We start from the raw sequence: 288,358 nt of genomic DNA, 5'->3' as shown, positions 1-288,358 counted from the left end.
CACCTCTGAAGGCCCCCTGTTAGACAGGACCCAAATTGGTTTAGAGATGAAGTAGAGTGTGGTACAGAGTGCGCTACCAAGATTTAATCCACAATTGTTAAAAATATGATATAAATACATATAGACTTTTTTACAGCATGTATTTGTCAATATCTCTGATTCAGGTTATATCTGTGATGAAAACAAAGGGCCAACGCATTTCGTCAGATAGTTGAATTCATCAGGGGCTTACAAGCAGGGTTTGACAATCCAAATGACACTGTAAATTTAATATACACAGTCATAAGTCCATAACATAACTGAAATTTGACATTTAAGCTGATGAAAAAATGAAAAGAGGAGAGGAGGATAGAATGAGAGGACTATAGTGGGGATTGATGAGCCATGATTAATATTATATAAGCTTCTGAAAGAAGAAAAAAACGTGAATTTGTGAAATTTCGATTTAAACGTGTATTCATAAAGAGGTGGTGAACATACCATAGTTGGACATTCAATTTATAAAACAATTTAAAATGATTTAGTGACGGTTGGGTTAATTTAAAGTTAACCGCTTTTACACTTTAAAAACTGAAAATAGTGTCTATTGTGAAAAGACTTGTGATCACCGTGAATAACATATAGTGAACTGGTGCTCCACGGACATAGGACCAACGGATATATAAAAAATACATATATATATATATATATATATATATATATATACCTTCGTACAAAACATTAGTTTTATAAACACTTTCAAATCGGCATCAATAATTCATGTACGGTATAGCATAAAAACCAAATGTCTGGAGGGAAAACAATATACAGATAGGGTAATCATTTTCGATTGCCATATACACTTTTACAGTAAAAAACTCATAAAGAGATAGGATAAACTTTTTTCTACTTACAAAAACAGCCAAAAAGCTTTTTTTGGGCTGGTAACAATGAACGGACAGTTTTTTAGACTCAGTACATGGGGGTTGGTGTCCACCCCAATTTTCCTCCAATAGTATAGGCTTATCTATAAAATAAGCCAGAATGGGTGGCTTTCAATACAATCAGAATAATTTTGATGTGACAGTGATTTTGAGACACAAAAAATAGAGAATAGTACTTACATAAGTCTGGACTACCGGATGTGCACTCTTTGGAATCCAAAAGCTGAATGGAAACCTGTGTGCTTAGGTGGCTTTATATAGGGAACCAAATGTTACATCACTTCCTGCCTGAGAATACTATTCAGTTTTTTTTTTAAAGCGATAGTGTCCTCCTTACAGAGTTTTTCGCCTTAAAGCGATAGTGGGCGGAAAATGTTCCCTGTGGAAAGTTGCGCAGGATGTATTGATTGGCCATATTATGAGCTATGCTACAGTGTCTTTGGCAAAAGTGCCCTAACTAATCCCATCACACTATCATCATCCAGCTGTGCCAATAGCCAGATGTCAGTAGAGGAGGACCATGGGGAAACACAGCACAGCCTCCCCAGCTTACAATGTGGACCATCATCCCCGCTGCTCATATCTGACTGCAGTTTGGAAGAGTCAAGCATGAACGATGATTCCATCAGCGCTGTAAATGAGAAGGTAGTGGCCTCTTAGCCGAAGACTTCACAGGCACCCAAGCCCACAACTTTGCGCTCCAATAGTAAGTTTGAAATTTGCTATACCACTGAACTTAATGGCAGTACCACTGGACTGTCACTGGACTTATACGGCTGTCAGCTGCACGACTGGACTAAACGGCAGTACCACTGGACTTAACGGCAGTATTGGACTTAATGGCAGTACCACTGGACTTAACAGCAGTACTGGACTTACATATACACTACTTTGAACACACTGATTGACACAGCCCCTTAGATGTACACAGTACACACTGACTGATAAAGCCCTTTAGATCGATTTACACACTGTCTGACAGCAAAGTGACAGCCCCTGATGGACACTCTAACAGCCTGGGCCCACAGTACACACTGACTGACACGGCCCTTAGATTGATGTACACACTTACTGACAGCCCCTGATAGACACTCTGACAACACAGCCCCTAAAAGGACTCTGACTGACAGTGGAACACAGCAGAGCACCACACACATCAGACGCGTGCTGTAAAATAGCCCCTGCCACAGCCCCTTATATAGACTTGCTAAGTTCCTCTAGAATCCAACACGAGGCAATGACATTTGGCCTCACTCGGGATTCCGAGTCTGATGGCAAGTTCTCAAGCTGCACTCGGATAGGGCTCGATATGGTATGTTCGGAGCGGTTTAGATTCTGGGAAATCTGGATCTCTATTATATACAGCAATGTTAAAAACAATACTTGCAAACAAAACTTCTCAAATTATATTGGGCCTAGTTTGCTCGCTATGCAGCGTACATTCGCTGCCTAGTGAGCACCTTAACGCCTCCCTGCCGAACGGCCACCCCCCCGGCGTCTGAATCCCTGCGCTAGCATGCGGGTGCTAGCAGGAGAAATCATTCTGCCTGCGCTCCCAGGGAAATGCCCAGCATTTTTGAGAGGGTGCACATAAAACACTGAGCGTTTACAAACATTTACAAAAAAGGGGATACTGCTGGATTATATTGTCCTCTGTGTGTCCCAAATGCCCTAGCCAACTGTCATGTGGTCCCCAGATACATGTTCCCCAAATAAAGATAGAGCTGCTTTCATTGGAATGGCCCCCATCGCGCCGTCCCACCAAAATGCCCCCAGTGTCTCCCTGACATGCTCTCTCAGCAACTACACATCACTGCACTAGATCTCCTTTATATACTACACTACCTCACTAACCCTATATGCCACACTAAGGGGCCCATTTATCAAGGAATATTTGCGGCTAAATCCCTGTAAACACACGTTTTTGGGGTTTAGCCGCAAATATTAAGTATCACCTAAATGTATTAAAGGGGGACCGCAGCAGGAATCTCCGATCCCTGCTGCGATCCCCCCCTGCAGCACTGCCGGCCGCATCCCCCATAGGTTTCTATGGGGGATGCGAAGCTGCCCGATGTATCAACATCGGGCAGCCCGTTGTAGCCTATGGCTACATATCGCACTGCCGCTCGGGCAGTGCAGTCAGCGGGGTCGCGGGGGGGTCAGCGCATAACCGCGCATGCTCCTTTCGGAGCCCTGTCCCTGCGCCCTGCCAGATGATACATGGGGGCGAAATGATCGCATTTTACAATGCGATCCTGGGCGGTAATATTCGATAAATGGGGGCCTAAATCACTACACTGAAGTACATTCCCTTTTATATGCCACAGTTCATCACTACACTACATCCCTCTATACATTACACTACTACTGTTATGCATAATTGGATCTGTGGGTTGTTATTTTCCAAATTTGTAATTTCTCTGAAATTGTCTTTAACTTTTAACAATATATCTTGTAATCTATTTTTTCTGTAACATAAGCCTTGTAGTGTTTACACTTAGATTAAAAATCATCATAATTTAGTTTTGGTGTCTGTTGTTACCCAGCTCAAGCCTGTGAAGAATTCGCTACCGTGTAATTAATAACTTTGTTTGTCGGCAGAACCATAGCTGTCGTGGACTAAGGCCCTTATTCTGGTTCACTCGCAAAAGGCAAATTCCTTCTCAAATGTACAAAACCATCTGCACTGCAGGGGGGCAGATGTAACTTGTGAAGAGAAAATTAGATTTGGGTGGGGTTTTACTTCAAAGTGAGATCTATATTGCAGTGTAAAAATCAGTCAGTATTTTCCCTTCACATAAACAAAATAACACCAAAATCTAACTCTCCTTGCACATGTTACATCTGCCCCCCTGCAGTGCACATGGTTTTGTCCATTTGAGAAGGAATTTGCCTTTGCAAGTGAACCAGAATAAGGGCCTGTGGTTGGTGGCAGTCAAAGATCGTGTTGAAATAGACACACGCTTGGGTACTTAGCTACCCTGACTTTGCTGGTATGGAGAGGGCAGGGTACAGGGAAAGCTAGGATTGAGCTGCCTGATGGGAGAAGGGAGCAGGGTTTGCTCCTCCAACCTAGTAGGGTACAGATTAAGTTGGGAGTTGGTTGCCTGAGGGGAAGAAGGGGGTGGGCTTGGTACCAGAAGTGGCTGGGAAATGGCAGGGTACAGGGAAAGTTGGGACTGGGCTGCCTGAGGGGAAGAAGGGGTGGGCTTGGTACCAGATGTGGCTGGGACAGGGCAGGGTACAGGGAAAGTTGGGAATGGGCTACCTAAGGGGAGGAAGGGGGCTGGGATTGCTCCCCTGATCTGAGAGTTGGACACACTGAGCAGCAGTTGCAGTGTAGAAGGGAAGCAGAGCAGCTCTGTCACTGTGCCCTGTCTCTGCAGCCACTGTATGACAGGCCCTCCATGCTATGGCTGCTGCTGATCAATAGCTTAATTCCGCTGGTCAAGCTGCATATAAATGAATCAGCACATTGTGGGGGGAGCACAGAATCTGAAGGTTGCAGGAGGGCAGGGCCACTGGTACACTGTCCCGCTACAACTGCCCCTGCCTGGGACACCATTTGGGCTGCTTCGCGCACAACGCTGTTGCCTGTGTGACAGGAAGTAGAGTACAGATGGCAGCTGGCAGCAGCAAGCTAGCAGAGCACGGAGAGTGCCTCTTTAGCCTGGCACCTCCCTGCACTCCATACACTGCACAGCTCTGCTCAGTGGCACAGGCGGGAGAGGAGCTGCATTTGCATCGTACGCCTGTAGAAACGGCCCTGCTGCAATACTGCCTCCTGGGCCCCGTTTCTGTCTGGGCCCGGGACTCAAGTACCCCCAGAACCCCCTGATGGCAGCCCTGCCACTGTTACTAATGTTTTATAGAAATATCTTGCAATGACAAGCAATGACACACACATATGTGGCGCTAGACATGCCCCTACCATGATACGACATGCTTCGCATCCTACTGTAATTTCCCTGATTCTAGCTCTCAAGAGTAGGTAAGTATGACTAATATACCATATGCATGATATAAGAATGTCTCAATCTGTGTGCCCTTTCCACTGTGTCTGCTCATCTCATCCTGTGATGACACTTACTGTAGCTTTATTTGTGCCACTTTACATCAAGTACTTTGGATGTGACAGCCGTTCCTGGTCACAGGCTCCTACACCTTCCACATGACTGCAGCAGTGCTAAAAAGGACTGACGGGTCGAGGCGTCTGCCATTTGCCAAAATAAACCTATCATATTCATTATACATTAACTTCTAAAATTTATTAGCTGGTGTAATATCTCTGTGATGAGCACACAAGAGGCAAAAGTTCAACAAATTTTAAAGCAATGTATTGCATGCCAAAGGTCATTGTTTGTGACATCTACTTAAAATGCATTCATTTAGATGAAATATCCTATAATACTCTCTTCCTGCTCTGGATCATTTTATTATTAGTTTTATCTATAAAGTGCCCACATATTACACAGCTCTGTGCATCTCATGAGATAAACACACGTAAAACGGAAATCAAAACAGGTTCTGCTCAAATGAGTTTTTAATGTAAGTATTGTGATATACAATTAATACATAAGTAGAGACAGGATTATATGCACCATAAAAAGCTTGAAATATGCATGCAAATATGCATGAAAAATACTTAAAATATGCATGAAAAGTGTTAAAATATGCTACATTAAATATTAAAAAAAAGTAATTTTTAACTTATTTATTTAAAAATCAGCATAAAATTAGTTGCAAATAAACCTCAAAAATAGGCCCACAGCATCTGCAGATGTCTAGTGCTGTACACAGGACTTTTTTTCTCCCTGGCTGCTACAGCAGACTGCAGCGTCCTAGGCTCTTCTTGCATCAGCTACAAGATCTAGGGATGTGCACCGGCCACTTTTCGGGTTTTGGGTTCTGATTACCTTGAGGTTTTGGGTTCTAATGGGTTTTGGCAAAACACCTCCTAAGTGTTTTGTGTTTGGATTTTTGGGGTTTTGGGTTCTGATTTTTTGTTAAAAAAGCATAAAAACTGCTAAAATCGCAGAATTTTGGTTTTTATTTTTTTGCTCCTGCGCTATATTAACCTCAATAACATTCATTTCCACTCATTTCCAGTCTATTCTGAACAGCTCACACCTTACAATATTGTTTTTAGGGCAAAAGTTTGCACCGAGGTAGCTGGATAACTATGATAAGCCACACAAGTGTGCGGCACAAACACTAGACAGATATGGCACACTTAGCATCCCCTCTAGTCTGATACTGCACACCTAGAATTACCCCTGGACTGATATGGCACACGTAGCATCACCCCTGGACTGATATGGCACACGTAGCATCACCCCTGGACTGATATGGCACACTTAGCATCCCCCCTAGTCTGATACGGCACACCTAGCATCACCCCTGGACTGATATGGCATGCTTAGCATAACCCCTGGACTAATACAGCACACTTGGCAGCACCCCATGAATTATACGGCAGACTTGGCTCACCCCAGGAATTATTTGGCAGACTTAGCTCACCCCTGGACTGATATGGCACACTTAGCATCACCCCTGGACTGATACGGCACACTAAAGGCTCATACACACTAGAAGATTTTCATTTCAAAAGACTTTGCCAAAATCTGTGAAAGATATATCTGTCACCAAAGTAGTGCGTACACACTGAGCTACTTTCCCCAAAGAGCAAGAGATTTTCATGAGGCGAAAGACTTTGCTGAAAATCTTTCATATAAAAGGCTATTTACATAATGGGCGGGGTTTGAATTCCAAGGGTGGAAGCAGGGGCCATTTTATTCAGTGCATTTCTGTTCTAGGGGCCTGATTCAGAACTGATCGCTGGGCTTATATTCGGAGGCCAGCAAACAGGTAAACGCTACCTGACTCTGCTCCGACTGGGCAAAATCCCGCCCATGTGCACAACTACGATTTAATTTGCCACCGTGCACGTAGGGAGAAATCCGTTCACCTGCCCCAGCAATGTATACATTACCGCCACAACAAAATATACATTGGGGGGCAGTGGCGGTGGTAACATATACATTGTTGACCTGCGTCGGCAGTGTAAACATTAACGCCATAAAAATATACATTGATGGCCAGTGGCAGCGGTATCATATACATTGCTGGTCTGCTCCAGCAGTGTTTACATTAATAACTATTATCACTATACATTGGTGCGCAGCAGTGCTTAAAGTGGTGAAATTCGCATCCCTGACTACTGACTACCCCCCCCCCCCCCTTTATGTCACAGCCACACAGTCAGGAAAAGAATAATGTGGCCACATAATACCACCCCTGATTCAAATGATGCCCCACAGTGCAAAACAACCCAACACCTAATAAAAACGGAACATTTTGTGCCCAAAAATGTAGGGCATGGCTTTATGGGACAGGGACACAGAAATGCACACAGTAATGCCAATTACACATTAGGCCACACACTGTAATGCCCATTATACTATATGCCAAACACGGTAATGCCCATTTCACAATATGCCAAACATGGTAATGCCCATTTTTTATTATGCCACATAAGTGCCGCTTACATACATGCTCATTGCCAGGTATTACATTCTCAGTGCCAGGGGTAACATGCCCAGTGCCAGAGGTGTGCACTGTGTGGGAAAGGAGACAGCAGGGCAGAGCGGTGGGAAACCCGGATGTCACAGACCAGGTCCATCTGTCCGTGGTGCGGCTATTTCAAATGACTCGCGAGCCAATCGGTGCTCGCGGCCCGGCAGCTGCTCATTTGTTGCCGTCCCACAAGCTCTGATTGGCTCACGAGCCGTGAGTTGGCACATCGTTTTAAAATAGCTGCGCCACGGACGGATGGACCTGCTCTGAGACATCCGGATTTCCCACCGCTCTGCCCGGCTGTCAGCTGTTTAGCGATGCGGACGGAGGCGGAACCATTCCACCTCCAAAATGGAACTGATGGAACGCAGTTCCGCCCAGTTCCTGCTCACTTTAACCTTGGTGGGCAGTGGTGCCCATAATATGTACATTGCTGGCCTGTGTCAACAATGTATATATTACTGGCTAGTAAGTAACATTGGTGGGCAGTGATGCCAGTAAAATATACATTGCTGGCATGTGCCAGCAATGTATATATTACTGGCTAATTCATAATTATTTGTGGGCAGCAAGCAAATTAATAATCATTGGTGCCCAGTGGTGCCAATATTATATACATTGCTGGCCTGTGCCAGCAATGTATATATTACTGGCTTATAAGTAACATTACATTGGTGGCAAGTGGTGCCAGCAATATATACATTGCTGGCATATACCAGCAATGTATATATTACTGCCTTAAAAATGTAACATTGGTGCCCAGTGGTTCCAGCAATATATACATTGCTGGCATATGCCAGCAATGTATATATTACTGCCTTAAACATTAAACATTGGTGGCCAGCAGTGCCCCCTGCTCTCAGTGCTCTGTGTTAAGCATAGCAGGGGGGGCGGGGCCAGCAGAGTGTGTTGCCGGGTGAGGGAGAAGTGCTCCGTGGTGAGCACTGAGCAGGAGGGTGGAACAAGCAGACAGGGACTCGGAGCAGGATGCGTGGAGCCGGCGCAGCAGCACTTGGACAGGTTGAGTATTATGACGGGCGGCGCGGGGCGGCGGGGCGGCGCGGGGCGGTCCGCCGGGCTGAAAGTGGTTAATCTTTCAGCCCGGCAGCGTACACACACAGCGATGATGGATGGTAAACCATCCATCATCGCGACATCTGCTGGTAAAACCAGCAGATGAACCACCTTGCTAGCGATGATGCGGGAGCGCGCATCATCGCTAGTCGGCAATCTGGGGGGCATACACACTAGGCGATTTTCAGCTGAAAATCCCTCAAAACTGCTGTTTTGAGCGATTTTCAGCTCAAAGTCTGCAAGTGTGTATGGGCCTTTAGCATCACCCCTGGACTAATACAGCACACTTGGCAGCACCCCATGAATTAATGAATTATACGGCAGACTTGGCTTAGCCCAGGAATTATACGGCACAGATGGTGGCACCCTTGACCTGATACAGCACACATGGAATTATACGGCACAGATGGCGGCACCCCTGGACTGATACAGCACACATGGCGGCAGGTATGGAATTATACGGCAGACAAATTCCTGCAGTAAAAATAAAAATTTGTATTCTTTTAATTATAAAAAAGAGCAGCACACCTTACTTAGCAACACCCCATGAATTATACAGCACTCATGGCTCACCCCTGGACTACAGCGCATTTAACAGCCCTAGCAGTAAAAAAAAAAAAAAACACCTTATTTTTATTTTCATTAAAAAAAGGGCAGCTCCCCTGGTCTGATATGGGACACATGGGGCACCCCTGGAATTATACGGCACACATGCGGGCACCCCAGGACTGATACAGGACACATGGGGGCACCCATGGAATTATATGGCACACATTCGGGCACCCCTGGACTGATACAGGACACAAGGGGACACCCATAGAATTATACGGCACAGATGCGGGCACCCCTTGACTGATACAGCACACATGTGGGCACCCCTGGACAAATACAGCACACATGTGGGCACCCCTGGATGGATACAGTACACATGCGGGCACCCCTGGACTGATACAGCACACATGTGGGCACCCCTGCACAAATACAGCACACATGTGGGCACCCCTGGATGGATACAGTACAAATGTGGGCACCCTGGACTGATGCAGCACACATGCGGGCACCCTGGACTGATGCAGCAGACTTATACTATGCACTAGCAGCAGTCATTTAATTTTTTATTTTTTTTGCTTAACCCCTTCACGACATTTGACGTATATATACGTCATGGCCGGGAAGTACTTCCCGACCGTTGACGTATATATACGTCATGGCTTAAAACTGTCACTGCGTCTAGAGACGCAGTGACAGAGGGACGATGTCTGCTGTCCCTGACAGCAGACATGTCCGTGCATGCCGCCCCCCCGTCGGCGATCGCTGTGATTGGCTGTTCAGTGTGAACAGCCATTCACAGCGTTTTCTGTGTCACCGGCGAATAACGTTCGCCGGTGACACGGGATCGGAGGTGATTGGTGCTGTAAAGTACAGCACCAATCACCGCGGGGTGTAAGGGTGACACTGGTGTCACCCCACCTCACCCCGCCCGCCCCCAAAGGCCGTGATTGGTCCGTCGGACCGACGGACCAATCACAGCCAAGGAGGGGGGTTTAAACTAACGGTGACTGCACTGCAGACGCCATTCTGGTCTGGAATAGCGTGCAGTGCGGTCACCGTGCCCAGCTGCCGCCAATACTGACCAGAACCCATCCAAATACTTACCTGATCACTGCCTAGATATTGCTTATTCTTGTGACATCTTGTGACATCCTGTGACATCTTGTGCTGCTGCGAGTTATTAGATAGTTATTAGATAGAGAGAGAGATAGAGAGAGATAGAGAGGCCTAGTGCTATATTTTGTGCTGCTGCAGTGTGATAGAGCTATAGATAGAGAGATAGAGAGAGATAGAGAGAGAGAGATAGTGACAGATTGTGCTATATATTTTTTATATAACTGAAAGAGATAGAGAGAGATAGAGATAGAGAGGCCTAGTGCTATATTTTGTGCTGCTGCAGTGTGATAGAGCTATAGATAGATAGAGAGAGATAGAGAGAGAGATAGAGAGAGATAGAGAGATAGTGACAGATTGTGCTATATATTTTTTATATAACTGACTGCTGCCCCCCCTTTTGTGCTGATCAGTATAAATTAACTGATCAGCAACTTTTTGGGGGCGCAGGTTTTTTTTTATATATAGATATACCTGTCAGTGCTGCTGCTGCAGTGTCATAGAGTGATAGATAGTGAGAGATAGAGAGATAGAGAGAGATAGTGACAGAGAGTGATAGAGAGTGCTAAATTTTGTGTCTGCTGCCCCCGCCTTTTGTGCTGATCACTATATCTGAGGTGATCAGCAACTTTTTGGGGGTACAGAGGTTTTTTTTTTTATATATACCTGTCAGTTGCTGCCAGTTGCACTGTCAGTTGCACCAAAGGTTGTGCACCTGCTGCCCCTCACTGGTAATCAGTGTCGCATCACTGATCACCTTTTTTTATTTTTTGTGAGTGCTGTGGGGTCATTTTTTTTTTTACACACACTGTGATTTTGTGTGTGTCCTGTGGCCACTGTGCGCTGATCAGTGACGTACATCACTGATCAGCTTTTTCGGCACAGGGTTGATCTATTTTTTTTTTTTTTTTATCAAATTCCTGTTGCCTTTGAGCGCTGTTCAGTGACGGACGTTACTGACCAACATCTATGCTCAATTTTTGGCGCAGGACCTTTTTTTTTTTTTTAACCCCTTCCATTTTTATTTTTTTTTAACCCCTTCCATTTTTTTTTTTTAACCCCTTCCATTTTTTTTTTTTAACCCTTCAATTTTTTTTTTTTTTGTATTTTTTTTTTCTGCACTACATACACACCACACACTACATACCCCCCGGGTTGAAATAAAGTTTGTACCCCCCCCTACACTATACACGTGTTGAAACATTTCACTACCAGTAACACAAAAATATAAATGGCATCCCAAATGTCATCCCAAATGTCGTCCCAGTCATCCAGGAGAATGTATTCAGTGGAGGAGGCATATGCCATGCTTGCCTCTGACTCTGACACAGCCAGTGAGGCAAGCGGGGAATTTGAAGGATTCGTCTTAAGCTCTTCTTCCTCCTCTGGTGATGAGGGACCCCCTCAAAGACGCCCCCGTAGAGCAGCTGAGACCCCCCCCCCAATAATTGATCTCGTATGGACCCCACCACCAGACAATTTTGAGCCCCAGGTTCCTGAGTTTTTGGCCATCCCAGGAATCCAATTTGATTCAACAGGTCTCAGAGAAATTGACTTTTTCAAATTATTTTTCTCTGATGATTTTATAAATTTAATGGTGGACCAAACTAATTTATATGCCCAGCAGTTTATTGCTCAAAACCCCACGTCATCATTTGCTAGGTGGACCCCTGTAGATGCAGTAGAGATGATGACGTTTTGGGGTCTGGTGTTACACATGGGCATAGTAAAAAAGCCACAAATTAGGCAATATTGGAGTACAGATGTTCTGTACAGCACCCCATTTCACCGTATGGCCATGCCCCGGGCTCGTTTTGAGGCAATCCATAAATTTATACATTACACCGATAATGCACAGTGCCCACCCAGAGATGATCCCACCTTTGACAGGCTATTCAAAGTCAGGCCGGTCATTGATCATTTCAGTGCCAAATTTGCAGAGCTATACATCCCTGATAAATGTATTAGTATCGACGAGTCCCTTATACATTTTAAAGGAAGGGTTAAATTCCGCCAGTACCTTCCCAGTAAGAGGGCAAGGTATGGCATAAAAATGTATAAGCTGTGTGAAAGCACCACAGGGTACACCCACAAGTTTAGGGTATATGAAGGGAAGGATTCAAGAATTGAACCACCAGAATGCCCCCCCTCCCTCGTAGGTGTTAGTGGAAAAATTGTCTGGGATTTAATGCACTCCTTCCTGGATAAGGGTTATCACCTCTATGTGGATAACTTTTACACCAGCATCCCCCTGTTTAAGGCCCTTGGTTCAAGAGGTACAGCAGCTTGCGGTACTGTGCGCAAGAACCAAAGAGGCCTCCCCAAAACGCACATTGCCCAAGTAATGAGAAGGGGTGAAAGCAGGGGAATATGCACCGAAAATATGTTGTTGGTCAAATATAAGGACAAGAGGGATGTCCTTATACTGACAACAATTCATGGAGACAGTACCACCTCCATCCCTGTACGAGGTACCAGTACCCACACCTCAAAACCAAATTGTATCCTAGATTACAATAAGTACATGGGCGGAGTGGATCTTTCAGATCAGGTACTGAAGCCGTACAGTGCCCTGCGGAAAACAAATATCTGGTACAAGAAGCTGGCCGTGTATATCATCCAGATGGCACTGTATAACGCTTACGTGCTATTCCGTTCTACCGGCCAGAGGGGGACATTTATGCACTTTCAAGAGGAAGTCATAAAGAGCCTAATATTTGGGAATCAGCAGGCAGAGGGCCCCAGTACTTCTAGTACTGGCCCCCGTATTGTACCAGGGCAGCATTTTCCCAACGAAATCCCCTCCACTGCAAGAAAGGGCAGGACACAAAAAAGGTGCAAAGTTTGCTATAAAAAGGGAATAAGAAAGGATACTATTTTCCACTGTGAAACTTGCCCCGACAAACCCGGCCTATGTATAAAGGAGTGTTTCAAAATATACCACACATCTATGGATTATTAGGTTCATCATTTCACCGTGCTTCGGGGGTCTTGCTAATGCCACATAGCACCCACCATTCATTCCACCAGAATCTGAGCTGCAAAATCCAAAAATCACTCATTCCCTTCTGAGTCCTGCCATGCACCCAACTGGTATTTTTTGGTCACATGTGAGGCATTGCCGTACTCTGGAGAAATGGGGGCACAGATTTTGGGGTGCTTTGTCTCCTTCATTCCTTGTGAAAATGAAAAATTTTGAGCCAGAAGTACATTTTTGTGTAAAAAAATGTATTTTTTTCATTTTCACTGCCCAGTTGTACCAAAATTGATGAAACCCCTGGGGGTTTGAAATGTACACTATACCCCTAGATGAATTCCCTGAGGGGTGTAGTTTGCAAAATGGGGTCACTTGTGGGGGGGTTCCACTGTATTGGTAATGCAACATAGCACCCACCATTCATTCCACCAAAATCTGTGCTCCAAAATCCAAAAATCACTTCTTCCCTTCTGAGTCCTGCCATGCACCCAACTGGTATTTTTTGGTCACATGTGAGGCATTGCCGTACTCTGGAGAAATGGGGGCACAGATTTTGGGGTGCTTTGTCTCCTTCATTTCTTGTGAAAATGAAAAATTTTGAGCCAGAAGTACATTTTTGTGTAAAAAAATGTATTTTTTTTCATTTTCACTGCCCAGTTGTACCAAAATTGATGAAACCCCTGGGGGTTTGAAATGTACACTATACCCCTAGATGAATTCCCTGAGGGGTGTAGTTTGCAAAATGGGGTCACTTGTGGGGGGGTTCCACTGTATTGGTAATGCAACATAGCACCCACCATTCATTCCACCAAAATCTGTGCTCCAAAATCCAAAAATCACTCCTTCCCTTCTGAGTCCTGCCATGCACCCAACTGGTATTTTTTGGACACATGTGAGGCATTGCCGTACTCGGGAGAAATTGGGGCACAGATTTTGGGGTGCTTTGTCTCCTTCATTCCTTGTGAAAATGAAAAATTTTGAGCCAGAACTGCATGTTTGTGTAAAAAAATGTAATTTTCCATTTTCACATCCCAGTTGTACCAAAATTGGTGAAACCCCTGGGGGTTTTAAATGTACACTATACCCCTAGATGAATTCCCTGAGGGGTGTAGTTTGCAAAATGGGGTCACTTGTGGGGGGGTTCCACTGTATTGGTGCTTGGGGGGTCTTGCTAATGCGACATAGCACCCACCAAAATTCCACCAGAATCTGAGCTGCAAAATCCAAAAATCACTCCTTCCCTTCTAAGTCCTGCCATGCACCCAACTGGTATTTTTTGGTCACATGTGAGGCATTGCCGTACTCGGGAGAAATTGGGGCACAGATTTTGGGGTGCTTTGTCTCCTTCATTCCTTGTGAAAATGAAAAATTTTGAGCCAGAACTGCATGTTTTTGTAAAAAAATGTAATTTTCCATTTTCACATCCCAGTTGTACCAAAATTGGTGAAACCCCTGGGGGTTTGAAATGTACACTATACCCCTAGATGAATTCCCTGAGGGGTGTAGTTTGCAAAATGGGGTCACTTGTGGGGGGGTTCCACTGTATTGGTGCTTGGGGGGTCTTGCTAATGCGACATAGCACCCACCAAAATTCCACCAGAATCTGAGCTGCAAAATCCAAAAATCACTCCTTCCCTTCTAAGTCCTGCCATGCACCCAACTGGTATTTTTTGGTCACATGTGAGGCATTGCCGTACTCGGGAGAAATTGGGGCACAGATTTTGGGGTGCTTTGTCTCCTTCATTCCTTGTGAAAATGAAAAATTTTGAGCCAGAACTGCATGTTTGTGTAAAAAAATGTAATTTTCCATTTTCACATCCCAGTTGTACCAAAATTGGTGAAACCCCTGGGGGTTTGAAATGTACACTATACCCCTAGATGAATTCCCTGAGGGGTGTAGTTTGCAAAATTCGGTCACTTGTGGGGGGGTTCCACTGTATTGGTGCTTGGGGGGTCTTGCTAATGCGACATAGCACCCACCAAAATTCCACCAGAATCTGAGCTGCAAAATCCAAAAATCACTCCTTCCCTTCTAAGTCCTGCCATGCACCCAACTGGTATTTTTTGGTCACATGTGAGGCATTGCCGTACTCGGGAGAAATTGGGGCACAGATTTTGGGGTGCTTTGTCTCCTTCATTCCTTGTGAAAATGAAAAATTTTGAGCCAGAACTGCATGTTTGTGTAAAAAAATTTAATTTTCCATTTTCACATCCCAGTTGTACCAAAATTGGTGAAACCCCTGGGGGTTTGAAATGTACACTATACCCCTAGATGAATTCCCTGAGGGGTGTAGTTTGCAAAATGGGGTCACTTGTGGGGGGGTTCCACTGTATTGGTGCTTGGGGGGTCTTGCTAATGCGACATAGCACCCACCAAAATTCCACCAGAATCTGAGCTGCAAAATCCAAAAATCACTCCTTCCCTTCTAAGTCCTGCCATGCACCCAACTGGTATTTTTTGGTCACATGTGAGGCATTGCCGTACTCGGGAGAAATTGGGGCACAGATTTTGGGGTGCTTTGTCTCCTTCATTCCTTGTGAAAATGAAAAATTTTGAGCCAGAACTGCATGTTTGTGTAAAAAAATGTAATTTTTCATTTTCACATCCCAGTTGTACCAAAATTGGTGAAACCCCTGGGGGTTTGAAATGTACACTATACCCCTAGATGAATTCCCTGAGGGGTGTACTTTGCAAAATGGGGTGACTTGTGGGGGGGTTCCACTGTATTGGTGCTTTGGGAGTCTTGCTAATGCATCATAGTACCCACCATTCATTCCACCAAAATCTTTGCTGCAAAATCCAAAAATCACTCCTTCCCTTCTGAGTCCTGCCATGCACCCAACTGGTATTTTTTGGTCACATGTGAGGCATTGCCGTACTCGGGAGAAATTGGGGCACAGATTTTGGGGTGCTTTGTCTCCTTCATTCCTTGTGAAAATGAAAAATTTTGAGCCAGAACTGCATGTTTGTGTAAAAAAATGTAATTTTTCATTTTCACATCCCAGTTGTACCAAAATTGGTGAAACCCCTGGGGGTTTGAAATGTACACTATACCCCTAGATGAATTCCCTGAGGGGTGTACTTTGCAAAATGGGGTGAATTGTGAGGGGGTTCCACTGTATTGGTGCTTTGGGAGTCTTGCTAATGCATCATAGTACCCACCATTCATTCCACCAAAATCTTTGCTGCAAAATCCAAAAATCACTCCTTCCCTTCTGAGTCCTGCCATGCACCCAACTGGTATTTTTTGGTCACATGTGAGGCATTGCCGTACTCGGGAGAAATTGGGGCACAGATTTTGGGGTGCTTTGTCTCCTTCATTCCTTGTGAAAATGAAAAATTTTGAGCCAGAACTGCATGTTTGTGTAAAAAAATGTAATTTTTCATTTTCACATCCCAGTTGTACCAAAATTGGTGAAACCCCTGGGGGTTTGAAATGTACACTATACCCCTAGATGAATTCCCTGAGGGGTGTACTTTGCAAAATGGGGTGACTTGTGGGGGGGTTCCACTGTATTGGTGCTTTGGGAGTCTTGCTAATGCATCATAGTACCCACCATTCATTCCACCAAACTGGTATTTTTTGGTCACATGTGAGGCATTGCCGTACTCGGGAGAAATTGGGGCACAGATTTTGGGGTGCTTTGTCTCCTTCATTCCTTGTGAAAATGAAAACTTTTGAGCCAGAACTGCATGTTTGTGTAAAAAAATGTAATTTTTCATTTTCACATCCCAGTTGTACCAAAATTGGTGAAACCCCTGGGGGTTTGAAATGTACACTATACCCCTAGATGAATTCCCTGAGGGGTGTAGATTGCAAAATGGGGTGACTTGTGGGGGAGGTTCCTAACTTTTAGCACTTATGGTGCCTAGAAACCTACATGGTGCCTAAAAAAAAATCTCATAAAAAGGAGGCTCCAAAATCAAGTAGGTGCTCCTTCTATTATGAAGCCTGTGGTTTGGTCAACGTGCACACTAGGGCCACATATAGGATATTTTTGAAAACAAAAGAATTGGGGGAATCAATTTTTAGTCACATTTCTCTAGTAAAATATACTGTATTTGTTAGAAAAATGTATTAAAATTGAAACTCTGCAAAAAAAAAGAAATTTTGAAATTTCACCTACACTTTGTTTTAATTCCTGTGAAACACCTAAAGGGTTAACAAACTTCCAAAATGCTGTTTTGAATACTGTGAGGGGTGCAGTTTTTGAAATGGCATCATTTATGGGGGTGTCTCACATACAAGTCCCTCAAAGTCACATCAGAACTGAACTGGTCCCTAAAAAAATCAGTGTTTGAAATTTTCTTGAAAATTTGAGAATTTGCTAGTCATATTTGAAGCCTCCTAGTGTCCAAAAAAATGAAAAGGGGGTTGAAATAATGATGGCAACATAAAGTAGACATATGGTCTATGTTAGTTATTAACTATTTTGAGTGGTATGATTATTTGTCTCACAAGCAGAAAATTTAACATTTTGCATATTGCTAAATTTTCCATTTTTTCACGATATTTTGGTATTTTTCACAAAAAACACAGACTGTATCGACCAAAATTTACCACTAACTTGAAGTACAATGTGTCACGAGAAAACAGTCTCAAAATCACTGGGATAAGTAAAAGCAAAAAAAAGTTATCCCCACTTAAGTGAGACATGTCAGATTTGAAAAAAAGGGCTCTGTCATGAAGGCACAAACTGGCTCTGTCATGAAGGGGTTAATTAAAATAATGTAGCCCCCTCTGTAGCACTAGCAGCAGCCCCCTATGCATAAATCATCCCCCCCAACATTTCATCCCCCCAGCATGTTTCCCCAGCAGCTCAGCTCAGCAGACACCACGGACACATCCGTGCTGTCTGAAATCACCAGCCTGTTTGAAAATGGCGCCGACCGCCGGGAACTATATATCCCCAGGTCTCCGACAGCGGGAAGATGACGTCCGGCCTCGTTTTGAACTCAGAAAAATGGCGGCGGCCATCGAACTCCCTGGATCCGGCCTCGGATCAGGTAAGTTTGTGGGGGTTCGGATCTCTAGGATCCAAACCCGCTCATCTCTAATATAATCCAAATCATATCGAAAGTGACCCTAAATCGCACAGCGTTAGCCGCATTTGATTCAGGATCGATCCGGATGCGCGGCACCGCAGCATCGGAATCGAAAGCAGTCTGTGCAGGCAAGTCTATTTCTGCTTTGATCTGCTAGATCAGGGGTCCTCAAACTATTTTGCTCTGTGATCCCATCAGACAATAAAAATAATTACAGGAGCCCAACAAGTTACTACAGAAGGTCATCACGTCACATGTGTGGTCAGCAGACAGCACATACATGGCAGCATTGAGGAGGCACAACATGATGGGAGGAGTCCAGTGGCGGATTCAGGGGGGGGGGCACCTGGGCACGTGCCCCCCCTGTCATTTAATTTTGTAGCTGAGGGCTTTCCAATGAGCCCAGCCCCGTGTATCTAGCCCCCCGGGAACTAAAGATATCGCCTGGCAAAGCTGTAACGTTTTTTCCCCATATTGGGCCTTATTTTGGTTCATTCTTTCTGACAAAATCCTTCTTAGATGGACAAAACCATGTGCACTGCAGGGGGGCAGATGTAACATGTGCAGAGAGAATTAGATTTGGATGAGTAATTTTGTTTCTGTGCAGGGAAAATACTGACTGCTTTATTTTTACACTGCAATATAGATCTCACTTTAAAGTAAAACCCCACCCAAATCTAATTCTCTCTGCACAAGTAACATCTGCCCCACCTGCAGTGCACATGGTTTTGCCCATCTAAGAAGGATTTTGTCAGAAAGAATGAACCAAAATAAGGCCCATTATAATATGGGACCCGGCAATTCCGACCCCCACCTGGTTCCGACGGCTGCCAGTTCCCTCCCTGGCATCACAGAAGATTGTGGTTGATCTCATTCAATTCCAAATCGCTGGGCCTTCAATATGATACCAGGCTGGTCCATATCGGTCAATCGGTTCCAGAGATATTGCATGTAAACCGATTTTTTTATTTTTGAAATGTCATTTCATGGCTGTTCATGTTCTTTGATGGCAGATTACTCTGGAACCGAACGTTTCAGTTTCACTGGACCAAAATCATTCAAAGCCCACTCAAATCAATATGATACTTGTCTCATGTAAATGGGTCAGTTGGTTCCAAAGATATAGCCGGTTAAATGAAATAACTGGTTAAAGAGGGGGAGGGGTGTTTTTCTCTCCCCCTCACACCAGAAAATGCAGGGACTAGGCTGGTGTAAAGGGGGCCAACCTGGGAATGCATTTTCTGGTGTGAAAGGGGTATTATTTCAAATAGCCGGGACCTGCAGTGCTCTGAATACAGCCAGGCTCTGCCACTATCAGTGGCTATCACTTCTGCCTGGCGGCGGCTGTCCCCCATTTATTCTCCCTTGGCAATGAGCATGTAATCCCACATGGCAACGAGCATGGAACCTCTGGCAAGGAGCATGGAACCCTTGGCAATGAGCATGTAGATAAGCAGCACTTATGTAGCATAATTTTTAATAGGCATTATGGTGTTTTGCATAATACATACATAATACATAATGGACATAATTGCATGTAACTTAACGTGTAATGGACATTATGGTGTAAATGTTTAATGTGCGCCTTTGATGGATTATGTCCCTGTTTATGAAGCGTATTGCGAATTTTGGCTTAATCTGTTTGGCATTATGTGAATTCTGGCTCAATGCGTGTGGCATTATGTGAATTTTGGCTCAATCCGTGTGGCATTTTTTGAATTTGGATCAATCTGTGTGGCATTATGTGAATTTTGGCTCAATCCGTGTGGCATTATGTGAATTTTCACAAAAACCATGTGGCATTATGTGAATTTTGGCTCATTCCATTTGGCATCATGTGTAGGGGCAAGTATAGTGGGGTCTAGTATTTTGTTGCATAATGTGTAGAAGTTGTATATAGTGTTGTGCACTACACTCAAGGACATGCCCCTTGTTGAGTGGCCACACCCCCTTTTCCAGAGCGCACACAACTGCATCCTTCACTTTTGTCGCCATGGTGGGCCTGCGTACTTTAAACACCAGGGCCTATTTTTAATCCCATTCCCACCCTCTCTCTGCCGCTCTTTTAGCATGTACACTGGCACCACTAACATCACCCCTCCCCCACCTAAACCCTCTTTTATCATGGTGCCCCCCCTGTCATTTTATCCTGGATCCGCCCCTGGAGGAGTCTAACATAACAGACAACTCTGCAGATTTCTCAGTCTCATTGAATCACTGACTGTTATTGGAAAAGTCATCAGCCTGATGGTCAGCAACATGGAGTCGCAACCCCACAATGAGAAGGACAGGACCCGCTTTGGGGTCAGGACCCACAGTTTGAGAACCGCTGTGCTAGATCAAAAGGAGGGCCATGCTGCATTCTTCTCCCCCCTCCGCGCTGTCCCTCCCAGCTGATGCCAGCATTTTGGGCCTTATTTTAGTTCACTTTTTCTGACAAAATCCTTCTTGCAGGGGGGAGATGTAACATGTGCAGAGAGAATTAGATTTGGATGAGTAATTTTGTTTCTGTGCAGGGAAAATACTGACTGCTTTATTTTTACACTGCAATATAGATCTCACTTTAAAGTAAAACCCCACCCAAATCTAATTCTCTCTGCACAAGTAACATCTGCCCCACCTGCAGTGCACATGGTTTTGCCCATCTAAGAAGGATTTTGTCAGAAAGAATGAACCAAAATAAGGCCCATTATAATATGGGACCCGGCAATTCCGACCCCCACCTGGTTCCGACGGCTGCCAGTTCCCTCCCTGGCATCACAGAAGATTGTGGTTGATCTCATTCAATTCCAAATCGCTGGGCCTTCAATATGATACCAGGCTGGTCCATATCGGTCAATCGGTTCCAGAGATATTGCATGTAAACCGATTTTTTTATTTTTGAAATGTCATTTCATGGCTGTTCATGTTCTTTGATGGCAGATTACTCTGGAACCGAACGTTTCAGTTTCACTGGACCAAAATCATTCAAAGCCCACTCAAATCAATATGATACTTGTCTCATGTAAATGGGTCAGTTGGTTCCAAAGATATAGCCGGTTAAATGAAATAACTGGTTAAAGAGGGGGAGGGGTGTTTTTCTCTCCCCCTCACACCAGAAAATGCAGGGACTAGGCTGGTGTAAAGGGGGCCAACCTGGGAATGCATTTTCTGGTGTGAAAGGGGTATTATTTCAAATAGCCGGGACCTGCAGTGCTCTGAATACAGCCAGGCTCTGCCACTATCAGTGGCTATCACTTCTGCCTGGCGGCGGCTGTCCCCCATTTATTCTCCCTTGGCAATGAGCATGTAATCCCACATGGCAACGAGCATGGAACCTCTGGCAAGGAGCATGGAACCCTTGGCAATGAGCATGTAGATAAGCAGCACTTATGTAGCATAATTTTTAATAGGCATTATGGTGTTTTGCATAATACATACATAATACATAATGGACATAATTGCATGTAACTTAACGTGTAATGGACATTATGGTGTAAATGTTTAATGTGCGCCTTTGATGGATTATGTCCCTGTTTATGAAGCGTATTGCGAATTTTGGCTTAATCTGTTTGGCATTATGTGAATTCTGGCTCAATGCGTGTGGCATTATGTGAATTTTGGCTCAATCCGTGTGGCATTTTTTGAATTTGGATCAATCTGTGTGGCATTATGTGAATTTTGGCTCAATCCGTGTGGCATTATGTGAATTTTCACAAAAACCATGTGGCATTATGTGAATTTTGGCTCATTCCATTTGGCATCATGTGTAGGGGCAAGTATAGTGGGGTCTAGTATTTTGTTGCATAATGTGTAGAAGTTGTATATAGTGTTGTGCACTACACTCAAGGACATGCCCCTTGTTGAGTGGCCACACCCCCTTTTCCAGAGCGCACACAACTGCATCCTTCACTTTTGTCGCCATGGTGGGCCTGCGTACTTTAAACACCAGGGCCTATTTTTAATCCCATTCCCACCCTCTCTCTGCCGCTCTTTTAGCATGTACACTGGCACCACTAACATCACCCCTCCCCCACCTAAACCCTCTTTTATCATGGTGCCCCCCCTGTCATTTTATCCTGGATCCGCCCCTGGAGGAGTCTAACATAACAGACAACTCTGCAGATTTCTCAGTCTCATTGAATCACTGACTGTTATTGGAAAAGTCATCAGCCTGATGGTCAGCAACATGGAGTCGCAACCCCACAATGAGAAGGACAGGACCCGCTTTGGGGTCAGGACCCACAGTTTGAGAACCGCTGTGCTAGATCAAAAGGAGGGCCATGCTGCATTCTTCTCCCCCCTCCGCGCTGTCCCTCCCAGCTGATGCCAGCATTTTGGGCCTTATTTTAGTTCACTTTTTCTGACAAAATCCTTCTTGCAGGGGGGAGATGTAACTTGTGCAGAGAGAATTAAATTTGGGTGAGTTATTTTGTTTCTGTGCAGGGTAAATACTGGCTGCTTTATTTTTACACTGCAATATAGCTCTCACTTTGAAGTAAAACCCCACCCAAATCTAATTCTCTCTGCACAAGTTACATCTGCCCCACCTGCAGTGCACATGGTTTTGTCAATCTAAGAAGGATTTTGTCAGAAAGAGTGAACTAGAATAAGGCCCTTTGCCAGGTCCCAGCGACCATCGATATCAAATTGATATTGACGGCCTCCAGATCAGCCAGTGTGTACTCCCCATTAGTGGTATGGTTGAAAAGATGAGAGGCAGAGGACCAGGTTGGTTATTGGCAGATCTGAGTAGCTATGTGTTTGGTATCAGGCCAATAACAATGAAGCTCATGCATATAAAGTCAGTTAAAAAAAAATGTATATAGGCCAACTGGATGTAATAGTGGCGACCTATGCACATATGCTGCATTTCAATCCTATTACCCAGTTTGTACATACATATGCAGTTCCAGACCCTGTAGATGTATTTGCTCAGCGATCAGGGGAATTCATTGGATTGCTAGTGCCACTAAGGACTCACCAGGGGCCAGCGTTGTCCTGCCATGGGTGTGTGACAGGACCATGAAGCCTAATAATACAAAGTAGTGCATTGGTGGATTTCCCACCAGGCATATGAGGGTTACACTTGCTGGGAGGTGGCACAGCATGCCCCCCTGCATGGCAGCCCTGCTAGGCCACTGGTCATAAGAAGATCGGTGATCTTTTTTTTTCTCTTCTATTTTGATTTTCGTTACAACTTTTTTTAATACATTTTAATTACATTTTATAAATACAAATGTGTACACTTGTAACTCATTTCAGTTGCAACTATATGACAAAATATATTAGAATAGAATAGAATAGAATCAACTTTATTGGCCATGTGTGCTTGCGCACACTAGGAATTTTTTGTGGATTACAGTGCAGCATCAAGCAGGGATGAAAACGGGGGAGACATTACATATATTACATAAAGACATTACAAGCATTTAATTTCTAGCTACGACTATGGTGGTCAGGTCGCCAAGTAGGGACACGTTGTTTGGCTGTTGATATTGGGATTGCATTCGCTTTGATTGGATTGTTCAGGTGATGGACGGCTAACGGAAAGAAGCTTCTTGCGGATCTGACGGGGATGGACCTGAACCGTCTTCTGGATGGTAGGATGTCGAACAGGTTGTGACCAGGATGCAGCTTGTCGTTTGCGATCTTCTCAGCACGTTTCCTTACCCTGGATGAGAACAGATCCCTTATCGGGGGGAGGTCGGTCCCTATGATCCTTTCCGCAGTCTTCACTACCCTCTACAGTTTTTGTTTGTCGTTCTCGCTTGCGCCACCGTACCAGATTGTGATCGAGGAACATAAGACAGACTCCACGATGGCGGTGTAGAATACGCACAGCAGCTCCTGTGGGATGTTGAGTTGCCTCAGGAAGAACAGGCGCTGTTGGGCCTTTTTGATGTTTGTGGTTATGTTTAATCCCCATCTTAGGTCACTGGACATGGTTGTCCCTAGGAATTTGAAGGAATCAACCCGCGACACCACTGCGTTGGCTATTGTTAGCGGGGCTAGTGCTTTTGTTTTTTTCCTGTAGTCAACCACCATCTCAACTGTTTTGGTGGGGTTTAGATCGAGGTTGTTGCTGCTGCACCACTGTGTCAGCTTCTCCACTGCATGCCTGTACGCGGTCTCGTCACCATCCTTGATTAGGCCGATGATAGTGGTGTCATCTGCGAATTTGATGATTTTCACTGACTGCTCAGCTGAGGTGCAGTCATTCGTGTAGAGAGAGAAGAGCAGAGGGGAGAGGATGCATCCTTGGGGGGCTCCAGTACTGATTGTTCGTGTGCTGGACGAGAAGGCGCCGGCTTTGACCATCTGTTCCCTTGCCGTTAGAAAGTCCACTATCTATGAGCATGTTGATCCTGGGAATCCTAAGGAGAGGAGTTTTGGCTGCAGGATGCCGGGAACGATAGTATTATGAAGATGAACAACATTTTTAACATTTAACAAAGAAGACAAACAGTCATGTTCCAGGGTACAAACTTAACATCTCATCTCTGTGCCTTTCCAAATACATACATGTTTTATAATACAGCCCAAGAAATGAATATCTCGTACTGGACAGTGGCGTTTCAAAGTATACTCAGATGGTTCAGTGTAAATCAGCCTGGTGTCCTGTTGTATGGCAAAAGCCTTACTCTGGTGGAGGCAGCTCTGAAGACAGTGTTGCCATAGCTAGGGCGTCATAGATTTATGGAGGCGGGTGCACTATTAGCAGATGTGTCCCCGGATCCTGCCCATTCCTGCTGGCAGGAGGGGGGTGGTAGTTGTACACAAACCCCTAAATTCATAAATACTGAGGAGGTGTTATAAGTCTTATGAGAGGAAGCAATCCTTCTTTCACAAGTCTAAAAGGTTTCCATCCAAATGGGGAATTGTGACAGAGCATTCCTCCTTTCATATACGTATAGAACACTTGGGTTGAATTACTTTAGTAAATGAATAATGGGTGTCTATTTCTTTAGCATTGTAAAATAATATGATGTGTGATTTATTTAAGCACACAATGAGTTCCTCTATTTCCCTTTAGAAATACTAAACAGAGCTGCTAATCTTTCACAGTAATTACTGGGACCATGGTGAGTAATACAGTGATCAGCCAAAACACAGGGCATGAATCTGACAAATGTCAGAATAAGCTTCTGTCTGCTGTTTGCCCATTGTAGGCTTAATGTGTGGGTGTGGTGGGTATTTTTAGACAGCTGCAGTTAGGTCCCCACTGTTGGATAATCTGCACACCACAGTTTTATTCTGTGTTACTAAGGGATCTATTCATTATCCCTTAATTTCTACAAAAGCAGGTGAAAATTAACATTTATACTTGTTTTGTAAATATTAAGGGGTGGTTCTGGTTGACTCACAAAGCAGCGTAAATTCACCGACCAATGAATGATTGTGCCACCCATTTACAAATGTAAATCAGCCTAGACTGACTTGTATTAGGCAAGTGTCTAAGACCCAGATGGGGTAGGCACCGACGTCCTGTAATGACTGCCACCCACTCCCAGCAGGCAGCTTCCAACCTTGGTTCACATGGGGACGCCCAGCCGTTTCCTGGGTACACCCACAGTTTTTGTGGGAACACCCAGGAAATGCTGCGTGTCCCCACGCAAACGTCCCTGCCCTCCTCCATCCCGGCCCCCTCCTGTGTGAACGCCGTTGTTAGCAGACTTCTCCCCAACCTATTCCTCAATGGTCCTTCAAATCGGTTTTATGAAGATACGCTGGTCGGTAGCTATAGGTACTCAGGTTAATTCGTTAAGCAGCAGATTAATGCCACCTGACGCCCAGCCAAATGCCCGCCCCCCTGCTGCCGAATCCCCTTCAGTCGCACGAGAGGGGATGTGTATGGGAACATATCCCCTCGAATGCAACTGAAGGGGAGAGAAGTCATTCAATTGTCGCTGACTTGTGAATGATTGCTCTCAACTTTGGTAATTAAAGTCAGTATATACTGACTTTTATTTCCGTCGCTGTTCGCCGAAGACTGGGTGGGCGCTAAGCAGCCATCAGCCCGCCTGCTTCTACAGGGGAATGTAGCATTTTTATGGGGGCACGCAAAGAGCGATCCTGAATCAGCCCCTTAATGTAAATGTAGGGGTGAACTTTGAACATCTGAAGGTAAAAATATACTGTACTATATTTCTGTGAGCAGATATGGCAGGTAGCACAACACACTGGGCAATAGGCATCTATGTGTATGAAAGCTTAACTTAAGAAAAGCAGAGATACTTTGTGGTATCATATTATGAAAACAAAATTAAGCCATATGTTCATCAATAATAATGTACATCTTCTTAATAAATAATAACGGAACATTTCAAATGGTTGGGCTGATGGTCATATTAGTAGGAACATAAATAGCATTTCTTGATACTTTTGTTAATAGAATAAGTTATAAAGCATATTAAACTGCTGTAGATTCAATGAAACATTTTAGAGCAATTATAATATTAATGAGACCAGAGGCTCAGCATAATTTATATATGTGTTTAGGTCTCATTATATAACAGTGGAGTCCATTTTATTGCCTCATCACATTTCATTCTTTCTCTGCACCAGCAGCTTCAATCATTAAGCTGGACATTTGCATGGTACTCAGATTTAAGCAGAAAATTTGTAATGGTGTTCCCTATGAGCTTATGACCAGGCATTCAGTCGGCGAAGAGGGTGGCGGGTGTTTTCTCCCCATTGGCACTTAACCGTTTGCTAAGCAGTTGCTTAATGAGCAGGTCTGAATGAGGCACATAGAGAGAGGTGTTAGTGGTAACGAGAGATATGAGGGCCTGCCGCCTCCAATAGGACTTCAAATGCATTTTCTTCATACTACACTAAGGGGGCTGCCACATTTAAGTGCTTTTTAATGTCCGCTACCTTCCCTAGAACTTTCAAGGCTTCATTTATGCTCCTCACCCAGTGAGCAGCGGCCTTTAAGCTCTTTGCATGGCCGCCGCCCAACCAGGGCGCTCACTGCATCTTGTATCTTCAGCAGCTCCTCATCGCTCTTCCTTCACCATCAGTCTGCCTCCTCAGCCTCATGCTGGCTAAAATTAGCCAATACAAGTGGGAGGGGGAATGATGCAGAAAGTGGTAATTGGCACATCGCAACGCCATCTATGAAAATCCAAGATGCCTTTAGCAGGCACTAGCTTGTACCAGAGCCTGATTTACACATAATGGGCCCTTATTCTGGTTCACTCGCAAAGGTAAATTCCTTCTCAAAAGGACAAAACCATGTGCCCCGCAGGAGGGGCAGATGTAACTTTTGCAGAGAAAATAAGATTTGGGTGGGGGTTTTACTTCAAAATGAGATCTATACTACAGTGTAAAAATAAAGCAGTCAGTATTTACCCTGCACAGAAACAAAATAACTCACCCAAATCTACTGTAAATCTGTCTGCACAAGTTACATCTGCAAAGCACATGGCTTTTTCCATTTGAGAAGGAATTTGCCTTTGCTAGTGAACCAGAATAAGGGCGACTATATGAGCCCAATGGTGCACCAAAGCACCAAGCCCACTGCACGCACCTTATTTGGTGAGATCAATATCTTGATACCTATCCCCGTCTTTTTTTCTCATTGTTTTTACCAAATGATACATTCTATGTATATGTATTTGATTGCATTTGCACTTTTGTGATAATTTGCACTTGCACTTTTTAAACTGTTTGTTTATGTACAATAAAATAAATTCTGGTTATTAAATTCCCTATACGGGTCCAGATTCTTTTAAACTCATCAGCTTGAATACCCTTGCGCCATCTCTGCAGACCTAAAAATCTTTTTTATTCCAGAGATTTGACAATAAAAATTATTAGAATAATAAAAATATATTTATAATTTATTCTTTGTATTATTCATATACTTCATATACTGTAGTAAAAAGTCTATTTTGTTGCATGCACCAGGTACCCCTCCCCAAAACAAATGCAAGCCAATCAGAATACAGGTCTGACAGTGCCTGACCTACAGTTTTACTGCCTGGGCAGTGGCTCCAGCAGCATACCTCTAGTTATGGCCATGATCACAATCCCTTTCCCACAGTGCTGATATGTACATTTTTTAAGTGCAATTTTCCCTTTTGTTCCCAAGAAATTGCCACACAGTATTTGGGATTTGAAAAGTAAGTTGTAAACCTGAGCCCTGTGCTTCAGTGTCAAAAGGACACCAGCCACAGCCCTTGTTATGGCTGTCAGCCCACTCCTCCCTCTGTGGACACAGATATTCAGTGAAGTGACACAGAGACATTTAAAGGTCAGCTGGAAGCATCCTTGGGAGCGGTTTTAGTTATTGCTCATTTAGTCCTACTGAGCAGTGATGCAGAATACGTTAAGGGGAGGGGGGCTTCTGCAGTCACAAACTGAAGCAATGAAGAAGAGAGCTGCATAGTAGGAGAAGCTGGCTGAGATCAGGCAGGGACACACTTCATTGTATTGTTAAAAGGAGACAAAGGGGTATATTTTCTAAATATTGGTATTTCAATTCCATCAATTTTGAAATTCTTTGAGCGCTGTATTCAAAAGGCCTGCTGGAATGAATGCAAAATCAGGCTTGTTTTGCATGTATCAATATTGTCCTTTTAAATCCAATGTTTAGTAAATAAACACTCCAGAATCGGTCTAATGAATATTGAACAACCATATCTGTGGGAAAAGGGAAGAAGAGTTAGGGCTATTTCACACGCTCCGGCTCCTGCCGGACGGCGAAACCCCGCACGGCCAGGAAGCCGTGCCACACACAGTAGTTTACAATGGAGGGGATGGCCACAGCCCGGCAGCTGTCCCTTCCAGTGGTGGGATCCGGCTGCAACTGGGCAGCCGGGCCGTGGCCGTCCCGTGTGAATAGACACAATTGTGTCCATTATTAACTACAGTGTGCTTATCGCCGTGCGGGATTTCGCCGTCCGGCAGGAGCCGTTGCTTGTGAAATAGCCCTTACGAAAGTAAAAGAGCAGCAATGACGTTTTGGCAAACAACATTGCTGCTGGGACCGCTGCATGGCAGTGATAGTAAAATCAGTTATTGTCCCAATTTAATAATAAAATATCACTGGGGCACTTACTGTTGTTATATTCAGTTGATCTCAACACTGACATGGAACAAACTTAATGCTTTGCTGGGCAATTTCTTGGGATGTATAATGCATGAGCTGGCCACCCTTTCATGCTCAGTGGAACTCAAGCCTAAAGATACATATAAAACAGTAAGAATGCCATTCTTGAAGAGAATGTCCTGGTAGCGGTACTATATATGTATTAATATTTTATGCCCTGCCCAGTATACCCAAAGGGTATCCGAAATCAAGATGAATCAAGAAGGCAAGACCAGTGCAGTATTGCTGCATGGAGCACTCAGTGTTTTTTTAGACAACACACGCCATCCATCCAACAGAAGGATTAGACATTTGTAAAGATTTAGTAGCAGTTGGTTGGGTAAAACAGAAAGCGGCCCAAGTCACAAATTGCCAGCCTCTCTGTGGAATGAAACAAATGTATTTTCACATATTACTTATCAGTGGAAGCTGCTTTTTAGCTGGCGAGGGGAGAGGAGCTATCATTCTACGCATGCGTGGGATCGGGATCCTGTATATGCACACAAATTAGCAAACTGGATCATTTTAAAGGACTGCATAAGCTGCAGCCTGAAGAAGTGAAGGGCTGCCGGTATCAGGGGTATAAATATTGTAACTACTGTTTTCTATCTCTTAATGTAATGTACAAAACATAGATATAAATAAGCACTATTCAATAAGCAATATTTTTGCACATGTTTATTTGAATAAATATAGACTTTTTCAAAATGGTCATTTTACTGAATTTTGGAAACAAGATGACAGCATTAATATTGACAGCAAATATAATCAGGGCTCACAGAAGAGAACTCATACGGAAGCATTTGGGATTCTGATCAGGTCAGAATCCAAACAGGAGCAGGTTAAGTATGCTTACCCTTTTCCCCTACCGTCCTTACCCTCCCTACCAGATCCATAACCCTAACCCTGCCCCTGCAGCAACAAATCACTTCTAGGAGAGTGGGATGGCAGCAGGATGGCAGCAGGATGATGACCAGCCATCCAGCTGGCCACACAGTCAGCCATAGTTTTTATAGTTTTCTCTGAAAGTTATGCAATTTGTTATTTTTGTATATAATTTTAGTATTTTCATGTAGTTAAAACAGAGGAGCTCATATTGTAGCGGGCGTATACATCACATGGCTGTGGTCACACCCACGCAGCACTGGTCTCTCCTCCCTCTGCTCCTCACAGTAGGCCCCTGAACATTTTCTGCTCCAGTCCCATGTGGCCCTTACTCCGGCCCTGGGTATCCAGTGGAATTTGGTGGTGGTGGTGGGCAGGTGTTCAGGTTGGTATAGAGCCCTTACATTCTTTGCCCTGGGCCCTCACAAACCTCAATCTGACCCTGGGTAGGTATATTCCTATTTCATTTATATGTATATTTGAACGTCATCAGGGCTATACTTTTGAATTTGTATCATCTTTGGATGTGTCTTTCTCTTCGAGCTATGTTAAAACTGTACATCAGCCTCAGAATGTTTTCCTTTTCAGCGACGTCATAGAGCCCCTTGTGCGGCAGAAATCCATAGCAATTACGTGAGCTGATATCGTTATAGTTTTGCCCTGGGCTGGAGACATTAGTTGTTAAGGGTTCAAAGTGCAGAAAGTTCAAGCTTGTCAAAGAGGCTTAGTATCCTTAAACAGTGTTGTGTACAGAGGTCTAGTCCTCACACAAGCTTATCACATCTAAAATCTGTGAAATAAGAATAAAAATCTTCCGTTCCTTCTTTTCTGCATGAAGACATTTAATTAACAGATTTATGACAGCTGCAAAAATAGATTTTCCAGACACTTGCATGGGGATTTAAAGCTGTGAGGAACACAAGCTTCAATTTGTTACTCAAAAGTTCAGCGGTGTTCAAATTTTCAAACCTCCATGGGTTTTTTTATGGTGAAAAACAGTCTGCCAGTCTAACAAAACATTATCTGCAGCCTGTAATGATGCTACTGACATGTTTGCAGAAGTTTAAAAAGTGACTGTATAACAAGTTGCGAAATATAATAAAGATTACCTGGAGAATGTAGAATTTAATATAATGCTAACATGCTAGTAGAACAGAACTCACCACAGACACAAAGGGCCTAATGCTATTCTGGAGGTACAACCAATTGCATAGAGTATAATTCGCAAGCTTGTACTTTAGAGTTGTTACATCACGCCCACAAGCGCTCCAGGTGTCTCGGCTTTTACTTTCTTGAATGCTGCGCTGGGGTGAGGAGTGCTTTGTGTGCAGAGCTCTGTTGGTCTTGGCAAGATCAGTTTCTGCTGGGACTCACTGAGCCGTGATACTACACAAGTACCCGGCTCCCATCGCATGCCATCGCATGCCATCGCATGCCAAATGTTGTGGCATGAGATGGCATGCGATGCGATTTTCCCTGTTTTTGATGCATTTTTGAAAAAAATTGCTTGCGATCGCATGCGATTTTGATCACAAATGCATCCAAATGCATTTAAATTAGTAGGAAACATGTGAAAAGCACCCCAAATGCCATTTTTCACACTGTACCACCCCCACCCGAAGCGTGGCGAGCGGCAGACCTTAGGTTATATGAGGGCACTTCCAGTGGAGTCCAGTCACCAATGCATGTAATTCACAGCCAGTATGTGACTGTGTTCTCTGTGCTACTCATTGTATCCAGCTGTTTCTGTTGTCCACTTTGGGTATTTCCAGTCCATATGGTTGATTGCCGGATCTGTCTTCAGAATTATTATCTCCTAGCAAGCTGGTCCAGTCAGTCTGGTTAATTGCAGGCTTTGTCTACTTCTTTTCTATTGCAACTTCGGTCCAGTCTGTCTGGTCATTTGCTGGTCCAGTGTTCATCTTCAGTATTGTCTTCGTTCTTGTCATTCTGGTGCAGAACATCTGGTTAGTCTTTGATTTTGTCTACAGGATTATTTACTTCTAGCAAGTCTGGCCCAGTCCATCTGGTTATTCACCGGATTTACTGTATCCTTGTCTTCAATAATGTCTCCAAACCAGCAAGTCCGGTCCAGTTTGCCTGGTAATTCCTAGTCCAGTCATAAAGATTTATCCACTCTGACACCAGCCTTCCTCTTTTCACCAGTGAGAAAGTTGGGTGGGAGGAGCCTGCACTAAAATGGGAACGATGAGTTGGAAAGATAAGGAGATTGGGAAAGAACTGACTACAATTAATAAGGAAAAATCCTAATTCACATCACCTACTAGCGTATGCCCAAGGCCGTGGCCTTAAGAAGTGTGATGGTCAGTGGTGCACCCCCGAGTAGAAGTACGTCAAGTTATAAACAAGAAAAAGAAAAAAGAAACTCGGGTGGGATGCACTCTTATTCCCCAATCTACAATTGCTTAGCTGCTCAAAAAAGTTTTTTTATATAATTTTTTTATGCCAAGTGAAATATCTATTTTTGTGTTTTTATTATTTTATTGTTTTTTATCATTTTTTACCATTTTTTTGCACTATCATTTTCTGTGCTCATAAGGTCATGCAATACAGAAAGAGTTTATTTAATATCAGAATATACAGTGTATCAATTTAATTCATGCTGCAATTTATTATTTTCAAATAAAAATATTTTTTATGTTGTTATTATTGCCTCTATTCGCGATTTATTTATAGACAATTATAATGGGGCTGGTATCAACAAATGGTGCAGTAAAATCGTATGTATGTGTCACTGCCACAAATACACATATGCACCTTTACTGTGCAGGGCTGACCGTCATAAATCCTTAATGCCTTCTCCAATTGGCATTATAGTTTTGTCTCAACTGAATGAGATAAGGATTATAATCATTGGTCAACAAACAATAATTCCAAATATTCAAACAAAGTATGTACAATATTTACATTTGTGCACATGCATTGGTATTTTTCAGGATTGCTCTAATTATTAATTGAGAGACTGTGTCTATAGGACTATAAATAGGTTAATTTTACTCAGTAAATTTTACAAACGTACTTGCATCTAAAAATTACACAATATCATTTATCAGTCAGGGCACCCTTAATTCTGGTAACCCACACCTGTCTAGAATGGAATCTCACAGGCATCAAAAGTTCAACAATTATGTATGTGAGCCAAAAATGCCCCTCAGTAGATTGATTTTAAGGCTCTATAATGAACAGGCTATACTTATTCAGGTGAAAAGATAATGATTAATCAATTATGTGCATATCAACTGTGTCTGCCTCAGTACAACACAACGTATGGCAATTACTGCTAACTCAAGCGGATTAACACAAAGCTGCATATAATTATCACTGTATTCGCTTTAGCGCAGAATGGCATGTAGTTATGAATGCCTGGAAAATCCCTGTATGCCGCAAGAGCCAAACAGAAAGATGGATACAGCAGCTTCTGCAATTTACTCAATTGATGCAGAAAGACCCAGCAATAGAATTACACATAATAGAGATCATGATGAACGGCTGTCTCCTCTACAGCCCAAAAGAACACTTATAAATGCCTGGAATAAAAACTGTGTCCTGGAGGAAAAGTAGTTGTCCCGTAAGAAGACTCTGCCGTTGCCCATTCATCACCAGAAATCAATTTAAATGTTGAAGCGGTATACTGCCGCTAATGAATACAGAATATGTCCGAAAATCAGTATCAAAGTACTCAAATGTACAGCTTTAACGTCAATTAATCACCAGAAATCAAATTAAATGCTGAAGCGGTATAATGCCGCTAATAGATGCAAATACTTCTAAGAGTCAATACCAAAATACTAAATTGCACGGCTTGCACTTCAATTAAATAAGAATAAATATAAATATAAATACAAGGAGAGAAAGACCACCTTGCCTGCAGTCAGAGCCGTGCCAGCACAATGCGGCGCACGGCTGCTCATGCAGGGAGAGGTCTTACTTTACCAGCCCTAGATCTATCAGATGCAGGGACGCGTAGGAGCGCTGTCTCTTGTCTTGGAATCTCCGATTTGGAAGCCGCTCCAGCGGTGACGTGTGCACACGTGACCCGCGTTTCTGCCTGTCTGTCAAAGGGACGTACGTTTCGCAAGGAAGCTTGATCACCCGGCACGCTGCCGGGTGATCAAGCTTCCTTGCGAAACGTACGTCCCTTTGACAGACAGGCAGAAACGCGGGTCACGTGTGCACACGTCACCGCTGGAGCGGCTTCCAAATCGGAGATTCCAAGACAAGAGACAGCGCTCCTACGCGTCCCTGCATCTGATAGATCTAGGGCTGGTAAAGTAAGACCTCTCCCTGCATGAGCAGCCGTGCGCCGCATTGTGCTGGCACGGCTCTGACTGCAGGCAAGGTGGTCTTTCTCTCCTTGTATTTATATTTATATTTATTCTTATTTAATTGAAGTGCAAGCCGTGCAATTTAGTATTTTGGTATTGACTCTTAGAAGTATTTGCATCTATTAGCGGCATTATACCGCTTCAGCATTTAATTTGATTTCTGGTGATTAATTGACGTTAAAGCTGTACATTTGAGTACTTTGATACTGATTTTCGGACATATTCTGTATTCATTAGCGGCAGTATACCGCTTCAACATTTAAATTGATTTCTGGTGATGAATGGGCAACGGCAGAGTCTTCTTACGGGACAACTACTTTTCCTCCAGGACACAGTTTTTATTCCAGGCATTTATAAGTGTTCTTTTGGGCTGTAGAGGAGACAGCCGTTCATCATGATCTCTATTATGTGTAATTCTATTGCTGGGTCTTTCTGCATCAATTGAGTAAATTGCAGAAGCTGCTGTATCCATCTTTCTGTTTGGCTCTTGCGGCATACAGGGATTTTCCAGGCATTCATAACTACATGCCATTCTGCGCTAAAGCGAATACAGTGATAATTATATGCAGCTTTGTGTTAATCCGCTTGAGTTAGCAGTAATTGCCATACGTTGTGTTGTACTGAGGCAGACACAGTTGATATGCACATAATTGATTAATCATTATCTTTTCACCTGAATAAGTATAGCCTGTTCATTATAGAGCCTTAAAATCAATCTACTGAGGGGCATTTTTGGCTCACATACATAATTGTTGAACTTTTGATGCCTGTGAGATTCCATTCTAGACAGGTGTGGGTTACCAGAATTAAGGGTGCCCTGACTGATAAATGATATTGTGTAATTTTTAGATGCAAGTACGTTTGTAAAATTTACTGAGTAAAATTAACCTATTTATAGTCCTATAGACACAGTCTCTCAATTAATAATTAGAGCAATCCTGAAAAATACCAATGCATGTGCACAAATGTAAATATTGTACATACTTTGTTTGAATATTTGGAATTATTGTTTGTTGACCAATGATTATAATCCTTATCTCATTCAGTTGAGACAAAACTATAATGCCAATTGGAGAAGGCATTAAGGATTTATGACGGTCAGCCCTGCACAGTAAAGGTGCATATGTGTATTTGTGGCAGTGACACATACATACGATTTTACTGCACCATTTGTTGATACCAGCCCCATTATAATTGTCTATAAATAAATCGCGAATAGAGGCAATAATAACAACATAAAAAATATTTTTATTTGAAAATAATAAATTGCAGCATGAATTAAATTGATACACTGTATATTCTGATATTAAATAAACTCTTTCTGTATTGCATGACCTTATGAGCACAGAAAATGATAGTGCAAAAAAATGGTAAAAAATGATAAAAAACAATAAAATAATAAAAACACAAAAATAGATATTTCACTTGGCATAAAAAAATTATATAAAAAAACTTTTTTGAGCAGCTAAGCAATTGTAGATTGGGGAATAAGAGTGCATCCCACCCGAGTTTCTTTTTTCTTTTTCTTGTTTATATCTTTTCACCAGTGCCAAGTTTCCTCAGCAACTCTCAAGTTTACTACATCCATCCTCCATTCCAACTTTTCATTGCTGCTATCAGGAGACCCAGCCCTGGGGCTGCGACCTGCAAACCTCCTTGTGGGAGTCCCTGTCAAAGACCATTGGTGTGTTAGATTCCATGCCCCTGCTTCGGGTCCTAACAACAACCTGGCACTAGTTTTCATTATTTTTCCAGTTTATGAGCAAGCAATATATTTAAACCAGCCACCTTTCTGCTCTGTTACAATCATAGCATTTGCTCAAGTCTCCAAACTACATCCACAAAATCCCCAATCAGTGACACAATTATACAAAATTCTGTCACTGACTTTAATGTAATGTAATGGAAGGTGTAATGTAGGCCAAGTAAGAAAATGTTCCTGCAGTTGCAAACAAACGCAGACCTGTCAGAAGCTGAGCATCACTATCATGGTCCCTACACACAGAGGATGAAGGGCCATTTTCTAAGTGATCTGGTTAGATTGCTTAGAAAATGCCCTAAAATCGCTCCATTTCTAGGCCCCGTTACACCAGAGATCGGTCAGTATATCTAATGAAGGTCGATTCTTTGGTTTCAGTCAATTTTGCAGTCATTTTGTGGTGCGTTTGACCAGGGCTGGATTTAGGGTCTCATGGACCTGGGGCTGAAAATGGGAAACAGAGGGAGTGTGACCAGTGCAGTGTGGGCATGGCCATTGCAATGTCAATATGTAGGGGTAAATTTACTGAGCTTGGCCAAGTAGCAGCTCTGTGTTTGGCTTCTGAGTTTGTCGGTAGCCAAACACTGACGAAAATGAAGCACAAAGTTAATGAGGTCAAGTATGTGGTCTTACCTCATTTAGGGCCTTATTCTGGTTGGTGCGGCCGGCCCGTACGCGTACGTTCCGGGGTTTTTAATGACCTGCGCATGCGTACCATCTCCAATGCGCAGGCGCGAACACTCCACAACGCTTACGGACGGGTCTCTCCGTGCGAAAAAACTTGTACGCGAGAGTACGGGCATTGGGGGCGGCATAGGGGCGTGATGAGGGGAGCGGCCAAAATAATGAGGGAAAATGGGCGTAAATATGGGCGTACACGGGGGTGTGCACCAAAAATGAACGGTGCTACTACCGCACGATCGGCTAAAGCACCGTTCATTTCGGACACAAAACAGGCGGCCGCCAACCGCCACCTCAGACCACCCCTACAGAAACCACATGCCAGCGTGCGCCTGGATTTGCTAATTTACGCTGATTACTACTCAAACACATACACCTGAATGTAATAAGCAATGCTGCAGTCCAAACCATGATTTCACTACCTGCAAGCCTACACACAGCACTCAAACACCTTGGAAGCTTATCTTTCTATACTTCTCGACATTTAAAGGTTTGTTTAATTTAAGGTAAGAATCTTTTTAAGACCTGCTTATATATGCTAAGGTAGGTATTTGTTAAACAGTTATACACATTCACTACGTGCTTTCATAGACTCTACACAGTAGCACACTCAATCTACACAAGTCGACATGTGTCAACGTGTTCACTCTAATACAAACATAGGTTTTGTATTTATGATACAATAACATAAACCACATCTAACACCTACAAAGGATGTTTCAGCAATGTTTTAAGCCCATGCCCACTATTTTGCACACAATCTTTGTATAGTACCCAAAATACAGACCTGTACCACTATCTGATCTGCTATGAATTGGATTTTACTACACTCTGGATGTAAGATGCCACCAATCACATTATTGCACTCACATCTCTCTAACAAAGGATTCCTACATCTGCTTATGACACTGTAAAATCATATATATGTACAAAGTTAAACATGTTTGTCCACAAGCAATTTTATCATGTTTGGCCGATTCACACATCTTTTTTTAGGGAGGACACATATGCATTCCTACACAAATGTCCCTTTTGACCCTTGTTTGTCTACCTCACCCACTCCATGAGGAAAGCATTGTTCTGGACCTGCTTTTACCTACTAATGTAGGAGCTACCTCACCTGCACAAACTGCTTTCTCACCTATTAAGTTGCTCTGCACATGTGCTGACACAAACTAATTAGCAGGGAAAAGTTGGATAGGAACATGTGAATGGCCATGGAGAGGGTTACACATGGGAAACTTCTACCACACTTCAAGAAATGCTCAAAAATACCCTGGTCAGTAAGTACACATAAATGTAGTATTTGTTTCACACAAGAAATTACACATACAACAATTGTGTTTTAATTGGTAAAATAAATTTATTTGCTGTTCAGCATCACAGCTTATTTGACACTTTAATGTCAGAAATCAAATAAACAAATAAAATATATATATAAAAAAAAAAACAGCCAGAACAAGAGGTTGCATATCTCCAAACATGTGTTACCCTGCAAATGCAATGGTGAAAGAAATGGGGACACCAGAATACGTACTGCAACAACCAGGGTGAATACTAAGCAAGATACACACCACCAAAAATTTATCCTGCATTTGTAGAGGTCAAAATAAGAACTTTAATGCCCATGGCACGAAAATGGATCGATGGCCAACTCAGGAAGTGGATGTCCAGTGCAATTTAAACATTTGGGGTCCAACCACAGAGGAAGTGAACCAGGTCTCATTATTTGGGCCCTTTTTCCCCCTTTTTAGATGGGGCCTTGGGGACAGGGGCCTTTGGCTCAGATGGCTTGCGGCGTCTTCCCCTAGTGGACACAGGAGGGTCAGCAGAGGTGGAAGGTTGGGGAGCAGCTTGGGGTGGGCCAGCAGATGGGGGATTGTCCCTTAGGGACCTGGCGGTGGTCAGCAGCTCCGCAAGAATTTCATTCTGGCGGCTTAGTTGTTGGGCAATGCTTTGCATGCCAGCCGCCAGAGTGTCATTCATGCGGTTGAAGGCCTCACACTGCTGCCTGTTTGTGGCCTTCCAATCCGCCAGAAATTCCCCAACCTGCTGCTGACGGACCGCAGCATCCACCCCTTGCTTCTCGATCCTCTCCAGCATCACCATCACGCTGGCATCCCATGTGTCCTGTGGCTGGGGGTGTCGTCTTGGTGGAGGCTGGACCACTTGCTCCACCTGTGGCTCTGCAGAGGAAGATGCTGCCGGTTCATCCTGGGTTTCTGCTTCTTCTAGGATAATAATTGAAAACAATGTCACCATCACATACGCACTAAAAAATATCTTTCAAAATACAATGCATTACTGTGACTTACCATCAAAAGCAGCAGCAAAGACCTCCGCCGGGAGCTCACTATCCATATTGGATATCCCCCTGACCTCGGCCACATCAATTACATCCAAGGCCTCCTGCTCCAGGGGGGTATATTCCAAGGTGTCTGGCATAGGCCCCCTCCCGGTGGACATGCTGTGGTTGTACCGGTCAGTCATCTTCCTCTTCAGTGTCGTTTTGAAGTCTGTCCACCTACAAGTTTAAAAATACAAATATCACCATGAGATATGTGCACCACTGTGCTAGTGAACATCATGACTACGTGACATTTCCTAGTGTGGGTGATCTTATGTTTTTTAGCCATATGTGTCCCACACACACATTAATGTCTCCATTAGGAGGCATTTTAGTGCATCTCATTCATTAGGCCACTAAATGCACATACATAGATCACTATGCAGAAATGACATCATCCATGGCCAAATTATGCACCTCCACCTGTTGTGAAACTACACATTCCACCATAGCTTGACAGTGTGGTTATTATGGAGTAATTTAACTATGGGATGGCATACTGGGATGTGTAGTTTCTCACCAGCTACATGTGCACAGTTTGGTCATTCTTGTTTCAGTAGCATCATATGGAACATGTTACAACAACTCTTTTTCAAAAACACACTTTCTCTTGTCCCATCACATACTTCACATACTTCACATGAGCAGAACTGTGCCCATAACCTCACATCACACCAATGGTGCATGTTTCATATATAAATGTGGGTTATTAGACATGGTTGTGTTCACATGTGACATTGAAGTGTAGCACTATCTACAAACACACCTTTCTATTATTCTCAAAACATACATGTAACATATGTACACACATATGACATTATCAGGGGGACAAACACACTTGCCTTTTCTTCACCGCTAGCCAATCTCTGACCACTGGTGACACCTGGTTCACTTCCTCTGTGATCTTGTCCCAAAGGTTTCTCCTTGCACTGGCACCCGGCTTCCTGGTTGCCAATTCGATCCATTCGCGTGCCCTGGGCACTAAAATTCGCAATTCGGCCTCTACAAATGCAGGGTTTCTCTTTTTGGTGGTGGTATCCTGCTCAGTCCTCACCCTAGATGTTGCAGCTCGTTTTCTGGTGGCCCCAGTTCTCTCACCATGCACCTGCTGGGTCACACCTGTTTGGAGAGATGCAACCTCTTGTTCTGGCTGGTTGCTTGGCCCTTGTGGAGCTGGTGGAGTTTGAACAGGGCCTGTTAGTGAGGGGCCCGCTTGGTCTTGCAGGCTACTTCTCTCTTGGGCCCTCCTTCTCTGCTCCTGTTCCCTCTTCTGCAAAGCTTCAAGCAGGGATTCTGCTGTAGCTCTCTGTAGAGCGTCCTCAGCTGCGGAATCATCTGAGCTAGACATGTTTGCAGCAATTCTGGCATGCATCTGACTGAATATTTATATGGTAATCTCCCGCCATGAACAAGGGGGCATATATTTTTCCCCGCAATGTAGTAGCTAATTTACGCCAATATTTCCCGGCGATAATTCCCGCTTAAATTACGCAGGTCTCAACGCACCTGATCATTCACCTGTATATGCACATACACAGGTTGTGGAGCATTGTGTGCTACATGGTAAATGTGTGCACCTGTCATTCCAATGATGAGTGTTGTCAGCTGGTATCTGTTGGAGTTCGTGTATGCTTTCTGAGTCACATTTCAAAACATCACGTTATAATGCTTTCCTTACATATGTAATGAGTATGAAATTTTCATACACCAACATGTTGCATTGTGCCTTTTTTTAGCTGCGTATTTATTAGTAGACGTTTGCATGTATTATTTTCAGCACACTGTATATACAGTACGTCTCTCTATACATTGAAAGCATGCTGTTGGTTATGGTGTGTGTATATCAGAACGGTCCGCATAAGTTTCTATTCGCATCCAGTTTGTTAATGTAAGAAGGATTAATAAAGTTAATACTAAACAAACAATTTTTTAGACCAATCAGCAAGCACCAAAAGTGATATATGTACCTGCAATTAATAACTGCGCCATTGCCAATATGACTTCAACCAGGGCTAGCGCGTTTTCTACCCAGGAGCTGGTGGCCTTGGTTGAGGTCATGGACCGGCGCCTGGGGCCCAGGGGCCCATATGTGTCCAACATGGACAAGCGGCGGGCATATAATGCTGCCCGCCGGCTAATATACGCCCGGACCGGCGTCCAGAGAAGCCTGGCCCAAGTCGAGCGGCGCTGGTCTGACCTGCGCCGGCGCCAGCCAGTGATGCTGAGTTCCATTCACTGCCATATTGCCCGATGTAAGTTTTTATTAACTAGTATGTCTGCGAATTCTTTAAGGCGGCCCTGGATTGGCTCTGTCTTTCACGCCCCGTTCTCTAATATGTCTAGGGGGGTCTCCATATTGATCAAAAAGTCCTTGGCATTTACTCTCGGTAGTCATAAAATCGACCCGGGTGGTCGGTATATATTTATTGAAGGCCGTATAGACCAAGTGCAGATCTGTATACTATCAGTTTACATCCCCCCCCCCTTTTTCCTATGAGGTCATTAAGAAAGCAGTGGAATTTGCGGCGGGCTTTCCTCGAGCATCTGTTATATGCCTTGGTGATTTTAACAAGGTCTTAGACTCCCATCTGGATAGGTGGAGGCCCGGTGCGCAGCCCACTTATGAGGGTAGTAAGTTTAGGGATTTTGTCCAGGAAGTTGGTTGGTGGGATCCATGGCGGATAAGGTACCCTGACCGAAAACAATTTTCATGCTACTCTGATTCCTATGGGGTCTTTTCGAGATTGGACTTAGTGCTTCTCTCGAAGGACCTATTAAATAAAGTCCAGACGGTCGAATACAGGTCGCGGGGCATTTCGGATCATTCTCCGATTACTATTGATCTCGATTTGGCAAGGCAGGTTGGATATAGGAGTTGGAAATTGCAACCATTCTGGCTTACACAGATGGGAGGGGTGGAGGAGGTGGAACAGTTGATAGGGGAGTATTTTCAACTGAATTATGGCTCGGTCTGTGGGTCCACCTTATGGGACTCCTTTAAAGCATACATTAGAGGGGTGTTTATTAAGAAGATTGCTTTTGCCAAAAAGAACTATCGGGTGGAGACCGAAAGATTGGAGGGTAGGTCAGTGGAGTTGGAGAATAATTATGTATCTAGTGGTCTGGTAGTGGACCGGGTAGCGTGGCAGGCTGCTCTTAATGAATGGCGTGATCACGTCCAGGACACCTTCTGTCAGAGAGTAAGAACTGGAGATCACAGGCGATATGTAAATTCGGATCGGGGTGGGAAATGGCTAGCGTTAATGGCCAAGAATGAGCGTTCTTCTAATCTCATTTCTGAAATCACGGATGATGATGGTAATAGTGTAATGGATACCCCTGCAATTGTGTCCTGTTTCGTGTCATATTATAAAAAACTGTTCGCTTCTCAGTCCCTGAATAGTAATGAAACTATGGCCGATTACCTGGGGGCGTTGGAACTCCCGCAAATATCTGGGGTCTCTAAAGAGTTTCTGGACTCCCCAATTACTTTAGAAGAGGTAACATCGGTAATTCAAGCCCTCCCCCGTAATAAGGCCCCGGGGTTGGATGGGCTACCTGGGGAATTTTATTTAAAATATTCTAACGTCCTGGCCACTCCATTATGGGAATTGTTGGGCGGTGCCCAGGCTGAGGGCAGGCTTCCGCCTTCTATGGAGGAAGCGTATATAGTTATGACTCCCAAGGCTGGGAAGGATCCCACCCAGGTTGGATCCTATCGACCTATATCCATTATGTCCTCGGACGCAAAAATTTTTGCAAAAATTTTGGCTAACCGTCTGGGAAGGGTGTTGGATGAAATCGTACATCAAGACCAGACCGGTTTTAGACCTGGTAGGTCGACGGCGGTCAACCTGAGGAGGGTCCTTTCTTTTATTCAAATTATCAAATCCGGTAAAAAATGTGCGGCTGTGGCCTCGTTCGATGCCAGTAGGGCATTCGACGTAATTGAGTGGGAGTATTTATGGCCGGTGCTAAGAGCCTTTGGCATTGGGGAGGGCTTTATTGGATGGATAAGGTTATTGTATCGACAGCCATTGGCTCGAATCTCGATTAACGGTTTCACCTCCTCCTCCTTCCCATTGGCCAGAGGTACTAGGCAGGGGTGTCCACTGTCCCCGCTGTTGTTTGCGGTGGCAGTGGAGCCCCTGGCTCACCTACTCAGACAGAAGTTGGGCTGTTACAATGCATGCGGGAGTAAATTGGTATCCTTGTACGCCGATGACCTCCTAATTGGTTCCGACAGTCCGGACGTGGATCTCCCAATTATCGTGAACCTTCTAAATGAATTTGGGGGTATGTCGGGTATTAAAATGAACTGGGATAAGTCCCACGTAATGTTTCTGGGTCCTGTGTCTCCCGATATCCAGCTTGCCTGCCCGTTAAAAATTTCTAGTAAATTCAAGTATTTGGGTGTCATGATCTCCGACAACCCGCGGGATTACATGTCGGATAATTTGAGGCCGCTATTAACGGAAATTAAAACTAAGTGTCGGAGATGGGTGGGTCTGCCACTTTCGCAACTTGGCAGGGTCAATTTGTTGAAGATGTGTATTCAACCAAAACTTTTGTACCTGTTGCTCCATTCTCCGTGTTATATAGGCGTTAAATTCTTTCATGAGTTGAACAGTGTTCTGTCCTCATTTGTTTGGAGGAACAAAAGCCCAAGGATTAGACTGTCTATCTTGACCCGGGACAGAGGAGAAGGGGGTCTTGCCCTCCCGGACTTTAGACTCTATTATTATGCATCTCAGTTATGTCATCTCTGCCCATGGATACAGGGTTGCGAGGGGGTTGGGGAATTTAAGACCCTGGCGTTAGCTGGGCAATCTGAGTTGTCCCCTCTTCAGTTGCTGCTGGTGGGGAAGATATGGGGTAATGCACCCCCCCTGATAGCCCAAGCCTTACGCGTGTGGAGACAGGTGCAAAAGTTGACAAATTTTGTGGACACGGACCCACAAACCTCGATTTTCTCCTTGTCGGAGGTTAAAAAATTGAAGGGCATAGGAGGGGGAGCGTGGGAGGCACATGGATTGCTGGAAGCAGGGTTGTGGGTACAGGAAGGGATTATTCGATCCTTTGAGGACCTACAACAGGGGTACGACCTCCCCAGGAAAATGTACTTTAGTTACCTCCAGGTCAGGAGTGCGATGGCCTGTATGATAAGGAATGGTTCTCTGAAGATTAGGGAAGCTCCCTGTAAGGAATTTGTGAAAAAATTGGGCCCCAGGAAGCACCTTTCCAAATTATACAGATATATCCACTCCTATAATTAAGAAAGCGGCTGGGACAAGTTGAGGTCTCAGTGGGCTAGGGTTATCCCTCAGGTCTTGTTAATTGATTGGAGGGAGGCTCTATCGGCCACAAGTAAATCCTCAATGTCTCTCTCAGTCCAGCAGGTTCAATTCAATATTTTTCATCGAATATATCTAACCCCGGCGCGATTGAGGCATATGGGGAACACCGCCATTGCGGGGTGCCCCAGGTGTGGAGTTGAGCCCGGCACACACTGGCATTTAGTCTGGGAATGTGTGCGTGTACAAGCGTTTTGGTCAGCCATTTGTAACGTTATGCTGGAGCTGGGTATCCCAAGTTCAACTTTTAGTACTATATGTTTAGTATTGGGGGTGGTGGACGTCCAACAAAGTGGGCATTGGACCCAATTGATCAGGATCCTAGTATCTTGTGCTAAAGTAATTATAGCAAGGAAATGGATGGCAATGGTGGGGCCCTCAGTGGCGGAGTGGACTAATTTAGTCAATGCTACCTGTTCTCATGAAAAATATGTGTATGCTACACGAGGGTGTTTCTTTAAATTTTATAAGGTATGGGGGGGGGTGGACGACATCTAAATTCTATATAGCTCTGTAAAGACACTGCGATCCACTTAATAATAATCGCTCACACTTGTATTTAGTGAATTATTTAGGCACTGACCTAAATTCTATAAAGTTTTGTAAAGACACTTTGACTCACTTATTAATAATCGCTCACATTTGTATTTTGTGAATTATTTTGGCACCGCGTTCTGCGATAACAATATTTGTTTAATTATAAGATATTGGCAAAAGGTTAGCTGCACGCTTTAGGATGATAAGCGGATATAGTATTTGATTTTATTGCTTAGTATAATAAATTATTAGTATAGTATTATTTGGTATTAATTCAATGGGCTGGGTTAAATACAGGATTAATGGGTTATAAGTATAATCACGATTATTTTATATGATTAATAATTGTTGGACAGATTGAGGATAGGTTCTCTTGGGAAGCTTGACTTAGTGCCATTTAACAGCCTTAGCTATTATAGCATATAGGTGTAGAGATTTCCTGTCTAGTTGGGGGAGTGACTGGCCATGGGGATGTAAGCGTTGTTTTGTGTACATGTGATGTATTGTATTTAAGTGTTATATGTGTTTGTACTTTGCATAACTAAATAAAAACTTAATTAAAAAAAAAAAAAACTAGTATGTCTGCGTTTTTTTTCAATGATTTCTGTACTTTTTATAAATATGTTCATGAGTATGTGGGTGTATAGGGGGTGTATATGGGGTGTATATGGGGTGTATATGGGTGTATAGGGGGTGTATATGGGGTGTATATGGGTGTATAGGGGGGGTATAAGTAGTCGCTCTGTTTTTGGGTGTAGCATATCAATTAGTTCGCATGATAAATGTCTGAAATATAACAGCAATGATAATTTGTAAGGTTATGAGCATGACTAATGTGAATTTTTCTTTCCCCCATTTTTATGAAACCCAACCTTCGATTTCTATGCCATCAACATGAACATTTCAGCACGGGCAAGGGCACGCATGGAAGCCCGGGAGGAGGCAGCCCGGGTGCAGGCAGCCCGGGAGCAGGCAGCCCAGGAGGAGGAAGAGGAGGAGGAAGAGGAGGAGGAAGAGGAGGAGGAAGAGGAGGAGGAAGAGGAGGAGACTATGGGTCCTGCTGGTGACCACCAAATTTCTACATCCCCTTCCACCAGCCACTCCCCTACCCCCACCCCCTCCCCTACCCCCACCCCCACCCCTACCCCCACCCACACCCCTATTCCCACCCCCTCCCCAACCCCCACCCCACCCCATTTCCAACCCCCCTACACCTCTCCACCACCCACCCCCAAACCTCTCCAATCCCCACTCCAACCCACTACCTGTATCCCAAGTCCTATCCCATCCCCCTTGCTCCTGACCCCCCCCAACCACCGGACACCCAACCAGCGGCGAGCAGGATGGCTCAACTAGCCGTAAGTAAATAATGTGTCTAATGTTTACCTACACATTTCTACACATAAACAATCACAACAACCACATATGTGTATCCAACATCAACATTAGTTGCAACATATCACTGCAGGGCGACCATGAGGTGTGGCCTGTCCTTCTCCAGGAACAAGGGTCCCCTTGGTGGTTTTTTGGAGTGTGGCCATGGCTCACCCCTTGAATAATTGACATAACAGTACATCCAATGAGATATCCGACATTAGTGGTGTTGTAGTTATGTGGGTCCAGGTGTTGGGTAACTCCACTTCCCAGCATGATGTGCAACATTAATTTATAGATTGTTTTGTTCATAGTGTGTGAGGCCATGCGGATGCATGCTTTACAAACATAGCTTTAGGCCTATAATTTGTACAGCAATGTCCTAAATTTAAAATAGTAAGGAGTGCTTAAGCCGCAACAATGTCATAACCCTTAAATAGCACAGCCTAATTGTGAGGTTAGAGGTGAGTCCCCCAAAACCAAACTACCAATTGGGATACAGCATACATTCATCCAATAAGGAGTAATTTTTATATTTTTATGTAATATGTACAGTATGTGTGTGTCAACAGAATAGTATTTTGGACCATGTTTACAGCATACCCATCTTCAATGTAGTGGAAAAATGTATGTGGCCTTCACACTTAACTAACAAATTCATATTATGTTACAATGCAATAAACATTTATGTATATGATATATTAATTATAATGTGTTTTTCCCCTTCACTACAGACACTGAACAGCACCAGGAGGAGGTGGCCAATATCATGAGGGAAATATTCCTTACTTTATTTTATTTACATATTCTTTTTGTACGTCTGGAGGCCCTCATGTAATTTTTTTTTATCCCCCCCCCCTTATTATGTTTGTTCTAAATAAAAGTTTTTGGAAAGTTAGAAGTTGGCTGTTTTTTTTTTTTGTTTAAACGTTTTTATTGATTTTCCATAGTAAAATACAATATACTTTCCATTCACTTTGTCAAGATTTTACATCACATGTTTGAACAAATAAACTGTGTTATAATTAATAAAACACTATTATATAATCAATCTCAGTTTGTGTGTCATTTTACTCTATATAGTATTTACCAGCTAATTCTTTTCCAAAAATTCTCTGTCGTAATGACCTATGAATACTGTTTAGAATAACCGTGGTATATTATTATGTCTTCAATTACAACATTATATCTTAACATAAAATTAACATATGCTAAACTTCCCTTTAGCCCTCCCCCCCCCCCCCCTTTAAGCTAAAACTGAACGAATCCCCCCTCCTCCCTCCTTTCCCCCCCCCCTCCCCCCTCCCTTTTAGAGACTCGGTGCATCTTGATTAATAGATAATGATTTAAGCAGGTACCAGGATGTGCCCTCAAATAGTTTCATAACTTTTTTCTGCGTCTCCACCTCTAGTGAATTAATATACGTTCCCCATTTAGCATAAAATTTTTTGACCCCTTCCTCCACCATTGGGAGAGTGGCTCTCCTATCAAAGTAAAGCATTTGTAACAGGGCTATTTTAAAGTCTTGTAAAAAGGGAGGCGTGGCTACAGTCCAATTCCTCAAAATAACTTTTTTTGCCACTGTCACTGTTACAGTCAGGAATGGGATCAGTTCTTTCTTTCGACCACATATATCCCAGTTGGAGAAGTTCGCACAAAGCATTGCTAGTGGGTCTTTTGTAAGCTTTAAACCACATATTGTATTTATATAAGCCGTAACTTTGTCCCAGAATTTTCTAATTTTTCCACACTCCCACACATGGTGGAAGAATGTGGCGTTGGACCCCTTACATTTGAGACAGCTTCCTATCTCTCCAGGGACAAAGTGTTTTCTCTGGGCTTGGGAGATGTATGCCCTGTGTATAGTTTTTATGTGAACCTCTTGCAGCATGGCCGAATGTAATGCCTTCAATGTTTTTTCCATGTGTTTACATAATATATCTGCCGAGGTTATCCCCGGGATGTCGGCCTGCCACTTGGGTATCATAGCCTTCCAAACCACCTCTGGAGTGGCTGGAAGTAAATCTCCATAGATGTATCTAATTCTAAAAGGACCAGTGGCACTCAACACAAAAACCTGTTTCATCACATCTTGTTGTTCCACATTCCACATAGGTCCTCCCTTTGCCTGAATAAAATGTCTGACCTGCAGGAACATAAAGAAGTCCCTGCTGGGCAGCGAGTATTTAGTCGACAGCTCACTGAATGAGAGAAGGTGTCCCCCGGGGTCAAATACATCCTTGACTGCCATTATTCCATTTTTCCACCACCTATCATAGCCTATTTCTGTCAAGCCCGGTGTGAAGCCTGGGTTCCCCCAGAGTGTGTCATATTTAGTATTCTGGTGGTTTCGGCCTAGTTGTTTGTTAATGTATAACCATGCGGAGTATGTGTCTTTGAATAATATGTTATTTCGGGCCATTTGGGGTATTTTGGCCCGTGGGACATGTAGTAGTCCTGCCAGGGAGAACGGCGCTACCATAGATTCTTCCAACCCTTTGTGGGTATATGAATTTGTCCCCATCATCCAGTCTAAAATATACCTCATAAATATCGCTTGATTAAAGGCTAAGACATTTGGGATCCCCAATCCTCCATCTGTTTTTTTAAGATAAACTTTGTGCCTGGCAATCCTCGCCTTTTTACCTTGCCATAAGAATTCAAAAAAAGCCTTATTTATTTTTTTTATACTATTTCTAGATAATTTTAGTGGCAGCATCTGCATACAGTAAGATAGCTTTGGGAATGCTATTGCCTGTAATACTGTTGCCCTTCCTAGTAACGAAAGTGGTAAAGGTTTCCATATTTTCAGTAGCCTCTCTATTTCTGCAATGATGGGGGAATAATTTATGTGATATAGATCTCTTGTCTTACTTGGGATATTGATGCCTAGGTATTTGATGGCTTTAGTGTTCAACTTGAATGGGGATATAGTGTGAGCAGGGGCCTCAGCAACCCGGGGTCCTAGTACTTGTAGGATTTCTGATTTGTGGAAATTAATTCTATATCCCGCAAATGACCCAAATTTAGTAATAATCTCTCTAATGGTTGGCAAAGACTCAGTTAGATTTGTCACAAATAATAACATGTCGTCTGCAAAGAGACTGACCTTTAATTCCACTGATCCCACTCTGATACCCGTATATTTCTGACTTGTTCTCAATGCTACCGCCAGTGGCTCCAAAGCCAATGCGAACAGCAATGGGGACAGCGGGCACCCCTGCCTTGTCCCCTTTTGAATAAGGAAGGGTGAAGATATGTAACCGTTGCACGCCACTTGAGTGTAGGGCAGAGTATAAAGGGATTCTGAAAATAGGCGCTCTCTATATAGACATAAATGACGATGAAATAAAATATGCAAAAGACTTCCCTTTTCTAGTCGGGGAGTGGTTGTTTCCACAAGGATTTCTCCTTAAATTTAAGTCGGGATCTTTCTTCTCCTCGGAAGTTTCCCCAAGAACATAAAAAAGAATATATGCAATGGGTTATATTCTGTTATTTTCGAGACACAAAAAATTCCTCAGATTCCAGAAGTGTATTAATCGGGCGTACCCAACTCACTATTGGAATGAGATCGAAGTATATATAAAGGTATCTTTTGTGCTTGATGACGCACCAGTACTCACGATGTTCGTGGCTGTGTAACACCCAAAAAGGTATCTTTCTTGTCTTTTTCTCAAAAAATATTTATTTTTAAGTACACAGCAAACAATAAAATATGAAAATCCAAAATATGATAAAAATCAACAAAGATAAAATGAGCTGTCTGAACAACCATTAAGGTGTACAGGTGGTGATAATGTATGGTCAACAACTTAAACCGGTGTTCCGGATCCCAGTGAAAGAGGACCAACACATATACACTCACCTGATCCAAAAAGGTAGTCCTTCAGCTTATGCACATTCAGCTAGAGTCAACATGTTTCAAGACCAAAAGTCTCTTCATCAGGGCTCCACTGACAATGTGCACTAACTGGGGTTTTATACCACTTCCCCCTCCCACTTCCTGTTTTCCGAAAACCGGAAGTGCATGGTTACTTCTAAACCAGTAATAATAATATTTACAATTCTCCACACATAGGCTCAAATAAGCCTCTAACGGGTATGAGCATATTGCTGTGTTGTTTAAAACGAAAGTCCTGCCGCACGTAACGTGGCTATTCTCCGATCCCCGCCACGTGTAATTGGCGGGTGACGTCACTACCGGTGACGTGTCCGGCGGTGTTTACATCTCGGCGTTTTGCCGCGTACAGCGCGGCTCCATGTGTATCTGATAGATGACGCGGCATCCGGTCACTTCCGGTGACGCGTTTGGAGGATGAAATTGCACTGTGTGTTTACCCGGCTTGTAAACTTCCGGTCCGACCGGATATGTTGGTCCTTATGCTTTAGGAAACGAGTGCCTGCAAAACAGTTCCTATATTCAATAATTTATATTTAAATCATCAATCATAATCATTGCATTCATTCTATGGAAATATTAAGCCGGATTTTTAAGAATAGATCCATAACAATATATAAATATATATAGATAAATGAATTATTTAGAATTCTAGCATGAATAAATTAGCATATATGAAATGTATATAAAAATATGTCTATAAAAATTAATTTTGCATCTATATTTTTAACAAAAGTTGTTTTTAGCATATATGAAAGGTGACATAAAAATAATTTTCATAAAAACAAAGAAATATAAAAAATATCTTCAAATAAACTGATTATTAATTTATATAAAAGGGGAAATTTATGAACTGGAATAGCAGCATGGATGTAGGAAAGTGTATAATGTAGATAAAAATTCTAAAAAATCTAAAATTTATCCCAAATATTTATAGAAACCACTTAAGTTCGAAGTCGTGATTCAAGCCTAGTGGAGTGAGGGTTTTAAATTTATAAATAAGCTTCATCTCATTTTTCGCCAGTCTTTTTTCTACATTTCGATCTTTCCAGTTGGCCGTAACTTTCTGTATTCCTAGAAACCTCTTGATGGAGTTGATAGAGCAGTTGTGTTTCTCTTTAAAATGGTTGGCTAGATGGTGGGTGGTCAGTCCTTTTTTTATATTCCTTAGATGTTCTGAAATCCTTGTTTTTAATGGACGAGTGGTCCTTCCCACATAAAACAAACCACAACTGCATTCTATCACATACACAATATTAGAAGTGTCACATGTGATAAAGTCCTTGATCTTGAATAAAATGTTGTTAATGGTGACTTCAGAGATTTTTGAGGTTTCTGACTTCACATTTCTGCATCCAATGCAGGTTCCACATCTGTGGAATCCTTTGGTACGGATCAAGGTTCTTTTGTCTTCAGGTAGACTGCTTCTTACTAGAGAGTTTTTCAAGTTTGCTGATTTTCTATATATAAACTTGGGATGTTCTGGTAGGACATTCTTCAATATCGGATCACATTGTAATAAATGCCAATGTTTTTTGAAAGATTTTTCCAAATCCTTATGGCATTGGTCAAATTGTGTAAAGAAGGCGAACTGCAGTTTCTCCAAGTTGTTATCTGGAGCTTTATTCATATTGTCTTTCTGAAAAAATGTTCTCCTTTCTCTTTGACTGACTTCTTTTATTACTTTATCGATATCTGATTCTTTGTATCCCTTTTCTAGGAATTCCTGTTTTAGTTTCTCGTTCTGTATGTTTAAAACTACAGGATCACTGCAATTCCTTTTGAGGCGAATGAATTGGCTTTTAGGTACGCCTTTTAACCATGGAAAGTAGTGTTGACTGTCAATAGGAATGAAGGTGTTCACGTCTGTTGGTTTATGGAAAGTTTTTGTATGTATATTGTGATCAATGGTGTAAATGGTTAAATCCAAAAAGTTAACTGTAGATTGGCTATAATCGAACGTGAATTTTATATTGTGATCATTTTGATTCAATGAGTTTGTGAACAGGCGTAATTCTTGTTCTTCCCCTTGCCAAATCAATAGGACATCATCTATGTACCTATTCCACTTGATGAGTTTGGTGAAAACTAAGTTTCCACTAAAGCCAAAGAATCATAGAGGAAAAAGAGGGGGGAAAATGTCAAAAAAGAATTACACCAAAAGGAAAAGGATAATGAAAAGAACATCAAACAATGAAGTAGAGAAAAAGACCACTATTATATACAACTTAAGTAAGAGGATACTTACGGAAACGGAGGAAACAGTCCTCAATAAGGGACTAAAATATGCCCCTACCTCCACTACAGATACTTTTGATAAATTTGTGGACATACAAAAATTCATCAGACAGATCACCTTAAAGAAGTTTTTTGCAATGAAGGAGAACCAAAAAGGAAATGGAGAAGAAGAAATCGTGGAAGAAACATCAGAAACTGAAGCAACTAATATGAACCCCAAAATAAAAAAGAAATCAAAATTTTACCCCACATATGTGAAGGGGAACTTCATTGAGACCTTCAACAAACTGGTTCTTAATGATTTAGAAAAGATTGGAAAAAAGAACAATGGAAAGCAGAGAAAGAACAATATTACAAAGAAAGAAAAAGAGGCTTTGACATCTCTAAGTAAGGACAAAGAAATTGTTATAAAACCTTGCGACAAAGGGGGAGGCATAGCCATCCTCAATAAAGAACAATATGTCAGCGAGATTGAAAGACAACTGGAGGATGTAAATACTTACAAAAAATTGAACCATGATCCCACTATGAAGATAAAGGCTGACTTTAAGAAATTAATAGCTAAGCACTTCACGAATAAAGGAATATCAAAAAGAGAATTCGAGTATATTAACATCGAAGAGGAAGTCACACCTACCATCTATGTGTTACCTAAATTACACAAGAGTGTTGAAAATCCACCTGGTAGGCCCATCATAGCAGGGACTAATTCCCTTACCTCCAATTTGTCTGCACTTATCGATTCATTTTTACAACCTCTAGTAGTCACAAATCGTTCATATACGAAGGATACAGGAGACATATTAAGACTATTACAGGAGGAAACATGGAACGAACAAAAATGGTTGGCTACAGGCGATGTAACATCGCTGTACACCTGCATCTCACATGAAGACGGGATACAGGCGGTCAGTTTTTTTCTGGAAAAAAACGAATATTCTATTGAAAAAAAGGACTTTATTCTAGATTCTATTGCATTTATACTCAACAACAACTTTTTCTACTTTGAAGGCAAGTACTTTTTGCAATTAAGGGGTACTGCGATGGGTACCAAATTTGCCCCAAGCTATGCTAACCTCTTCATGGCAAGATGGGAGGAAGAAGCAATATATAGTAGCATAGCTTGGGGCACCAAACTCATCAAGTGGAATAGGTACATAGATGATGTCCTATTGATTTGGCAAGGGGAAGAACAAGAATTACGCCTGTTCACAAACTCATTGAATCAAAATGATCACAATATAAAATTAACGTTCGATTATAGCCAATCTACAGTTAACTTTTTGGATTTAACCATTTACACCATTGATCACAATATACATACAAAAACTTTCCATAAACCAACAGACGTGAACACCTTCATTCCTATTGACAGTCAACACTACTTTCCATGGTTAAAAGGCATACCTAAAAGCCAATTCATTCGCCTCAAAAGGAATTGCAGTGATCCTGTAGTTTTAAACATACAGAACGAGAAACTAAAACAGGAATTCCTAGAAAAGGGATACAAAGAATCAGATATCGATAAAGTAATAAAAGAAGTCAGTCAAAGAGAAAGGAGAACATTTTTTCAGAAAGACAATATGAATAAAGCTCCAGATAACAACTTGGAGAAACTGCAGTTCGCCTTCTTTACACAATTTGACCAATGCCATAAGGATTTGGAAAAATCTTTCAAAAAACATTGGCATTTATTACAATGTGATCCGATATTGAAGAATGTCCTACCAGAACATCCCAAGTTTATATATAGAAAATCAGCAAACTTGAAAAACTCTCTAGTAAGAAGCAGTCTACCTGAAGACAAAAGAACCTTGATCCGTACCAAAGGATTCCACAGATGTGGAACCTGCATTGGATGCAGAAATGTGAAGTCAGAAACCTCAAAAATCTCTGAAGTCACCATTAACAACATTTTATTCAAGATCAAGGACTTTATCACATGTGACACTTCTAATATTGTGTATGTGATAGAATGCAGTTGTGGTTTGTTTTATGTGGGAAGGACCACTCGTCCATTAAAAACAAGGATTTCAGAACATCTAAGGAATATAAAAAAAGGACTGACCACCCACCATCTAGCCAACCATTTTAAAGAGAAACACAACTGCTCTATCAACTCCATCAAGAGGTTTCTAGGAATACAGAAAGTTACGGCCAACTGGAAAGATCGAAATGTAGAAAAAAGACTGGCGAAAAATGAGATGAAGCTTATTTATAAATTTAAAACCCTCACTCCACTAGGCTTGAATCACGACTTCGAACTTAAGTGGTTTCTATAAATATTTGGGATAAATTTTAGATTTTTTAGAATTTTTATCTACATTATACACTTTCCTACATCCATGCTGCTATTCCAGTTCATAAATTTCCCCTTTTATATAAATTAATAATCAGTTTATTTGAAGATATTTTTTATATTTCTTTGTTTTTATGAAAATTATTTTTATGTCACCTTTCATATATGCTAAAAACAACTTTTGTTAAAAATATAGATGCAAAATTAATTTTTATAGACATATTTTTATATACATTTCATATATGCTAATTTATTCATGCTAGAATTCTAAATAATTCATTTATCTATATATATTTATATATTGTTATGGATCTATTCTTAAAAATCCGGCTCAATATTTCCATAGAATGAATGCAATGATTATGATTGATGATTTAAATATAAATTATTGAATATAGGAACTGTTTTGCAGGCACTCGTTTCCTAAAGCATAAGGACCAACATATCCGGTCGGACCGGAAGTTTACAAGCCGGGTAAACACACAGTGCAATTTCATCCTCCAAACGCGTCACCGGAAGTGACCGGATGCCGCGTCATCTATCAGATACACATGGAGCCGCGCTGTACGCGGCAAAACGCCGAGATGTAAACACCGCCGGACACGTCACCGGTAGTGACGTCACCCGCCAATTACACGTGGCGGGGATCGGAGAATAGCCACGTTACGTGCGGCAGGACTTTCGTTTTAAACAACACAGCAATATGCTCATACCCGTTAGAGGCTTATTTGAGCCTATGTGTGGAGAATTGTAAATATTATTATTACTGGTTTAGAAGTAACCATGCACTTCCGGTTTTCGGAAAACAGGAAGTGGGAGGGGGAAGTGGTATAAAACCCCAGTTAGTGCACATTGTCAGTGGAGCCCTGATGAAGAGACTTTTGGTCTTGAAACATGTTGACTCTAGCTGAATGTGCATAAGCTGAAGGACTACCTTTTTGGATCAGGTGAGTGTATATGTGTTGGTCCTCTTTCACTGGGATCCGGAACACCGGTTTAAGTTGTTGACCATACATTATCACCACCTGTACACCTTAATGGTTGTTCAGACAGCTCATTTTATCTTTGTTGATTTTTATCATATTTTGGATTTTCATATTTTATTGTTTGCTGTGTACTTAAAAATAAATATTTTTTGAGAAAAAGACAAGAAAGATACCTTTTTGGGTGTTACACAGCCACGAACATCGTGAGTACTGGTGCGTCATCAAGCACAAAAGATACCTTTATATATACTTCGATCTCATTCCAATAGTGAGTTGGGTACGCCCGATTAATACACTTCTGGAATCTGAGGAATTTTTTGTGTCTCGAAAATAACAGAATATAACCCATTGCATATATTCTTTTTTATGTTCTTGGGGAAACTTCCGAGGAGAAGAAAGATCCCGACTTAAATTTAAGGAGAAATCCTTGTGGAAACAACCACTCCCCGACTAGAAAAGGGAAGTCTTTTGCATATTTTATTTCATCGTCATTTATGTCTATATAGAGAGCGCCTATTTTCAGAATTTCATCACACACCAGACCATTCACCTATATTGGGAGTCAATAGGGTAAGACTCCAGGAAGTTCTGAAGGGCGAACTTGAAATCATCCCGCGCCACGCTAACCCCCATATCCACCTTGTTTAGAGTATAAAGGGACTTTATGATGTTAATAAAGGCCAGCGGGAACCCGAATCTCCCCAATGTTTCATAAAGATGATCCCAGGTGACCAGGTCAAACGCCTTTTCAGCGTCCATAGAAATTATGACCTGATCACCTGAGCCGCCTGCCTCTTCTAATTTCTGCACCACCGCCAACAGTTTGCGTACATTCACTACCGAATGTCGGCCATGTATAAAACCGGTCTGGTCCTCAGAGATGACTGTAGGTAAAATATGTTTAATTCTTTCTGATATTATTTTAGTTAACAGCTTATAGTCTGTGTTGAGGAGCGAGATAGGTCTGTAGGAGCCGGGGTCCTCCAGATCTCTTCCCGGTTTCGGGAGAACCTTAACCACCGCAGAATTAAAATATAGTGGTAATTGTTGCCCCTTGAGTATCATGTTAAAGACTGTGACTAGTGTTTCGCTCAGTTTGGGTTTTAGGATTTTATAAAATTCTCCTGAATAGCCATCTGGTCCTGGAGCTTTGAGGGGTTTTAGCTTGGCTATGGCCTGCTCCACCTCCTCCTTTGAAATAGGAGCTAGAATGCGATCGGCTGCCTCGCTGGATATTTGAGGCAGCTCTATAACCCTCCAGAATTTTTCCTTTTCCTCTTGCTTAATCTCTCCCTGTGAGTACAGTTTAGAATAAAACTTTCTCAGTGTCTCTAGGATGTCTGTCCCCTTATGTATCCTGTCCCCGTCCAACGTTTTTAGGGATTTTATAAGTGTTGGGGGTCTAGCTCCTCTCATTAAGTTAGATAGCAAACGCCCATTTTTATTCCCATGTCTATAGAACTGAAAATTAGTATTGTTCACATGTTTTAGCGTTTGAGCTTCTAGTAATGCATCGAACTGAGTCTTCGCCTGAGAATATTCCTTTTTGTGTTCCAAAGTTGGGGAAGAGCTATATGTAGCATATGTATTCGTTAAATGTTCCTGGGCCTTGACTATATCCGCCGATCTCTCTTTGCGGTGTTTATTTACAAAGGATATGATCTCTCCCCTCAACACCGCTTTGGCTGCCTGCCACTTAAGTAATGGGTCAGAATCATGTTCCTCATTATTAAATTAATACTCCATCCACTTGGCCTCCAGGGCATCTCTAAATGTTTTTGAGGACGCCAGGTATGAGGGGAACCTCCACTGGCGATGACTCCCAACATCTAAGGCCGTCTCTATAATTATCCATATCATGGAGTGATCCGAAACGCATATCGGCTCCATTCCTGCCTCAAGCAGTCTGCCACAAAGGCCAGTGGACAGGAGTATATAGTCGATACGAGACAGAGTCCCATGTGCCGCCGAGAGACATGAATATTCCCTATCTGTGGGGTGTAGCAGTCTCCAGCTGTCTACCAACTGGAGCTGTGCTGAAAGTTCTCCTATACCCAGTGGTGGCTTTGCTGGCTTGCTTTTGGGCTGGGAGGATTTATCTAGTGTCGGTTGGGCCACCATGTTGAAGTCTCCCCCTAGTATTAACCTTGAGTCAGCATAGGGATACAATTTTGAAAGTAAACTGGTAAAAAATTTCCTAGAATAAGTATTGGGCGCGTAGATATTACATATGATATATTGTTCTCCCTGTATCAGCATTACTGTTATTACAAAACGTCCCTCTGGGTCTTTAACTATTTTAGAGACTATCGCTCCCAATGTTTTCCTTGATAATATGGCCACCCCCCTAGCTTTTGAATTGTATGAGGCATATGCCTCTACCTTAAAACCCATGGTCCCTAGTTTATCGTGTTCACTATCTGTAAGATGGGTCTCCTGAAGTAGTATTATATCTGCCTTCTGCTTTCTGAGATATAACAGGAGTTTTTTCCGCTTTATCGGGGAGTTTATGCCCCCCACATTCCACGAGCACAGCTTAATATTAGACATTTAACATTACTAGTAAGATAATATCAAACCTTAGGTGCATCAAGTCTCGAGTCCCTCCCTTCCCCTTCCCCGCCCCAGTTCCCCCCCTTTCCAACAATGATGTGCGATGTATTCCCTCCCCCTCCCCCCCCCCCTTTACCAGGAAGAATTCCCTCCAGAGTGCATTCACTCCCATATCACGTAATGTATAAAATGCAACTTCTAGCAGCGAAGGATCAGGCCCCAAACAACTAGCCCTCTCCCTGCTAACACAATTCTATTGGCAGTCTGCCAAACTTCCGTCTACCTCTACGCACCTGGTTTGGCGAGATCCAATCAATCTCCCAGACTGCGTAGTTGGGTCGGCACCCCTAATAGTAACAATTAACTTATAACAATTTGAACCACGTTCCCCTTATCCTTCCATGAGTATCTTTTTAGGATATATAAAGCATAACTAGTCATACACAAACGTGTGTATGAGAGGCTAAGTTATATGGACATTCAATTGCGTTAACCGTTTTCGTGTATATTCTCCATCATAAGTATACTTATCAATTTTTCTGCATAGTGTCCATGTGGCAATAATCAGTCGCCTCCCAACGGGCCTGGGGGGCCACGTGTCGGGGCTGTATCTGTGTTTTCCATTCTAAGGTATGCTCTTGCATCTGCCGCTGTGGAAAAGTCTCTAAATGAGTCTCCTTCAAACACCCTAAGGCGAGCAGGGTAGAGCAGAGCAAACTTCCTCTTGTCTGAAATCAATCTGGAACAAATACTAGTGAATTCCTTACGCGCTCTGGTAACTTCAGCTGAATAGTCTTGGAAGAGGTGCAGTTTATGGCCCTCCCACTGTAGTGATTTCTGCTTGCGCGACGCTGTCCACATAGTCTCCTTGTGCAAATAATTCAAACATTTGAATATGGTTACTCTTGGTCTGACATTCACCCCTTCTTTTTCTGGTCCCAGTCTGTGGGCTCTCTCAATTACCATATCTGTGCAATCCTGCTCCACCCCTAGTAAGGCCGGTAAGGTATTGCGGATAAAGTGATGTAGTGCTGGTCCCCTGACCGTCTCTGGGAGACCCACCAATCTCAGATTTGATCTCCTTGACCTGTTTTCAAGGTCATCGACCTTATTGGTTAGTGTGTACACAGACTTCTGTAAAGCATTATTATGAGCTTTTAGCTCCTGGACATCATGGAACGTTGCTCCTATCTGTGCTTCGTTATGTGAGACTCTCTGTGTGAGCTGCGACATGTGTCCCTTTAAGTCAGCAAAACTTTGGTTAAATGCCTCTGCCTGTTCCCTGAACATAGGGGTAATGGTGGCTTTAATTGCCCGCACCATGCTTTGGTATGCCTCATTCCCTGTGTCTTCCTCATCCCCTCTGCTGATGTCTCTTATAAAGCATTCTGGGGTGCCTTTGAGGGATGCTGTGGGGGAATTTGGGGATCCCCTTGTTACCTGCTGCTGCTGGCTGGGCTGAGGCTGTACCTGCTGCGGTGGGGAGCTTCTTGGCTGGTTCTGCGGTGGCTCTGTGTCAGCGTGTGCTGGGGCGGTCGCCATCTTGGGCTGCTGCGGCGTCTGTGCTGACACTGTGGCTCGGCGGCTCTGGCGCTTCGGCATGGGAGAGAGACCCCTCTCTCTGCACCGCGCCTGCCGCTCTGTTATGTCCTCCACTCGGCTGAGCTGCTGGGGACCGTGGTCCGGCAAGTTAGGGGTGCCGCCCGCCTCGCCGTCCACGGAGCTCCTTCTCACGCGGCCGTCTTGCTCGGGGCCGGAAGCGGAAGTCTTGGCTGTGTTTTTAATCATAAATATGTGAGAGGGTTTGTAAGGGCAGGTACATACAGATGTGTCATGTAAGTTATATTGGTAATTTGAGGTGAGGGGTAATGAATGATGTGTGAATGTGTGTGTTTTGGGGTGAAATAACACATAGTGAAAAGGCATGATTTTTTATTGTTGTTAGATGAAAACATCACACATAACATCAGGGTAGGTATACATGTTAAAAAAATCAGATCAAACTAATTAGGGACATAATTTAGTACATACACACAAACACCAACATAAATTTATTTACAAGTAAAAGCAATGTGGGGACACATAGATAGTGATTAAAATGCCACATTAGAACATAACAAATATACATGTAATGAGGGTTAAAATGTTGTTTTATTAGGGTCTTTATTAAGGTAGACAATTGAGTTAATAGAAAACAATAATTGAATAACAATTAGAATAATTTATTAATTGTCAGAATTCTAGTTGAAAGGCAAGATTTGCAGGTCCATATATGTGAAGGGTATGCCAGCGTGCACGGAGGTACGCTCACTCTCACGAACGGTGACATAAGCTGAGTTTTCTATTGAAAACAATAGGGACCCGTCCGTGCAAGCTGGTGTACGCTCAGATAGCCGCAAGAAGTCGGCGGGAAGACGGACGAGAGACGTCCGTAAACGGTGGCGTACTCTCTGTTGTACGCCAGTTGTCGGAGTCTAAGGGGTGAGCCGTCGGTGTACGTTGGCGTACGCTCAATTGTACGCCACTCCCCTTGGACGTTGTTTCTGGCCGTACGTATGCGGCTGATTTGTGGGTGGACTTAACCTCAACGGCCGCGTACGGAGAGCGTACGCTAATATGGAACGTACGCACGTTTGGCCGCACCGATCAGAATAACCTCCTTAATGTGGTTTGAGCTAATCACAAAGCTCCCACATATACTAAGTTTGGGGAATTCTTCCCCATTCAAAGTATAGAATGAGCTTCACTTAAGTGACAGCCGGGACCCGGCAGTCAGGGGAAAGGGAACCCATGTGAATACATGGGTTCCCTTCAGTTTATCTAGTTCTGGGTCACTTGCATTTTTTTTAACCTCTGGATGCCTACATGGAATGAGGAGAACCATCCTACAATGGGCGGGATTCACTAATAACCCCCGCTGCACATCGCTGGCATTCACATTTTTCATAATCGCATATGCACTAACATATGTGATTATTAACGCAAAAGCGATGGCTGGCGATGTGCTGCGGGTCCCCCCTCCCTCCCTGAACCCTCACACGGCTGTGTGAGGACTCCTTTTCCTCCTCCCTGTACCTGGAAGCTGTGCAGGGAGGAGGAGATCACTGGTCCGGGCAGCACAGCAGGAGGCTGCCCGGACACAGGTGAGGGAGAGCATCGCAGATCGGCAGGGGGCGCGCGGGGTGGCGGGGGATGCGAAAGGAAGCCCATAGGCTTCCATGGGGTTAAGCCATATAGAACTGGTATAACCCCCGCAGCGAAGCTCCAGAGGTGGGGCTTTGCTGCATATGAAAATGCCGTAAAAATCCCGAAAACGGGGTTTTTACAGCATTTTTAGTTTGGTAATTCTCGCCCAATGTATTTAGTTGAGTTTTTTTTTACAGATACCCTATAGATTCTACTGAAGAAGAGGACCAAAGGGTGACATGGGCAGTGGCGTAGAATTTATTTTGGCAGGGGGGAGCAAAATTTCTAGTTACGCCACTGGACATGGGAATATAGGTGAGTATATGTGAGTGTGAGTGGAGTGTGCATGTATGTTTATTATTGCTTTTACTATCATGGTGTTTGTGTTTTTATTTTAATATTTGTTTTACTGTGGTTCTCAAAGTACCAGCATACGGGGAAGGCGGCCTGAAATTTGAAGATACACAGTAAAACACAATATTGTTTCTAATTTTACACCAAAAAAGCAATCAACTCGGCACTCTCCATCCATGAGTGCCGGGCATAGCCTCTGGCATCAGCTTTGGTTCTTGGGTTCCCTGGAGAAGGGATCCCTTTATTGGAGGGGTCCCCACTTCTCCCAGGCTGACTAGTTGAGGGGTCAATTCCACGTAGACAGGGACCAATATAAACATGTCCCCTGGCTGTGGCATTACCTTTCTGACTAGCAGAGCCCGCTGCTATTTAAAAAACAAAAAGGAAACCTTTACATCTTTTGTCCCCATATTTTTGGATCCAGGACTGTTCCAAGAACCCGGTGCTGGTTCTTGAAATACATGGAACCCCTATGCCGTTTTATCCCTGTATTTTTGGAACCAGCACTGTCTCGGTCAGCCTGGGGCTGATTATGCTTTGGAGATGGGTTCCCACGCTGTTCTATTTTTTTCTCTTTTACACATAGAAGCACTGCACAGATCTGGTTGATAGATCTACAGTGTCTAGATAACTGTAGTCACTAGGTCTACCCCAAAAAGTCGACATGCGAAAGGTCAACAAGAGTCAAAAGGTCAACAGGGTCAAAGGGTCGACATGAAAAATGTCGACATGCAATAGGTCGAATGGGTATGGTTTAGTTGTCATAAGAATACTCTTGCACTGTTTGGTGGGAACTAACATATTTCTCGTTATATATGGAACTGTTTTCACACAGATTATAACCGATATAAAGCCACATCATCATTTCACAAACAAATGTCAAATTTTTTTTAGAACTCCCATTTTGCTATTGTAGTATGCCAGAAGAGCCTGGGACACTTGCTCTATGAAGTGGTCTAAATATTTAATGCCTTATCAGTAACTTTGCTTTCTCTGATATATTACAGGTGCAGATGTATTAAGCCAGGTGAAGAGATAAAGTGGAGATAAAGTGAAAGGTGATAACGCATCAGCGTTAGCATCATGAATTGATGGCTTGTGCATTATCACCTTCCACTTTGAGGTGTATTCAATGCGGTGGCGAGGGGGGTGTGTACGGCAAGGATGGCTTATTTTTGGTGAGGAAAAGCCAAGCAAGTATGCGGCATTTTATAGCTAACCTCGCCGTGTTTCACCTCGCCGAAACCAGCAACATTGAAACGTTGAGTGAAGGGGATGCAGTTGACTCCACTCCACTTTATCTCTTCACCAGGCTTAATAGATGTGCCTCACAATTTGTTAGGGTGAGTTCTAGAAAATAACAAAATTTTAATAAAATAAAAAATTTGCCTTTGCTATCATATTTTTACACCCAGCATACTCTTATTTGACAGAGATGGAGATAGCTGCTTATCAAAACAGGCAAAGATTGGAAATAAAAGAATTCCAGGCACAACAATATTTTTGCTGGAAGTTACCTATGATGTACAGATGTTAGGAGTCCTATACTTATATTCAGAGATAACTATTTTACCAATTTACATTTTACACGTACTGATTCTTTCTATCTACTGCATAATGCTCTGCTCCTGACATTTTCACTTAATTATCTATCTCAGACACCTATTCTGAATGAATTGTTATTAAAATAAATTATTTTAATTAATTACTTTATTCAACCCTAGTAATTGCACTATTAAGTTAAGTGGGTTAGGAGCAAAGTTTTTATTACAGTGTAAAATAGATCATGTTTCATTTCTTAATCTGAAGATTACATTCCGATATTCCATTATCATGGGACCGGTCTACTGTTAGTATATACAACAGTGCAGTAGTTTGAAGCATCATCATCATGGAATATGAGGCCCTAGAAGTAATAGGTTAGGTTCTTGTTTAGTTTCACAGCGGCAGCATGGCCGCCCGCTACTTCCAGGTTCGGCGCTCGAAAAACTATCTAAAATAAAGTCCATACCAACGTGAATTGGTTCATACCCCCACTATCCACGTTGGCAAGGAGTTGATTTTAGATAGCGTGGCGAGCGTGGCGAGCGTAGCGTGCCACTGAGCCCGTAGCGTGGACGAGCGAAGCGAGCCCCGCAAGGGGACACAGACGCTGGTGCGACTGAGACGCTGACGCCGTGAAACTAAACAAGTACCATAGGTAAACATAATGTAATGTGCCCAGTTACTAGATTTATAAGTATACCAAACAAAAAAATAAAAAATAAATTATTACTTTTAAGTTTTTAAGCCTTTGTTACATTTTTACCATCAGTTTTGGAAGGATTTCAGCACCATGGACAGCAAAAGTCTAGTCCTATAGAGCACAAAGTGGGATATTATTTGAGAACAGAAACAGACCTCACACCGAATTTGAACCTGCTATATTCTGTGATTAGCACCTACAGTATTTCAGCTACAGCACATGGAAAAGGTAGGATTTGCAGAATACTACCAGGCAGATGGCCAGAGTTGGGATTGTTGTTGTTGAGATAAAGAGCAGGCAGTGATCGCTCTTTGTATGTTCTAAGCTTCCGTGTGGCACTTGTGTTAGAAAGCTTGCAGTTTGATTTTGGTGAATTTTGGGACTAAAAGTACAAACAAAAATTATAATTTGTATAGTAGCTTTAATACATCGAATACAACATTGTGCGTCTTCTAGATTGTAGAAATATTTTTTTCAACAATTACTTTCAGAAATCAATCTGATATTGTTGATTGAAATCCTGTCCCATTAATAAATTATACAATGGTGACTAACTCTTGCAAGGTCTTAATATTATGCACATTAATATTCCGAGTCTATCACCTAATTTCCTAAGATTTAGTTGTTGATTAATATTATACAGTATGATCCAGACATTATATCACTGCATGAGACATGCTTAAGCCCTGTTGTTCTAGATACAGAAATACGCATCTCTTCTTGTTAAATTTTTTTGGGAAAATCCTGCTATTTGATTTAGGTGAAGCACAAGTTCTCTACGCTTAATGCAATTTTGAATTATTTTCAAATGTACCTTGTATACCAAGGATAGGGACGAGGCAAGTGTGTACTGATATGGATCACGTCTAGAGGCAGAACTCTGGGAGGCAATGGAGTTATCTGCCGCCGGGCTCCTGCTCCCAAGGGGGCACCTCTCCTCCCCATGCAAGTATAAATCAGTTATTTAAAAGCCAATGATATTGCTTCTGTGTCTGAGTTCTGAGAAATATATGTGTTATCTATCTATATTTCTATATAAATATATATTTTATATAAGGTTTTATTGTGTTGTGTATGTGTGTGTGTGTGTGGGGAGGGGGGGGGACACCAATATATATCATGCCTCCAGGCAACTGGAACAAACTTACGCCACTGATCACGTCTATGATAGCAAGTGTGTAAATAAGCCACACCGGTTGATAGAACTCAGCATTTGGACAAATATCTGCATCTGATCCTTAGCTACATGTAATGCCAACATTCCCACAATTGATCAATGTTTTTCAACTGCACACGCAAAGTCGTTAAAATGTCACACATAGAATCTGAAATAGGAAAATATCAAAGTCTATCCTGGGCCACAAAAACAGTACTAGACCATATTTGTCAGGCTTATGTAACCAGTGCAATTTCTTGTGTATATGACAATTGCTCCTTTATGTATAATCCATTTCCACTTTAAAGCCTATGATAACCGTTTTAAATATTACTTAGTTTTATCTGTAAAGGATGGCACTGTGTCTGCACTGGTTAGCTTCTGGAAATCAGTATGCTTTGCTAAATTTGCATTACATTTCTCATCTTCATATGATTCCTAAGGAAATAGTAGTTTAGTTACTGGTTTTATGACTTTTTTTTAGTATTCTGTTACAAATAAATTTGATATCGCTTACCTTCCATAAAACCTGTGTAAATTGTTGAAAGGTTCATTGAGTGCTATTTTACTAGGTATAGGTCAAATAAATTGGTTCTAAAAATTCCATTTATGAAAACACAAACGTGTGAAGATCCGCTTTTATTGCTCCATTTGTCTGGTAGTGATGTCCATGGGACTTTAGATAATTATCTTTAAGTTCTATTGAAATGCTTGCAAATGAACTATGGATGTGTGACTTTGCTTACAATATTCTTTCTGATTTTGTGATGGTACTGTAGCAAAATATTTTTTTATACACACACATACACACACACTTTTTTTTAAATATTGCTAATTAAATGTGTTTTAATATATTGCATTGTGTGGTCAACAACAGAATTAATGGATAAATTAAATATACCAAAGATTGGTAAAACACTTCTAATCAACAAAACCTGACATGAGCATATGTGAATATATAGATTTGGAGGATTTGTTCCGTTTACACCACAGGAGGCAGGGTGGTAGATGTATGTCATAGACAAAAGCAAGGGGTGTTTCCAGTTTCCCCCAAACCCCACTCCCACAGCCTGGCCAGTGACCACTACATGCAGTAAAGGGTGGAATGGAGTTGTGGCACATGCACAGTGCATGTGTGTGTGGATCTGAGTGCGCAATCATTGCACCAGAGACAGAATCTGTTAAGTGTCTTACCATGATCATTGGGCAAACAGTATGTCTAAAGTACTGTATTTCATAAGCTGCACTTTGTTTGGGACATACTTATTTCATGCTAATAATATATCCTTCATAGGCTGGTGGCAGTCGCTCTAAAATCAAACATTTGGAAACCCCTGTCTGGATATTTGGCATTTGCCCTTTTATGAGGTTCACTAAAGCTCCGTAAACAGAGAGCAATATGATCGCTGAGCAATATATTGCCCAATGTCCCGTTTTCATCAGCGACTATCTAGACTCTGCCGGGGGAGCCGCAGGGGGAAACAGCTGGTCACAGGAGCATGCACCTGAAACCAGCGACCACCGCAGGGCTGGTCACCAGAGCGCACTTCCCGGCGTCAGTCACCCCAGTGCACCTGGGGATATGGTCGCTCAGCAACCATATCCCCGGCGATTATGGCTGAAATCGCCCTGTGTGTACGGGGCTTATCATAGGCCAAGTGCAGTAAGGACATATTTTGACAATTACTAACACACCCACACATATATGTCTGAGAAAGCCATATGGTCCTGGGTGGGTGAGAATAGCAGAGACTTATAATGGGTGCCAGTACTAGCAAAGAGCTTTTGATTGGCTGTTTTGGAATGTACTAGTGATTTTAATTGTGTATCTTAAGTTTTACCATAATATATCACAAGTGAGTGATACTACGCTCCCCTACCATACTGGGGAAGCTTAGTAAGAGTGGGCTTATTAATTTGTCAGCCAGTTTTTAGTACTTTTGTGATTGCATTACCCAACATTGGTGCCCTACACAACCACATATGCTAGCCTAATGATAATATTAGTCCTAGTAAGACACGTGTTCAGTCACAGGGCTAATATTCTCTGCAGTCATAAAAAACGGAATATAAATGGGACACCTGGAGGACACTCACCTGCTGTTGCAATACCGACCCAGAGTAATAAGTGTCATTTTATCACTTTGCTGTTACAAAGATCGGCATTTACACATGATTCTGGCCCTGTTCCTCCCTATGCAATACTGTTTCTACTGGTATTGTACAGCAGGGGGTGAGGCCACAATGCCACAATTCCGTGTGAAAGCAAGGACCACCCACCTTGCTTGGGTTGGGCAGTGCCAGGCAGCTGTGGGAAAGCTCAGAGACCTAACTACTCATTCAGGTGTCCAGGAGAGCCACCTGAGATTTGGGAATACCAGGAAATTAGACAAGTGTGATGCAATTTTGGAAAGTTCAAACAATTTGTAGGTCTATTACCATTATTTAGTGGAGATCTTAATGTAATGTGAATGTGGGTGTTGGTGTATTAATGAAATGTGGTGTATTAATAAAATGGTGGCAGTGGTGGATTTTGCCCTCAGTAATATCTTCCACCCAGCTAAGTGTTGGTGAAGCCACAAGCAGTTCATAAGACTGCACCATCTTCACTGTGACTAGCAGCGAATTCCTATTGGAGGAAATCCTACCTGTCAGTCACCCACAGTAAAAGCAGTCCCATTGGGAGGTCCCCTTCCTACACGACTGTCAGTCTGAGCTGTGATAGGCAGAGAGCTGGCTTCCTGATACTCCCAGAAAATGTCCGGTTACCACCCCCTAACCCGGCTTCATGTCAATCAACTTGCCTACGGCCAGTGATCAAAAAAGTAGCAGAATTTTATCGCAGGATGGCCTCGCGCATGTGATCCGTGCGCCTGTGCAGTGTATTGATTATTACCTGTCCTGCGAATTTGCAGTCGTGCGATCAGGTCTGAATAACTCCCTCTGACCCTTCCACAACTCTGCAACCAAGACAGGCTGATCAAGGCAGGCATTGACATCACACACACTCCCTTTAAACACCTGGGCACATATTTATTTTTTACGCTCCCAGAATATCCCAGGATACCACCCCCAAATGGTGACTTCTTGACTGGCAAATTGCATTGAGATTACTCTTAGATATTTTTGCTCTTTTTGTTGCTATTTGGCCTTGACCATGTTTGTGACGATACCAGCATATGCGTAGTCATTCCGTAATCGATAGGATAGCTAAGTCGCACAATAGTAGCACTGGTTAAACTTGTCTTTAAATATCTATTTACAATGTATATTTCTTCCCATTGATGACAGTACAGCTTTTCAGCTGTTGTGCATGGGTTTTATTTTAGGTGCTTCATCCACCTGTTGGTTTCTAGTTCTGAAAGATGAGATATGTCTTCCAGGATGTGGTTTCACCTTTACTAATAGGCATATGTTTGTTTATCTCCTTTATCCCTTGTTGAATGCCTTAATTCGTTCTTTGATTTGACTTTGTGCTCCCATCCATGATGACCGTACACTGAACTCAGAGTTGTGTTGGTTGTCTGTTTAGACCTGGATTTGTCCTCTGTACCTAAATCTAATAAGACCTTTGTATCATGCCTTAGGTCTACAACAAAAGACACGCTGACGCTGACTGTCTGTGGGTGTGGATTGTTAGGTCTACAGTGTCTAGGTCGACAGTCAGGTTGACCACTTTTGGTTGACAGGCAATAGGCTGACACGTGAAAATGGTTGATATGCAATAGGTCAACACTGATAAAAGTGTGACATAAACAAAATGTTGACACGAGAAGGGTAGACACATGAAAGATTGACACAAGTTTTCAGTGTTTTTTGATGTCTTTGTCAACATATGTCGACATGGACCCCAGTTTAAAGTAAACCATCCGTTTGCATGGCTCACTTCACTGCTGCACATGGCACACTATTATAAACTCACTTTCTGCTGACATGGATTGTAATATAAGAACAAGTCAGTTTAAAAAAATACAATCATGAAAGAGTGTCCACCTTTTTTGTGTCGACCATTGGCATGTTGATATTTTGCGTGTGTTGACATTTTGTATGTGTTGACCTATTGCCTGTTGACCAATACTGGTTGGGATATTGACTGTTGACCTAGACATTGTTGACCTACCGGAACCACTTTCTGTTCTTGGGTCTATACCAAGACTTCATGGGAGCCTACATCTATGAATCTAACAACCGCTTAGTTTACACTTGTGTAAGGGCACTGCTGTATGTGCATCTCATTATGCTACACTAATGTAGTTAAACACAGAAATATGCTACTGTATGAATGACATACAATAAGAGCAGGCCAGACTCCAGCACCGACCGGGTTACCAAAATGTCTACCGGATTTTTGCTAGGGCTTCATGGGAGCCCACATCTATTGAATTAGTGATGGCATAGGTTGCACTTGTGTAAGGGCACTGATGTATGTGCGTCTCATTACGCTACACTGGTTAAATACAGAATTACACTACAGTATGAATGACATACAGTACGAGCAGGCCAGACTCAAATACCAAGCAGGTTAAAATAATGGCTGCCATTGCTTTATGGGAGCCCACATCTATGAAGCTAGCAACAGCATATACTACACTTGTGTAAGGGCACTGCTGTATGTGCATCTCATTACGCTATACTGGTTAAACACAGAATTACACAACAGTATGAATGACATACAGTACAAGCATGCAAGACTTCAGCACCGAGCGGGTTAATGGATGGCTTACGGGCAGCAACCAGGGCCGGCGCCACCACTAGGCAGCTTTAGGCATTTGCCTAGGGCACCGGCCACTGGAGGGCGGTACTGAGCCGCCAAGGAGAGCAGAAATTAAAAGCTGCAGCAGGATGTAAAGTAACATTTTGCATAAAGTAACATTAGCCTTTTTCAGTAGGACTACAGGTCCTAGCAAGCCTGCCCCAAATGCTGGTATTTGGAGAACCACAAGTACCAGCATGTGGGGCATTAAGGGCCCCGCCGGTACCTACAGTCCCCCTACAAAGGCAATATTAAAATAACCACACAACACAACGCTGATTGTTTCAATATTTTATTTCTGTGGACCTTCACCTGGGGGCAGCAGACTTTAAGCTCTTTTGCATGGCTGCCACCTCCCCAGGGCTTCCTCCGATGTCTTCATCTTAAAGCTCTTTTGCATTGGCTGCCACCCACCTAGGACATTGGTGTCTCCAGGAGCTCTTCCTACCTCTGCTGTCCACCTGCCTGCCCCCTGTCTCGCATTAGCTAATATAGCCAGCCCAAGGCAGTGGGGCGACCTGCACCCCAATGCCGCCTCACATGCCCACTACCCCCCCCCCCGCACGCTGCCTCCCGCAGACCCTGGACACCCGATGGACACATACTAGCCAACGGCAGACATGGACGGGTGAGTAGTGTGCCCGCTTTGTACCGCCGTGGTGGCATGTGACATACATGCATATTGTATGGTGTTCCTTAACGCACCTCAATGCATCGCTACAACAGTGGCGCACCAAAACCCTCATCTAGGCGTGCTGTTGGGATGAATAAGTGTGGCTCCATCTTTAGGTATGTATTAGGGTATTTGAACACGAGGGCTTGGAACAATTTGCCCTGTTTTCAGAATGCAACCAGCTAAATTGATATAGGACACCAGTGTTGGATAAGGTTGGAGAATTAGAATTCTTCTAATTTATACCATGACTGTATAAGTGCTCACTGGTTTCCCTTGGAGACACCACTTTCTTGAACACAAAACCTAAGCAAATAAGGGATCAATGAATTGCTGGACACCATATCTAAAAGTAACTAACGCATAACCAGGAATCAATTTTTTTTTCATGGATTGGGTCACTGTGAGATGAATGACAGTTGAAATATGTATAATTGCACTTAATATCTATAGCCCCCTTGTATTTTGTACTTTCAATTATTCATTTTAAAGTGCTTAGTGTCTGACTCTCTTATTCAGAATCCCTGGCGGACTGCAAGGTTTAATGGCAAACAATTTATCCAACTGGACCGAATCATTCATGTACCTTGGTGATGTACTGTTTGCTGATCTGCACTGTGCTGGGGTCTGTAATTCTGTCCTAGAGGCCAAAGGCCATTAATTTGTTATTAAGGCCCATACACACTTGACAATTTTCAGCTGAAAATCTGTCAAAATAGCCGTTTTGAGCGATTTTCGGATGAAAATTGCCCAGTGTGTATGCCACGGAAATTGCCAACTAGCGATGATGCGCTCTCCCGCATAATTACTAGGAAAGTGGTTCATCTGCTGGTTTTACCAGCAGATGTGGCGATGATGGATGGTTTTTCATCCATCATTGCCGTGTGTGTATGCCTGCCGGGCTGAAAGATTAACAACTTTCAGCCGGGTGGACTGCCCCGCTGCCTCCCCCTGCCCCCCGCCCCCTCGCCTGTCATACTCACCCTGTGCTGGTCCACGCAGCCCCGCTGATCGCCAGGCTCCATCTGGCCTGCCGCCTGGCTGCTGCAGACCCTTGCTCCATGGCCAGGCTAAACACCAGGCTCGCCCAGCCCCATGCCCTGCTCAACATGGAGCAGAGAGCACTGCTCCCTGCCCAGATAAACACCCTGCTGGCCCTGACCCCCTGGCCACCAATGTTTATATTTTTCTGCCCACTGCCACCAATGGGCAGTGGGCACCAATATTTTTCTGCCCAATGCCACCAATGTATTCCTTTAAATGCACCAATATATTTTATATATATATATATATATATATATATATATATATATATATCTGGGAAGGAAGATAGGAGGAAGCGCTTCATTGTGCAAGTATTGTATTTATTAAAAGGCATCAATTGCTCATAAAAACAAGTGAAAAATATATAACTCGTACCCTGCTTTTCAGCAGCGTGGGCTGAAATACCACGTGATTTGGTTTATAACCGCCTCCACAGTCAGTCTCTGCTTAGCGTGATCTAGGGGTAACGCTGCCGCGTCCTGTGTCTCTCCAACACAGTGGTATTGCTGGTGCACTTTTTCCCTTTTCCACTCTCCTGATCTGTGTCCAGCCAAAGGTATGCGTCTGTGTAGGACACGCCAGACGCGTTTCGTCGATGTCATGGACGAAACGCGTGGCTTCCCTTCTCCTGGGAATTGGTTCAGTTGCCTCATTTGACAATATACCACTGCTGACCCGCATCTACTCCTTGACAAAGATCACTTTAGGTGACCGAAACGTTGGAGGAAGGAACTTTTATACAGGTTATATACCACTGACTGTATTATTGATTGAAAGCAACTAGAAGAAAAAAGTTTTTTTTTGTGGCGAGTGTTTTTTCCTACCTTGTGTAGGTATATTGGCTTTGTATTTTTGGACACAGGAACGCCTGCAGGCCTTAAAAAACACCCCACCGATGGCAAGAATTTAATTGTGCGAGTGCAGGCTTTTTGTGGATCTTTATATATATATATATATATATATATATATATATATATATATATAGATAGATATAGATATAGATATAGATACAGAAGTACCAACACATTCGCCATTCCTAAGAATGGGGTGCAAACAGCACCCACTTCCCAGGATGGGGTGCATTGGCCTGTGACCACACACTCTAGTAAATACAAAGACAGGGGGCCCAGCACTCGCTACAACAAACTAACTCACCTTAACATTCAAATAATCAATTAAATAAATAATGGGGTTTTAGTTCATGAATTGATCAATGCATTTAAGCTTGTAGCCCATCGCCAAGGGACCCCATTTCACTGCAAGTCCTACACTAACAACTGATTTTCATGGGAACCTGGCAACTGTTTGCACATCATAGCTAAAATGAACATGTGTTATTTTCCTGGGTTAAAGCTCAACTGCCATGTCCTTATGGCTTTTAAAAGGTGAGACAATCCCAAACACAGCACTTGAATTAGTATTAAAGGGGCAGCTGTCACAGTTTTCAGGTAAATGAGCTTATCTAGGGTGCATGAGAAAGCTATGATCACAGTAAAGTAGCTTAAATGCATTGATCAATTCATGAACTAAAACCCCATTATTTATTTAATTGATTATTTGAATGTTAAGGTGAGTTAGTTTGTTGTAGTGAGTGCTGGGCCCCCTGTGTTTGTGTATATATATATATATATATATATATATATATATATATATATATATATATATATATGTATATAGACTTTGGCGGGTGTGGACATAGCACTCCAGACACTTGAATAATCCAAAAAAGGCTTTATTGAAGACAAGACTTGCGTATTATCGTCAGTATATCGTCAGTATATACGCAAGTATTGAAAACGTTGCTTGTCTTCAATAAAGCCTTTTTTGGATTATTCAAGTGTCTGGAGTGCTACGTCCACACCCGCCAAAGTCTACATACCCCTTGACGAGGCACCCGACCAGTAACAGCAACAGGGCAGTTGTGCTCGGCCACACCAAACAAGTATATATATATATATATATATATATATATAAAATAGGAATCCTTAGGATGGCACTCCTGGTTGATGCTGGGTATCCACCCAATGGCACAAAGATCCGGTGCCCTCCTTAAGTAAGGGGAACAGGGTCACCCCCTGTATATGCGGCGGCGGCACTCGGAAAAAAGACAGGACAGCAGGCCATTGTGGTGCCATAAATATATATATATATCAGTCAGTCTGTGAGAAAGGCTTCCAGCCGAAACAGAACCGTCGCCTGCCGACTCCTTGTGTCATAAACTGCAAGGATGGGTGAATATGCTTGTGACCCCCACTATTACTAAGAGGCAAAAGATTGCCATATTTTGCATATAAGTCTGATGCTCAACTTTATGGATTAATAAATTGTGCCATACTGGACTTTAAAAAGGACCAAGGAGTGCTGTCTTCTATGTATCTTTGGATACACAGTTTTCTTATATTTTTGTGTTGACCTGGCACCCGAATTAACCCCTGCCAGGTGTGCGGATTCCTCAAGTTCTCATATATATATATATATATATATATATATATATATATATATACATATATATATAGGAATCCTTAGGATGGCACTCCTGGTTGATGCTGGGTATCCACCCAATGGCACAAAGATCCGGTGGGTGATGCTGTGAGGGCTGCCGTGTCGCTCCACGGGGGTGGCGGGTGATGTGGCAACGGCCGCCGAATCGCTCCAGGGGTTGCGTGGGGGGTTGCGCCCCCCGTCTAGTACGCACATGCCATTTAACTAAATACATAGCTGGGCAGTTTGCATTTAAATAAATATACATTGGTGGCAGTGGGCATATAAATATATATGAACATTGGTGGGCAATGTTGGTGGTAACGTATACATTGCTGGTCTGTGCCAGCAATGCATAAATTAGCGCCAACACTGCCCACCAGTGTATATTTTGTTATTGCGCAGGCCAGCAATTTATCCATTACCGCCAAAACTGCCCACCAATGTTCATATATTTATATGCCCACTGCCACCAATGTACTGTAGATATGGAACCCTTGGAATTCAAACCCAGACCATTTATAATGAAAGATTTTCTGCAAAGTCTTTCGCCTCATTTGGGGAAAATAGCTCAGTGTGTACGCACTACTTTGGTGAAAGATATATCTATCAAAGATTTTGACAAAGTCTTTTGAAATGAAAATCTTCAAGTGTGTATGGGCCTTTAGACATCACTTGCAAAGTGATCATCAGCAGAGCAATGAGTGCATGGTCTGTCATCTTGAGAGGGGGTGGGGCCACATGTCAACAAACAAAACAGGCCTCTGATATATATTGGCCCAATGGAAATCTTCCTTTTTGCCCTTTGAGCAATCCGCCCCTGGTACACATGTCGTGTAGTTTGTACCCAGCTTTACTCAATGATTTCTCTCTGCGAAATTTGTTTCTGCATATATGCTCTCCATTAATGTAAAAATGATTCCCCTGTATCACTTTATTCTTACAGGACATGTTAGATCTAAGAAAATGGAGATAACATTTCTACCGCGATGGCCAATCTAGCAGCATCCTTGCCCATACAGTCTGAGAAGAGAAATCTGTCTTTTCTATAAGAAAACAGTGACACTATTTGTAATTATTTTCCCAACAAACGCTGCATCGTGTCTCCATTTCATCATTACATTGTGACACTTCATCTTATAGGTTTCCTTGGCAATTTATTAAATTTAGACTATTTTGGGGGAAAGGAGTGGTGTGGTGAAAGAAAAATGATGTTAACTGAAAATAGATACCAGAAAATTGCCATGAAATGCTTGATTTTATTCATCAAACAACATGTGGAGACACTGCCACAATTCCAGTTTGAGGGAAAGGGAAATTAGTTTAATACGTGAATTGACTATGAAATATTTAGTAGACAAACAATAAACGGTGTGTATTAAAGCTGCTATATTTACCCAGCATACCATATGTCATAGAGGAGTAGTGGGTGAAGGGACAGGGGTTTTTGAAAGGCATAACTTTTAAATGTACAATCCATGTGGATTTGCAATATGATCATTTTATTTTTCTTTATAGTACTAGTAGAAAAGTACATTTAAGAAATGTAAATACAGTATGTATAATTTTGGATATGTGATTCAAATAATATTACTTGTAAGCACGCTCGAAGCAATGCTTTGAATTAAGCTAGTTAAGTAGCTAAGAGTGAGAGAGATGTAGTTTCACTTTCTGCCAACAGATGGCAGTGTTCCAGTGACAAACCATTACTAGACAAATATTAGATTAGATCAGTGGTTCCCAGCCTGGGGTACTAGTACCCCTGGGGGTACTCTACAGACCAGTTGGGGGTATTTGAAAATAATATTGGTAATGGCGGAAGATGAAAAAAAGTATTTTGATGGCAGAAGAAGAAGAAGAGCCATTGCTATGGAGAAGAACCATGTTTTGTCACTTACGGTTCTGTCTTCAGCATTATCAGTGTCTCCTGGTGCTTTTGCCTGACCAGCAATCCACGGGGAGCTATACATGCTGCCCTCAGACATCAGCAATCATCTGCCCTGCACTGACACAGGTGGAGGAAGCAGCAGCATTAATCCTACCGGTGTTAGTGGGAACCCTGGAGACAAGACACAACCAGCGGCAGACATGGAAGGGCACAATTCCTGTCCGCTACTCCTTAATATAAGGATATGCATAAGGGTACGCATACCGCTCACTTCCACTCCACTCATTAGTACTGTCTATATTTCAAAATGAGAGGAGGGGTACTCATCAATGAAAAGCCTAATCAAGGCGTACGGGACAGAAAAAAGGTTGGGATCCACTGGATTAGATGATTGTTATTCTTTCTGCACGGGTTGTTTTTGGTTTCTGTGGGGTCTCCATGCAACTCTGTGGTAACATGGATAACCAATTGTAATTCCCTTTTGTTATCATGTTAACAGGACTAGTGCAAATTTTCTTAATGACTTATTCAACATCTCAAGCATGGCTCCAGCTCTATTTAATTGAACTTCTAATATGCCACACAACAGTGTTCCAAATTCATATTTTGCTACTGTATATTGAAATCAGTGTCCTGCATTCAGATCAATGTGGGGTAGGCACTGGGGGATGATATATGAGGTTTACCCTAGGCAGGATGGGGGACAGTGTGATTCAGGGCACTGGGATGAATAGGAAGACAGGGAAGTGAGACAGGGTGGGAGAGAGAAAGCATGCTGGAGAAGGGTGGGCTGAATGGGGTGGTGGACACACACACACGCACACACGCACACACACACACACACTGTGACAAGGCTGGCTGGGCGGTTCTAGATGGGGGGATGGGCAGTGAGATGGGACAAGTGAGATGGGTAGTGAGGGAAGACACTGGGATGGAATGGCAGTGGGGTCAGTGAGATGGTTGGGAACGCTGGTTTAGAGATGGGGAAACATGGATAAGGGAGAGATGAGGTGGTGGATTATCAATGTGTAAAATGGTGAATTCATTGATCCTGATGAAGCCCAATGGGTGAAAAGCATTGATAAGAAAGGACACTGAAACATCAGTCTGTCGGCAGACCCATTCTGATATCTGATCTTATCATTGGAAGGTCTTTGACTCTAAAAATGTATTAAGACTTTTGGACTTTTATACAGGGTCATAGCCCTTTCTAGTTATCTCCCAAATTAATAAAGCAACCAATCTGAAAAGTGTTAAATATTGGTGAGCATAGCACTATCTAGTGTTTTACCCATTATAAATAAATAAAAGAACATTGCATCCGTTACTCAATTTATCTGCATACATGAAGGAAACACTACAAGCATAGTTCCTTGCATAATAAATGATGACCAGATATGTGTTTCATGTTGTAATGTTATATGTTTGAATGTTTGATAGATCACTGAATTTTTTATTCACTTTGATTTCTATTGATATTCTATAAGCTTTCATACATTAACTGGGAAGTTACCTCCCTAGGGGATACAAAGGGCTTGCAAGATTGCGGAGGAGCTTTACTTTGAACCCTACTGTATCATTCTGGATTGGGTATCTGACTGAAGAAGACAGTGGGGCTACCCAGAAATTACTGGTATCTGAATAGAGCTGTATATATATACATATATATATATATATATATATATATATATATATATATATATATGTCAACACTGGTGACGTCAGGGTTTCAATCAAAACATCCACAGAGAGGACCAGCACTCCCAGCAAGTTTTCAACAATGCACTCTCCGTCATGTAGCCACATACACGTGTCCTCACCATTACTCCGTCCGATCATTTTCTGCATGCTGCCGCAGCGTCCTCTGTCTATGACGTCAGACGCCGGAACCAACCTGCATACTCGTGTTGCGGAGGAAGATGTATGAGTTCCCATGTCCCGGAACTGACGTAGACCCCATCGGTCACTATGGTGACAAAAACACAAAACAAAATAACGTACGATGGGGTCTACGTCAGTTCCGGGACATGGGAACTCATACATCTTCCTCCGCAACACGAGTATGCAGGTTGGTTCCGGCGTCTGACGTCATAGACAGAGGACGCTGCGGCAGCATGCAGAAAATGATCGGACGGAGTAATGGTGAGGACACGTGTATGCGGCTACATGACGGAGAGTGCATTGTTGAAAACTTGCTGGGAGTGCTGGTCCTCTCTGTGGACGTTTTGATTGAAACCCTGACGTCACCAGTGTTGACACATATATATATATATATATATATATATATATATATACATATATATCCCCTTCCCAACATTTGACGTACATTTACGTCATGGTCGGGATGTACTTCCGACACATGGCATAAATGTACGTCATGCCATTAAACTGTCACCGTGTCTATAGACGCGGTGACAGAGGGACGATGTCTGCTGTCCCTGACAGCAGACATCTTCCCTCATTGCCCAGGGGGGGCAGCGATGCCCCCACCCATCGGCGATCGCTGTGATTGGCTGTTCAATGTGAACAGCCAATTACAGCGTTTTCTGTGTACCGGCGAATAACGTTCGCCGGTGACACAGGGATCGGTGGTGATTGGTGCTGTTAAGTACAGCACCAATCACCACAGGGTGTAAGGGTGTCACTGGTGGTCACCCCACCTCACCCCACCTGCCCCCAAAGGCTGTGATTGGTCCGTCGGACCGACGGACCAATCACAGCCATTTCACCTCAAATGAAATAACGGAGACAGCCCTGCAGTCGCCATTCCGGTCAGGAACAGCGTGCAGAGCGGTCTCCGTGCCCATCTGTGCCTATACTGACCTGATCACCGTTGGTGGCATCCGTGCTGCCAGCTCCTGCTGTGACTTCCTGGTGCTTGTGCTGTTGGTGCTGCTGCTGCTGCTGCAGCAGCGTCATTGTGTCAGAGATTTATAATTGTGTGATATAATTTAGTATCTGCTGCCCCCTGCTGCCCCCCTTTTGTGCTGATCAGTGTAAACTAACTGATCAGCATTTTTTTGGGGGGTACAGGGTTTTTTTTTTTATATATATACCCTGTCAGGTTGCACCCACAGCTGTGTGCCTGCTGCCCCTCACTGCTAATCAGTGTTGCATCACTGATCAGCAGTTTTTTTTTTTTGAGGGTGCTGTGGAGTCTTTTTTTTAAATTTTTTTTACACCCACGGTGCTTTTGTGGGTGTCCTGTGCCCGCTGAGCGCTGATCAGTGACAGACGTTACTGACCAACATCTGTGCTCAATTTTTGGCGCAGGAGCTTTTTTTTTTTCTTTTAACTTACACGTGTTAAAGCACTACATACACACTACATACCCCCAGTGTTGAAATAAAGTTTGTACCCCCCCCCTACACTATACACGCCTACACAAAAATAATAAAAATGTCCCAATCATCGCAAAGACTGTTTTCAGCGGAGGAGGCATATGCCCTTATTGCCTCTGACACTGACACAGCCAGTAATGCAAGCGATGAATTTGCATTCGCCTTAAGCTCCTCTTCCTCCCCTAGTGATGAGGGACCCCCTCAAAGACGCCCCCGTAGAGCAGCTGAGACCCCCCCCCAATGATTGATCTCGTATGGACCCCACCACCAGACAATTTTGAGCCCCAGGTTCCTGAGTTTTTGGCCAACCCAGGAATCCAATTTGATACTACAGGCCTCAAAGAAATTGACTTTTTCAAAGTCTTTTTCTCTGATGATTTTATAAATTTAATGGTGGACCAAAGTAATTTATATGCCCAGCAGTTTATTGCCCAAAACCCCACGTCATCATTTGCTAGGTGGACCCCTGTAGATGCAGTAGAGATGATGACGTTTTGGGGTCTGGTGTTACATATGGGCATAGTTAAAAAGCCAGAAATTAGGCAATATTGGAGTACAGATGTTCTGTACAGCACCCCACTTCATCGTATGGCCATGACCCGGACTCGTTTTGAGACGATCCTTAAATTTTTGCATTACAACGATAATGCACAGTGCCCACCCAGAGATGATCCCACCTTTGACCGGCTATTCAAAGTCAGGCCGGTCATTGATCATTTCAGCACCAAATTTGCTGAGATGTACATCCCCCAAAAATTCATTTGTGTAGACGAGTCACTTATACATTTTAAAGGAAGGGTTAAATTCCGCCAGTACCTTCCCAATAAGAGGGCAAGGTATGGCATAAAAATGTATAAGCTGTGCGAAAGTACCTCAGGGTACACCCACAGGTTTAAGGTATATGAAGGGAAGGACACAAGAATTGAACCACCAGAATGCCCCCCCTCCCTCGTAGGTGTTAGTGGAAAGATTGTCTGGGATTTAGTGCACCCCTTCCTGGATAAGGGTTATCACCTCTATGTGGATAACTTTTACACCAGCATCCCCCTGTTTAAGGCCCTTGGTTCAAGAGGTACAGCAGCTTGCGGTACTGTGCGAAAGAACCAAAGAGGCCTCCCAAAAACGCACATTGCCCAATTACTGAGAAAGGGTGAAAGCAGGGGAATATGCACCGAAAATATGTTGTTGGTCAAATATAAGGACAAGAGGGATGTCCTTATACTGACAACAATTCACGGAGACAGTACCACCTCTGTCCCTGTACGAGGTACCAGTACCCACACCTCAAAACCTATTTGTATCCTAGATTACAATAAGTACATGGGCGAAGTGGATCTTTCAGATCAGGTACTGAAGCCGTAAAGTGCCCTGCAGAAAACAAAAATATGGTATAAGAAGCTGGCCGTGTATATCATCCAGATGGCACTGTATAACGCTTACGTACTATTCCGTTCTACCAGCCAGACGGGGACATTTATGCACTTTCAAGAGGAAGTCATAAAGGGCCTAATATTTGGGAACCAGCAGGCAGAGGGCCCCAGTACTTCTAGTACTGGCCCCAGTACTTCTAGTACTGGCCCCCGTATTGTATCAGGGCAGCATTTTCCTAACGAAATCCCCTCCACTGGAAAAAAGGGCAGGACACAAAAAAGGTGCAAAGTTTGCTATAAAAAGGGAATAAGAAAGCAAACTATTTTCCACTGTGAAACTTGCCCCGACAAACCCGGCCTATGTATGAAGGAGTGCTTTAAAATATACCACACATCTATGGATTATTAGGTTCATCATTTCACCGTGCTTCGGGGGTCTTGCTAATGCGACATAGCACCCACCATTCATTCCACCCGAATGTGTGCTGCAAAATCCAAATATCACTCCTTCCCTTCTGAGTCCTGCCATGCACCCAAATGGTATTTTTTGGTCACATATGAGGCATTGCCGTACTCGGGAGAAATTGGGGCACAGATTTTGGGGTGCTTTGTCTCCTTCATTCCTTGTGAAAATGAAAAATCTTGAGCCAGAACTGCATTTTTGTGTAAAAAAATGTAATTTTTCATTTTCACAGCCCAGTTGTACCAAAATTGGTGAAACCCCTGGGGGTTTGAAATGTACACTATACCCCTAGATGAATTCCCTGAGGGGTGTAGTTTGCAAAATGGGGTCACTTGTGGGGGGGTTCCACTGTATTGGTGCTTCGGGGGTCTTGCTAATGCGACATAGCACCCACCATTCATTCCACCAGAATGTGTGCTGCAAAATCCAAATATCACTCCTTCCCTTCTGAGTCCTGCCATGCACCCAAATGGTATTTTTTGGTCACATATGAGGCATTGCCGTACTCGGGAGAAATTGGGGCACAGATTTTGGGGTGCTTTGTCTCCTTCATTCCTTGTGAAAATGAAAAATTTTGAGCCAGAACTGCATTTTTGTGTAAAAAATGTAATTTTTCATTTTCACAGCCCAGTTGTACCACAATTGGTGAAACCCCTGGGGGTTTGAAATGTACACTATACCCCTAGATGAATTCCCTGAGGGGTGTAGTTTGCAAAATGGGGTCACTTGTGGGGGGGTTCCACTGTATTGGTGCTTCGGGGGTCTTGCTAATGCGACATAGCACCCACCATTCATTCCACCAGAATGTGTGCTGCAAAATCCAAATATCACTCCTTCCCTTCTGAGTCCTGTCATGCACCCAAATGGTATTTTTTGGTCACATATGAGGCATTGCCGTACTCGGGAGAAATTGGGGCACAGATTTTGGGGTGCTTTGTCTCCTTCATTCCTTGTGAAAATGAAAAATTTTGAGCGAGAACTGCATTTTTGTGTAAAAAATGTAATTTTTCATTTTCACAGCCCAGTTGTACTACAATTGGTGAAACCCCTGGGGGTTTGAAATGTACACTATACCCCTAGATGAATTCCCTGAGGGGTGTAGTTTGCAAAATGGGGTCACTTGTGGGGGGGTTCCACTGTATTGGTGCTTCGGGGGTTTTGCTAATGCGACACAGCACCCACCATTCATTCCACCAGAATGTGTGCTGCAAAATCCAAATATCACTCCTTCCCTTCTGAGTCCTGCCATGCACCCAAATGGTATTTTTTGGTCACATATGAGGCATTGCCGTACTCGGGAGAAATTGGAGCACAGATTTTGGGGTGCTTTGTCTCCTTCATTCCTTGTGAAAATGAAAAATTTTGAGCCAGAACTGCATTTTTGTGTAAAAAATGTAATTTTTCATTTTCACAGCCCAGTTGTACCACAATTGGTGAAACCCCTGGGGGTTTGAAATGTACACTATACCCCTAGATGAATTCCCTGAGGGGTGTAGTTTGCAAAATGGGGTCACTTGTGGGGGGGTTCCACTGTATTGGTGCTTCGGGGGTCTTGCTAATGCGACATAGCACCCACCATTCATTCCACCAGAATGTGTGCTGCAAAATCCAAATATCACTCCTTCCCTTCTGAGTCCTGCCATGCACCCAAATGGTATTTTTTGGTCACATATGAGGCATTGCCGTACTCGGGAGAAATTGGGGCACAGATTTTGGGGGGCTTTGTCTCCTTCATTCCTTGTGAAAATGAAAAATTTTGAGCCAGAACTGCATTTTTGTGTAAAAAATGTAATTTTTCATTTTCACAGCCCAGTTGTACCACAATTGGTGAAACCCCTGGGGGTTTGAAATGTACACTATACCCCTAGATGAATTCCCTGAGGGGTGTAGTTTGCAAAATGGGGTCACTTGTGGGGGGGTTCCACTGTATTGGTGCTTCGGGGGTTTTGCTAATGCGACATAGCACCCACCATTCATTCCACCAGAATGTGTGCTGCAAAATCCAAATATCACTCCTTCCCTTCTGAGTCCTGCCATGCACCCAAATGGTATTTTTTGGTCACATATGAGGCATTGCCGTACTCGGGAGAAATTGGGGCACAGATTTTGGGGTGCTTTGTCTCCTTCATTCCTTGTGAAAATGAAAAATTTTGAGCCAGAACTGCATTTTTGTGTAAAAAAATGTAATTTTTCATTTTCACAGCCCAGTTGTACCAAAATTGGTGAAACCCCTGGGGGTTTGAAATGTACACTATACCCCTAGATGAATTCCCTGAGGGGTGTAGTTTGCAAAATGGGGTCACTTGTGGGGGTGTTCCACTGTATTGGTGCTGTGTAGTTCTGAATGACGCCCATATTACGCCCATATTTCCCGAGTGAATGCGGTGCATATTTCTGTACGGTATTAGTGAGAACGAGTACGGACACCGTGCGTGGCACATGCGCATAGCGTTGTTCACGCATGCGCAGACGGCTAAAAAACGCCATCCGAAAGAATTCGGAAATTTACGACCAGAATAAGGCCCTAATTCTGGTAGGCGTGCATTCGGACAGAACACGACTGCAAACGAACCAAAAGGCAGAAAATATGCGGTCTCCATAAGCAAGTATTGCTTTGCGGACACCACTCGGTCATGCGATAGGCATTCGGATCGCCCAATTAGTACTGCCGCACCTGAACCAATGAAAATAGTTTAAAATATTTATCACTTGCAAAAGGTAAATACTGTATATAGATGTATGTTATTGTAGTGTGCACATCCTTGCAAGACACAAATGTAATATTATTGTACAGCAAATAACATTATCCAAAAAACAAAATACACACACACACTGTGTTTATAACTGTTGGTAAGTGAGCTTTAGTATGTTGGCAATAGCAAAAAACAGGGATGTGTCAGCGCTAAAGTACAGATGAGCGAGGGGGCAGCTGAACTGGAGTAGTCCAGTACTCCTGGGTAGATTGCAGAAAGTGTGCAGGCTGCAAAAACCTCACAAACACCACAACAAAGGCTGTAAACACCTGGACATCCACAACCATAAATAAAACTTTCCACCACAGACAATTCTTATCATGTGAAACTAAGGGGGTGGTATATCTGTTGAGATGCCCTTGCAATTTGGAATACGTGGGTAGGACAATTAGACCATTAAAGAACAGGGTCTACGAACATATAAGGAACATCAGACTTGGCTATGAGAAGCATAGTGTATCACTACACTTCAAACAGGTACATGGGTCTAACCCCATAGGTTTAACATTTACAGCCATTGAAGCACCCACTTTAAACTGGAGAGGAGGCGATCATACTGAGATCCTGAATAAAAGGGAATTATTCTGGATTTTTTCCCTTAAAACACTACACCCTGATGGTTTAAACATATACTTTCATAATGGCAACTTAGTATAAATACACCCTACGTTATTTCACCGAGTTGCACACCTCCACTAAAACTGCATTGGACCTTTTTGTGCTACTTGCACGCACACACATAAAGGCTAATTGCCTAGGGGATTCTCCTATTACACCTGTAATATGCCCTAATCATGACAATACCCGTTCATTACGTTCGCTATTTGAGCGACAGGACTGTTATCAAATCAGAACTCTCAGGGGAGGGGCGTAATTCACAATATAAACCAATCACCCAGCAGTACATGATATCCTTGAAAAAGGCCGATAGGCGGCTGAAACGCGTTGGAATCTCTACATCAATACACAGAAGTCTCCTCCCGTATTCCAGCTTGGGAGTCGAGCGCACACAGCACCCACCCCCCTGTCACTCCGGGCTGACGCTCCCCAGCCAAACCCGGAAGTGACGGCGACGCGCGGTGAGCAGTGTGGTATACTACCGACGCACCCGCTGGCAGCGCGGGCGCCGGCGAAGCACACATCGGGAGAGCAGCGAGGGACTGATCCATCACCAAAGAGGGTATCGGGTAAGTACGCTGTGCACCACCGGCGGGTTAGGGACGCCAGCCCCCGGTGACATCACGTACCTACTCTGACCCCGGCAACAGCAGCACATTGCCAGACTGTTTCGATTTATTTACAGAGACTTAATCATTATAGACTTTGCGAATCATCATCATCCCCAGGCTTTTTTGTTCTCTTTCACAGGCAGCCTATTCCCCTTTCACCCCTGTCATTTAACAGTGAACAGCAGACACCACGGAGTGAGAGCTGTTGCACTGTCATTTTGGAGTGACGATACAACTCCTCACACCACCACCGGTGGTAACACATGCACTAGCATCTTTCTCTCTCCCCCCCTTTTTATATATGTTCTCAGTAATAAAAACATTCTTTTTACTACACTCACTGTCTCATAGCATATCATTACCCTGCACATGCACCTAGAGGGAGAGCGCAGAACTATCCAATCTGCGAGCTTTAGTATGTGTTAGTAATAGTTTTGCGGAAATACACCGCATCGGTGCGTACGGCCAGCTTCCCGTCCGTTCTGACGCTGTAAGACCATGCAGAACCTGTGTGTGACCACCGCACACGCAAGGTTTGGATGTAGTCCGTAAACACGCCCTCTTCTTAAAGAGTGAGTCCGTCCGAATGCGGAGGACCTGTGGGCGTTTCTTCTTACAATGTCCGCACAGCGTGGCGTGCGGTCCGCTCCGAAAGAATTCGGAAATTTACGCACCAACCAGAATAACCTCCTTAATGTTAAGAGGCTGATTTATGATATGTGGGACTGATGCTGGAAGTGAAAACAGAGCTAATGCCGTAGATATCTCTGATCTCTTGTGCAATAGACCCCATACCTAAATTTATCAAATATCCTCAGAAAATGACAGCAAGAACACCATGGGTGACATTTAATGAGATCCGAAAATGCGATTTGCATATTTAATGAGATCCAAAAAACCGACAAAAAACACATTCTGAAAGTGCGATTTTTAGTCGTGCCGGAACTCGCATCCAGATGTTTTCCCATTGAAAAGTATACAATTTGCATATTTAATGAGATGCGAAATCGGGAAAATGTGTCTAAAATTCAACACATATGTAGACCAGGTTCTGACAGGCGTATTGGCCAGAACCCTGCACAGATCATTGAGATCTGTGCATGGTCCTGTGTTAAAAAATTGCACATTTGCACATTTTCATGACTAAAATTCGAACATTATCGCACTTATTCACACTTTTTTACGCGGAATACGCACCTCAATAAATATGCAAATTCGCTGCAAAAAATGCGATTTTAAAAAGTGCGATAATGGGCGAATTTAAAAATGTCTAAAAATCGCATCCTATTAAATGTCACCCCATATATCTAATGCTGGGTACACACCAGGACGACTAGGGCCCGATCCCCTCAATCTAGATCCAATTCCGACCAATTGGATGTAGATTGTGTGGTGATTGGGCCCTTTTCTGTCCTGGTGTGGACCGATACCGATCCGATGCGCGGTCCCGCGAGTCGGTCGGTCGTTATTGAGATACTACCTGCTGCAGGTAGGATCTCAATGACGACCATACAGCCGGGTGCGGGTCGCCATCGGATCGGACCCGCTCACGGTGCACATCGTGAGCGGGTCGTGCCCCCCCGCGTCACCGTGAGCGGGTCGGACGAGACACTGACGACCCGCTCACGATGTGCATCGTGAGCGGGTCGCCCTGGTGTGTACCCTACATAAGGCTTTCAGATTTTAGGGCAGACTGAGCACCAGGTCCGTGAGATGGGGCAACCAGGAAGACCAACCAGAAACTGCTATTAGAGACCTATGTGCCTTAAATTGGTCCTCTTATACACAAATAGCTATAGAGGGTACAGGGAATGCCATTACTATGGAGACTAAATGCTTTGGGTGCCCTGAATCTCACAGGCTGTGGGGTAGATTTATTATAGCGGCGCTAACAGCTGAATCAGAATCAGAATTGAAAAAGCCGCCCTGAGCGCGGCGAAACGCGTTTTGAGGATCCTTGTTCATCCAAGCTGAGGTCCGTGAGTTGCCGCTGACACCTGCAACCCCCCACATCGGTCTCACGCTACGGTACTGCCAGCGCAGAAACTGGTGGGTCATTCACACAGACCCAGCCGCACGGTCACCCTGCCCTGCGAGTATACCAAGAGCTCTCACCGCCAGAACGGACGTGCTGGGATCCATCTTATCCAGCACACACCTGGTCCGCTGAAGAGTGATAGAGCGTGGAGGCAGACAGACGCTGCACAGCGGCAGCAGACTCCAGACGCAACAAGCGGATGACTCGCTGGTTAAACATCGCCAGCAACGGACTGATACCATCTCAAGTCAGTGAGTACTGCATCTGTGCCTGCTCTCAAACCCCCCCCCCCCCCTGTTTGCCCTGGACTCTATCCACCACACGGAGTGACATAAGTTGCCTGCAACACAGGTGCTCACAAGTGGAAGCATTACACTTTCAACCATACTCATTGTGAGCTATAATTAAACCCCTTTTTTTGCCGACTGCTGGGACATTTTTGGTTACACCTTGGAGTGACAGCAAGCCACTACAACATCGGTGTACATTATCGTGCAACCCTCGTGACCACAGTGGTAACTAAGGCCTTTATACACAAGCGCTTAGTGTTTTGATAATTAAGTGCACTTACATTAATGTAATTTTTTTTAAATTATTTGCATGCATGCAATATATTGTTTTATTGTGAATTGTTATTAATGTGTTATTAAATTGGTATTTTGTGTGTGCAAACAGCGCCTAGTGGTTCTTTTCCTTGCGGTGTATGTGTGTGCCACTGCCTTCCCATCCTCCCGCGCAGTGCTCACTACCTCCTTGCAGCCAGCGCATGGTCCCGTCACCAAGCCGCAGGCTGCATGACTGAATTCCATTGGACAGCCGCTCTATGGTGCTGGTGGCTGTCTGTCACTGCCTGTGTGTCAGCTGCGCTGCGGATCGGAAATAAAGACCCGATCCTCAGCGGGTAAGTGGGGGTGGGTCGTGAGTTTTCAGGGGGATCCATGGATACTTGCCCTCCAGAGACAGACTCTGGCTTGACAATGGAGTGGAAGTGCCCCCGCCAGGGCTTGGCGCCCGGCGGCAGGAGCCTCCACTGCCTCCCAGAGTTCCGCCACTGAGTATACTGTGAACTGTAGTGCACTACTAGGGGGAATAAAATGAATAAACAATATAGAAAGAGGCATTTCTCTAGAAGCCATTGGGTTAGGGGCATCTTCAAAATATTGAAGGGCCTATTTGACCCCCTCTATCTTTCCTGTCTCTGTTTAGTATTTATATTCGATAAAAGGATGGTTCTGTGTATAATGGAAACAGGGGACACGTTGATCGGCGGTCAGGATGATGTCACTCAGAATAATGACTCCCGACAGGAATCATTTAAGCAAATTTACCTTATCTCTGCCCCCTCTCCCCCACCCTAACTTCCTGCAGCCTAACTTTAGCCCTTGGATCTTTATTTCAAACAATATTTCATTAATACCATAAACTTCAAATGTTGAACCAGCTAGTTGTTTTATATTGTGTTTTGTTAGATGAATATTTAATGCTGGAGTCAGGATTATACAGTCAGGATAATGTTGCTTCTCTATTGAGTCCCTGTGGGGTGTTCTTTGCAGACCTTGTAATTTTTAACTCCACATTAGAGTAATTCCTTCCCTCCCTTCCTGTGCTGGCTGTACAGCTGTATCTCTACACTACATCATCTCAGATGATGGGGCGATTATTGCATGTTTTGAAAGAAAGTATACTAATTTTTTTCCCCAGCTCAGATGATATTTGCAGCCCAGGTGGGCGGTAATTGGGCCCTGCGTGAACCACCATTTTCCTTTTGAAGGTCACTTGTGGACTGGTTGCTTAGATACAATGATGATAGAATTAGGGTTGAGGGAGAAGGCTTTCTACCCATTTATTAATGTGAGAGCTGGGTTCCCTGTCTGCAGTAAAAATGATTCATGCAAGTGACACTTTTGCCATGTCAGGTCTGTCCTGGCTACATGAAAGTGACAACATGATAAAGTACAAAGGGAGTTGTGTAGCCCCTAAGCTTGCTATACTGAGATGAGACATCAGGATACAAGTGTCAAAGGGCAAAACTCTACTGTGTAAAAGGTCAGACATTTTTCAACACTTACTTGTATTTTAGTAGTAATGCTCCAATAATTCAGTATATACTGTATGGGAATGTTCATTTAAAAGTGCTGTTATAAGGAAAAACATTTTTTTTTTTTAACTGTGCATATCACTTCTATCCACCATTATCACAGCGGCAGGGGCAAATGCAGGATTTCCAGAAGGGGGTTTCCAGAGAGGGGCGTAGCAAAGCACGGAGATGGACACTTAGGTGACCCAGTATATGCCGGGTCAGTTAAAGTATTATAGATAGACCAAATGTATATAAATACAGGTTGAGTATCCCTTATCCGAAATGCTCGGGACCACGAGCATTCCGAATAAGGGATTTTTCCGGTTTTTGGAATCATTTTTTTATTACATACTTACCTGTCCCCTGGTGGGTCCCCGATGGTCCCTCGGCGTTCCTGGCAGGCCTTCAGCTTCATCTCCGGCGTCTCCAGCGGTCCCAGGAGTGCATAGCGCGAGTTCCCAGGTGCATCGGTGACGTCACTCCTGGGACCGCTGAAGACGCCGGAGATGAAGCTGAAAGCTTGCCGTGGACGCCGGAGGACTAGGTAAGTATAAAAAAGGGGTCATAATATCACTGTAGTTGAACTTCCAGAGGCTAAGCCTTTTATGGAACCATACATCTCAGCAATATCCTATCAATATTTGTAATCCAAGTAAATCTGGAATCCCATCTCGTCTCTGCCCTAGTAGACTGTGAGGCTATAAATCACAATTAGTCCTTCAAATATGTACAACCCCCTAATTTCCCATTCCCTCTCTGCAAAACCTTCTCATTGGCAGCTGGGTATCCTTAGAGCTGCTCCAGCAATGGGTCTCCTTTCAGCAGCAGAACATTGGAGAACAAACCCCTAACCCCCAATGGGTGATTCCAAAATTCACCTCAATGTTATGTTTAGTAAATATATAAATTAAATTGCATGTGATTGTTCACCGCACTGTCATTTGAATTGTATGCAAATTAAATGTTCTGTCCCAAGTAAAGAAATCATTTTGCACAATACACCAACTTGTCACTCATCACTAATACACAAAAGGAGTGGAGCGCAGCACTACAACCAAACGTTATTTTGTCTACCCTGGCCCTACTGGTCTCACGGCAAGTGCAGCTGCTAGCACCAAATCAGTCAAGCTCAGTGTGCAAGTAACCACCCTAATCTTATGCAGATGTGTTTTAAGGTGCATCTCATGTTGTAAAGTAGAGAGTCTCTGTGGTGGCCTGCTTGCGTGGCTCACTCAGCTGGTCAAAGCTGTCACAGGGAATCCAATGCTTAGCTCAGATCATTAAAACAAGCAGAAGGCTTATACTACTTATACCGGATGCCTCCTGCTGGTTTAACATATTAGTGCATCTTACGACAACAATAGAAAAATATTAATCTTCTCTTTTCTTAAAATATCTCCCAACTTACCCTATGATTCTATGTAGGATCTCACCTTCTCCATTCTACATGCTACATTCTAAAGGATTTTTTTCTGGGCCATGGAATGCCCTCCCATGCACAACAAGACTTACCTCTAGCCTCCAAACCTTCAAGAGTTCCCTGAAAACTCCCCTGTCCTGGAAAGCATATATTATTCCAGGGCCACCCACTTAAGCTGCTGAAACTACTTTAATCATTTCTGTACAGTTCCTAATTCCATAGTCAAACAACTATTTGATTCCAGTCCAACATTGCTGTATTTATGCCTATTACAGCCTACAATCACTTTCTATACGTAGCGCTTAGCTTAGCCTCATGTATCAATTTCCTATTTCCCTACAGATTGTAAGCTTATGAGCAATAGTGACGTGAGAAAACATCTGTAAATGCACAAACATGTATATATATATTTTAAAGCGCTTCAATGGGTGAAGAGAGCATATTTTGGGTGTCGTCCCTGTTACAAGTGTCCAGAAGGTTTTTTTGCTCCCTCAACCAAATCCTGGTTCTTACACAAACTAAGATGCGAGTGGTTATCAGGACTCTGGGCCTTATTCTGGTCGGTGCGGCCGGAGCCGAATATGCGGCCAGGACCGTGCGTCCTAAACCCCGCCTTTCGTACGGATCGCTCACTCCGTCCGAATGCGGTAAGCCGCTGACCGCACGGAGCACGAGTGGATTTCTCACGGATACACCTCCTCCATCTCTTGGAACCTCTCCCATCATTCGATGGTCGCAGACCATCGAATGCAGGACCGAGTGGTCCGCCAGCTCCCGCAACCTCAGACCACGCGGGCATTTCTCCGTGCAAAAGCAGGGATCTGGGCGGGCAGCTGACATCCGGCAATGTCATATGTCCGCCCCCTACACGTGCGTCACGGCCGCATTACCATACGTACGCCCAGCGTTTGCATGGGAACGCCCATGAAACGCGGGGTGTAAACATATGGTAATGAGCCCAAACAGCCCTTCACTCCCCTCTCCACCCCCTGTTCGTAGTGTACACATTTCATGTGGAATTTGGACGTGCGTTCCGTTCGCACATGCGCAGAGACGCCTCTGCACATGCGCAGACACAAAACATCGGTGGCACGAACGCACGCGGACATTACCGCACCAACCAGAATAAGGGCCTCTGTCACTACCTCCAGTAACATACCTTTTCCAATAGATGCAATTTTTATATGGAGGTGCATAGCAGCCAGCATAAAAAAGACCATATCATCATATCCAAAACGGTTGGGACCAGAGGTATTTGAGATTTTTCCTTATTTGGAATATTTGCATGCCATAATGAGGGTTGAGGTTGGGACCCAATTCCAAACACAAAATGCATTTGTGTTTCATATAATATAATATTGTCACTCATTTTGTAAATCAAAGTTTGTGTACATTGAATTATTAGAAAGAAAAGTTGTTACAAACTCAACCATTCATGTATTAAGGCATTAAAGAGAGACATTCCTGACTGTATTATCTTGACGGGTTTAAAACATAAATGAGATGCCGGGGAGCAGATACTTTTAGGGGAAATGGAAGATAACTATTGAATTAATGGGCTGGGCCAAAAGTGATAGCAAGCAGTGTTATGTGGTCATATTTTTCCTTCTGATGACATGTATAATCCCATAACACCCCACAAAATATTGCATAAAGTATCTTTATGAAGAGTCATGAAAAATGGAATTAGGGCGTATATATATCTGTGTACATGGTGACAATTAGCTTTACAAAGTATTGTGCTTCTACATTTTTCCATTAATCCACACATTTATAAAACTGCAATGATTGGAAAAGAAAACACACCAAATATCCGTCAGTAAAATATGTTTATATATATATATATATATATTATAGAAGCCTGACACCATCACTTTTGTTTTTACTTCTTTGTATTTCAGATGGAGATGTGTGAACCTTAGCCCACATACAGTAAGTGGGCAACTTCTTCCTTTGCAATTTTAAGGATTCTTTTGAATACTGTGACTTTGTATTAAGACATCCTTGATTGTAGTGCAACGCAATAACACTATATGTATATATATATATATATATATATATATATATACACACACACACAGAACAAAAAAATAGCATGTTGCAGAGCCAGTCCACAATGGCACTTTTTTCTTTGACCAAGTCAGGCATTATGGGGAAATGTAATAGGGTGAGAGAATCAGAAAGTAGAACATTTGGTAAGATATCTCCAGTTTTATGTTGCAGTGTAAATGATTGCCGCTTTTAAAAAACCTGGAGATTTCTTACCAAATCTCTCACTTTCTGATTCTCTCATCCTATTACATTTCCCCTCTTTGTCCAACATTAGAACATTCAATTACAGAGTCTATACAAAGTTGTGAGTGACTCCGGATTCTGTTTTCTCAACTGTCTGACCTGAAGACTTTACAAAGACGCATCCCTAAGTTGGTTCATGAGTCTGAACTTATGCTTCATTATACCTATTAGCTTTCAGCAAATGAACTTCAATAGGCAACAAACAGAGCGATAGAAATAGATAGATAGATACAGTCACTTTAGAACTTTCCACAATGTCTTCATAGGAATATATATATATATATATATATATATATATATAACTCTGTGGTATGTTTCATCATATTCTATATACACTGTCTAGTAGATTAGATGTAGCACGTATCTGTACTGGAGCTCATACAACGTTTATGGCACTTGCTGTAGTGTGTCCTCTACAGCTGACATCGTGTCATCATCAGGTTTGAACTGAGAAGCAGAAATAGATTTTTGTGCTTCTCTGGTACTATCTAATGATATTGGAAAGTGATATGATGGAAGGAGCTATCCCTTCCAAAATGGATGGAGCGTCCAAACAGGTATGTGATATAAACACTCTATTGTAGAGTGTATGTAGATAGTGCATAAAAATGGGAGAGTGATTCTATTTGCACACCAGGCCTATAGGATAACCTCTAGAACCCTTAGACAAAAAAAGGCAACAAAAGACATCCTTTAACTAGATCCAGCAATATTTTGTCAAGTAACATTTATATGATACAGTGTAATTTATCAGTGGATAAATCCTTCCTGTTGTACACTCTGCTCTGTATTCTCATTTCTATATTCCAAAGTACACTTGCATTGTCATAGTGATTTACAATGATCTATTTTTACTTTGAAGGCTGTTCCTCGATTCCATTCATGTATTTGGTCCTCATATACATAATTACATGGTACAATGTCTGCTGCTGAGGTGTGTACGTCCCCATATCTGCACAGCACTCTAATAGCTTATACTTTGTGCTCATACATTGTAGAGAATTGGTATTTCTCAAAAAGCATCAAAATCATCTTTTCTTTTGTGCAATGTTTAAGCCGGTTGCTGGTATTTTTTCCACTGTGAAGCACAGCAAGCATCGGCTGTACTGCTTGGACACATGTTTCTCAGCAATCGTTTGGTTGTGGCTGGTGATAGATCAGTGCAGTTTATGGATTGTGCTGTGTGCAATGTTCGGTCTATTGGTTTCTCTGCTAAAGTACTGTGGAATACTGGCTGACTTTTCTAGTTCTTTCATACCTAACAGTACCCATATTGCCCTAGGGGTGTGGGTATTCTTTGTTCCCTTCCACCTCCTTATGATTGTCAAGGTACGACTTGAAGGACACAAGGAATATGGCCTCCTGGGTTCTGTTCAGTTTATGACCATGCAGGAGGATCCAGCTTCTGCAGACTTTTGTTCCAAGATTGGAAAGCTCAAGATGGACAGGCTGTGCCATTCTCCAAAATATGAGTCAGATGGCTGATGATTGCTTGATGCTGTGAAAGCTGACCCGTGTGGGTGATGTGGGGATGGACATTGCTCGAGCTACACGAGCGCGGATAGAGTGCTTGTCCTGCCAGCGATGCCACCGCTTTCTGACTGCAGAGCGCACCTGTGAGAAGACAATGTTTAAATTGGATGAGATAGTGAGTTCATGCAGATTTCAGATTATTGTTTTAGCACATTCCTAATGAAGTAACTGCTGTTTACGGTTTTAATTACCAGTGCATAAAATGCATAATCTTTAGAATAGAAAATAGTAATGAATAAAGAATAACATTTGATAATCCCATGCACATTGGTTGTTTTAATATAGTGTTGTGGATGATATAATTTAATGGCCCCATCCTTTATACTGGTTGGTAGAGGACAGAGATTATAGGAAAGATTAATTTACCCATGGTACTTTAACTAACAGAGGTAACATTCTCCTGAAAGGCTTTGTGAACTGCCTGTTAACTTCATGGTGACAACCAATTAAAAATGTACATATTCTTTCTTTAATATGGTTGTAGGATCCACTTACCCAGGGGTGGACAACAGGCGGCCCGCGGGCCGGGTGCGGCCCGCCAAACGCTGGCATCCGGCCCGCCACTGCCCCTTCTACTCCAATGACAACCGGCCCCCGCGCGCCCCGCCGATGCATGAATAAAGCCGCGCCTTCCCCGCACGCACAGCAGTACTGCAGCCGCACCAACCAATGGCGAGGAAGGTGGCTGCTGCGTGACTGCGTCCCCTCCCACACTCCCAGTAATGCAGTGGGGGGGATGGCGCGGTCATGCTTCGGCGGCAGGCACTGTCTCCTGTCCTGGCTCCCCTCTGTCTCCGCCCCCCCCCCAATCGCTGGTCTAACCTCCCGGCGTCTTCAGTCTTCACCTGGGTCCACACTCCACACCGTGACCCGGCACGGCGTCAGCCATCACTCCAGCATATCCCCGTCTCCTGCCCGACTGAGCTGTCTCTGGCCCCCTTGGTAGATCAAGACCTGTCAGCTGTATCCAGCAGCCCCTGTCCCTGCCATGTGTGCCCCTATCATGTGTGCCTCTGCCCCTGTGTGCCCCTACCAGTGTATACCTCTGTCCCTGCCCATGTGTGCCCCTGCCCATGTGTGCCCCTACCCATGTGTTCCTTTGTCCCTGCCAGTGTATGCCCCAGCCCATATGTGCCTCTATCCCTGCCTATCTGTGCCCCTGTCCATCTGAGCCCATGCGTGCCTCTGTCTCTGCCTCCCTGCGGTCCCGGACCTTGCCTCCCCCTCAGTCCCTGTACCTGGTTCCCGAATTTTGGCTGAACCTGTGTGACATATAAAGTTTGTCTCAACCATGTGGCAAAACATGATTTTTTTTCTCAATCTGGGTGGCATTATGTGTAATGTGGCTCAATCTGGGTGGCTCATTCCATTTGAATTTTGGCTCATTACGTGTGGCATAATATTTAAGGGGCAAGTATAAGGGGGTCTACTATTGTGTTGCATAAAGTGTATAAGAGTTATATGGCGTGGCACACTACACTCAAGGACACGCCCCCTTTTAAGTGGCCACGCCCCTTTATTCTGGAGCGTGCGCGCCTTCCGACCACTGTATGTGTGTATATCAACGTTTCATTCCACAATTCAGAATGTCATCAGGATACATCAGTGAGTGCCATGCTTTGTTGCTGTGTATGTGTATATATATATATATATATATATATATATACACACACACACACACAAACACACATGCGGCCCTCAAATATTTACTCGAAGTGGAAAGCGGCCCCCCAGCCGAAATAGTTGCCCACCCCTGCACTAACCTCTCAGTTATAAGGGAATTTTTGTCACCTGCTAAGGGCTGGTGAATAAAAAATTCCCATTAAGTGCTGACCTTTGGGCTATTTGACTAGCGCCTGAGGGTTCAATTAGCTGTGGTAAATTACGGTAACTAATTGAATTTCCCAATTTCAAACTTTGTAATTTTGATTTGCACACCTTGAAAGGGGCAAAAAGGCCCTGAAACGTTGGTTTTTCTTCTGCAATAAAGTTGCTATTTTACAATTACCGTGGAGTGCTGCAGTTTTAATTTAACCACCATCTACCTATTTGGTCCGGAGGGCACCCACGGGAGCTGTTTCCCCTATTTTGGAGAGTGCCAGACTTACAAGTATTTTGCAGCATGTGACATTCTGTAAACATAGGATTGCTATAATGTCCCTTTAATCTGGGACACCTATGATTTACAGTACAAAGGTTCTGTAGCTAAATTCAAACCTGCATTTCACCTGGTTTTAATCAGCCACAGTGTTAATCATAGGTATCCAGATATAAGGGATATTATGGCAAGCCTATCCACAAATGTAGCATTTTCTCATCTGGGCACAACTAGTTGCACCCACGGTCATCTTACAGTGGCACGTGTACACATATACGGGCATGTGCGTATAATCACACCGACAGCTGTTAGGCAGTGCATTAGCAGAAAAGTCACACCCGGCCATGGCAAGTCGCTCTTGTGATGTGTGCATACATGGGATAGATGGGAAGTCCCCCAAGTCACCCCAGGGGTTTAGGAACCACTGGTTTAGACAGTTCCATAAGGTGTTTTCCAGAAAACTTCATTTTAAAGGGCCCAGGTGCCTTATACTCCTGGACCCAAAAACATGAATAGAAATAGACACCAATATCTGGTATAACTTAATGGTGGAGATTCTCTAAACTAAAAATGATGTAAAAACCCCGTAATCGTGGTTTTTACCACATTTTGGGATGCTCTAAGCATCCCCCGCCGGGTTACCGCGACGCGGGGCATCGCCAGAAATATCTGGCGTTGCCCCGTAGAAACCTATGGGCTTCTAACGCGACCCCCCGTTGCCCCGCACCGAACCCCGCCACCCCGCACCGCCCCCCCCCCCCACACTTGTGTTCGGGCAGCACAGAGTTGTGCTGCCTGAACCTGTGACCTCCTCCTCCCTGCACTATGATCCTCTTCCGGGTGGAGCCCGGGTAAGAGAGGGAGGGGAGAGCTGCCGGGTCTCGATGGGACCCGCTGACTCTCACCGCAAAGGATGGTTCTTAACATAAGAGCTGTCCTTTGTCATAATTATTGCATATGTTAGAACATATGCGATAATTATGTATGCGATGAGCGGCGAAGGGGGGCGCAGCTGGGCTGCGGATGTTTGAACATCCCGCCCCATATCACATGAGTATCTACAAGTTGCTTCAACATTGTTTAAGAAGCTTTACGATGTCACATATATACTCACCTCACTGTTCAGAAAACAGTAGAAGACTGAAACAAAAAATCCCTGTGGATATAACAAACACAAACAGTATTAGAGATGCCAGAAATAACACGCTCCCCAAAGATATGTTTTACAATTCTCACAGGTGTTTAACTGAATGTCTCTGTTGCAGGGCTGCACTGATAGCTAAATGTCTGCCAGATATCACGGCACTAATTATTAACATTATATAGATGAGTGATTACCAGATTTGGCTGCACTAATAGCCGAGGCATGATTTAGAGCAGACTGTGTTGTGGTTGCATCTTCGACTACACTGTGTGTGTTTGAAAACAACTGTGGATTTTATCACATATTCAGTTAGATGCTTGTGGGGGGGTGGGTAGGTGGCATGAGAAACAAGTTCCACCACCACTTCAGGACCACTTCTTTAAGCCCTGATGCCTAGTGTACACTTATCCTTCATGAAAAAAGACAGATGAACTGTACTATAAACTGTACTATAAATGAATAAAATGTCAACTAAGATCACACATAAATAGAAACATAAAAGATAAATCAATCTCAATGATCAATGATTAGCAATAATATTAAGCCAACATTTATCAAAACATCTATCAACTTCTATCAAAAGGCACCTATAGTTTAATGTCCAACATTTGTTACTGTACCGATTCGCTAAATAATATCAAAGGTGTCTGCAATACTAGCTTAATGTCTACCAGAAATGGCTGAACTAGTTGCTGTAAGTTTTGGTATTTGTACATGGATACATTAAAACCTGATTTAGGGATGGCCATCGTTTGGTTGCCTTTGACGATGATATGGAAAGTTGCCATCGATGAACTCCAATTGTGCAATCGATAACCATTGATGGTTTCACAAACTGAAAATACCCTGTTCATTGACTCACTGGCTTGTGGGCCAATCAGAACCTGGGAATGAAGCTTTGTGGGTGCTGGGGCAGAGTACCGACACTTTAAAAAAAAAACTAACTCTCTCTCTCTCTCTCTATATATATATATATCCAAGCCATACCAGCACTCACACCTGAATTTCAACATGTCCGGTGCACTTTGAAAAGTATCCAAGGTATATAAAAGTCTCTCTCTCTCTGGGAAACCTACGTATTTCTTTATACAGTGTAGATGGTTGAGTGATATGATAGTGCAGAGCCAGATGCTCCTCACTACTATTCTATCCCCTGCCTTTCTTTATTTCAGGATCCCTGCATCAGCATATGGATCATTAGAGGATCCAATTATGGTAAGTATATGTATTGTACATGTTGCAATTGTATTAAATTACAAATAGTAAACATAACAGTTGTTATAGTACCTTCAATAGAAAGATATCAATCAACTCAAATATATCTCTAATCTATCCTTAAAAACGCTATACATAAACATTTGCATGCAGTACAAAAAAAGTTACCTTTGCTATAATAGCAATTAACTGGCCAGTTCAAGTAAACACCATACAATGCATTGTATTAATATTTTAGTTGGCGCGCATTGGGGTCCATTGTATATTCAGCTGATCTAAATACGCTGTTTAGTTTGCCTTTCCGTGAAACTCTAGTCTAGATGGAAGTGCTGAAAAGTATTAGACTTGGATACTAATGTGTATATAAAAAGTATCCAATCCAATCAACCTTTTCTTGTTCTCTTTATGCCCCTTTCAGACCGCACTTTTAAAACGGTAAATTGCCGTTTTTTTACCGTTTTAAAACGGTAATGTGTGCGGTCTGAAAGGTCCAGTCCCACTTAACCGGTTAGAAAATGCCGTTTTTTCTAACCGGTTAAAATGCAGGGTCCTACCCGTTTCTGAACCGGTATTTTAGCGCAAAAATCGGCTCAGAAACGGTATTTAGGACCCAGCCAATGAGCTGGGTCCTAAATTCAGCACAGTGAATACTTAATGAGCGCTCATTAAGTATTCACAGCACTGGAGCCCCCCCCCGCGCGTGTCGACGCCCCCCCGCGCGTGTCGACGGCCCCCCCACGTGTCGACCCCCCCCGCGCGTGTCGGCGCCCCCCCCCCGTGTCGACTTACCCCGTGCCGGTATCTCCGTTGTGGTTCCCGGCACTGCAGCTCAGTATGCTCGGAAAGCACTTATGAAAAAAGTGTCTTTCAGAAAATGGCTGCCCCCCATACGGAAGACAGTTTTTTTAAACAGGGTTTCCTATGGGGCAGCCATTTTCTGGAAGACACTTTTTTCATAAGTGCTTTCCGAGCATACTGAGCTGCAGTCCACAACGGAGGTACCGGCACGGGGTAAGTCGACACGGGGGGGGGGGCGCCGACACGCGGGGTGGGGTGGGGGGGGCGTCGACATGCGCGGGGGGCGTCGACATGCGCGGGGGGGCGTCGACATGCTCTCGGTCGACACGCGAGGGGGGGGGGGGGAGCTGCACGGAGGGGAGGGCTGAAGGCTGCACTGGCTTTGACCCTGTATTTGGAAAGTTTCCAAAAACGGGTCTGCCAGTGTCAAAAAATCTGCACTTAAACGGTAATATACCGTTTAAGTGCTGCGGTGTGAAAGGGGTTTTATCTGGCAGACCCGTTTTTGGAAACGTTTCCAAATACAGGGTCAAAGCCAGTTATGCGGTCTGAAAGCAGCATTAAAGTCTGTTCTATATACAAAGTAACAAAGAACTTAATTCTGTCTGTTAGCCAAGATTTTGATGGACACACAAGACCAGTGTAAAGTACTTGTTTCCACACTGTTATTTCCAGACTAAACAGCTTAAAAACAATGAGGGAGTGGTCTCTATCCTTGAATTCTGACCAATCTCCTAATCTCCTATGAAGGGAGGATATTATTAATACTAATTAAGCAGTTCTCACCCTTCTTGCAGCATTGCTGAACCTATGCTGTTAGGATGCTTTAATATAGGCTGTACGTTTTGAAGCAGACTGCCTGTAAAACTTGTACATGCAAGGCTCTTCACTCTAATATGGATTTCAATCCCTTTGTCACTCTACTTGGGCGCTGTCTCTTTCTCTCTCTGAGCTGTAATTAGTGGTGGGCGGAGCTAAGCTGCGGCCAATCCTCATAAGCGGGTAATGATATCAGCGTCGGAGGTGTGTAATTAGCGGTGGGTGGATCTTTGAACGGAGTCAGCGCTCTTGTCGGTAGGCTGAGCAGCCTCTCCCTGCGGCATCAGTGTGTGGAATGGAGTGGGTCTCTCTGCAACCTCAGCAGCTCCCAGTGCTACCCAGCGCCAGTGTGGGTGGCGCCGGCGCCTATGTTAGGCTGAGCAGAGATTGGAGGGAGGCGGTGGATCTCACTTCCTGCAACCAGCGGCAGCAACAGCAATCAGCCTGTCCACAGACGACTAGACAGGCTCCAATCCCGTAGAAGTGAACGGCTTTGTGCAGACTCAGCTACCCGCCGCCAACCACAATAGTTATTGAGGGTTTGGGAGGTTGTCTGCTACTTCCCCACTCTAATGTCTACAGCTGTACCGATTATGGCTCTCAGTCATTTAAGGAACGAACAGCAGTCTGTCTCTGGCTGGAAATGACAATTTTTTTTCTCCCCCAGAAACTGATCAGCTGACCAGCTCGTGTTGTGCTGTTACTGCCAGTTTGTCCAACAGTTTGTCCATGCGACACAGCCTTGAGTGACAGCTGAATCCCCAGTGAGGGATCCAGAAAGTTACTCACTGTCCAGGGGCAAATGCAGGATTTTCATAAGGGGGATTCCAGAGAGGCGGAGCAAAGCACGGAGATGGACACTTAGGTGACCCAGTATATGCCGGGACAGTTAAAGTATTATAGATAGACCAAATGTATATAAATAATAATAATATTAATAATATATATATATATATATATATATATATATATATATATATAAAATATACACACATACATTCATATACATATATATATATATACATATATATATATATACATACAGGGGCATCAACAGCAGTGTAGACCCCTGGGCATAGCAATGTATTGGGGCCCTTACCGATCCTCCAGCGCTAGGGGTGGGGGAAGCTTTGATGTCCCACGGGTGGTAGGGGGTATTATATCAACCACTCAGCATGTAGGGCCTGGATCAGTAATTTCCACTTATTACACCTTTACTGCACAGATGGTGGGAGATGGGTTGGGAGAAGGGGGCATTGGGCTGAATGAAGGGGCCCTGATACATAACTTCCAGGGTGGTAGAGGATGTTTAATACGCAGAGGAGGGGTGTATAGTGGAGTGGGCTTATTATTCATAAAATTCTGGTTGGAGGACAGCTTGCTTGACTGCAGATATCGCCAGTTCCCGGAAATAGATTTCATAGATTTCTATGGAATTAAAAACTAGAGAATCCCACCTACCAAATGGTATTGGGGACTAGGGGATCAGAGTTCAGGAGGCAGAGCAACCTGCCATCGAATATATAAAACTACATACCAGGTGTGTGGAGCTGGAGCAGTAACCAGCTGCTGGAAGGCTGATATCTCTGGTTCTGGGAACAGTAGAGACAAGCTACTAGTGTCCATCAAAGGGGTAGAGTCCCAGCTTTTGGAATATACCCTCAGAAAAACTCTAATCAGACAGAACCTGAAATATCTGACAGGGAAGAGCAATTAACAGGCTTGGATGGGACCCCTGCTTTGAAGTCAGATATCTCTGGTTCGCAAGGGCAGATTTTTAAAATTCCCTCAGCTTTCAGCATAGTGCCCTTAGACTCCTGGGGAGGGCTTCTGTGTATTCAGAAACCCCCCTGCGTGTGCCACTGCTGTCACCTGGGCACAAAAAACAAATCAACAGAGTTGATACATTTTTCCCTTACATACAACCCACAGAGGGTTTCACACACACACACACACACACACACACACACACACACACACACACACACACACACACACACACACACACACACACACAGAGTCAGAGCAGCACTGACATAGACATACATAGCGGAGAGAGGGAGAGAGAGAGAATACATTTGTACTTTTATCTTCATAATACATCCCATGTGCAATTTCACAGTTGTACTAATGTGAAATTGCCCATGCGATGTATTATGAAGAAAAAAAGAACATATGATTCATTTTATGAGTTTTGTGATTAAAGAACGTTTGTTTTTATAATTTGCTTTATTGAGTATTTTTATCGCCTACAAGGCATGACAGCTTAATGTGGTACACCATTTTGTTCCCTCTGATACACTGGTTCTGCCTCTATACTTCGCTCACTAACAGGAGGGCTCATCTAGAGATGCTGCACCCAATGTTTACCCAGCACCTAGTACAAGTTATCGATTTCTTAGATATATATTTTTCAGTTACACTGTGCAATTGATAGGGGGGGGGGGGGGGGGGGGAGGAGTCTGGCTCTCCCCAGCGATGGCACAGGTATTCGATATCAGCCATAAACCACTGTTGATTATAAATCATTAATAATTGATGGCCATCCATAAACTGAATATCTTCAAGCAGAGGTTACTCTAAAAGCTGCATGTCTACAGTAGGTTTTGCACCAATTGCTTTACGTGTATCAAAACTGGATATACTAATAGCTGGATGTCTCACAGAACTGGCTGCACTAGTAGCTCTCTACCAAAGGCAGGTGCACTTACATACCTCCCAACTTTTATTGCAGCCAGAGAGGGACATCTTCATGCGCCGGAGGTGCCCGGCCAAAATCAGGGGGCATGGTCTAGCGACAAAGGGGCTTGGCCTACAAATTGAGTCATTTTGCAAGGCCACACCCCCTGTTTTGCACCACTGTGGGGGCATGGCTAGCAGCTCTGTAAGCTGCTGGTCAGTCCCCAGCCGCTCTGCTTGCGGGAATAGATGCTGGGTACAGCAACTATTCACCCTGTGACAGGGGGGACAACGACTCCCAACTGCCCCCCCCTGCCGCGGGACACTGCCGGACCCAGGAGGGATGCGGGAACATGTCCAAAAACCGGGATGTTCCTGTGGAAAGGACAGTTGGGAGGTATGCACTTATATTTGATTGTTTGCAACCATACTTACCTTTAATTCTGGAACTTGCAGTAGTCTCATGATTTTTCTAGTAGTTCCCCAGGTGAATGCGCAGGGGAGCGATCAAATTAGAGCAGCGGCGTAGCTACGTTTTGGGCGCCCCCCCGCCACCCATTCAAACCCCCCTAATCCCCCGCAGCCTTACCTTTCGCGCTGATCCCGGCGGCTCCGTTCTTCTGCTGAGGACCACCACAAAATGGCCGCCCCCATACAGCAGACAGTTTCAGAGAACTGTGTGCTATATGGGAGCGGCCATTTTGTGGTGGTCCTCAGCAGAAGAACGGAGCCGCCGGGACCAGCGAAATAGGTAAGCCTGCGGGGGATTGGGGGGAGGTGTAACTATAGCACCGCAGCCCCCGGCGCCCCCATATGCACAGCGCCCCCCCCCCCCCCCCGCGGTGACGGGGGCTGCGGTGCTATAGTTACGCCAGTGAATTAGAGTGATCTCCAATATCTGTAATTGCAGTCTTTGAGAAGGGGAGCCCGTCCTAGTAATTGTTTTCTACAATATATACATCATTTGGTGCAAAAAGTCCTGCCCTGCCCCGTCACTGGCTGCCTGTATCTCCTCCCAGGGCTTCTGTCACAAAGGAGATCACTCAAAGTAGGCAACTATGGAATGCAGTAAGGTGTAAATGTTTTCTAGGGTCTAATGTTTAGTGCTGGCAACAATGTCTTCCCATTATTTATCTTTAAATATATAAATATAACAATAACAAGGACAGACATTTCGTTTCCACAATGTTCCTTACCTGGAAAGACTGCAAGAAAGAATTAAAATAGATAAATACAATTCTTGATATTTCATCCTCTCCCGGAGTCACAAAGAAAAGCATGTAGGTAATTCCCAGGAGAGGGAGAAGAACGAGAGTTGCCTTAACTGCTTTCCTAGAGGGGAGATGGAAGCACAAGTTGTGGGAGGATACAGGCACACACTTGTCAGCTCTCAATGAATGAGGAGACTCCCTGAAATAAGGGTGATCTTCCTGATTCCCTAAAGAGTCTAGCAATCTGTGATGCAAAACAATGATAATATCTCCACTCTCAACTCACCATGAAATATGTGTAGGCTATAAGAAAATAGCTGCCTTAGGTATGGCCATTCGTGTGGTTGCCATCGATGGTTACCATCGGTGGCGATATGACAATTCACCATCAATGGTTACCAACTATGCAATGGATAACCATTGATGGTTCCACCAGCAGATGGTCTTCCGTGTTTTTAGTGACTGACTGGCCCGTGGGCAAATCAGAACGTAGGGGTAGGGCTTTGTGAGTGTCAGGAGATAAGTTATGCTCAGTATCCCGGCACTTAAAAAAAAATATATATATATATATGTTTAGTTATGCTGTGCCATCAATGTAGGGAAGCCATCAAGTTCTCCCCATCAATGGCAAAAGTATTCGACATAAGCCATTAAAGGTTATTGAATATCGATGGTAGTTGGCCATCCCTAAGCTGTTGCTCTCCAGCATATTGATGGTTTCATGAACACATGGCTACATGTGTGATGAATTAAAAAGGATGTGTGAGGAATTGCATGGAAGGGGGTTATTAAGATAAGCACAGTGCATCATGCCTATAGCACAACAGCAGCAGGAGCAGTACTCAGACTCTTTACAGCTCCACACATTGGTGCGATTAAAATATTCCCTAAATGCTTTTGGGGCTAATTCAGACCTGATCGCATGGCCGCAAATTCTCAGTGGCCAGCGTTTAGGTAGATGCCATCCTGTCAGAGTGAAAGTCCACCTTGCAAATTAATGTGACCGCTGTGCAAATAGAACAACCATACGAATATGTCCAAAACCCTTTGTAAGCCTATCACCATCAAATTACTTTTCCACTATGCACTAGTCATCAAGGGCTCAGAGTAGTCATAGACTTACTCAGCAGCTGCAATAAATACAGACATATCTGGCCTGTTGCTGACAGCGGTATAACTAGCTGCCATGGTGCCCGGAGCAAGGGTATGAGTCGCGGAGCCCTGTACATGCGTGTGCAGGATGATACATCCCCGAGATAGGATTGCATATTACAATGCGATCCTGGGCAGTAATATTCCGCCCAGATCGCATTGTATATACAATCCTTAATAAATGTGACCCTTAATATAAATGTACTTATTTATTATATTCATAATTATAAATATAAATTGTCAACACCCTTTCTCCACACAATTTGTAGCAGGTTCCACACACCCACTTTCCCATTACATAGATTAGATTTATTTAGAGAGACTTTCCCCCCCACACCCCCATCAATGATTATTGTTATTTATTAAATGTCCAATGCTTGATTTGTAAAATGCACCTTGACAGCCCCAGGCAGGCAGCCAGCAGCACAGCACCGTATAGCAGCTAGGTGACTCGTGGCTCCGTCCCTCTTTCTCCTCAGCCTCCTCCAAGCATGTGACACAGCCAGCACGTTAAACACATGGGAGGGAGTGCTGAGGGAGGAGGAAGTACAGCAGGGGGAGTGTCCTCCTGATTTCTGCGCTGCCCGGCCATGGCTTGTCATCACAGCCGAGCAGGAGTCAAGAGGACAGAGCATGGAGCAGAGGACACGTGACGGCCGGGGAAGACATTGGGTTGCGGGTAGCTGCAGTCGGGCGCGTGGGCTAGCGCAGGGCAGTAGAACACAGTCCGGCAGGCCTCCAAGGGGATCGTTTGTGGTGCGTGCCACTGCCATGCACCCCTTCAATGCCCGGAGCTCGTGCTCTACCGGCTCCGCCCTCCCTACGCCCCTGGTTGCTGATGTCACACACCTACCTCTAAAATGCTTGGGCATGTCTGAATTTTCCCTAACACTCCCAGCTTTTTTTCTGGCACGCCTAGCATTTTTTTTGCACTCCCAGATGCCTACTTCCTGTCAATCGCCTTATGAATGGTCATCGATTGAAAAAAAGTTGCAGGCTTTCATTGCTGGCCAGCGTCACGCATGCTCATTCCGGCCCATAAGCATGCGCAGTGTATCGATAATCCACCACTATCCGATTTCGCCACCCCTGCGATCAGGTCTGAATTGGAGTTGTAAACAAATGAGAGGATGATGAATAGAACAACATAAATATACAAACCTGTACTGGATGGTCTCTGAAGTAGTGGATGCACGTAGCTTTGTCATCAGAATTCGTACAATATTAAATAAAAATATAAAGTTTATCTGTAGAAGAAAAAAGATTTTCCATCTAAATATCTGTGATGCATCATTTTGTCTCTGAATCAGGAGTACAGTGCCAAAGTTCCAATACATTATTACAGCTGGAGGCCACTCTCAGTTTGGAGTACATACTGTATTACCCTGTATTGAATGGGACGCTAGCTATTATTGATAAAATGTTGTATGTATGGCTGAAGATCAGTGAGGATGTAGTGTGAGTAGTGCATCATGGTAGTGGGTACATATTTCGGCTGAAGCAGTATCTGGTGGCGCAGTATAATCTAAGAAATAAGATAGAGCAGGGGTCCCCAAATTATTTTTCTCTGGGACCCCAACAGACAATAAAAATAATTACAGGACCTCAGCAAGTGACTGCAGAAGGTCATTACATCACATGTGTAGTCAGCAGACAGCACATACATGGCAGCATTGTGGAGGAACAAAATCATGTGAGGAGTCTAAAATAATCACAGACAACTCAACAGATTTTTCATACTCCTTGAATCACTGACTGATATTAGAAAAGTCATCAGCCTCATGGCCAGCAACATGGAGTTGCGACCCCATGCTGAGAAGGCCGGGACCCACTTTGGGGTCAAGACCAACAGTTTGAGAACTGTTGAGATAGAGCATCTTCAAGAGATTCCCTACGAAATGTTTGACCCTTCTAACATATATTTAGTCCTTTGATTGCATTAAAGCTGTTTGTTAGACAGAAATAATGGACACCTATTTGTCTATTCCAATTGAGTAATAATAATGACAGCAGTTTGTGTCTTTACCAGCAGCACAAGGATGACAGGACCTTGATAGATGAAATCCGTGTACACTCCTGCCTTCTTCCCAAACCAGCATCTGGAGATAGACAGTAAGAATGTATGAATAAAATGCACTCTACTCACGGGTCCATTCAGACCCTTAACCAGCCACCTATTCTCTAAATGTGCCATCAGAACCCATCAATCATATAAGGCTACAGCCAGGGCTGGGTCTACCTTTAGGCAGCTTTAGGCAGATGTTTAGGGAACCAGGATCCAGGGGGTTCCCCTGTGTCTGAGATAAGGGGCATCTTTGATACACTTAATGCAGGCATAGGCTGTTCAATTTTTAATATGATTTTTTTAATACCAATTTTACCTTAAAGACTGGAAAGCGGATATTATTTATTTATTAACAGGTTCTTATATAGCGCAGCAAATTCCGTTGTGCTTTACAAACAGTGATTAAAAAAAAACTGGGAAGTTATAGACAAGCAAACAGCTAGGAAGGCCCTGCTTGCTGGGTAGCACAGACGGTGTAATGGTTAGTATTACTGCCTCACAGCGCGTCATGGGTTCGATCCCCACCATGGCTCTAACTGTGTGGGGTTTCCTCTCACAATCCAAAAATATACTTGTAGGTTAATTGGCTTCCAGCAAAAAAAAATAACCCTAGAATGTCTGTGTGTGCGTGTACATGTGGTAGGGAATATAGATTGTAAGCTGCACTGAGGCAGGGACTGATTTGAATGTTCAAATATACTCTGAAAAAGCGCTGCAAAATATGTGTGCGCTATATAAATAACTGGTAATAATAAATAAATGTGTGGGTTGTGAAAGGCAGGTCAGTAGACTAAAGTTTTGCCTAGGGTGCTGAGAACCTTGCAACATACATGGCTACAGCCCTTCCTCCTAAATCTCCAGCCTCTACACTCAGAAGTGATAGTAATCACTGCATCTTTTTTCAGACACCACTAAAGCAAGCCTGATTTCCCTACAATCTTATTTTTTATAAAATATTATCTGGATTTGCACTGGGCTGGACTAGGACCCCGGCGCACCCTCCTGATGACTTATTAAGCAATTGGAAGCTTCCAATTAGTTTAATTAGTCTGTAACTACTCACCCTCTAAAATGGCGGTGTCTTCCCCTCCTGCGTTGGGTTCCAGTCTTCTGCAGCAGCTGCAAATATGTCAGTGTCTTTGAGTGTGTCTTTGTGTAACTGTGACACCCCCCTCCATGTAGTGTTACCCCTCCAACCCCCCCCCCCCCCCCTCCCTGGGTTTAGCAGCTAGGAAAATCTCCCAACAGCCCAAGAGCCAACCAGAAACCCCAGAGCCTCCTAGCTGGGGAACAGACCACTGGGAGCCGCAGAGACCACCAGAGAGATGAGGATCTTCATTTTTGTATTCATAAGCCACAGGCAGTGGTGGACTGGAGCAGAATGAAGTTGTAGGGGCCCATGTTTAGAGTTGTGGCCTGCTGTCACAGAGATTTGACTAACCATTAGAGAGTGCATGGCCTGGGCCTCTTGATAAAAATCAAAGTAAATAATGCATGCATGGTAATATACCAGATACAGAAAATACACCATAGTCCTGTATAAAGTAAAGAATGTATAATTCAAGCGCATAGTCTAATATCTGATCCCAGGGGTAGGGGTGGGGAGAAGGCAATGGGGCCAACCTAAATTTTCCCACTGTGGGTCAGTCCAACCCTGACCACAGAGACTTCAGTACTTAAAACCCTGCAAACATTTTCATTGGACACTGTGAGTATTGAGTGCCAATTCCCCTCTATGAGGTCAGTACTAGTTTAATTCAAATATATTGCATCCGTTTCTTGCTATTATAAAATGTAATCTTCTTTGTTTGCTTTGAAGGCCTCTGTTTTCTTCCAAGTGCCCTTGTGTCTGTATGTGCAGTATGCTTCACTGCTCTCATTTTTTCAGATCTATGCACTGTAAACATCCCTACCCCACCCCTTCACCTCATCTCAATCACTGCATCTTACTTCTCATTGTCATAGTAAAGCTTGCTAATGGCCCAGGCCACAATGATGGGGAACGGGATACCTGCAATGAGAAAAGATAAAGCAATCATTCCCAGAGGGCAGGAGTATCTATCACAATAAGTTGACATAAATTAGGATAACAGGATATATTCTGGATTCCTTTACAATATCTAGTTCTATTAACCCTCATATTCCAATAGGCAGATTTCTAATATGAGATCATCATTAAAGTGATAATGAACAATGTAAATGTAATACCGCTACACAGCTTAAACCAAGATAATTTGAATAGATGCAATTATTTATGACCGAACAACAGTTTTATTATATACTGAACATTTATTATATATAAATGTAAGTGTCTTTGAGTGAGTATATTGTTACACTGTTACAACGTATGCCTCCTACTGAATATGATAAGTATATACAAATAATGTAAATACAGGCTATCTTGACAGAGAAACAATCATTAAACAGTCCAAGGAATACACTATGGAATTCATCTATATAATGCCATTAGTAATGATAGCTGTTGCTACTCATAGGCGAGGTAGTGGATAAAACCCTGTGGAAGTCCCAAGGCAGTTGAAATCTCTGCCCCCCCCCCCCCCCCCCCCCAGTAGAAAATCTTGTGGTCCCCTAGGAAATTATCTCTCAATACCTTTTTAATTTTACCAACCATACACGATAAACAGTATGCAATCCGGAGACTGTAATAAGAATCTGATATCTGGTTTATGTTCTTTAAGTTATTTATGATAACATGACATTAATAAAGTATTGTCTCTCTAGAGTCTTTCATTTCTTTGAGTCAGGGCCGGTGCAAGGCACCGGAGCGCCCCAGGCAAATCGGGTGGGGGCGCCCCGGTGCCGGGGGAGGGGGGGATACCTGTCCTGCGGCGCTGTGTATTTAAAGCTGGCGGCGGTGGCAGAGAGGGGTCCCTGCAGTCAACGAGCGCTATCCGCCGGGCTATGCGGAAGCGCTTCTGTTGTGAAAACACTGGCCGCACGGCGCACGCTGATTGGCTGAATCTCAGCCAATCAGCGTGCGGACAGTGTTTTCACAACAGAAGCGCTTCCGCATAGCCCGGCAGGACAGGTACCCCCGCGGCACGGGGCGCAAAATGCCGCCCTCCAGTGGCCGGCGCCCTAGGCAAATGCCTAGATTTGCCTAGTTGCTTTGAGTTGATTTTCTTTTATCTTTGGAAACAATTTAAGAAAGTGTTATTCTAAATTTTCTGTCAAGAACAAATCTATACAACTTTGTAATAATCTGTTACTGTGGGGACCATATGCGGGAGACTACACTGCCTATTGGCACTGTGGAAGCAGATTTATTGAATACTGAATCAACATTAAGGGGCATATTTATAAAACAACAAGCACCATTGTTATCATTTCTTACTGATATTAAATGGTGTTCCAACCAATTAACTGTAACTCTCATTTTATGGGCTGTGATTGGAAAATAACAGGAGTTTATTGGTTGCAGCACCATATAAGTATAGTAATGATTGATAACACACATATTGCTTGTTATCACATGGGGTCCAAAATTTGTAGGAGTGTGTTCATGAGCTAACTGCCAATACATAGGATCCAATAGAGTTTTTTATGGGTGCAGCAGATATGCAATCCCTAATTATATATCACAAAAACAGCGCCATAAGCTTTCTTTACAAAACGTTCTCTGCCTGTATGTTATGGCTGTTAAAGAGTCAGTCACTGTTGGCTAAACAAGCTGGTATAAGACTGTTTCTAGGAAAACCATCAAAGGTTTCATTACAGATGGTCTCATGACCGTTTGGGAAATAGAAAAATGTAGGGGGCTCTGTGTATTATAGTTGATGGACAAGCATTGGTACTCCACCATCAAAAGCAGAGAAACTAGTGCTGTATGGCCCAATTATAGCTTGGACGCTGGTCTCTTTGTACCAGCACCAAGTAGAAAAACATTGGGGTAGGGGCTTTGTACCATCGGGACTTTCCCGATTAACGATCAATGGCAAGCAACTGCAGAGTCAGCCTTTGGCTAATAATATGTCTCAGCTTACTACACAGTAGCCACAATTCCTCAGGTGCCCTAATCTGCATAAACCAACCGCTGTTTCTAGCACCATCTTCAGGTGGCATTAGCCATTGTGGACTATGGAGTTCATTCAGCAACAGTTGCTAGAAATGGATGTAACTGTGCATGTGCAGTAGCGCATCCGGATCCTCATCCCTGCACTTTACACATTGCTAGGACGGGCTCCTGTTGGAGTGCCTGCCTCTGGATATGAACTATGGAAAATGCTGCAGATCCTTAATTTCCTATTGCCACAATATGTCTCTGTGTGTGAGTAAACCTTCTAATCCTATGGATTACAAAGTAATAGTGACTTACACCAGCCAATACAGATGAACATCCACTTGCGTAGTTTGTCTGTGGAATAAGTTAGGACAATGGCCGTGTGCAGATAGCAGCCCTCGCCGAACATCCAGAAAAAATTGGTGACATAGAAATAATTATGGGCTATAGTGACCAACCGGCACCAAACCTGAGGAAAGGAAAAGACAAATGCTTAGAATTAGATATTAATTAGTAGAACACCAACCTGTTACCCTCGGTTAATTAAAACCTCTATTTCCCCAGTAGACTATGCCAACATCTCACCAAGGTTGTAATCTGAGCTGATTATGTATCATGTGAGTGTATATGCCATGGGTCTTCAAACTGCGGCTCTCCAGATGTTGTGAAACTACAAATCCCAGCATGCCTTGCCACAGTTTTAACACTCCCTTATAGCAAAACTGTGGCAAGGCATGCTGGGATTTGTAGTTTCACAACATCTTGAGGGCCGCAGTTTGAAGACCCATGGTATATTAGTATATGCACACTACTACTAGACCTCCATGTAATGCTGGCCATCCATTATGACTATTTGGAGAAATTAAGAGAAAGGTACAAAACAAATGAAAATCATGTAAACCCTACATACTGTAATGCTGTGCTCTGAAAAGTGTCACCACAGGCAGTACCTAGTTTTCATATAGTAATTAATTACAGCCCTTCTCAATGTTGCCAGATTCTCTTCTAGTATATCAAAAGTCCTGTGTTTGAGAGTGTAGTTCCAGTTAATGACATATCTTTGTCATGGCCGGCTCTACCATTAGGCACCTGCCTAGGGCGCCGGGATCTGGGGGGCGCAACCAGGTCTGCCTATCAAAAAATGTAGAATGTCTATGAGGATCCTTGTTGTACTTAATGTAGGTGGCGGCTGTGGAACTTCCAAGACCTCACCCCCATACCTTCCCTTGAGGCATACTTTCCTACTTGCTGCCTTGTACTCTGTTGTGGGTGGCAAAGGGGGAGTGTGCGGGGGGCTTTCCAGGGAAAGCAGGGGACTTGCCCACCTCCCTGGGGGGGTTGGGAGGACCTCACAATTTTGTAGCCTCCCTGCCATTCCGGAATGTTAGGTATGCAGGTGTGCCTTAAGGGGTTGGAAAGTGGGTATTGGTGGCAGTATGGGGGAGGGGGAAGTTGGTTGAAGTTTGCCTAGGCTGCCGAGAAGCCTTACACCGGCCCTGATCTTTGTATTACCGTATGTATTACTGTATGTCTTATTGTAACCCATAGCCAAAAGCTAAGCCATCAAGCAGCCATTGTGCATCTACTACCGCTCTGTGACTGCATATTTAGGATATATACTGAGATGCTGGGAAAGAGATCCTGCTCCTGCCACCTTTGTACAAAATTGATATATAGTACACGCACAAAATTGCTGACTCAGATGCAGAGAACGGTGAAAGACTCTCAGCAGCATTACAATGATATTGTTCTGCCAGACTGCACCAGTGGGAAGAAAAAAAAATCCTCAGTTAGGTTATCAGCATAAACCATCCAGGCAGTAAGCTGAGAAGTCTGGGTGAAACACAGGCATGGAATACAGATATCGAGGAGTGCGCTCCAATCACTGCAAGTACAATAGAGATGCAAAATGCAAAGGGGTGCTAGTCTGTTAAGGTCAGGGTTACATACCACATTACTGTCATGCGCCTCGTGGCTGAGCGTGAGCTGCATCACAAACCAGGTGACATTTCGAAGAATAAATGCTGTTATGAGGTTCCAGTGAATTATGTTGCGCAGGCAACGGATGCTCCTGAATAGAAAGGGTTGACATGTGTATGTTTTTGGGTCAAGAGAAGATTATAGGGGACATATAATAGACTATGATTTGCAAGAATTAGTGAGTCTGCCCGATGTTTCAAAGTGGCAACCAACGTTTTGCCTTGTAAATGATTGCCACCTTAAAACATTCAGCAGTCGTAATCTCAACGATGCCTGGATTTCACAGGCTATTACAATTCCACTTATATTGTTACATTTATTCTATGTAGTAAAATGATGTGTTAAAAGATCGTTGGTCCTTGGTTGTGCATACCCATTACACATACAGATGGAGCAGCGCTTACCCATTACACATACAGATGGAGCAGCGCTTACCCATTACACATACAGATGGAGCAGCGCTTACCCATTACACATACAGATGGAGCAGCGCTTACCCATTACACATACAGATGGAGCAGCGCTTACCCCTTACACATACAGATGGAGCAGCGCTTACCCCTTACACATACAGATGGAGCAGCGCTTACCAATTACACATACAGATGGAGCAGCGCTTACCAATTACACATACAGATGGAGCAGCGCTTACCCCTTACACATACAGATGGAGCAGCGCTTACCCCTTACACATACAGATGGAGCAGCGCTTACCCATTACACATACAGATGGAGCAGCGCTTACCCATTACACATACAGATGGAGCAGCGCTTACCCATTACACATACAGATGGACCAGTGCTTACCCCTTACACATACAGATGGAGCAGCGCTTACCAATTACACATACAGATGGAGCAGCGCTTACCAATTACACATACAGATGGAGCAGCGCTTACCCATTACACATACAGATGGAGCAGCGCTTACCCCTTACACATACAGATGGAGCAGCGCTTACCCATTACACATACAGATGGAGCAGCGCTTACCAATTACACATACAGATGGAGCAGCGCTTACCCATTATACATACAGATGGAGCAGCGTTTACCCATTACGCATACAGATGGAGCAGCGCTTACCCATTACGCATACAGATGGAGCAGCGCTTACCCATTACACATACAGATGGAGCAGCGCTTACCCATTACACATACAGATGGAGCAGCGCTTACCCATTACACATACAGATGGAGCAGCGCTTACCCATTACACATACAGATGGAGCAGCGCTTACCCATTACACATACAGATGGAGCAGCGCTTACCCATTACACATACAGATGGAGCAGCGCTTACCCCTTACACATACAGATGGAGCAGCGCTTACCCATTACACATACAGATGGAGCAGCGCTTACCAATTACACATACAGATGGAGCAGCGCTTACCAATTACACATACAGATGGAGCAGCGCTTACCCCTTACACATACAGATGGAGCAGCGCTTACCCATTACACATACAGATGGAGCAGCGCTTACCCATTACACATACAGATGGACCAGTGCATACCCATTACACATACAGATGGAGCAGCGCTTACCCATTACACATACAGATGGAGCAGCGCTTACCCATTACACATACAGATGGAGCAGCGCTTACCCATTACACATACAGATGGAGCAGCGCTTACCCATTACACATACAGATGGAGCAGCGCTTACCCCTTACACATACAGATGGAGCAGCGCTTACCCCTTACACATACAGATGGAGCAGCGCTTACCCCTTACACATACAGATGGAGCAGCGCTTACCCATTACACATACAGATGGAGCAGCGCTTACCCATTACACATACAGATGGAGCAGCGCTTACCCATTACACATACAGATGGACCAGTGCTTACCCCTTACACATACAGATGGAGCAGCGCTTACCTATTACACATACAGATGGAGCAGCGCTTACCAATTACACATACAGATGGAGCAGCGCTTACCCATTACACATACAGATGGAGCAGCGCTTACCCATTACACATACAGATGGAGCAGCGCTTACCCATTACATATACAGATGGAGCAGTACTTATCCGCCTGTGTCGTTGCACCGTTCACCGAAGCTCACTGAGAATTTGCGGCAATGCACGTACTGCTCTGGTGGGACAGCGGACTGGATAAGCATGGCTCCATCTGTATGTCATGCTTTGAGACAGACAGCATGGAGAGAGATAAAGTACCAACCAATCGCCTGTAACTGTTATTTTATAAGCTGTGCTACACACAATGGCGTAACTATGATATATGCGCGTCCCCGCTGAAAATTTGGCAGCACCCCCCAGTAAAGTTAGCAACCACCCCCCACCACCCGGCCACCCATGCCCCCCGTGACTTATCCCTCCACCCTGCAGCAGGGTCCCACAGGTCTTGTCTGCGGTGCGGTCCCGGCTCCCCACCTGGCTTCTGCTGCTAAGAAAAATGGACCATCACAAAATGTCATCCCCCATACAGCAGACAGTTTGAGAACTGTCTGCTATAAGGGGGCAGACATTTTATGATGGTCTGTCCATTTCAAAAGCAGCAGAAGCCAGGAGGGGAGCCGGGACCGCATCGCAGACAAGTAAATCTGCGAGTTCCGGCCGCAGCACAGACGCGGCGGCATTACAAAAGCCCTGCAGACCCCCGGCGCCCGCACTTACACAGCGCCTCCCCGCTGCTGCGGGCTCTGCAGGGCTATTGTTACACCAGTGGCTACACAAGTGACAGTTACAAGCTGATTTGTTGGTAGTTTAACACTTTCCACTTAATCTTTCTTCAATTCTTGATGCAGCTACCCATAAGCATGAGATATCTATTGGACAGTATTAGGTAGCACCAAGCTTCTATCTCAAATACTCCTGCAAAGGTTCATAGACACAGGGTGAGTTTTTTCTAGCCTACATGCTGAGCGATGTAGGCTAGGGAAAACACTCTTGAACTACCCGTTGGCTAGATTGCCCATACACAGGTAGCGATGTGTGTATGGGCTATCTGTGCTAACCAGTGTTCTCTGATTAGAACACGGAAAGCAGCATAGGTAACTAAAAAAAAAAAAGAATATTACAAATACAAACTGGCGGAGTGTCAAATCACCTCAAAAAATGTCCTTACCTCAACCGTAAGAAAAGAGTGAATGCCATCAGAAGAGCGCACAAAGAGATGGAGTGTCCCAGGTAGTTAATCACAATGGCAATGTGGTAATGCACCTTGCTCTTTTTCTAAAAGGAAGAAAGATCAATAAAATGTATTCATAGATATTATCAAAAAAGTTACAGAGTGCTGGACTGCTTCAAGGTTACATAACAGTAATATGCCTGATATTAATGTAAGTTTTCTTCACTTTCGCCACAATTTATAGCACTGAGGCTAAGCTGCTGATAATAGATATACAGTATAACACTTGGCCTAAAATCACTAATAGTACTCTAATCTGTGGATCTATAAAAATGTTCTTTGCTGAATGAGTACAATATAGGAGAACCAATTATGTAGGTTTCACATGGTAGAATAGATTTTTATTTAGAGAAGAGTGAAGAAGGATTTAATACTTGGAATTAATAATTCCTGAATATCAACGTGTGGTTTGTAAAGGCTGGACCAGGATGCAACATTCTGTCCTCTGAGACATATTTGTGTCTATACTTTTAGGTGATATGATCTGCAAACTGCATGTCAGGATTGTCGGTGTTCTTAGTTTTTTTTTCTATGGAAGCAAATTTATAGAGGAAATAAATGTTTGGATACATCTATTATATATATATATATATATATATATATGTGTGTATGTATGTATGTGTGTGTGGTCTCTTCTCCTTTGGCAAAACATTCAGTACAGTAAATCAGCCATAAGTGCTCATTTTTGTGGACAACCAGTAGAAAATATAGTAGCAGGTCTTTATTTCCCGGACATAGCCTCAGTATTAATCATGTAAGGCTCTATTTAGTAACAATGAAAAACTCTTTTCTCCATTTCAGCTGGAGAAAAGCCATTTATTCTCTTTTCCCTGCAATGAAGTTGACAAGTTCACCGAGTTTTCTTATTTCTTCTCTTAGAAATATTTAATATTTGTTTTATCTCTATTTAGTAATGTGAACAGTGCCGATTCTCTGCCTTTTAATTTCTTCTGCCAAATTCCTGACTGTTTTTCACCAAACAACCTTGCAGAGGTAATAGACTTTGATCATGAACAAAGGGTAACCACATCACATACTGCAGTTACCTTCTTTATCGATACAGCTGGAAGGCTCCTGATAAACATTTGGTGCTTCGCCTGACCGGAAGAGTAGGCAAGTCCCCCAGGGCTAGCCTATATCTGCTACAAAGTCGTCCACTTACCGAGATCCCTCGGCTGATGACCAGATTCTCGTTGCATCACATCATCGTAGCCACGTCCCCTGCTGTACAGTGCCGGTAAGAACAGCATTGTATAGCAGGGGGCATGGCCATGATGACACAGCTGTCCCCCCTGTGCCGCCTAGATTGCCAAACATGCCCAAACTGCTTCTATTGCCTTGCTATACCCTCTCCTCACAGCACCCTTGCTGTCCCCTCCCAAATAAATAGTTGGCAACTATCCAACACCAGCAATTAGCTGACATTGCATGAAAAAATGATAAGAAAACAGGACACAAAAGTATTGATAGAAAGCCCATGGACCAGAAAAGGTTTGCATTTCATGCCAGGAGACAAACAAGCTTGCGCTCATGAAAAAAATAAAATAACTAAAAACAGGCCATGTCAATAACAAGTGAGGATCACAAAGGCGAGCGGTCAGCAGGAAAAAAAAATAAAAGCAGTAAAGCATTTACAGCAGAAGTATCTAATATACCAATATCAAATCATCTTTTTCTCAGACGTCAGCATGGCAACGGTGTACACTGGAAGAGATGGGGACATGCCTAGGCAGACATTCTGTGCTAAAATCAATGATGCCCCACCATACATTGCCAGTGGAAGCAGCATATTACACCATCCCAGATAAAAGCATCTACCTTACAAGGCATTCAACAGTTTATTTTGCAGATGCAGGAATTTGTAATTATTGGCATATATTAATTATAATCAGAATTTAACTCAGGCTGTCCTTTTTAAATTTTTATACTGAAGTTTGTCATTACTACATGACATATTCTTTAGAACTATATCTAGATCTCTAATTAAACTGCCCAGTTTTAATAAATGTTTCTTGTATGCCTGCCATCCAATGTCCCATTTTCCACTGATGCAAATGGGAGAACACAATAGGTTTTGGGAATGGGCAGACTGGCCAACTATGACAACATGGCAAATGACAGAAGGCCCAATAGCCTGCTTGGCCAGTCCAGTCATACAGAGAGCTGGGATGGCCGCTCACAGCGTTCTACTCTGTATTTGCCCATCCCCCACTCAACGTGCTTAGGAAAGATTTGGCTGTGACGCAAGGCCAAGCCTCTCTTGGCTGTTGCGAATTGTGCGTGCATCTTCGGAGCGCTTGCACACTGAATGCCATGGCTGAAACATAGCCCCAGTCTGTCCCTGGTGGGTGAAATGATTTCCTACAGGTTGCAGATAAATGTAAATGTAAAGTGTTAGTGGGTCTGTCTTACCTCTTGCTTCAGGATTTCCTGACATTGTGTATAATCTCCTCTTCCTGCCCAGCTACCATTGAGGTGACATTCTCTGTAGACATTGCCTACAAGAACAAGAAAACTCCATTGTTAGGCACAGTACTGTATAATTAAGAACTCACTGAGGCAGTGGTGGGTTAATTACAAAATTGGATGTTCAAGGTAATTCAATTCATAGGATCAAATTTAAGAGCTACCACTGTATGTTCAGCTCATTGTCTATTACAGAAGTGTTTGGCAGTATTAAGATATGTTATTTACAATCCTACATTACATACTGTACACACACACACACACACACTGTATATATGTGTGTGTGTATATATATGCATAACAATTGTCTGGCACTCCTAATAACCATCTTAACTTGCTCCGGTGCCCTCAATGCAGTGGAAATGTACAGGTATCGGAGGTGCAGCAAGTTACCTTAAATACAGTTTGTAAATAAACTGAAACGTTGTAAGACAGCTTCTTCTCTTCATCATTATCTTAGGGCCGCACCTCCGATACCTATAAATATATATGTGTATATAGTGTTGTCTTTTTTCCTGTACTACCCACTAAGTTTTTAAAAATAATTGAAGTGAGTTACAAACAAACAAACACACAAAGAGATCACAAGTCAATAAAATGCAACTTTTGATATCAATAAAAAAAAGGTAAAGATTATACACTACTCATATTCAGCGGTGGTAGGCATTTAGGGATATAGTTGTTATAAGGGTTTTCTTTTAAATTAAGAAAATAATGGTTTACTACCAACACCAATGCAATTAGAGGTCTATAAGTAAAGTATTTTCCACTCAAAAATAGGTTGTTACTACATCCTGCCATTTATAACAAGGGTTACTGGTGAGAAATCTTTAATATATTATATAGGGGTCTATTAACTTTCCCTTAATTTGTACAAAAGTAGGTGAACATTAACATCTACTTTTGTATAAAATGCCAATCCCTTAGGTGTACCAGATCAAAGTCATATTAAAGCAATAGTTATTCTAAAGATAGTGCAGGAGATATCATGGATTCCTCTGCTTATGTTCCCGGCCCAATCTGGCCCTTTGTCCCCATACACTAGTATGGAGACCTAAATTGATCAGTTTTCAAAAATACTATGTTTTCAAAGTTTGCGAGCAGGCACAGACCCTTCCCTATAGGAATCCTGTTTGGATCCCTCTGGCGGATGTTCAGACATGTGCAATGGTACTGCCAAGTCAGTCTCACTGCTACAAAAATACAAACCTATCAACATTTTAATTATTTTGACATTTGTTTGACCTTATGTCCAAGTCGACATTCTGACTGGCCTGTTGACATTGAGAACCTGTCAATATCCTGATACCGTGCAATGTTATGCCACACTTTTCCCAGAGCACTGTGTGTTTTTTCTTAGATCAAATGTGACACAGACACTACAAAATACGGAAATCCATTGAGATAGAGCAACTGTGAGATAAAAGAGGTTTCACTCACAACAAACAAAATAGTTTTGAGCATCCAATAACAACCTGAAGTCCAGTACAAAGGAAACAGGTATTTTTATAAAAGCATTTTTCTTTTAATACCTTTTTAAAGAAGAGCATACAATACAAAAGAACATCAATGAATTCATGTTGCTCATCAATAACACATTGCATTTCATTTTTGAAGGCATTCAAGTTCTAGAGCTATGAAAGAGATCATAATGAATCACCAGTGTATATGATTGTTCAGCAAACAATGAGATGCTAGAATTCCTGCATTGTAAATATTGTCACAGGCAGTCTCAGATATAGAATCTAAACATTGAATTTTGTATGAAGGGTTGTTGATAATGGATGTTTCAAGAGGTAGAGAGAATAGCAGGCTTAATGTAGCAACAAAGGGTGGCACAGTCAAAATTTCAATTTCCTCCACCTCCTAGTAGAAGATGCACCAAACTGGTGATATAAACGAGGGGTTTCACTAGAAGTAGCTGGATCCAAGTGGTATCGAAATGGCTGACAGACAATGTCTAGCCTAAAGGTGGCCATACATCTACAGATCGATTGTCAGATCGGGCTGGTTGGAACAAAAACCTGGTAATATCTGAATGACAGTTTTTGGCAGTTTTCCAGCATTTCAAAGCAAATGGTCAACTGTCATTTGCTCTCATCCATTACCAGGATTTTGTTCCAAGCAGCCCAATCTGAAAATCGATCTGTAAATGTATGGCCAGCTTTACAGTTAATAGGTTGGTACCAAAAGCAATAGTTCGATACCTGGAAAGGTCAACATGGTTTTATGTATCAATGTCGAGACCTGATCATGTGGACCCCCAATTAGTGATTGCCAAGACCTGGGACAGGCGCACTTGGCACACTTTTTTTTGGAATTTTTTGGTAATTTATATGGACTCAATTGGGAATAGTAAAGTGGCACGAGGCATGGCGAGTGAGCACGGTGCACCAATTAGGGGTCCATGTGCTCAGGTGTCAACATTGACAACAAAAAATGTGAAAAACTAATTTTTACATTTTTCATATGTTGGCATTTTTCACGTCAACTTTTTACTTGTGTTGACATTTGTACATGTTGACTTTTGACCTAATGATTATTGACCTAGATATTGTCTGTGAGCTATACCACAGCCAGATAAAGCAATATTATTGTAAGTAAAGATATTGTGCCCAGAGACGCTGCCTATACAGCTGGCTCCTCCTCAGCAACAGAAGGCAGACGCTGCTGGATAATGTCACAGTACAACACCATGCTCCTCTCACTTAAGAGGAGCCGGCATTTTGGTTGCACCCAGGTACAATCTGCACCCCTTTAGTGACACCTATGTGAACACAGCACCATTTCTGATATATATTGGACAAAGGAATGTGACCTTCTTGCTTGTGGGTCAGATATGGGGGGTTTGGTGTCCAGTTAAATGTGGATCCAGTTTATACCATACCCGATCGTCTCAGGTATGGTATATTAGGTCAACAATGACCTAATATACCAAGGGGGGGGGGGGGGGGGACTTAAAGAAAACTTCAAGAGGGTGCAGTGGGATCACCTCACAGGCAGCCTGCCATGCTGCCCCTAATAGGTGCCACCCCTAGACCCATGCCTCACAAATCCGGCCCTGGAAATCACTCCTTATTGCATATTTTTTAAATCGCATTTTTCTTGTCTAAATTCGACTATTCAATTAGAAGAGAATTTGTGACAAGAAAGTGTGATATGGTGCGCTTTTTAGTCACGGAAATGTACTATTTTTAGTCATGAAAATGTGCGCATTTTCGGACATGTGCAATTTTGTGTAAAAACCTGCTGGCTGGTTGGGCCACAGACCGGGAGTTAGGCCCGCCCACCCAGCGTCTTGTGTCTACAGTGTTCCAGGGGCCCTGGAGAAGCACAGAAGCCGGCTGGTGAGTACTGTATGTTTTCTTTCAACAGGAACCCCACATGGATTCTACTGGACAAGGGGACTGATGATTCGTGTCAAGATAGTGTAGGTGAGTATTGTATGAGTGTGCTATGTGTGTAATACATTTTTACTGTTCCAATGTGTGTGTGTGTGTTCAATATTTGTACTTTTGTGGAACTAAAAGTCCAAGCGGGGTCCTTTAATGCTCTGCATGCTGGGACTTGTGGTTCTCCAAGTCCCTGCATGTGGCGCAGGCTTGCTGGGACTTGTAGTTCCACAACAATACACAATAGTTTAATTTACTTTTACACATTTAATCAGCCCGGTGGCCACTTCCCAGGGCCACCGGGGACAGACCCGGGCTTCAGCATAGACTGGTAAATTCTGGGGGGACTATTTCATTGGGGGGGGGGGGGGTCCCCACTTCCCCAGGATCCCTGTCCATGCTGACCAGTCAGGGGGTTAATGCTTTGGCCAGGGGGCCTTGTGTAAAAAGTCTACAACCGGCTGTGGCGTTACCCTGCTGGCTGGTTGGGCCCGGTTCTAGTTCTTGAAATACAGGGGGACCCCTACTCATTTTGTCCCCTGTATTTTGGGAACCAGGACTGGACCTTGAGCCTGGTGCTGGTTTTATAAAATCCGGGTGACCCATACTCGGTTTGCCCCGTGATTTTATGAAACCAGGGCCGGTTCTTCTTTTTTTACATATTTTTTTTTTGACAGATTTCACTGATCTTTTAATGGTTCTGTCAAAATCGCCCATCAGAAACTGGTCTGTATATGTGGCAATTTTTTGTAAAATTTTCAGAAATTCGCATCCCATTAAATTACTGATTTGAATACTTTCTTAATGGAAAAACATCTGGAAGCGAATTGAAAAAATCGCCACTTCAGAATGTGCAAATTTAAGGCAAAAAAGTGAATTTTTAATGCAATTAAGATGGCGATTTCGGGAAAGCGGGGGGTTTGGCGGCATATGTAATGTGGGGGGTGGGGGGAAGGGGGTGGGGGCGCTGCAAAAAAATCATGCAGCAGCCGGTAAGAGGTGGGAGACTGGGCGGCGGCGTATGTAATGGAGGGGGCGCGGTGTATGTAATGCTGGGGGGGGGGTTGGCGTGGCTGGTGGCGGCGTACGTAATGCGGGGGACTCACCTCCTGCTGTCTCCAGATGGGGGATCGGGAGCTGGGAGGCCGCCACACTTGAAGGCCCATGGGAGGTGCTGTGCGCTGTTGCACATGCGCAGCAGCCCTCCCGCGGCCATTTTGGATGTGGGCAAAGTGCTGCGGCACAGCAAGCCCAGGGGAGAGCGTGGCCCGCCCGGTTTTAAGGATTTTTGGGCCGGCCCACCGGGAAATGGCCCGCTTTCCAGGCAGGCCAATCCGCACCTGATTTATAGGGATTTTTGTAAGAACTTACCGTTCAAATCCCTTTTTCTTATTCTATCCTGGTGATGCAGCTGACCTTGGGATGTAGTAGGGTCTGATAGGAGCCAGGCACCTATACTAAACCTTTGAAGAGAGGCAGGCTCCTCCCCACTTCATCCCATCATGCCTCAGTTCAACTTCCAGAGCACACTAGGATACAATAACTCAGTACATCGCCTGAACATATTACATGCACAATCAATTAACATAACCATTATAACATGACAATACATGAAAACAGTATTACTTACTGAGCGTAAGGGAGGGATTGCTGCGTCACCAGGATAGAATCCGAGAAAGGGATTAGAACGGTAAGTGCTTACTAAAAATCCCTTTTTCTTCTTCATCTATCCTGGTGATGCAGCTGACCTTGGGAAGTTCAAGAGCCGGTCCTTTGGGAGGGTACGCTGAGGTCTGCAGTTCTCATCACTGCTCGCCCGAATGATGGGTCCTCCGACACGAACTCATGGAACCTGTCAAAATTGGTGAAAGTGTGAACAGATGACCAAGTGGCAGCCCTGCATACTTGTTCAGCTGTAGCTCCATGGCGCACCACCCAAGAAGCAGCAACTGACCTCAGGGCCGGTGCAAGGCACCGGAGCGCCCCAGGCGAATCAGGGTGGGGGCGCCCCGGTGCCGGGGGGAGGGAGGGGGGGTGGTACTTGTGTAAAAAAAATTGCTGCCCCGGAGTCCCTGCAGTGCTGGGGCGGTCAGGGGTGTCCGTGCCATAGGGGTACCTGCGGCGCCGTCATGTGTATAAAGCTGGCTGCGTCCGGCGGGGTCCCTGTAGTGAATAGCAAATAACTAGCGCTTCCCGCGCCGCCGCACGCATAACGCTAGTTATTTGCTATTCACTACAGGGACCCCGCCGGCCGCAGCCAGCTTTATACACATGATGGTGCCGCAGGTACCCCTACGGCACGGACACCCCTGACCGCCCCAGCACTGCAGGGACGCCGGGGCAGCAATTTTTTTACACAGTTCGCTGGGGGTAAGGGGCGAACTGCCGCCCACCAGGTGCCAGCGCCCTAGGAAAATGCCTAGAGCTGCCTAGTGGTGGCGCCGGCCCTGACTGACCTGGTGGTATGAGCATTGATCCTGGAAAGCACTGGTCTGCCAACTTCAATATAGGCAAAAGCAATTGCTGACTTCAACCACCTAGCAATGGTCTGTTTAGAAGTAGGCCAGCCCTTTTTGTGCACATCATACAGCACCAACAAAGAATCCGTTTTCCAGAGACCTTTCACTCTGTCCACATAAATGCGCAAGACGCGCACAACATCCAAATTTTTCAGTCTGTCCCTTTTCCTGGTCTCTTCCGGAGGACTGAACACCAGAAGAACAATATCTTGGTTTAAGTGAAAGGAAGAAACAACATTTGGCAAAAACTTAGGAACTGTTCTAAGCACAGCCCTGTCATCATGAAAAACTAAAAACGGAGACTTACAACATAACGCTCCTAATTCTGAAACATGCCTAGCTGAGGCGATTGCCAACAAAAAAGTAAACTTCCAAGTCAGAAATTTCAGGTCAGCCGACCTTAAGGGTTCAAACGGAGGCTACTGTAAAACCGACAACACCCAGGATAAATCCCATGGTGCCACAGGTTGCTTATAAGGAGGTTTCAATCCCTTGCAAAACTGTCTGTACCTCCGGAATCAAGGTCACTTTCTTTTGAAAATAAATAGACAAGGCCGAAACCTGGACCTTTAAGGACTGAAGACTCAGTCCCGATGAGAAACCATCTTGTAAAAATTCCAATAATCTTGAGACCTTAAATTGGGAAGTGTGAACCCTCTGACGATCACACCCTCTAATGTAGATCTTCCAGACTCTATAATAATTCTTTGAAGAAACCGGTTTTCTAGCATTGATCATGGTTGAAATGACATCTGAAAAACCCTTCTTCTTTAGGATAGCGGCCTCAAAAGCCAGCATATCAAACTCAGATGAGCAAGGTCCTGATGACAAAATGGACCTTGACGGAGCAGGTCTGGATGCAGAGGAAGACGCCATGACTGTCGACAACCTCTGAATGCTGGAATACCAAGATCTCCTTGGCCAATCCAGCGCTATCAGTATCACGGTTGTCCCCTGTGATTGCACCCTCTGCAACACTCGGGCAACCATAGGAAATGGCGGGAACACATAAGCCAAGTCGAACTTCCAAGGAATTGTCATGACATCCACCGTCCAAGCTAGAGGGTCCTTGGTCCATGCACAAAATCTGGGAACTTGGCAATTGTGCTTGGATGCCATCAAGTCCACTTCTGGGGGGCCCCAACGAGCCACAATTTCCTAAAAGACTTGGGGATGTAATGCCCACTCTCCCTCCAGAAGCTTCTCCCTGCTCAGGAAATCCGCCCCCACATTCCGGACTCCTGGGATGAATACAGCAGATATGGCCGGAACATTGACCTCTGCCCCTTGGAAAATTCTGGACACTTCTGTCATTGCCAACTGACTGCGTGTGCCCCCTTGGTGGTTCAAGTATGCCTCAGCCATGGCATTGTCCTACTGAATGCGAATAGGAAAACCTCTCAAACTCTCTTCCGCCTGTGACAGTGTCTGCCACACAGCCCACAACTCCAGCACATTCTTCTACTGACCATAGGCCCTGCAACCTTAAGTCCAGCACTACTGCTTCCCAGCCCTTGAGACCAACCACCAGCCATTCCCTCGACTGGAGAGAGCGACCCCACTGAAGCGAGTCCACATCTATTCATAGACAAGATCACTTTCTCTGACTTCATGATCCTCGTATCTCCTGACCAACATGGCAGAATGTTCCATTGAAATGGTCGAGAGTGGAACCTTGCGTACTGCAGAGTCTCTAAAGTTGCCACCATCTTCCCAATAACTTTAGGCAATGCCATACTGATGGGGCCCAGTGGCCTCAGAATCGACCAAACCAGCTGACAAATGTCCTTGGCCTTTACTTCCAGAAGGAATACCCGATGTATATGAGTATCTAGGATAAGTCCCAGAAACGGCAGTCTCTGAGTCGGATCCAAGTGGGACTTTTGAAGATTCAAGGGGATACGGTCATATTGTCTACAGCATTTAGGTCTACAAGCATTAGATCTACACCACTAGGTCGACCTGCATTTAGGTTGACCTGCATTTAGGTCGACATGCATTTTTAGTTCGACATGACTTAGGTCGACAGGGTCATTAGGTCGACAGGGTCATTAGGTCAACTTTTATAAGGTCGACAGGGTCATTAGGTTGACATGGGGAAGGTCGACAGCCAAAAGGTCGACATAGGGTCATTCGACTGTGTTATGAGTCGACATGTTCCGACAGGCGGTATTTCATGCCCTACCATCCACTAGGGCATGGCGGGAGAATAAAATAGTGTGCCGAGCGTAGCGAGGCACCGAGCCCGAAGCATGGCTAGTGCAGGGAGCCATGCGAGGGGACGCGGTGCTATGTTGACTCTGTCAACGCTTGAAAAAATGGGAAAAAAAAAAACATGTCGACCTTTTCACTGTCGACCTAATGGCCCTGTCAACCTTACACTTTTCAACCTAATGACCCTTGTTGACCTAACACCTGTCGACCTAATGACCCTGTCTACCTAATGACCCTGTCGACCTAACACCTGTCGACCTTCAGTCAGGTCGACCTAAATGCAAGTTGACCTAATGGTGTAGACCTAATGCTTGTAGACCTAAATGCAGTCTGACTAATGATCCCATTCCGATTCAAGATCCACTTGTGGTGCTATAAAAACTGAATTGCCACTGATACATTTTGTTGCAATTTCTCTGCCGACTCTGCCTTGAACAGCAGGTCGCCCAAATATGGAATGACTACTATACCCTGCATCCTGAGGGTAGCTGCCATCACTGCCATAATTTTTATGAACACCCTTGCAAAATGCAGTAAGGATTGATGTTCTCTGTAAATGGGAACATGTAAATACGCGTCTTGAATGTCCATAGATGCCAGAAATTCCCCTGGTTCCAGGCTCAGTAAGAGCGTCCTCAGGGACTCCATCCTGAAATGATCCACCCATAAGTGGAGATTCAGAGATTTCAGATTTAGAATTGGTCTGAATGCATTGTCCGCGTTTGGTACTAAGAAAAGAATAGAGTAAAAATCCTTCTTTCTTTCTTACCAGAACTACCACTCCCTTCTCCAGAAGAGATCTCGCCGCCCCAAAAAGGGCTGATTTGAGGCGAGTGACTGAGCAACGGAGTAGGCAAAAGCCTTCTTGGAGGAACTCCCTTCAGGTTTATCCTGTACCCCTGGGACACCACATTGAGGACCCAAGGATCCTGACCTAACAAGGTCCAAGTGTCCCGATACTGCAAGAGGCGACCCCCCACACTGATCACAGATTGGGGAGTCTCCGACCCGTTATGCTGAGGCCTTTGGAAACCTGTTTCTTAGTAAAGGCTCTGAAGCGGGATTTTGGAGCTTTTCCCTTTCCTGCAGAAAACTGTCATCTACTGGACTGGCCCCTTGAAGATGCCCCTCCCCAAAAGGAAGGCCTAAAGGAATGAAAGACAGCAAACTTCAATGAAACTTGTTTCACTGCTGGCGTAGGAAGAAAAATACTCTTCCCACCTGTTGCTTGCTTAATGATGGCCTCCAACTCAGAACCAAACAGCAATTCCCCTTTGAAAGCCAAAGCCTCAAGGGATTTCTTGAACTCCATATCAGCCTCCCAGGCTTTGAGCCACAAAACTCTGCGAGCATGCACAGAAACTGCCGATACCTTAGATAGCATTTTAACCACTTCTTCACCACCTCGCAAGTATATTTTGCGGCGGCCTTCAATTTTTCTGCCAAAGCCAAGGCTTCCATATCTGGCTCTAGGAAAGAGCAGAGGGTATTAGCCCACACTATCATCGCCTTGGACACCAATGCGGAGGCAATTACAGGCCTGAGAGCAAACCCCACACCTTCAAAAGCTGCTTTCAAGCAACCCTCCAGTTTTTTATCCACCGGGTCTTTAAATGCAGCACCACCTTGCACAGGTAAAACCGTAGCCTTTGACAGCCTTGCAACTGGAGCATCTACTAAAGGAACCTTCTCCCACAACTTAATATGCTCTGGCATTGGGTATAAACTCAGGTACCTTTTAGGTAACAGGATCTTTTTATCTGGCATTTTCCAAGCCCCTCCTAACAAGTCCACTTAATATCAATATGTAGCGCATTGGTTTTCCCAAAAACCCTTCCTTTCTAGACTAACTACATCGGGTACATTGTAGTATACCCTGGATTTACCCTGCTGCAACCTTTTACACCACTAACTCAGCGCAGTTGCCACCCACACCTTGTAAGCAGTGACCGACTTGCCTTAGGCAGCAGCCCACGCAGGCTCAGGCTGATCCCTCCTCTGAGCTAGTGCTCCCCTGGGTACAGCTTCACAAACAGCAAATATGCCCTTGAGCCATCTGTTCTGGTGTTAAATCAAACAAAATTTGCACGAAATTTGCAGGGGTTTAACAAGGCCATTGCTCCCTCCTCCATAACAGCAGAATGTTTTCTGTCATGATAAATATCACAGTGCAAAATGTCAGGCGACATTACTGAGCCAAAGTATGCCAGAGTACTTATCCGTCTGCCAGTGGACCCTTCTGCAGGGGCTAGCGATGCCCAGGAGAAGCTTGTCACTCTACAGAAAATAGACCCTCAGCTCTGCAGCACAGTGCTTTCCAAAGGCGCCAAACAGAGTGAAAGGAAGAGACCATTGTACCTGCTCAAGCGGGGTCTGTGGCTCTTTGGCGCCATGTAACCCCTGGAAGTCGCTCCTTCAGATGTCTTCTCCTTTCCCTAGCCGGGGATCACTTGGGATTGCCCGTGTCCGGGCTCCTGTAACGGGCTATGCCCTCCTGCATGGAGTCCAGCCTGTAAGCTCATTTAAAATGGATGCCGCCATATTGGGAGATCCTTCACCTACGATCCCCTCTTGCAGGGAGCGGGACCCGGAGTCCCCCTGAGCCCATGCAGCTTCTACCACTGTGAAGCTGTAAGCGCTGTGCAGAGAGACCAGACAGTGTCTCTCTGCACACAGGACTCTGAGAGCGCTTCTGTCAGCTCCTGCTGCGCTGTCAGTGTGAGGATTGTCATAGAATCCCCACACTGCCGCCTGTTCTAACTAAGTGTAAAATTAAGAAAAAAATAAACACCTTGCTATCTAATCTTCAGCAGCCCCTTCAGCATAGCACCCATTCCTGTGGGAACCTAAAACGAACTGAGGCATGATGGGATGCAGTGGGGAGGAGCCTGCCTCTCTTCAAATGTTTAGCATAGGTGCCTGGCTCCTATTGGACCCTACCACATCCCAAGGTCAGCTGCGTCACCAGGATAGATGAAGAAATATATATATGCTAGGCAGGCAGGCAGAGCTGCGCTTTTAAAACAAATACTGTACCCACAGGCAGGCAGAGTTCTTTTCCATGAGGCCCACATTGTCCAGCAGAGCTCAACTTCCTCTTCTCTACTGCGTCGCAGTACTCCACAGGTCAAAGGAAGTAGGGGTGATAACAGGGGGGGGGGGGGGGGGCTGACAGAGGAGGGAGGGAGACTTGTGCGGCACGGCTGTGGCTAGCTTTAGTGATATGCCTGCTAAGGCAGACTGCACCTGGCGTAGCAGCATCCTGGCGGCTCCACTCCCTACAGACCTCGCCGGCGCTGGCTCCCCCAAGCCACAGTGGGGTCTGCCGGACCATAGTTATGTCACTGGGATTGATCACAGTCTGGGGTGTACACTGCACATGTGTGCACGCTGGGGCCAGGCGTAGAGGACAGGCAGCACAGCCGGGATTTGAGAAACATCGCTGCTTTCCCACTCGTTACCGGCTGTTACCATGGTAGCAGGCCACTGGTTGGCTAAGAGACAGCCATTCCTATCCAACCATCGGCCCGTTATGCCGTGGTTACAAATTTTAAAGTTTACAATGCAGCTGTGGGACAGGTGGTTTGGCGTACTGGCTGCCAATCTATTAACGGCACGCCTTACCGTCCCATACCACCATACTTTCACCTCTGACCTCAATGAATAAGAAGAGAGAAAAAATAAATAACTGGGGACTAATCTCACATGATTCACAGACCACTCTGCCGATGAGTCACTTATTATTTTCAGTTTGTCACGAGTTTTGTAAAGTGAAAATGTTTTTCATTTAATGGACCCTTGTAAGGCCTTTAAGGGTCCACTTAGGGGAGTCTGTTTATTGTGTTGTATTCAGAAAGTCATAAGCTTTCCAATGACATATCGCAATGCATGAAAACAACAGAAATAGCATGGACCCTTATGACTGCACCCTTAAGAGCTTGTCCGATTAAACCAATCTTTGGACTTAGATGGTCCCTTAAGATAATAAGGCAGTGTGCAAAGTTTGAAGAAGATTAGTTACATACCCTCCAACATGACCCATTCCATTCGGTACAAAATGCAATGTTTCTGGACTTCCCTCTTAATTGATAATTGCAGTCACCTGTGTTGAACTAGTTCAGTGATAATAATGGTGTTCCAGCACAGGTGAAGGCAATCCTAATCCCCCCCCACACACACACTTATACATTCATTTATACTTATGTAGATTAGGGGGGGGGGGGGGGAGATTAGGGGGGGGGGGGGGGAACTCAAACACCCATGCTCGTCATTACAACAGCAACTTCCAGGACTATAGAAATGCATTTTATGCTTCTACACATTCACAGAGTTTCGTGTTGTTTAACTTGTCAGCAATATCAGGCGCATCAGTACATGTCTACTAATGACTCGTGGTTCCAATGGGTCTGCTACTCTGGCAGAGAAGTGGTAACTGCCAGATTATAATAACACAAAGTGACTCTGCTTTCTATGCAGGTCTTGCTCTTCCCTCAAGTTAGCTGTCAGCCTTGTTCTTGTCACCTTGTACAGCCAAGGACCTGCAAGTTCATGTAGAAGAGAGAAGATTGATGTTGTGACATTCCCACTGCCCACGCTGGCTCCACTGGTTCGCAGGCTGCATCAGTAAGGAGCTAGGTCCTGGGGAGTGTAGAGGGAGCTACTTAGGGTGTTCTCAACTGCCACCCCCCACTCAAATGCTTCACAATGCCCTTGTAACAACAATATAATCAATGCTGTCTCAGTATATTATGCAGGACAGATTAACAATCAGTATATCACAGAGCTGATTTGTATAGTTATCTCTGCTATGCAGAAAACTTTTTCAATATTGCACACTGATACATTTAATACTCTGCAGTGGTGTATATATAAGCATATAGTAATTGGTTTTCAGCCTGCCTTGGTTTCTCATTACATGCAGACAAATACATTCTGCTTGTGGTTGGGAAATTGGGATTAGGAATGAGGAGCATATTGTGTCTCATTTTTTTGGGAGTATGGGGGATTCTTGAATCCTACGGAATTACCCTCAGAAACAATCCACATTTGCATAGTTAAAAGAGAGTCGGAGATAGTAATGAACACTGACATAAAAAAGCCATTAGGATTATTTTAAATATAATGCATACAAAATTGTATACTAGTATATTACGTTCACATTAAATTACTTTTTCAAACAGCTAGATTTATTCTTATATTACCTATAGGCGGTAACATGAATCATATTTAAGGATATAATTATGAATTAGAGATAAGCCAAGTCCCCAGAAAAAAAAAAATAGATCTCTGTTTTTCTCAATTTAACAGAAGGTTAGCCCTGTAGAAACCACAGCTTTCTGTGGCGGTAACCATTTTTACATGCCTTAGAAAAGCAGATGCATGTGCTACTGTTGAGCCCCATACACACTAGTGAATATTGTGAAAGATATCGCTCAGAAAGGGGCATCTGAGTGATATCTTTCACAATATCCTCTAGCGTGTAAACTCAATATCATTATGGATGTACGCTTCAGCGCATCGTTAACAGTGAATGATGTTTGAAGAAAATACAGTTCAGTTTGGCCATATAGCCATTCTTTTTCAGTGTGTACACAGAATATCTTGTCCCGGGTCAGATAGTGTGTATGGGGCTTCACTGACTGGATGCAGGGACAAATACAGTGTACCGAGGCCTCTCTAGAGGTCAGTGAATGCAAAAAAGGTTTAGCCATTCTCAGCTGTGATGCCGCAACTATGCACCCAAAGCAAGTGCTGCCATTTCACTCTGTCACGTTCTTTGCATGTGTATACATAGAGGGGACATTGTCATCATGTTCCCCCCTCTTTTCATTAAATTAATATTGCTACATAATATTAAACTAGGTGATTCATCGCGCCCTGTGGGCACTCTTCACACCGGCGTAAGGGGCTGCGCCCCCTTAATTTGTGAACGTTTTTATTGGGAGAAATATGGTTAGAATTGTATGAAAGATGGCCTGTATTGTATTGCAACTTGAGTTATAGGTGAAATGTATTAAATAGAGAGCATATGATGTGGAAGGGGGGTGTGTATTGTTTTGTTTAATTAAAAGGCGGTTACAGAGTAAGATGTGCATTGATAGTGTGGAGGGTACAGTGACATTTGTGGGAGTGGTGTGGGGGGGGGGGGGTGCGTGTTGTTGAGGTGTGTGCAATAGTATAGTAGGGTGTTTTTGAGTCAGCGGCTCCCCACTGGCGGAGGTCACGACACAGGAAAACAGGAGTCTGGGTAGTGATAGCGGTGTGTGGGCTTAAGGGGGACTAAAGAGGAGGGTGGGGACACTGTGCAGCTTCTGCCAGTGGGTGAGGGTCCAGCGTGGCAGTGAGTCAGTGTCTCCTCTTACTGGGTGGGAGTTAGGGTGCATGAGAGCAGGAGGCTGGGCGGTAAAGCATGATAGGGGAATGTGGGCAACACAGGGTGAGCGGGTCCCCATTGAAGGAAGTTACAGGGCAGGAGAACAGGAGGCAGGGCAGTGATAGAGGTGTGTGGGCATGAGGGGTAGTAAAGGTTTTTGGCTGTTTCAGAGTAGGGATGGCCATTGGTGCAGACGCCATCGATGGTTGGCATTGATGGTGATTTTGCACCCTGCCATCGATAGTAGTAACATATTACTTGCATAACCATCGATTGTTGTAGCTATCGATGGTCATCTATTATATCTGACTGAATAGGCCATGGGTCAATCAGAACTCGGTGGTGGGACTTTCGTGTGTAGGGGGGCGGAGCTATGCTCCGTGTCCCGGCACCTTAAAAAATGTTGAAACTTGATCGGTTCTCCTTTGCCATTGATGTAGGGAAACCATCTGGTCCCCCCACATCAATGGCAGCGGGAAGGGGGTCCACAAATTGCGGGAGGGGGGGTTGTGGGGATCTGTGAATCGCGCTGGGGGGGGGGGCGCGGGGGTCCATAAAACGCGGAAGGGGGTGCCATGAATAGCGGGAGGGGGGGTGGGGGGCTTTTTGAGGTGCCGTGAATCAAGGGAGGGGGGCGCAGGGGCAGTTGCGGGGGTCCGCAAATTGAGGGAGGAAGGGGTTGTGGGGGTCCGTGAATCGCGGGAGGGGGGGCGCCAATCGCTGGAGGGGGGGGTCGCGGGGATCCGTGAATTGACGGAGGGAGGTAGGGCGCAGGGGTGCCGTGAATTGCGGGGGTGCGAATCGCAAGAAGGGGGGGTCCGCGAATTGCGGGAGGGGGGGTGTGAGGGTCCATGAATCAAGGGAGCGGGAGGGCGTGGATCGCTGAAGAGGGGGGGTTGGGAATCGCGGGAGGGGGGCACCATGAATCGCACGTGGGGGGGGGAAATATCAGGAATGGGGGGTCGCGGGGGACTGCGAATCTCGGGAGGGGGGTGCTGTGAATCGTGCGGGGTGTGTGCGGGGGTTGCCGGGAATCGCGGGAGGGGGGTCTGCAAATCGCTGGATGGGGGTTGCGGGTGGGGTTCCGTGAATCAAGGGAGGGGGGGCTGAATCGCGGGAAGGGGGGGTCTTGGGAGTCCACGAATTGTGGGAGGGGCGGTTGTGGGGGTCCGTGAATCGAGGGAGGGGGGGGCGCAGATCGCTGGAGGGGGGGTTTGCAGGGGTCCGCGAATCGCGCGCGCGGGGAAATCGCGGGAATGGGGGGGTCACGGGGGTCTGCGAGTCTCTGGAAGGGGCGTGCCGTGAATCGCGCGGGGTGTGTGTGCGGGTGTTGCCGGGAATCCCGGGAGGGGGGCGCGGCGGTCCACGAATCGCGGGATGGGGGTTGCGGGGGGGTCACGGGGGTACGTGAAACGCGGGAGGGGGTGCCGTGAATCATGAGGGGGGGGCGTGGGGGTGCCGTGAATCAAAGGAGGGGGGGGCGTGAATTGTGGGAAGGGGGGCTCGCGGGGGTCCGCGAATTGCGGGAGGGGGGTTGTGGGGGTCAGCAAATCGCGGGAGGGGGGTTGCAGGGGGGGTGCCGTGAATCACGGGAGGGGGGGTGCGGGGGTGGGGTGTGCTGTGAATCGCGGGTCAGGGGGGCGCCCACGAATTGCGGGAAGGAGTTCGCGGGGGGGGGTTAGTGTGTGTGTGGTCACCTGGTGGCAGTGGAGTAATGGTGGATGGTGGGTGTGTACTGTAGCCATGGCTGGGCGGGGGGAGGTGATGTCAAGGGGGTGGTGGTGTGTATCACACTGGTCCTTTCCCTAGGGGGGGCGGGCTTGTCTAGAACGCGGGGTGGGAACGTTATACACACAGGGGATTGGTGTCTTTTCCCTAGGGGGGGGGCGGGTTTGTGTAGAACGCTGGGCGGGAACGTTATACACACAGGGGATGAGTGACAGATCTGGCTGAATATATAAGAGATGATGGGGTCCATTTGTCAGATGCTGGTATGGCTGTTTTCTTGTTTAGGTTAAGTTTAGTTAGATTTGCATAGGTTGTCATTGTGTGGGTTGTTGGCAGGCTGCGGTTCTGCAGTATTTACCCAGGAGGGGTATTTTTAGAACCTGGCAGTGGCAGGAAGGCGCTTTCGACCAGCAGTCATGTTGAGGCATAAGTGATGACTCCTGCCTCCGCAGGGGGACGTTGGGCATTTCCTTGGAAGTGTCCTCACATGCCATAGAAGGGGTGGTGAGATAAAAAAAGATAGTCACAGCCCGGTTTATACCTATAACTAGATTGGGCGTTCATTGCTGCCATGTTATAAGTTGGGACATTTTAGTCGCCACCATTGTTAACACCGATTGGCCGGAGCTGTTCTTCAGGCACTTTCCTTGCAATCCCTTTACAAACAGAGTCATACCAGTTAATAAATATTCATGACCTTTAAACTTACAGTATGTCTTCATTTTTAGTGATATGATATTTCTGTGTGATTTATTTCTAGGGTAATATAACGTTAACTTAGTGTAAAATCAGAATAATTCAATAGGCGCCTTACAGTCCATTTTTATACATATTCTAGTTAGAATTTTAAATCCAAATTTAATGAAAGAAAATTTAAACAACGCACTGTTGCAGGGTTATCTGTTTACTGCTGAATGAGCATCTTTGGACCCAGCTGGTCAACGTCCTATTTTCTTTTTCCTTGGGCTACTTTCTTATCTCTGGTAATGTGCATAAGTACAGAAATAATGTATTCAGTCTTATTTCATCTTTTGTTATTTGGATACTGCACTGCCACAGCAGCAGTCAGACTATAATAAACATGAGCTGTAGCACTGTAATGCTATTCTACATGGTGCAGCCATTTTGTTGTTCTGTAAGTAAGGGAATGATTCTGATTGGTTTGCAAAGCACATTTGGTTTGCAGATGGACAAAACCATGTGCACTGCAAGTATGGCAGATGTAACAATGTAACATGTGCACAGAGAGTTAGATTTGGATGAGTAATGTTGTTTCTGTGCAGGGCAGTGCTGTCTTTCCCTTTGGGCTTAATGGGCAATTGCCCAGTTGTTCAAAGATTCTAGGGGCCCACCTCAATAGGGAAGAGGGCACTTCCCCAGGGAGCTGCTGCTGCTGCGGGTGAAGGGCAGCGGGGATCCTGGCAGCAGCAACTGGAAGCTTGTAGTGCTATTTGCCGGGGTGGCGGGGCAGCCATTCAGCATCCGGCCAGTCTTTACAAAATCAGCAACGCTTCCCACCTCGCCACCAGGCAAATAGTGGTACAAGCTCCCAGCCACCGCTGTACAGACCCTACTGCGGGGTTCGGGCAGCAGCGACTGGAATCTTCAAACTTTTAGCGCTATTTGACAGCACCGGGAAGCGCTGCTGATTTTGAAAAGACTGGCTGGATTCTGATTGGCTGAATTCTCTCAGCCAATCAGCGTCCAGACAGTCTTTTCAAAATCAGTAACGCTTCCCACCAGGCAAATAGTGCTACAAGCTCCCAGCCGCCGCTGCCCGGATGCTGCTGCACATACTGTAGGTATGTGGGGGAGGGCCGTGCTAATGTTTTACCCGGGGGCCTCCGCCAGTGTTAAGACGGCCCTGGGTTGACACGTGCATTGGGTTGACATGAGCTAGGTCGACAGTCAAAAGGTCGACATGGGATTTTTCACTTTTTTTGAGCCGACATGTGCCAACGGGCAGTATTTCATGTCGACCTTCCTCTTGTCAACCCTAGGACCCATATCAGTATGTCCTTGACCTGCCTTTTTTAAACAAGAAACAGTGGGGTAGCCCATAGCATACAATTAGATTCTTCCTAACATTTTCTAGGATGCATAAGAGAAATTATTTGATTGGTTGCTATGGGCATCATCACCTATTTTCCTTTTTAAAAAGCCATACGTTGTGTGCAAGTACAGTGTGACATATACTGTATAGTGAATGGAGGTATGACTTTTCTGCAACATTGCATATGTGTTTTTTTTTTAGTGCACAATGTATATATGAGGGGCGCCCTTAATGCTTAAAATTAATGTACAGCTGTCTGTCCTAGTGAAGCTCCCATACTGAAGTGTCGGAAATAGTGAGTGATGGATTCAAGTGCAAAAATATGCCATGGAACCCCCAGACAAAGATTGCATCCATCCCACCTGCCGCCCAAAAATGTAGGCAATAACTTGTTCAAATATACCTAATCTTTTATATATTTAGCCAGATCTGTCACTCATCCCCTGTGTGTATAACGCTGGGTGGGGTTACAAGAGTGATTCACAGCATTATACACACATAGTTTTTGCCTTAGGACACCCTCCCCGTCTTCCTGCACCCCCCCCACTGGAGCCACAAGTCTGCCAACAACGCTGCCCGCCCCCTTCCCTCCCCCAGGGCAGCGGGTCTGCGAGCACGCCCTCCCACCCCCATAGCAACCCACCGCTGCATCAGCGGGTCTGCCCGCGCCCCACCATCCCCATAGTAACCCACCCGCCTAGGGTTGCCACCTCATCCCTTTAAAACTGGAGACATATTAATTACCCAGGTTCTGTGGCTGATTAAAAAAATACAGTTGGAATGAAGTCTGATGGCTGTTTAAAAAAAAAACTGTTGAAATTGAGTCTTGAAGTGAGCCGGCCACAGAACCAATGTTCCCTCTAATTTTACAAAGGCTGTGTGCGGCAAAAGATATTGGCTGTGCAACTTTGGAAGGAAATGTACATTTTTGTGCGTCACATAACGTATACAGGCCTAGGTTTCGAGTTCTTTTGAGTTAATAAAGCAATTTGAATGTGTACAGACTTCACACACCACACATATAGGCTATAGCAGTGATTGTCAACCTTATTAAACTCGTGGCACACTAAACAAGATTTTAACCTTTGTGCGCTCAGTTGTAATTTCTGTGCTCGGACTCGGCGAGTTGTGTGCGTGGGCACACGCGCACAGCTTAGAGGGAACACTGCACAGAACCTGTGTAATTAATATGTCTCTAGTTTTAGAGGGTTAGGTGGCAACCCTACACCCGCCGCATTAGTGGGTATGCCCGCCCGGAGCAGCGGGTCTGTGCACATACCACCCCCCCTGGATCAGCGGGTCTGCCCGTAACCCCCCTCCCCACCTCCGCGTGTGCAGGTCTTCCTGCATCCCCCCCGGGAGCAGCGGTTCTGCGGGCATACCACCCCCCCTGGATCAGCGGATCTTCCGCAACCCCCCCCCATCAGCGGGTCTGCACAACCCCCCATCAATGGGTATTTTTGTGTGACCACGCCCCCTCATAACACGTGACCATGACCATTTTTGTTGTGCGCTACAGGCTTTAACTCAATAAAATGACTACTAAGATACATTCTGTCACTTGACAAGGTTTTTATATCACCATTAGTACATTAGTACAGAATATTATATTAAATGTCATAGCATAGAACACAACATAGTTTCCAGGATTTTAGGACAATTTATGAATGTTTGAGAGCTGTCTATTACTCCTTAGGGTGCTAGCTTGGTTTCTTTTGCAGCTCTTGGAGTACAATCTTGGCTTTGTACATCAATAGAGCAGCAGCCATTGAAGAACACATTTTCTCTTCTTCTGATTGGTTGAGCTAGGCAAATCAGCAAACTCCTTTTAGAATTCTGGCTAATATGCAATGTGTCTGATTGTTGGTCAGAGAGAGGTCACTGTAATGAGTTTCAGAGGGCACAACCATTACAACGTAGCAGGTGTCTACACTGACTTATTGGAACAGCAATACAAATAGCTTTTTTTCACATTCTGAACTTTCCGCAACTGGCAGCCGTCCAATCACTTTCCTCCATCCAGACCCCACCGAATACAGGAAAGCAAATCTGAGAGTTACTTAGAACACAAATGAAGCTCCAAAAGGCATTATTATAAGAGAAGAAAAAGAAAAATTGCAATTAAGACGTGTCTAAAAGAGAGAAAAAATGTAGAACTTGTAATGTTTTCACAATTGCTGACACTGCTATAAACAAACCTAAACCTGCATATGATAGCACAAAGCCTGCTAAGCATATAATAGTGGCAACACCGGGAACTTGTCTATATGCTTGCCAGAAAAATAGGCTCATTATTGCCAAGAAAAATGCTGTGTCCCTGTATCTTACCCAGATTGTAAATAGTCCCCGGTGTCTCTTTAATGTTTTGTATTTGAAAAATGACATTTACAGTTTATTCGTCCTCTAACGCCCATTAACATGCAGTGCTTATCAGTTTCTGATACGTATCAAACCTTAAATCACTGACATATAAGAGTTTAATATAATAATAATTTAAATAATTTAAAAACATAATATACAAATAAAACCCATAATTGATAAGTGAAATTTGCTAAGTATGTACAATGCCCAAATGCTTTCTCACTATAGGTAACATGCCGTGTTTCTGTATCGGTCTCTAGAACAAGGAATTATACATATGAATCTTATTATCAGTGACACTACAGTCCTGCATGACTGAGCCTTTGATTTCTCTATAGCGTTATTTATCTTTATTACTGTTAGTCACCGGCACGTTCTTTGATGCCTGCAGCAATCTTGGCTCATTCTGATGGCTGTGTGATTTGTCATGTTCCCCAAGTGCTCACCTATCTGAAGCCTGATGTGTCGGTGTGCAGTGGATTGCACTTGCCCAATCCATGGTATCATTACATTAGCTGCAGGCACCTTAAAGAGCAAATGTGAGCTGCATCCTCACAGGCAACTCACAGTAATGTATTGTTCTGCACTATCATATAGAAAAGTGCCAGGCTCTATCAATGGTCACTGATATAAAAAAAACACATTTCATGTCAGCTTTAGGTTCTTTGGTTCAATAAAATACAGAAATAAGCAACTAGTGTTTGCCAGAGGTGTGGAATATAGGATGATTTTGTAAACCGGCAATCATTTAGAAGTCAAAACCAACCTAGAATGTCAGATTGCATTGGGGATATATACAAGCAGTATTGACTATACTGCTCTATACTCAAACCCGTCAGCTAGTCTTTATTAATGAAATACCTTTATTATTTCTAACGGCACATACCAGGGATGCCCCCTATTCCCTCTGGTGTTTGCATTGGCAATCGAGCTATTGTCCGAAACCATCAGAGCCGCACCTTCAATAATGGGCCCCTCCCTGTTTGGTCACTCGCATAAAATATATCTTTTTGGAGATGATGTATTGCTGGCCCTCATGATTCCATGCACTTCTTGACTGGATCTACACAAAGTCCTACAGGACTATTCATCCATCTTCTTTTATAGGTTAAAGCCAACCTGGCTGTTGCGGCGACCAGTGGTGGCGCTGATGGCTGCCTAGGCGCTGTGCAGCTCAGCGGGTATATGTTCCCTGCATCTATAATCCCCAGGGTACATCTAGCATATACCTGTATGTGTTATGTACATCTATACTATCACTGTCTAACTGTTACCTAACTGGCTGCTGCACAGAAATCCAAATCAAATTCCTAGTATATGCGAGTATACCTGGCCAATAAAGCATTCTGATTCGGATTTTATAAGTTAAACTGCTTCAAAACAGAAGCACTGCCAATTTATTTTTACCTCTGCCTTACTAGAGCAATAGAAATCTAAATATTTAAATGCATGGCAGGGCAACAGCATTAAAGTCCTTGGTATACATATCCCAGCAAAGGCCCAAGACATGCATTATTGTAACTACCTCCCCTTGTTAACTAAATTTCAAAATTGACACAAGAATGGATGATGCAACAATGTATCTTGGATGGGCTGAATAGCTGCCCTAAAAATGGTTTTGCTCCTGAAATTGCTATATTTGTTTAGGACATTACCCATTTTGTTACCAGAATCCCTGCTTGCAAAATTTTATGTTATTTGTATCATACTGTATGTGTGGAAAGGTAAACAACTGAGGCTGGCACTTAGAACAATGGTTCAACCAAAATCTTATGGAGGCTTGGCCTACCCAGATCTCCAGGCATAACAAATGGCCTCTATCCTTTAGGAGCTTGGCTGATAACTGATAAACCCAGACCTTGAGTTATAGTGGAAAGGGGTCTTGTAGCCCAATTTCCTCTTATAGATGTAAGGCCTCTAAGGAGTCCCTGTGTGCAAATATGGTAGGAGACTGACCACGCACCACAGTTTGGCCCAATCCAACCCCGATGCCCCCAGGTCTTATGTAGGACAATGCATCAACCGAGACTGAGAGAAGGAATAAAGGCTAACTGACTAAAACCCATGGAAACAAACAAACAGACCGTGGTACATATTATAATAAGTGGTCAGAAACACAAGGGAGTTGAGTGGATGAATATGGGAGCAATCCTCTACTGAACTCCCAGGAATGCAACAATGCAAGAAGATGTTATGCAAATAAGTAATTCCTCACACTCACACTTGTAGCTACAGAAACACAACAGGATGTGAACACAGTATGTCCTGGCTAATGGCATACATGCAACAATGCATGAAGATGTTAATAAGAAACAATATATAACCTGTGTGCCTGGGTTTGCATCAAACCCAGGCAAGGTGGATCAGCAAAACCCGGAGCATTGATCCAGGGGAAACATATAACTACAACAGAATATGAATAATACCGACCCGTCGGAGGCAGCTCCAAACAATAAACTTATTATGGCGGCCTCCCTCAGAAGGGAACCATTTAACTCATACATCTGCAGTGGTACAAGCGGTACGTAAGACATGGTATATTTTGATGTCACAAATGGAAGTTTTGCAACCTACAGTTCTTTAGAATTATCATTGATTGGATTAGCACATTTGATCCCAGATTTGTCTCTCAACTTGTGGATATCTAATAACATTATTACGCTGAATGATGTTTCAGAATCAGGCACATTACCATCCTTCTTCCAAATCCCAAAAAATATTCTATATCCTGGAAAGATTTCTACAAATACCTACAAGTAAGACACTGACTGCAGAGTGTCTCCCTACCCCCTCACACCCTGGAGCCATTACCTAGAGCAATTTGGGAACTACTTCTAAAGACAAATAGTAAAGGTGCAATATCTAAGTGGTATACATTCCTAATTACACCTCAACAGTTCACAAAAAATTCTCAAGTTAAGCGGAAAACTGAAATAGACTTAATCCTCTAGGAGGAGTAGTGGCAATCCATATTTCAGATGTGCTTCAAAATTGTATATGTATATGCTACGTTTTATACATTTAAAACGTATACATAGGCCAGGGGTGGGGAACCTCAGGCCCTTGGACCGTATGCGGCCCCCGTAGCCGGTCTGAATGGCCTGCCCACCCACCCGATGGCTTTGCCGGGAGTAAAGAACAGGGGAATTCTCGCGAGAGGTTGGGAGTTCTCTCGAGATTCCTCTTAATCAACAGCAGCCGGAGACTGTCAGTCCTATTCGGCGGCAGCCACCGGAGCGTGGGACGGCTGAAGCAGGACAATTTAAAAGATACATTTTTACATATGGCCCCCTGAATGATTTTGTTCCCCATACTAACAGCCCTTGGCACAAAAAAGGTTCCCCACCCCTGACATAGGCTATATATGACTCCTGCTTATTACACAAAATAAGCCCCGCAACTGTGGTGGTGTTGGATCAATTTTTCATATATTCTGTTCTCTGTTAATTGATTTATGGAAGTGAGTATTTTAACTCTACTATCTTGGAAAAAGTTATTGCCCCATAACCAAATATTGCATTACTTTGTATACATTTAGACACCGGCTAACCTCCTGCATCACCTGAATCATACTGATACTGTACACGTAAATATGCAAGGGACAGAGTACACTAATGATGGATGATTACAAATAATGCCCCTTAAGCGTTTCTCCATCCACAATAGCTGATGGTTTTCTCAGAAGCTTCTGAGGAAACTGTCAGCTATTGTGGACTGAGAAACGCATCAAACAAGTGGAATACAGCGACCAGCATTGCCTATACAGCCCCTAAAGCCAGCATCTTCTTCAATTTGTCTGTGACCTGGTCCTTGGACCCCCGCTCCTATTGGCCGCATGCTGGGAATGACCTGAGGAGATCTCCACAGCGATTCACATCAGGCCGGTGAATGTGACGTCCTTCCCTGGCATAGAGAGGACGGCAAGAGACAGGAGATTGACATTCTGCTCCCGATGGAGGCTCCAAGTCCAACAGAGCCCCACCGGTTGTAGCGGACGAAGATATCCCCCATTCAAATACTTCATCTTTCCTCGCTGACATCACCCCACCTATATATGCGGGCTATGGTAACTATTGTATAGTGGAACTTTTCTATGCCACTTGGAAACTTATGAAGTGCTTAAAGGCACAGGAACTTTAATTTATAACTGAAGTTGCTTAAAAGTTTTTGCTGGAGGCATCTGCACTGGTCTAATAACTATATTATTAAAAGGCTATCCATCTTAAAGGAGTTTGCGATATTCAACCCTATGGTTAAACGCCAATAAAATTGATGGATTATTTATGCAATGGTGAATATCAATTGTTTTATAATCATTATTTTGTGTATGGTTACATGTGTATTCAATTTTTTATATATTAAATTTGAAAGATCAACACAGTGCGCTCTCTTTGATTTGTTTTAATTTGATTTGGTAGAATTTATTTCTTCTGGGAGCAGCACAATTGCTTAATTGGAACTGTGATTATCTATGTATTTATTTATTGACTATATAAATGTATTTTAATTTATCTGCCTTTCTTGCACCCGATATACCTTGTGTGTATATTGATCCTGTATTGTATTATTGCCATACCCCTCCCTCCTATTCCCTTTCTACTGTATGTTTTGTGCCCTCATCCCCTCAAAAAGTTTGATTTGTTTACTGTTTTCTTTATTATATCAAATTCAATGAAAATGTAAATTTAACCCTTTGAGTGCCAACATCTCTGTTCAAAATGTCCACTAAAAAAGCCAGCGTTGCACACATTTGTTATATAAATTCAAATAAAAAATAAAAAAGATTATATTTCCTATATAAGGTAAACATTACAGGTCATTATGATGAATACAATAGTTTGCTTGGCAATTTTCACACCTATATTAACAATTCACTTGGCACTCAGTTATATAAAACTCCCTTATTACTGCTTCATACATCTACCCCTGTGTAAACAGCCTATGCTAGGATCCATATAACTTCAGACAGGAAGCCACGTGAGTGTTTTACACCTGCCATCACTAGTATTGACACTTTCGCCTGGCACATGTTAGGTGTAAGAGATCAAAAAGAAACAGTTTACCTTTACCCATACACAAGCCCTTAGTATAGCTCTGAAGTATTGCTATACTCCCACCACAGTAGCATGATACATTCATAAGGCAAAACAGTTCTGTACAATTGCATGGTCTAGATCCCATCCCTAAAACAGCCAATTCATGGCCAAGATCCATCAGGCCTGGAATTGCCCAAAAATACACAAAAATGTTAACTTCCATATATGATATTTAATATCTTGACTTCTACATACATCATAAATAAACCTGACCATTCTCCATTTTGTCTGTGCCCTTCTAAGTTATAGATCTGAGCATTCGGGTAAGAAAGTAATTGTATGTCCCATAATGGCCAAAGTCATGTTTTACCTGTTGTATTGTACTGTACACCATGGAAGTACTCTGGGCAAGCTCTGGCCACCAGTTGGCCAGCCGCTGTGCGAGGCCAACATGTCCCGATCATATCAGTGGATACATTGCAGGCAAGACCTGTAAAGAACACATAGTAGTTACAACCACTGAAAATGCATAAAACTAATAATATAAAAACCCATAAAAAACAACATATACATCTCTGCAACTGATATATGACTGCTGTTGATATTGGCACGGGAGAGTCATAATATTTAGATACTGGAACAGCTGTCAGTTAGGCTTCTGTTTCAAAGATATTAGTCCCAAAATATCAGGTACATGTAACAAAGTTAATAACAGTTTGAGTTTTCAGTGACACTTGGGGGCTGTTACATCTAAGCACATGATAGTTAGTGCGGTGGGAAATATATTGCTGCTATAGCCCTCAACATGACACGATCACGAAACACGGTTCCAATATAATTTTATTGTATTTTCAGGTCCCTTCAATAAATAGTAGGAAAAAAAAAGAGTTATAAACAAAGGGGAATTACATCCAACATTCAGAAGTAGTCAAGACTAGACTGGCAATAAAATGCATCTCTAGAAATCTAAGCATTACTGTGGCTTTCAATTGTGTTTATGCTTTGGCATTGTACACAGACAGGTCTGTTTTGCACATTTAGCAACAGATGAGTCATACCCCTTTCAGACAGAAAAAAAGACCCGGGAATTTCCCTGCTCTTGCCGTGTCGACCCGGGTTTTTCTTCTGTCTGAAAGGGTCAACACGGGTCTAAAGTTCTGGGACTTCGACCCAGGTATTTACCTGGGTTTTTCCCGGGTCTGTATTCCAAAAACCCGGTCGCTGGCTGTCTGAAAGGAAACGACCCGGGTTTTTGGGATTATTACACATTGTTAGGCACTGATTGGCTCTCCTGGTGGGGTGCTGGCTGATTGGTTGTGAGGATAGGCTTCTCTTATTGGCTGGGAGGGCATGGCAATGGAGCAGGCCTCTGAGGTCATTAGGGAGCTGAAAAAAGGATAGCATGGCCCACTGGTAGAAGCAAGAGGTGAGAGCTGCTGGCAGTGAGAGGGGAGGAGGATATCAGCAAACAGATGACTGGGACAGTCAAAGATGCCACAGTGTACTCAAACATTGCAAATATACTGACAGCCATGTGAGGTAACATGTACCTTCCAGTATATAAAAACAATAAAACTTGTTTACAACATATCCTTGTGTTATGCCCTGGTTAATGCAATGCAGTGAGCAGTCACCACCCACTTTTGATGACCTCATCTCTTTGTGCCTTTAAAACTGTCCTATTCTTATGACACACAGAGTTTTGCAGGAAAAATCTGGCTTCTGTGTGAAAGGGGTCGACACGGGAAATACCCGGGTTTTTGCTCCTGTGTGAAAGGGGGTCAGCCCCTTGCTGCCTAGTTGTACCCGGGTTTTTGTATCTGTGAAATACCTGGGTTTTTGGGATTTTTCTGTCTGAAAGGGGTATCAGCATGCATAGGTGGGGGAAAGTTTCAGGACCAGAGTAAGTGGGCGGTGGTGGTATCTTTAGCTGATAGTCCTGATACCTGGTCTGGTGATGGTGACTGGGCTCCATGCCTTTGTCACTGGCCTAATCAGCAGAGCGCAGAGGGAATGGGATCCCCTGGCACAATAAAGTTTATTTTTTACTATCTGCCTGCGCATAAGGTATCATGATGCTAAAATACTGCCTTGCCCCAGGTGACAAAACTTTTAGTTTTGCCCTGCTAAGCCATCCTGTGTTTTTCCTATTAAAATAAAATCTGCAAAGAAACAACAACAATTACTATATTATCAGAATGGCACCTGCTCCTGCTAATTGCAGGCTATTATATTTGGATATTTGTCTGCTGCAAGAGTTATATCAAGTCCACTTTGGTATAATATACTCCTTCCAGATCACGTGCAGAGTTAGCAATAACAAGATCCATACAGATAACGGACTTGTGTGTAACTCTGCATTGACCCCTTAAAGTAACCCTGGGAAAAGTTCTTAAAGTGGCCTTATATACACAGTACCAAATTATCTGTAAACAGGGCCTGCAGAAAAGGAGGTAGAGTAGTAACACAATTAGTGCTTTCTTGTTACAAATATGTAAAATAGGCCAATGCAATATAGTAGGTGAAGTCAAAGTGATTACATGCTGAGCCTTTTACAGTGCAGAAGTATGCAGGCAATGCATTACACTCCTAGAAGTGGGACAGTAGGTGGACTACACACAATGATTTTGTGACTGGTACATCTTCATCCATCAGCAAAGTTTCCTGGGATTAGCACTGAAATGAAAGTAGTGTAATTTGGCAAATTTATAAATCTATTCATCACAACAAATCTAAATTTTCCATAGTGGTGTAAGAAAAAAAAAAATGACTATTGCCTACCTGTACCAAAAATATAGGTAATCCCAGTCAGACATGATTTTATCTCTATAAATAAGTTTCATTTCCACAATACCCTCTATACCTCTTAAGGGGGGCAAGGGTGACTTTAAAATATAAAAGCACTCACTTTTAACTATAGCTATTATTACTGGCAAACAATTAAAAATTCAGAACATGCATTCAATTTAAACAAAAATACATCCATAATGCAGCATGAAAAAATCTGTTGCAAGTAGGAGAAAATAGGTGTCAGGAGTTAATGGCAGCGGTTATATTACATTGTTAGTAGCAAATGCTAAAGTTACAATTCTTTTAAATGTATTTCTTTATTTATGATTTTCACATGTAAAAAAAAACCCACTAGCATACATATCGGGATATAGTAGTAAAGGTCAAACAAGTATAAACAATGTTAATACTGTACTGTACAGTATATCAATATAAAAAATATTGCTGAGAAACATACCCGCCTAATATTTATAAACCAAAACAGATAGAAAGAGTCAAGCTGTAAAGTAAAAAAAAATAAAAATAAAAAAATGGATCTATGTGAAGGCTGGGAACCCAGACCAACATAGGTCCCAAGCACTCACATCAGAATTGGGGGTGCTGAGGACCTAAGTGAAATGTAGGGTACCTAATCAAATAATCAAGTGACAAAAGAAATAAAGATATATAAATTGATCAACATAGAAAGAAGGAAAATGTAAAAAAGAGAGAAAAGATAGGAGAAAAGAGGCCGAGCATGGGTGTGAAAACTTGAAATCTTTTTTAAAAAGTGTGGGGAAAACGGTTACATTTAAAGTAAAAATAGGCAAATGAGTTAAATCAAAAGGTCTGAATAACCAGATGGTATGGATCTATGAGGGGAAGAGGCATTCAATTAAAACCAGGCACTCCATAAGTTACAAATTTAAGTTTGAGTCCTGCAAAGTGTGTCTCCTATATAAAAATAATGTCAGCTTTGAGAAAGCGTAAGGTGTGGAAAAGGGTTGATCGGCGGTGGGGATAATTCAGACCTTTAACATTAAAAGTCAGAAGTTTTTAGTAGCCATATAAGGTTAGTGTGGGCACTGTGCAGAAAATGAATGATGTAATAAAACAAGGTATAAATAAACCATATGGGAAAAACCTGTACTTTGGCCTCATGAGAAAAAAGAGAAGAAATAGAAAAAAGGGACAGAAAAGATGGAAAAGTGTGAGCTGGGAGGGGTCCCACACACTTTGTTGGAACCACAGGAAGAAACAAATGGCCTATTGGCCGGGGGTGTCTGAGGGCGGTCATACTATGCATATGGGAGTGTGCGACCTGGCAGCCGTGAGCAAAATAATGAAGTTATGGAATGAGACAGGGAAGAGCAAAGCTGTGGATGTAGCCTGGTCTATGTTAAGTGTAGATAGGACATAATCATACTGTAATTGACCAAAGTAGTCCAATATCAGTGAGTAGTGAATGACATGGGGAGCTGTAAACGGAAGAAAGGGGGTGACTGAATGGAAAAATAAAAAAATAAAAAATAAAATACATTTTAAGTACGTTGACTAAAAAGGTAAAGTGACCAAAAGCTCAACAATTCAAAACATATCTGTGAGCAATTATTACAAAACAATATATGACATTTGTAAAAAACTACCATAAGTATCTGAGAGTGACATATGTAGTGATTGAGAAACACTTCCGGAGGGCAATATGTTCAAGGAGGCCAAAGAATTGAAAACCCAACAATACTAACAAACATCTGTGAAAATAGTGCACATCGGTCCATAAAACCAGAGGCAACTTCTGACCATAGACAGTATGACAGGCCTTAGTAGTACACGCCAGCCCCAAAAACCAAGGGTCACCTCTGGCTATAAACAATATAACAGACCTTAATACCATATACAAGTCATACATATACAAACATATATAAATACCCTTACTTTGTAAAAATATACAAAATTTAAAATGGGCTGCTGAGTGTGTCAAATAGTAATGTAAGAGACATCCCAGAAGCTTGTATAAAAGGGAATAATGTACGAAAAATCTTATATAATATAATATTATTATAATATAACAGCCTCATTAATTATTAATAGTGGTAGTGCAGACCAGCATTTAGACTCTAAATAGACCTCTGGTTGTTGACACCATAATCGCCCAACATAACCTATACTATTTAACCTCAGGATATTAAAATATACTGTAACAAAAAACATGAACTAGTGTACTATTACCCCTGTTCACCATAATAGGAACAAGTCCTGATTCACATTAAGTGGATTGATAAAGACATACGGAGCCCAGGGAGAGCTCAGGACATTGTATATGAAGTGGGGCAGGGGCCATTCCTTCCTGGAGGCTCTTTGGGGGAAGGGAGCAGTTTGAGTAGTGGGTAGATCAAACTGTATACAAGGTTGAGGAATCGGCATATGTAGTTGATTGAGCAGGTGGAGAGTCTCATCTGTAGAACATGCTGAAAGGATATTGCCATCTGACCTCACCTGCAGGCTGATGATAAAACCCCATCGATAGAGGATCTTATGGTCACGGAGTGTTTAAGTAATGTCTTTCCATTCACGTTGTTTGGCCAGAGTAAGGGGAGATAGATCTTGAAAAATAAGTAGTCGTGACCCATCAAAAGAGATATCCGAGGAGTGCCGAGCTTGAAAATAGACCTGATCTTTTGTCTTAAAATAGTGGAAGCGGAAGATCATGTCTCTTGGAGCATCGCTAGGCTGCGAGCAGGGTTTAAGAGATCTATGAGTCCTAGCCAGTTTAAACATATCATCAGACTGGGCAAGTGAGCAAAAACGCACAGGAGGTAATCCTCCAGATGGTTAGCCTCGACAGATTCTGAGATATTACGGATTTTAAGATTATTCCTGCGTCCTCTATTGTTAAGATCATCTTGCTTATCGGGCAATAGGAGAAAAACACAATTCAGTTGGGTATTATCCTGTTCAGATATTTGTTGGAAGCTTATTTGTTCCTCCTGCTTCCTCTCTAGAGCGTCTACTCAGGTTGCAAGAGTAGAGACCTCAGACTGCATACCGGAGAGAGCGTTGTGCACTTCATCATGTATGGCCTGATGAAAGCTTTTTATCTCAGCAAGGATAGCTGCAATGTCAGCCTTAGTGGAGAGGGCTGCTGTGTCTGCAGAATATGAATTTGTGGTTAAGCAGTCCGAGAAGGCTTAAAATAGGAAACAAGGGCTTGAGAGCCTGCTTTCTTATGCATAGGCATAGTGGGAATGTAGGTGAGTAGGGTCAGTGTGAGAAAGAGTAACATACTATTCAGTGGATCATGGAGCAAATAATACACCCAGGGCTAATAGAGGTGTAAACAGATTACCTTTTTAAGGCAGTTCAAATTTAGGGTAATGTGCATGAGTGCGCAGCAACTGTAACCTTTTGCAGGGCCCTGGAGGTGGCAGGTGAGATGTGTCTTATAAGTATTAATGTGGATTAAAGGGTCCTGTGTGTGTAGCCACAAGGGGCCACCTCGGCGATCAGGCTGTAGGACAGCTATGGTCCCAGCTTGGGGGCGGCAGGGTCCCTGGTGTGTATATGTATGTATATATATATATATATATATATATATATATATATGTGTGCTCCCAAGATACCGCACACATCAGATTTCTTATAGCTTCAAATAATCTAGTCAGATGCCATGTCTATCAGCTGATAGACATGGCATCTGACTAGATTATTTGAAGCTATAAGAAATCCGATGTGTGCGGTATCTTGGGAGCACATATATATATATATATATATATATATATATATATATATATATAAAGAGAAAAAGGGACCCCAACCGTGCACACCTATATGGTTGCGGCACCTCTGAAGGCCCCCTGTTAGACAGGACTCAAATTGGTTTAGAGATGAAGTAGATTGTGGTACAGAGTGCGCTACCAAGATTTAATCCACAATTGTTAAAAATATGATAAAATTTAATGACACAATGCCTACAATAGGCAGCATAAAATACATATAGACTTTTTTCACAGCATGTATTTGTCAATATCTCTGATTCAGGTTATATCTGTGATGAAAACAAAGGCCCAACGCATTTCGTCAGATAGTTGACTTCATCAGGGGCTTACAAGCAGGGTTTGACAATCCAAATGACACTGTAAATTTAATATACACAGTCATAAGTCCATAACATAACTGAAATTTGACATTTAAGCTGATGAAAATATGAAAAGAGGAGAGGAGGATAGAACGAGAGGACTATAGTGGGGATTGATGAGCCATGATTAATATTATATAAGCTTCTGAAAGAAGAAAAATCGTGAATTTGTGAAATTTCTATTTAAACGTGTATTCATACAAGAGGTAGTGAACATACCATAGTTGGACATTCAATTTATAAAACAATTTTAAATGATTTAGTGACGGTTGGGTTAATTTAAAGTTAACCGCTTTTACACTTTAAAAACTGAAAATAGTGTCTATTGTGAAAAGACTTGTGATCACCGTGAATAACATATAGTGAACTGGTGCTCCACGGACATAGGACCAACGAATATATAAAAAATACATATATATATATATATACCTTCGTACAAAACATTAGTTTTATACACACTTTCAAATCGGCATCAATAATTCATGTACGGTATAGCATAAAAACCAAATGTCTGGAGGGAAAACAATATACAGATAGGGTAATCATTTTCGATTGCCATATACACTTTTACAGTAAAAAACTCATAAAGAGAGAGGATAAACTTTTTTCTACTTACAAAAACAGCCAAAAAGCTTTTTTTGGGCTGGTAACAATGAACGGACAGTTTTTTAGACTCAGTACATGGTGGTTGGTGTCCACCCCAAAAAGCAAATGTGACCGTAGTCCAAGTTTCCTCCAATAGTATAGGCTTATCTATAAAATAAGCCAGAATGGGTGGCTTTCAATACAATCAGAATAATTTTGATGTGACAGTGATTTTGAGACACAAAAAATAGAGAATAGTACTTACATAAGTCTGGACTACCGGATGTGCACTCTTTGGAATCCAAAAGCTGAATGGAAACCTGTGTGCCATCACTTCCTGCCTGAGAATACTATTCAGTTTTTTTTTTTTTTTTAAATTGCCTAAATGAGCCCTTTTGGCTTAATTTGGGAAGGCTATATTTAGCCTATCCCCGGAAATGACGTTATGTGTGTCTCTATTAATTTGTGCCCTTACTTGTATTCTGGCGGAAATAGGGCTAGGGTGTTCCACTAAAAGGTGTCCTCCTTACATATAGAGTTTTTCGCCTTAAAGCGATAGTGTCCTCCTTACATATAGAGTTTTTCGCCTTAAAGTGATAGTGGACGGAAATTGTTCCCTGTGGGGGATACTTTAACCCTGTGCGTCTCTAAGTATATATAGTGGGACGCTGGACTCCCTGGTTTATTTAAAGGGGAATTAGCCTTTTATATATATTTTCCAATTATTTAAGCCATAATTTTATTATGCTCATTGAGGACGAAATAATTCTTATGCTTTTATCCATCTGAATCAATATATGTACACACGTATAAACGTCCATCAGTACAGTCCCATTATTTGAAGTAATTATAAAAGTCGCTATATGTTGAAGTGATTAACCTATATTTAGGGGATGCGGTGGGTTCCCTTTGGATAATAGTGTCCCCTATAGCAATAATATTTATAATGCTAATATTATTTTATCTGTTAACTAAAATAATGCTGAATAAAGTGCGGGATCAATTTTAACGCAATTCTCCATATATAATAATCTGAGTGCATATATACAGTCGTCCCTAAAGGCTCATACAATTCTAGGTGGTTATATGTGAGATAGACTCGCTGGGAGTTAATTCAGGTGATTAAACTATTTCAGACTATGACATGGGGTGCGGTACGCTCCCTTGGGGTTAAGATGTATCTAAAATGGGATTCATTCTTGAGATTAGGATTTGAACTTTAATCCCCCAATTATAGGTCTTGGTTTGAAAACTGAGGTATATCAATCCAGACTCCGGGTGTCTCTTAAATCCAGTATATAGCGTTCTCTTAACCCCTTCACGACATATGACGTATATATACGTCATATGTCGGTTGGGGGTGAATCAAGCCAGCTCACGGAGTGAGCTGGCTTGATAGAGAGCAGGTAATGGCTGTATATTACAGCCATGTCCCTGCTCTCACGGCCACGAGCGGCGAGTTCGCCGATCGCGGCCGTTTAACCCTTTAAGCACCGCGGGCAAAGCGCCCGCAGTGCTTAAATAGCTGATCGGAGGGGGGGCGCCCCCCTCCGGCGCCGATCGGGGCCCCCCGCAGCGCGATCGGAGGGTGCCGATCGGTTGCCATGGTAGCCAGGGGTCTAATGTAGACCCCTGTGCTGTCCGTGTATTCATACCTATTACATCCTGCCTCAGGCAGGATGTAATAGGAAGTGAAAAAAATCACTACGTTCAGCCATAGAGCTCTATGGCTGAACCTAGTACAGGCGATCGCGCCCCCTAGTGGTCAAGTACACTAGGGGGCCTTGTAGTAAAAGTAAAAAAAAAAAAAAAATAAAGTTTAAAAATAAAAAAAAAATAATAAAATATTAAAAGTTCAAATCACCCCCCTTTCCCCATTTCCCAAATAAAAATAAATAAATAATAAAAAAAATAAACATATTTGGTATCGCCGCGTTCCTAAAAGTCCGATCTATTAAAATATAACATTAGTTATCCCGCAGGGTTAAAGGCGTAAACGGAAAATAATCCCCAACGCCAAAACTACGCTTTTTGGTCGCATCGCCTACCCAAAAAAAAATAGCTAAAAGAGATCAGAAAGTCGCCCATATCCCATAATGGTATTAATTAAAAAGTACACTTCAGCCCGCAAAAAATGAGCCCTCACCCAGGTCCGTAGGTGGAAAAATAAAAAAGTTATAAGCCGCAGAACATGGCGACGCGACGCAAATTCGAAAAACCGTAACATTTTCTATTTTTTTTTTAGTGGTAAAATGTAACGAAAACTATATAAGTTTGGTATCACCGGAATCGTAACGACCCATAGAATAAAGATAACCCATCATTTTAAACGAACTATGAACTCCAAAAAAACCGTAACCAGCGCAAAATTGTGGAATTGCGTTTTTTTTTTTTTTTACCCCACATTGAATTATTTCCTGATTCCCCAGAATATTATACGGTATAGTAAATGGTACCATTAGAAAGTACAACTTGTCCCGCAAAAAAAAAGCCCTCATGTGTCTATATAGCCGGAAAATTAAAAAAGTTACGCTTATTTGAACACAAGGAGGAAAAAAAAAAAAAAATTACCTTAAAAGGCAATGTCGTGAAGGGGTTAAGGTAATATAAAAAAATGTAAAGTCTCTATTATTTTATGCAAGAAAATACCTCATTTTTTTGATCAACCAATCACTGTCACATTTACATCGAAGTCATACCAATCACTGGCACTTTTTTACCAAATCATGTGGGCAATGTATATACAACACGTTAAAACTTTCTTATGTGTATGGGCAGAAAAGAGGAGTGCCCTTAGTGTGTAAACCCAAATAAAAAAGAGGTATGAAAAAAGGATTCTATAGAGTGGTTAAGATTACAGAAATGCCACTATATCAATTCCTTCGTTGAGCCCCTTGGGGCTGAGTGAATCCAGGGTATATATCCAAAAGCTCTCTTTCTTTATTAGCTCTTGGTCTCTGTTACCTCCTCTTGGATTAACTGGCACCCGCTCAATGATGGTGAAACTGAAGTTCTCTTTGGTCACGACAGAGTTGTGTTTTTCCAAATAATGTTTGGGTAAGCTGTGGACCTTCACTTTGTTTTTAATGTTACGCAGATGTTCTTCTATGCGTAACTTGGCTTGTTTTATGGTCTTGCCCACATAGACCAGATTACAGCTGCAAAAGATTTTATACACTATATGGTCTGAGTTACAGGTGACGGCTTCTGCAATTTTATATTCCTTGCCATTCTTGAAAGTATGATGGAATTGGGGTTTTTCCAAGAAAGGGCAACAGATGCATCTGTTGCAAGGTGAAGCGCCCGGTTTCTTACTTAGGAAGTGATTGCCTTTCGAAGGATCTGGAATCGTTGGTTTTAATCTGCTTGGTGCCAGGATGGATTTCAAGTTCTTAGCCCTGATAGACTAGATTTGGTTTGGAGGGAAGGTGTTGTCCTAGTATGGGGTCACGCAACAGTGTAGTCCAGTGTTTCTCTAAGATTCTTTTAATTTGATAGTTTTCACAGTTGAACTGTGTTACGAATGGTCTACATTTAAACTCCTTTTTGGGTCTGGTAGATTCTGTTAACAGGTCTTCTCTTTCTTGGGAAAAGGCTTTCATTCTTGCTTATTCCACAAATTTTAATTTGTAGCCTCTTTCGATGAATCGGTCAAACAATAATTGTGATTGACGCCAGAAATCGCTTCCATCACTGCAGTTTCTTCTTAGCCGTAAGAATTGGGCGTATGGTATACCATTTTTCCAAGCCGGAAAGTGACAGCTGGTGGCCGGGATGAAACTGTTCGCATCCACAGTCTTAAAGTGGGTACGTGTAAGAATTTCTTCCCCAGGTTTTCCTTCTAGTTCTAAGTCGAGGTAATCGATTCTTGTGGGGTTAGTCTTGTAGGTGAATTTCAGGTTAAAATCGTTAGTATGGATATAGGACATGAATTCTACAATGCTAGTTTCGTCTCCCTGCCATATGAGGAGAAGGTCGTCAATATAGCGTTTGTAGGCTATTGTGGAGGTTGGCGTATGTCGGGGCAAATTTTGTCCCCATGGCCGTCCCCTGTTCTTGGAGGAAATGGTCACCGTTGAACTCAAAGAAATTGTGGTTTAAAATAAATTTGATACTGTCGATCAGGAATAAAATTTCGGTACTTATGTATTATCTGGACTCCCATGTTAAATGCACCCCATTTTTTCATACCCCTACTATCCAACTACGCATGGAGTTGATTTTATATAGTGTGGCGAGCGCAGCGAGCCACCGCACCCGAAGCGTGGTGAGCGCAGCGAGCCCCGCGAGGGGACGCGGTCTCATAAGAAAAACGGGAGTCCAGATATTACATAAGTACCAAAATTTCTGATTCAGTTTTCCCAGGATCATTACGCAGAATGTTTTCCACCGATTGTAGACCCTTGTCATGAGGAATAGACGAGTAAAGACCCTGCACATCTATTGTTAGCCAGCAGTAATTGGCGGACCAGATTTTTTATTTTAATAGTTTCAGGACTGAAGAGCTATCTTTCAAATGTGAAATATTCTGCGAGACGTAAGGCTGTAATTTGAGGTCGAGGTAATGAGAAAGATTAGATGTTAACGAATTGATGCCCGCTATAATGGGGCGTCCTGGGGGTTCTGCTTGGTCCTTATGGACTTTCGGGATATGATAAAAATTAGCCAAAGTAGGGTGTTTAACATTAATGTAATCATATTCCTCTTTGCAGATGGCATTGTTTTGTAAGCCCGATTTCAAAAGGATCTCGAATTCAGCTTGGAATTCCATTGTAGGATTTAATGGAAGTTTCCTATAGGTAGTTTCGTCATCCAGGATTTTCATTGCTTCCTTTAAATAATTATCTTTCTCTTGTAACACCACTGCTCCCCCCTTATCTGAAATTTTTATGATGGTGTTTTCGTCTTTTTTTTAAATCTTCATTGCTCTGTTTTCCTGTAGGTTGAGGTTTTTTATTGAATGTTTTTTGGGGTTAATTGTTCTGAAATCTTCTCTGACAGCTTCAAAAAAGATTTCAAGATGGCTTCCTCTCGATTCGACCGGATAAAAGCGTGATGCTGGAGTCACGATAGGTTTAGGCTCTGTTTCTTTCAACTGTGAGGTCGGATTTTTTAGAAAGTGCCTTTGCACGGTAAGGTTCCTGATGAACTTGTTTAGGTCTATGAAAAGGTCGAAGTGATTAATGTGGCCGTCCGATGCGAATTTGAGGCCTTTGTTCAGTAGCGCACTCTCTGCTGAAGATAGTTCTTTCTTTGACAGGTTGATGATTCCTGTCCTTGGAGCCTTTTTTCTTTTTTGGAGACCCGTTTGCCCCCTCTACATCCTCTATATCTCCATTGAGACGGCGTTTGAGGCCATGTGGAGACTCCAGGTGTGTGTGGAGTTCTTCTCTTGTTGCTCGATGAGGTGGGTCGAATACCCGTTCTGTGTCTAAAAAATTATTATTATGTTGTCGATTCCTACGGGGGGATGGAGATCTATAAACGTCTCCTCGGCGATACTGATGAGAGTCTCTGTACGAGGGTATTCTACCTCTGAATGATCCTGATTATTGGTAGTCGTCATTGTGATCTCTGGAATTGTATCTTCTTGGTCTATCGTAGTATCTCTGTGGTTGCCTATAATTTTGATGATGATAGTTGTTTCAATAGTTAATAAAGGCATGATATGGCACGTTTTCCCTTTCCCTATCATTATCACCATATGAGATACGTCTTGGTTTATCCCAGACTGGTTTGTTGTTATTTTCAAAGCGATATCTTCTTACTGGAGGTTCCATATTTTTATCGTTAGGACAAACATGAACCTGACCGCTAATATAATCTCTCTTGTCTCGGATGAATTTTTTCTGTTTCCGTTGTATGATGTCCTTTTCCAGACTATCCAATTTAGACTGCAGATCTGCTATGTCTCTCTGAAATTCCTCGCTTGTGTCAAATTGGACAACAGGCCTTCAATCTTTCCCATCTCAATTTCTAGGGTTGCTAATTCTTTTTTCCTCTCATTGATCAAGGTTGTCATCAACAACTACATATATATGTAGACACCAAGATATAGAGAGCGCTAAGTTATGTTCCACCACCTGGTTAGAGTGTGATTTTACACCGCATATAACAATGTATACAACTTGGTATTAAAAAAATCTTTTATTAAAAAGTTTTTCTCTTTAAAATTCCATAGACGTATTCTTTCATTTCTTTCAACATGCCAAAAACTAACCCTATATATACACACACACACACACACACACACACACACACACACACACAAGGGACCCTGCCGCCCCCAAGCTGGGACAAAGACACGGGCGACATGTTCGTCCTTGGTCCCTGCAGTAAAGATGGCTGCTGCCACACACTATCCCCAGAAGCTCTGGCCCTAACAAAGCCCAGCCCAGCGTCCTCCTCATTCCCACAAGTGAGAATGCGACCAGCTAGGGGGGAGAAGAGGGTCTCCATGGGCGGAGGACCGGTGCGGAGGGAAATGAACCAGTGCAGGTGTAGCGAGAGAGAACCCATGGATGGCTCCAGCTCAGTCCATCCAAAACCAGGTCCCAGCCTCTGACCAGAGGGTAGGCTGCAACATGCAGAGACTGGACAAGCAGTCCCCATGCTCCGCGATGCACACCCAGCCGATCCAAGTCACAGGGCATCCAGCATGGGCACAAACTAAAAAAAGGCTGCAGGAGCTTAGCACAACACGTCCAGACACCTAGCTGGCCAAAGTACAGTTACAATTATTAATTCAGTATATAACCCTAAATAGGTATGTTAGACCAAGGTCGCTTTTGCCAGAAGCAGTAGAATTAAATAGACTTAAATTTTAGAATTTAGAATAATTTAATTACATTTTAAAATGAAAGCATTAATTAAGTTCATGTATATAAAAATTCTCCTTAGTCTGTGAGCAAATAACCACAGGATTCTGCATAGCTGCAGAAATGTGTCGTTACTAGCTGCAGTCAATGGCTGCAAAGGCACTTCCTGAATTACAAACACGTCCTGTTTACCAAATGAATGGCAACGAAGTAACTTCCACCATCCACATACACCCTTTATAGTCTTCACCTTTACAGAATCAAATATTAATCTGATTTCAATTCCGCAGACTAATTGCAAATAGTGCAAATTGTGCCAAAAATACTAGTCATCATAACAATGACTTTAGATGTCTCTTGTAGGGCATTTTATAACAAGTGATTTCACAGATTTTCCACAACAAAAGATAACATTCGGAGCAGGTGCTTTGTCATACGCCACCTAAATCCAGCACTGATTTGACGCTTAGGTCCAGCTCTACTGTAATAGGAGAAATATAATAGTGGTGACTGCGGATATACAGTAATTCATCTCTATTCACTTTCTTACATCGTATGACTCACCTGTAATGTTCAAATTATTCTGGAAATTTTCACACTGGTCCTCGGGAGAGGTTAGAGCAAGACTGACCCCTGCTGTGATGACCTTTAAGAGAAAACAGAAGATACTGTGACAATGGCTGACAGTATATGACATTGCATTTAGTTCACAAAATAATGTTCAGTTTAGAAAACAAATAGATGTCCTTTGGCTCTCAAGAACTCCATGTTCCAGAGAAAACTAAAGGTAATATTGAGGACTTCTGTGACACCCCCTTGTGGTCTTCAGGTGTACTTTCTGACAATTTTCCTCTATGAGTATGTACATGGGTGATTGGAACAAATTAAATTCAAATTCCTCTTATGGTGTGTACACACGTGAGATTCCTTTGCTATTCGATTTAAGATTTGATTGCTATGCAATCTTTGCTAACTGTACTATTCACATACAATTCATACTGTATACATTTGATGTGCACTATATAGTCATTGCTGCACTGTCTATCTGGCTTTTTGATTTCAGCTGAACGGAGCGCGCATCGGCATCGAATTGTGATAGAAAGCTTAAAAACACGTTCTATCTCCATACGATGTGTATGTGATCCCGATTCGATTTTGACTATATAGTTAAAATTGAATGTCAAATTGCACCTTGTGTACACAGCATAACTCCTCAAACTGTGACAGTATGCAGGGCTGTTTCTAGAGGCGGACACGCCGTGCAGGAGCCCGGGGTGCCACACGGCTTGTCCGCCTCTGTTAAACAGCTGGGGCGCTCGGCAGCTCCCCCCAACGCCGCCTCCCTTCCTCCTCCTCTCCCCGTCCACCACCATCACGCGTCTCTCCATCCCCTCGCTCACTGTGTCACTGGGCTGTCAGCCAATCAGAGCTCGGGGGCCGGCAGCCAATCAGGAGCCAGCCCACGAGGTATGAATGTCTGACGGCTCAGGTACACAGTGAAGGGGAAGAAGAGATGCGCAATGCGCTCCCCTCCCCGAAAAAGCAGCAGAGGCGATGGCAGCGGGAGGGGGGGGGGATACCCAGAGACAGTGAGTTATGCTGCTTCTGGCACTTTGGGGGCATATGTGTGGCACTGTGGGGCATGTTTGGCACTGTGGGGGTATATTTGGCACTGTGGGGGCATATGTGTGGCACTGTGGGGGCATAGCTGTCACTGTGGGGGCATATATGTGTGGCACTATGGGGGCATATATCTGTGGCACTGTGGGGGCATATCTGTTGCACTGTGGGGGCATATCTGTTGCACTGTGGGGGCATATGTGTGGCACTGTAAGGGCATAGCTGTCACTGTGGGGCCATATATGTGTGGCCCTGTGGGGGCATATCTGCCATCACAGTGTGGGGTGTAATGGGCATCACAGTGTGAGGTGTAATGGGCATCATGGTGTATGACATAATGTGTAATTGTCATCACGGTGTGCGGTGTAATATGTAATTGTCATCACAGTGTGCGGCATAATGTGTAATTGGCATCACGGATAAACAGAGTATAATGATTTAAGTAGCCTGTCATTGTTTGGCCTTGATCTGTGAGGCGTACTAGGTCACTGTGTGGCCTTCAGCTGGCCAACTTAAGTGCGGGAGGACAATGACAATTCCTGCGGTAACCAATGTCTGGTCATGCAGTATGCAAAAGTGTGATGTAAGGTAGTTGCTTTCCTGCTAGACCACGCCACTTATATTAACCCACATCCCCCTTTTAAAATTAAGGCACACTACCTATTTCGCTGAATTTCTTCGATACCATGTTTTGTATTTGGGGGGCGGGGGGGGGGGGGGGGGAGCTAAATTGTCTAGAAACGGCCCTGACAGTATGCTGGCATCTTTATGTCTCTTAGCACATTCGTACATGATTCTAACTGACTCTTTACACCAGTGGCGTAAGTTTGTCCCAGTTCCCCGGAGGCAAGATGAATATTGGTGCCCCCCCCCCCCCCCCACACACACACACACACACACACAATGTTAATCAAAATATGTAAAGTCTGTTATGAAATATATATTATATACTGTATATATATATACAGAGAGAGAGAGAAAGAGAGAGAGAGAGAGAAAGAGAGAGAACACATATTTCAGAAGTCAGCCACAGAAGCAATTTTGATGGCTTTCAATTAATGGTTTTAAACTGGCAGTGGTGGAGAGGTGCCCCCTTGAGAGCAGGAGCTGGCGGCAAATGACTCCATTGCCTCCCAGAGTTCTGCCTCTGCTTTACATGTCACTATGTTGCCTTCCACATTGTGTTTTTCTGAGCTACAATGTCACAGTGCAATCTGTTCCAGCACGTTATGACAGTGAGTGGCTAGGTGGCCTGTTCTGCGGGATTGAAATCATCATTGCATTACATAGATGTGACACGCATCTCTCTGCCTCTATTAAGCCTCATTTGTTGCTCTAATTAGGCTCAGACAGGGACAGCAGAATGTCTGCGTCCTTGTAATCATTTAAATCAGTGGAGGAAATGCATGGGCAGCAACCTCTAAGCAGCACATGCAGTTCTGGCAAAGCCTGCACGCCACATACAAGAGCTATAAACTCAGCCCACTAACACATGACCATTGTTCCATCTTGCCAGCCGTCTGTTTATTCATTTATTTGGTGGATTAGGGACAAACATAGCTTGTAATGATCTCAGTGGAAGCATATGGCCCTATGCCAGGCTTCAAACATCAGATGATCTATAGAACTCTAATGAAGCAGATGTCACCCTGTCAGGTTTTAAACAGTAGCCAGGATGTGGATATGATAAATTACATGGGCAACAGAGCTGAGAACTGTCCCTAATCATGGTAGTGGTGTCAATGAAGAAAAATTATTTTGACTTTTATAAATGAAAATACCTTAGCCTGATGTGGCATAAGTACAGCAAATTACTCAAATACACAGAATCCTCATATATTTCCTCTGCTAATTGTGTTTATTACAGGTTTAAATGGACGCTAAGCCCAGCTGTGTGCAGGTTATGAGAAAATGACGACATCCGTGTATGGAAATTTTGTGCCAGATCCCTGGGATATTTTCTGAATGTATAACCAATAAGGGGGAGATGCACTAAGCCGTGGAGAGCAGTTAAGCAGTTAATTGGCTGGTACTTTATCTCTCTCGATAAAGTACCAGCCAATTAACTGCTGACTGCCATGTAATACACACACACAGAGGGACAGAGAAAACTCTTAAAGTACATAATGCATATCTCCCAACATTTTAAAGACCCTCAGTGGCACCCTTATGGCCGAGTGCTCCCGAAAAGTGATCTGGTTTGCAAAATGGAGGCATGCCTTTGCTGCATATCCGCAATGACGATCCACGCTCCCCATTTTGCATCATTCCAGGGGTGTGGCCAGCACTCTAACAGCTGCTGGCCATGCCCCTTGCTCCATGTTTCCTGTATAGCTGCTATACGCATAACTTTTCATTGCTTTTATCCTCACTTCATTGGGAAGCATAAAGCATGTGAAAGAGCCACATACCTTTTCGGGGCTGCAGGACACAACCCTAATAATTGAGAGCCTCGTGCAACCTCAGGGAAGGTAGGCAAGTATGTATAATACAAAGAATAAGCAAAATGAATCTAAACAAGAATACATTTATCACACATTCCCATTTGCCCAGTATTTGCCTCTAATAAGCCATGCTAAGCTACATTTTCAGTGGTCCATTGGGTGCTCCCTAAGGGGAAGGAGTACAGAAGAGTAGGTACAGGAATGTTATAATGTCATTAAGCCATTATGACCAGCCCCTCTCTGTACAATGTCATGATTTGCAGCATTGTGCAGTGGGGTACAGGACCACAATGATGTGATATATGGCAAAAGACATCATTAAGGTCTTTTCCAGACAATTTTACTTGTGATTCGTGAAGTAGATGGTTCTAGAATATGGCGATTCTAATAGGAGTCTGGGAGATCTCTACACAATGGCCCTCATTCTGATCTGCTCGGTAAACTGCAAAGCTAGCAGCTTACCAAGCGGTTGTTGCGCAGCCATGCGAGGGGATGTGCATGTAGCTCGAAAAATTTCTCCAGGGCTCGCAAACATAAGTCAGTGGAGACTGACTTATATTTGCGAGCTATCAACCAAAGACAGGGCAGGTGGCTGACATCATGTGATGCCAGCCGCCCGACCCCAGCACACATCTGCATGCCCTCATTCCCAAGGGAACACCCAGCATTTTCATGGGGATTCCCATGAAACGCTGGGCATTCCCATTGGCGACACCCGCCTCCGCTGCCACCCCCCCCCCCCCCGGGCCACACCACTCCATGCTTATGGCTCGGCGACTGTGCAAGTCACCCAGGGACCCTGCACATATGCATAAACCATTATGCACATGCTCAGTAGAAAAAAAGCAGTCCCTCGTGCGAACACCTGGTAGACCGAAGCAACCAGAATCAGGGCCAATGTGTGATTGTTCAGTAGGCAAGTTTTGGCACGTACTGTATGGGATCTATTAAATGGTGAGTTCTGCATCAGAATAAGTGACACAGAAGAAGGTTAAAGTAATGGGGTCTATTTATTCTCCCTTAGAGAATTCACACTTTTTGTGGCATGCCATCCCCATACAATGGAACTCCCAATTTATCAAGCTCCGAAATTATAAAATTTGTGGAACTTAACTGTGAGGACTGTTGCCATCTTCAGTTAGGGTGTGGTCAGGATCCCAGCGGATTCTGACAGTAAGTAATCGGGTGAGGTTTAGGCACTGGAGGGAACCGTTAAGGTTATGCTACTGGGGTGCACAAGGTTTAGGCTACAGGAGGGAACCGTTAAGGTGAAAATGTGGGAGGGTAGATTACCGTTAGGATTAGGGGTAGGCTTAAAATACTTGTTGGAATTCTTCAGGAGTTTGTACCCAAACCCTTCAGGTGGTGACAGTTCCTGAACCCATGCTTCTTCCCTCAAAAGAGCAATGTAGAAGGGATACAGTTATAATCCCGGCGGTCGGAATCCCGGCGTTCAAAATCCTGACACCGAAATCCCGACTGATGAAATCCCGACACTTTCTCCCTCTATGGGTGTCCGCGTGGCGAGCGCAGCGAGCCCGCAAGGGGAGGCAATCCACATCCCCCCTTGTCAGGATTTCAGCTGTTGGGATTCCATTGCCGGGATTTCGTATCAAACCCATATAGAATTTCTCTGGTATTTTAGTGTCCTCCGCTGCAACTCGCAGTGAGTTAGATACTAAAATAACACTGCAGCTGTGCAGTGCTGGATGAATAGACCACTATTCTACATAAGATAATGACTGTAAATGATAGGGATGTTAGAAATCACAGAGGCGTTCTGTGACCATATGAAAGCATGAGACTGCAGACAGGAAAAGCCCACCTTTGTTTCTTGGCAACACACAGGGATTGTCTTATAATGATGCAAAACGGGACAGCTGTCTCATGCAGCAATTATGAGAAAAACATAATGCAGCAAATGATATATATTATGTACACGGCAAGCTAAAATGTGGGGTTGCTACATTTTGGGCAGATCGAATAACAATGGAAATGTCAATATTTGCTACATGTAGTTGTACGTCACACTAATGCAAATGTTTATTAGTTTGTGTTAAGGATGAGAAGGTAGCTATTTCTGTTGCTATCTCAGGCAGCAGAACAGCTAGGCACAACCCCCATGATACAACCCAATGGGCAATCTGACAATACATAGCGGGATGAATTATGGACCTTTCCAAACCTCTTTAACTTGCAAACACAGGGACTAGTAATGAATGCATTTCTCTTCTTCCTGCTCAGCTTGAGTGATAGCTCTGTCATCTGCCCAACGCAGATATATAGTCAGAGTGCAGGGCATGTGCAATGCCGGAGAGGGGAAAGAGCGGATCATGGAAATGGAAAAACAAGACTATAATAAGAAATAAAGAATGAGTGTAGAACATGGGTGATACATGGTTAGGAGATTGGGTAGATAATGTCAGGTAAAGAAAAGAGACTATGATATGGTGAGATGTGTATGATAGTGTCTGGTGCAGACTACATACAGAGGAATTCAGGATAGGAGGGACAGAGCAGTGGAATATGATGAATTAATACATAGACAGGGATGGAAAAATACGGTATAGACAAGCAATCTCACTGTATACAGCATATAACCATAGAAATACATAGAGCAATGGCTACAGTTTGTGTTATCCTTAATCCTTTGAGTGCCAACATCTATGTGAGAGATGTAGAAAATATCCACTAAAAATGGCAGCGTCGCTCAAATGTGTAAATTCAAATAAAAATGTTGTGTAAAAAAGCTTATATTTCCAATATAAGGTAAACGTTACAGGTCATAGTGATGAATAAAAATTGCTTGCCAACTCTCACACCTATTTTGACAAATTCACTTGGCACTCAAAAGGTTAAGTTTGGTGAATTTGTGAAACTGAGGAAATGGTTTAGGGTTAAACACCATGCAGCATATATATATAATATTTAAAGTGAACCCCACTGAATAAATGTACACTGGACACACTATACACACAATTGGCCATAGCCAATTACCTGCAATTTTTTAACGTGTGCATAAGGCTCTTATTCTGCATTTTACCTGTGCAGTAACCCATGCTACCCCATAGATTCTGTGTAAAGTGCTGGAATCTATGGGTTTCTCTGCACATTGACACATATTTTTCCCCTTAGCTCCTGAGGTCTGAGCCAACAATTAGTTATTGATTGGATATGTCCCTCAGGGTTTTGACAATACTGTATTTCTGTGTATATAATGTGATTTCACTCTGTACATTCCCAGAACAGTGCACATGTCCCTTTGCAGATTTGTGCATTTCTGTCACATATGCCTGGATGTCAAGGTCTGAAAGGCAACCGAGGTGCCTGCCTAGGGCATGAAGTGTCCCAAGGGGCCTATGGATGGGTCCCGCAAATGTATTCTTGGCTGAAATGGCTTTATGGATGTTCTGTTTTCCCCACTGAGCATTAAAAACCTGTGACATTAATAACGTACCCCAACATGGGTATAGGATATTAAGGTTAGTGTAGCTCTTAGGGTTTAGAAGTTAAGTTAGTGGTTATACAGTGGTGCCAAGCGACAGGATGAGGAGGTACTAATTACCCAGGCCAAGGTATGATGTAGGTGCCCAGTTGGGCCCCCACTATCTAACAGTAGCAGCTGCAGCAACAACTCTTCTCAACCCAGCACATATTGCTCCTGTGATTAGGCCATGCCCCCTGAATAGTTTTTCACTGCTGTGTGGGGTGGAATGTAGTCTTTTACACTAATCTATGCATCTATCCAGTCCAATAAATACAAGATCTCGAACAAATAATTCTGAGAATGTAGTTTACTGATTTATTAGGGGTAAGGAACAATGTTGTTAAGCGATGTTCTTTGATAGGATGAGAAATGTATGACACACAAAATAGTTTATTCCACTGTACTGTATGTGGACAAGAACATGGGGTGCTTAGTGATACATTTGGAAACAATAATAATAAAATTAATTTATTGAAAACACAAAATTGCATAAAATGATATTAGGAAGCAATAAATAAAATAACAGACACAATTACAATAATAAATAACAAATAAATACCTCCTGGGGGGTCATAATTTAAAATAAAAACAATATCTATCTTTGTACGATAACAAGCTTGCCAAATAATGATTAAAATGTACACTCAGTGAGGTATGGGTAAAAACCGGACCCAAACAAGACCCTGGACTGCCCAGACCGGACATTAAAATCTGCAGTCCGGAGCTTGTAGTGTCCGGTCCAGGGGGTGTCCCATCTTGGGGGGGGGGACGACGACGACGACACTACAAGCTCCAACCAGCAGATTTTGATGTCTGTTCCGGCAGTCTGGAGTGTTGTCTGGGTCTTGCTCCTCTGACCTGGTAGAATACAGGGAAAGCTGGGAGTGGACTGGGCTGCCTGAAGGGAAGAAGAGGCGGGGCTTGCTACCCCGATATGGCTGGGACAGTGCACGGGTCATAGAAAGCTGTGACTAGGCTGTATGAGGGGAGGAAGGGGGCGGGGCTTGTTCCCCAGCCCTGGTTGGGATGGACTGAGCATTGTAGAACTAGCAAAGCAGACTGCAGGGAGGGCTTTGTCACTGTGCTCTCTGCAACCACTGTATGACAGGTCCCTCACTGCTGTGTTTGCATATAAATGAATTAGCCCAGTGTGGGGGAGTGCAGCCACTGAAAGCCAAAGAGGGGCTGGCCCACAGATTAACTGTAGCTCCCCAATACCCCCCTGCTTGGGACACTGCTGGGGCTACTGAGTTGAAGCCTGCTTCGTGCTCACGATGCTGTTGCCTGTGTGACAGACAGTAAAGATGGCTGCAGCAACCTAGCAGAGCAGGGAGAGCTCTTAAGCATGGAGCCTCCCTGCACTGCATACTCTGCTCAGTGGTATATGTGGGCAGAGAGGAGCAGGCATGCAGCGGGGATCCTACTTCTAGTGCTGCTGCTGCCTGTCAGTACGGTAGAGCATAGCATCAGTAACTATCTCCAGCGCACCTTATCTTCTGCACTAAACACAGGCGCCTCTAATTAGCAGAAGGGGGGAGCGGAGGGACAGCCGCAGGGCGAATTTAGATGTTTAAAAAACGGGCAAGGCACGGTGCCCTGCAAAGGAAGTTTAGAGTGAACACTAACAGTTGAGGACCACGCCGCACCCCCAACCCGGCCAAGACCAGATTCTGCTTCCTCCCCCTCAAAATCTAGTCACCAGGAAGCAGAATCTGGGGTTTGTCGAGCCCTGGTATATGATATATGGCAGCACTACTGTACGTCAGATTCAGTATGTAACAGATTCTTAGCCTACTGAAGGTAAACAAACTTGTAATAGGAATATTAGAAAAACGTTCTTCGTAAAAATCCATCACAGTATCATTAATCTAGTGCAAAAGTTATGACTAAAACATTGACTAAAATTAGAAAAATTAAAACTTAGATCCACTAAATAAATCTTGACTAAAACAAATAATTAAAAAGTCTAAAATGTGACTTTAAACCAACTATAGTGTTAGGTAGTTGACAAAGACTAAAACAAAATGAAAATCCTTGTCAAAATTAACACAGATGCTGGTTGTGCCATAAGCTCACTCTAGAGCAGAAGGAGGCTTGGGCAACTTGGTGGTGCAACATGCTAGTCAGGTTTAATAGAGATTGCTTAAACCCTTTCTGGGAGATCATCAGGGTTTATGAATCCTGAATCTACAGTTTTGACCCCAAGAGAACACAACAGTTGGCCATTAGCCCCAGTTGGAGGTTTGCAACAACATAATGTTTTGAGGTGAGTGCCGAATGGCAAAACAGATGGTGGCTGTCTTTGTGGCGACTAAACCACTAGTCACTGGGGGCTGGTATGCCAATCAGTGCATGCCGCAAGCAATTTCCTGGCACTGACCAAGGATTTGTGATTGGGGTGCCCTTTCATATCACAACAATGCACATGCCCACAAGTTCAGGAAAGGGGTGTCAAAACACCGACAGCCGGGTTCCCGACGACCGTCGGCTATTTTCCCTTGTGGGGGTCCACGACCCCCATAGAGGGAGAATAGAATAGGTGGCTCGCGCGGCGAGCGCAGCGAGCCCGCAAGGGGCCTTGATGAGCTCCCCATGCTGTCTGGATCCGGCCAGTCGGGGTCCCGACGTCAGGATAATGACTATCGGGTTCCTGACTGTCGGACCCCTATACCACACCCGTTAAGTATACTTACTTACCCACAGCCTAACCCTAAGTCTCCCCCTGCAGCCTTACCCTCCCTCCACCCTAAACCTAATCTTCCTAATCCTCTGCCTAAACCTAACCCTCCCTCCTTGCTACATAACCCTAACTCCCGATTCAAAGTGCCTAATCCTCCCAAACTGCAACCTTCCCCAAACCCCCCTCCCCGCATCCAAACCCTAAGTCTCCCACTAGTGCCTAAACCTAACCCTGCATGCATAATTACAATCGGAATGCCCGCAGTCGGGTTTCTGTTGTCGGCATCCTCATCAGTGTCGGGATCCGGTGCCAGTCTTCTGACCTCATCCCCCCTGCAGAGGCGATTAGGCAAATTTTTGTTTTTGCAGAGCATAACTTAGTAGTCAGCCTTAGGTTTTTAAATTGTATATGCAGATGCATGCGGTTACGCACATGTGCAATACGACTGAAAGCCCAGATTTGTGTTTTCACTTCCACTTTTCAAAGTAAATATACTGTAAAAAAATTGTTAAATATATTTGCAGTTTTTTTTAGTTTTTTTGTAAAATGCTGTAGAAAGCATTTATTTTTAATTATTTTCTTCAGTCCATCCTGAGATGCTGATAACAAATATTGCAGTACATACTATTGGACCTCATTCAGGTCCAGTCATTGTTGCAGTGCATGCTACAGAGTGAGGAAGAGAAGAGGCCATTTAGGGGAAGAGAAGATGCCAAGGATCTCCGTCGATGGATTGAGATTTCCTACTTTCTTTGATAGTCCCTATGGGTAGCCAATGGTGTCACAGTGATATGCAATAGCCACTCCAACCACATTAGAATCAGGCCCACTATGCAGTAATTCCTAATAATAAGTCACATAGAAGCTATGGCTGACAAATCTTTTCATTGGTATGGGTTACTTTCAGCAATAACATTACTACTTTTTTTCCTGGAGTGGCTTGATAAATACTGCATGCTCCAATGTCAAAAACATCTATTAAATTAATTATCTTCCATTAGCAAATCCATACTATTGTATGTCTTATTTTTTTTCTCTACTTAGTCATCAAAAGCATTTATTTTCAGTTCCCTACTCATTTATAATTAAAATACCCCCTCCCCCCCAAAGAAAGTAACAAATAGAGTAGTGCAACCAAAAAAAGCACCTAGACTGCATAGATAAACATGTCATAAGAGAAAAGAAAAAAACATGCACCATTTTGTTATACTCTATCTGCAGATATAGAAACAGCAAAAAGAGACAGACTAGTTGTGTTTCTGAATAAATGGGCAGGTTACACAGACCAAAGGCACAATAAGAATAGTAATAAAAAAAAAAATCAATAAAATGAATGACATTCCCCAGAGCAGTGCTACTCTAGGTGTTAAGAAAAGACAAGGATAAATTTCAAAATAAAAGATTCCAGGTCATATCAAACTAGTCTTTGTGTTGTAGTGATATTTTTTTACTCCTGATGAAAATCATGTCTATGCCAAACCATTCTATTTCCCATTTTATTTATATCTCTTATTTGGTTACTAAATGCCAATCTGTTCAAATTGTATATACTAGTTTACCTATTCACGTATTTACCCAAAATATCATCAGTTGTGATGCGGTTTTGGTATGCACTGTACTTGGAAAACAAAGAGATACTGTAGATAAAACAGCACAACTCAGCAATGTATCCATCTTTGTGGACAATACAAAACTGAGCAGAGTTATTAAATCATCAGAAGATGTCACCACACTTCAAAATGATCTTGACAATCTAGATGAGTGGGCAAAAAAGTGGAAGATGAGGTTCAATGTGGACAAATGCAAGGTCATGCACCTTGGGAGACATAACCAGTGTGCTAGTTATAACCTAGGCAGGGATGAATTGGGTAAATCAGTACTCGAAAAGGATCTAGGAGTCCAAATAGACAACAAACTGGGGTGTAGTGCTCAATGTAATTTAGCAAGAAAAAAGGCCAATAAAATTCTAGCATGTATTAAAAGGGGCATGGAAACTAGGGACTCAAAAGTAATTATGCCCCTGTACAAATCATTGGTTAGACCGCACCTTGAATACGGAGTACAATTCTGGGCCCAACACTATAAAAAGGACATCATCGAATTAGAAAAGATCCAAAGAAAAGCAACAAAGCTTATTAGGGGAAAGATTAAGCAATTTGGGACTATTTACACTAGAGAAGAGACGTTTAAGGGGGGATATGCTCAACATGTATAAATATATTAGGGGCCAATATTAGGAACTGTCAAACACCCTTTTTTCTGCTAGAAAGGAATCTAGGACGCGAGGGCACAAGTTTAGATTAGAAGAAAAAAAAATTGTTCACTAGTAGAAAAAAATCTCTTTACAGTCAGAGCAGTCAAACTTTGGAACTCTCTTTCTAGAGAAGTGTTGTCGCCAGACACTATAAATACGTTTAAAATAAGGTTGGATAAACATTTATTGGTTAAAAACATCCATGGGTAAGAATAAGTAACATAATTTGTCATTAAAATATCAGAACATACTATACAACAAGCGATAAGCTACTACAAACATAGGTTGAACTAGATGGACGCAAGTCTTTATTCAGCCTCACCTACTATGGAACTTCTGTATGTAACAACTGCAAATTGAAGTGTATCTTCACGTTGCATTTACTACTCAGCAATGCGAATCAATATAATTTACAGACCATTGCTTATCTAAATGATATATCTATTTGGGCATGCAATTCAAATTGTTGCTCAGACTCTTCTTCACAATGACTGAATGATATAGGACAAGACCCTCCCAGCTAAAATATTGCTGGAAAAATTGTTCAGCTGGAAAAATTGTTCTACTGAAAGGTCTCCGCAGGGTCGCACCTCTCAATTGGTGTGCACCCCAGGACCCCACCCCTGTATTCCTCAAAATACAGCCAGTTTGGCAAGTGGTCTTCATGTTAGCTCATTAGACATTTTACCTCGCTGGATCTGAGAAGCTGCTCCCTGCTCCTCAGGTGGCGCTGTGTTGCATGTGTCCTAGAGAGACTACCAGTATTTGCCTTCCCTGTGCAGTGCCATCTTCCCGAAGTTGTTAATGTGTACTTCATCCAATCCTGTGCCAAAACGTGTTGGCCATGGCCTCTTTTGTCCAAGACACAGTGAGGTTTCTCCGTGGTCCATTCTCTGAGTATCCAAGTCGGCGGACTCCTGTGTTTTGGATGCTGCTCCCTTACTTTGTCCAGCTGAGCGGTATCCTGCTATCATCTCTGCACATATGTGTCACATCTCCGGTTCCCCACTATGGCAAGCTGTTAATTCTTAACTCCAAAAAGGCCTTCTTTTTATAATTCAATAAACTGCATTGATCATTATGCTAAATGGATGTGCTGGTCCTTAGCACTTGTAGTATCTCTGGATTGACGCATGTGGTATAAAGCTACATTATTTTTTCTGACCTGGCACTCACTGTCTATATGGATAAGTGTGTGTTTCCTTCAAGCAACATATATATACACACACACACACACAAGTTAATTCTCCTCAAGCGCACCTGTAAATAACTGTAAATTGTATGCTCAAAGTTTCCTGTTGGCATGGAAACTACAAGAATAGAACAACAATGGTAAGATGGCGCCCAATGGTGTGAATCCTTATGTGAATAATGCATGCTCACTTTTTGCATTATAAAAAATACCCTTCTTGGATATATATGGATGTGCTGGCCTCTTATTTTTATATATATATATATATATATATATATATATATATATATATATATATATATATATAACCCAACACGTTTCGTCATTAGCATGACTTCATCAGGGACACTTGTACATTGGTTGAATAAGATGGTCACACGATCACAAATTGAGACTAGGTTCCTCCAGGGCAATATAATAGAACGAAGATGTTGGATCCCAAGTAACACTTATAAAACCATCATGATATCCACCAGCTGATGCAAATTTTATAAAAGGAGGGATCAACTCAAGTTCTTTTAGGTGAAATGACGGCCTTCAAAAAAAAATTTGAGGGGAATAATCCAAAAAGGACATTTGTGGTCCTATATAGAAGTGTATACTGCTCAGCTCCAAAAGTAGGAATATATACAGTATATGGCGTGAACTCTGGCAACAAACATTTTCTATTTAGATGTGTAATTTTCTGACTTGCTTGCATTTGTAAATATCTGCGTGTGACATTTTGGACACATTGGTGCATAGATAGCGAGGGCATACTGGGCTGGTGTCTGATTAGTCAACATGGCTGCCTCATCTGGTATGCTTGTGGATGGGATGAAAAAATACACAGACTTGACAATTTATTAGGACTGTACTCTGAGCATTAGATGCTGCAATCACCCCATTTTGTGTCATCTCTTCTAGGGGTAGACTATTCCATCCAAGGTAGTCCTACACAGTGTGGTCAAGTTGGCTTCCTCACTAGGTACCAAAAAACACTCATGTCGACCTTTTCCAAGTTGGCTTTATTCATGTTGACCTTTGACAACGTTGACCTTTTGACCTTGTTGAACTTTTTCATGGGTTATCCTTTTTACTGTAGACCTAGACACAGTCGGCCTAATGACCCACCCACATAAAATAAAGGTGCTTTCAATTTAAAACAGACCAGCGTAAAAATGGACAGTAACTGTCTTAGTGATATGCATGCAGCAGGATGCAAACGTTTATACAGTATGTTCTATATAAACATTTTGCTCACAGTAATAACATGATTTATTCATATTTTTTTTAATAACGTCAGTTTTCTCCCTATTTTTAGCAGCGTACATTCCCAGCTAAGCTCGAGGACATGCACTGCTAGGCTATATATAAAAAATGACCAGAGAACCGACAGCTTCCTTCTTTCATTGTTGATAAAACTATGAAGAAACAAAAGCAAATGCTGTCAAAAGCCCCTGGCACGTCATATGTTCCCTAATGTAGATAAAAAATTGAATCAATTTTTTGCCTTCTGCTATGGAAAAGCGCCATAAATATGGATAGTATGCACAATATATCCACAGTGTTTTGGAGAAAATACAATTTCATTTTAAGTTTAAGACCTTTCCAGGCAGTTGTTTTCCAAAGCATACTATGGTGTAAGTCAGTGGTTCTCAACCTCAGTCCTCAAGTACCCCCAACAGTGCACGTTTTCCAGGTCTCCACACAGAATCACAGGTGAACTAATTAGCTCCACCTGTGGATCTTTTAAATTGTATCAGTGAATAATGATTGCACCTGTGCAACTGCAAGGAGGCCAGAAAAACGTGCATTGTGGGGGTCCTTGAGGACCGAGGTTGAGAACCACTGGAGTAGGTAATGGATAGGAACCTTTGGCCCTTCAGCTGTTCACATCCCAGCATGCCCTGCTACAGTTTTGGGTACTTATGTATTAGCCGGGCGCCCAATTATCATACGTATGGCACCATAGGGAAATCGCATTGCATGCGATTTTTGCATGTGATGTGATCGCATGCAATTTTATAGGGTGCAATGCCATTTAATGTAGTATACACTTGTATGAGTGTATACTACATTAAATGGCACGGCAGCCTATAAAATCGCATGCGATTTTGCGGGAGGTGCAATGCCCAAGGCCAGAGAGCAGTGAATAACTTACATAGGAAAATCGTACTGCATCACATGCAAAAAACGCAGAATCGCCCACTAAGATATTTGCTTAGTGGGCACCCGGCTGTTACATAAGTACCCAGTTTTGCTATTTGGCCATGCTAAAACTGTTGCAGTGCATGTTGGGATGTGTAGTTTAACAACAACTTGAGGGCTGAAGGTTCCCCATTCCTAGTGTAAGTGCCGAGTGGAGTATTATTGGTATACAGACTAGTGTAGTGGATCCTTCACTACAATTTCCTGTCATCTTTAGTTTTGTCTGTATTCTATAATTCAGTGTTCTGGATCAGGTGCAGCATAAGGCAAAGCCAGAATATGTTTCTTATACGTTGACCTTGCTCAATTATATATGAAACCAAGATTTACAACATTTGTTAACAGCAAGTTGTTGCCTTGGTTTGGAGCTGATAGATGAATTATCACTCATCTTCCTTCTCTAAAGGCCCCATATTCAGTCTCAGACAGAACATGCCAGTTTGTAACTTGTGGCTGCTGGACCAGTAACAGTTTCACAATGGAACTTGCTACCTCAGACTGCATTTTCTGAAGGAGGTGGTCCTATAGTTTTTTGCAGAGAATGAGTTGAGAGCAGGAAAGATCCAGCATGTACTGTATGTATTCACCTGAAGTATACCTTAAATAAGGCTCAGCCGCACATGCCGACTTCATGCTCAAAAATGTAAGATGAAATCAGATGTTAGCTTCCTCATTTTGATGAGATCTTTATCTGATTCTTTAATAATCAGAGTTTTTTTTTTAATTAATGATAAAAGTATTGGATTATATTGGAGGTAATTATTTTTACTAAGAACATTTATTTTTATATACAAATGGCAACAAAAATGGTGAACAGTCAGATAGGGCCCTGCACACAAACTTACACTCTCCCCCTGCGCCAGCGTCTCTGGGTCTGGTTGCTCGGCAACCAGGGATACCGGGGGACAAGGTGGCCGGGCGCAGCTTCCAAAGCAAGTATGCGCAGTTGCCCGGCAATGGGGGATGCCTTCGGGTAATGGCAGCGGAAGTCAGTTCACTGTGTCAGCGGTTGACATAGGGAACAAGTGGGATGCATTCCAGCGCACCAGCCCGCAGCTGGGGGACATCAGGCTCTCTGTGGGGATTGGCCACCCTTTCCTTTTTAAAGGAATGGCTCTGGCACCATCCCGCTGGTGATAGCTTCAGCATTAGCTATCTGCCTGCCTACTGCTAGCCAGTTCCTGGTTCCTGTCTTCTTGGACCCTTTGTCTCCAGACGAGTTATCCAATCATCCTGTACCTATTCCAGTGCTGTAAGTTCTCCAATTAGGAGACCTGGTTACTTAATATTGTTTTGTTTCCCCTCTGGAGCTGCCAGAGAGGGCCGCAGCTTTGCGCAGTATTAATGTTTGGTACCGTTGGGGTGTTAACCCTTCAATGGCATACTCAGTGTTTTGTGTGTTGCTTGCTCCATTGGTAGTGTGCTTTTTGGTGTGGTGTATTATTCTTGTGTATGTGACTCAGTCGCCTGTGGTCTTGTGACTAGGTCGCTGGCGCATTTAGCCACGTTAGATATTTATGGCAAGCCGCCATTTAGTTCCTATTTTAATTCTTTAGAGTTAGGTCCCTTAGTTAGTTCTCCTCTTGCCACATACGTAGGATCAAGACCTGGTGGCACCGGAGTTGGGGCAGACTTAATTTGCCCCAACAAACGTGGCTATTACAGGTGAACATCTAGCTCTCCCAGGGTCCCAGCGCCTGGTTGCCAGGGCGACCCCAGCCGCGCTCAGTTGCGTCTAACTACAGGCTCTTCCTTGAAGAAGACCGCACAGCGGTTGAAACGCGTTGGACCAGAAGCATCCAAGCACTCACCACATCAAGTCTCCTCCCGGCTGGGAGTAGAGCCTGTAGTTAGACGCAACTGAGCGCGGCTGGGGTCACCCTGGCAACCAGGCGCTGGGACCCGGAAGTCGCGTTCAGCGTCATCACTGCAGAGCCGGGCACACAGCACAGCTCCCACGCTGTCAGTGCGGCGGCTAAGGAACACTCGCAGAACGCCGCGGGGCCTTCCGTGACCACAACATAGACACAGGTGAGAGGTGTACTGCGGGGGGACGGGACGCCAGCCCCCTGCACCATCCCCTTTGCCACATTTCTTCATTTGACTTTTCCTCCCTCCTGTCTGCATTTGCGGACTTACTTACCATACACCATGCCGGCAGCAGACCAGCCCCCCCCCCCCCCCCCGTGCTGCCATTCCCAGTCCCCTTCTCCCCCCTCACCCTCAGTGACTAAGAACCCACACCAGTGGGACCTGGACTTGCACTAATTCTTTTTAATCAATAAAGCAACTGTGCTTTTACACTACGGTATTTTCCCAGACCCATCATTACCATTGATATTACTTGCATCACATCCAGTACTGAGTGATAGCAAATATTGTCACAGCATAATTACACCACATAGGGCAACCTTCTGTGCATCCACGGAAGCTTGCTAGAAGGTGAGCGCATTGTATACCCAATTTGTATAACATAATTCCTGTGGGCTTGGACAGCTCAATACTCTGCAGCCCCTTCGCTCAAAAGGTAACTGAGCGCTAGCAAACCCCCTCTACCTGTGAATTGCTGGTTGCAGAGGTTTATTATTTATTAACTTATTAACTATCATTTTTTTGTTTGTACATTCTGCTTTCTAAATGTAACAATTTATATTGCTCTCACACTTGTGATTTGCTGGTTGGATTCAGTATGTTTGTAAGGTTGTTTCTTTAAAGTATTTTTCATGTTTACAACTGACTTTTGTTTTTATTGATGATTTACCATTCAATAAATACTTAGCAGTCTACCTCTAATGACTTATTTTGGTCTGAGGCCTGTGATTTGCTGTTTGAAAAGTGTGTTGGTAATTTTGTATATTTTTTATTAGTCTTTAAGTTTTAGGTTACTAGTTTATGTATTTGTCACACTCTAGCCAGAGAAACTGGCCAAAATTGGTGAAAATAATATAAATGAGGAGGTCAAAATTGAATGGAAATATATGTTATTGATGTTAATAATACTGTAGGAGCAAAACAGGCCCAAATGATATGCTTTGAGCTGTTTTCAGACTTTAAAAAAAAAAAAACAATTGCGTATGTTTTTTCCAAAACCAAAACATTACGAAGACTGCAAAAAATGGGGCAGATGTATTAGGCCTGGTGAAGAGATAAAGTGGAGATAAGATGGAAGGTAATAACGCACCAGCCAATCAACTCCTAGCTGTCATTTTTCAAACATAATCAATTGGCTGGTGCGTTATTACCTTTTACTTAATCTCCATTTATCACCTCAAAGCACCATTGGATTATAATTTGCCAATAATGCTACTCTCCATATGTCCATTAGGTTCTGCAATTATGTAGCCTTATTATTTGGTTCTGAAGTTGATCATCCATTTTTCTGGTCATCTACAGTATTTAGCTTCATGATCAGCCATCTTGCAATATGCCTCAAATCTCCAATATACTGCCAAGAACCTGCAATCTCTCATAACATCATGAAAAAGCAATGAAAGCAAATAATAAGTGAAATATCCATTTCAATCCTCTTGTGGAATTAATCTTTCATGACTTGCATTTTAGATATACATTACTTACTTTTACTTTGCAAGAAATAGGTACAGATAAATCTGTCAGCAAGTGAAAGCTCTTCCATTTTCTACACACAAAACCCTGAGTCCGGAATTTGTTGTTTTCCTACTGCAATATATTCTCACCTCTACAGAAAGCACTTATGAAGGATTCCATCAAGCAATAGAGCAAATACGTTATAACTTCAGTAGAACAAACAGACATAGAGTATAATTAAATAAACCTTAGTGGTCTCCTTACTACAGTATGCCACCCTCACACATAAATAATAATCTTTAACAAACACATGACGTGTTCTCATGATGAGGCCTCATTATTTTGAACACAGACAAGCATCCAGTGCCGATCTCAAATCCATGGATTTTAACCAGCATATTGTACCAGCATTGTAAGTGGTGAGATAATACTATATTTCAAGGTATCAGAGTGAAAGTGTGGGAGATAAGTTGCGCAAGAAAGAGCGCGAGAAGCAGAGAAAGAGAACAGAAGACAGAGTGGTAACAGGAGGAGAGGAGCAGAAATGAGTGTGTAGGCAAAGAATACAACAGGGCTAAGTGACTAACTACGTCAACTATAAAATAAAACCTTTTTGTTTACAGGCAAACCATCAACCGGCTTATTTAATAAACTGTCACTTGTACAAATTCAGTACATGACTATTTTGAAACAAAAGTCTTGGCAGTATTATTTTACTGGGGATGAATGTATTTGTCATCTTCATATGACCCTGAGCTCCAGAAGACATCACATTTTGTGTGATGGAGTGTTTAATAATTATCAGATTACTGGGTATACTGTGAATGCAGATTTCATTTCGTGCTGATTAATATCACATGCTCTAAAGGTTGAAATGTCATCTTATAATGGCTGTTTCACAATCGAACTCACAAATACTACATTTAGCATTTGTGAATTTAGGAAGAGAAACTACATATTTAAGGTAAAAATTGTACATTTGATTATTTATACTCTGTCTGTTGGCCATACTGTAGCTGTTCAATAATAAGACAGGCTATTTTCACTTACTAAATGAGTGTCTAAGGGTGGTATTCAATGAGGCTGATTTGCCATGTTTTTATGGCGATTTTGTGCTGTAAGGCGAATTTTTGACTAAAACGGTGAATCACCCTATTCAATGACCAGATGGCGAATACATTTCAAGGTTTTTTTCGCCATGATTCACCGACTAGCAATCGCTATCTTTTTATGGTGAAGTGGAATGTGAACTTTTAAAATAAAGTGTTTTGTTTTTTACATTTGGTGTAAAAAAATCAGGAATTTTATTCTGAGGAGGGGCATGCTATTTTTATTCATGTGCTGTAAGCTCATTAGATATTCATATATTCACTTCACCCGATCATTACATATGCATGATCGGGTGTAGTGAATATACCCGGTCCCCTGCTGGCACCCCGGGGGGCAGCCTGTGCTGCATGGCACCCGGGGAGCCCACCTCCCCCCCACAAACGTTCTGGGCAGGCAGGGAGACTTCTATCTCACTGCCTGCCACCGTCCTCAGGCTCCCTGCGGCGTCCGCCGCAGGAGCTCAAATTCACCGGTCAGGGGCAGCGAGCCCCTGACTCGTTGAATACCGGAGCCGGCGAGGCTCTGAAACGCAGCGAGCAGTTGCGAATGCGCAGCGAATCCTAAACAGGATTCGCTGCACGTCGCCAGTATTCACATTGAATACTGCCCTAAATCTAATACCAATGCTTACCCGTTTAAACTAGAGTTTTGGTTTTGGATCTATATTGGGCAAAACTGCCCTCGCCTATTTTGGTATTGGTTTTGGATCTGTATTTTCTACAAACATTGTTTGGTTCTACGGTATTGTTAACCTCAAAAACATTAACTTCCAGTCCTTTACACTAAATTTTGACCACACCACAATATTCTTCACCAATATTAGCTAATGGCTAACTGGCTAAACTAAGCAAAAAAGGAGTGGCACAAACACATAGGGTGAAATTTAATAGGATGAGAGATTCAGAAAGTGATAGATTTGGGAAGAAATCTCCAGTTTTTTTTTAAAGTGGCAATCATTTACACTGCAACATCAAATTGGTTTTGTAGTGATAATGATTGCTGCTTTAAAAAAACTGGAGGTTTCTTACCAAATCTCTCACTTTCTGATTCTCTTATCATATTAAATTTCACCTATAGTGTTTCAAAATGTGTTGCAAATTAGTAACACAAAAACTGTCCCCAAATATACAGCCCATTATGCAAACAAAAGTTGTGCAAGATTTGTCCTTGAGTCCTATCTTTTATGAAAGACATGCACAGTTTAACATACCAAGGACTTTAGCCACAGGGACTTCCTTTTTTGTGGCTGAAGTGCTCAGTTTGTTAGGCTTCATAAACCAATTTTATTTGAGGATAAACTCCATTCACTAATGAGGAGGTTGATGATGAGGATATTAAGTTAATTACATGGTATTATAATTTTGTAAAATAAATTTCATGAACTCGACACAAATTATGTAATATGAAGGAGGTGCTTAAAAGATTAATGTCTCTACGTTTACTTTGGCCTTATAAATGGAGCAGATGCCTTCACAAACATTGTCAGGTTTTGGTTAAATATAATCCCACAACCAAGAGATTACTTTTTTGGTCTTATGCTCAGGAATCAAAAAATGGCTTTCTTTTTTATCATCCACAAGAACTACTGCTACTGGTGGCCACACAAACAACATTATCAGCATCCTCAGTTGTGTCAAATAGAACACAAATAACCCTCCACAATAGCATCCATAATTTCTATTTTGTCATCATCATCATCATCATCATCATCATCATCATCATCTGCACAGTTGCAAAAATGAGGGAAGGAAGCAAAGAAGGTTTTTCTAGGAGTACAGTTTGAGAAATGTAAGATTCACACATAGCTAATGTGGACAGTTCTAGACTCTCCTTGTGTATTTGTGAACATAGTTTATTATTTTTTTTAACAGTGTGATAGATTTTAATTTTAAGTGCACTTTCCTAAATTTTCCGCACTCTAAACCACCTTTACTAAATGTTATAGTACTATCGAGAATGGCAGCAGCCATGACAGTAGTACTTGGTTGCTGCTCCTGCTCTGCAATTGATTGATTGTGATCCAATATAATTATGTAAAGCAATGGAGTACAGCATCTACAGCACACAAAAGTTGGACAAAAAAAGTTTTTTTGATTTTTCTTATCGGTTATTGCTAAGGACAACCCACACTGCGGGTAGGCAAATCGCTTATCTGAACTGGGGTACAAATAGAATCTATGGGGGTGAAAGACAAGGTAGTAAGCAATGGGTAAGCAAGAGATTAAAGGTTGGAGAAGGGGGGTTGGGAAGAAAAACTAGATTTAGTAAGAAATCAGTAGCACATCTAGAATACAATCATCCCTTAATGGAAAAAATAAGTAAAATTAAATGCTTGCTGGCTAATGCAAGAAGCTTGGCAGGAAAATTTTTGGAACTAGGGATGATTAAGATATAACTGGTATAACAGAAACATGGTGCAACGATTCACACAATTGGGCTTTAAACATTTTCCCTTTCTTTTCTGAAAAGGGTATATCCCTCATATACCCTTTTCAGAAAAGAAAGGGGAAATAGAATGGGTGGAGGTGTGTGCCTTTATGTAAGAACTAATTTAAAACCATGTGAAAAGGAGATGAGCTCGGGGATAGATGAAGATGATACTGAGGCCGTGTGGGCAGAGATAACTGAAAATAACAAAAAATCGAATGATATTTTAATAGTGGTATGTAACAGACCACCGAATATTAATGAAAGGGATGAGTCCAAAAAATTGTCAAATCAAGGGCAGGTATTATTATGGGGGGTTTTAACTTTCCAACTAAACAAATGAGACGTGTAAATCAGCAAAAAGCAGTGAGTTCCTAAACTTACTCAAGGATTTAGTTTATCACACAATAGGTTGAAACAACAACTCATAACGGGGCGTTATTGGATTTAGTATTAACAAACAATGTAGATTTAGTTTCAAATACCAAAGTAATAGAACATCTAGGAATCAGAGACCACAATATAGTCTCACTGGAAATCAACTTCTGTAAGCTACCACATACAGTACTGTCTAAAATATGAAACTTTAGGAGAGCTAACTTCGATTTATTCAGGGACTTTTTAAAAGAAATTAAGTGGGAAGTGTTATTTGAGGGGAAGAATGTGTAATGTGTGAAACATTGAAAAATGTGCTTGAATCATTAACTATTAAATATATCCCAAACGGCAATAAGGGCAAATTCAGTAAGAACAGCAATTAACAATAAGACAAGAGCATTTCAATTTAACAAGGATAACGTGAATGAGGAGGTGTTCAGTAAGTACAAAGAATTAAACAAAATTTGTAATGGGCTAATCAAAGTAGCTAAAAGGGAAAATGAAGCGCGCATAGCCACTGAGAGCAAAACCAATCCCAAGAAGTTTTTCAAATACATCAATAGTAAATGAATAATAAAAAAGAACATAGCCCCATTAACCAATATCAACGGTAATAGGTTCAAAGAGGATAAGGGAAAAGCAGAACTGTTAAATTAGTTTTTCTCATCAGTGTTTACTAGGGAAGAGCAGACAGTGGAACATAAAGGTACCACAAATGGGATGAGCAAGCTAGATCTTAACATAGCTTTCACGACTGATGAGATAAAATTACGGCTCAGCGAAATCAAAACAAACAAATCCACAGGCCCAGATTTAAATCCTCCTAGAGTACTAATGGAATAATGGGAGGAATTAGCAACCCCTCTGTATTACGTTTTTGAGAACTCACTTTCATCTGATAATAGCAGAGGTAGTACCAATATTCAAAAAAGGAAAAAGGGATGACCCAGCTAATGACAAACATGTGAGCTTAACATCAATAGTGGGTAAATTATTTGAAGGATTTTTAAGGGATGGTATCCAAAAATATTTAGAGCTTCACAGTTTAATCAGTATTAATCAACATGGGTTTTTGAAGAATCGATCATGCCAAACAAATTTACTAGGCTTTTATGAAGATGTCAGCAACAACCTTGATAATGGAAATGCTGTAGACGTGGTCTTCCTAGATTTCGCTTAGGCTTTTGATACAGTGCCACATAAGAGGATGATAAATAAAATGGATGATCTGGGACTAGGGGTAAGAATTTGTAGATGGGTAAGGAACTGGCTGCGTAATAGAGAACAGAGCATGGTTGTAAATGGCGCAGTATCAAATATGATACCATTACTAAGTGGAGTGCCATAGGGGTCAATGCTAGGGCCCTTTTATTTAACATATTTATTGATGATATTGGGGTGGGTATACTCATTAGTGTTTCCATCTTTGCTGATGACACAAAACTGAGCAGAGTAATTAGATCAACCAAGGATGTCTCCACTCTTCACAGCAATCTTAATAAATTAGATGAATGGGCAAAAAAGTGGAAAATGAGATTCAATGTGGATAAATGCAAGGTCATGCATCTTGGGAGACATAACCAATGTGCTAGTTATAACCTAAGCGGGGAGGCACTGGATAATTCAGAACTTGAAAAGGACCCAGGAGTCCAAATTGATAACAAACTGGGGTGTAGTGCTTAATATCATAAAGCAACAAATAAGGCCAACAGGATACTAGCATATATAAAAATGGGCATGGACACTAGGGACTCAAATGTAATTATGCCACTGTACAAAGCATTCGTCAAAGCGCATCTAGAATATAGAATACAATTCTGGGCCCCACCCATAAAAAAGGACATCATAGAACTGGAAAAAGTCCAAAGAAGAGCACCAAAGCTAACAAAGGGAATGGAGAAGTTAAGCTATGAAGAGAGATTAAACAAACTTGAATTGTTTATGCTAGAGAAGAGACGTTTAAGGGGAGACTTGCTTATCATGTACAAATATATCAGAGGCCAATATAAGGAACTGTCAGATGCCCTTTTTTCTGTTTGGAAGGACTCTAGGACATGTGGGCATTAGTTTAAATAAGAGGAAAGAAGAATTTGTTCTCTTAGAAGAAAACATTTTTTACAGTAAGAGCAGTCAAACTATGGAACTCTGTTCCTGGTGATGTGGTATCGACAGACACAATAAATACGTTTAAAATAAGGTTGGACAAACATCTATTGGTTAAAAACATCCAGGGGTACAAACGATAATCATAATCTGTCTCTTTAAATATATCAGAATACATTATGTATAACAAGGGATGAAGCTTATAGATCATACTCGCTAACCAAGGTTGAACTACTACAGTAGATGCAGTGGCGGAACTCCCGGAGGCAATGGAGTCAAATGCCGCCAGGTGCCAGCCTCAAAGGGGGCACTGGCTCCATTGCCTCCTAATGTTCCGCTGTTCCCCTCTACCCTTATTGTATGGAGTGGCCACGAAGCGGCACAGCGCAGCGCCCCCTCCCCTGCTTCCAGTCCTCCCTGTCACCTGGAGTCGGGCGGAAGCAGCCCACAGCCAGCGCAGGACCGAGTGAGCGAGCCTATCACTGAAGCAGCAGTGAGCCAGGACCTGGGAGTCGGGTAAGAGACGCTGCAGTGGCAGCCTGTAACCTCACAGGGAGAGACATATTTTATATAGCGTCTCTCATCTGCCGGGTCACTGCTGCCCCCTCCCCCCCGCCTTCACCAGGCATCCACAGAGGCTCTCCCCTTCTGCCATGTCCCCGCTGGCTCCCCCCTTGCCGGGCATCCACATTTTGTGCGCCCGACTTTCCCCTGCTCATGTCTGGTCCCCGCTGGCTCTCCCCCCCCTCACCGGGCGTCTACATGTACTACGCCCGGCTCTCCCCTGCTACCTCCGGCTGTCCCCCTGATCCTGCTGCACTGGATCCTCTCGCAGGGCGTCCGCTGGCAAGGTGAATGCTCCAAGCCCCATACATATATGTATAAGAATATGTGTTGGTAGATGGGGGGGGCACCAGCATTCATCTTGCCTCCGGGCCCCTGGGATGAACTTACGCCACTGAGTAGATGGACATAAGTCTTTATTCAGCCTTAATTACTACTATATGTAACTATGTATGACACACAAAGGTTGTAAAAAAATATATATTTTCTTTACTTCTAACAGTGTATTTTAAAATAAGCGCACATGCAAGGTTATTAGACAGCTCATGCAGTGACAGTTACTGGAGGGGATTCCCGACAATCCCTCTCCCAGTAAATTGTGCAATATGTAGCCTATAGATTACAATGGATAATGCCATTGTTTAATAAATATGCTGCAAAAACATAACTGTAATACCTGAGTGACTGGATATACTCATAGCTCACACCCTGGCAGAGGCTGTGCATGGAAGGTTATAAGACTTTACAGGGTACATTTTCAGCTGAAGACAGTTAAAAATGGGTCAGTGGGAGGTGTTAGGGTAGGGGGTTGAAGGACAAAGGGAAGCTGAGGGGGAGGATATGAAGAACATATGAAGTGGGAGGTGAGTAGGGTACAGGGATGGTCCCAGAGAAAGGGATGGCCCACAGTAACTAGCCACACCCTGTAGGCCTGGGGTAGTCAACGGTACTCTTTACCTAGAACGGCGCCCACGATTGAAATCGCGGGCATCGCGGGTAAAATCGCGGTAATCGCGGGCATCGCGGGTAAATCGCGGGTAAATCGCGGGTACATCAAAATCGGGTACCCGCGATTACCGCGATTTTCCCATAGAGAACAATGTTAAAAAGCCTGATTGACCGCGATTTTAGCGTTAAATGCCTCAATGCCCGCGATTTTCCCATAGGAATCAATGTTAAATGGGCTACAGAGCCCAAATAGCCCCAATTAACCCTTAAATGTCCCCCCAATTTTTGTACGCCACCCCACGATCCACGCCAACCCGAAGCGTGGCGAGCGCAGCGAGCCCGCGAGGGGCGGCGGTACGCGTCCTACGACCTTTTCATGCCCTACTATCCACGTCGGCGTGGAGTTGAGAATAGAATAGTGTGGCGAGCGCAGCGAGCCACCGAGCCCGAAGCGTGGCGAGCGCAGCGAGCCCCGCGAGGGGACGCGGATACCTTCACAGGTAGACGCGTCCCCTCGCGGGCTTCACAGGTGTCCGGGTCGCCACGGACACCTGTGAAGCCCGCGAGGGGACGCGCTTACCTGTGAAGGTATCCGCGTCCCCTCGCGGGGCTCGCTGCGCTCGCCACGCTTCGGGCTCGGTGGCTCGCTGCGCTCGCCACACTATTCTATTCTCAACTCCACGCCGACGTGGATAGTAGGGCATGAAAAGGTCGTAGGACGCGTACCGCCGCCCCTCGCGGGCTCGCTGCGCTCGCCACGCTTCGGGTTGGCGTGGATCGTGGGGTGGCGTACAAAAATTGGGGGGACATTTAAGGGTTAATGGGCTCTGTGGCCCATTTAACATTGATTTCTATGGCCAAATCGGGTGGATTGAGGCATTTAACACTAAAATCGGGTCCATCGCGGCTTTTAACATTGCTTCCTATGGGAAATCGGGAGCATCGCGTCGCGGGCATCGCGGGTACGTTTATGGCCGGCCGCGACGCGACCGACGCGATTTTTCAGGTTTAACATGGTTTTCAATGGGAAAATCGCGGGCATCGCGTCGGTCGCGTCGCGGGCAGGCATAAATGTACCCGCGATGCCCGCGACGGGCGCCGTTCTAGGTAAAGAGTACCGTCAACTCCAGTCCTCGAGAGCTACTAACAGTTAATGTTTTCCAGATCTCCTCACAGCAGGGCCGGTTTAAAGCAGGGGCAAAAGGGGTCAGTACCCCTGGGCCCACCTCTAGCTAGGGGCCCCCTGTGGTTGGCATGTATTTTTATTTTAAAAAAGTGCTGCAGCTTCACCTATCTGCCAATATGACAATGATTAATGGTGCTGAGCATGGGGTGCCAAGGCACACTGACTGCACAAGTGTGAAGTGCATTACTGGGAGTTGACTAAGTCCCATGACACTTTGCACAAGAGGGCAGAGGCTGAGAGGTTTATGCTGAGCTCTTATTGGTGGAGCTCATTACAGGCTTCTCAGGCCAGCAGCAGCAGCCTAGTCATAGGAGAGACAGCACTGGGACTGTTAGGTCTCCTTCAGTCCTACAGAGTAAGCAGTTACCCATTGACTGAGTTTATACTGCCTTTACTCTGTGTTTTAGCAGTGTAATATTCTCCCATGCAGTTTGCGGCCAGTAATGACAAGTGCAAGGGGGCCCCCCTGTCTAAAGTGCCCTGGGCCTCCCGAAGGCTTTATCTGGCACTGCCTCAAGAATCACAAGTGAAGTAATTAGCTCCACCCCTGGATCCTTTAAAATGTGTCAGTGAGTAATGAATGCACCTGTGCTGCAGCTAAGTTGTCTGGAAAATGTGAACTGTTGGTAGCTCTCAAGGAATGGAGTTGGCTACCACTACTGTAGGCACTGGAGCTGAGTGCAGGGGGTTGGAGGGCCCTGGAGGCAGGTGTAAAAGGGCTGTGGGGAGAGATGAGGTGGAGCAGCCAGAAAAGGGATTATTTTCATCCTGACACTGCCCATTTTATCTGCAGACGGCGGCTGTATTGGGTCCCACAGCCCAGGACTTTTTTTTCTTTTTTTGGGGGGGGTTGTGGGGGGGGGGGGGGGCGTGTGATCAACTACCTTGCCCACTATTCCAGCAGCTATGTAAAAGAGTAAGGTAACAGCTCATAAAACAATCTGCAAGAATAGCACTTTTTAACCACTTGCCTTGCACTGCCATTGGTGCCAGGTGTACGTTACGTGGCTTTGTCACATCAGATTTCACACTGCCTGCTGTCTCCTCCATGGTGTGGAAGGGGAGATCTGTCCTGCACAAGAGCAGGACAGATTTCCTCTGGCTCCCCGGATCCCCATGGTGTGATACAGTGGTCTCTGACTGCTGACATCACTTTGGAATCATGCCCCAGAATGCCATACAACTGTCATTTTGGAGCACATGATGTGGAAATGGTCGGTGGTCTGCCAGCATCGTACTTACCTATTCTTCTGAAAGGTGAGGTGTATGGCTATAAGTGTGTGTGTGTGTGTGTGTGTGTGTGTGGGGGGATTCCCAAGGGTGGACCAATAATAATTGGGAGGTGGGGTAGGGTTAATATAAGTAAAAGATGCTGGGGATGCAAATGGGTGAACATTTTTATAAAATACAGGGTGGAGGGGGTTTAAAAAATATTACTTATATTGGGCCAAAGGTAGTAAGCCTTAACAAATGATAAAGTGGAGAGTGTTAACGAATGATAAAGGGCCAGCCAATCATTTTTCAAACACAGCCTATAAAATAGCAGTTAAGAGCTGATTGGCTGGTACTTTATCACTTTCCACTTTATCACGTGTTAAGGCTTAAAACATTTAGCCCATTGTGAGCGATATCCATATAGCCTTGAGAAAGTCAAGTCAGTTTCATAACATTTTGATCCCTCATCTATTAATAATATAGCTCTCTGAGTAATGGGAAGACCTGGGTTAACAAGGGGTGGCTCTAGAGATTAAGGATGTGATAGAAATTGTGAAAGCAGCAGATGTTCAAACGATTAAGAGGAATAATGTGAGTTTGTGGCGGGCAGCTGCAGAGAGGGCCTCCCAAGCGTACGGCTCATGGATATGAAACCCCACTAACATATCATATCTCTCTATTATTAGTGATATTTATAGAAGCAAAGTAATTAGCCCCTTTTCTATCTGACGGCTTATGGTAAAAGTTCCTTACTGCATTAACACAGGTAATCAGGGAACTAGGGATACTCAGGTCAAAACAGTGGAGATCCCAAAGAAACTGCAAAATCGACAGGATTTACATTTACTGTGTAGAATTTCCTCTGGACATAAATCTGACAATTTGCTAAGCATGTTGGGAGTTGTAGTTCAAGAGCAGATGATCACAGCTTTATTACAGGTTATGTGAAAGCTACAGTAGAATATATTGCATTTTGCAGGTCACATCGCTGATATTCTATGTACTATGCTGAGCATTAATAGTATATAACCTGTTGGTGTAATTAAATTCTCTGCAGGATTTGCTGACTGTGTAACCCATACCACCCAACTGTCCTGCTAAACGCAGAAACGTCCCAGTTTTTTGGGACATTCCCGCGTCCCTCCCGCGGCCGGCAGAGTCCCGCTTTGGGGGGGGGCAGTTAGGAGTCCCCCCCCAATCTGACAGAATAGACGCTGTACGCATATGCACAGCATCTATTCGCGGCCGAAAATGGAGGCACGGCTTATTTGCATAAGCTGCACCCTCATTTGCATATGCCACGCCCCCTATCGGTCGCTCCTGTCCCTATTCTGAAATTGACAAAGTTGGGAGGTATGGTAACCTGCTATAGTAACAGTAATTATAAGACATAGTTACTGAAATGTTATGAAAATGGGGGGGGGGGGGGGGTTCTTTCAGCTCCCAGGATGGGACTTATTCTTTCTTTATTATCCATGTGGACTACGATTGGGAATGGTACTGTATAAATAAGATAATAAATAGTATCTTATGTATCCCATGTGAAATACAACTCCCATTTTAGAAAATTTCCTCCATTATGTTTAATTATATTTTATCCCTGACATAAAGACAAGCTCCTCGTATATAGAAAACAATGAATATCAGTGGAACAGATATACGCTGGACAGGATGAAGCCAGGAGTTCCGTGATGAAAAGTCACATTATGAATCACAGCATCTTGTATAACACACATTTGTGGTGCTGGCATACAGGCAGAACTAGAACATAAATACTATGTAACGTCAGCATACCACAGAAGCATCACCAAGCTGCTAAAGAGGTGACTATGGACGTATTATCAAGAAGAAAAAGAAAACTTAGCGATACGAAGTATAAAAATTAGGAAAAAAATGTTTTATTGTGTTAAACCTGCTGTTGCTAAAGAAAGAAACAAAGAAAGAAGAAATACATTTGCAGTTATTATATAAGGAGTAAGATGGAATAAGATGGAACGAGTTTGTGTCCCAGATCAAAGTTTGCTTCAAATAACAGTATACAAGCAAACCTGTTAAAAGAGATAATGCAATTTCTCCCTTTTAGAAACGTAAAAGTCCAAGTTAACTTGAGTAATAATGGAAATAATCAAAGGTTAATTAAGCAATCTTTCATAAAATAGAAGTGATTACACTTGGGGGAAATTTACTAAAAAGTGAAAACTATTTTGCCCATTCTTTCTATCATTTTTTAGGGCACACTAGAGTAATGACAACTAGAAGCTCTAGTCCACTTACCTCTTCAAGTCTTTAGGGCAACAAAAATCAGAAAATGCATCTCAAAAGGCTCTAAATGGGTAAACAAATGCACAGTGATGGCTCCAGAAAAGGAGATTTTTCTGAAGATCATTTCTCTATCAATCCCTTGAATACTGTGTATTCCTTTCACTGTGTGTTTAGTAATCTAGGTGTCAAACAAGTGCAACACAAATGCTATTTCCTTATCAGCTAATCATTTATTTTAAGCAAATATCAATTTAAGAATACAATTTTTTTAATTAACATTTTATAATTTAAGTAATTAAATAAAAATACAACCTACCTGATACAAGTAAGTAATATAGTACTAGTCTATTGCAAATAAAATTAATCTGTAAGGCTGTTTAGCTGAAGTTAGCTAATGAGCTAGCTACATAAACTGACTGAGTGATTCTCATGACAAAGAGTTGTTTTACAGCCACAGTAGTAAGTAAATCTAGGGCCAGAGAGGATGGGTAATACAGTTTTGTTAATTAAAGAATCCAAAAAATCAATCACTCAAAATGTGGTGTCCTGATGAAAATGATACAGCATTTTCATATAGTCTATTTTAGTCATGACAACATAAACGACTATTTACGGTAGTCAACATTTTCGTTATTAAAAAATTCCTATTTTCGTTATTATTCAAATTTAATCACAGAAAACACTTTATCGACGAATAGTCTACACTTTCGTTGCCTAAATGAACACTGCTGTGCTGCATCCCCTCCTCTGGAGCCTCCCCTGCTTATGCACCACCTTTATGCTGGTAAAGAACGATAACGTCATAGGCAGAACAAAGAGAGGATAAGGGGAGGAGCTTCACCCCCAGTGTTTGGCATGAAGTTTGGGAATTGAGATATTTGAGTTCATACAGATTGAGTTGTTCCATCAGCCGGACAGTGCCATACGCTAGAATGGCAATGGGAAGCAGAAGCATTTGAGACATCCCAGTCCTGGGAAATGGCAAGTATGGCTCCATCTTTTGTTTAAATCCAATTGTTTTCTTTATGCCAAAAGCAAGCTCAAAACAAAAGGAATTATTGAAAGCCCACTAGATGTAAAATTCATCTGTAAAATTGTTTTGGAACATTAACATTAAGAAAATTTAAGTGTTTGATTTCAAATGTGCTTTTCATCTATCCAATTATAATATACACTGAAACACATTATAGACTATTCTATTATAGTATATGGAAAATAAAAATGTGCTTATTTTCTCAGTCAAAAAATCTAGTGTTTACTCTGTGCATAACAATCATTCTGAGGTGTAGAATGGGCAGTAACCCCACAATCACCGACAGGTGGCTATCCCTAATCCTTATCAGCAGTAGAGATGTGCAGACTCGGATTCCAGAGATCCGAGCCCCCACGAACGTCATCATTCCGAGCCCGGTTCCGAGCAGTGCTCTGAGATTCCCGCCTGACTCGGGTCCGTCCCCATGGTCAGAACGTCATCTCCCGGCTCCGGATTTCGCAAGGCTTTAAATAGCGGCTGCTGCGCCCGCCATCTTCACTCCAGTCTAGTAGTGGGTTGGGACAGGGTGTGTTGGTGCTGCTGCTGGGGCTTAAACTTGAGCTTGACCTTGAACGCAATATTTTTTATTCGCTGGGGCTGTCTCTCAGTGCTGCTGTGTAGTCTAACTGTGTACTTGTAGTACTACTGTCTCCTCTGTGCGGTCTACCTCTGGTGTACTATGCTGTAATTATTTTATTCGCTGGGGCTGTCACCCTCAGTGCTGCTGTGTACTCTGTTCTCCTCTCTGCTTAGGGTGGGCTCTCCCTAGCAAGGAGGACAGTCTAACTGTGTACTTGTAGTACTACTGTCTCCTCTGTGCTGGGGCCTACCTCTGGTGCTGTGCTGTAATATATATTATATGAAAAATTAATTATATTATATATAGTCCACTGGTGCTGCCTGCACTGAATCTGCCAGTATTATTTAGTTACTCAATCCACTGTTGCCACTGGCAGTGCTACTGCCTACCTAGTGTACCTACCTAGTACATACTAGGCTGCTATATATAATTTAAATAAAAATTAATATTTGGGCTGCGTGGGACTGTAAAAAATAATTCCATGCTGCTGGTGCACTGACGTGTGCCACTGAGTGCCACTGCCAAGCAGTACCTAATAATAAAATTAATTATTATAAATTCTGCTGGTGCACATACTAGTATTGCTGATGTATCTACCTGTCTTGTGCCTAGTACTGCCTTATCTACCTGTCTGGTGCCTAGTACTACCTTATCTACCTGTCTGGTGCCTAGTACTGCCGTATCTACCTGTCTGGTGCCTAGTACTGCCGTATCTACCACTGCAGTGCCACTCTTACATGAGCCACGTGTTTGTGCCGCACACTTGTGTGGCTTAGCATAGTTATCCAGCTACCTCAGTGCAACCTTTTGCCATGAAAACAATATTGTGAGGAGTGATGTGTTCAGATAAACTGGAAATGAGTGGAAATGAATGTTATTGAGGTTAATATAGCGTAGGAGCAAAAAAAACATCCAAATTCTGCGATTTTAGCAGTTTTTATGCTTTTTTAACAAAAAAATCAGAAACCAAAACCTCAAAAATCCAAACACTTTTTTTCAATCGCTGAACCTGTGTGTTTTCAGGGCAAAATGTGTCTTTTATTGGTGATTTAACCCTTTCAGGTCCAACATGAAGTCAGGCTCAACAGCCCTAGTGCTAGTAGCAGATCCAGAGGTGAGCCACTTTAAAATAAGAACTTTAACATAGTTCAAGATTCAATGTGGACCATTTTTTAATTAAAAAAAAGACAACTAATTTAAACATTTACACCAGACTGTATAAATTTCCCCCAAAAAATTGGACTGTAAAGGGTTAATTGGTTTCCCAGTTTAAAAAACAGTGGCAAAACACTTTTTATTGGGGGTAAGTGGATATTCCATATTATTAAATACACTGTTTGTTGTTAGTGGAGTATTTGTTAGGGGAGTGTTGCTAGAGAATCAAGTTGTTCTAGAAAAAATAATCTTCTGGATTAGATAAAAGTAAACAAGATACAAGGACTGCAATTTCGATTCTGTCAAGCACATCGAATTGCAGGCAAAATGTTCAAACTACAGTTTTTTCCCACAGCTGCTTGGAATTCCCTATTCAATTACCGACTGAAAAAAGAGTTGCGGTAATCTTTGAGAATTACCTAACATTTCTTTCTTGCAGGCCCAGAATGGGTATGAAATTGTTAACATCTCTATTTCAAGGTAAACATGTTGGGGACCTCTTCAGAGCCCCTTAACACCCTCCTAATGTGTAATTAGGCAGCTGGATGTTTTTGGTTAACCTAATCGGTCCAAATATTACATTACTGGAGTGAATTTAAATCTCTGAATTGAACCCAAATGAAATATAACTGCTTTTCTTTTTTTTACATTTTAAAAATTTTAAGTTTCCACATAATTACACCAAAATTCTCTTTTTTTTCAGATTTTTCTTTTTTCATTTACAGTAACTTGCCATTTTCTTTTTTTCTTTTTAAATGACTAAATCAGCAATTTTTTCTTAAGGGTAATAATACCAATTATTACCATATCCAGTTTAGTTTTACATTTTGAGGAATGCAAGCTGTTCCCCAATTTTTTTTCAATTTCCAACAGGGTTGTGCCTGGCATACTTTTTCACCCAATTTTGGGAAACTTAAATATAATTTAAAAAAAAAAAAGAAATTACATGAAATCGAAGAACTCTCCTGGAAATGTATGCAAAACATTATATATGATCTGAAGATTGCATAAATATTGTATATAATAATAGACCGTGATAAAGTCTTAGGTCTAATAAACTGAATGTCAACCACTGCGCAGTTCAAAGTCACACAACAGTAATTACTGCACTGTGGAGAATCCTGCTGATCAATGCAGCTCTGTATAGCCCAGATATACTTGAGGGCTATGCTTACCTCTAAAACACCTCAGTGCAGTGGGAATGCTGTGATAAGGCAAATCGCCAGCTTGTTCAAAGCAATGCAGGAAAACTCAGTGCGAACTATGATAATTAATGTTGTAACAGAGCCGTGATTCAGGAGTAAGTCACTGTAACTAAAAGATGATATCACAGCTCCGGATTACCACCAATAAGTCCTCGATGGTCAGATACAGTAAGTCATTGAACCCCTGCCAAGGTTGCAGCCAGTCGTGTAGATAAAGGGGTTGGTGATTGTGTGGCAAACTTAAGCAGCAATCCCAGGAGATGGAAAGTCTGTATCCCTTTATGCAGGGGTTCCCAATCTTTTTCGTATCACGGCACCCTAGAGTTTCAGATTTTTTTCACGGCACCCCTAGGCCAAAAAGAAATTAATTAGATTGGGTTCATATGCGATTCTTAGGGTGAGTTATGTGGTAAATGGCAGGATTTGCTTCTGTTTGTACACATTTTATGATTGGCAGCCACCAGCACAGGTTTTGCTCATAAATAACTAACCATTAATAATTTTAGCTAGTCCTGGTCCACCAACCCAGGGCACCCCTGCATGTGTCCCGAGGCACCCCAGGGAGCCACGGCTCACAGTTTCGGAACCTCTGCCTTAATGCATTTCACAGCAAACTGAGGCTAAGCTGCAGTTTGCAGTGATATACTGTATTTAAACAATGTATGTTGTATGTTTAAGCAACATGAATGAGAGGTGTAAAACTTACAGTATGTGTCATTTATCCTTTCATAGAACTACAAAATAGCATTCAAGTGCATATCTATGTGTGATTATAGTGTGGGTCAGGCTGTCCCTGTGTGCAAGGGAATCTGTATAATACACAGGGTTGCCTACTTTTAAACTCTCCTCTCTGGGAGAAGCCCAGAGAGGAGACTGTCAGCAGCACTTTGGGGGACTAAATGACATGATTTGGGGGGGGGGGGGGGGGGGGAGGAGGGGTATGGGACCCGGTACCCAGGAGGGGTTCCTCCCATCCATTCCAGGACAGTAGGCAACCCTGGTTTAATTAATATAGTGAGATCCATGTTTGTGTAAATGATTTAGATCCTGCTTTTCTGTATATTTATTTATTATTAAAATTTTGCACCTACTTTTGTTGGAATGAAGGTATATGGCCAATCTTAAGGTAATACAGGGGACAGCACTGTTATTTTCTGGTTACATTTCATCTCCGATAATTTCCACAGTCCCCATACTGTAGTACAGTGGTGTCAAACTCATGGCCCTCCAGCTGTTGTGGAGCTACATGTCCCAGCATGCCCTTCCACCATTTTAGCAGGCCCTGGTCTGATACCCCCCTTCCCCATTTGTCCCTCTCAGGCAGCAGCAGCAGCACACACCTACAGCAAGTGCTGTGCTGACAGCAGGCTCAGCATGAGCATTTCACTGACAGCGTGAGAGCTCATGCTGAGCCTGCTTATAGCACAGCACATGCTGTAGGTGTGTGCTGCTGCAGCTGAGAAGGGGACAATAACACCCCTCTTGACTTTAGGGTGTTTTTTCACCCCCTCTAAACATTAGGCGATTAGGCCACGTCCCCAAAATTTTACCGGGGCCCGGCATACCTCTCGGCTGCCCTGCCTGCACCGGGCTCTCCATGATTTGTATAGATTTTTTTAATTACCTCCAGATTTCAGGGTAGGTCCTGTGTGAATAACATCTCAATCACTGGTGTATTTGCAGCAGACTGCGCGTGCATGTCATGTCCAAGGTCACTGTGCGGCTGCAAAACTATTGTAGTCGAAGAGCAGCAGGTGAAAAGTCCCTAACCTAAAAGCTGGCTCTGCTGAGGGAGTAGATTTCTGGAAGCAATACTTATGTGCAGAAAGGATGAACAATGCCTCTGTTATTTATGGTAGGTAGAACCTGATGCGAGTTCTATTTTGTAGTTATGATGAATAAATAAATCCCAATAAGAGAAATAACAATCTGCTGTGAGAAATATAAAGTAAAACAATCTATATATTTCATGATAATATGAAAGTTCAATAAAATTATCTTTAGTCATTTCAAATTGGGGCTTTGCTCCCCCAACAATGAGTATTTAACACCCTATTGTAGTAGAAGGGTTTAGGGTGACGCATACAAGGTTGCAGCCTTGTATGATTCACCATGGCTCTCCAGAAAAGGGGGGAGATTCTCTAACCTTTAACGCGGCGGCAAGCCGTCTTTAACGGCGCTTTTGTCTCTTCTCCATATGCTCTGTCACACGCCTGTGGAAGTGCGCTCCCTGCGCTTCCGCATTCTCTGGGTTTTCTCTCTGCACGCGCCTCCCCATAGATTAACATTGGGCGGGCGCATGCAGCTTATTCTATATGCCCCGCTGCGGTAATCTACACACTGCATTTATTCACCTCCTCGGGCTAGCGGTGATGTATAAATGTTAGCTGATTTAAATAAAAGCAGCATCCAGAACGCTTAATAATAACTTAGGAGCAGCATACCTCCCATCACTGCCACAGCCCAGGAGCTAGGAGCGTGAAATGCACGCACATACAAGATGTCACCTTGGGACAGGCAGCGCCCGGATGCAGCAGCCAGTGCACATGTCTGCTCATCTCGGGGCGGGCGCATGCGCGGTAGAGAAAAAGCACTAAAAATGTATTGCGGCATAATGTCATTACTGCAAAATGAATGCGGAAATCAAAAGAATAGAAAATATGGAGAAAAGAAGAGGATAACCGCCGCGAAATGACTGTTACAGCATCTCCCCCAAGGCTAGTTGAAGAAGGCTCCATCTGTAATTCTAATTGGAATCATGAGCAGGGGCAACCTTTTTTCTGTACGTCTTATAATAGTGCCTATTTAATCCACTTATTGAACTTTTTTATTCATTTTGTGGCATATATGTATTATATATCTTTCTCAGTAAATATGGAGATTTTTATTATTAAGCAATCCTCTTGTCCATTAGTAAGGAGCAAGCACATACGAGTGTGGTATGACTGCCCGACAATCGGGATCCCGACAGTCAGTATACCGACATCAGAATCCCAACTGCCGGTGTTTCGACAGGGGGGCGAGTGCACGGGCTCTATTCTCCAAACCGTAATGCAATGATTTTTGGGTAATCTTGTTGCTAATAAATTATTGTGAATTTTTTTTTTTAATTCTCATTCACCCATGGTTTTTTTAAGCATCATATGCAAATAATAAAAAAAAAACATAGGAGTTTATTAAAAATATTCCAGAAGTGCCAAATACTATGTTGAGTGTTGAGTTGGCATATATTGGCATTTCATCATTGGGACAGTAAAACAGTAAGAAACAAGTCACGCTGGCAATATTTCAGCTGCAATTTCCCACAGTAGAACATTTTTTTCCTGAGTTATTGTGGAAAACAGATTTCCCTGGCAGCGATTTTCTACTGCCCCAACCACTACTGAAAATTGCTACAGTAAATATCAAGCATTTCAGTGGGGATTTGGGGATTTATCGTTCATAGAAAAATCACTGATACAAATTGCAATTTAACAGCATGAACAGGCTTTGTGTGTCAGAACACTTTTTGATACAATTTATTTCTATAAACTTGGAGTTTATTCTTTGTCAGCAGCTATTGACAGTGGATAACTGTAGGAAAATTGCTGTTGTTACTCCATCCAATAAAAAGGATCGGAAAAGGTATTTGCATTATTATTTCATAAAAGACAATTGCAACTGCTGGGTTGCTTGGGCAATGCACAACCAAATAGGCAGTCACATAATTACACTGCAGCTGGTTGCTGAGAAGGCTGTATGACCCAGCGGAGGCAATCAGATGCTTCTTATTGACTTCCTGCTTATTACAGTGCTGGAGATAGCTGCAGTTGTTTAAATATATTATGTAACCCTGCTTGGATTCCAACACTGTCTGTTGGATACTGATCTTCATAAAATGATCTGTCCAGACCTCAGCAAGCCGGTTGTACCAGGTCTGCATCCTAGTCATACTTAAATACGTTTACAAGATGATATCCAGGAGAACCAGGGAGGGGAGTTCCAGGTAAGAGGTGTAGGGGGTTTGACATGAAGAATTCCATGATTTTGGCCCTGTTCACTCCAATGTGATTCATTGCATTTTAGGTATATAAGTGAAAGGAGAAAAACAAAAGGTGATTTTTTTGACCAATTTGGTTGAAAGACATTTCCATTGAACCCAGTGTCCTGGACGAAAGATGTTGATAAAAGATATTGTCAACAAACAAACGATGAATGATGATGCGCATACCCGCCAGTTGTTCATCAAGATTGTTCATCAACTGTGCATGCAGCTCAATTTGAATATCTTTTAAAAAGAGCCTATAAACTGTAGCTAGATCTTTCTTCTTTCGTCTGTCGTCAATATCTTTCATCAACATCTTTAGTCCAGGACACTGGGTTCAATGGAAATGTCTTTCAACCAAATTGGTCAAAAAAATTGTGTGTATGCACCCTGAAAACAGAGGAGGAAATTTTCTAAGAATACGAATACAATATTTCGTATTCGTATTCTTAATACGAATGAATACGACTGCATAGGGCTGTTTTAGCTGTATGCAAATTCGTGTTCCGGAGGGTAATTTACAAAGCAGTCAAATACAACTGCTTTGTAACCCTCTGATGGCGTATCCATTCGTATTAGCGTGCAGGCTGCAATGTGTAAAAAAAAAATGGCGTGGGGTCCCCCCCACAGCCGTAACCAGCACCGGGCTGAAAAGAAAAGAGCCGGGGCTGGTAATAAAAAATCAGGAAACCTAGCAAATAGGGGTTCCCCGATTTTTTTAAACCAGCCCCAGGCAGGGCCGGGGCTGGTTCCCAAAATACGGGGGACACAATGACTAGGGGTCCCCCGTATTTTAAGAGCCAGCCCCAGGCCATTCGGGAGCCGAAAAAGTCAGCTATTAATTGGCCGCTAGGCAGCCAATAGAATCATTCGGAGGAGAGGCGCTGAGGATGAAACATCCTCAGTCCGTCGCAGGTACCGGCCTGAATAGTTCGGTGTTTGCTATTTTAAGAAGACCAGGACTACATCAGAATGAAGAGGACAGATCTTCGCCAGAGGACCTTGGTGAGTTGGATTTCCTTCCACAGGTACCCCTATGGATTTCTTCCGATCCTGGAACACCGGACTCTAGAGCCCTGGAGACCTGGACCCCGGACCAGCCGCGGACCCAGGAACCAAGGCCCCAGACCCTGAAATCTGCAGCCCTGGACCCAGGATACAAGGCCCCGGACCCAGGACCATGGAGCCCCTGACCCCGGGACCTACCTACGGGCTCAAGATAGGTAAGTATCAGTATGTGTGGGCTTTGGATGTAGTAAAGTTTTATTTTTCATGTGTCAGTGTGTGTTTATTTGACTATTTTTAATACTGTGGAACTACAAGTGCCAGCGGGCCCTTTAATGCCCCGCATGCTGGGACTTATGGTTCTACAAGTCCCAGCTTGCGGGGGAGGCTTTCTGGGACTCAGAGTTCTACAGTATTAAACAATAGTTTTTATTTTATATTTTACACAAGTTCACAGCCCGGTGACCACAGCCCAGGGTCACCGGGGACAGCACCAGGCTTCAACCTGGTCAGGTAAGTCCTGGAGGGGGGACACCCCTTTACTGGGGGGGGGGGTCCCCACTCCCCCAGGGCCCCTGGCCAGGCTGACTGGTCAGTAGGGTTAATTTTTGGCAGTGGGACCTTATATAATAAGTGTCCCCCGGCTGTGACATTACCCTGCTTAGCCGGTAGGAGATTGTCGATGGCCTGGAAGCCGGAGAGAACTGATGATGGTCTGGGAGCCGGTAGATAATAGGAGAGGGCCAGGGAGCCAGTAGATACTAGGAGATGGCCGGGGAGCTGGTAGATACTTGGAGACGGCCTGGGAGCTGGTAGATACTTGGAGATGGCCTGGGAGCCGGAAGATACTTGGAGACGGCCTGGAAGCTGGTAATACCTTGCAGGCGGCTTGGGAGCCGATAGAATTGTCAACGGCTGGAGATGTTTACAGCCAGGACAGGGATGGCAAAGTCTCTGGTGCTCAACTCAGGATGTCAACAATCAGGACCATGATGGATATAGTAACTGAAGGCTGTAGCAATGAGTAGTCAACACATCAGTTGACGGTACTGTCGACAGTCAGGACTGGAGGTGGTAATAGTCTCTGAAGGCTGAAACAACGAGTAGACAACTCAGGGATAGACAGTACTGTCAATGGTCAGGACTAGAGTTGTTAATAGTCTCTGATGCAAAGTAACGGGTTGGCCTGGGAGCCAATATGGAGTTCTAGCCTGGGAGCTAGCAAAGGACAGCTAGCCAGTGCCAAAGGTGACCTCTGCTGGGATTAAGCAGGAGAACTAAAAGATGGTGGATGAACCAGGTAACAGCAGCAGCAGCAGCAGCAGCAGCAGGACAATGAAGGTGGAATCGCTGGGAGCACTGTATAGACTGGAGCCTGGGGGGGGTCTTCAATCTTCGGGTCACGGCAGACCCAGTCCCGTTCTCGGTCAGCTCGACCTAGAACATGCAGGCGGGATTCAATGTCCCGCCTGCAGCGGGACGAGAAGGGGGCGTGGCCGCGAGTTGCGGCCGGGAAGTGACGAGATGCAGCCGGCAGCTCGTCACTTCCCGGCTGTTCTCGGCAGAACGAGCCCGACAGCTAGAGATGTCGGGCTCGTTCTGCCAGGAAACCCTGTTCAATGCTGTCGGGGAAGACAGCATTGAATAGGGCCCGTCGAGCATCTCCCCCACGGGAGATGCTCGACGGCGATTGAATATCCCCCTGGGGCAAGCACACAGGGAGTAGATTGAACAAGTTGTTCAAGGCAGGGCCAGAACCCTGACTTATATCCCCCCCTTCCTGTCTTTGATTGGCTGTAAGCCGCAGCAGCAATCAGAACCAGGAAGTACCTGAAATTACCTGGATTCTGACACAGGTAACAGGGTCAGAGTCCACGGCAGCAGACAGCGCGATTGGCCCATACTGTCAGCTGACCACAGGTGTCATGGCGGAGCCCATGCAGCATGGGCCTGCCAAGGAACCGGCAAGGGACCTCGCTTAGAGGCCCAGGGGGCGCAATGGACACAGGGGACATCAAGCCATGAGCTGCAGCCTAAAGTGACACAAGCAATAGGCCTGTGACACAGCGTGAAGGTAAGGGGTGTGGGCTCAAACGGGACCGTGCACCATGATTTGTGACACCTAGCTCACCACGGATGATGGCAATCATACATTACCAGGGATGAGCATTTTCTCCCTGAAGGAGAAGGTCAGGTAGGAAACCCTGATCTACCTCTTATGTCATTTTGTAAATGAAGTGTTAAAGGAAAGAGAATTGTGTGGCTAGCCCAGGCCCTAGTGTGTCAGTTCAGCTTCTGTTTGAAGCTTGAAGTGCAGACTGCAGCCAGGGCTTTTGTATTTTACACTAACTAGAGTAGTTGCCACCATTGTGTACAGAGTCTAATCTGGATTTATGCCCAGAAAATGTACAATGGTGAATATTTGTAGACTATACTAAAATCTACTTATCACGTGTAGGGTCATGGAACACAGAGGGGCACTGTAGCACGATATTGCTAGAGCCTTTAATTAATTGGGTTGGCAGTATTGTGAAACATTTTAATTGTGCCTCTTAATGTAGTGCTTTCAATAAAGCTATTGTAGAAGCATCCTGTGGCTGAGCTGGGCATGGTATTCACTATGTCATATTCCTTTGCTGTCCATTAGGCTACTTTCACATGCATGACTTTCAGGCTTACTTAATTAAGTGTCTGCTCTGTAAATCTGGTACAAAAAAAAGCCTAGAGACTTGTAAGGCAACTTAAAGCTTAAAGTCCATGCTATAATGAATGAGATGCGTTCCGTGATTCCATGTAATGAATGGTTTCACACTATATTGCACAGGAAACTACTGACTACTTTTAGAGTTTTATAAATAAGTAGAAAGAAATGAGCAGTGGCAGTGCTGGGTTTCACTGAATGAAATATAAAACATACACATATATCTTATACATATACATACATACCTACCAACTTTTTTGACAGAAGAAGAGGGACTCCTGCGCGTGCCTGAAATTAGGGGATGTGGCTTAGCTGCAAGGGGGTGTGGCCTGTAACCGTGTCATTCCTGTGAGGCCAAGCCCAGTTTTCACCTCTAAGGGGGCCTGACCAGCGGCTTTGTAAGCTGCTGGCCAGCCCCCAGCCCCTCTAATACGAGAATAGATGTTGTGCACATACACACAGCATCTATTCACCAGGTGACAGGGGGGGGACTCCCAACTGCCCCCCCCCCCCACCACGGGCAGTGCCAGATTAAGCCTTCGGGGGGGGCCCGGGGCACTTTAGACAGGGGCGTCCCCGTGCACTTGTCATTACTGGCCGCAAACTGCATGGGGGAATATTACACTGTCAAAACACAGAGTAAAGTCAATGGGTAACTTCAGGGGATATATATATATATATATATATATACATACATATATACACACACACACACACACACACACACAGACACACACCACATGAAAAGCCTGTGTTTGTCCCTCTGCACCTTACTCTGTAGGAGACCTCACAGTCCCAGTGCTGCCTCTGATTAAAACCCCTCCCAAGACTAGGCTGCTGCTGCTGTTATCCATGGGCCTGAGAAGCATGTAATGAGCTCCACCAATCAGAGCTCAGCACAAACTTCTCAGCGTCTGCCCTCTGGTGCAAAGTGTCATGGGGCTTAGTCAACTCCCAGTAATGCACTGCACACTTGGCTCCCAATGCTCAGCACCATTAATCATTGTCACATTGGCAGATAGGTGAAGCTGCAGCACTACCCCACTCCCATGCACAAAACCTTTAGCTGAAAAATACATGCCAACCACAGGGGGCCCCTAGCGAGAGGGGGGCCCAGGGGCACTGACCCCTTGTGCCCCCATTATAATCCGGCCCTGACCACGGGACAATGCCGGCGCCAGGCAGGACGAGGGAATGTCCCAAAAAAGGGATGTTCCAATGGAAAGAGGGACAGTTTGAGGGTATGTGCATACCTCCCAACATGAACCCCTCCAGGAGGGACACAATGCTCTGTTCCTGGACTTCCCTGGTAATGTATGATTGCCATCACCTGTGGTGAAACACCTTTCTGATCCATTAACCTGTTCAACACAGGTGCTGGCAATCATACATTATCAGGGAAGTCCAGGAACAGAGCATTGTGTCTCTCCTGGAGGGGGTCATGTTGGGAGGTATGCATATTATTTAATAAATTGAAAAGGTATGAGCTTGAATTGGCAAATAAACATTCCTGCTCTTAGTAGTATTTAAAATGTAATCTTTACTAAACTAAGGTGGCATACACACGGGGCAATTTAAGCCCCATTTCTATGCGATCTGACTAGATCCCGATAGCTCACAATCACAGCTTGCTGTTTTTTTCAGCGAGGTGGAAACGGCGAGTGAACAAAGCCTTAACTAAACGGTCTAACAGAACCTAGTTACAAAGTGCCAGATGTATCAAGCTTCACAAAGTGATAAAGTGATGAGTGATAAACAGCCAGCCAATCAGTTCCTACCTGTCATTTTTCAAATCCAGCCTGTAACATGGCAGGTAGAAGCTGATTGGCTGGTTGTTTATCACTCTCTACTTGATCACTTTTTGAAGCTTGATACATCTGGCCTATAGTTACATAGCAGTTAAGGCTGAATAAAGACTTGACTTAACCTTATATAACTGAAATCTGATTTAATTATATATAAATGTTAATGTTATTTGTACCCCTGGATGCTTTTTCCCAACAGATGATTGTCCAACCTTATTTTAAAAACGGGTCCCGCTCATTCAATATGCAGGGGCGGGGACCCGCTCATTAAATATTCACAGCACGAGCTGGTTCCGCTCATTCCATATGCAGGGGACGGGGACCCGCTCATTAAATATTCACTGCGCTGGGTCTCGCTCATTAGATATGCACAGAGTGGGACCAGCTTGTGCTCACTGCTGGCTGGGTCCTAAATACCAGTTCAGACCCATTCAGACTGCAAAAAAAATGGGTCTGAAATGGGTAGGATCCTGCTTTTTTAAAGTTTCCAAATACTGTTTTTTGGAAATGGTAAATTCACTGTGGACCTTTCAAACCACAGATATTACCTTTTTGAATTTGTAAAAAAAACCAGAAAATACTGGTTAATATGTGCAGTCTGAAAGGGGCACTAGTCTAAGGAACAGTCAGTGGACAGTCAGTCAGCTGTGCATGGTTAGATAAACCATGCACCACTGACAATTGTCAAACACATATTGATACACTTTTCTCTTGAAGATAAGTAGATATATATTTTCTTGACTGTAGTAGCTTTATTATCTTAAGAGGCTACACATGGGGAGATGAGCATTGTGAGGGATGCCAGATCGCTCAGTACGCTCAGAACACAGCGATGTGCCGCTAAGAGAACTGTCGGGCCTGTGTGCTCCACGATTATGGATTAATCACCGGGACGATAACGACGTGTGGGGTCGAACATCAGTATCGCTGTGCCCTTACACACAGAGCGATGTTGGGGCTTTTTTAAGCGATCTAGTGATCGCTTTAAATCCCTGGTGATTGTTACTTGTGTGGGCCCCATTAGGCTTTTCTTTAATTGGATCATTCCCACAATCCCACTTGTTTCAACTGTTGATTAAATAATCACTCTTTTTTTAACTAAATACATTAATTTCCATTACTGTACTCTTTCTTAAAACGACTGTATATTTTAGTCTTGGTTTATAAAATCAATAGTAATGTATATTCTTAAAAAGTGAAATTACCTGAGGAAAAACAACCCAATGTATTCTTGGTATGGGCAGTGTACAGGAAATGACTCATATATATGTGATGGGTTAAAAGCACTAAAATACGCTCATGGTTGAAAACTTACTTTGCAGTAAAGTGTGAGGCAGAATGGGATAATGTTCCTTAATGTTCTAAAAAATGTATCTTTACTGCTTGCTTTGCTGATGACTGTCCATTTTGCTAAAATAACTAGGAAAGAATACAGCATTTCTCTCCAGTCTGCTGAATACTAAAGATTGTGCTGGTCCAAAATCACTTAACAAATATTTCATGTTTATCTAAATCCTGTATATAACTGCATTCATTGCAGAGCAAATATTTATATTGCTATCAAATATTTACGCTTTAGTGTCTTTGTGGATAAAGTATTGGTGAGATATTGAGATTTTCCTGTATAAAAGTCAGCAATAGCACAAGGCCAAAGCTTACCTCAGAGCTGTACTCCTGGTTTAGTGATAACACATCATATAACAATAACCTTGCATGAGATAAGGCATCACTAGCATCACTAGCCACTGGGCAGTAGGATTAAAGCACTCTTGGAAGAGAGAGTTGAAGGGCAGAAAAAATATACAAATTCTAGAGGCTGTTTCAGCTCTTTATCATCTATACATACAGTATATGTCTAGTGTTAGGTCTGAAATACTGCCATCTGTTGGCAGTGAGTGATACTACATCTACTAGCTTTGGAAGCATTTGCTTGGAGCAGGCTTACTAGTATATAATATGTACTCCCACATCTCACATAATGCATACCTCCCAACACTGGTGGCAGTTCACGACTTTGGCGCATGCCTAAAATTTTGGGGTGTAGTGACTTGGTCACCAGCGGCGCTCCCGTAATGCCATGCCCCATTCCTTTTCTGCAGTGAAAACACACTTATAGCTGTGGGTAGCTGGGTAGACTCCCAACTGCCCCCCTTCCCCTCCGTGGGACACTGTTGGCCCCGGGGCGGGAGGTGGGGGTGGTTACAGATATATGATAGTGGGGCAGGAATTTGTGGAGCAGAAGGGGGAGAGTCTCAGCAGGAATAAAGACATCTTCAGCCCCTCGGTGGCCATGTGTGAAGTACAGCACAGAAGTGCCAGCCTCCGCAATGTATCTGCATGAATTTGAGGCCAAAGAAAAACTTCTATGTGTCCAGAAGGGCCACACCCCCTCTCAATCTATCTTCAAAAAGGGGCCATCTTTAAGTGATACATTTACATTGGCAGGTGCAGGGACCTCAGAGATGGAGGCTGACCTCCCTCACCTCTGTGCCCACTAGCAACTGCCACTGAATGTTGGTGTGTATAGCATGGATGAGTAACTTCATTTCAGGCAATCACAAATACAGAAACACAGAGGCAATCACAAGGTAGCAGACAAGCTTTCAAAGCTTTTGCGTCAAGCAGGCTTAGCGAGTCTCTCATCAGTACTAACCACTATCTATAGCAGTGCCCATTGGCATCGAGAAGGAAGGGGGAGGTACTTTTTACCCAGGTCTGGGTCTCGCTCCCTTCTTCCCTATTTCAGGGAGTAGGGCAGCAGGGAGAGAGATGACAGGGTACTGCTGCAGCACAGCCTCTCTCCCCAGCTCAGCACATGCTGTTCAGTGCCGTGTGCTGAGCTGGGAATAGAGATAGCTGCAGTAGCAGCCTGTCCTCTCTCTCACTCTTGTATATTTTTTTCATGGGGCATGGCCACACCCATCACCCAGAGGGTCCGCTGGCCATGCCCCCATATTTAACCGGGGCCCGGACGACCTTTCGTAGCCCCTGGCAGTGCAATGGAAATCTTTTAAATAGTCTTGCTAGTATTAAATATTTTTATCGTGAAGTACATGTATTTTTCATATATAAAGGCAGAGTTATTTTCTATAACAAGTTCAAGGTGCACTTTAAAGTCATTTTTCATGTGTCCAAAGAAAATTGTTAATATTAATCTGTTAAACAGAGTTTCTGAAAGCTGACATAATAAAGGCTTCTATACATCAAGCTGAAGAAGGGAATAAACCAGTTTAGATCATTGATTTAATTGATTGAATTTACAGTCTTCAAGTCAGATTACTTTAATCCAAATGAGTGATGTGAGCTAAAACATTACCGGCAAATCTCCTCAGATAACAGGTTTTGTGTTTTAAATGTATTTATTACACATGTTTCCTGAGATGGAAACAGGAAGAAAATCTGCTGATCACTAACTAAATAGTACGAAAGAATCGTTTCTTATTGATTTTAAATTGATGAAAATGCTTCTAAATCAATGCTTTGTTTCCATGATTAAACACATTTACTAACATATAAAATTGATTATAAAAAAAATCATATCTTAGTAAATGTTTGTTTTTGCCCATGAAACACAACGATTCAGAATGATTTTCATCCATTTGAAATGGATGAATATTGACCTTTAGTAAATACATACACCTAACAGTTCATGACTGAACTTTTACAAGAAGCTGCAATAGAAAGTCAGTGGACATTCAAACAATTTGTTTAATAATTTTCGAATACTAGTTATTTCTATAGCGCACACATATTCCGCATCACTTTTACAGAGGATATTTGGCCATTCACTTCAGTTCCTGGTTGAGTGGAGCTTACAATCTATGGGCGAGTTGAAATAGGGTTTGATTTAAAGAAAAATAAAATATATCGCACCAAAACGCATATGTTATATGTGCGATTTTTGGCTGAAAATCGGACTCGTAATAGGATGCCATTTTTTAGAACAAGCCAGAAATCACTTGCTGTTTCTGGAAATTTTCTTAGTAACGGGAATGTGCAATGCTTTAGTAAAGGTGCAATTTTTAGTAATGGGAGTGTGTGTTTTCTTTGGTAATATATATATATATATATATATATATATATATATATATATATATAAAAACAACAGCATAGGGCTCCCCCTCCACGAGCATATTCAGCCCTGGGGGCTCTTTAAACCAGTCCTGGTTTCCCAAATTCCCAAATATGGGGGAAAAAATCAACTGGAGTCCCTCCATGTTTAAGAAACCAATACCAGGCTCTTGGTTTGGTCCTGGTTTCAAAAATATGCGAGATGAAAAGAATAGGGGTCCTTCATATTTTTGAATCAGCATCGGACTCCAACAGCCAGCAGTGCAATGCCGCAGCCTGGGGACACATTTTATACACATTAGCAACCTAGCTGGTCAGCCCTGTACAGGGTCCCTGAGGGTGTGGGGATCCCCTGGCATCCCTGGGTGGTGGGTGCTGGTCAGATTTTTTTGGTGTAAAAAAATTAACATTGGGCTATGCTGTGGAAAAACAGATCCCAGCAAGCCTCAAATATTAAACAAAGTGGCGCTTGTTGGATGAAAAAAGACCAATGGATTTATTAACAATAGTTATGGGTATATAGTAATATCTCTGTGACTCAGAATGTAATTTTGTTGTTTTACAATTTTTTTGTTGTTCTACAATGACAATAAACTATTATCTTATATTATGGGGGAAATTTACTAAAGGAAATTTGAAAAAAATAGGTGTATTTGTATCCAGAAATACACTTATTTTTTACATTTACTATCCCGAAAATACGGCAATTCGTATTCGTACTGATAGCACATCAATACGACTATGGATTGCCGTATTTTCGGAATAGTAAATGTCAAAAATAAGTGTATTTCTGGATACAAATACACCTATTTTTTTTTACAAATTTCCTTTAGTAAATTTACCCCTATCTATCTTAGGTCATGTCACATTTAACCCCTTCCCACCGCAGCCTGTTTTTGCCTTCCTGACAGAGCCCTTTTTTTCAAATCTTGTGGGGATAACTTTTTTTTGCTTTTACTTATCCCAGTGATTTTGAGATTGTTTTCTTTTGACACATTGTACTTCAAATTAGTGGTAAATTTGGGTCGATACAGTCTGTGTTTTTTTGTGAAAAATACCAAAATGTCGTAAAAAAATGGAAAATTTAGCAATTTTCAAAATGTTAAATTTTCTGCTTGTGAGACAAATAATCATACCACTCAAAATAGTTAATAACTAACATAGACCATATGTCTACTTTATGTTTCCATCATTATTTCAACCTCCTTTTAATTTTTTTGGACACTAGGAGGCTTAAAATATGAATAGCAAATTCTCAAATTTTCAAGAAAATTTCAAACACTGATTTTTTTAGGGACCAGTTCAGTTCTGATGTGACTTTGAGGGACTTGTATGGGAGACACCCCCATAAATGAAGCCATTTCAAAAACTGCACCCCTCACAGTATTCAAAACAGCATTTTGGAAGTTTGTTAACCCTTTAGGTGTTTCACAGGAATTAAAACAAAGTGTAGGTGAAATTTCATTTTTTTTGCAGATTTTCAATTTTAATACATTTTTCTAAGGAACACAGTAGATTTTACTAGAGAAATGTGACTAAAAATTGATTCCCCCAATTCTTTTGTTTTCATAAATATCCTATATGTGGCCCTAGTGTGCACGTTGACCAAACCACAGGCTTCATAATAGAAGGAGCACCTACTTGATTTTGGAGCCTCCTTTTTATGAGATTATTTTTTAGGCACCATGTAGGTTTCTAGGCACCATAAGATGCTAAAAGTTAGGAACCCCCCCACAAGTGACCCCATTTTGCAAACTACACCCCTCAGGGAATTCATCTAGGGGTATAGTGTACATTTCAAACCCCCAGGGGTTTCACCAATTGTGGTACAACTGGGCTGTGAAAATGAAAAATTACATTTTTTACACAAAAATGCAGTTCTGGCTCAAAATATTTCATTTTCACAAGGAATGAAGGAGACAAAGCACCCCAAAATCTGTGCCCCAATTTCTCCCGAGTACGGCAATGCCTCACATGTGACCAAAAAATACCATTTGGGTGCATGGCAGGACTCAGAAGGGAAGGAGTGATTTTTAGATTTTGCAGCTCAGATTCTGGTGGAATGTTGGTGGGTGCTATGTCGCATTAGCAAGACCCCCGTAGCACCAATACAGTGGAACCCCCCCACAAGTGACCCCATTTTGCAAACTACACCCCTCAGGGAATTCATCTAGGGGTATAGTGTACATTTCAAACCCCCAGGGGTTTCACCAATTTTGATACAACTGGGCTGTGCAAATGAAAAATTACATTTTTTTACACAAAAATGCAGTTCTGGCTCAAAATGTTTCATTTTCATAAGGTATGAAGGAGAAAAAGCACCCCAAAATCTGTGCCCCAATTTCTCCCAAGTACGGCAATGCCTCACATGTGACCAAAAAATACCATTTGGGTGCATGGCAGGACTCAGAAGGGAAGGAGTGATTTTTGGATTTTGCAGCTCAGATTCTGGTGGAATGTTGGTGGGTGCTATGTCGCATTAGCAAGACCCCCGAAGCACCAATACAGTGGAACCCCCCCACAAGTGACCCCATTTTGCAAACTACACCCCTCAGGGAATTCATCTAGGGGTATAGTGTACATTTCAAACCCCCAGGGGTTTCACCAATTGTGGTAAAACTGGGCAGTGAAAATGAAAAATTAATTTTTTTACACAAAAATGCAGTTCTGGCTCAAAATTTTTCATTTTCACAAGGAATGAAGGAGACAAAGCACCCCAAAATCTGTGCCCCAATTTCTCCCGAGTACGGCAATGCCTCACATGTGACCAAAAAATAGCATTTGGGTGCATGGCAGGACTCAGAAGGGAAGGAGTGATTTTTGGATTTTGCAGCTCAGATTCTGGTGGAATGAATGGTGGGTGCTATGTGGCATTAGCAAGACCCCCGAAGCACCAATACAGTGGAACCCCCCCACAAGTGATCCCATTTTGCAAACTACACCCCTCAGGGAATTCATCTAGGGGTATAGTGTACATTTCAAACCCCCAGGGGTTTCACCAATTGTGGTACAACTGGGCAGTGAAAATGAAAAATTAAATTTTTTACACAAAAATGCAGTTCTGGCTCAAAATTTTTCATTTTCACAAGGAATGAAGGAGACAAAGCACCCCAAAATCTGTGCCCCAATTTCTCCCGAGTACGGCAATGCCTCATGTGTGACCAAAAAATGGCAGGACTCGGAAGGGAAGGAGTGATATTTGGATTTTGCAGCACAGATTCTGGTGGAATGTTGGTGGGTGCTATGTCGCATTAGCAAGACCCCCAAAGCACCAATACAGTGGAACCCCCCCACAAGTGACCCCATTTTGCAAACTACACCCCTCAGGGAATTCATCTAGGGTTATAGTGTACATTTCAAACCCCCAGGGGTTTCACCAATTTTGATACAACTGGGCTGTGCAAATGAAAAATTACATTTTTTTACACAAAAATGCAGTTCTGGCTCAAAATTTTTCATTTTCATAAGGTATGAAGGAGAAAAAGCACCCCAAAATCTGTGCCCCAATTTCTCCCGAGTATGGCAATGCCTCATATGTGACCAAAAAATACCAGTTGGGTGCATGGCAGGACTCAGAAGGGAAGGAGTGATTTTTGGATTTTGCAGCTCAGATTCTGGTGGAATGAATGGTGGGTGCTATGTGGCATTAGCAAGACCCCCGAAGCACGGTGAAATGATGAACCTAATAATCCATAGATGTGTGGTATATTTTAAAACACTCCTTTATACATAGGCCGGGTTTGTCGGGGCAAGTTTCACAGTGGAAAATAGTATCCTTTCTTATTCCCTTTTTATAGCAAACTTTGCACCTTTTTTGTGTCCTGCCCTTTTTTGCAGTGGAGGGGATTTCGTTAGGAAAATGCTGCCCTGGTACAATACGGGGGCCAGTACTAGAAGTACTGGGGCCCTCTGCCTGCTGGTTCCCAAATATTAGGCCCTTTATGACTTCCTCTTGAAAGTGCATAAATGTCCCCCTCTGGCTGGTAGAACGGAATAGCACGTAAGCGTTATACAGTGCCATCTGGATGATATACACGGCCAGCTTCTTGTACCAGATGTTTGTTTTCTGCAGGGGACTGTACGGCTTCAGTACCTGATCTAAAAGATCCACTCCGCCCATGTACTTATTGTAATCTAGGATACAATTAGGTTTTGAGGTGTGGGTACTGGTACCTCGTACAGGGACGGAGGTGGTACTGTCTCCATGAATTTAACCCTTCCTTTAAAATGTATAAGGGACTCGTCGGTACAAATAAATTTTTCAGGGATGTACATCTCTGCAAATTTGGCACTGAAATGATCAATGACCGGCCTGGATTGTCTCAAAACGAGTCCGAGTCATGGCCATACGGTAAAGTGGGGTGCTGTACAGAACATCTGTACTCCAATATTGCCTAATTTCTTGCTTTTTTACTATGCCCATATGTAACACCAGACCCCAAAACGTCATCATCTCTACTGCATCTACAGGGGTCCACCTAGCAAATGATGACGTGGGGTTTTGAGCAATAAACTGCTGGGCATATAAATTACTTTGGTCCACCATTAAATTTATAAAATCATCAGAGAAAAATAATTTGAAAAAGTCAATTTCTCTGAGACCTGTTGAATCAAATTGGATTCCTGGATTGGCCAAAAACTCAGGAATCTGGGGCTCAAAATTGTCTGGTGGTGGGGTCCATATGGGATCAATCATTTGGGGGGGGGGGGGGTCTCAGCTGCTCTACGGGGGCGTCTTTGAGGGGGTCCCTCATCACTAGAGGAGGTAGAGGAGCTTAAGACGAATCCTTCAAATTCCCCGCTTGCATCACTGGCTGTGTCAGAGTCAGAGGCAAGCATGGCATATGCCTCCTCCGCTGAATACATTCTTCTGGATGACTGGGATGACATTTGGGATGACATTTGGGATGCCATTTTTATTTTTGTGTTTCTGTAAGTGTAATGTTTCAACACGTGTATAGTGTAGGGGGGGTACAAACTTTATTTCAACACGGGGGGTATGTAGTGTGTAGTGTGTATGTAGTGCAGAAAAAAAAATACTTTATACAGGAATTTGATCCCAATAAAAAAAAAAAAATTGAAGGGGTTAAAAAAAAAAAAAAAAGGTCCTGCACCAAAAATTGAGCACAGATGTTGGTCAGTAACGTCCGTCACTGAACAGCGCTCAAAGGCAACAGGAATTTGATCCAAAAAAAAAAAATTATATCAACCCTGTGCCAAAAATGCTGTTCAGTGATGTACGTCACTGATCAGCGCTCAGCGGCCACAGGATACCCACAAAAGCAACGTGGGTGTAAAAACAATTTTAAAAAAATAAACCACAGCACTCTCCAAAAAAAAAACAATTTAAAAAACTGCAGAAAAAAAATTATATCAACCCTGTGCCAAAAATGCTGTTCAGTGATGTACGTCACTGATCAGCGCTCAGCGGCCACAGGACACCCACAAAAGCAACGTGGGTGTAAAAACAAAACCCCACTGCACTCTCCAAAAAAAAAAAAAAATTTAAAAAAACTGCAGAAAAAAAATTATATCAACCCTGTGCCAAAAATGCTGTTCAGTGATGTACGTCACTGATCAGCGCTCAGCGGCCACAGGACACCCACAAAAGCAACGTGGGTGTAAAAACAAAACCCCACTGCACTCTCCAAAAAAAACTGCAGATCAGTGATGCAGTGATGCAACACTGATTAGCAGTGAGGGGCAGCAGGCACACAACTGTGGGTGCAACCTGACAGGGTATATATAAAAAAAAAAACCCTGGACCCCCAAAAAGTTGCTGATCAGTTAATTTATACTGATCAGTACAAAAGGGGGGGCAGCAGGGGGGCAGCAGTCAGTTGCACAGACAGCACAAGCTTTGGTGCAACTGACAGGTATATATATAAAAAAATAACCCCTGCACCTCCAAAAAGTTGCTGATCAGCACAGATATACTGATCAGCACAAAAGGGGGTGCAGCAGACACAAAATATAGCACTCTCTATCACTCTCTGTCACTATCTCTCACTATCTCTCACTATCTCTCACTATCTCTCACTATCTCTCACTCTATGACACTGCAGCAGCAGCACACAGGAAGTGACAAGATCCAGGAAGCATCCAGCTGCTGGCAGCACGCTACCAGCGGTGATCAGGTAAGTATCAGGCAAGGATCAGGCAAGGATCAGGTATGTATATCACGACAGATTGGCCGGTGACCTTTCTGCATGCAATTCCAGACCGGAATGGCGTCTGCAGTGCAGTCACCGTTAGTTTAAATAACGCGCTATGGCTGTGATTGGTCCGTCGGTCCGTCGGACCAATCACAGCCTTGGGGGCAGGTGAGGTGAGGTGTGGTCATCACCGGTGACCCCCTCACGCCCCCTCACACCCGGCGGTGATTGACACCTGTGTTACCGAGCGTCATATTCGCCGGTAACACAGGAAAACGCTGCGATTGGCTGTTCACATTGAACAGCCAATCACAGCGATCGCCGACGGGGGGGAGGCATCGCCGCCCCCCCTGGACATGCTGGGACATGTCTGCTGTCAGGGACAGCAGACATGTTTAAACGGTCACCGCGTCTATAGACGCGGGGACAGTTTAAAGTCATGACGTATATATACGTCATGTGTCGGGAAGTACATCCCGGCCATGACGTATATATACGTCAAATGTCGGGAAGGGGTTAAACAAGAAACACATATAAAAAATACATATTGGTAAAATTGAACGAATAGGTAAATTAAGAGTGTACGGTGAATAAAACACTGTATAAATGGGACCTAGACTATAAATTTGCCAGGGGGAACGAGATGTCCTGTCTTTGGCTGATAGTCTATTTGTAGATATATGGTGGGGGAGACAGTTAATAGCATTTGATATGCCCAATGAACTTAAATTTATGCAGCGCCGCAAGAGGATGTCAATCCCTTAGGATAGCATTGCAGTAGTCGTCCTCAAGATCTTGCAGCGATATACTGTATCTGGTTAATGTTTGTATTCCAAAGTGAGTCAGAACAGTAGGTATTCTCTCCACACAATTTGGCTAGTAGAGAGCCAAAGTCAGCCACAGTGAGGCTGATACCGGGAATGGTGTTTTGTAGAGATCCCCAAATCCTTGCAAGGGGCAAATATGGCATGTAGGTCTGGTCCAAAAAGCTCCTGATTTGTTTCACTGCTTGGGAGATACAGCTTTGTCAAAGGTACCTTGGTATCACCTTTCTTCTCCCAGGAAGCCTCACCTGCATTCAGAGACTTTGATAACCACAAGTTCCAGCATGCGGGACATTGAAGGCCCCACTGGGTCTTGAAGTCCCACAGTGTGGCCAATGTTAAAAACACACACTCAGAGCAGTATAACTTTAACTAAGGGAAAATGCAGTGACGTCAGTGAGCTCAGCCCTGATTGGATGTAGCCATCTCCATGGAGATGGCTACAACCAATCAGATGGGGAACTCCTCTGGTGCACAGCCTTGAATGTTTGAGTCCCAGTGAAGTTCCTCAGTATTGGGGAAGAGCTGCATGCTGAAACATGTGGTTCTACAAGTCCCTGCATGTGGGGGAGGCTTGTTGGGACTTTTTGTTCCACAGCACAACCCAATGTTATTTTTTTATTTTTTTATTTCTTACACCCAGGGCTGCCAGCGACAGCCCCGAACTTCAGCCCTGGACAGGTGAAACCTGGGCTAACCAGCCAGAATGTTATGGCCAGAGGACATTGTATAAAAAATATGGGGGGACCCCTATTCTTTTTGTCCCCGTCCTCCCCCCCAGTCTCCACCCCCCTGAAGTTTTCCTGATGAAGCTGCAAAGAATATTCACTTAATTTCATTTAAATCCTTGTTTTCTTATACTAATTAAACAGCTGCACACCTCTCCCCATTGATACAATTACATAACAAGCAGTGGCGTAACTATAGCCACGCAGCCCTCACGTGGTGGGAAGGTGCTGAGGTGTGGGCGCCGGGGGGGGGCTGCGGGGCTATAGTTAGCTCCTGCCGCCAGCCATTCGGTCTTGCGGGTCCTGGCTCTCCCGGCTCCTGCTGCTTATAAAAAAAAAGTGACATTCGGAAAATGGCTGCCCCCATATGAAAGACAGTTTTTGAGGAGGCTAGAGGATGTGGCGGCCTCCTCTAGCAACCTTAAAAACGGTCTGCAGTATGGGGGCAGGCATTTTCCAAATGTCACTTTTTTTTATAAGCAGCAGGAGCCGGGAGAGCCAGGAGAGCCGGGACCCGCAAGACAGATGCGGCAGGAGGTACCAGCCGCACAGGGGTGGTTTTTTTTTTAAACACTACTGGGGGGGGGGGCAAAATTTTCAGCAGGGGGGCGCATAATTAATAGTTACGCCACTGTTAACAAGACAATAACATTGTCCTGTCTGTATTAGCATACAGTAGGTACTACACCTGCTTCACCTACTCCAATGAAGCACATTACCAAAATACCTGTATAGTCTGTTTGTGTCTTTGTACTGTCTCTGTTTTATGGTATTTTTTTTTCTAATGTGTTTTGGAAATTGCTTTCCGATCTGTTCATAAGCAATATTTAAATATTCTTTTCCCTTCGGCTCATAGTATTTGTTTGTGCCAGATTGTGGATTGTGCTTAGTGAGCTGTAATGTAATACTTAGAGACCTGCTGATTTTATGTCTGTACATATTTTGAGTGTTTCTAGATTATTTTTGTCTTCTTGGCAGAGGTTCTAATATCCACATATTTAATTGCCCTCAATTGTTTCCTGCAAAGGTTTAAAGAGTACTGCTTGACTTCATGAATACAGTGGATGTTTCAAAGGTTCATACGAAATGGAGTCCAAACACAGCTGTCGCATATTAATTTAATAAGAGGTGTAAGATTTTAGACAGAAACTGTTTACACAATATATACAGTTTTTAACCTATTGTACATAAGGGATATTGCAGCATTGCTGTTTCTTTCAGAGCCTTATCAAATATGTGCAGGCTTTAACATGCCGTTAGTTAAAAATTAACAATACCATGATGTATAGTTTAAAGCTGCCTACACACTAGACAATTGTTTTTAATGATATGGACAATATCAAGTTAAACATATAGTGCATGCATTGCACACTGAATGGTATAATTAATTATATCTTTCAGTGATGTCACCCTGCCCCTGCTTGGTACACGCAGTCGTTGACGGTATAGTCAAAATTGCAAAAAATGTGGTGCCTAGGGGTGGTATGGCACGGAAATACGTGCCTGGGGCGCGCGGGGGGGGGGGGGCGACAGTAGGTTGAACTTTTGCCTAGGGTGCTGAGAAGCCTTGCACCGACCCTGCTTGTACCCTTGGTGCAGACAGCATTTTGGTACTTGAGATGTGTGTGTGCACACGGTGTGATTTTGCATGCAATGCCATCCCATTTCGAATGGGATCGAATCAAATGGCAAGCAAAATGCATTTCCATTTGGACTATATAGTACAGATCTGTCTATTTTTCTGTTCAATTTACGCTAAACTAGAGCACGCATCAGGATCAAATCGGCATTGAAAGAGGCTGAAAACCGTTCAATGTCCATTTGATTTTGTTTCAATTTGATTCGTCTGTATAGTCAAAATTGAACACAAAATCGCTAGGCAGGTTTGGGCGCCGCGGGGAAGCTATTGCTATGGCCACCATCACTGCCAAATCTGTTGATTCTCCCCGCTGGGACAAGCAGAGCTTCATGTCTGCAGTCCCGGCACTTCACCTGTTAGAATGTCACTTGCAAAATGACCACCCTCCTCACAGCAGACAGTTATTAAGGATGCTAGAGGAGGCGGTGACCTCCTCTTGCATCCTAAATAACGTTCTGCTGTAAGGCGGCACCCATTTTGCAAGTGACATTCTAACAGGAGGAGCACCGGCACCGCAGAAAGGAGGATCTCCTGGTCCCGGTGGGCCGGGAACAGAGCAGCAATGGACCGGGTGGTGGCAGATGCAGCAGGGAGCGAGGAGTTCGGAGCAGTGGGGGAAGGGGGGGGGATGCACAATTTAGGTGGGGTGGGCAGGGGCGAATTTAGGGGTCAGGCCGCCCCTAGGCACAACATTTTTGTCGCCCCCCCTTATTTTAATATATGTATTATTAAGTTATATAATATAAATATATGACCACAGGCAGCAAGCTCAGACAGTCACATTAAATACATACAGGCAGCAAGTCCAGATCCCTCTCCATTCCAGTGGGTGGAGAGACCCTTCTTACTGCTGAGCTGATGCTAGCTGTTCCACAAGCCTGAGGCACGCACACACACCCAGTAGGTATCAGCCCTGCCTCTCTCCTCCCACACTCAGTCTGTGCCCCCATCCTCGTCCCCAGGCCAGAGCCAGCTTCTGCAGCAGCAGCTCCGTGGCGGACTTCCTGGCAGCGTCCTGTGTGCAGAGGAGTAGCTAGGCAACATGGTGCCCAGAGCAAGGGTATGTTTTGACACCCCCCTCGTAATTTTTCTTTCTTATATTAATGCCCATTCCATATTATTCCACACAGCGTAATGCCCATTCCACAAAGCGTAATGCCCATTGAATATTATGACACACTGTAATGCCCACTGCTCCTGTCCGCTCCTCCCAGGGCTGCCATCAGAAATTTTGGTTGCCTGGGACAGACGAGATAGACATTCTCTCCAAGATGAGCATCAATACAGCCGGCTAAGCATGTCACCACAAGTAGTGCACTAAACTCAATCCTACAGTAATTTCATGATTTACATTGAAATAGCCAGATCCATACCAAAAAAAAGCATGAGTTGTACACACATGGCACAGTTCAGTTCCTGCCTATGCGGAACAGCTTTAGTGCACACAGTATTGGCACCTTACAATGTCTGGGTTGCAGCTTCAGTTGCCACAGTGCCTGCCCTCACTCATATTATTAATTTAAAGATGGAAGGACATAAATGATATTATGAATATCAATTGATTTGATCCAAAAATATGAAAAATAATATGAATATTAAGATTTACAAATACATATTACTGCCAGGGTATTGCTAGTAAAAATACATGACATTTTAGTAATTTATCACATACAAATAGATCACACACACAAAAAAAAAAACATACCAAAAATTGTTTAATCACCACTGAACAGTCCCCTCTCCTGCAGCCAGCATCTTTCCGCTGCTCTCACTGGGATTTCTTAAAGAACTGTCGGGCATTTTTATATACTTTACGTACAGGAGTGCTGATCTCTTTACAGCCGGAATCCTGTAGATGCTGTCTGCCGCTGCCCACTGTACGGTCCGTACCCGGATGGAGGGAGGCCAGGAGGGGGAGAAATAATGTCACACACAGTGACAGACGCACACTGCCAGAACGGGCGTGCCGCTCCGCTCAGCTGTCCTCGCCCATTCTATACACAGCAGCCAATAGGCTGTATGTATAGAATAGCCAATGGGCGCCAGGCAGCAGTGAGCCTAAGCAAGTGAGCGGCGGAGCCTCACGGACATGTTGTGGCCCGGGACTGACTGTTATTTCATGTGAGGAAACGGCCAGCGGTGAGTGACGAGCAGCGCGGCCGCCGATTAGGGCGCCGCTCACCGATGTCCGCTCGGCTCTGCCATGCTGCTTCTGCCTGGACAGGTCACTGGACTTGTCACAGTGATAACTATTGACGCACTCCCAAGCAGCTTGACATGCCGCCCCTAATAGCTGCCGCCCGTAGGCCCGTGCCTCATGGGCCTAGTCACAAATCCGGCTCTGGGGGTGGGTAGGTGGGGGTAAAACCTAATATAATCAGAAACTAATAGCAACTTACTGTATAGTAAATGCAACACAGATGTAATCAGCAACGTATATCAAATGCAACAATGCAAAACCAGTACAATGGAAGAACGTATCGGTTGGAAATCGGCCGATCTCGATCAGATTCCTCTTTTCCACAGATCTTTTGCTACATCTTCTGATCTTACATGCTGCATGAAAGATCAAAAAGTTTAGCAAAAGATCAATAGGGACGATGGTACTCTTTACCTATCACGGCGCCCATCGCGGGCATCGCGGGTACATTTATGTCTGGCCGCGACGCGACCGACGCGATGCCCGCGATTTCCCATTGAAACCCATGTTAAACATGGAAATCGCGTCGGTCGATGCCCGCGACGCGATGCACCCGATTTCCCATAGCAATCAATGTTAAATGGCCCGACCAACGTGATTTTACTGTTAAATGCCTCAATGGACCCGATGTGGCCATAGGAAACAATGTTAAATGGGCCACAGAGGCCAAATAGGCAACCTTGACTGGGAAATGGCCCCCCCCAATTGTTACCGCCACCCCACGATCAACGTCAACCCGAAGCGTGGCGAGCGCAGCGAGCCCGCGAGGGGCGGCGGTACGCATCCTCCGACCTTTTCATGCCCTACTATCCACGTCGGCGTGGAGTTGAGAATAGAATAGTGTGGCGAGCGTAGCGAGCCACCGAGCCCGAAGCGTGGCGAGCGCAGCGAGCCCCGTGAGGGGACGCGGATACCTTCACAGGTAAACGCGTCCCCTCGCGGGCTTCACAGGTGTCCGCGTCGCCACGGACACCTGTGAAGCCCGCGAGGGGACGCGTATAACTGTGAAGGTATCCGCGTCCCCTCGCGGGGCTCGCTGCGCTCGCCACGCTTCGGGCTCGGTGGCTCGCTGCGCTCGCCACACTATTCTATTCTCAACTCCACGCCGACGTGGATAGTAGGGCATGAAAAGGTCGGAGGATGCGTACCGCCGCCCCTCGCGGGCTCGCTGCGCTCGCCACGCTTCGGGTTGACGTTGATCGTGGGGTGGCGTAAACAATTGGGGTGGCCATTTCAGAGTTCAAGGTAAGTATTTGGGCTCTAAGGCCCATTTAACATTGTTTCCTATGCTAAAATCGGGTCCATTCAGCTTTTTAACATGAAAATCGTGTCCATCGGGCCTTTTAACATTGATTCCTATGGCAAATCGTGGGCATCGCGTCGCGGCCATCGTGTGCACATTTATGGCCGTCCGCGACGTGACCGACGCGATGTCCATGTTTAACATGGTTTTCAATGGGAAATCGTGGACATCGCGTCGGTCGCGTCGCGTCCGGGCATCTTTAGCCCGCATACGACGCGACCGACGCGATTTTTTACCTCACGATGCCCACGATCAAGATCGTGGGCGCCGTGCTAGGTAAAGAGTACCGGGACGATCATTGGATTTCAATATAAATCTTTGGTGAAAATGTATGTTTGTCTGCAATCTTTTGTCCAGGGTGGACAAAAGATTTCAAGGCAAATTTATGCACACATCTTAAGATCACAGATCTTTCTAGTGTGGGGAAACCTTTATTTGAATTAAGCTGAATCAGACTGCTGGAGGTAACAGAACTGGACAGACAGGAGCAGGACTGGAATAATAAATACACCTGGACATTGATGCATCGAATGACTAGGCTCAGAATGAACTATCACCGGCACAGACAGCACAACTGACTCAGCCTGAATATGCTGCAGCTGTTCCCAATCTCCGGGCAGGTCTGGGAGATTTAAAAAATCCAGCCTGGTAGAATGACAGACGTGTTGGCTCGTTGCCTAGCAATGCCAAGCTATCGCGTCATTAGTGTACAATAGCTGGTGGGCACATCCCTTGTTGCAGAAAAAGGGGGGTTATACAGCGCTGGGTTTTTCTGAATGATGACAATTAGACACTGGGGTTTAAGAAAATACAAAATACATTTATTGTACAATATAACAATTAAGAGAGTACTCTCTAAGGAAAAATTTATATGTTAAAAAATTGCGCAATATATTAAAAAAATTGGGGAGGGGGTAATGAAGATGAAAAAATGGGAGTATTGCATGCACTAGGCTCCAAGAAAAAATGATGAAGACAGTTCGTATGCCAATATATGGTTATAGTTACCACCAATGGATTAGGAAGTATCAGGATCTCATCTGGGAACCTGAGAGAGTACCGGTTAATTCCCAGCTAGTGGGTCCGACTGCCTCCAGATGTTAGTGGAACAGGAATGGTGGGTGGGAGATGGAAGACCACCGCCGTGAATCTCTGTCCGGGAGGTGTGGACCTGGTTCTCCGATGGAAATGAGGCAGGAATGGTGGTGAGGGATGGTGTGACACCGCCGTGGATCACTGCCCAGGGAGAAAAGGGGCTGACAGCCCAAGATGGTGATAGCTGGTCCGGAATCGGTTTGCTGTGCTGGAGCCTGGTGCAAGGTGGTTCAGGCTATTGGATGGTCCAAGTCAGGGGATAAGCTTGGATGGATCTCAGGATCTTGGATGTGGCTTGGCTCAACGCGTTTCGACGTCTCCAGGACGTCTTCATCAGGAGCAGTGGACATCCCTTGTTGCGTCCGTCATCTTGTGTACCAGTGTGCACTCTGTTCAGCGTGTACGCCACCCGGTGGGCGCGAGCATTGCTCGGTGCAGACCTCACCAGGAATGGGCCCCAATGGATGACCACGACTGCTGACAGAATCTGATCAGTTGCCCATAGCAACAATTCATCATCAATAGAACTCCCATCTTAGTATATATATAAATAAACCCCTAAGAATCTAAAATACAGATTGCTGTATTCACAAATGCTGCAGATAAGAAGAAACAATAAGGATAAGGCATTCAAAAGGATTGACATCTTGACTTAGAAATTTGTTAAGAGAACATAACATCTGGCAAATTTATTGGTCACAAAAAATAGGGTGTTATGCATGGTGTTATCCGAGGAAAGGTCAGACACAGGAAAGATAAAGGAAAAACATTACAGTGTACAATAAAATACCTTATCACAACAGATTAGTAGAGCTCTAAAAGATTGTGGCCTGTAGTACAGACAGATAAAGCTTTATATTTGAATGACACCTCCATTATACCCTGTTATTCAAACTCTAGGAATCTGCAAAATATCTTAATAAAAACAGATATTACTGGAATGGATTTAGAGCTCTCAATTTTTTTTTATGTGGAAAAAATATGGTGTTTTTTATGTCCTTGTGTACCACTTGTAATTATCTAATAGTGGGAGACATGTTTGCACATCCCCACTTAGGGATGAAGTCAGTGGCGGTTTTTACCTATGGGCTGCAATCCCCCCAGGTAAAATCCGCCACTGTAGTAAAGGCCAGATGCAATCTGTGAGACTGCACTGGCTTCACTGTGACTGGCAGTGACTTCCTAGTGGAAGTCCGACCTGCCAGTCACCAAGGCAGTCCCATTGGGAGATGTTTGCTCCATCCAGGATGCCTTGCTGCCGGCTGCCGTGCAAAAACGGCAATTGAACATGTGCAGTACCTATATTTGTACTGCGCACGCGCTGTTCCCGGTGCTTGTCATTTATATTGTACAGGCGCCGGGACCAAGATTCCTTTTATGGGCTGTTGCCGAAGCAGGACAGGTGCCGGGGACCGCGAGGAGGGAGGAGAGCGGCGGCGGCAGGGGGTGCCTGTATCGCTGTACCCCCGCGGCCAGAGGCAGCCCCTCTCCCCCAAGAAGGTAGGACCGCCACTGGATAAAGTACAAAATTATACATCATTTAACATGTAAAAGCACCTTTGCTATATATTAAATTGTGTGTCCCAGTGGTCTCTTATAGGTAGGGAAGACCCAGAGAAAATTTAAAGACAGAGGATGCCTGCCCACCGGTCCTCATCTGGACCACTTTAAATAGTGGATCCATTGACCAATCACACAGCACTTTATTGAGACCAAACACAATTTATCTAGCTTGAGATACCGAATGACCAACCAAATTCCCCTTTGAAAAGAGGTGTGGATAGGGGAAGGGCTCTGCTTAGAAGAGAAGTGCTGTGGATCAATTGATTGTCCACTATTTACCTACATGGGTTAAATGACATGATGCAACGTTCCACTTTGATCTATCGTTAATGACTGTCAATTTATACTAATTTTATTGATTTATTGTAATCTATATATGTCTATTTGGGTTATATGTACTTCTTTATTGATCTGCATTTATATATATATATATATATATATATATATATATATATATATATATATATATATATATATATGTGTGTTTTTTATAACTAAACTAATTACTATCAGTCATACTTGTATTATATATAGTAGTAGTATGTTGTGCAACTTCTGATTAATGTATTTTTTTTTATTTTTTGTAGTTGACAGATTGTGCCGATGATGTACTGGCTTAATGTGTACACTTGACAGGTTGTTATGGTGACGGGTCTAGCAGGCATCACGCAGCAGTGCGATGACATCAGAGGTTTATGCCCACTTCTAGGACACAGTACCAGCAGGGCACAGCTCATGTGAGGTTAGGATATAAGGTGAATTGATTTGGCTTTGTATGCTACTGTACATCCTGATGCCATTTCAGTAGAATAAAACGTTAATACTGTATGAACATGGAGTTTTTTCTTTATTTATGAGAGCTGGGAGTACCACATATCTCTTTTTGCATAATTTTGTGTGTGTGTGTGTGTGTGTGTGTGTGTGTGTATATATATATATATATATATATATATATACACACACACACACACACACACACACACACACACAATTATGCAGAAAGAGATGTGCGGCAATCCCGGCTCTCATAAATTAAGAAAAAGCTCAGAATTCAAATCAACGTTTTAAATATATATATATATATATATATATATATATATATATATATATATATACAGTTCACAATATGCCAGCACTCCGTCGTCACTAATCAGCTGGGCTGGGTGCACTTTAGATAATCCATACAACCTTGACCAATAGAAAAGGCACTCCAGACGTTTTTTCCAAAACAAAGCTGTTTACTCCAGCGTGGATATCACCACACACAAGCGACAGTGTAACACTGTCGCTTGTGTGTGGTGATATCCACGCTGGAGTAAACAGCTTTGTTTTAGAAAAAACGTCTGGAGTGCCTTTTCTATTGGTCAAGGTTATATATATATATATATATATATATATATATATATATATATATATATATATATATATATATATATATCGAAAGCGCTGCACCCATCGGACTTCACACAGCTCTCAATTACAGACTCATAGGAGCTTATTCTGATCGGTGCGGCCAAACGTGCGTACGTACCAAAACAACGTACGCTATCCGTACGCGGCCGTTGGGGTTAAGTCCACCCACAACTCAGCCGCATACGTACGGCCAGAAATATCGGCAAAGGGGAGTGGCGTACAATTGAGCGTACGCCAACGTACACGGACGGGCCAGCCCTTACACTCCGACAACTGGCGTACAATTGAGCGTACACCACCGTTTACGGACGTCTCTCGGCCGTCTTCCCACCGACTTCTTGCGGCTATCTGAGCGTACGCCAGCTTGCACGGACGGGTCCCTATTGTTTTCAATAGAAAAGTCAGCTTATGGCACCGCTCGTGAGAGTGAGCGTACGTCCGTGTACGCTGACATACCCTTCACATAGGGACCAGCATATCTTCCCTTTCAACTATAATTATGAAAATTAATTAATTGATTGATTTAATTAATGTGCAAAATAGTGGCCATGGGATTAAAACATTGCTGAAACATCCTTTGTAGGTGTTAGATGTGGTTTATGTTATTGTATCATAAATACAAAACCTATGTTTGTATTAGAGTGAACACGTTGACACATGTCGACTTGTGTCGATTGAGTGTGCTACTGTGTAAAGTCTATGAAAGCACGTAGTGAATGTGTATAACTGTTTAACAAATACCTACCTTTGCATATATAAGCAGGTCTTACAAAGATTCTTACCTTAAATTAAACAAACCTTTAAATGTAGAGAAGTATAGAAAGATAACCTTCCAATGTGTTAGAGTGATGTGTGTGGCTTGCAGGTAGTGAAATCATGGTTTGGACTTAATAGACTGCAGTATTGCTTATTACATTCAGGTGTATGTGTTTGGTAGTAATCCGCGTAAATTAGCTAACCCAGGCGCACGCTGGCATGCGGCATCTGTAGGGGTGGTTTGAGATGGCGGTTGGCGGCCGCCTGTTTTGTGTCCGAAATGAACGGTGCTTTAGTCGATCGTGCGGTAGTAGCACCGCTCATTTTTGGTGCACACCCCGTGCACGCCCATATTTACGCCCATTTTCCCTCATTATTTCGGCCGCTCCCCTCATCACGCCCCTATGCCGCCCCCAATGCCCGTACACTCGCGTACAGGTTTTTTCGCACGTAGAGACCCGTCCGTAAGCGTTGTGGAGTGTTCGCGCCTGCGCATTAGCGAATGTACGCATGCGCAGATCATTAAAAACCCCGGGACGTGCGCGTACGGCCCGGCCGCTCCAACCAGAATAAGGCCCCATAGTCAGCTGTAGTTCAGCAACGTTTCGGGATTTTATTATCCCGTCCTCAGGCTGTTAAACAAACAAACTCCATGACATACAGTGCTCACTGAAATACCTGCAGGGCTCTGCCGCCCACGCCCGGCTCCCGCCTTCCGCCCCTCCATGCATGCACGGGATTGCCTCTCCTCTCTGCACCTCCCGGCTTCAGGTGTGACGTCAGGCTGAGCCAGCGTCTGCAGCAGATTCCTGTTACAAAAAATGTGAATGGCAAGACAGCAGATCAGCCCATTGCCAAACATTTTCTTGAAGCTAGGCACAATCTAGCCAATTTCCGCCATATGATCATTGACCATATTCCAGATGATGGCAGGGGTGGTGACAGACATCTCAAATTATTGAGATGTGAAGCCAAGTGGATTCATACACTTGACACAGTAAAACCAAAAGGGTTAAATGATCATCTAAACTATAACATATTTCTGTAAGTAAGACCATATATGAATAGATGATTGGATATATGTACGCTGATGATTATGCTGCTTTTTTAACTTTTGTTATGTTTTTCTTATACGTTTTTTGATGTTGTTAATTTGTTTCACATTTTTTGTAACAGGAATCTGCTGCAGACGCTGGCTCAGCCTGACGTCACACCTGAAGCCGGGAGGTGCAGAGAGGAGAGGCAATCCTGTGCATGCATGGAGGGGCGGAAGGCGGGAGCTGGGCGTGGGCGGCAGAGCCCTGCAGGTATTTCAGTGAGCACTGTATGTCATGGAGTTTGTTTGTTTAACAGCCTGAGGACGGGATAATAAAATCCCGAAACGTTGCTGAACTACAGCTGACTATGAGTCTGTAATTGAGAGCTGTGTGAAGTCCGATGGGTGCAGCGCTTTCGATATATATATGTTTTATGACTTGCACCGCGGCAGTTGTTAATGTGAGGGAGTGTGCCTGCTTATCGTGAACTATATATATATATATATATATATATATATATATATATATATATATATATATATATAGAAGTAGCGGGTGGTGCGGCACTCAGCTCTGTCAACATGCAAAAAAGACGACAGGACACTGTCGGTGTGTCAACGTTTCAGTGCTTTAATCGGCACTATCATCAGGATAGTGCCGATTAAAGCACTGAAACGTTGACACACCGACAGTGTCCTGTCGTCTTTTTTGCATGTTGACAGAGCTGAGTGCCGCACCACCCGCTACTTCTATGACATGCTCAACCACGAGCTGTGAAGGCACCAGCGTAAGCTTATTCAAGCAGAGGGAGTGCCGGTCCTCCATGGATTGTATATATATATATATATATATATATATATATATATATATATATATATATATATATATATATTATCCAGTCTGGAGTAGCACTCCTCAAATAGGTAATAGTTCGGTGCCCACCACAACCCGCACCATGCAGCTCAATTATAGAGACAGCGTAGAGGTGGCACTCGATCAGCAAGAAATAAATCACAGACCCCCTTGATAAGGTCAACGTTTCGAAGCTTTATTCCGCGCTTCTTCCTCAGGACCAATAACCAATATATATATATATATATATATATATATATGTACAATACATTCTTCCAGTTGTACCAGGAAAAAAGGGTGTGATAGGACATTGTTCTGTTGATTGGCGCCTATACAAATACAAATCATACTGAATGTTTTGGCAATGATAATGTATAATGTTTTGGCAACAATAATATCCACCAAATAAATTATCCGGATTTGGGATGCTGATACAAGTTGCCAATGGGGTCTCTTCTCTCTTCAAATCTGTTCATCCTCTTATTAATGATGTTTATCTGCTATCTGCTTTGTATCTGGCCATTTAAACCACATAGACTCCACTGATCCCTGAAATAAGTTTGTCTACTCCAGCATGATGAAACTCATTACTTTTTATGGAGAAACATTTAGCAAACCTAAATATTAGAAAGTCATTGATGTTAATAGAGAAACATAGCTCTTTCATTCTTTGCATCTGTATTTTGTCAGTGTTAGTTTTTATTTTATTTTGGCAATTAAGCTGTAATTAAGCTATTCTTTTTGGTCTTGTTTTTGGAGAATCTGGTGTCCGGGAGAAAGGGCATCGGCAGCTACAGTCTGCTCCACATGGCTGTGCTGTGTTGGTGAGAGCTTGGCATATACTGCTCTGTGGTTACATTGATTTAGTAATAAGATTAGCAACAGATAGGAAGCATTCTCTTTATTAGAGGCAAGTACTCAGGCTTGAAAAGGGAAAAGTCTGATCAAGTGCTAGCATGGATTGAGTAATTAACAATAGATTTGCTGGTACTAAAATATACTCTTTATTAAGTCAATTGTGCATGTGATTGTAATTACAATGTCTCCAGAATAATAAATAAATACATAAAAATGTTAGTGCAGCGGGGATCCTGGTCAGTGAGCAGCGTAGAAGGTTGCTTCCGCAAAATGTGGAGAAGATGATGTTCATCAAAATGAATTCGATAAGGATGAGGATGACATCTTGCCTCTATAGAGACAGTTTGTGCAGGGAGAGGTGACTGCTTCTTTTCTTGTGGGGCCCAAACAAACCAATCACCCTGTCGCTGAAATGATTGTTTTTTTTTAAAGTGTCTATGTCCTATTTACGCAACATAAGGGTGGGTGGGAGGGCCCAAGGACAATTCCATCTTACACCTTTTTTTTTGCCATTATGTGCTTTTTGGGGCCTAGTTTTTCAAACTGCCATCCTGTCTGCCGCTGCAGTGCTACTACTAGATGAGCCACGTGTTTGTGCCGCACACTTGTGTGGCTTAGCATAGTTATCCAGCTACCTCGGTGCAACCTTTTGCCCTAAAAACAATATTGTGAGGTGTGAGGTGTTCAGAATAGACTGGAAATGAGTGGAAATGAATGATATTGAAGTTAATAATAGTGTAGGAGCAAAACCCCCCCAAAATTCTGCAATTTAAGCAGTTTAAAAAAAAAAAAAAATCAGAACCCTAAACACAATACACAAAACACAAAACATGAAAATGGTGATGTTTTGGAACAGATCCAGATCCAAAACACTGCCCGAGATAGAGACCGAAAACATGTTTCACGCTACACGAAAAGTGCCCGGTGCACATACCTAGTTTTAACAGGCAGATAAACACTGCGTTATGGAAAGACTGATCATGATCCAAATTGGTCTGAGGTGAGCTCTAAGCAGTTATTTGGGGTAGTCAGGTATCTGGGTATTTGTAAATATAAGCATACATTACAGCATCACATTGATGATGATGATGATGATGACGTTGATGATGGTATTTATGTTGGCCAATAAGTCTGTTTTTTATCTTTATTGTATTGTATTGTACTCTATTGCATAAAGGGTCACTAGAATAGTCTCTAACTGAAGAGTAGTCAGATAAGGCCGACAGCTGTGATTTTATAGCACTATAGTATCATACATTTCACGCGCCGTTCTAAAAATGAAGCGCTCTCTTATTTTGTAAAAAAATTGCATACATATTTGTTTCTTCCAAAGCTGAGCACACTTATTTTCTATTGATGATAAAGCATTATTTATGGCCTTTTTGTCAAGTTATTTATTTTATAGATTAGGTCTGACGGGAATTAATGTTTAATAGAAATCAACTACCGTCTTCTAAGCCAGGGAATATATTCCCACATAACAAAATGAACAATATACAGGAAAAACACTTATTTTGAAGTCATTTAGGATTTTAACATTTGAAACTAGTTCTCCTGTGAAGGCAGGTAACTGATATTCAATCTTATGAATGCAGAGCAAATTACAGCAGACATATTTTATGATTGTGGCATGACTGTTTTACAGGTTGTTTAGGAATGTCTGTAAAACATCCGTGCAAGCAGAAATTTCTGCCTGTATAAATACACCTCTGTGTCTGTCATTAATACCCCTTTCACATTGCAAATGCCGGGTCTCGTCTGGGATTTGGACACGGATCTGTCCCAGGAGCAACCCAGTGTTTACCTTCTCACAAAGACCCGGCTTATTGCGGGGTCGCTGGTGTAATCCAAGGGGCGGGGCAGAGCTGTGGCGCCTCAGACAAGGGAGGAGGCAGCAATGCTGCTGCCTCCTCCATAGAAGTGAAAGGGATCCGAATAGCTCCACCAGGGTTAAACATTCACACTGCCCAGCAACCCAGATCCGACTCGGGAATACCACTTCTTTTATCCCGGGTTGGATTGCCGGGTTGCTTGACCCGGGATATTCAAAATGACCCTTTTGCACTGCACGCCGACCCAGGTTGACTGGGAAACAACCAGGATTGACCTGGATTATTTGTGCCATGTGAAAGGGGTATTATAGATGAACACTACATCTTAGATTTGAGAAGAGGTACCAAGAACACAATGTACTATTATTCTGGGAGTTTGGGCACTACTGTAAATCTGCAAGACACAAAGGGTGAAATTTACTAAGATGTGAAATACACTTCACAGGTCATGTTGCTATGGGCAACCAATCAGAAGCTAAAGTGCTTCTTATTTTTTTTTTTGAATAATAAATTTTTATTAGATCTCCAAGGAAGGAACATTATACAAATACAGACCGTATATTTAGGTATCATATTGTACACTTCCAACAGAACAAGTGGTACTATTATCAACTACCAATCTGAGAATGGAGACCTATATTATAAAACAATAAGTGTTAGGGGTATTACAAACCAAGAGGGAGACAAACATATAAAGTTAAAAGTTAAAAAAGAGCAAAGGAAAGAGAATGAGAGGAGAGGGAGGACAAACACATAGGGGGGGGGGGGGGGGGTACATGTGAAATCTTATAGATCATTATTCCATATGTGGAGATCAAGCACAGAGCTCATCCAGAGAGTAGGTAGAAAGGGTTTCTCATTATACGTCAGGTGTGTGTGGGGGGGAATTAAGGGCCAAAGTTCCCCACGAACTTTCATTAGACAGAGAGAGGTTATGGGACTCCCTAAACTCACACCATTTGAACCACTTAAAGTGTATCGATGAGGCCTCAGAGGAGTATTTAACATTCGCGGTCTCAAAGAGGAAATGATTATGAACCTTGTTAGCAACCTGGCCGACTGAAGGTATCTCTGTGGTTTTCCAAAACTGGCCGATGGCTGCTTTAGTTGATATTAAAATATGTCTCAGAATGTACAGGTCTCCACCTTTCAGCTGATCAGTATGGTGTAATAATGCTAATACCGGGTTAGGCTGGACAGTTATTCTAAGAACCTCACTAACAAGGGTGAAAATCTCCGTCCACATTGGGCGGATAACTGGACAGTCCCAGAAAATGTGACATATAGAGCCCACTGAACCGCAGTTTCTCCAGCATAAGTTAGATACAGTTGGCCATATACAGTAGCGTGTAGTCTCGTAGGGGTGAAATATGTCCTATGGCAAAGTTTATAAAACATTTCAGCATGTTGTATACATTTAGACATCTTAAATCCTGAGTATATAATAGAGTCCCATACCTCCTCGCTAAAGGTGATATTCAGATCAAGTTCCCATTTGGACTGGGCAGGTAGTTTGCCCTGCTTAGAGTTAGTTATCAGGTAGTCGTACCACCTAGAGATGCCTCCTTTATGCGCCTGGGGTGACAGTTTGGAGAGTAATAATTTAGGAATGGGAATAACTACAGCGGGGTCTTTATGAGTAGCAGAGAGCCAGTGTCGGATTTGTAGGTACTTGTAAAAGTCATTTTTAGATAGGCCAAATTTCTCCTGTAATGAAGAAAATTGATGGAGGGTTCCCCCCTGCACCATCTGGCCAAGAGAGGTAATACCTGCCGCCACCCATGAGTCTAGGTTTAGATTCGGAATAAGCCTAGAGATAGATTTAAGTGAAAAATCTGCACTCGGCAGGGCAACGTCTTTGTTGTCTGCGGTCGCCCTTCCCCATACTTCTAGAGTTGCCTTAATGGCTGTACCCAGTCCATGCCCACCTGGAATAGCTCGATAAGGGAGCCATAATATATCCGTAATTGGGATTATCGGGGAGAGGGAGCGCTCCAGAACTACCCATGGTTTCAGGAACTTAGGTTCAAACCGGTCTCTGGACTGGCTAAGCAGGCAGGCCATATGGTATTTATCAATGTCGGGGTAACCCAGACCCCCCATACACTTTGGTAGGGCCATGATTGCCCTGGACAATCTGGGCTTAGACCCTTTCCATATGTATTTTGAGAACAAAGAGTTTATTTTGCAGATTAAGGGTCTTGGGGGGCGTCTGGGTATTGCCCGGAACAGATAAATTAGTTTGGGAAGAAGTATCATTTTAGAGGCTGCCAATCTACCCAACCAAGATATTTCGTGTATGGACCATTCCTTTATCAAAGTTTCAAAAGATTTAATAAGCGGCATAAAGTTACATTCAAACAGGTGTTCGTCTCTTGCTACATTCACTCCCAGATATTTAATTGATCTAGATTGCCATGCATATCTGTATCGGTCTTTGAGACGTACTACCTCTTCAATTGGGATGTTTAATGGGAGGGCCTCCGTCTTAGAGGTGTTTAGTTTATAGTAAGAGACGGAAGTATATTCCTCTAGAACCCCATGTAATGCGGGGAGTGAGTTCTCAGGCTCCAGAAGATACAGGAGTACATCATCCGCAAACAAACAAATTTTGTGCGGCATCTCACCAATGTATGGTCCTTTAATTTGTCTAACTGATCTGATTTTTTCAGCAAGTGGTTCCATAGCCAAAACAAATATTAGCGGGGATAAGGGGCATCCCTGTCTAGTGCCATTGGTAATTGCAAAGCTGGAAGAGAGGCAGCCATTTACATACACCTTTGCGGAAGGACAAGAATATAAGGCAAAAATGGAGTCTAAAATTCTGCCTTCGAAACCGAATTTCGATAGGACCTCCCGCAGGTACCCCCAGTGTAGCCGGTCAAACGCTTTCTCAGCGTCTAATGAAAGGAGCAGCAAGGGGGTCCCACTACGGTTACATACCTCCATAATGCCCAATACCCTTCGTGTATTGTCCGGGGCCTGTCTACTTGGCACGAACCCCACTTGGTCTGCCGCAACCAGTGAGGGGAGTAAAGGTGCCAGTCTGTTGGCTATCAACTTAGCGAAGAGTTTCAGGTCTGTGTTCAGTAAGGCAATAGGTCGGAAATTTTGAACCGAAGTAGGGGGCTTACCAGGCTTGGGGATAGTGACAATTCTTGCCTCGAGCATTTCTTTTGGGAAGCTTTTAGTCGAAGAGGCTTAATTAAAGAGCGTTGTTAATAGCGGGCCTAATTCCGATTTAAAGCATTTAAAGAAGTTGGAGGAGAAGCCATCGGGGCCTGGGGCCTTGTTGTTTGGTAGGCTATCGATAGCGGTCTCAACTTCGGAAATCGACCATGGGGTGCACAAAGACTGGCAAACCTCGGGGGCCAAAGCGGGTAAGCTGATACTGTTTAGGAAAGCCTCAATGCCCACTTTTGAGGGTTGGGGGGTGAGAGGATCTGTGTTGAGGTTATATAACCTCGAATAATATTCCGCAAAGGTGTCTGCAATCTGGAAGGGGTCAGCTACTCTAGTACCATTAGAGTTGATTAAGAGATTAACTTTGGCTTTAGCCCTTTTGCCCCTCAATTTCCTCGCCAAGAGGCGACCTGCTTTATTACCAAAAACGTAAAATCGCTGATTCAATCTAGCAATATTTCTTTGTATTTCCCGAAAGGAAGATGAGTTTACCTTATCCCTAGCCTGAGCTAGTGTCTTATATAGGGTCCTATCAGAGGGATTAGCCTTGTGGGCCACTTCTAATCTAGCGAGTTCTTCCTCAGCAGCTATGAGGTCTTTAGTATTTGCCCTCTTCAGTCTGGCCGCCGCCTGTAATGCGGAGCCTCTAACTACAGCTTTTAAGGCGCACCAATGGGTAAATACTCCCGTGTCTTCTGGATTGTTAGTGGAAATATATAGGGCTAGAGAGTCCTGAATGGCCTGCTTTGATTCTAAATGAGATAGGGCTGAACTCCCTAATCTCCAGGGGCCTGGAGGTGTTCTAAAAGACCCCTGATCCCACACTAAGAGCAACGGGGAGTGGTCTGACCATGTTATAGGCAGAATGTCCACTTTGCGTAGGGAAGCTAAGGTCCATTTGTCGGTGAGAGCTAAATCTATCCTTGAGTACGTCTGGTGAGGATGCGAGAAGAAAGTATAGTCACGAACTCCAGGGTGCCTAGCTCGCCAGGCATCGTGGAGGTCGAACTCGTTAATAATCTGGGTGAATTTGCGGGAGAGATCTGGGAGATGTGGGACTCTTTGTTTAGTGGGGTGAGACTTATCCATAACTGAGTCTGGGACTATGTTGAAATCACCTAAAACCAGGAGGGCTCCCTTAGCATATTTCTGTATTACTGAGAAAAGTTTCCTACAGAAAGGGACTTGTTTGGTGTTTGGGGCGTAACAGGTAACCAGGGTAGTGTCAACTCCATCCATCTGCCCCACTAGTATCAGGAATCTCCCTTCAGGGTCAGCGTGCTGCCCTGCAACAACAAAGGGGCAGTCAGCAGATATCAATATCGCTACTCCTGCTTTCTTGAGAGGCCCGTTTGCTGTAAAACAATGTGGGTATCTATTATCACAGAATCTAGGGGGGGCTGACTTGCTGAAATGCGTTTCTTGGACTGCTACTATGTGGGCTTTCCGCTTATGGAAGGAGGTTAGTGCCAATTTCCTTTTCTGGGGTGAATTGAGCCCTTTTGCATTCATGGAGAGAATATTAACCATTTTCTAAATACAAAGTAAGTGAATAATTGGCGCTGTGTGGAACTCCGCACAATAGAACAATATATACATATTCATACTGGTAATAATGGGAGGGAAGGTAAGACACATAAGGGAAGGACAGGGAGAGAAAGAGAGAGCAAAGGAGGTAGAAAATAAGAGAGGCGACTCTAAGTAGAGCCGTAGTGAGGAACCAAACTAAGGGTGCCTCAGCCAGAATGTTAGGGGGGTAGTGGCTGTCCACCCCGCCCCACCTGAGTGTAACTATAACTTCACACATTAATACACCATAATAGAACCAAACTGTTATATAAGTGCTATCTTATCTTAACGGCAGATAAAATAAATGTAGCAGGGCCAGAGCTACTCGGTCGTCTTAGGGAAGATACTCCGGATAGCAGGTTTTATAGGTAGCCTAACTATAGTGGTAATACTAGAAAGAGGTACGTGCCCGAAAGGGTTTAGCTCAGACTACATAGCCCATGCATGAGGTAGCTACCGAGCCGAGAATTAAAATATTGAAAATAATTTTGAAGGGGAAGATCCTAAGTACTAAAAGGAAAGGGGAAACAAGACATATCTAGCCCATCAAGAGTGACCTGCAAACATACAGTATATAGGGAGAAGCAGCATTAGTAGTTGTACAATGAAAAATGGAAAAACATGTAGGCAGCTTAATGTAGCCAATGGTACCTGAGCTTCATAGGTCCACAGACGGACTTAGGGAATGAGGCAGCAATAATGTTCATGCAACCTAAACCTGTGAGTAGCTTATTAAACTTGAAAAAAGAGAAAAAAAAAAAAGGGGCTACTGACAGAGGAACATTGAGAGGCGTTAAGCCTAGTAGTCATAAACCTTCAACAACACAAAGGAAATAAGGCAGTATTGCTGTTCGAGCAGCTTACGCTTGTAAACAGCTTAAAATAGCAAATGGGGTCTGAGTTTCCTCTGTCTGCTAACATATGCAGTCACTGATGCGGCAATAATGTTCGTGCATCAAAAAACTGTAGAGATGCTAATATGTCAGATAGAACCTGAGCTTCAAATGTAGTGGGTGCTATTCAGCCGCCGACCAGTCCTGCTGGAGTCGACGGGCAGGGGAAGCACCTGGGGATGGGTCTACCAGGCTCCATCTGGACAGTAGTTTCATCCCCTCCTCATTTGAGGAGACAGAAACAGTAGAGCCCTCACGTTGGATAAGTAAACGGGTCGGGAAGCCCCAGCGGTAGAGGATGTTCGCCTTCCTTAAGGCCGATGTGATCGGTTGCAAGGCACGTCTTTTTGCAAGAGTCTCTCTAGATAGATCGCCAAACAGCTGGTAAGGGCTAAGAGCAGCAGCGGTCTCTGATTGAGGCCTGGCGGCTTTCAAAAGAGCTTCCTTGATGTGGAAAAAGTGGACTCTCATAAGGTCGTCTTTCGGGACCCCATCAGGGGCATTTCTAGCCTTGGGCAGTCTGTGGATCCTGTCCAGTAGGAGGTCAGCAGGCGAAGCTGAAGGTAGTAGTTTCTTGAAGATGTCTAGGACAAAGTCATGGAGGCTGCTATTAGAGATGGTATCAGGTATGCCCCGGATCTTGAGGTTATTTCTGCGCGACCTATCCTCCATATCGGCCAGTTTGTCCCGTAGGGCATTAACCTCTTCCTCCAACGTTGCATGAGAATCTATCAGGACATTATGGGATCCTACAAGTTCGCCCATCTTATTTTCAAGAGCGTCAGTACGTTCGCCCAGGTCATCAATGGAACGCTGACATGACTGGAGTGACGTGCGAATCTCAGCGGTGACATCATCCTTCATTTGGGTGAGTAATAGCTTTAAGGTGCCAACTGTCAAGGCAGCATCATCTGCAATCTCTGTACGGACCAGCTGGTCCCCAGCTGTGGTTGAAGGGGGGGTCGGGGTAGCCGGAGAGGGGGGGGGGATTAGAAGTGGCCGAGGTCGATGCCACTGGGTTGCTACCAGTCCCCTTGGGTGATGGTTTAAAAAAAGGTACCTGAGAGACAGGTTTACTCATCTTCGTGCGTTTGGCAGGCATGATGCAGGTATATGGTACACTGTATATATGACGCTGGGGTCCAGAAACGTATGAGGGCTTAAGAGCGGAGAGCTTAGCTACCCATATCTTCGGGCAGGGTCAGTCAAGTTTAATTCTTCTTAAAAACCCAGGTGTGAGCAGGGTGGAGAGGGTAGCTCAGTGTGAGGGGTGAGCCTTCATGGGTTCTGTATGAGGGCTATTCCACCTGTTAAATGCTGTGCAGGGGAGGACATATGAGCTGGGGTGCAGCAACCACCTCCAGTGCAGTGTGTGTATGGGCTGTTGTATGGGCTGATATGGTAGTCCCAGAGCTCCCTGCTCTGCCACCCACAGTCCTCAGATGTGGGGTAGGTATTCTAGGGGTTGGGGGTGAGGCCCACCTCCCCGTTTCTCAATATCTGCAGGCAGGGAGAGCTGTTAAAGTCTCTTATTCACAGCTGCAGCCGGGCTTAGAATCAAAGATGGCCGCCGCTGCTGGAGTCAGAGGAGGACGTCTGACTCCCTCCTCCTAATTGCAGCCAGGGAAGCTGCCCAGAGATACCAGGGGCACTAGGAGAGGTAGGGGCATCCCCCCCTTACCTCCAGCCACAAGGGCTGTGCGAAACGCCGCCTCCGGAGCCCGTTAATCGGCGCGATGCGTCGTGGAGCTCAGCAGCTGGGTACCGGCGTCTACTCGAGGCCGCGGCTTCAGGCAAGGTGAGGGCCGCAACCTGCAGGGTTGGATTTCTCCTTCCCCCGGCTCTGCAGCGCGCTCAGCCTTGCTCCGGACAGTGCCTGTGGGTCTAATGGGCTTGTGTAGGGGCAGAGTCCGCGTCCCAGGGGCTATAAAAAGGGTATTTATGTGGGCAATAGCAGGAGCTCTCCCAAAGTGTGTCCTGCTCCTTGCTCCGCTAGGCCACGCCCCCAAAGTGCTTCTTATTTATTTACCACCCTCTAGATAGAAGATAGTAGACAGGATGTGATTGGTTGTCCATAGCAACATGACCTGTAAAGTATATTTCACATCTTAGTAAATTTCACCCAAATTGTCAATTCAGTTAAAGGTGATGCCAGGTATGTGCTGCTGTACAGGGCTGCCATCAGGTTGGTTCTTTGCGGACAGCTGTTCCGGGTCCTGCCACCCGGGACAGGTGGCAAGTAGCTTGCAGCCTGCCGCACACTGTTCGCCCCTCAGCTAGCCCCGGAGACTCCTCCTTCACTAGTATTCAGTGCCGCATACTGCTTGCCAGCCCAAGAGCCTCCTTCCCTTCATATGCCACCACAGGACACACAGAAAGCCCCCACATATGACACAGTCATGCCGCGCCAATGAACCGGGCAAAGGAGCAGCCAGCCTGAGGTGTGCATCATGAGGAGAGGAGACTGCAGCAATGGCAAATTTATTAAGAAAGCTTGGGAGGTAATTTTATAAGTTAATATTTTATCAGTGGGAGGGGTCCGGGGCTGGTTCTCTAAATAGGCTCTAAAAATAATGGCTGTTTTTTTTTGTGGACAGGCTCAGGCAGGCTGTATCTAATATTAATAATATTTGCTAGTATATAAAATTAATAATATGTATAACATGGGGGGGGGGGGTTGCCTATTTTGTCACTGATGGCCCCCACAATTTCTGATGGCAGCCCTACTCCTGTAATGGTGTTAGAACACCAGCAACAACAAACTACATCTCCCCTAAATTACCCAGAATTTTCCACTACAGTGTGCATTTTAGTTCGCAGGCCCATAATGGTATGTATTTAAATACACAAATTGAGGCTACTGGATACATGGGCTTTCTGCACACTGCACCACATGCTTCAAGTCAATTACCATTCCCATTCAGAGTCTATGTGAATGGTAGAGGATGAAAAAGTACAAAAATAAAAAAATATTGCCAAAAACTCATGGCAACCTTCTCTTGTGTTGACCATAGCCATGTCAACATTTTTCAGATCATATGTATGCCGACCCTTGGAATGTCAAACTAGGTATTGTCCATTACCCATCTGGGAACCTTAAAATGCTGCTTGTTTAGTCGGAGTTGTGACTTAAGATATGAGGGGACATTGAGATGAAATGTAATAGGGTGAGAGAATCAGAAGTGAGGGATTTGAAATCTCCAGTTTTTTTTAAAGCGGCAATCATTTACACTGCAAAACCAGTTTGATTTTTCAGTGTAAATGATTGCAGCTTAAAAAATTGAAATTTTGTACGAAACCACTTACTTTCTGATTCTCTCACCCTATAACTGTCACGGCCGGTGCTGGGCTGCGCCACTTACCCGTGTGTCTCCGGCGGTGGGGCTTGCTGGCCATCTGTCCGGTTGCAGGCTGGGGGAGCATGGCTGCTCAGTAACGCCGTCCGCGTCCATCTTCCGCCTGGGGCCTCTGGCGTGCACTCCTGGCGGGGGAACAGGAGTAGCTTCCAGTCATAGCCGGCCAAAAGCTCTAGCTGCATTCCGCCAATCAGGGTCATCCCAGGGGGATAAAGCCGATCCTCCTGGGGCATACAGACACCAGTGCTTTGATGTCAATCCTTAGGGAGGAAGCTTCAACCTGTGCTCCAGCTTATGCTGTATCCAGTTCCTGTTACCTGCGCCCAGCACCTGTTACCTGAGTCCAGCACCTGTTGCCTGTATCCAGCACCTGTTGCCTGTATCCAGTACCCGTTACCTGCATCCAGCACCTGTACCTGTGTCCAGCACCTGTTACCTGAGTCCAGCACCTGTTGCCCGTATCCAGTACATGTACCCTGAGTCCAGCACCTGTTACCTGTATCCCGTATCTGTTACCTACGTCCAGCACCTGTACCCAGTACCTGTCACCTGCATTCGTTTACTGTTACCTGCAGCCAGTACCGGTCACCTGTGTTCAGCATCAGTTACAACATAATTATTCATTGTCTTCTTCTTCAAGTCCGGCCCAGTCATCTGGCTAAGTCTACCGGATAATTCTTCATTGTTTTCTTCTTCAAGTCCGACCCAGTCATCTGGCTAAGTCTACCGGATAATTCTTCATTGTCTTCTTCTTCAAGTCCGGCCCAGTCATCTGGCAAGTCTACCGGACTTTCGTCATTCTCTTATTCTTCAAGCTCAGACCGGCCTTCCGGTCGTCTCCCGGTATCCACGTGGCTTTCCAAGGCTGTTCCTATTCCAAGGTACTTTTCCTATGAAAAAGACTTACATACGGCCTGCTATCCTGCAATCTCCTCCAGATCAGGACACCCAATCCTCCAGGCTTCAGACGGATCCACAAGGCACACCGAGCCTGACAATTACATTTCACCATACCAATGTGTCGCTTTTATTTACATTGGTTGAAATGTATATAGAAATGTATTTTCCTACATAAAGTGAAGTTGAAAATTCCATAAGGCCTCTCATTAAACTTTATACTGTAGAGTGATTCCTGGTTCTCACCCTCTCTGAGGGCATGGGCAAAATAAGTTGTTTTGCACAAACAAAAATGCTCTAATTCTCTCTGCTATACGGTGAATGCATCCAACCTTAAATGTGTTTACAAATCCTATAAATAAATTGTACGACACAAGTCTTTTTGCATGAGGATGCATCCATACACCTAATTTACATTGGCAAATTATATCTCTGATCTGCCAGCTGCTGAATCCAGACGATGCTGCATTTAAACATTCCACAGCCAATGTTGTTTTTGGTGCTTTTTTTTAATCATTGGTGGCCATTCAAATTAGCAATTCCTAATGCCATATATTGCAACCATACATTTTTCGTGGCTATTTATGAGTATGATTTTATGGCTTTTCTAACACTACAAATATATTTTGTTAATTGACTATTAGTAGTACTTAGTTGTATTTTTGTAAAATGCAACTTATTTATTATGAACACTGTCCAGACACAAACTATTTTATGTATATATAGAGGTGTAACCCAGAGAATGTGTGGGCCTGTTCCCCACCACAAAAAACTCATTAGCCTCACAGCTCAAAATAAAGCACATTGGCCACCAGAGAAACAAATACAACACATTTGCCCCACAAATAAAAAACAAATATAGCACAATGGCCCCAAAAGGAAAGTCTAAAGCACATTGAGCCCCCAAAGAAATTATCCAACAAATACACTGCCCCCCCCCCCCCAAAAGCCATTAATTGCCCCCCCCCCCCCCCCCCCCCAAAAAAAAAAAAAAAAAAGATCTGTCAGGTGCTGCAGGATGAATCATGCTGAAAACTTGGTGTGGTCTATCACAAGGATAATGGCACCCGCAAACCGTGGCAGAAGAGAGGTTAAAAATCTGGATTCCACAGGGGAATGCAAATACTGTAAGCAGAGAAGCAATTATGAATTAGGTGGAAGAGGGGATACTGTATCAGGGATTTTGACAACCCACTGAGATGAGCACAGATCTGGTCCAACAGTACCAAGGACGGCCGGCTAGCCCGTTACATGGGGAATGCATTTGAGTAAAGCACCATAGTAATCTGGGCACTGACAGTGTCTTCTCCAATGCTGTCAGTGTCCTGATTACTATGGTGCCTTACTGTACTGTTGGGGACAGCCACCATCCAGGCAGAGAGAGAGAGCAATCGGCAGCTTGGCGGTATTCCGAACAGGTCCGCGGCTATATGAAATCTCATGCCGACTCATGAGCCAATCGGAACAGTGGTGGCTCCTGATTAGCTGCCGGACCGTGAGCTCCAACTGGCTTGTGAGCAGCCTTGAGATATCAAATAGCCGTGGACCTGCTCTGAATACTGCTGGGCTGCCCAGCTGTCACCGCTTTTTGCCTGGCCGGTGGCAATGAGCATTTCACTCTCCCTTGGCAACAAGCATTTAACTCCCCATTGGAAACAAGTATTTAACTCCCCTGTGGCAATGAACATTTCAGTCCTCCATGGCAACAAGCATGTAATCTTCCGTGGCAATGAGCATGTAATCCCCCATGGCAATGAGCCTGAAGCCCTTACTATAAAGCATGAACCTCCTGGTATCGAGTAGGAAGCCCCTGGCATCGAGCATGTAACCACTGACATTGAGCAAGACACCCCTAGCAATGAGAATTTAGGTAAGCAGCACTTATGTGGCATAATATGTAATGGGCATTATGGTGTGTGTTATAACATGTCAAGAGCATCGAGGTGTGTGGAATAATGTGTACTGGGCATTACAGTGTGTGGCATAATGTGTAATGGGCATCACGGTGTGTGGCATAATGTGTAATGGGCATTATGGTGTGGGATATAATGTTTAATGGGCATTACAATGTGGCACACTGTGTAATGGGCATTACAGTGTGCGTATTAGTGGTGCAGTGTGTCTAAGGGGCTCTACCTTGCACAGTGTGTGTAAGTGGCACTCCTCTGCAGTGTAATGTGAATTGGTACTGTTATATGTCCATGCTCTAAATTTTTGCAGTGTGCTTCTGGCACGCACTGTCCCTGTTTCTATATATCAATTAATACGCCACCCACAACATCCACATGAGGGGCACTAAAATATATGTTTGCGGCACAAACTGTCCTGTGGTCCTGGTGGCCTATTCCCTCCCCAGGCCTGTCGGATGGCTGCACTTATGCTGGACTAGGTTCCTGTAGCACAAGCTCTTCCAGCACCCAACTTGCTGTAAAGCAGGAATATACGTATTTGAAAAGCCAGTAACATCAAGAAACATTTATTTTAGGCATATAAGGTGCAATGGATGTAATGCAACACAGTCCTTCTTAAAAGCAGTCATAGTGCCAACTATATATAATTATATATATTCAATTGTCATTAACATAGTCCATATACTACTGTTCTCCTGTTATAAAACTGCCCATGTGTTACCCTTACAGAACTGGTAGCATAGATGCCTTCAGCTCAACAGGCTACATACAATACATCTTTTTCACGCTGATTTTTGTTTTACATTGCCTGCAAGTACTGCAAGTCTATTTTTATTCTTTGTGTTTTAAGAGCAAAATAAAAGTGGAAAGGTTGGGTCATTTTTAAAAAAGAGATGGTACAGTCCATATATCTGTAGCCAACAGAACACTTTAAAATCTATCCTACTGCTCCCAAGTTGGTGGACACTGGTTGCCGCTGTTCCAATAAGGTCACGCGGGAAACAAGTGAGCACAAATGATATTATTTAATATCATAGTGCAAAGAACAACTAATAATGTCATATTTCATCAATCTTGACTAACTTGACTGCTAATTTGAAGTTACTGTTAGGTACATCACATAATTGCTCTTTGCACCCTGACACGATGAAAAGAGCTAATGCTACCAACCCCTTTGATGTGCTCGTTAAGCCTAAGCAATAAGCCAACAAGGTTTCTTCTTTTCGAGCCTCTTTTTTTTTTATCCTACTGTAGGTGTAAATTTGATTGATCTGATTTAGAAGCCTGGAGAAGAGGCTAACATTTTTGTTTTTAGCTTTTGCTAAATTAATCTATTTAATCATGTCTTATTTTTCTTTTATGTACTTACATATTATAGCAGTGTCTTTCTAGTTTTTACTAGTGTATATTTAAAAAATTCCAGACCCTTGGTTTGCGAGCCAGCTGTCTTGAATGTTTTCTGTAAGTTTATGTGTAGAACGTTAAGTAGCAACAAGTATTTACTTTAGAAGATTTGTTAAGTGTGAAAAACTTGTCTATGCAAAGTAAGTACAGTCAGCTGCATTTACTACTCTGGTATAGCATATCATTATTACTCTGGGGTGATGTGAAGCCATTTTTCATGAGGAACCCTGATCCGATTCCGTGCTATAGGAAGGTGCCTGTTTTGTTACAATATGCACAGGGGGAGAAGACGGATGTCTGCAGCAATTTTCTATGTAGCAAAATACCACACAGTCACCCAGCAAGGTGAAAAAGCTTACCGACAGGGCAGCGAGTCATGTGCTCCTTGTAATAGCCCATATAATATACATCTAAATCTTGCAATGCCTGAGCAGTAATTATGTGCTGCTTATATAAATGTGTTCATCTCCAGGTCACAGTTTTAATGCAGGAGTTTCATTTTCTAAAGAAACTAAAAGCAGATGCTCCAGTTAATGCTTTACATGTGACGTGGGATGTTTATAATTTAGTTACATCATGTCCCTTAAGGCAATCCTTATATTTTAAAAATAGACCTTATGACACTTATCTAGCAATAGGACACATTATCTGGCCTCGGGGGTCCTGAGTATATGACTTTACCTGCTGTCCTCTGCAGATATGCACATGCATGAAGCAGTTATGCTAACCAGCTTACACATTTACAGTATAAATGAGAGGCCGAGTTTTGGCATTCAGTTATACTAATGTGGAAAATAAATGTATCAAATTATTCTAAATAGATAAAAATTTCTTCCATCATTTTAGTATTGTGGCACATAATTGTCAATTAAGATTCTCCATGCAAAGGAATAAGAAGGCCACTACCCAAGGTGTCTACAAACATAAATACTAAGGGCAGGATTAGGGAGGCCAATCCCGGACCGTTTTATAAATCCTGGGATTCGGATTTGCAATCTTTCAAATTTGTAGTAAGGGCTGTTCTTTGAAATGGACTTGCGGATATGGAAGCACATTTTAGCTTAATGCATCTCTCCCTAATTATTTTTAGGGATGACTTGAATTCACTACAAACCTCACACCATACAGTCATTATCTATATAATAGAAAATATACCTGATTACACTTCATGGGAGGCCTTATAAACTTCAAATGGATGAAACACCCAGTAATAAGATATAAAAATAATAGATTTAACCAAAGAGACACCTTTCTGTCAGGGGCACCAACAACTTTGTCAGTCCCCCGAATCTGTGAGAGGACATGGTCAAGTTGGGCAGATGTAAAATGTGCAGAGAGAATTAAGCTGGGCATACATCAAGGCGATTTGGTCCGATTTCGGCCGATTGCGACCAATCGGCCCATTAAATCGGACCAAATCGCCTCTCCCTGACATGTAGTCGGGTCCGATGCGCGGTCCCGTGAGCATCGGACCCGACTAGGTGGTCGGACCGGCTGGCCGTCCGACCACCCGTTCTGGGATGGGCGCTAAGCAGGGACGCATGCGATCCATCACAACGGATCGCATGTGTCCCTGCCGCCGGAAGGTCCCCGCGGCTTGCAGTCCATCGGGTGTCCGTACACTGCTACGAGACGTCGCAGGCAGTGTATGGGCACCTTTAGATTTGGGTGAGTTATTTTGTTTCTGTGCAGGGTAAATACTGACTGCTTTATTTTTACACTGCAATATAGATCTCACTTTGAAGTAAAACCCCACCCAAATCTAATTATCTCTGCACAAGTAACATCTGCCCCACTGCAGAGCACATGGATTTATCCATCTAAGAAGGTTTTTTTTGCAGAAAGAGTGAACTAGAATAAGGCCCTATGTGAGATGTACTGGGCTGTGGGAGAGAGGCTGATGTAGCAGAAGTCACTTCTTCTTCCCTATCACCGGTTGTGGCTACATACAGTGTGTACTTTGTATAACTAAGATAAAGGGGCATGGCCACATGGGAATCCTGATTACATCACTCCGGGGCAGCCCGTCATGCACGAATATACTGAGCTGCCCCTGTAGACTAGTACCTGCACTGTCATGTCCTTCTCTATGACAGCAGCCAGGTTCTGGAGAATGTGACGTATCTTCCATCTTGGTGTCACCCGCTCATATTTGCAGATAGTATCTGAGCCCAGCTCTGTTTCTTCCCGTGATCTAAAAACACTGGTAGGTTTAACTGGCTACTGCCATGTGATATGGAATATAGATTGCAAGCTCCACTGGGGCAGGGAATGGTATTCTCTGTAAGCACTGCTGTGCATGCCCCTACTATACAAATTATTGTTAGTAATACAGAAATGAATTGCGTCAACTATTTATAACAAACAAGCCACTCCGCGGGCTGTCCATATGCAGCATAGAACCACATTTTTGTACAGTCCCAAGTTCTCATTGGAATCTAGATTTTGGCTGAATAATATAGGGGTTGTTGACATAATGGTAGGGGGATGTGATTTTCTGGCCATTTGTCAGACAATTTGAATGATAACTCACAAACTTTTATCTCACTCATGGTTAGTGGTTGCGTGAAGCAATTTATTGTCAAACAACTGTGTTCACTCTTTTTAAATCATAATGACAACAGAAACTACCCAAAATGACCCTGATCAAAAGTTTACATACACTGGAGATTTTGGCCTGGTAACATGCAAGTTGACATAAATGGGTTTAACCATCCTCCCCTGTGATCTGTTTGCTTGTAATCAATGTGTGTGTGTGTGTGTGTGTGTGTGTGTGTGTGTGTGTGTGTGTAAAAGGTCAGTGAGTTTCTGATCTCCTGAAAGACCCTTGCATCTTTCATCCAGTATAGATGGGGAAGGGGAAGGTGGAACACCCGCGCACAAGTTACACCTCTTGTTCTAGAATGGTAATTCTTGCATCTTTCATCCAGTTCTGCACTGACGTGTCTGGATTCTGAGTCATGGGGAAAGCACTAGAATTGTCAAAGGATCTGAGGGAATAGGTAATTGAACTGTATAAAACAGGAAAAGGATATAAAAAGATACCCAAGAAATGGAGAATGCCACTCAGCAGCGTTCAAGCTCTAATTAAGAAGTGAAAAATTAGGGATTCTGTGGAAACCAAATCAAGTTCAAGTAGACCAACAAAAATTTCAGCCACAACTGCCAGGAAAATTGTTCAGGATGCAAAGAAAAATACACTAATAACATCAGCTGAAATACAGGACTCTCTGAAAAAAGTGGCATGGTTGTTTCAAGATGCACAATAAGGAGGCATTTGAAGAAAAATGGGCTGCATGGTCGAGTCGCCTCTAAAAAAGCCATTACTACGAAATGCCACAAAGCATCCTGCTTACAATACTCCAAACAGCACAGAGACAAGCCTCAAAACTTCTGGAACAAAGTTATTTGGAGTGATGAGACCAAAATTGAACTGTTTCGCCACAACCAAAAACGTTACATTTGGAGAGGAGTCAACAAGGCCTATGATGAAAGGTACACCATACCTACTGTGAAACATGGAGGTGGATAGCTGATGTTTTGTGGACGTGTGAGCTACAAAAGCACTGAAAATTTGGTCAAAATTGATGTTATCAGGAAATACTGGAGGAAAATTTGCACTCATCAGCCCAGAAGCTGCACATACGTACTTGGACGTTCCAACATGACAATGATCCAAAACACATCGACCTGTCATTGGCTACAGCAGAACAAAGTGAAGGTTCTGGAGTAGCCATCTCAGTCTCCTGACCTCAATATTATTGAGCCACTCTGGGGAGATCTCAAACGTGAAATTCATGCAAGACAGCCCAAGAATTTACAGGAAATGGAGGCTTTTTGCAAAGAAGAATGGGCAGGTTTACCATCTGAGAAAATAAAGAGCCTCATCCACAACTACCATAAAAGACTTCAAGCTGTCATTGATGTTAAAGGGGGCAATACATGGTATTAAGAACGGGGGTATGTAAACTTTTGATCAGGGTCATTTGGGTAGTTTCTGTTGTCATTATGATTTAAAAAGAATAAACACAGTTGTTTGACAATAAATGGTTTCACCTAACCACTAACCATGAGTGAAAGAAAAGTTTGTGAGTTATCATTCATATGCTCTGACAAATATCATTCATATTCTCTGACAAATGTCCAGAAACTCACAAATTCTGCTAGGGTATGTAAACTTATGAGCACAACTGTGTTTGTTATAATATCTATCTATCTATCTATCTATCTATATATCTATCTATATATATAGATATCTATAGATATATAGATATATATAGATATATCTATATATATATATCTATATATAGATACGTAGGTAGCAGGACGGCACTCCAAGGATGTGTGGTTCGTCGGTGCCAGGTCTATAAAATGAAATGCAGTACACTTACCCCCCGTGAAGAAGGATGAAGACCAGCACTCAGACGTTTGTAAGATGAAGAAAACGTGGTTTATTCCATGTGCAAAATACAAGCAACACGGGCTGTCCCATGTATATATATGTCTATATTTATAGATAGATAGATAGATAGATATAGGAAAACATAACATCCAGAGGACATAGTTAAGGCAGCACTCCTTGAGAAAATGCAATAAAGACTTTTAATTCATGTGGCAAAAGTTCATAGCCAGAGAGGACTAGGATGCTTTTTTTTTTAAGGAAAGAAAAAGGTGTGTCTATAGTGCGATGCACCTCAAGAAAAGTAATTGCACAGTAAGATATAACTTTTAATAATGTCTTATTTAAAAACTTCAGCGAAAAATATTAAAAGAACACATACAAACATATACAGACAAATGAGACAATGTGCGTGTTAAAACAGCACGTGTGGGGATATTGTGTGTGTTTTTTTACGTCTCAGGTAGTTTTATTTATCAAACAACTGTTGCAGGTTTGTAGAATCTCTGTAACCGGAGGGATAACACTTTTTGTTATATTGTAGCTTGTCTTATTTGTATGATGAGACACAGATACAATGTATCACCATTGAGAGCACACTATGGCTGTTACTATTCCTCTGTGTTTTATATCAAAACAGGCTATTGCTGCATGTATGTTATTTGGTATTAGAGGCGGTTATCACGAATTCTGGTATTTTTCATTTATATAAAATATATTTTTGTGATTTTGGTTCCTATTTTTATTGTACTGTCTAAAATTTCATTTGAAAAGGGAATTGCTGTTTTAACTATAGGGTATCCAGACATTTGGTACATTCATTGGAACCACATTCATTTATGAATGGAACCAAGTTATTCCATAGGATGGATCACTATGTCAGATGCCTGTTTATACCTTGTCTTTTAACTATTGAAGAGAATTAGACCTTTTATTCCATACATTTTTGGTATGTAGAGTAAGATCGCTTTTTATATTTAGTTTTACACAGTGGTGTATAGGACTGGGTGTCCTCGGTATAACCACCTCTAACCTCCCCCCCTTGTTTTTCATCATCATGTTCCTCCTTCTATCATCATTTTTAAAAATAGTGGTATGTAAATGAAGGTATCTAATGCCTTTTTTAATTATTTTTATTATGTATTTATGGCACAATTTTTCATCATCTAGATCCTGTTTACCCCTGAAGAAGTCCTCTTCAGATGAAACGCGTAGGGTTATTTGGGTCATCAATTTTGATTTAAGTTAGATGTTGGATCAATCATTGAAATTTTATGAAAATTACAAATTCAAATGAAATATCCCTTTGTATCCTATGTTCTGAATAAATACAATTGATTTTATAACTGTGTATCATTTCTGATGAAAATATAAGAGCGCACTTCTATATCTTTTCTTTCTTTATATGTCTGAAAGAGTGCCACTGCCCCTTTCTGCTCCCTCCCAGCTGCGAGTGTTAAACTTGCCATGGCCGTTTGTTGTTGGGTTTGCACATGCGCAGAAGTGCTCATGCAAATACCCCGACCATAGGGGCAGGGGACGAAATCAGATCACTTTGTGTGTCCCCACACTGCATTATATATGTGACACTTTCCATTACACTGATATTTATCAGAATCTGATTAACCAAAAGGCTGATTAGGCTGCAGCCTGGAGCACTGTGTCCTGGTGGGGCACAGTGCCGGAACAATAGAGTACACTGGGAGGGGAGCAGTTTCTGGTGCCGTTGGAGTTGGTGTGAGCAAGGTCTCTTGCAGGGCCGGTGCAAGGCACCGGAGCGCCCCAGGCGAGTCGGGCTGGGGGCGCCCCGGTGCCGGGGGGGGGGGGGGGGGGGTGGGTGGGTGGTGTGTGTGAGGTGGTACCTGTCCTACCGGCGCTGTCTATTTCAATCTGGCGGCGGAGGCAGCGGGGGTCCCTGCAGTCTATTAAAAATCACGAGCGCTATCCGCCGGGCTATGCGGAAGCGCTTCTAGTGTGAAAACACTGGCAGCACGCTGATTGGCTGAGATCAGCGTGCGCCGTGCTGCCAGAGTTTTCACACTAGAAGCGCTTCCGCATAGCCCGGCGGATAGCGCTAGTGATTTTTAATAGACTGCAGGGACCCCCGCTGCCTCCGCCGCCAGATTGAAATAGACAGCGCCGGTAGGACAGGTACCCGGGCGGCATTTTCCGCCCTCCAGTGGCCGGCGCCCTAGGCAAATGCCTAGGTTTGCCTAGTGGTGGCGCCGGCCCTGGTCTCTTGAGATCTCCCCCGGAAACTGTGAGAGCAGCAATGCCTGCTGGGTTTACCGAGGCAATGATGCCAGCAGAAGGTTCCTGTGAGAGGCGTAGTTGGCTCTACCGCTGAGACTGTGATTGATGCCATTGCCACCATTGCCAGCAAAGTTAAGTAATTGTTATTAAGAATAGAGCCGAGGCCCAAGTCTGTTACATATTTTTATGTATATTAGCCAAGAAAATGGTGGTGGGGGCACTTCAGTATTAGCCTAGGGTGGCTGGAACCCTTCATCAGGCCATGATTGGGTACTACTTAAACTTACCAGTATACAAAGCTCTTTGGCCATAGAACCATTAATAGTGCAGCAAAGATTTCATGGACAAATGCTTAAGAAAGGAGGACTTGTCTCTTTCTCTGGGGGTTATTCTGGTTCACTCCTTCTGGCAAATTCCTTCTTAGATGGATAAAACCATGTACACTGCAGGGGGGAGGGGGGCAAATGTAAAATGTGTAGAGAGAATTAGATTTGGGTGAGTTATTTTGTTTCTGTGCAGGGTAAATACTGGCTGCTTTATTTTTACACTGCAATATAGATCTCACTTTAAAGTTTAAAACACACCAAAAACAAACGGTATCCGGACTGATCATAGACTGACTCATGATAGATAGTCACCTATAGACCCTGTCGACCTTTTGACCCTGTCGACCTTGTGACGGCCGACCATTAGTGGTCGACCATATGACTGTCTATCATGAGTCACCCTATGTTTTATACCATAACCAATCTAACTCTCTCTGCACAAGTAACATCTACCCCACCTGCAGTGCACATGGTTTTGTCCATCTAAAAAGGAATTTGCCAGAAGGAGTGAACCAGAATTATCCCCTCTGTTTTCTCCTTTATAGGGGCAGCTAATTAAAAGAAGGCATTCCTTTTTTATTAGGCAGCAAATCCATCACCCTGCAGAATATTCCTTAGAGATTCTGAGTCAGGATTGATAAGCCAAGGTTGGGAGGGGGCAGCGTAGGATGAGAAATACCTGGCTGAACATTTAACCTCTTCTTCAATTTAGAATTTCCGTTTAGACAGTAAAATGCAGTTAAGAAGTCTGAATGCAGGTAAAAGAGGTCCAGGCATTTTACTGCCAAGATAAAATAGACAGACTGTGTGGGCTTGGCCTGAGCTTTCATTTTTGTAGAGACAGAAAATAATATAATTGGGCTTATTTGGAATTGGGAAGCAAGGTCTAAATTTGATGTATTTCTAAATGTATTTAAAGCATAATTCTTCTGAGTATTTAATATTGTTTGTTTGCGTCATATAAGGTGCTCTTTGCTTTTCTCCCTCCTAATAATGGATCTGATTTAATTAAAGTGCTTCAACATTCTCAGCCAGCAAACCGCAATACCATCCTCTTCTCATCCATCCATCCATCCAGTCAAGCTACTTATATCCTGCTTGTGTGCAATGGATACTGGATTGAGTGTCGTCAACTGACAAAGGCGATGTCACATGCCTTGTTGTTTAAAGAGCCTGCACAACATTTTTTGTTTGGTAGCTTGTGCTTTACTGGCTTCTTCACTAGGTATAGTTCACTCTGACAACATTTATCAACACAGGACCTCTTGACAGTGAGCACATCTATGAGGGGTATTTAATGCTCTGCCGGCAAGCTATGATGGCGAGCAGTGCCGATAGCTCGCCCTTAGAGTATTTACCTAACTCCCCCTCCTCACTGGTTCCTTTTGGTGGGATGGTAATGGGTGTGGGGGACTCACTGAATTTGTGGGTAACCTCGCCGTTTAAGAGATTCTCGTTGTCCTCTGATGGCAAAGATTTCTCCCTATCATTAAATATGGCAAGGGGGTTTGAAGGCGAGGATGGGTTTTCCTTACTGAAAACTAAGCCATCCTCACCAGCTAAAACACCCTCGCCACGGCAATGAATACCGCCACATGTCTGTCTGCGTCATAAAGGCAATGTGCTTGATGTGTCCACAGTTGTTTCATGGCCATATCCTATAATTATACCTTCACATTTAGACATTTCACAGAGTTTTCCACAAGCAAATAAATATATATATATATATATATATATATATATATATATATATATATATACACACACACATACTGTACATACAGAAGTACCAACACACTCGCCATTCCTACAATTGTTCCTACGAACACTTCCCAGGTTGATTATTTGAATGTTAAGGTGAGTTAGTTTGTTGTAGTGAGTGCTGGGCCCCCTGTGTTTGTATTTACTAGAGTGTGTGGTCACAGGCCATTGCACCCCATCCTGGGAAGTGGGTGCTGTTTGCACCCCATTCGTAGGAATGGCGAGTGTGTTGGTACTTCTGTATCTATATATTTGGGTTGATTTTTAATTAACCTTTGTTACTGTGAGCATAGCTTTCTCATGCACCCTAGATAAGCTCATTTACCTGAAACCTGTGACAGCTGCCCCTTTAATACTAATTCAGGTGCTGTGTTTGGGATTGTCTCACCTTTAAAAGCCATAAGGTACAGTACTTGGCAGGTGAGCTTTAACCCAAGAAAAAACACATGTTCATTTTAGCTATGATGTGTAAGAAGTTGCCAGGTTCCTAACAAAACCAGTTGTTAGTGTAGGACTTGCAGTGAAATGGGGTCCCTTGGCGATGGGCTGCGAGCTTAAAAGCATTGATCAATTCATGAACTAAAACCCCATTATTTTTAATTATTATTATTTATTTAATTGATTATTTGAATGTTAAGGTGAGTTAGTTTGTTGTAGTGAGTACATCTGTATATATATATATACACACCCCCTGACGAAGTCCCCAGATGACGAAACCGATTGGGCGTGGCCTAAACTGACAACGCTGTGCTTTTGGAGTTCCTGACCACGGAGGCCCTGGCGGCGGCAAAAAGGCTGGTCCCGGCTATTCAAGTTGTTGGTGCACCGTGTTGGATATCACTGTGGCAAGCTGTTTGCTGTTATCTATGATGTATGTGAGCCTGCACTTTTAGTAAAATTTGTTTTACACTTTTATATATATATATATATATATTGGAAAAAAGGGGTGAGAAACAGCGCTCTCTAGTGTGATAAGTGGGTTTCCAATTTTGGTGAATATATAGTTATGCGTACCGTGAGAATAATAATAATGTGCCCATCAATATATGATGTTTGGAACTCCTGTCCTTGGGTTACCAGGATATTGCCCGGAGATTCAATTCAGCCTTTCACAGCAATATGTCCCATGGGTTCATACAGGGTCCAAAATCATCAGTGCCACGTGGTAAATCTGCTGGAGGAGCTGCTGAGCTGAGACATCATCATCAGCAGGTGGAGGAGGAGGCAGCGGTGGGTGTGCAGATTTACCACGTGACACTGATGATTTTGGACCCTGTATGAACCCATGGGACATATTGCTGTGAAAGGCTGAATTGAATCTCCAGGCAATATCCTGGTAACCCAAGGACAGGAGTTCCAAACATCATATATTGATGGGCACATTATTATTCTTCTCACGGTACGCATAACTTTATATTCACCAAAATTGGAAACCCACTTATCACACTAGAGAGCGCTGTTTCTCGCCCCTTTTTTCCAGTACACATTTGAGACGTCACAACAAATGCCTTACGGAGAAACTTAGCAGCCACCTATACACAGGATTGTGATATTGGAAGAAGACTCTTCGCTGAAAATCCTTATTGGACTGTTTTAAATCAGAACTCTCTGGGTAGAAGCGCTATACAGTACCCTCTATCTATCTATCTATCTATCTATCTATCTATCTATCTATCTATCTATCTATCTATATATATATGTGTGTGAGTTTTGAGTAATCATCTGGATTGCATGTATTTGTTGCACAAGAAAAATGTAACATGTGAAAGCAGTAATGGCAATAAGGAGACATGTACTACAGCTAACTGGACATGAATGTGGTTAGAAAAAACCTGTACATATACTGTAGATTTGTCCTTTTACGTATGGCATCGCAGCATTCATTGCTTAGAGGGGCATAAGCTTCATGGATGATGGGATGTGCAATTGCTGCTGGAAGATGTAATTCTACCGGCGAACAATTTCAGGGTGATTACACTGCACTGGAGGGGGACGGGTGGGTCACTCCCCTTTTCAGTCCCCCCATTTTGAAATTTCCCACTGGCAATTCAAACTGCCCCATTGTCTTTGTGTTTTCCAACTGATGGGTTTTTATTGTAAATGAGTGCAAGCAAAGAAATGAATAAAGAGGTGGGTGGGTGTATGTAGGTTACGCTTAGAAGAAACTGAGATATTTCCACCCTTTTCATGCTGAGCCTCTGACCCAGTATATTGCCAGGGCAACCTGGGTCCTGGCTTTGTGTGAAGGAGACTACATTGGACCAACCATGGACCCTGCAGTGTGCAATTGAAGGTTACCTAAGATAGCTATAAAATTGAACCTGGTTTTAAGCATCCATACATTTTTCTTTAATTGATAAATAACACTTAGAGACTTCGTCATACATAAGTACACCTCACTAGTCTCCATCTCAATGTACTAGTTCAATTGTTCTTTTGTTAATAAATAATGACAATGGTTTGAATGTCTCTGATCCCTGAGGTTTGTTCAAAGTAGCTGGAGAATGGTTTTCTGGTTGTCTAGTGATGGCTAACGATAATTCTCTTTATCAGAAGATCAACTTAAACATAACATTATTATTATTTATTATTATTATTATTATTATTATTATTATTATTATTATTATTATTGTGGATGTTGTTATAGAAAGAGCAGCGAGTGAAAGTACTAATTAGAAAAAAAGCTCTGTCTGCTGTACTGTAACTGTACTGTAACTGTACTGTAAACTGTAATCAGATTTGGTAGCAAACAGAACTTGAAAGAGTTGCAGACACCCAGAAACTACCCACCGCCTCTGTGAATTGTGCCATCCTGACCCATTCCCTTTTCACAATGGCGGTAATCAAATCAATGTGTAGTAGGGGATGGGGTTCTTGGGTTGTGATAGTTCTGTCGAGTGCCACTCACAACCATTTTTGTACATGCCACCTGTAGCAGTAGCTTTTATCTACCAGTGATATTCAGTCACCCCACTGGTACTATGATACCGTCATTATATATCAACAAATTGCAACAATAGTTTTTTTTAAACGTCATGCAACGTCAAGAGTAAAATAGTATACTTTTCAAATGTCACGAAAATAGTTCTATGGCATCAAAAATATATGACAAACACCCAGAAGTTGAATTCAGTTTTTTCTTTGCTATGGCAACCATATAAACACACAGTACATTAGATTTTTACAAATGGAACACTCACAGCTTTATGACACTTTACTAATACCTCTTTCACATCGCAAATGCCGGGTCACACCCAGCTCCTGATGCTGCTTCCTCCTTATAGTGTGAACAGGACTCGGGTCGCTCAACCCGGGTTACCCATTCACACTGCCCAGCTACCCATGTCCGACCCAGGTAAAACCCTTCTTTTAATCCCGGTCTGATTGCCGGGTTGCTGGACCCGGGATGTTTCAAAAGACCCTTTCACACTGCACAGTGATCCATGTGAACCGGGTCAGACCCGGGTTATTTGTGATGTGTGAAAGGGGTATAAGTAGACTTGCATGACTAATGCTTAGTATTGAATTATAACGATTCTAAATATATCAACCTTTTTTCTGCCTTTGAGCTGCCAGGATTAACTCTCTTAGGGATCTATTCATTATCAGGGGCTGGGTGACTCCTGATGATAAAGTATATATCCAACTTGCTGTGAGTAGCAGCAATGAATAAAAAATAAAAGGAGCAAGTCTACATTGCTTCTATACAAACCCTATCTCCAATACTTTAACGGTAACACTGAATATTGCCAACTTCTTGAAAAAGGAACACAAACAGGGGCATAACACAGGCTTTGAGAATCAGCGCCATTGAAGGTTCCTTCTAGCAAGCTCTGAAAATGTTCTATTTTTGAAGCTTGATGAATTTAGGGCCCATACTAGAGATTGGGGACAGTGGGCCAGATGCGGACTGAAATTTAAGCCTAAAATATCTATGATATCTCCTGCTTAACGTTTAAAATGAATGTTAGCTTCTACAAAATTGAAATTTTTACCTACTTTTTTAGAAAATAAGGGATAATGAATAGACGACCTAAAAGAAAGCAATCTTATTTAAACAACCAATTATATAAAGATGAAAGGTAAAAACAACATCCAAAAATCTAAAGAATTACAGCACCCATATGTACCATTCAGAAGGTAGTGGCAACTTGAACTTGTAAATAGGACCTCAAACCTGTTATATATTCTATTGTAGCTGTTGTTGTGTTGAGATCAACTTGGCTCATCTAATCTTTACAGCATTTATATAAACTCACCATCGGGTATCCCCCGGTCCACACTTTACCCATTGGCACACTTAACCATAACCTTAACTTTAATTAAGTAACTTATCCTAAAATAAAAACACGGACACAAGTGCTGGCGTTTCAAAAGAATGTCAAATTTATTTTGACAACTAACTATGACTATAAATGGTGGCGGCACTAAAGAAGGTCACTAAAGGAAAAGGTGGGGTTAAAGATCACTATGCATACATACATCGCTGGTGATCACTCTCCCTGGTCAGCCCCTGGCCTGGTGGTGTGGCCATCCCCCGTGCAGAAGCATGGCCCATGACAATTGATGTTGAGGGAGAGTGCACCCCACTATCTACACACACACAGAGTTCTTAAAGCTGGGGTAGTCAACCCTAGTCCTCGAGAGCTACCAACAGTGCATGTTTTGCAGGTCTCCTCACAGAATCACGTGAGCTAATTAGCTCCATCTGTGTATCTTTTAAAATGTGTCAGTGATTAATGAGTGCAGCTGTGCAGCAGCTAGGTTGTCTGGAAAATGTGAACTGTTGGTAGCTCTCGAAGGCTAGGGTTGGCTACCACTGTCTTAAAGAATGACCGTTCTTTACTGCCGCCGAAGAAGAGAAATAGGGATGGGTGGGTGGGTGGGTCTTCTTCGGACAGACGGGGATCACTCTAACATGTGATCATTCCTACCCTGTCTAAATCCTCCCCCTGCACTGATAGGCCTTGTGTCCATCCTCAATTAACATATCACATGACCATCAGCAAAGTGCAACCAGCAGGAACCCTCTGAGGTTTATGCCACTTCAGGCTTAAAATCAGCCTTCTGTGTTTCTTTGTCATCAAATGGACACTCTTGAATATGCTTGTACACTTTAATGCACTTTTCAGGAAAAAAAGAAAGAAGGAAGAAGAAAGAAGAAGAGGAATAGGAATAGGGTAGAAATAGAAAACAGTAACAATGTACTGTATAAGAGCATAAAAAACATAGACAATGTGATATCAAGGCATAAGTACATACCATAAGCCTGGATAGGACAAGTCACAGGGATAAGGGTTGTACAACATATTGAGTACAGCAGGAAAACACAGTTGCGGTAGGCAATGGATCAATACTCAGTGATCCTGAACCCACCTTATAAGTGAGGAAACCCAATCAGTATCATTGCAAAAAAGAAGAACACACGGGTGCAGAGCCCCGGTGACCTGAGTAGCATAATGGAGGAACAAGAGGTTGGAGGGTCCTGCCTATCAGAGCTTACTTACATACAGTTTTACCATTTATTTATAAGGCACAAATAATTTTAACGGTGCTGTACATAGTAAAAGCATTTTTAGGCAACATAGTAACAGATTTAACATAACATATTTACATAGATACACACTGTATGTCCAGTTTGTCAGCATAACTGTAGCATATGCATATTGTTTTAGTTATTGGGCTGAGGATAAGAGCCCTGGTCGCAAGAGCTTAAAAGGAAGGGTGAGTAGTGGGGATAAAGAAGAGAAACACAGATGATGGAGGAAAGACCAGATCAGGCAGAGATCAGGCAGAGATCAGGCAGAGATCAGGCAGGGAAACATTTACTACACAATAGTTCAGTTGTAATAACAGGAATTGTAAGTCAGGTGTCAGGACTCCAGTCCCGAACCCAGGCAGCAAGCGAGTCTGCACTTGGATTTGTGCTGGTCTGCCAGCTGATTGCAGCTGGTGCACGGGCAGGCGGCCATGGAGAAAGCGCTCGCAGCATTTTGAAACTGGTACCAACTACAAGCTATTGGACTGGTAGCCAATCCGGAGCGGCACAATTACCAGTCCTGGGCCCCACAATTTTTGATGGTAGCTATGGCTGCATGCACTGGCAACAAGAAATGTGTGCTTTTGTTTGGAAAATACAAACCGAGTGATAGCAATCCCCACTGCCATGCAGTCAGGCACAGCATAACACAGCCACGCCAAAGTGTTACAAACCAAATTCAAGTTGTGTTTAAGATTGCTTTTATTGTATTATGTTACTCACTCTTGTATGTAAATATTTCATCTCCATTGTACAAATCTTAATTATTATCAGTTGAGGACACACATTGCTAATATTGTGCACACTCACCAGATGCTTGTGTACAGTAGATGTTTAATATTCCTTCTGGATATTGCATCTATATGCAGCAGCAGACATGCCAATGAGCCGGCTCTTATTTAAATAAATATGTTACAAAAAGGACTTGGGAAGGTCCTCAGACAGTTCCTGTTAGGTGGAAGGTTGTACGATCTGATTGGTCATAGCATGTGAACAGTTATGCTCTGACTAATCATGTATTCCTATTGCAGTGACCAGTAGTGAAATGGTATTAGAGACAGTAACCAGGGGTGTTACTAATCATTTGTAGGTGCTGTAGCAATATTTGTAAAAGCCCATGAACTACCCAAAGGCAAAAAAAAATAGATTACAGGTACATTGCCAATCCCAGCGGGCCCAATTCTCCAAATGCTAGGAAGGCATTACAATTGGGCTTAACAGCTGTAGCTGTGACGGGTAATGTGACAGTAAATTATAATATTAATTATGTCATTAACATATTACTATTGCCCCACAACCACTGCACAATGGTGGTAGGAAATAGCCCTAGTGCAAAAATAATGGAACTTGTGCTTCGTAGGGGTAAAGGTGTGAAGAGCATGGTTTTGTAGCCCCTTTTCCTCTATGGATCCCAGCCGTATGCTGACCACTAGACCTAATAGTGGCCCTTATTCTGGTTGGTGCGGCCGGAGCCGCACACGGTGCTCCGGCCGCACAAACCAATCCCCGCCCACGAGACGGATCGCCACGGCCGTCCGTACACGGACGGCTGGCGATCCGCATAAAAATGGTGGGGCGTACGCCTCCACCATGGTGGGAGCTGCCCCCTGCATTCGATGGTCGTCGACCATCGAAGGCAGGGCCGCACGCCACAGCAGCTCCCGCAAGCTGAGACCACACGGACAATCGTCCGTGTGATAGCTTGTATGGGGGCTGAGAGCTGACATCCGGCGACGTCAGCTTTCCGCCCCCATCAGTGGCGTCATACCCTGATTAGCATGCATACGCCCCGCGTTTGCATGGGAACGCCCATGAAACGCGGGGCGTATACATAGGGAAATGAGGGTATGAAGCCCCTCACGCCCCTATACGCCCCCTTTGCGGCGGACGAAATACGTCTGCGGCGAATGGGGCTGCACATGCGCAGATTGACCTCTGCGCATGTGCAGACTAAAAACATCGGCGGTACGGCCGCACGCGGGCCGTACCGTCCGATTTTAGAATAAGGGCCTGTGAGAGGGACCATATGCTCTTTATTCCTATATTTTTTCCACTACCAGCCTAATTTTAAAAGAATGGTGGTTGGTACCAGCTATACCGATGTGGGCTTGTATATTTTATAACACATGTACACCAAAGGCAGCTTACAAACACTGGCCCATATTCTGGTTCACTAGCAAAGGCAAATTCCTTCTCAAATGGAAAAAACCAGGTGGGGCAGATGCATCTTATGCGGAGAGAGTTAGATTTGGGTGGGGTTTAACTTAAAAGTTAGATCTATATTGCAGTGTAAAAATAAAGCAGTCAGTATTTTCTTTGCACAGAAACAAAATAACTCACCCAAATCTAACTCTCTCTCTGCACATGTTACATCTGCCCCACCTGCAGTGCACATGGATTTGTCCATTTGAGAAGAATTTTGCCTTTGCGAGTGAACCAGAAAGGGCCACTACCAAAACCAGTGAATACTGTTGTTTTGATCTGAAAGCTTGAACCCAACCTTGAATATTGCCAATAACCATTTGTATGTGGATTCTATGCATTACACAATACACTTCTATCCAGAATGAGATAAGAATGCCTTTATTTGGCCAGATTCACCAAAGAAAGATACAAATATTTGCACCCTTCACAGTTCCCATTTTGTCAGTAATATGTGTCCTCCATGTAGGCTGAGGAGGATTTTCCAATAAGCAACCTACTGTAGGTGCCTGCCTAGAACCCAGAGCCTGATTCATATTTGTATACAATGCTGATATTCACGCAGCTGAGCATTTATCGGTAGACTGCTCAAGCGCCAATGTTCTCTATGTATGATGCCTGCAATCAGCAGCTAAAAATATATTGATATGGATTTTAAGTAAATAGGGCCCCAAACGGGTATCTTGCTTAGGGCCCCATGAGGTCTAAAACTTCCTCTGCCTGTAGGGGATCAATTGTGGAAGAATGTATCAAAATGCCATTTTCTTTTAAATTTAGTAGTTTTTATTGATTTTGCAATACTAACCAAAGAACCGTAAAGACAGCAGTGTAATAATAGATCAAAAGGTGCATACAGGAGATATATAACAGTCAGAATATTGTATATGGATAAGCATAAAATAGCAACCATATTCATTCGCATTCACAACATGTAGGGTATATACAAAATGAAGACCATCCTCTCAGGATATAGGTGAACATATATTAAGTTGAGTACCCGGAGGCACCATCCGGGTTCCCAGTAGCAGAGAAATAATCGGATGGTGTAAGTACAAGGGTATGACGTATAACAATGCACTGAGCACCATTGATCTGTATCTTGAGATAATCATCTGACAGTAACACCACCGTCTAACTTAAATAGACTACCAACATTAAACAAGAAAAATAAACCCCAAAAAGGAAAAACCTCCCAAATGACCCAAAGCAACCCTCCACATAACCCCCCACCCTGTACTACCCACTACCAACTTAGGTGTACCTGGATCCCTACAGCATACTACCCCTAACCCCAAAGCAAACCTCCCACACATCCCCCCACCCTGTACAACCCACCCCCAACTAAGGTGTACTTGGATCCCTTTTAACCTTGCTCCCCCTATACCTACTCTAATTATACTAAGCTAACCAGACACCCTTATCCCCCCCCCCCGAGAAATAAAAATAGTGCAGGATAGCAATGCAGACTTTTTTTTGCATATTTATAGTTTAATCACTCCATGTTAATTGTACAAATGGGGATAATGGTTAGGTCAGTACGGATGGTGTAATGGTTAGCATTACTTCCTCACAGCACTGAGGTCATGGGATCAATACCCACCATGGCCCTAACTGTGCGGAGTTTGTATATTCTCCCCTTGCTTGCGTGGGTTTCCTCCGGGTACTCCGGTTTCCTCCCACAATCCCAAAAAATATATACTGGTAGGTTAATTGGCTCCCAAAAAAATTAACCCTAGAATGTCTGTGTGTATATGTGGTAGGAATATAGAGTGTGAGATCCACTGGGGCAGGGACTGATGTGAATGGTCAAATATTCTCTGTAAAGCGCTGCGGAATCTGTGTGCGCCATATTAAGAAACTGCTAATAAATAAATAAATAAATTGTATAATGTGGATTCCTTATGCCCACTTTAAATAAATTGTGGTACAAATGAGGGAATTTGGAGGTTAAAACTGTGCTCCTAAAAGAAAAGCAGATAACTTAAATGAAGAAAGAGCCCTACAGTAGATAAACCCCATCTGTTAACTACTTCAACACTACATAATGGGCCTTATTCTGATCGGTGCGGCCCGATCAGAATATGCGGCCGCAACCGTGCAGGCGAATCCCCGCCTTCCATACGGATCGCCACCTGCCGTCCGTACGCGGATATGTGGCGATCCGCATGAAATTGGACGGGGATACGCCTCCTCCGTCTTGGGAGCAGCCCCTGCATTCGATGGTCGCCGAACATCGAATGCAGGGCCGCACGCTCCACCAGGTCCCGCAACACAAGACCACACGGACACTTGTCCGTGTGAAATCATGTATGGGGGCGGGCAGCTGACATCCGGCGATGTCAGATGCCCGCCCCGTACCCACGCGTCACGGCCTCATTACCATGCATACGCCCCGCGTTTGCATGGGAACGCCCATGAAACGCGGGGCGTATGCATAGGGTAATGAGGCTAAGTAGCCCCTCACGCCCCTCTACGCCCCCTGTGCGGCGTATAAAGAATCCGTGCGGCGAAATCGCCTGCACATGCGCAGAGTGACCTCTGCACATGCGCAGACGATCAACATCGGCGGTCCGTCCGCATGCGGGAATATCCGCACCGATCAGAATAAGGCCCAATGTGCTAAGTGTTTGTAGATGAGTTCAGGCACATTATAAAGCTACGTGTGGGCTTGCAGCATCTTGGAGCATGTGTCTTCTATAATTAAGTTGTAAATATGTCCTCAGCAGACAGCACAAGGATTTTCCCATTAGCTATAATTCTTCAGACAAGCCTGGAATGTTCTTTACCTGTATGGGGTCTTAATATTGAGTAATATTGTCTAAGATGTTCTGCATCTGGGATATATTAAATGCATGTACGTGCTCACTATATGCTTGCGCTCTGTTTCCATGTGCACAATAGGGAGACATAAACTAAGGATTAGAGAGTCAATATAACCTACTGGCTCTACTCATGCAGAGAGGAGTGTGGCAGGCTTGATGCATGCAAGGGATTACCAATCACTCACTCTGAATTGAGGCTCTAGAGGAGCAGTTCTGTTACGCAGACATAGCAATACCAAATGTATGCTTGCTAAAAAATATACTGTTCATTTGGACTACTGCACTGCACTAAAACAGTCCTTTTTAATGATATTCTGGGAATGGGGGCAAATTCCGGCGCTGGATCGGATGTAGAAAAGCAACTTCAATCCAAAAAAAAGTCACATTTATTTTATCTGCATCAGATTTAGGAGTGGTATATTGTCTAATTACTATTGTCTCCTACTCCTTGCTGAAATTCATTGGGGGGTATTCAAATGTTTACTTTTGGGTGTCATATTAATCACACCTTTCAAATTCAAGCATCTGACGTCTTTTGAAGTAATGGTCGGGTTTGATATTCAAATGTTTTTTCTTTAGACGTCTAACCTGCTGAAGTGGTCTTATTTATCATGCCCATTTATTCCCCTCTTTTAATCTCACGCCCATTTTATCCCTTTTTTTTATATCACGGATTGCATATATTTCATTTGCATGCCATTTTAATAAATTTTCATTCCCTATTTTGTTCAAACTGTTTTTACCCTGCCCTCTGCCCAGTCATACAAGTTTGTCTCCATTATAAGAGCGGCCCTCACCCCGTTAAGCAGACGCCATTTAATTTGCACTGCCCTCACCCAACTACACCCTGATGTGTCCTGTACTGTGATTCTGAAGGGTGCCAGTCGGGATCCCGACAGTCATTTACCCGACGTCGGGATGTTAAAACACTGACAGACTGGTTTTCACGGCCACCAGCTATTCTCCCTTGTGGGGGTCCACGACCCCCATAGAGGGAGAAAAGAATAGGTGGCGAGCGCTGCAAGCCCGCAAGGGGCTTTGATGCACTCGCCATGCTGTCTGAGTCCGGCCAGTTGGGATCCTGATGTCGGGCTAATGACTGTCGGGATCCCGACTGTCGGAACCCTATACCACACCGATTCTGAAAAGCAGATGTGCGAGTAGGCGGATGCCACATTCAGGGAGCTGCTGGGGAAGACGAAGAGCAGAGCATGTGTGCTGCAGCCTGCCGCCCTCTCGAAGACGAACTGCTGAGCCTGACACTTACAGGAGAGACGACGAGCTGCTGAGCATGGAGCCTGCCGCCCACATGAAAGAATACGAGCTGCTGGGCTGTGCAGGGAGCTGGAGCCTACCGTCCACAGGAGAGAAGAGGAGCCGCTGCGCTGTGCAGGGAGCCGGCAGCCGCTGACCCACCAGGGTGATCCGTCTGTCTCACACACACTTGGGAGACTTGTGTGTGTGAAGGAGTTGGGGGGGTTGCCAGTATACAGTCATAGGGTCGACACTATTAAGTTTGACATGCATTGGGTCAACCACTGAAGGTCAACAGGGCTTAGGTCAACATGGAAAAGGTCGACACAAGCATTAGGTCGACATTGGGGAGGTCAATAGTTAAAGTGTCGACATGGGTTTTTCACGTTTTTTCTGAGCCGACTTGTGCTGACAGGCGGTATTTCATGCCCTAGTATCCACTAGTGTGTGGAGGGAGAATATTTAATCGTGTACTGAGTGCAGCGAGGCACCGAGCCCGAAGCATAGTGTCCATGTCGACTATTGTATGTCAACATTAGGGACAAAACAAGTCAAAAGGTCAACCTTTTGACGGTCAACCTTCCCATTGTTGACCCAATGCATGTGTCGACCTTATGATTCTGACAACCTTAACCATGTTGACCTTTTCCAAGTGTCGACCTAAGCCCTGTTGAACTTCAGTGGTCGACCGAATGACCCATACGCGTTTTGCCGGTGTGCTTACACTCTATGTGGGAGGTGTGCTTTTACTCTATGGGGGAGATGTGTGTCTATACTCTATTACACAGGTTCTCAAACTCGGTCCTCAGGACCCCACACAGTGCATGTTTTTCAGGTCTCCTCACAAAATCACAAGTAAGATAATTAGCTCCACCTGTGGATCTTTTAAAATGTGTCAATGAGTAATCAGTGCACCTGTGCACCTGCCAGGTGACCTGGGGTGTGGGGTGAGCTGTGTGGGGTCCTGGGGACCGAGTTTGAGAACCCCTGCTATATTGCATTTTATTATTTTTAAAGTTTACCACTTATAAAAAAAGGAAATTTCATTAAATAAGCCATTCAAAAATTAAAGATAAAAAAAAAATAACAACACTTTTATCACCACCCGACACCCAGGTGAATAAAATCACAAGAAATTGACCAATTTTAGACGACTATTAAAAGGCGTGAAACTTATCACCAAACATTTGAATACGAAACCCATTGAAAATGACTGTAAAAGATGTTTAAAAAACTGTCATCTTTTAAAAGACTGGGAAGGATTGAATAGCAAACTAATATTAAGACATATAAAAGTTGTGAAAAAAAGGGAGAATAGGCGTGAAAAAGAACAGACCAACATTTGAATACCCCCAAAGTGTTAAATAGAATTTTTATCTGTATCAGTAGGAGTGGTCTACTGCCCACTTACTATTGTCTTCTACTCCTTGCTGAAATTCATTATGGGTTGTCATAATAGGTTGTCTAATTAACTACCTCAATTATTGCATCACTACTCTGCAAAACCAATGTTACTATAAAGGACATACCATCTCCAATTTTAATAAGAGGACTTATTACCTCTAGAAATTTATTTATGTCCCCTGATGAAGTCCTGAAGGACGAAACACGTTGGGCTGCGGATTGTCTTTCTATACGTCATCTTTGAAAATGTTGATGAAATCATACACACCGGAAAATTTTAAATAAATGTTTCCATTTATCATTGACTAATTTTGTCTGAGAATTATTATTTAGGAATTGTCATTGAAGATTTAGCGCATCTCTATTCTGTTTCTCTATTTCTCTCTTTGGACCTTATCTAACAGCAAGGGTCTATAGGGGTGCTGCTTTCTCTTTACAGCGCATTATTAGGGACACTACATCATATATATATATATATATATATACATACAGTATATATCATCCATATATATATGTCTAGTGGCCGTGAGTCTCCTAAACATTGCCATCTGCTGGCAGAGAGTGAAACTACATCTCTTTCTCACACATCCACAAACACAGAAGGTAGAAAACTGGCTTTCAAAGCTTTTACTTTGAGCGAGCTTACTAGTAAAATTATGTATAGAAAATTATTTTAAATTGTAAATGGTTTTTCTTGCAGTAACCTTAATTTGTTTAATTATACACAGCCTATTTTGCAACATTTTAGTAAATACACTGTTTGATTTTTAGGTATGACCTTAGTTATTTCCCCCAAGTTAGTTATTTTTCTTTTTTTTTGGAATAGAACATAGGTGCAGATTTATCAAAGGACTAAAAGCCATACGGCCAGATGCACAAAGCTTCAAACAGTGATAAAAAGGAGAGTGATAAACAACCAGCCAATCAGCTTATAACTGTCATTTTTCAAACCCAACCTGTAACATGGAAGTTAGAAGCTGGTTGGCTGGTAGTTGATCACTCTCCACTGTATCACTTTTTGAAGCTTAATGCATTTGCCCCACTATCATATAATGGCAGTTTCTAACACTGATAGATGTCTACCAGTATGCATGGGAAAGTGTATTGTACATTTTCTGCCACAATATCGGTTCCATTATTAATTACTTTGCTGATAATAGATTAAAATTATTTTTTAAATGCTTTATTATTAGATGAAAACATTATTTTAATTAAAGTTATTGATTGACACTGCAGTCCCATAGAAGAATATGGGGACCGCAATATTGCCAAATTCGTCAAGATAAGCATTTTCATAACGCCATCTTTTTATGCTGTTAGGCATTTTATCCTATAGACTATGTATTATAATACATTATTTAAAAAGGATCCTGCTCCAGTAATTGCTACCTGCAGGCCCATGTTCCTGCAATACTCTTTAAATACCAGGATCATTTCTTGCTGTGATGTCTGGAGATAAGGTTTGTTTATTGGGGCTAAAATGCAGCCATTGTCAATTGACCCATTAAGTGGAATAAGTTGAACTGAAATCTGGATTCATGTTACTGGCTTCAACATGTACAGAGACCCCCAACCCTGCCCAGAGTCGGGCCTCGAGGGCGAAACCTGTGAAGGCCAACACATATAATTATCCCCAAATGTCCTGGCTTATCTTGCACCTATTTTGGAATGCGCACATGTAATTTTCTATTCACATAATATCAGAAGGTGAGGTGTCCAATTCCTACATTGGATAGCAAGACTAAAGCAAGATACACTGAGAAAATAACTTTGATCTACAAACCCCAATTTGATTTACCCTCTGTTTTCCCCACTGCTGAGTCATCCCCCTCTCCCCTTCCCCCTCGGCCTATTGTGTCTACTCCCCTGCTCCCATACGTACCAAATTCCCAGAAACTGGTATAGTGGGAGTCATTGGGTCACATGCCCTGAATTTCACTGTATGCACAATGAGGAGACAGAGCAGACCTTATACAACAATCCTACAAAACCTGGGTGAGACACAATCAGTAGTAGCACGTCTGACTCAGGATGGTTGTGCAGACAGCCAAGTGTTGGAGAGGCAAGGTAGGGGAGAAAGAATCCCTCTACCTGTCACTGCATCTCTCTCTCTCTATGTATGTATGTATGTATGTATGTATGTATGTATGTATGTATGTATGTGTATATATATATATATATATATATATATATATATATATATATATAGTCCCAGTGTGTGTGGAGAAGTTATAAAGATGGATTATTGGGAGTAACAACAGGGGTTATAAGCAAATAAAAGTAGGAGGGGTTGCAGGGTGAGTACCAACAGGTGGGGTTTATGCGGAGCCATAACAGGGGTGGACTTATGCTGGGATACAACAAGAGCAGTGATTATGGTTATGGGAACATGATAGGAAGAGGCAAAAGATGAAGATGCAACAAGGCGATGGGTTATAAAAAATAAAAATGGCGGAGAGGGTTATAGGTAGTCAAAATATTGAGTAATCAGTGGTCTCACGGGACGGGAGTGCTATTGAAGATGAGATGTTGCCCATAGCAACCAATCAGATTCTATGTATTATCTTCTGGAAGGTGCTAAATAAATAAAAAGTAGAATCTAAATGGTTGCTATGGCCATCTTCTGTAGAACTCCCATCTTCATAAATTTACCCCAATGTACAATAACATGGGAAAAGAACTATGGGGGGTTACCGGTATATGGACAACGGGTAGACACCAAAAAGGTTGACAACCATTAGGTTGACAAACAAGAAGGTCGACATGCAAAAAGGTCAACATGTGCATTAGGTCAACATGGGGAAGGTCGACCGTGAAAATGTCGACATGGGGTTTTTCACTTTTTTGGGAGCCAATATGTGCCAACATGCAGTATTTCATGTCCTACCATCCACTAGGGCGTGTTCGTAGAATAAAATAGTGTGCTGAACGTAGCCAGGCACTGTGCCCGAAGCAAGGCGACGCAGTGCTACATTTTAGTGTCCATGTTGACTGTGTTGACATTTTGAACAAATTTTTTTTTAAGACCCCATGTTGACCTTTTGACTGTGGACCTTACCCATGTCGACCTAATTATTGTGTCAGCCTTTTTGCATGTCAACCTTATACATGTCAACCTTTTTACATGTCGAGATTTCTGCATGTTGACCTTATTGTTTGTCGACCTAATGGTGTCGACCTAATGGTTGTTGACATTTTTGCTGTCTACCTGTTGTCCCACACCCGGGTTATTCAATCCCCTGCCTCTATTTCTGACAGAGGAAATAGCGGAGGCCGCCTATCCAATGTGGTCTTTCCCAACAGCATTGAACAGGCGTATCGGCAAAACAAGCCCGACTTTAAAATCAGTCAGGCTTTGATGAGAACGGCCGTGGATTGTTGAGCTCACAGCCTGATCTCGACGATCCACAGTGGTTTCTCGTGGCCACGCCCCCTTTTTGGCACTTGCCAGATGGGGCATTGAATCCCACCTGTTCGGATACGGTCAATCAGACTGAGAACAGGACCGGGGCATGAATATCAGGCCGGCCCGACAGTCGTGACCCGGGATTGAATACCCCCCTATATCACAGCTAACTCATTATGCAGAATGTCCTTTACTTGGCATACCTTTCTTCCTTACCAATATGTCTCAAACAATCTAGTCACCGAAGAGCAAGAAACAGAAGTTTAGTGCAAGTGTTCTTAGGTTTGTAGAACTAATGAATACCAATACACTTGCATATGTAACTATATATTTGTTGTATAAATTACCTAATTCTCAGATGTATTTCATTTAACTGTTTACATTTATGATCTAATGGGGGACAGTTACTAAGATGGGAGTTCTATTTCACATGGATACTATCTGTTATATTCTAGAAGGTGCTAAATGAATAAGCAGATTCTGATTGGTTGCCCATGGCAACATAGCATGTAAACTTCCCCCAGTGCCTTATTTTATGTATATAGCCATCCAATTCATACACATACAAACAGTTGATATATAAATACATTATGAATGTAAATATACAGTAATTCTTACCTGCATCAATAGGAGACATGGAGTTTTGGTTGGCATCATCGTATCATTAAGAGATTACTCAGGTTGACCAACTGTACAAACTGAAAACCCCAAAAGTCAGAGCAGGGGAGTGGAACCTTATTGACCGTTGAAAGTGCAGTAAAGAATAGCAGTGTGATTTAGACCGATGCAATAAGAAGGGTTAAATAAAGGCAAGAGCACTTGTCACCCATAGGAACGGGAGATGTGGACTGGTCCCAAGTAGAGAGGATTGTTCAATCTAAGAGAAGCAGGTGGATGAGACTGGGGAAGAGGAGGGTTTAGGGTTTCAGAAGTAGAGTGGAATAGTCACCAGATATGTGGAAAGCCGCAGGATAAGGCAGTAGAAGGAGACAGGTGATTGCTGGAAGGTCAGCCTTGGAAATCCCAGGTGTCTCTTCTAGCTTTTCTTCCTTTTACTTAACTACAATATTTTTCTGAATGTTTCTTTTTTCTTTTTACCTGGCTGTCTCGCAGTTAATTTGTGATCTGAGCCTTATTCTAAATCATTTTTCCAATTCCTCCTTTTATTGCTCTTTTTTATGTTCACCGTTACTCTCTTCTATTATTTTCATGCTTCTGTTGCGTTCACTAGAACCTGTCTCTTTACACATCTGTTCTTCTCTCATGTCTTTCATGCATCTCTGTACCTCTGCCGATTTCTTCACTGCCTTTCCCTCAGCACTCTTTTCCTCTCCCCCTCCTCTTTTCCTGCCTCTCCCTCCCTCCTTTCCTTCTTTATCAAGGTACGATTCCACTTTTCATCCCTCTTCTTGCCGTTTCTTCATTCACTAATCACAGCTCGAGCTGGTCTCTTGACCCGATGGAAAATTAAAACCTAGAAGAAAAATACATTTCTCAAAAACTTTTAAAATTGTAGCTTTTAAATTCCATGAGTAATTTAGGCATTGAGTGCGCTCCTGTTACATGGTGCAGACTATGTGACCACACTGTTCTGCTGATTACAGGTCATTTATTGGATCTTTAGGACCAGACATTTTCTAACAATTGTGCATATTGCAGTGAAGTTACAGTACTCCACTATACTTATGTTCAAATGTATTTATACACACATCTCACTCTCTCTCTCTCTCTCTCTCTCTCTCTCTCTCTCTCTCTCTCTCTCTCTCTCTCTCAATATATATCCCTGACATTTTGTGACTATTTAATAAACCAGATTATGCATAGCTACAATTTTCCTAATCTAAAATGAAGTTTTCTTTATTATATCATGTAAACACTCCAGTTTATTGTTTTAAACCTGTCAGTACAAGGTCTGAGGAGGGGAGACCAACCGTGGGGAGTCTGTCATGTTGTTATATGTCATTAATATGTTACATGAAGTTTGGATTCAAGTAATAATACTTCATTAAAGAACAGAAACCGCATGTGGCTTGCATGTATGCGCTAACAGACAGCAGGCTCCTGCAGCAGTACAACCTTTAATAAACATGCTAATTAGAGTCGAAAATAAATCTATGTCCACAGTGGACTAAGTCATTGTTTATTGTTACATGTTAATGCACAGCCTATGTTACAACACATAAACCAGTAAATATTCCAGACTAAGAATCAGTGAGATATTAAACAGCGAGGCTCAAATCTTTGTTATTTTTCCTCATGCCTGTCTGTCTCCCCCACATTAATAATGTAGATGAAATTGACATTACTTTAATATCTCCTTTTCATATGTGATATTATTGAGGCTTAGTAACCACATTCTGGCTTCTCCAGTTTCCATCTGAGAGTCTTACAGGACATTCTAAGGAATCTCTGAATCCATGTAGTACAGTGTGTGCCTAAACCTGTGTCCTTGGCTCTTACCCAAGCCCCCCCCCCCCCTTCCGTGTTATTGGGTCATAAGGTCTTGTAGCAAATCATTAAGGTTAAGACCATTGCGTAATAATTCCTCTCCTGAACAGTAATAGGTATTATTCTGGCAGCTGGATTTAATGGGTCTGGGTCTATCAGTATAAGATTTACATTAATAGCTACTCTCAAATTAAATGCATACCCAACAGTCATTTCTGCTTGCCCAGCTTGATAATATGTGTCTATCTGCCTGTCCATCATATGCTGTTGTAAGCAATGACTAAATTTTGGCTATTGGAGGAGGACACTGAAGTAAAATGGGTTTAGTGGATTGCTCTCCAATTTGTCCTGCAGGTATCACTGGTGGGGATTTGGCTTTAGAATCATCATCTGTGAATAGGAATAGCTAAATGGTATAGGATTGTCTATAGTATATCATACATGTACATGCTAATTATTATTATAGTCATTGATATACAGTACAGTATGTCATGTAGAAGAAAACTGCGATATAACTGGTAACAATATGAAGTTTATCATTATTATATAAAAAGAAAAAAGTTATTTTTGGGTTGAGTTTGTTGCAGAACAAATGTGCTCAATTCTAAAATCAAATGATGCCATATAAATAATGATGCTTTAATGACATGCCATTGCTTACCTAGTACTAGTTGCCACTGTGTACAGTATATTACATGATACGAGTAACTGCACGCCTTATAGCTGCCAATGTGACAGACACTGATAGGAAAGAGCAGTCTTTAGCACAGAATAACATAGGTTTGGACTGTGCATGTTACTCCCCCCTTAATTTGTAAAAGTCTCACCCTCTTGATGACAGTAATGTCCTGATTTTCGGGTTGAATTCCCCCCCCCCAGCTCATCTGCAGGTTGTCAACAATTCCTTCATAGCCCCTGGCGTCCCTTCCAGAGATTACACATCCAAACGTCCCCGCACTGCAGAGGGAAAGCAGTAGTGTGACAGCCAGTAAGGCAGGGACATCAGCTGTTTGCTCTCCTAACCCGAAGGGGGGCCACGTCTCATGCGAGGGAATCCCTTCACCTCCTCCAAAAGGAGCAGAGCAGTCCCTCTCTCCCCCTTTTTCTCCCACTCGTATTCATGCTGGATACAGTCCAACTCTCCTCACCCCCTCCCTGTGACTGCTCTTCTGGTTGTTCAAATCCACTTTGCTGTATAAATGCACCTATTCCTTTTCTCCCCCCTCCTCACCTAGAGCCCCCTTTTTCAGCATTCCATTTCCCTCCCTCCTCTCTCTCCCACACACATTATGTATCACACATACAGTGCATCTCACTCTGCACATCCCTGTCACTGCTGCGCTCTACTTTCCCACCTGCATTGAAACTTTCATTCATATTACCCCCATTGTTTAGTCATTCCTGTCTGTTTGCACCTCAGGTTCAGCTGGGATGCGGTTAATTTCCCGGCGGTCGGGATCCCGGCGGTCGGAATCCCGACACTGGAATCCCGACCGCCGAAATCCCGAAACTTTCTCCCTCCGTGGGTGTCCACGACACCCATAGAGGGAGAATAAAATAGCGTGCCGAGCGTAGCGAGGCACCGGGCCCGCTGCGTGGCGAGCGCAGCGAGCCCGCAAGGGGGGGGGCGATCCATGTCCCCCCCTTGTCGGGATTTCGGCGGTCGGGATTCCAGTGTCGGGATTCCGACCGCCGGGATCCCGACCGCCGGGAAATCATATCGGATCCGTTCAGCTCTGAGATATCTTATTTAAGAAACCTTCCCTCAGCATTTTAGCCAGAGTTTTGTAATATCTATACTGTATTTCTATATTCCAGTGCCATATTTCTGGATATCTGTGCATGCTAAGTAGACTGGTACAGTCAATGGGTGTCACTCTCAGCCAGGGTGACACCAAAGTGCATACTCTTCCTAAGTGCGTGGTGCCGGCTGTTGCACTGTAACATTAAGTGCGAAACCCTGCTTCTCTCCCTCCCTACACAGGAGCCGGTACTGCAGTCTGGGTACTTTCCAGAGCCAGCTTGCATCTTCCAGACCTCCGCAGTGACTAGAACGGAAGTTTGGGCCGCAAGGCCACGCCCCTCTACTCCACACGACCACAACCCTTTTTGCTGGCACATGGCTCCACCATGCCCTCTTTATGGATGGCCATTGATGGTTGCCATCAATGGTGATTCTGCAACCAACCATCGATAGTCATAAACTATGCAATGAATAAACATTGATAGTTAGCTATCGATGGTTATCCATTATCTTTGACTGAATGGCCTGTGAGCCAATCAAAATGTGGGGCCGGGCCTTCCAGGTGTTGGGGGCAGAGCTATGTTCAGTGTCCAGGCACCTTGCCATTTTGTCTGGTTCACCCATATCGATGGCAAAAGTATTCAACATCATCAATAAACCATCGATGATTTCATGTAATCGATGGTCGATGGCCATCCCTAGCCCTCTCAAGACAATGCATCGGGTACCTCTACTACAGGTATGGACACCACTGGGCACAGTGGTATGTTTTGGCAAAAGAAGGGTCTGTATACTAAACCATGGATAGTAATAAAGTGGAGAGAAAGTACCAACCAGATCCTAGCTGTCATTTTTGTAACCTAGCCTGTAATTATGGAATAATTAGGAACTTATTGGATGGTAGGTACTTCATCTCTTCCCACTTTATCTCTCTCCACTGCTTAGTAAATAGGCCCCTCTGACTGACACTTATTACCCTTAAAATATGGATTTGTGGTATTAAGAATCCTACCAACATCCCGTAGTTGATGTTAAATATACGTTGGCAGATGATATGGAGCAATTTTAATCAATTATGATGGCACTTGTAGTCAAACAGCTGCAATATAATTGGCATTTCCATCAGTAATTAATATGGCCCCGATTAATATAAATGCATTATTGGCTACATGACTTAATATAAAATTAATATTGGCACCTTTAATCAGAGTCAGAATCATCTTTATTTACCAGGTATACTTGCGTATATTCTCTATTCGATTGCATATTCTGTAGGTGCTAGAGATTTTACCCACCAGTATAATGAGGCAGCTGCATCTAGTGAAGCGCCAAAGTGACCCCTAATAATATATCTCTCGCGTATACTACTGTAGGTAATTTTGCGGTACATTGCCTGACACACATTACGTACATTATGTGTTCACTACATCTTTGTAATGTACATGTAATGTATATAATGTGTGTCATGTATTAAAAATTATATTTTCTGATTAATTAAAATGTATGAAATTATTTATTATATGATAATGAGTAAAATAATTGAATAAAATTATTTTGCTCCTTAAATATATTTCTTGTTTGGACCACCGAAGTGGTAGTTGGTGCCAATTAAATACCTATGCCTAATGTGCCTCTAGTAGATCATAGACGCCTCTCCGCTTGCCATATTCAGGGGGAGATTCTCTAAACAAGAAATGCGGTAAAAACCCTGTTATCGGGGTTTTTACCGCATTTTGGGATGCTGTAAGCATCCCCCGCCGGGTTAACGCGGCGGGGGGCATCGCCAGAAAAATCTGGCGATGCCCCATAGAAGCCAATGGGCTTCTACCGCATCCCTCCGCCGCCCCGCGTCGACCCCCCGCCGCCCCGCATCGCCCCCTCCCCCCTCACCTGTGTCCGGGCAGCACAGCGCAGTGCTGCCCGGACCTGTGACCTCCTCCCTGCACTGATCCTCTTCCGGGTGCAGGGAGGAGGAGAGCCCGGTGCAGCAGCAGCGCCGGGTGTGTGAGGAAGGGGGGAGCCGCCGGGACCTGCTGGGACCCGGCGACTCTCACCGCAAAGGACAGCTCTTAACGCAAGAGCTGTCCTTTGCCTTAATTATCGCATATGTTACAACATATGCGATAATTAAGTATGCGATGGGCGGCGAAGGGGGGCGGAGATTCTTAGAGAATCTCCCCCTCAATGATTTGTATTTATAACACTTAAAAATAATTGGAATGACATGTTGCTGTGAAACAATAACAGGGAAGAAAATGACTGTACTCTCATTTTTGGGGCATAAGACCCTAATCTATGTATATTCAAACTTAGGGTCAGATGTATCAAGCTTCAATAAGTGATAAAATGAAGGGTGATAAACAGCCAGCCACTCCGCTCCTAACTGCCATGGTACAGGCTGGGTTTGCTGGTTGATTATCAGTCTCCACTTTATTACGTTTTGAAGCTTGATACATCTGGCCTTGAAGCTTGATACATCTGGCCTTGAATATATATTAACAGTGGAGGCTCCTACTTTTTTCGGGGGGGGGGGGCTGCCTCTTGCGGCAGGCACCCCCCTCCCCCTGTCGCCGCTGCTGCCTTCCCGTCCCTGGCGCCTGTCCTATGATGACAAGCGCCGGGACTGGCGCATGTGCAGTACAAACATATGTACTGCGCATATGGCCAACTTCGATGGGCTGCTTCGGCAGCAGCCCATAGAAGTAATCATGGTCCCGGCACCTGTACAATATAAGTTACAGGCACCGGGACAGCGCATGCGCAGTACCGCTATAGGTACTGCGCATGTGCATTTGCCATTTTTAAACGGCAGCCCGCAGCAAGGGGTCCCGGAGGGAGGGAACACCTCACCATGGGACTGCCTTGGTGACTGGCAGGTCAGACTTCCAATAGGAAGTCACTGCCAGTCACAGTGAAGCCAGTGCAGTCTCACAGACTGCATCTGGCTTCACTATAGTGGCGGATTTTACCTGGGGGGGCTGCAGCCCTGCATCCCATAGGTAAAAACAGCCACTGTATATTAATATAAATGATAAAAGTAGGTCACCTGCTGACATATAATCTCAAAAGAAGCATACAGTTTAATGGGGAAAATTCTACCCACAATAGGGGTCACTCGATGCAGGAATATCTGTATGACAATATTTGCACAATAGCACCAATCAGCACAGAATATTGAATTTGCAGTGAGTCATGTTTTAAAATCATGGTTATCTGAAAATATTCCATAAGGTTTTTTTTTTTAATATACAGTATTTGGTTGGGGGTTTGTTACTAATGATTCGAATAAATTGCACTCCAACACATTGCATTCTGAGGGGTTCATTTACTAAAATGGGAGTTATATCGAAGATGGGATGTCGCTGCACTATGTGCAAATAATCAGAATCTACTTCTATTTATTTAGCAGCTTCTAGAATATAATATAATCTGATTGGCTGTCCATAGCATCATCCCATCTCCCATCTTGGTTAATAAACCCCTGAGAGTGTAAATGGCATGCTGAGTAGTTAACCCTTTCCATATTTGTCTGTGCGCAATACATTTTACTTGATAATCTTTTATTCTATCTCATTGCATCTGCCCCGTTTCTACCACACTAGTCTCTATCAACAGAAATCGCTTGACATTTTATCTTGGTTTCCGAAACTGCTCCCCTGAGATTTGGCCTTGTAGGTACCTCCTCCTATTACTTCTCCCTGAATCAGCAGCTTTCTTTTCATTGCACACAAATGGTATTATCTTTAATGCAGCAGCTTAAAGCCAAGTAATGAACCACTGTAGAAGTATTATTTAACAGGATACAGTCGTATTGTCGTAAGCACTTAGGCCGACAGTCAATATGTCGACACCGTTGGGTCGACATGGGGGAAGCCGACATGTGCCGACAGGCTGTATTTCATGCCTTACCATCAACTAGGGAATGGTGTGAGAATAAAATAGTGACCGAGCGCAGCGAGGTACCGTGCCCGAAGGGGCTGCGGTTGACCTCCAACTGTGTCCATGTCGACTGTGTCGACTTTCAGGTAGAAAAACTGTAAAAAAACACCTTTTAACCTGTCAACCTAACCCGTGTCAACCTAACGCTGTGTAGACCTAAACTCATGTCAACCTTGACCCATGTCAACCTTGACACATGTCGACTTTCACCCAAGTCGACCTAGACACCTGTCGACACAATGGTGTTCACCTAATGCCTGTCGACAATACGATCCACACCCTATTTAACATTAACAGATTGTGTTTTGCAGGTGCATGCAGCTTATTGTAATACATTTTGTTTAGTATGTGTTGACGTGCATTTATATTTATAGCATATTCCATGTCATAAATCCTGTATAACATATATATATATATATGCATGACTTTCTTCTTTATGTACACATGATTCACTGTGATATTAATTACAATTTAAACCCACCTGAACCTATTTCACTGAATCCTTTGCTTGATGCTTCTCAGTTAAATGTAATTATTATAATGTGTGCTCTTAATCTCAATCATGCTGCAAAGATCTAAAGGCTTTACTCAGCTGCACGGTATTACACTTTAATGCGTGCACTATGACAAAAAAGATAACTCTTTTGAAAAAAAAAAAATACACCCCAAAACAACAAAGAAAGATACAATTGACAAATGGGCTCAAACACACAAAAATATCAAATGTGGTTTAGTACCTGAAAATTAACATTCTATATTGCTGCATGGCTGAGTGATCTGGAATGATTTTTCTCAGGAGTTTATCAATCCATACTGTAGCTTCTGTCTCAGTTACTAAGGGGGGAAATTCAATTAATGGTGAACGGATGTGCACGTCTGAATCCACAAGATGTCAACAGCATGCCTCCCAACATGACCCTCTCCAGGAGGGACACATTGATCTGTTTCTGGACTTCTCCTTTAATTTATGATTGCCATTACCTGTGATGAAACACTTTTCTTATCAATTAACCTGTGTGAAAAAGGTGATAGCAATCATACATTAAGAGTGAAGTCCAGGAACAGAGCATTGTGTCCCTCCTGGAGAGAGTCATGTTGGGAGGTATGTAACAGCTGGATCTTGCACAAATGTGTTCATTACCCTATAGCAGGTCCTCAAGGCACACCAACATTGCAGGTTTTGTAGATATCCAGGCTTGAGCACAGGTGACTTAATTAGTATCTGAGGGATTCTGATTAAACCATCTGTGCTGAAGCCTGGATATCACTAAAACCTGCACTGTTGGTGTGCCTTGAGGACCGTGGTTGGGAATGCCTGCCCTATAGCATACCCATAGTGATATTCAGGCTTTAGCACAGATGGTTTAATCAGAATCCCTCAGATACTAATTAAGTCACCTGTGCTCAAGCCTGGATATCTACAAAACCTGCACTTTTGGTGTGCCTTGAGGACCGTGGTTGGGAAAGCCTGGGTTAACTAATAAGAAAGGTGCTTCACTACAGGTGATGGCAATCCTAAATTAAGAGGAAAGTCCAGAAGCAGAGCATTGTGTCCCTCCTGGCAAGGGTCATGTACGGAGGTATGTATACCCTCCAACATGACCCATTCCATTAGTTACAAAATGCTCTGCTTCTGGACTTCTTCCTTAATTTAGAATTGCCATCACCTTTTCTGGATCACCATTATCATCACTGAACTAGTTCAACACAGGTGACTGCAATTATCAATTAAGAAAGAAGTCCAGAAGCTGCATTTTATAATGGAATGGGTCATGTTGGAGGGTATGCTCATACTTGCCTACCTGACCCTCTCCATGAGGGAGAAAATTGATCTGTTCCTGGGCTTCCCTGGTAATGTAGGATTGCCATCACCTGTGAAGTGCTAGGTAATTGATAAGAAAGGTGTTTCACTACAGGTGATGGCAATCCTACATGACCAGGGATGTCCAGGAACAGAGCATTTTCTCCCTCATGGGGAGAGTCAGGTAGGCAAGCATGGGCATGCTATAGATTAGGGAGCACATTTGCATATCTCCCAACCTGACCCATGCCAGGAGGGACACATTGCTCTGCTCCTGCACTTTCCTATTAATGTATGATTACCATCACCTGTGGTGAAACACCTTTCTTATTAGTTAACCTGTTCAAAACAGGTGATGGCAATCATACATTAAGAGGGAAGTCCAGAAACAGAGCTTTGTGTCCCTCCTGGCATTGGTCATGTTGGGAGGTATGCATTTGAGCAAATAGGGGATTCAACTGGGTCAAATATGCAAGTGGGGATGTGGATGCTGGCTTGTAAATGTTGCGGCAATGACAGTTTGCCCCCTTCTCCCAAAATTAGATTCCTGTGGTGAAACACCTTTCTTATCAATTAACCAGCTCCCCACAGGTGATGGCAATCATACATTACCAGGGAAGTCCAGGAACAGAGCATTTTCTCCCTCATGGAGAGGGTCAGGTAGGCAACCCTGTATAACCACCACCACCATGGTACCTCCTAAGGCTACCATGACTAATGTCATCATGATATGACACTATTGTTAGGCAAGTTGTGAAAATCTAAATGAGATGTGGTTTACATCCCTGCGGACGGGGTGATTCCATGGGTTATGGTATAGATCAGGGGTGGCCAACCCGTATGTGGCTCTTTTCTTAATGGGATATGGCTCTTAAACAAACGGCACTGCCACTTGCCTCCTCTGACTGTGGCACAGTCAGAGGAGGCAATCGGCAATTCTGGGGGGTGCAGAAGCTAGCACACAGCGGAGTAGCGCACAATCACTGTGGTCTCTGTTAACAGCGGCTGTCAGCTCTTCCAGCTGTCTCTACCACACTGATACACCACTGAGGTCTCTGTTACCTGCGGCTGTCAGCTCTTCCAGCTGCCCCCTGCAATGCTGACATGCCGTTGAACTCTATGCGGACAGTGGCTGTTAGCTCCTTCAACTGCCCCCCCCCCCCCCAAATCGCTGACACGTCGCTGAGGTCTCTGTTAACAGCATCTGTCAGCTCACCGATCTTACCCCTACTGGACTGACACACCGCTGAGTGACATAGGAGTTGGTGGATAACAGCTCCATCTAATAAGGACACATGAGCTTCTCACTCGCTCATCCCTGTCAGCAAGGTGGCGGGGAGTGGCTTCCCTGCCCGTCTCCACTTCAGAGAGATGGGCAGGGAGCGAGGGCAGGTTGGGACAGCTGAGGCAGAGCGGGTGGATGGGCAGAGCGGGCGAAGGGGCAGAGCTGGGTGTAGGGCTGCTACAGCCTCCAACAGAACGAGAAATGCGACCATCTCGTGCGCCCCCTTCTGTCGGTGGACGTCGGTGATTGGTGATAGAATCACCAGGAGCAGTGTGATTCTGGCTGGTGTATAAAGCTGGCTGCGGCCGGCGGGGTCCCTGTAGTGAATAGCAAATAACTAGCACTATGCGCGCGGCGGCGCGGGAAGCGCTAGTTATTTGCTATTCACTACAGGGACCCCGCCGGCCGCAGCCAGCTTTATACACATGATGGTGCCACAGGTACCCCTACGGCACGGACACCCCTGACCGCCCCAGCACTGCAGGGACGCCGGGGCAGCAATTTTTTTACACAGGTACCACCCCCCGGCACCGGGGCGCCCCCACCCCGACTCGCCTAGGGCGCTCCGGTGCCTTGCACCGGCCCGGGTTGCAATTAGAGATTAAGGGACAGCATAAAAAATCAATAGGGTCCTAATACATCAAACAAGATGCCCAGCATGAGTAAGTAACGTTGAATGGTGTAGCATAGTGACTTTTTCTATAAATTTGATTCTTATTTGCACTACAAATTAATAATCAGGCTGTATCAGAGATGCTAGGCAGCACTTTTGCCACAAAGAAATTATTTTTAAATATGTACACACTGTCACAGAAGACCTTGGTGTGAAAAAAAGCTGCGGCCAGGGCAGTATAGAGCCTGGCTGGGACCAGGTGGTTCCCAGGGGGCATGGGCTAATTGTAGGAGGCGTGACTATGCACCTTTAGAATAAGATAGTACTTTAAGCACACAGCAACAAGTGTTGGATTGAGAATAGTTGCTGCTGCTGCAAGGTAATGGAGACCCCTCCATCAATTAGAATCCCCGCTCCCACTCTCTCTTGGTGCCACCGGCTGTGGCCACAGCATTATAGCACCTCACAGATGTGCAAGCGTCACATATCACATTAACCAGAGCAGTCTCGCAAAGTGGATTTTGTCAATCTGATTAAAACGCACATTCAAGCAAATATATTGTTTGGCACAAGCAGATGTCACATGGAGGTGTAATTTCATGAAGTGAATGATATCAGAGGTGTATCTCTATGTAAATGGGGAAACTTAATTTGAAAATTGTCCACAAATAAGGCTCAATAAATATGCCCCTTATGAACTGAAATCTTTACAAGGCAAAACAAAATTGGTAACCATGATTTGATGGAGAATGAAATGCGAGATTGCCTGCAGAGAAAGTGGCACACATAACATGCTACAGTACATTGCAGCAGTTATATATCCCTGAGAACAAGTATTACACATTGGTAACAACTATAACTTAATGAGAATTTCAGTTGGTGATTTATGTTGCTAAAACTTGTAGATCAAATGTAAACTGTTTCTAATAGCAACTGACAAGAATACTACTATTAAATTCAATTTGTCTGAAACTATTAGCGCAGGCTTGCAGAGTATAAGCCAGATTCAGGTTTCCTCTGCAAGGGTTATTACCTTTCTGAGGGAAAGAAAAATGGCTTTCTTATCTGTTTTGGTTCTGCCTAATAACTTTGGAAAATACCATTTAGGTTGGGAGCCCTATCTCTGCCCTTTACTAACCAGCCTGTCACTGAGGCGATGTTCTAGTCATTAATTTGTCTAATTCATAAGTGTTGTGGACTGTGCATTCAAAGCAGTAGTGGCCTATTTATTTTATCCACATGTGTATAAGTATGATTTTTTTAAATCTACTGCTCAGTTTTATATAAAAAAGAAGAAAAAATAAATCAGATCCCATGTTGGCAGCAGAGAATAATTATTGTAGTGGGTCAAGCATGGCCATCTTAGCAGCACTGTAGGTCCTGGGCAAAGCAATAAATAAAATACATAAAAAAAATAGTACTTGAAGTACACAGCAACTTGTGTTGGGTTGAGAAGAGTTGCTGCTGCTGCTGCCAGGTAATGGCACTGTAGGTCTTAGGCAAAGCAAAGTACTGAGGCTTCTACACACCCATATACGGGAACCTATTAAAACGGTACTTATGTATTATCTGGGCTCCCATGTTAAATGCACCCCATTTTTTCATACCCCTACTATCCAACTACGCATGGAGTTGATTTTATATAGTGTGGTGAGCGCAGCGAGCCACCGTGCCCGAAGCGTGGCGAGGGGACGCGGTCTCATAAGAAAAACGGGAGCCCAGATATTACATAAGTACCACCGTCAGCACTCTGATTGGTGGATAGTTCCAGACATCCATTAATTAGCATGCTTACTGTATAGCCATTGACTGTCTGGCTGTAGGATGGGAGGCATTTAGAGATTGCTGCCAGGTCCTATCCATAGCATTGTGTGCTCCTGGCCAGTGTACCTATACTTTAAGATGGACCTTGGTACAATAACAGACTTGATACTTGTTAAATAGGCTTCCTCATGCAGTGTTAGCACTGGTGATATCTGTGCTACCACTGAAAGTAGCAGCTTATAAAACAGCAGAGTCTGTACCCACTGTGGTGATCTGGCAGGATTAGAATTCTCAGCGAGGGGAAGGGGAAAAGGGAACTTAAGGGACGATTCTGGTTCACTCTTAGTGAACCAAACTCAGCCAGTGCCCCGATGGTCTCCACTGACATATTTGCAAAGGCAGGAAAAATCATTCGATGGTTGGCGACCATCGAATGTTCTCCTGCTGTGGGCACATGCAAGAGGATGTGTCATGTGTCTTCGTAACACATCCCCTTGCATGGATGTGAGAGGAAACAGTGGCGGGGGGGGGGGGGGGGGGGTATCCAGGCAGCATCGCAGGGACTTGGTAAGCTGCGAGTTTCACAGCTTACTGAGCCAATTATAATCACCCTCTTGGTGTACTGGTGTTATGGATAGTACTAGTAGGACAAATAAGGGAAGAGGACCCTGTCTGTAAGGGTCTATAGTCTATTTCTCATACATAAAAATGGCCTATAACTTAATTTTATAGATATATCAAATGTACACCCCTTTTACACTGCACCTTGGACCTGAGTTATTCTTTGGTCAAACCCCTTTGACACTGAAGGCATATCCACCCTGCATGACTTCACAGAAACTCCCTCGAGGCATACACAGCAAATCAGCAGCTTTTAAGCATAAACTGAGCTAGAAAACACAAGTTATCAGGGACCCTTTTACACTGAACCACGACCCAGGTAGACCCAACAATAACCCAAGTCATATTGGCAGTGGCAAAGGGGTATACATCTCTATATCAAGAATAAGTCCTCTTCTCTTAGCAAGGCCTCTGCAGCTCTTATCCTTTCCTGGGTACCACATGATAGAGACCATACTGGGCTACTCACACTGCAGATTTCCAAATCTGTTTCTCTGTCTCTAACAGTCTTTGGGTGGGATGTACATTACCAAGCAAGGTATATTCCACCACACATCTCAATTCTACTAATCGCATATGTACAAACATATGTGATTAGTATTGCAAAGGGCAGCTCTTGTGACAAGAGCTGCCCTTTGCGAAGCAGGCGGCGAGGGGTGAGCAGGTCTCCGCGGCTCTCCCCCTCCTGCTGTGCCCAGAAGCCTCCTCCTCAAACGGCTACAGGCGATGCTGTGCTCCGCCTCCTTCTTTCTGTTGCAGGGAGGAGGAGGTCATTGGTCTGGGCAGCACAGCAGGAGGCTCCTCGGACACAGGTGAGGGAGGGTCACCGTGGATCGGTGCAGGATAGTGGGGTATGCAATAAGAAGCCCATAGGCTTCTATGGAGTTATACCAGCTAGAGGTGACGTAACCCCCCCGTGTCGAAGCCCCGGTGGTGGGTCTCGAATGCATATGTAAATGCGGTTAAAACCCTGATAATGGGGGTCTCTCTCCAGCTCTCTCCTGGGGCCAGATGTATCAAGCTTCAAAAAGTAATAAAATGGAAAGTGATAAACAGCCAGCCAATCAGCTCCTAACTGTCATGTTACAGGCTGGATTTGAAATCTGATAGGTAGGAGTTGATTGGCTAGGTGGCTGGTTGTTTGTCATTCTCCACTGTGTCATCAACAAATAGTCATCAATTTTATCTTTCTAACTGATGCCTCAAGGAGATCTGCCATTAAGGAGTTTATTGGTGCACCGTGGGGATGAACAGTGATACAAGCACTGAATATTTCCAAATCTGGTGTACGGAGGACAACTATGCATCATCTACAGCTTTTCATTGATAAGTACCCCCTCCTCTCATTTTGTAAAATGGACAGTACTTAGTGGTATGCGGATCCTTATGCATGTCCTTATATTAAGGAGGAGCGGAGGAGTAGCATACAGCAAGGAATCATGCCCTTCTATGTCTAGACACTGGTTGTGTATTATCTCAAGAATTCCCGCTAACACCGGTAGGATTAATATTGCTGCTTCCTCCACCTTTGTCAGTGCTGGGCAGATGATTGCTGATGTCTGAGGGCCGCATGGGAAGCTCCCAGTGGATTGCTGGTCAGGCATATGACACAACATGGTTTGTCTCCCTGGCAATGGGTCTTCTTCAGCCATCAAAAGACCTTTTCATTGTCCGCCATTACCAATATTATTTTCAAGTACCCCCAACTGGTCTGCAGAGTACCCCCAGGGGTACTAGTAACCCAGGTTGGGAACCACTGGTATAGATGATAGACAATGTCTAGGTTGGCAGTCACTAGGTCGACACAAGCTTATGGTAGACATAGGCAAGGTCAATAGTTAAAAGGCTGGTACTGTATAAGGATTACATGATTTTTTTGGTGTCTATGTAATAATACATCGACATGGAGACCGTATATGTACCTCTTTGCTCGCCATACTATTATATTCCCACTTTATGCCCACTTGGATAGTAAAGTATGAAAATCCACCTTTTTTCTGAAAAAAATCATGAAAACCTCATGTTGACCATAAGTCACTAGTCACTGTCCAAGGTGTCCATCTAATCACTGACGAACCATTAGAGGTCAACCTAGTGACCGTCGACCTAGACATTGTCTATCCACTGACCGGATACCTTGAAAAACACGGTGCTGCGGATCACTGGGTATGGTTGTCAGCACATATATATATATATATATATATATATATATATATATAAAACATACAACATTACATGTACCAGTGGCGTGCGGTGGGGAGAGGAAGGTGAGGCACAGCCTTTCCTGTCATACTAGTGCTGGCATTTTGAATTGATAAAGTATGTCAAAAATACAAAGTATATATAAAAAAAATCTTATTTTTATTATTTTAATAATTTTTATAGTCAATATTCTGGAGTAAAAAGTCTATGGCAGGTGAGGCAGTGCCTCACCTGGCTACCTTTCGTGCACATCTCTTATCAAAACCCAGCGAATTTCCATCAGTGTATACTGCTGCACATGTGTATAATGCCGGCATGTACCCCATGGCTCCTATATTGTGTGCAAATCTGGCTCTGGTACTTGTCAGGGACTCTTTAGCCATTTACCTCACCACACGTCCCTGACATGTACATATGCTAACTGGCTCCCCCATGCAATGTGTGGTCGGTACTCCAAATCAGGGACAGCAGCCGCCGCTGCTCCTAGAACACCTTCCCCTGTAAGCTCATGACCCACCTGCTGCCTCTGCACCGAATGCATCTCCCTCCATTAGCCATTCTTGCATACACTCCAGGAACAACCGGGAGGCTCCCGAAGGTTGGGTAGCCCTCAAGGCCCCTTAGGGCAATAGACAAGTTTCCTGGGTCATGCCGCACAGGCCCCACCCCCAGGTAGCCCCTGCACCTGGCCATCGAATATTAAAATGGATAGATGCAAAAAAACAACAACATGTAGTAGTCAGGGGCGCCTGTTGGCGCCCCTGACTACTACATACATAATAACACCTTTCCTACATCCACTCCTCCAAAATCTTATTTTCTATATGACATTAGTTTTATTATTTTATTGAAAAATTTTACTTTTTATTCATAAGGATAAAATTATGAGATATACTGTTGCAGTAATGGAGATCCAAATAACAAGATATGAAAAGATCAAATATAAATCAAATTAAACCTTTATTCTATAACTTTTAGTGTAAAACAACGTAAACTTCATTAACTATATAAAGAGGGACAAACTGTCAGCAAGGCACTGGTAGAGTGATCTCACAATAGCTTGTGATGTCACAATAGCTAGTGATGTCACAATAGCTAGTGATGTCACGATGGAGCTTGGAGGGTAAAAAAAAAGCAGCGCACTGCACAGAGAGCATTATTGTTGCAGAGTCACTGGACATAGAAGCAGCTCTGACAGATTTTGTCTTATTATCTTCTCAAACCATGGCGGAAATACCCTGCAACGTAGCGGTATACAGTACCTTATGTTTGGATGACCAAAAGATCGACTTGGTGTATTCAGTTTCAAAGCGAGTATGTGATGATGGTGAAATAATTCACCCAGGAGATCTACAAGAGGACCAACTGATGGTGACTATCAGGGATGGCTCTACAGAGATTGAGATGGTTGGTGCTCCAAAAGCATGGAGCTATGATCGTTATTTAGGCTGGATAGAAGAGGCACATAACTATAGTGCCATGTGGACGCTCACAGAATGTCTACTGCCTCATACTGTCAGCACGGACGTGACTGGCGATGATAGGAGTGACAGAGAAAGGAGCGGACAGCTGGAGGAAAACATACAAGAGACTCCAAATGACGACATGATGGACGCATTACAGCTCAAAAGAGAAGTGGAGGAGGAAATAAAAAAGAAAGAAGCTGAACTTAGAGAACTCCATCAAGTGAAGGAAAGTTTAAATGACATTCTAAAAGAAAAGACCCCACGCTCAGGCTGGCGAGGCTTCGTCAGCAGCATTAGAGGGTCAGTGCGCAATATATTCAGAAGACGCAGCAGCACTTCTTTCCTCACTACAGAGGGTGTAGCAGGCCCACAGGCTGGGACAGACATTAATCAATGGGGCTCCTGGGGAATGACATATTCCCAGCTCCTATACTAGATCAGATTTGTCCGTGGGATAGGCTGAGCTCATCTAGGTGCAGACATTCCACACCTGAGAGATGAGCATTGAAGTCGCAAGGCTGAGCTTATCTTGGTGCGGACATTCTTCACCTGAGAGATGAGCATTGAAGTCGCAAGGCTGAGCTCATCTAGGTGCACACATTCCACACCTGAGAGATGAGCATTGAAGTCGCAAGGCTGAGCTCATCTAGGTGCAGACATTCCACACCTGAGAGATGAGCATTGAAGCCCCTGCCCCTTACACACCCTCTGCTGCACCACATTATCCTGGAACAGAGATTCAACACCTGAGATCATCA

The 288,358-nt window shown here is 43.5% G+C and overlaps 1 protein-coding gene and 1 long non-coding RNA gene across 3 annotated transcripts; both read right to left on the bottom strand.

Annotated features, from left to right (window-relative positions):
- Positions 1-92,883: 92,883 nt before the first annotated feature.
- On the bottom strand, positions 92,884-273,332 carry CRHR1 (corticotropin releasing hormone receptor 1). Of its 2 annotated transcripts, none has more exons than XM_083146957.1 (14): positions 272,827-273,332; positions 270,336-271,191; positions 160,264-160,345; positions 145,763-145,882; positions 119,663-119,748; positions 117,188-117,294; positions 114,054-114,174; positions 112,419-112,572; positions 110,033-110,093; positions 108,044-108,116; positions 107,179-107,264; positions 104,851-104,986; positions 98,114-98,155; positions 92,884-94,982 (listed from the first exon to the last, which is right to left on the bottom strand). In XM_083146957.1, the coding sequence occupies exons 2-14, from the start codon at positions 270,372-270,374 to the stop codon at positions 94,842-94,844; spliced, it is 1,248 nt and encodes a 415-aa protein (XP_083003083.1). In that variant the 5' UTR covers positions 270,375-271,191; positions 272,827-273,332; the 3' UTR covers positions 92,884-94,841. The 2 variants fall into 2 exon arrangements, with proteins under 2 accessions (XP_083003083.1, XP_083003082.1); XM_083146956.1 differs by having other exon boundaries at positions 272,993-273,332.
- Positions 152,189-152,992, bottom strand: LOC146007044 (uncharacterized). The gene is made up of 3 exons (XR_014444218.1): positions 152,913-152,992; positions 152,726-152,807; positions 152,189-152,294 (listed from the first exon to the last, which is right to left on the bottom strand). It is a non-coding gene; the product is annotated as an uncharacterized LOC146007044 (long non-coding RNA).
- Positions 273,333-288,358: the final 15,026 nt, after the last annotated feature.

The sequence above is a fragment of the Crinia signifera genome, chromosome 6 (assembly GCF_055691185.1).
Source record: "Crinia signifera chromosome 6, ASM5569118v1, whole genome shotgun sequence".
Taxonomy (NCBI): domain Eukaryota; kingdom Metazoa; phylum Chordata; class Amphibia; order Anura; family Myobatrachidae; genus Crinia; species Crinia signifera.
Note: the sequence above shows the minus strand (reverse complement) of the source record. Positions and strands in the feature narration are given on the sequence as shown.

Excerpts from the sequence above, each read along its gene's own strand:
- CRHR1 (XM_083146957.1), bottom strand. The coding sequence starts at position 270,374 with ATGATGCCAACCAAAACTCCATGTCTCCTATTGATGCAG. Across the intron at positions 110,094-112,418 it reads GTTCATCTGTATTGGCTGGT|GTATCCCGTTCCCCATCATT; the intron begins GTAAGTCACTAT and ends TTCTCATTGCAG. Across the intron at positions 108,117-110,032 it reads CTTTACTATGACAATGAGAA|ATGCTGGTTTGGGAAGAAGG; the intron begins GTAAGATGCAGT and ends GTCTATCTCCAG.